The 273306-nt window shown below is 50.8% G+C and overlaps 81 protein-coding genes across 81 annotated transcripts; 31 read left to right on the forward strand and 50 right to left on the reverse strand.

Annotated features, from left to right (window-relative positions):
• Positions 1 to 311: 311 nt before the first annotated feature.
• On the forward strand, positions 312 to 4335 carry AtWU_07377 (vWFA and PH domain-containing RING finger protein; the record flags this gene model as incomplete). Its single annotated transcript, XM_035502486.1, has 5 exons — positions 312 to 429; positions 908 to 1387; positions 1450 to 2134; positions 2187 to 3116; positions 3171 to 4335. 5 exons carry the CDS (start codon positions 312 to 314, stop codon positions 4333 to 4335), a joined length of 3378 nt encoding a protein of 1125 aa, XP_035358379.1.
• A 4719-nt stretch (positions 4336 to 9054) lies between these two features.
• Positions 9055 to 9693, forward strand: AtWU_07378 (uncharacterized protein; the record flags this gene model as incomplete). Its single annotated transcript, XM_035502487.1, has 1 exon — positions 9055 to 9693. The coding sequence occupies one exon, from the start codon at positions 9055 to 9057 to the stop codon at positions 9691 to 9693; it is 639 nt and encodes a 212-aa protein (XP_035358380.1).
• Positions 9694 to 11167: 1474 nt separating this feature from the next.
• On the reverse strand, positions 11168 to 13694 carry AtWU_07379 (C6 transcription factor rosa; the record flags this gene model as incomplete). The annotated part of the gene is made up of 3 exons (XM_035502488.1): positions 11168 to 13209; positions 13268 to 13468; positions 13565 to 13694. 3 exons carry the CDS (start codon positions 13692 to 13694, stop codon positions 11168 to 11170), a joined length of 2373 nt encoding a protein of 790 aa, XP_035358381.1.
• Positions 13695 to 15650: 1956 nt separating this feature from the next.
• On the reverse strand, positions 15651 to 19476 carry AtWU_07380 (NACHT and Ankyrin domain protein; the record flags this gene model as incomplete). The annotated part of the gene is made up of 6 exons (XM_035502489.1): positions 15651 to 17937; positions 18009 to 18557; positions 18612 to 18636; positions 18703 to 18894; positions 18949 to 19013; positions 19088 to 19476. The coding sequence occupies 6 exons, from the start codon at positions 19474 to 19476 to the stop codon at positions 15651 to 15653; spliced, it is 3507 nt and encodes a 1168-aa protein (XP_035358382.1).
• A 2061-nt stretch (positions 19477 to 21537) lies between these two features.
• AtWU_07381 (SAM and PH domain-containing protein) lies at positions 21538 to 23935 on the reverse strand (the record flags this gene model as incomplete). Its single annotated transcript, XM_035502490.1, has 2 exons — positions 21538 to 23751; positions 23804 to 23935. The coding sequence occupies 2 exons, from the start codon at positions 23933 to 23935 to the stop codon at positions 21538 to 21540; spliced, it is 2346 nt and encodes a 781-aa protein (XP_035358383.1).
• A 4840-nt stretch (positions 23936 to 28775) lies between these two features.
• On the forward strand, positions 28776 to 30749 carry AtWU_07382 (sexual development transcription factor rosa; the record flags this gene model as incomplete). Its single annotated transcript, XM_035502491.1, has 1 exon — positions 28776 to 30749. One exon carries the CDS (start codon positions 28776 to 28778, stop codon positions 30747 to 30749), a length of 1974 nt encoding a protein of 657 aa, XP_035358384.1.
• An 11051-nt stretch (positions 30750 to 41800) lies between these two features.
• AtWU_07383 (autophagy protein 5) lies at positions 41801 to 42884 on the reverse strand (the record flags this gene model as incomplete). The annotated part of the gene is made up of 3 exons (XM_035502492.1): positions 41801 to 42216; positions 42282 to 42717; positions 42765 to 42884. 3 exons carry the CDS (start codon positions 42882 to 42884, stop codon positions 41801 to 41803), a joined length of 972 nt encoding a protein of 323 aa, XP_035358385.1.
• A 2177-nt stretch (positions 42885 to 45061) lies between these two features.
• On the forward strand, positions 45062 to 46042 carry AtWU_07384 (A4/G1 family peptidase; the record flags this gene model as incomplete). The annotated part of the gene is made up of 1 exon (XM_035502493.1): positions 45062 to 46042. One exon carries the CDS (start codon positions 45062 to 45064, stop codon positions 46040 to 46042), a length of 981 nt encoding a protein of 326 aa, XP_035358386.1.
• A 298-nt stretch (positions 46043 to 46340) lies between these two features.
• AtWU_07385 (uncharacterized protein) lies at positions 46341 to 47180 on the reverse strand (the record flags this gene model as incomplete). The annotated part of the gene is made up of 1 exon (XM_035502494.1): positions 46341 to 47180. The coding sequence occupies one exon, from the start codon at positions 47178 to 47180 to the stop codon at positions 46341 to 46343; it is 840 nt and encodes a 279-aa protein (XP_035358387.1).
• A 399-nt stretch (positions 47181 to 47579) lies between these two features.
• On the reverse strand, positions 47580 to 48897 carry AtWU_07386 (Zn(II)2Cys6 transcription factor domain-containing protein; the record flags this gene model as incomplete). Its single annotated transcript, XM_035502495.1, has 3 exons — positions 47580 to 48371; positions 48420 to 48731; positions 48790 to 48897. 3 exons carry the CDS (start codon positions 48895 to 48897, stop codon positions 47580 to 47582), a joined length of 1212 nt encoding a protein of 403 aa, XP_035358388.1.
• Positions 48898 to 49156: 259 nt separating this feature from the next.
• Positions 49157 to 49896, reverse strand: AtWU_07387 (NudC domain-containing protein; the record flags this gene model as incomplete). The annotated part of the gene is made up of 3 exons (XM_035502496.1): positions 49157 to 49188; positions 49259 to 49580; positions 49657 to 49896. 3 exons carry the CDS (start codon positions 49894 to 49896, stop codon positions 49157 to 49159), a joined length of 594 nt encoding a protein of 197 aa, XP_035358389.1.
• Positions 49897 to 50401: 505 nt separating this feature from the next.
• Positions 50402 to 52912, reverse strand: AtWU_07388 (uncharacterized protein; the record flags this gene model as incomplete). The annotated part of the gene is made up of 1 exon (XM_035502497.1): positions 50402 to 52912. The coding sequence occupies one exon, from the start codon at positions 52910 to 52912 to the stop codon at positions 50402 to 50404; it is 2511 nt and encodes an 836-aa protein (XP_035358390.1).
• Positions 52913 to 53901: 989 nt separating this feature from the next.
• AtWU_07389 (2-(3-amino-3-carboxypropyl)histidine synthase subunit 1/2) lies at positions 53902 to 55608 on the reverse strand (the record flags this gene model as incomplete). Its single annotated transcript, XM_035502498.1, has 1 exon — positions 53902 to 55608. The coding sequence occupies one exon, from the start codon at positions 55606 to 55608 to the stop codon at positions 53902 to 53904; it is 1707 nt and encodes a 568-aa protein (XP_035358391.1).
• Positions 55609 to 55985: 377 nt separating this feature from the next.
• AtWU_07390 (maleylacetate reductase) lies at positions 55986 to 57121 on the reverse strand (the record flags this gene model as incomplete). The annotated part of the gene is made up of 2 exons (XM_035502499.1): positions 55986 to 56533; positions 56596 to 57121. 2 exons carry the CDS (start codon positions 57119 to 57121, stop codon positions 55986 to 55988), a joined length of 1074 nt encoding a protein of 357 aa, XP_035358392.1.
• A 423-nt stretch (positions 57122 to 57544) lies between these two features.
• On the reverse strand, positions 57545 to 58614 carry AtWU_07391 (NAD(P)-binding protein; the record flags this gene model as incomplete). The annotated part of the gene is made up of 2 exons (XM_035502500.1): positions 57545 to 57907; positions 57979 to 58614. 2 exons carry the CDS (start codon positions 58612 to 58614, stop codon positions 57545 to 57547), a joined length of 999 nt encoding a protein of 332 aa, XP_035358393.1.
• A 444-nt stretch (positions 58615 to 59058) lies between these two features.
• On the reverse strand, positions 59059 to 60380 carry AtWU_07392 (WD repeat protein; the record flags this gene model as incomplete). Its single annotated transcript, XM_035502501.1, has 2 exons — positions 59059 to 59953; positions 60022 to 60380. 2 exons carry the CDS (start codon positions 60378 to 60380, stop codon positions 59059 to 59061), a joined length of 1254 nt encoding a protein of 417 aa, XP_035358394.1.
• Positions 60381 to 60879: 499 nt separating this feature from the next.
• Positions 60880 to 62393, reverse strand: AtWU_07393 (glycoside hydrolase family 7 protein; the record flags this gene model as incomplete). The annotated part of the gene is made up of 4 exons (XM_035502502.1): positions 60880 to 61433; positions 61489 to 61690; positions 61742 to 62128; positions 62178 to 62393. 4 exons carry the CDS (start codon positions 62391 to 62393, stop codon positions 60880 to 60882), a joined length of 1359 nt encoding a protein of 452 aa, XP_035358395.1.
• Positions 62394 to 64530: 2137 nt separating this feature from the next.
• On the forward strand, positions 64531 to 65812 carry AtWU_07394 (alpha/beta hydrolase; the record flags this gene model as incomplete). Its single annotated transcript, XM_035502503.1, has 2 exons — positions 64531 to 64937; positions 64990 to 65812. 2 exons carry the CDS (start codon positions 64531 to 64533, stop codon positions 65810 to 65812), a joined length of 1230 nt encoding a protein of 409 aa, XP_035358396.1.
• A 667-nt stretch (positions 65813 to 66479) lies between these two features.
• On the reverse strand, positions 66480 to 66764 carry AtWU_07395 (uncharacterized protein; the record flags this gene model as incomplete). The annotated part of the gene is made up of 2 exons (XM_035502504.1): positions 66480 to 66684; positions 66739 to 66764. 2 exons carry the CDS (start codon positions 66762 to 66764, stop codon positions 66480 to 66482), a joined length of 231 nt encoding a protein of 76 aa, XP_035358397.1.
• A 6184-nt stretch (positions 66765 to 72948) lies between these two features.
• Positions 72949 to 74007, reverse strand: AtWU_07396 (aldoxime dehydratase; the record flags this gene model as incomplete). Its single annotated transcript, XM_035502505.1, has 1 exon — positions 72949 to 74007. One exon carries the CDS (start codon positions 74005 to 74007, stop codon positions 72949 to 72951), a length of 1059 nt encoding a protein of 352 aa, XP_035358398.1.
• A 619-nt stretch (positions 74008 to 74626) lies between these two features.
• On the reverse strand, positions 74627 to 76185 carry AtWU_07397 (hemolysin III family protein; the record flags this gene model as incomplete). Its single annotated transcript, XM_035502506.1, has 2 exons — positions 74627 to 75952; positions 76009 to 76185. 2 exons carry the CDS (start codon positions 76183 to 76185, stop codon positions 74627 to 74629), a joined length of 1503 nt encoding a protein of 500 aa, XP_035358399.1.
• Positions 76186 to 76882: 697 nt separating this feature from the next.
• Positions 76883 to 77618, forward strand: AtWU_07398 (uncharacterized protein; the record flags this gene model as incomplete). Its single annotated transcript, XM_035502507.1, has 3 exons — positions 76883 to 77232; positions 77285 to 77528; positions 77577 to 77618. The coding sequence occupies 3 exons, from the start codon at positions 76883 to 76885 to the stop codon at positions 77616 to 77618; spliced, it is 636 nt and encodes a 211-aa protein (XP_035358400.1).
• A 253-nt stretch (positions 77619 to 77871) lies between these two features.
• PIG-S (GPI-anchor transamidase GPI17) lies at positions 77872 to 79568 on the forward strand (the record flags this gene model as incomplete). The annotated part of the gene is made up of 2 exons (XM_035502508.1): positions 77872 to 78117; positions 78171 to 79568. 2 exons carry the CDS (start codon positions 77872 to 77874, stop codon positions 79566 to 79568), a joined length of 1644 nt encoding a protein of 547 aa, XP_035358401.1.
• A 236-nt stretch (positions 79569 to 79804) lies between these two features.
• AtWU_07400 (uncharacterized protein) lies at positions 79805 to 81034 on the reverse strand (the record flags this gene model as incomplete). Its single annotated transcript, XM_035502509.1, has 1 exon — positions 79805 to 81034. One exon carries the CDS (start codon positions 81032 to 81034, stop codon positions 79805 to 79807), a length of 1230 nt encoding a protein of 409 aa, XP_035358402.1.
• A 701-nt stretch (positions 81035 to 81735) lies between these two features.
• Positions 81736 to 82817, forward strand: sod4 (mitochondrial 37S ribosomal protein mS42; the record flags this gene model as incomplete). The annotated part of the gene is made up of 4 exons (XM_035502510.1): positions 81736 to 81795; positions 81859 to 82039; positions 82112 to 82236; positions 82293 to 82817. 4 exons carry the CDS (start codon positions 81736 to 81738, stop codon positions 82815 to 82817), a joined length of 891 nt encoding a protein of 296 aa, XP_035358403.1.
• Positions 82818 to 83012: 195 nt separating this feature from the next.
• Positions 83013 to 83744, reverse strand: AtWU_07402 (ubiquinone-binding COQ10-like protein; the record flags this gene model as incomplete). The annotated part of the gene is made up of 1 exon (XM_035502511.1): positions 83013 to 83744. One exon carries the CDS (start codon positions 83742 to 83744, stop codon positions 83013 to 83015), a length of 732 nt encoding a protein of 243 aa, XP_035358404.1.
• Positions 83745 to 83939: 195 nt separating this feature from the next.
• On the reverse strand, positions 83940 to 86492 carry AtWU_07403 (putative C6 transcription factor; the record flags this gene model as incomplete). The annotated part of the gene is made up of 7 exons (XM_035502512.1): positions 83940 to 84026; positions 84075 to 84208; positions 84254 to 85496; positions 85550 to 85581; positions 85633 to 85852; positions 85907 to 86327; positions 86437 to 86492. The coding sequence occupies 7 exons, from the start codon at positions 86490 to 86492 to the stop codon at positions 83940 to 83942; spliced, it is 2193 nt and encodes a 730-aa protein (XP_035358405.1).
• A 452-nt stretch (positions 86493 to 86944) lies between these two features.
• On the reverse strand, positions 86945 to 88085 carry AtWU_07404 (hydroxyacyl-thioester dehydratase HTD2; the record flags this gene model as incomplete). Its single annotated transcript, XM_035502513.1, has 2 exons — positions 86945 to 87416; positions 87475 to 88085. 2 exons carry the CDS (start codon positions 88083 to 88085, stop codon positions 86945 to 86947), a joined length of 1083 nt encoding a protein of 360 aa, XP_035358406.1.
• Positions 88086 to 89238: 1153 nt separating this feature from the next.
• Positions 89239 to 89887, reverse strand: AtWU_07405 (C2H2-type zinc finger protein; the record flags this gene model as incomplete). The annotated part of the gene is made up of 2 exons (XM_035502514.1): positions 89239 to 89467; positions 89529 to 89887. The coding sequence occupies 2 exons, from the start codon at positions 89885 to 89887 to the stop codon at positions 89239 to 89241; spliced, it is 588 nt and encodes a 195-aa protein (XP_035358407.1).
• A 1162-nt stretch (positions 89888 to 91049) lies between these two features.
• AtWU_07406 (ankyrin repeat domain-containing protein) lies at positions 91050 to 92101 on the forward strand (the record flags this gene model as incomplete). Its single annotated transcript, XM_035502515.1, has 2 exons — positions 91050 to 91122; positions 91182 to 92101. The coding sequence occupies 2 exons, from the start codon at positions 91050 to 91052 to the stop codon at positions 92099 to 92101; spliced, it is 993 nt and encodes a 330-aa protein (XP_035358408.1).
• Positions 92102 to 92597: 496 nt separating this feature from the next.
• Positions 92598 to 94690, reverse strand: AtWU_07407 (putative long-chain fatty acid transporter; the record flags this gene model as incomplete). The annotated part of the gene is made up of 3 exons (XM_035502516.1): positions 92598 to 93758; positions 93811 to 94601; positions 94675 to 94690. 3 exons carry the CDS (start codon positions 94688 to 94690, stop codon positions 92598 to 92600), a joined length of 1968 nt encoding a protein of 655 aa, XP_035358409.1.
• Positions 94691 to 95417: 727 nt separating this feature from the next.
• Positions 95418 to 96754, reverse strand: AtWU_07408 (putative aminotransferase; the record flags this gene model as incomplete). The annotated part of the gene is made up of 3 exons (XM_035502517.1): positions 95418 to 96138; positions 96200 to 96648; positions 96722 to 96754. The coding sequence occupies 3 exons, from the start codon at positions 96752 to 96754 to the stop codon at positions 95418 to 95420; spliced, it is 1203 nt and encodes a 400-aa protein (XP_035358410.1).
• Positions 96755 to 97507: 753 nt separating this feature from the next.
• AtWU_07409 (putative ATP-dependent permease ADP1) lies at positions 97508 to 100908 on the forward strand (the record flags this gene model as incomplete). The annotated part of the gene is made up of 3 exons (XM_035502518.1): positions 97508 to 99136; positions 99188 to 100603; positions 100672 to 100908. 3 exons carry the CDS (start codon positions 97508 to 97510, stop codon positions 100906 to 100908), a joined length of 3282 nt encoding a protein of 1093 aa, XP_035358411.1.
• Positions 100909 to 101903: 995 nt separating this feature from the next.
• On the forward strand, positions 101904 to 102591 carry AtWU_07410 (cornichon family protein; the record flags this gene model as incomplete). Its single annotated transcript, XM_035502519.1, has 4 exons — positions 101904 to 102004; positions 102152 to 102307; positions 102371 to 102437; positions 102499 to 102591. The coding sequence occupies 4 exons, from the start codon at positions 101904 to 101906 to the stop codon at positions 102589 to 102591; spliced, it is 417 nt and encodes a 138-aa protein (XP_035358412.1).
• A 712-nt stretch (positions 102592 to 103303) lies between these two features.
• On the forward strand, positions 103304 to 105151 carry AtWU_07411 (WD40 repeat domain-containing protein; the record flags this gene model as incomplete). The annotated part of the gene is made up of 2 exons (XM_035502520.1): positions 103304 to 103426; positions 103523 to 105151. The coding sequence occupies 2 exons, from the start codon at positions 103304 to 103306 to the stop codon at positions 105149 to 105151; spliced, it is 1752 nt and encodes a 583-aa protein (XP_035358413.1).
• Positions 105152 to 105480: 329 nt separating this feature from the next.
• AtWU_07412 (EF hand domain protein) lies at positions 105481 to 108939 on the reverse strand (the record flags this gene model as incomplete). Its single annotated transcript, XM_035502521.1, has 1 exon — positions 105481 to 108939. The coding sequence occupies one exon, from the start codon at positions 108937 to 108939 to the stop codon at positions 105481 to 105483; it is 3459 nt and encodes a 1152-aa protein (XP_035358414.1).
• An 833-nt stretch (positions 108940 to 109772) lies between these two features.
• AtWU_07413 (putative MFS multidrug transporter) lies at positions 109773 to 111715 on the reverse strand (the record flags this gene model as incomplete). Its single annotated transcript, XM_035502522.1, has 6 exons — positions 109773 to 110116; positions 110184 to 110857; positions 110910 to 110943; positions 110996 to 111140; positions 111193 to 111450; positions 111512 to 111715. 6 exons carry the CDS (start codon positions 111713 to 111715, stop codon positions 109773 to 109775), a joined length of 1659 nt encoding a protein of 552 aa, XP_035358415.1.
• Positions 111716 to 112589: 874 nt separating this feature from the next.
• On the reverse strand, positions 112590 to 113936 carry AtWU_07414 (methionine aminopeptidase MAP1; the record flags this gene model as incomplete). The annotated part of the gene is made up of 3 exons (XM_035502523.1): positions 112590 to 113240; positions 113317 to 113715; positions 113802 to 113936. The coding sequence occupies 3 exons, from the start codon at positions 113934 to 113936 to the stop codon at positions 112590 to 112592; spliced, it is 1185 nt and encodes a 394-aa protein (XP_035358416.1).
• A 574-nt stretch (positions 113937 to 114510) lies between these two features.
• On the forward strand, positions 114511 to 116219 carry bna4 (kynurenine 3-monooxygenase; the record flags this gene model as incomplete). Its single annotated transcript, XM_035502524.1, has 3 exons — positions 114511 to 114634; positions 114791 to 115005; positions 115059 to 116219. 3 exons carry the CDS (start codon positions 114511 to 114513, stop codon positions 116217 to 116219), a joined length of 1500 nt encoding a protein of 499 aa, XP_035358417.1.
• A 257-nt stretch (positions 116220 to 116476) lies between these two features.
• AtWU_07416 (uncharacterized protein) lies at positions 116477 to 117713 on the forward strand (the record flags this gene model as incomplete). The annotated part of the gene is made up of 2 exons (XM_035502525.1): positions 116477 to 117259; positions 117321 to 117713. The coding sequence occupies 2 exons, from the start codon at positions 116477 to 116479 to the stop codon at positions 117711 to 117713; spliced, it is 1176 nt and encodes a 391-aa protein (XP_035358418.1).
• A 1979-nt stretch (positions 117714 to 119692) lies between these two features.
• Positions 119693 to 120922, reverse strand: AtWU_07417 (uncharacterized protein; the record flags this gene model as incomplete). Its single annotated transcript, XM_035502526.1, has 3 exons — positions 119693 to 120602; positions 120688 to 120756; positions 120828 to 120922. 3 exons carry the CDS (start codon positions 120920 to 120922, stop codon positions 119693 to 119695), a joined length of 1074 nt encoding a protein of 357 aa, XP_035358419.1.
• Positions 120923 to 124203: 3281 nt separating this feature from the next.
• Positions 124204 to 124716, reverse strand: AtWU_07418 (mitochondrial 37S ribosomal protein uS8m; the record flags this gene model as incomplete). Its single annotated transcript, XM_035502527.1, has 1 exon — positions 124204 to 124716. The coding sequence occupies one exon, from the start codon at positions 124714 to 124716 to the stop codon at positions 124204 to 124206; it is 513 nt and encodes a 170-aa protein (XP_035358420.1).
• A 554-nt stretch (positions 124717 to 125270) lies between these two features.
• AtWU_07419 (uncharacterized protein) lies at positions 125271 to 126996 on the forward strand (the record flags this gene model as incomplete). Its single annotated transcript, XM_035502528.1, has 3 exons — positions 125271 to 125308; positions 125389 to 125555; positions 125606 to 126996. The coding sequence occupies 3 exons, from the start codon at positions 125271 to 125273 to the stop codon at positions 126994 to 126996; spliced, it is 1596 nt and encodes a 531-aa protein (XP_035358421.1).
• Positions 126997 to 127294: 298 nt separating this feature from the next.
• Positions 127295 to 128084, reverse strand: AtWU_07420 (DJ-1/PfpI family protein; the record flags this gene model as incomplete). Its single annotated transcript, XM_035502529.1, has 2 exons — positions 127295 to 127992; positions 128078 to 128084. 2 exons carry the CDS (start codon positions 128082 to 128084, stop codon positions 127295 to 127297), a joined length of 705 nt encoding a protein of 234 aa, XP_035358422.1.
• Positions 128085 to 129246: 1162 nt separating this feature from the next.
• On the reverse strand, positions 129247 to 131175 carry AtWU_07421 (uncharacterized protein; the record flags this gene model as incomplete). The annotated part of the gene is made up of 1 exon (XM_035502530.1): positions 129247 to 131175. One exon carries the CDS (start codon positions 131173 to 131175, stop codon positions 129247 to 129249), a length of 1929 nt encoding a protein of 642 aa, XP_035358423.1.
• A 2356-nt stretch (positions 131176 to 133531) lies between these two features.
• Positions 133532 to 135889, reverse strand: AtWU_07422 (uncharacterized protein; the record flags this gene model as incomplete). The annotated part of the gene is made up of 1 exon (XM_035502531.1): positions 133532 to 135889. The coding sequence occupies one exon, from the start codon at positions 135887 to 135889 to the stop codon at positions 133532 to 133534; it is 2358 nt and encodes a 785-aa protein (XP_035358424.1).
• A 639-nt stretch (positions 135890 to 136528) lies between these two features.
• Positions 136529 to 138267, forward strand: AtWU_07423 (F-box protein; the record flags this gene model as incomplete). Its single annotated transcript, XM_035502532.1, has 4 exons — positions 136529 to 136543; positions 136593 to 136665; positions 136739 to 138088; positions 138146 to 138267. 4 exons carry the CDS (start codon positions 136529 to 136531, stop codon positions 138265 to 138267), a joined length of 1560 nt encoding a protein of 519 aa, XP_035358425.1.
• Positions 138268 to 139152: 885 nt separating this feature from the next.
• On the reverse strand, positions 139153 to 139704 carry AtWU_07424 (DUF1748 domain-containing protein; the record flags this gene model as incomplete). The annotated part of the gene is made up of 4 exons (XM_035502533.1): positions 139153 to 139294; positions 139440 to 139482; positions 139560 to 139599; positions 139702 to 139704. 4 exons carry the CDS (start codon positions 139702 to 139704, stop codon positions 139153 to 139155), a joined length of 228 nt encoding a protein of 75 aa, XP_035358426.1.
• Positions 139705 to 142166: 2462 nt separating this feature from the next.
• On the forward strand, positions 142167 to 144236 carry AtWU_07425 (pyruvate kinase CDC19; the record flags this gene model as incomplete). The annotated part of the gene is made up of 8 exons (XM_035502534.1): positions 142167 to 142290; positions 142392 to 142436; positions 142495 to 142541; positions 142598 to 142678; positions 142733 to 142854; positions 142954 to 143787; positions 143853 to 143934; positions 143991 to 144236. The coding sequence occupies 8 exons, from the start codon at positions 142167 to 142169 to the stop codon at positions 144234 to 144236; spliced, it is 1581 nt and encodes a 526-aa protein (XP_035358427.1).
• Positions 144237 to 145876: 1640 nt separating this feature from the next.
• On the reverse strand, positions 145877 to 153368 carry AtWU_07426 (1-phosphatidylinositol-3-phosphate 5-kinase FAB1; the record flags this gene model as incomplete). Its single annotated transcript, XM_035502535.1, has 2 exons — positions 145877 to 145991; positions 146050 to 153368. The coding sequence occupies 2 exons, from the start codon at positions 153366 to 153368 to the stop codon at positions 145877 to 145879; spliced, it is 7434 nt and encodes a 2477-aa protein (XP_035358428.1).
• A 759-nt stretch (positions 153369 to 154127) lies between these two features.
• On the forward strand, positions 154128 to 158194 carry AtWU_07427 (uncharacterized protein; the record flags this gene model as incomplete). The annotated part of the gene is made up of 2 exons (XM_035502536.1): positions 154128 to 154277; positions 154340 to 158194. 2 exons carry the CDS (start codon positions 154128 to 154130, stop codon positions 158192 to 158194), a joined length of 4005 nt encoding a protein of 1334 aa, XP_035358429.1.
• An 896-nt stretch (positions 158195 to 159090) lies between these two features.
• AtWU_07428 (SUR7/PalI family protein) lies at positions 159091 to 160150 on the reverse strand (the record flags this gene model as incomplete). The annotated part of the gene is made up of 2 exons (XM_035502537.1): positions 159091 to 159948; positions 160013 to 160150. The coding sequence occupies 2 exons, from the start codon at positions 160148 to 160150 to the stop codon at positions 159091 to 159093; spliced, it is 996 nt and encodes a 331-aa protein (XP_035358430.1).
• A 1813-nt stretch (positions 160151 to 161963) lies between these two features.
• Positions 161964 to 163176, reverse strand: AtWU_07429 (glycoside hydrolase family 5 protein; the record flags this gene model as incomplete). Its single annotated transcript, XM_035502538.1, has 6 exons — positions 161964 to 162490; positions 162534 to 162631; positions 162675 to 162739; positions 162783 to 162935; positions 162979 to 163034; positions 163077 to 163176. The coding sequence occupies 6 exons, from the start codon at positions 163174 to 163176 to the stop codon at positions 161964 to 161966; spliced, it is 999 nt and encodes a 332-aa protein (XP_035358431.1).
• A 628-nt stretch (positions 163177 to 163804) lies between these two features.
• On the reverse strand, positions 163805 to 165049 carry AtWU_07430 (putative cellulose-binding GDSL lipase/acylhydrolase; the record flags this gene model as incomplete). Its single annotated transcript, XM_035502539.1, has 5 exons — positions 163805 to 164008; positions 164088 to 164343; positions 164440 to 164686; positions 164760 to 164842; positions 164904 to 165049. 5 exons carry the CDS (start codon positions 165047 to 165049, stop codon positions 163805 to 163807), a joined length of 936 nt encoding a protein of 311 aa, XP_035358432.1.
• A 491-nt stretch (positions 165050 to 165540) lies between these two features.
• AtWU_07431 (tRNA (34-2'-O)-methyltransferase regulator RTT10) lies at positions 165541 to 169111 on the reverse strand (the record flags this gene model as incomplete). Its single annotated transcript, XM_035502540.1, has 3 exons — positions 165541 to 166260; positions 166305 to 168998; positions 169052 to 169111. The coding sequence occupies 3 exons, from the start codon at positions 169109 to 169111 to the stop codon at positions 165541 to 165543; spliced, it is 3474 nt and encodes a 1157-aa protein (XP_035358433.1).
• A 2184-nt stretch (positions 169112 to 171295) lies between these two features.
• On the forward strand, positions 171296 to 172607 carry AtWU_07432 (Eisosome component PIL1/LSP1 family protein; the record flags this gene model as incomplete). The annotated part of the gene is made up of 4 exons (XM_035502541.1): positions 171296 to 171413; positions 171562 to 171695; positions 171754 to 171937; positions 171994 to 172607. The coding sequence occupies 4 exons, from the start codon at positions 171296 to 171298 to the stop codon at positions 172605 to 172607; spliced, it is 1050 nt and encodes a 349-aa protein (XP_035358434.1).
• Positions 172608 to 174672: 2065 nt separating this feature from the next.
• On the reverse strand, positions 174673 to 176166 carry AtWU_07433 (bZIP transcription factor; the record flags this gene model as incomplete). Its single annotated transcript, XM_035502542.1, has 2 exons — positions 174673 to 175211; positions 175902 to 176166. 2 exons carry the CDS (start codon positions 176164 to 176166, stop codon positions 174673 to 174675), a joined length of 804 nt encoding a protein of 267 aa, XP_035358435.1.
• Positions 176167 to 181106: 4940 nt separating this feature from the next.
• AtWU_07434 (transcription factor domain-containing protein) lies at positions 181107 to 184344 on the forward strand (the record flags this gene model as incomplete). The annotated part of the gene is made up of 6 exons (XM_035502543.1): positions 181107 to 181235; positions 181292 to 181425; positions 181495 to 181931; positions 181992 to 182664; positions 182736 to 183287; positions 183348 to 184344. 6 exons carry the CDS (start codon positions 181107 to 181109, stop codon positions 184342 to 184344), a joined length of 2922 nt encoding a protein of 973 aa, XP_035358436.1.
• A 408-nt stretch (positions 184345 to 184752) lies between these two features.
• On the reverse strand, positions 184753 to 189578 carry AtWU_07435 (kinetochore-microtubule binding complex subunit SPC105; the record flags this gene model as incomplete). The annotated part of the gene is made up of 4 exons (XM_035502544.1): positions 184753 to 186195; positions 186253 to 188855; positions 188907 to 189264; positions 189336 to 189578. 4 exons carry the CDS (start codon positions 189576 to 189578, stop codon positions 184753 to 184755), a joined length of 4647 nt encoding a protein of 1548 aa, XP_035358437.1.
• Positions 189579 to 190008: 430 nt separating this feature from the next.
• On the forward strand, positions 190009 to 190999 carry AtWU_07436 (40S ribosomal protein uS17; the record flags this gene model as incomplete). Its single annotated transcript, XM_035502545.1, has 3 exons — positions 190009 to 190183; positions 190531 to 190769; positions 190931 to 190999. The coding sequence occupies 3 exons, from the start codon at positions 190009 to 190011 to the stop codon at positions 190997 to 190999; spliced, it is 483 nt and encodes a 160-aa protein (XP_035358438.1).
• Positions 191000 to 191609: 610 nt separating this feature from the next.
• AtWU_07437 (uncharacterized protein) lies at positions 191610 to 193693 on the reverse strand (the record flags this gene model as incomplete). The annotated part of the gene is made up of 2 exons (XM_035502546.1): positions 191610 to 193049; positions 193100 to 193693. The coding sequence occupies 2 exons, from the start codon at positions 193691 to 193693 to the stop codon at positions 191610 to 191612; spliced, it is 2034 nt and encodes a 677-aa protein (XP_035358439.1).
• A 1274-nt stretch (positions 193694 to 194967) lies between these two features.
• AtWU_07438 (ENTH domain protein) lies at positions 194968 to 197052 on the forward strand (the record flags this gene model as incomplete). The annotated part of the gene is made up of 5 exons (XM_035502547.1): positions 194968 to 195015; positions 195093 to 195330; positions 195386 to 195576; positions 195629 to 195740; positions 195794 to 197052. 5 exons carry the CDS (start codon positions 194968 to 194970, stop codon positions 197050 to 197052), a joined length of 1848 nt encoding a protein of 615 aa, XP_035358440.1.
• A 5384-nt stretch (positions 197053 to 202436) lies between these two features.
• AtWU_07439 (oxidoreductase molybdopterin binding domain family protein) lies at positions 202437 to 204711 on the forward strand (the record flags this gene model as incomplete). The annotated part of the gene is made up of 4 exons (XM_035502548.1): positions 202437 to 203376; positions 203431 to 203747; positions 203794 to 203909; positions 203964 to 204711. 4 exons carry the CDS (start codon positions 202437 to 202439, stop codon positions 204709 to 204711), a joined length of 2121 nt encoding a protein of 706 aa, XP_035358441.1.
• Positions 204712 to 206400: 1689 nt separating this feature from the next.
• On the reverse strand, positions 206401 to 207382 carry AtWU_07440 (acetate uptake transporter family protein; the record flags this gene model as incomplete). Its single annotated transcript, XM_035502549.1, has 3 exons — positions 206401 to 206721; positions 206776 to 206944; positions 207000 to 207382. 3 exons carry the CDS (start codon positions 207380 to 207382, stop codon positions 206401 to 206403), a joined length of 873 nt encoding a protein of 290 aa, XP_035358442.1.
• A 7479-nt stretch (positions 207383 to 214861) lies between these two features.
• Positions 214862 to 216245, reverse strand: AtWU_07441 (uncharacterized protein; the record flags this gene model as incomplete). The annotated part of the gene is made up of 3 exons (XM_035502550.1): positions 214862 to 214992; positions 215770 to 215926; positions 216051 to 216245. The coding sequence occupies 3 exons, from the start codon at positions 216243 to 216245 to the stop codon at positions 214862 to 214864; spliced, it is 483 nt and encodes a 160-aa protein (XP_035358443.1).
• Positions 216246 to 216883: 638 nt separating this feature from the next.
• Positions 216884 to 218646, forward strand: AtWU_07442 (putative MFS transporter; the record flags this gene model as incomplete). The annotated part of the gene is made up of 6 exons (XM_035502551.1): positions 216884 to 217127; positions 217182 to 217343; positions 217388 to 217496; positions 217542 to 217579; positions 217629 to 218584; positions 218635 to 218646. 6 exons carry the CDS (start codon positions 216884 to 216886, stop codon positions 218644 to 218646), a joined length of 1521 nt encoding a protein of 506 aa, XP_035358444.1.
• Positions 218647 to 218761: 115 nt separating this feature from the next.
• Positions 218762 to 219871, reverse strand: AtWU_07443 (alkene reductase; the record flags this gene model as incomplete). The annotated part of the gene is made up of 1 exon (XM_035502552.1): positions 218762 to 219871. The coding sequence occupies one exon, from the start codon at positions 219869 to 219871 to the stop codon at positions 218762 to 218764; it is 1110 nt and encodes a 369-aa protein (XP_035358445.1).
• A 1415-nt stretch (positions 219872 to 221286) lies between these two features.
• AtWU_07444 (uncharacterized protein) lies at positions 221287 to 224443 on the reverse strand (the record flags this gene model as incomplete). The annotated part of the gene is made up of 5 exons (XM_035502553.1): positions 221287 to 221535; positions 221616 to 223846; positions 223895 to 224256; positions 224335 to 224374; positions 224434 to 224443. 5 exons carry the CDS (start codon positions 224441 to 224443, stop codon positions 221287 to 221289), a joined length of 2892 nt encoding a protein of 963 aa, XP_035358446.1.
• Positions 224444 to 225498: 1055 nt separating this feature from the next.
• Positions 225499 to 226530, forward strand: AtWU_07445 (uncharacterized protein; the record flags this gene model as incomplete). The annotated part of the gene is made up of 2 exons (XM_035502554.1): positions 225499 to 225984; positions 226072 to 226530. 2 exons carry the CDS (start codon positions 225499 to 225501, stop codon positions 226528 to 226530), a joined length of 945 nt encoding a protein of 314 aa, XP_035358447.1.
• A 992-nt stretch (positions 226531 to 227522) lies between these two features.
• On the forward strand, positions 227523 to 230011 carry AtWU_07446 (putative chromatin assembly factor 1 subunit B; the record flags this gene model as incomplete). The annotated part of the gene is made up of 6 exons (XM_035502555.1): positions 227523 to 227626; positions 227695 to 227710; positions 227791 to 227893; positions 227958 to 228194; positions 228255 to 229338; positions 229393 to 230011. 6 exons carry the CDS (start codon positions 227523 to 227525, stop codon positions 230009 to 230011), a joined length of 2163 nt encoding a protein of 720 aa, XP_035358448.1.
• A 1170-nt stretch (positions 230012 to 231181) lies between these two features.
• On the reverse strand, positions 231182 to 234084 carry AtWU_07447 (trehalose-6-phosphate synthase; the record flags this gene model as incomplete). The annotated part of the gene is made up of 3 exons (XM_035502556.1): positions 231182 to 232612; positions 232670 to 234005; positions 234062 to 234084. The coding sequence occupies 3 exons, from the start codon at positions 234082 to 234084 to the stop codon at positions 231182 to 231184; spliced, it is 2790 nt and encodes a 929-aa protein (XP_035358449.1).
• A 1380-nt stretch (positions 234085 to 235464) lies between these two features.
• On the forward strand, positions 235465 to 237197 carry AtWU_07448 (glycosyltransferase family 20 protein; the record flags this gene model as incomplete). Its single annotated transcript, XM_035502557.1, has 5 exons — positions 235465 to 235768; positions 235889 to 236264; positions 236315 to 236685; positions 236744 to 237083; positions 237146 to 237197. 5 exons carry the CDS (start codon positions 235465 to 235467, stop codon positions 237195 to 237197), a joined length of 1443 nt encoding a protein of 480 aa, XP_035358450.1.
• A 5481-nt stretch (positions 237198 to 242678) lies between these two features.
• png1 (peptide-N4-(N-acetyl-beta-glucosaminyl)asparagine amidase) lies at positions 242679 to 244143 on the forward strand (the record flags this gene model as incomplete). Its single annotated transcript, XM_035502558.1, has 3 exons — positions 242679 to 243214; positions 243276 to 243676; positions 243728 to 244143. 3 exons carry the CDS (start codon positions 242679 to 242681, stop codon positions 244141 to 244143), a joined length of 1353 nt encoding a protein of 450 aa, XP_035358451.1.
• Positions 244144 to 247754: 3611 nt separating this feature from the next.
• Positions 247755 to 249631, reverse strand: AtWU_07450 (major facilitator superfamily protein; the record flags this gene model as incomplete). Its single annotated transcript, XM_035502559.1, has 2 exons — positions 247755 to 248081; positions 248135 to 249631. 2 exons carry the CDS (start codon positions 249629 to 249631, stop codon positions 247755 to 247757), a joined length of 1824 nt encoding a protein of 607 aa, XP_035358452.1.
• Positions 249632 to 251693: 2062 nt separating this feature from the next.
• On the reverse strand, positions 251694 to 252653 carry AtWU_07451 (uncharacterized protein; the record flags this gene model as incomplete). The annotated part of the gene is made up of 3 exons (XM_035502560.1): positions 251694 to 252147; positions 252202 to 252523; positions 252593 to 252653. 3 exons carry the CDS (start codon positions 252651 to 252653, stop codon positions 251694 to 251696), a joined length of 837 nt encoding a protein of 278 aa, XP_035358453.1.
• A 3713-nt stretch (positions 252654 to 256366) lies between these two features.
• On the reverse strand, positions 256367 to 258040 carry AtWU_07452 (glycoside hydrolase family 71 protein; the record flags this gene model as incomplete). The annotated part of the gene is made up of 4 exons (XM_035502561.1): positions 256367 to 256982; positions 257037 to 257262; positions 257319 to 257847; positions 257897 to 258040. 4 exons carry the CDS (start codon positions 258038 to 258040, stop codon positions 256367 to 256369), a joined length of 1515 nt encoding a protein of 504 aa, XP_035358454.1.
• Positions 258041 to 259778: 1738 nt separating this feature from the next.
• On the reverse strand, positions 259779 to 260990 carry AtWU_07453 (protein MEMO1; the record flags this gene model as incomplete). Its single annotated transcript, XM_035502562.1, has 3 exons — positions 259779 to 260652; positions 260711 to 260779; positions 260836 to 260990. 3 exons carry the CDS (start codon positions 260988 to 260990, stop codon positions 259779 to 259781), a joined length of 1098 nt encoding a protein of 365 aa, XP_035358455.1.
• An 896-nt stretch (positions 260991 to 261886) lies between these two features.
• AtWU_07454 (N-alpha-acetyltransferase 38-B, NatC auxiliary subunit) lies at positions 261887 to 262511 on the forward strand (the record flags this gene model as incomplete). The annotated part of the gene is made up of 2 exons (XM_035502563.1): positions 261887 to 262049; positions 262108 to 262511. 2 exons carry the CDS (start codon positions 261887 to 261889, stop codon positions 262509 to 262511), a joined length of 567 nt encoding a protein of 188 aa, XP_035358456.1.
• Positions 262512 to 263369: 858 nt separating this feature from the next.
• AtWU_07455 (LSM domain-containing protein) lies at positions 263370 to 263854 on the forward strand (the record flags this gene model as incomplete). Its single annotated transcript, XM_035502564.1, has 2 exons — positions 263370 to 263480; positions 263612 to 263854. The coding sequence occupies 2 exons, from the start codon at positions 263370 to 263372 to the stop codon at positions 263852 to 263854; spliced, it is 354 nt and encodes a 117-aa protein (XP_035358457.1).
• Positions 263855 to 266150: 2296 nt separating this feature from the next.
• On the forward strand, positions 266151 to 267914 carry phzA (putative serine/threonine protein phosphatase; the record flags this gene model as incomplete). Its single annotated transcript, XM_035502565.1, has 3 exons — positions 266151 to 267509; positions 267584 to 267736; positions 267885 to 267914. The coding sequence occupies 3 exons, from the start codon at positions 266151 to 266153 to the stop codon at positions 267912 to 267914; spliced, it is 1542 nt and encodes a 513-aa protein (XP_035358458.1).
• A 1503-nt stretch (positions 267915 to 269417) lies between these two features.
• ura7 (small subunit rRNA maturation protein UTP4) lies at positions 269418 to 272411 on the reverse strand (the record flags this gene model as incomplete). Its single annotated transcript, XM_035502566.1, has 3 exons — positions 269418 to 271016; positions 271073 to 271302; positions 271358 to 272411. The coding sequence occupies 3 exons, from the start codon at positions 272409 to 272411 to the stop codon at positions 269418 to 269420; spliced, it is 2883 nt and encodes a 960-aa protein (XP_035358459.1).
• Positions 272412 to 273306: the final 895 nt, after the last annotated feature.

A 273306-nucleotide genomic window follows, 5' to 3' on the forward strand; every position in this document is an offset into this window, starting at 1 on the left:
CATCTTCACACACACCCTTCCCTCCCTTTCGCTCCCTCCTCCTTCCCAGTCTCACGCGTGGCCAACCAACCTTTTTGTTGGATGATTCTCACTGCAGCCACTCATCTTCCTCCACCCTTGGTCAATCTCATCCATCCTCGGGGCGTTTCCCTCAGGTTCAACCCCCACTACGTCTTGACCCCCCCCCCCCCCCACTTGGCACCCCTAAGTAGTAAATCTCTCTGCTTGTTTTCTTCAAAAGTTCCCAAAACCTCCTCCTTCCTGATCCTGTTGTCCTCCTGATCCGTCAGGAGCTTCTTTTGCCGTGATCCATGTGGAAACATCGGCCCTCTCCCAGATCGGATTACACGTCTGGGAATGACGATTCTTCTGGCCCTCACACATCCGAGCGTGGCAGCAGTGCTCGTCCTAAAAAGAAGTCTCCGCTCCGTAAGTATAGTGTCTCGTACTAGTGTTACTCTTGATTCTTCTTAACTTTCGGCTGCTGAATCTTATATTATTATTATTGTCCTTCTTATTCTGGTTATCATTTACACTTTTTTGCCCTTTTCTTTCTGTTTCTTCTGGTTGCTGTCTGCCCATCCACTCTCCTTTTCCCTCCTTATCTCTCTTTCTTCTACTGTCTCTCCTCTCTTTTGCTGGAGCTGCCCCCCCGTTCGTTTCCTTCTTGAGCTCTCAGGACTTTTTTTTGTCCCTTGTCCATTACAGTTCATTCATTGCTATACCCTCCTTGGGGTCAGCACGTGAATTAGAACGTTGACTCATTTCTCCAACCTTCTACACTGGTGTTATGTGAGACGACTGCATTGCTTTGCCTTTGCTGTCGTCCGTCCTGGCTTCTGCTATTCACCTGGCCTCCCATCTCACTTCATCACCACTGACCGTGACAAATCCAATATATTGGCAGACTTCTTCTCTAATTCCAAATCTCGTTCGCCACCTCCTCCACCCCGAACCTTCACCTATATACCACTAGAGCGCCCTGGAACAGGCTACTCTGCTCAAACTGCCCGGTCTCGCGCCCCCTCTACCACAGCCAACTCCGTCTATTCCAGCCAACAAGACCCCGGCTGGCCGTCTGATTCCCACAACTCGTCGCGCGTGTCCTTCAACTCCAGGTCAGGCAGGCCAATGGCGGGCTTAATGGATGTTGACCGCACTCGGACGCGGAGAGACAGAACGTTCGTCGGCACTGAGTGCGCTATCTGCGACGAGCCACTGGAACATACCTTGCGCGGTGAACGTGTTCTCCAATTCTCCTGCACTCATGTCTCACATGAAGCCTGCTTCTACGAATATATTCGCGAATTCGAGGGCCAGTACTGCCCAACATGCGATGCGCCGTTAGGGCTTGATACGAGCCGTGGGGGAAATATGCTGGATCTCGGTAGGTCTTCTCTCCCTTGCAGGGATCGGAATAACGGTTGTGCTGATCATTACCGCATACAGAGAAGCTCAGCAATATTGTCCGCTCTGTGACTAGTGACGCTGCGACTCATCGAAGTGGCATGTCTAATCTTCCTCCCTGGGAACCTGTTCCAGCTCAAGCACGGCGGCTCAGTGATGCTGGAAGTCATGCAGGAAGCCGGCCTCATAACCGTGACAGTCGGGATACTTACGTCAGACGCGACAGCCGCGACAATAGCAGCCACCGCGAACGGGTCGAACGTCTGACTATGGGATCCCGCCAACATCACTCGCGGAACGGAAGTGTTGCTGGTTCATCGGAATATAATGAGTCGCATCAGCATGTCGCCAATGGAAGACGCCATGATTACGACGTGCAAGCTATGGAGTCTGACCTCAGCCCCCGTCCCGCTGTCACGAAGAATCCCATCCCGGCGCCAACGGTGACAATCCGCAGCGAGTTCCCGACGCTTAATCGCTCACGCCAGCAGCAGTCTTTGACGTGTCTGATAACGGTGGAAGTGCCTGAGGGCAGCTGGCAGCCCGATGCAAGCGACCTAACTGCGAATGGCAAAGACCAGCCCCAAGACGAACCTTACGGCGCAATGCGTTTTCCCCCAAACCAGGAGCCGAAACCAGTTCCTTATGAAAGCCAGGAGAACCTGGACGATCTGGCAGAGGACCTGCGGAACAAGGTGGACAATTGGCACGGCCTGGAATTCAACCGGTAAGTGACTCAACTTGGCCGTTACAAAATTGCAACGCTGACGGAAACTCAGATTCGGAAAGCTCCGCTTGCACGGCCACATGAGTGTGGGGAAAGACCGTACCTCCTGGCAGGAACTGGAATGTTATCTCTTCGGAGAAATGCTCATCTGCGTCAAGGAGAAGAAGAACACCCAGCGCCGTCCCTATGACGATGAACAGTCCAAGCCGAAGCCAACCCGGTGCACCTTGAAGGGTTCCATTCTCATCAAGAAGCACCTGAACAGCATGGAGGCTGCCGCAGACGAGCCTATCCTTGCACTGAACCTGTCTGTCAGTGAGCTTCCCTGCTTTTACCTTCGTTTCCCGAACCGCAATCAGTTAGAACTCTGGCGCCGTTCCCTTCTCGACCTTCATCCCATTGAGAGCACGTCTCCAAACAATGATTACGACTATGATAATTCTGGCGCAGAGGAGGAGGAATACCGGAACAACCCAATTAAACGCCAGGCCTCGATCAACTCGTCTTACGGGGCAGCCCGATCAATCAACACGGCTATCACAGACTATACGAGCATGGGCAACGAGAGCCCAGCGCCATCCATCCATATTCCTCTCGACCTTGTAGTCGTGATTCCAGTGTCTTCTTCCATGCAAGGACTGAAGATCACGCTCCTTCGAGATGCACTAAGATTCCTCGTACAAAGCCTTGGCCCTCGCGACCGTATGGGACTGGTGACGTTTGGGTCTAGCAGTGGAGGCGTCCCAATAGTGGGAATGACCACCAAGTCTTGGGGTGGATGGCCCAAGATCCTTGAGTCCATCAGACCTGTCGGACAGAAGAGTCTTCGTGCAGATGTGGTCGAGGGTGCTAACGTGGCCATGGACTTGCTGATGCAACGAAAGTCGTCGAATCCCATCTCTACCATCCTCCTAATCAGTGATACATCCACCTCCGATCCCGATAGCGTCGATTTTGTTGTGTCCAGGGCTGAAGCTGCCAAGTAAGTTATTCTTGATCCTTGGCCCAGTGGACGATTTGCTGACGTTGCTTGCAGGGTTAACATCCACTCATTCGGCCTTGGGCTTACCCACAAACCGGACACTATTATTGAACTCTCTACTCGGACTAAAGGCTCATACGTCTACGTGAAGGACTGGATGATGCTTCGCGAGTGTGTCGCTGGTTGCTTGGGCGCACTACAAACTACCTCCCACCAGAACGTGAAGCTGAAGCTTCGTCTACCCGAGGGGTCTCCTGCCAAGTTCGTGAAAATCAGTGGAGCTCTGCATACCACAAAACGTGCTACTGGCCGTGATGCGGAGGCAGCTCTGGGAGACTTGCGCTTTGGCGACAAGCGTGACGTTCTGGTCCAGCTTGTTATTCCTCCTGACAACTCCACGCAAGACACTACGCCTCAAGATGCCTGGGAGAGCCTGGTGTCAGGACTAGAGGCACTAGGAGGTATGTCTGATGGCGATGACCAGCGTGTGGCGAGCGTTGAGGAGGTCCCCCTGATCCAGGCAGACCTGACCTATGGTGACTTCCTGCGGGAAGGCCATCTTACTCATTCTCCAAGACCGTCGCTTTTGGCAATTACTATGCTTCCACCTAACCCGAAAGCCAAACCTGGTCGCCCGTCTAGCCCACCCATCCCTCCTCATCCATCCATCGTTCAACGACGCATGGAGCTTCTGACGTCCGACATGCTGACGCGGGCCTTGACTTTGGTGTCCCGTGGCCAGCATGACCGTGCGCAACACTTGTTGACCGAGACTCGCAGTATCTTGAAAGGCCTGGGCAAGGGTGGTCTTCCCCCTCTGCCCCCGGGCGCCAGGCCAGCGGGTACCAGCGACTCCGGTAGCCGAGCAGACACTCCCACCTCTTCTTCACCCAAGTCGTCTATGTTTGACGGTCACTCGTCGGCGGCTTCGGATACGGCGACCATCACTTCTGTGTCTGCAGTCGATGGTCAGACCATAACGGCGTTGGACGCAGATCTGCAGTCGGCGCTGGAATGGATCAACCATCCTGCGGTATTCTCCAGAGACTCGCGCAAGGCTGTGTTGCAAGGCATCGGTGTAATCTCCTCGCAAAGGGCCTATACTTTCCGATCGCCGTCTGAGGCCCACTGGGCCCAGCGTGTGGCAGGTGTGCGACGCCTGACCGAACGATCCAAGGAATGGCGCGAGACTGGAGACGACGCGTTGACTGAAGAGTAAATGTGACGACTCTTCCAGCTGTTTATTTCTTTCATCTCGGATGCGGTCCAAGTCCCTCCTTCGTTTCTTCCGATTTCATCGCTTTTTCATCTTCTCGATTATGATACCACTCTGTTCACCACGACTGTGCGACATGATACCACGGTTTGATTTTTGATTATTTCCTTGTACATCTAGTGGGGCCTTATGTATATAGCAGGTCCCGGTATTAACTAATAGGCTGTTGGTATATGGGTTGGATTTGAATGATTTACGGCTCTTGGGATATGGGTGGCATTCATGATGTTTTTGTACTAGTCTACTCTCAATTCAATAATCGGGCGATGCATCTGAGTTTAATGTTTCTCCTATGCTGTAGTCAGAAACACAGTATCATTAATTATAAGACTCTTACTGACCAGTCAACTAGCCCGCGTCATAGAGACTACTGTAGTGGACTTACCCGGAGCAGCAACGTATTAGTACTCTGCACATCCACACAAGACCCAACTGATTAAGTTCCTGGATATATGAGTTAAGTACTCTTTCAATTGATACAGTAACCTATGTACCAATACTGCCACCATGATTAATCCAAGTGCTGACACTTCCTAAATAATCGCCGCCTCAGATTCAGATACAGACCCATAAGGGTGCCTGTGCGTCACCAGCACACACATATACACCTAGCCACCCAAAGTCATCTCAGACAACACACCAGTAAGTACCATAAAGCTCTTCCTTACTACCTTGATCCAAGGTCTTTTTATACTAGCCTGTCCGTAGGGTGATGTACCTGTATCCAGTTGATTACCCTCAGTGGGTCATGCCATTATTTTGTGGGCTATTGTGCGGGTGGATGAGTGGATGGGGTGGTTCGTGCTCTGGGAAGGGATGTGTTGGTATTGGATTAGATTGGTGAAGCCTAAAAAGTGTTGTGGGTAGTAGGGGAGGCGTGATTGGGAAGGGTTGATGAATGGAGTGCAAGTAGTAGAGTTGGGTGTTGGGTGGAATTAGAGTTGGGGAGGGGAAGGGTGTTGGGTATTTGTTTTAGTAGATGGAGGGGGTTGCTGGGAGTGATGATGCATAGTGGGTATAATGTTTAATGGTTTGGTTTAGATGAGAATGACTAAGGATGGATGACAAGTGGAAAAGATGAAAGGAGGAATTGGTTGGAGTATGTGAGAATACGGTTGATTGCTATTACAAATTTTTGTCGATGAGAGCATTGGGTAGAGAAACTAATATGGCCGGCCTGTGGAGGGAAACAAAATTAATTAGGTTAAGCCAGTTTGATGCTCCTATATATCTGTCTAGTGAGAAGGGGTGGTACAAGAATGGATATTGGGAGTATAATACTAGGTCTAATTCTTGACGGAGAGTGATGCATGGGTTTACGAAGAAGGCAAGTCTGCCGGTTCTAAGTTGGAGACTTTACCATAAAGAGGACTATAGCGCCCTAAGGGATAAAATTCTCTATGTCCGAGCCGAGTTCCGGACACATGAAGTCCCTGTGATGAGGGGTATGCCTGCTTACTTTGTAGATCACGACGTAGTGATGCCTCTCACATTTGCTCAATCAACCAACTCAGCAACATGAAAATGCGCCGAGTGTGCTGGCGAAAGGCAGAAACAAGGCGGCAACTCGTACTAAATATTTCCCAATGAGTTATATCATTGCAATAGTAGTTTTTGGTATTAGTGCACTAGGGAACTGCACAGGTGAAATTGCGGTTTACATGATACTGAACATGCCATAGAAGTGTGAGCTCTATATATAGATGGTCGCGAGCGACCGACCAGGGACCTGATAATACCGGGAAGCACAGGGACAGGCGCGTAGGAATTGGATTGAATGAAAAGAGACAGCAGTGCTGGTTGCTATTTAAGGAAACCAGACAAGAATAATGCTGGAGACGGAGGACGAGCGGATTTAGTGGAGCGTAAGTCTGGAGGTATAAGGTGTATTCGTGGACGGTATGATACAGTATCATACAGAATATCAACTAGATGATGTGAGTGTAGATACATACCTTATATGAGCTGGAAAGACAGGGAAGGATGACCAAGGGCGTGATAGACACAAGCACGAAATCGATAGTGTGATCTAAAATTATCATTCTTCGTGCGGGACAACTTCCCTCTGGCGGAACCCCCTGCCGACTGTGGAGACAAGAGTGAGCAATATTGGCGTAGGATATATGCGGGTGTGATGATGGCATGTGAGCATGAACTCAATGAGGTGGAAGAAACACTCATCTAGCGCAAAGCTATGGCTGGTCAATTCGCCAGCAGCGCTTGGTATGCGTGCGACGATGATACAAGAATAGAAAGAGCTAATATAGTGCTTGTTTTAAGTAATGGCTGATCAATCTTGCAAGCGAGTGAGTGAGAGGAGGGCGGGCTAGTCGGTCATAAAGCCAGCCTGTTTGGCGGAGTGTGGAGGGGCACAAGGGATATGGTGCATTAGCGAAGGGCGAGTAGCTGCTATCAGGTTAGCATAAGGGGGAATTGGATCAGCATGGTGCTTAGTCTTTGCAAAAGTATTGGCTGTAGGAACGAGCAAGCGGCGTTGTGCTGGCTTGGTATCAGTTTAAGGTGATGTAAATGAATGCGACTGTAGACGGTAGATGTTGTTGAACGGTTTTTTGTATCATTTAGAAGTCGGACTCGACTGCTCATGTTGGATGAAAAGACACACCTCTCTTATACCCTCCATGAGTTGCTGCTTCCCCAACAGTTATCCTGCCATGAGAGGGGAATGGACACTTGAGGTAGTGCTATGAAGTTGAGATAGTGTGCAGATATCCAAAAATAGCTAGGCGTGCAGGGATCCCATCTTTAGACCGGTAGCAGATCTAATCTTAGTAGTTATCTAGTACCCGCCAGGATTGCCAGTTGCCAAGAATATCTTCCCGGCGCTAAATCATTCGTCTGATTGGAAGAGCGACAACGCGAGACGTGAGGAGTGCGGGATTGAGCATATGCTCTTGTCCAGTGCTACTTCGTCTCTTAACTGGAGGGTTGATTGGTGCGCGAGAGTCATGGTCGCGTTTAAGCGCCTACCAAGACTACGCAGGAGATGCATATGTTGCTGTTTATAGCACCAGCGGGTATCCAATTGTATCACGATAGCGGTGGTTGGTGGCTTGTTTAAGCGCCGGCTTCTGGATGGTCGTAAATGGTGAATCTGATTCGCTAGACAGCTCTGGTGATGGATAGTCTGTAGGCACTGAAAGGAACCACTGAAAGCTCCTGGTCAGCAGGGAATCTCATTGCTCCACGCGCCCTTCGAAGGTGGGAGCTGACGCAAACTACCACTACTGGACGATTAGATATTGCAATTAGTCGTAGCCCTCGCAGCCCATCAAAGAAGCCATGGCTATAGTAGCGAGGTGTTAGTGCAAATTATATGCTGGCTCTACAGGCGCTCACATTCATAAGTATAAGCACCTAACGTGAGCATCTGGATTGACTCGAGCGAACGAAGACGTCCGTAGACTAGACAGACGGACCAGGCCATTTCATGTTCCTGATGCATAGAACCGAGACAAACTTCTTCATCGGCAACGACCCATACCGTCTATCGTAGCCGCTTACAGCCCGCTATCAGGGTCCAGCCATCCCCACGAAGCGCCGTCTTCAAGCTTGCAATGTAAGGGGTCGTCGATTGAAACCATGATCACAACAGACAATCTTCTCTCTTGCTCAGTGACTGGAGCACGACCCTTCCATGGTGTTTCTTGATGCTGTCGACCCTAGATAATTTTCTGCAGGCTATACCGTGCTCGTCGTTAGTGCTGCAGGAACATGTTTCGGGTCCTCCCCGTCTTCTGCCATCGTCATGACGACGACGGCTTCAACGGTGGTAGCGGAACCGCGCGCTTTGCTGTGACGAACCATGTACATGGAATTTTGAAAAGAACCGGACAAACCGCTTCTTGAAGCCTCTGGGGATAGGGGACCCTGAGATGAGACTTGATTCAGATGGCGCGCGACAATGCTGGAGATGCCGTCTGGTGTTTATGTGCGAGCAAGAAAAGGTCCCGAAAAGTCTATAAAGTCAGAGAGAAACCTTCTCTTTAATCTCTTCTTCTTCATCATCATCATCAAAAGTCAATCTTTGTCTCTTTGTATCCTTAGCTCTTTCTGTTGTCATCTTTGGGGTTAAACAGCTGGACTGTGCGCCTCCACTAGCTTGTCTTCGTTTGACACCAGGAATTTTGCCACGCCGGAACCATACCATAGCTAGCCTTCTAGGTCCGGACTGAGTGATAATCATCGACTAAGAGACACTCTTATTCGACCTTCAGATTGGGTGCCTGGAAGTAAGTAATCCGATCTCGTGCTGCTATTCTGGCGAGCTGAAGGTGCAAGGTGCTAACGCAGCTTAGGCTAAACCACTTTCGTCCTCGCGAATCTATACGGCTCCTGCGTATTGATACTGTCTGGTACAGCCATCTGTATGTTTACGCCTGAACCCCCAAGCAGGATGTATAGGATTCTCCTTGGTTCTGACTCCTCCACAGATCCTTTCTTTGCCAGCTACCCCCTAAACTTAGTTCTTTCGCTTTCTTGCCTCCGCCTAGATAAGGCTCTCCACTCTCTCCACCTGTATTCCAGGGGTTTCTGTCTACTATAAGAACCCCTCCCTCCAGGCCGATTAAACAACCCTTGAGATTCTCTCCTCAAGCTGCAACTTGCCATTGTACCTCTACATCATCTCTCATAATCCTCGAGATGGGTCCCACCAAACCAACTCTCCGTCCATTGACGACTCCTAAGAGCATGGTCTTTCCATCCGAGCTCCGCGAGCGAACCTTCACCACATGCCTTGACCCAGACAGGTCATCGTCCATCGTGGGAAAAGGAACCAGCAGCACCGAAGACAACGAGGCCTCTATCACTCCTCCACCAGCATACACAGACTTCGTGAACACCTTCAGTCCTATCTTCTCCAGTCCCACAACATCCCGTGCCAACTTCTACAAGTACATGGTCGACAAGCCTCGTCACTCCCCCACTTCCACCACCCCCTCCAGCACCACGTCGACCAACTTCCCGAGTGGCCAGCCATCGAAGAACAACAGCACCACTGCGGTCGTCCCTCATCTTACACATGGTCAACGTATGCGTCTACCACCGCCGTATGTCTGCACACCGGTGTCAGACTCCCCGAGGAGTGCACACCCCCTCCACTCTCCTTTCACCTCATCGGAGTATAGAGGTCGTCCCTTCGAGTCTCCGGTCAGTGAGGCGGGAAACTCTTTCAGTGTTCGTCATGTGGTGACCACGACCATCACGTACAAGCGGGCTCCTCAGCTTGATGCACCGCCGCTGGGCAAGAAGAGAAAGAATCTCAAGCGTCGTAACACTTGATGCTTCCATCTTGGTGCCATGTTTGACTGGATATCAAGTCAATCCTCCATATCTACCATCTACTATATCTCCTTGTGTCACGAGTGCAATGTACATGCTCCATCACGTCTAGTTTTGTCATGCTTCACTTCACGTCTTGTTATTTATGTTCATTCATCTGTTAAAGTTACCTGCAAATGGGATATGCGATACGGGAGTCGGAGTTCATGTCTATTTTCGTCACTGCTATGGTCTCTATCTCCGGAATTTTTCCATTCTATTTATGTACCCTCACACCAGTCGCAGTTAAATTAATAATCCATACAAATAACTACCAGAATATCCCAAACCCAGACCAATAGAACAGACAAGCTTTACGTCGTACCTAAACACCCAGCACCAGCACCAGCACTAGCAACACCCACGCACAAGCAGAATCCCACCCACAGAATTCCTGCAGGATCAGACTCCTTTCCACCTATCTACATACGTAGTATCATTATGCACTCAGCCACCACCACCGTCTTCCTCTCCCACGGACCAATCAAGAGGGTAAGCCGCAATCACTCCAACTCCGCTTAACGCAAACCAACATCCTTGAAATACTACTCGATAGCCGCGTGGTGGAGTCGCATTCGTCCATTCGACTTAGTAGTACCTTCTAATATAAATAGGTAGGTTGGTTTCGATTGTCTGTGTGCTGAGAAGGGTAGCCGAGGCTGAGGGTTTGCGCGGCTAATTTACATCTAACCAATTATATATAGTAGGTTGGTTGGTTGGCTAAGTAGTGGGGTGGATGAAGTACCAGGTAAGTAGTATGTGGGTTGATTAATTGTATTTTTGGTTGAGTTGGTCGTCGTGGGTGGTGTGGGTGTAGTCGGTTGGTGGGAGGGTGGTTAAGTATTGGGGGGAGGGGGTGGAAAGATAGTATTTTTCTTCGACTACAGCTGAAGGTGGTCTACTGGCCCGTTTCTTTCTGGACAGAACGCGGGACAAACTTGCATTGAAGACGGAACTAAATAGCATACTAACTAAGCAGAATATCATCAAGAATGAAGCAAGAGTTACAGGAATAAATAAATAGCAAAACCCGAACAAAACATAAACTATATATCATCAGACGTGAAGGACGTAACGAGGGACATAAGGCATTGGTCGTGGATAGATCATGATGGAAGGAGGAGTTCAAAGCAAAGAGGAACAAACACTGCAAGCGCGACAACAGGATCCAGCGAGCGTATGAGGTATATAGTGTGAATGACAAAATAGCGAGACAAAAGATAGATGACACGACTTAATCTCAAAAAGATCATTGGGCAAGAAAAGCAGAACAAACTCGAAACCAACACAGATAGAGAACAAAGCAAACGAATTAACAAACATTTCCCTCGTTAATAGCCGCCTTGCCAACTAGTGCAGTTGTCGCTTGCGCTCATAACCATCGACCAGCGAGTGGGTTAGAAGAGCTGCGGTGCTTGTGGCGAGACACGGCCCCCTACATCAGCAAGTACTCCCAGTTGTTGGCCCGCATAACTTCTCGCCAGTAGATGTAGCGCTTCTCTGGCTCTTCGCTCTCCTTCTCGTGATCTTGGTGCTCCTCACCGTGCTGCTCCTGAATCGGTGGCTCAGGACTCTGCTCCTCCTGAGCTTCTTGCTCCCCATCGTGGTGCTCATCACCTACTTCTTCGACATCCAGCGGACTCCGATGCTGCTGAATTGTTGCCTGACAGGCCTCTTCAGCTGCAACGGACTGACTAACACGGAATTTGGGAGGCCTTGTGCCGCTTCCAGGTAGAGAGGCGGTCGCGTCAGCAATCCTCCAGACCTCTGTCAGGACACGATACACCCGACCGATACTTCCGAACTTCCCTAGGCAGCCCAGGGCAGCGATTCTCTCCGACAAGATCTTCCGGAACTGACTGGGGGGAACGGAGTACAAACCCGCAATGAAAAACGGCCAGGCCAGACAGCGATCGTAACCGGTGCGACCGGTCGGAATCATCTGAATGATGTCGCCAATTCTGGTAACCCAGCTCATGACGGTGGCATCGTAGCTTTCGAAGGTCGGGAGGATGCTGTGAGCGTAGAGCCGCGCTGCCAGTCGAAAGAGCGCCGTGATCAGCGTGACCAACTTATCTGCGATGATGACTCCGTTGGAGTCGTAAGGGGCTTCGACAGGTGAGTCGGTCGCTTCGGTCCAATTGATCTGCTCGTTGAGTGCGAAGACGTGTTGATACAGATCCAGTTCTTCGAGATTGCCCTCAAGCCACAGCGATTCTAGACATGCGATCTCCGAAATGAGGTACATGATACGGTCATCGCAACCCATAACATGTTGCAGACCAGAACGGATACCTGTTACATGTCTTTGCCGATAGGTATGGGCGAACTCCGGCGTTGCCCCTAGCATCGTAGCTCCAATAATATCGATCCATGCAACGAGTGCGACGCTCAGAGAACTGGGAGGGTTGATGAGCTTCTTAATGAGAGTGGCAGCGCCTTTGAAGTGGTGGTTCCACGGGATATCATCCAAATAATCTTCTGAGGTTGCCACGAAGGAGTTGTAGAAGATCAGACCGAGTGTAGCGTCAAGGTTCTGCAGATGCCCGCTTTCCCTGTTGAGGACATTGGAGAGCTGCGAGATGGCTGCGTAGCGATGCTCCATGATGTCGTGATCCATTTGGTCGTCCAAGCCTAGGGTGTACTTGAGGTGGATAGCTGCCGCGCTGAGGCAGCATCGAAGGTACGCCCGGTTGTTTTGCATCAGGCCCAGGATCTCATTTATGTGCAAACGAGGGCCTTGCCTTGCTTCCAAGATCGGGAAGACAGTATGCAGGACGTAGCCGACAAAGTGTTGCAGAAGCGGCTGGGCATTATTGTCAACAGAGATGAGTCCCCGCACCGATTCGTAAAGAGGAAGCTGAGCATCTGTGCTATCGGAGCCTCCGTTGGCCATATTATCGAAGAAGTCCTGGTTGTAAGGCTGTGGGAGACTGAAGGGTGGACGTGCCAACTCCCTGTGAGGAAGCCGGGGCGTTGGAGGCGGCACTGAAGAAGGACCCTGCCCGCTATATTGCGGCAAAGGTGGACGAGTGAACGTCTCCGTCTGAGGAGATGGCTGGATCGACACTCGAGACACCAGCTGTAGCTGGGGAGCACCCGCAGTTGAAGTGAACGTCTGAACCTGGGGAATAATGGGCGATTGGGCAAATGTCGAGGTGGGAGGAGCTGATAATGGGGTTGGAGGAAGTGCTGGGGTCTGAGAGAAAGCCGCAGACTGGGGCAACGATGGGGTCTGCGCCAAGAAAGAGGCCTGGGGAACTGGCGAGCTCTGGGGCAAGGCTGGGGATGCTGATACAACTCCAGTGCTCAGAGCGACATCTTGCTGAACTTGGAACGGATTAGGATTGGGAGTGACCGGGGTAGGAAGAGACTGAGGAATGGTAATAGCTTGGCCCATGGACGCTGCATGACTGGAGCTCGTTCCCTCAGACTCCGGAGGCTTTGGGACGAGAGCAGAAATCCGGTCTCTATACTCTACACAAATAGTCAGAATGCATCTTTGTCAGATAAGCATCGAGCGAGTGGCACATACTTTGCAAGTTGCCCTCCTTCTCCATCACCTTCGTCTGTCGGATCCTTTCTTTGATCCTTTCCTTCTGCACCCCACGCTGCTCCTTAGTGGCCCACCACTTAGGGGTCACATAATTGCACTTCAGACCAAGCTTAGTGCATGTAGAGCAGATCGGCCGGATCTCATCACACTTCTTCCGTCGCAAGCGACAAGTGAAGCATCCTAAAGAGAGTTCCATGGTCAGTGCTTTTTGGAGCTACCCTGCTGATCTGAGACTGCATATGATGGAAGGTATCTATATGTTAAGGCCAGTCGTACCTGAACGAGATCTCTTGTATGTCTTGGTCTTCCGTTCCCCGGATGGACCAGGCTCATCAGGCAATTCCGAGTTGGCTCTCTCGGAACGACGGGTATCGTCCATGACTGGTTGGGCGGAGGTAGAAGCCATTGTGCAGCACCACCTTATCAAGCAGTCTGTAGAGTGTTCCCGAAGGGTGACGAAGAAGTCACAGGTCTTGATAGAAGGACTGTCGACTTAGATGATAGAGATTGTAAAAACAGAGATGTGAAACGATGATTATAAAGTGAAGTAACAATAGAAGACTTGAGATGTTGCACTGTGTTGAGATCCTCTCTATGCTTATCCTTGAAGTAGGATGTTGTTGTAGAAGATGATACAGAAGAGGATGGAGTTGAGACGAAGGAGGCATCGAGCTGGCCTTTATGAATCTTTTCCACCCCGGCATCTGGGACATAGAGAGGGTTGACATGGTGTCCACCGTTGCAGGTGATGCCCGGGTAGATTCTATTTTTTACCAACACCAGCGGATGACTGTGGATGGACGATGTTTCGAAGACAAGTCCGAGATGCAAACCTTGTGGGGAACGAGGACGAACGACAAATCACCATTGTCGCGAAGACCGAAAACAAAGCGCGAGAGCTAAATTGAGACCAGGTGGTGGTGGTCGAGATGGATGGTATGGCATGCACCGAAAGCCTCTGAATGTCGAGCCGATATCTGGCACAGCTCGCGTGCAGCCGGAAACTGCAAGGGTCGATCACGTTGGGCTCTTACCATGAGGTTCCTGTCAGGGTCTTGGGGAGGTTCATCATTAGCGCGAAGTTGAGAATGGCGGATAATGAGAGCGCAACATTGGTCAGTTGGATGGCATCTCCTCCGGGCTTGCCAATAGTTTGTGGACTAAGTGAGCAAAGCATTGTTGTTGTTGGTGGTGGTGTTGTATGTCCATGTTGCTATTGTTGTTCGCATATCATGGCTTGTTGCTAAGAATAGGAATCAATCTGTATAGATTCAAGTTCTCGATGCGCGGTTTTCCGAAAGCCAGATTCTTTCTATGGAAGAAGATGCATTTCTCCAGTTAGCCGGCAATAGTTAGTATGGGTAATAGTGTTATTCTCATGGCCGGTCCGGGACATAGTAACGCCCAAGTTTAATCGACCACGGCGCTTAAGGAGCATCTGAGTATGGCTATTGGCTGAAAGGATTCCATGGGCGCCAACATACATTGCCAAGCTTCAAGACTTGAAGCATGATTCGACCAGAGCCAGTCGTTGTTGACCCATCATTGCAGTGGGCGGGACTCGGCCCGTGCGGGTGATGGAGGAAGAGAAGGAAGAAGAGGAAGAAAGAGGAGGGGGAGGGGCAGAAGGAGGGGAAAGTGGGCGTGAGAAGGATTGAGAGGAAGCATTGACAACCGTTAATTAGCAGCCGGAGAGGCATCTTGGAGGGAAATGGACGCCTGTCCATTGGCCGTTGCTCGCACATCAGGTGGGGTTCTCACGAATGACTTGCTGTAATTTGCCCAGGTCTATCCTAATAATAACCTGAAGGAGCCGTCACTATCACCAACGGAAGGGACGTGCATGAAAAGCTGCAACATGCCATTGGACATGCACGCGGCTCCTCGTCGATAAGGTGGTTAACTTTGAGGTGTCGATGACGCGTTTGTTCATACATTTCTCTTCCCACCATTCCTGATTCGTACATCCTGATGTCAATTTGGTATATCGAAAAACACGCTAGTCGTGATGGTTTTCAATAGTTTCATGTACGAAGCTCCCGAGAAGAAGAATCTTGCTATTCTTAGAGTATACTGAAATAGAAGGCTTCTCAGAAGTTTGATGAAGACGCATCGAAAGAGCGCCATGATCTAGATTCAATCTATATGGAGGGAGTATACTATACTTAGAACTGTAACCAACTCATTCCTCCTCAAGAAATAGCACGCCTTTATGATTGCACTATCCCGGGACTCCTGTTCACATGCATCGAATCATATCCGCTCCACGCTCGGGTATCAAGTGTCCAGTGGACCAGCACCGGAATTGCTCTTTACATGTCATCACCATCGTCAGTGAAGTCCAGCCTCTCCTTTCCCCCCATCAAGTGATGAGGACATATGGCTGTTCGCCTCCAATAAGGGTCGCCTCTGCCGTGTCCTCCTCCGAGCACTCAGGATTTAGATCCTCTATGTCCGTTCCAACGCTGTCTCTACGGGTTCTAAGAGGCCCCGGACGCAGTTGACCGTCATTATCAAACCATTGCGCACCAAATGGGTTCTTTCGAGCTACATCAAACGCAGTGCTCCCTGCCCCGTCCTCCTCTTCACCATCAACATCGTCATCATCGTCAGACGTGGCACTGTCTGGGGTTTCAAGTGACACATCTGCCCCCGCTTCCAGAAGGATCCTGAATATTGTCTCGCGACCGCGTTCAGCTGCAAGATGAAGGGCTGCCTTGCCTTCTGAAGTCATGGCATTTATATCGGCACCCAAGTCCAGAAGAAGCTGAACCAAAGACGGTCTGGGAACAACCGCCATAACTGCAAGATGGAGTGGTGTCTCCGCGGCTCCTGATGTGGCGCGAGCATTGATATCTGCTCCACACGAGAGAAGCATCTGGATGTATTCAGCTGTTTTGTCAAAAGACAAGTCAGGTACACCTGTGCCAACGAACACTGCCTGATGTAGAGGCGTCCAGCCCTGACTAGACACTGCATTGACGTTATGTCCAAAGTCCAGGGCAAGTTTGAGAATATCGAGACAATCATCGTTGATCGGTGGTGTGATGTGGAGGAGTGTTTCACCTTTCGGAGTTTCAACATCCATCTTTGCTCCCTTGTCAAGCAGAAACAGCCACATCGCTCTGTTTCCTGCTCTGGCAGCACACTGAAGGGGGGTATACCCCTGGTGATTACGAGCTTCTATATTGGCACCTTGCTCTAGGAGCTTAGCAGCGATTGCTGTATTGGAGGAGGTTTTCGCCTGCTCGTGGAGCAGAGAATCCCCCTGTTTGTTCCATGCGTTGACATCGGCACCGCCAATGACTAATAAATCAAAGGCAACCCAATGTCTAGCATGAGCCGCGAGTTGCAGCGCTGTGAATCCGGACAAGGAGCGCGTCTCTACCTGAGCGCACCGCTGAAGAAGAAGCGAGATTGCCTCGCAATTATCAATTTTCGCTGCTAGCTGCAGCGGCGTGAACCCATTCTCGTTCATCATGTCAATGGCAGCACCTTTGTCAAGAAGGAAGAGAATGATGCGTGGTCTTCTCCATTCAACAGCAAGGTGTAAAGCGGTGTCTCCCGTGTGAATGTTACGGATGTTCACGCCTACTCGGTTTTTCACTAGCAACGGGATCGTGGATTCGTCGGATTCTGTGCCAACTGCCACCTGTAGGCCTGTAGCGCCTTTCTCGTTTGCAATTTGGGGATTGACCCGATGAGCAAAGAGCACCTTTAATACTTTGCGCTGCCCATATTGTGTGGCCAAATGCAGTGCGGTGCTTCCATCTCGTGCGACGGCGTTAACGTCGGCTCCATGTTCTAGCAGAAGACTGACCATTTCATCATTTCCACGATACGCGGCACAATGAAGTGGAGTAAACTTTAGGGTGTTGTCATGTGCATCGACATCGGCACCTTGGAGGATCAGACGGTTTGATCGAGGGATGATGCCGAAGAAAGCCAAAACATGCAGAGCGCTCCAGTCTGAAGGATAACACCCAAGGCCTAGCTCTTTAGGTATGACTCTTTCATCACTCAGATCCTTCAAAGGTGGCCGTCGCCACAGGAGCTTATTGAGAAATGTTTTTGTGAGGACCTGTATTGTTTGCTCGTCATCAGGGACTTGACGAGCATGGTCGCCCCAGTATCTCGCCGCGTAGCTGAGAAAGCCGCTACTGGCGCTACGGGGAATCGGCCCGCAATTTCGGTAGCACTCATCGACCACTTCATCTGGTGAGATGGCTGTAATACACACTTCCGTAATATCCTTCTGGGCGGTGGGGAAGAACACCCTTGCAACTGTGCCAGTGAGGTATTCCTTCGCGGTTTTGTGGACAAATCGAACAGTTCCTGTCACGGCATCCACGGTCAAGAGCCCGCCAGTCTGCACCTGCAGAGAGTGTTCGAAGGTTGAATTGTTGCTTCCGTCATCTATTGTTGAGGTTTTGGTGGCACACTTTAGCTCTGCGACCGTCAACGGTCGAAAAGCATACAATGTCCAGTATACGTAGCGAGCGGCACTCGGGTTGATGCTCACTACCTGCTTCATCGCTTCACTGTAGGCCTCAATGAGGCTCTCTGGTAAATGGACCAAAGCTCGTTCCAGAAGGTTTCGGTCCGTGTAGCGCGACAGAAGATCTAAATGTATATGCGCCAAAAGGAAACTGTAAAGCAGCGACAATCAGCCTCCCATCTACTATGACGCGGTAACTTTGGGGGAGATCTTGATACTTACACTCCATGGCACTTTTCCACAACAGTGTATACGGCCTCTTCGTACAACCGAGTGTCCGGTTCCTTTTCAAACAACCCCCTCAATCCAGCATCATTCTCGATCCGAGAGATAGCATATCTTTGAAGATCCTCTGATGATCCCAGGATGCTCACATAAGATGCGTCTCCCACTTGGGTAACTTCACGAAGGGTGACTAATAGCTGTGCATGCTCCGGGAGTTTCTGCAGTCGGCTCAGAATGCGCTCTTTATCAGAAAGTAGTTCCAGTCCATCCATGACGAACATGACTTTCGAGAAACGATTGACTTCCGCACGTATTGCGTTATGGTATTCCTTGGGCGAGGCCCTCCCTTTTGTCAAGGATTCAGAGTGGTAAAGAGACGATGTTGCATAAGAAAGACTGCGCTTGCGATATACGAGCTGAGCCAGTATGCTGCGTAAAATATCGGTGGAATTATGGTCCTTTGCATGCTCCTGCTGGATGATAACGAATACCGTGGCTACATCGGGCCCCGTGAAAGTTCTTTGCAGAGAATCGATGATAGCAGAACTGCATGTTTCTCATCAGTGTTCAATCTATCTAATTGTATGTAGCACGACTTACGAAAGAAATGTTTTTCCCGCACCAGCTATCGACATGGAAGACAGCAAGTTAGCTTACCAGTGTTTCGCTGAAGGGTATATGGAGTACTCACGCGGACCGACACAGTAAAGTGTCTTGAAAGTTCCAAGCAGCCAGCGTCTGTACTCTGTGTGATCGAAGAACCAGTTGCATGACCCTTTGAGACGTCGGTTACACAAGTCGGCGAGGCCAATAAATTGTTCAGAGCAAAGTCGACTTGTTATGCCCAGTGCATCTTCCTCGAATTGTAAATCAACCGTTGGGCCTGAGTACATTGATCAACTGCCAGCACTTAAGCCACATTTAGATGAGTACATACCGCAATCTACACCTCGAGCCAGCCGGAGTGTATATCGTATTTCTTCTTCCAAACAAGACCGTTCCCTGTGGACAGAAGTTAGCTCGAGTTTCCTTACTGACATATACTAACGGCTAGCATCAAATATCCGGGGTCATACTCTGAATCAGGCTGCATTGCTAGCAACAGGAGAATCTTATACTGCTCCAGGCGCGGTAGGAATGTTCTCTCCAACAGGTGTTTCCGGAAGTAAGCAACGCTCACTCCCCCCGGCTGAAAGTAGAGCTCGATTGATTTCATGGAGGAATTCAGCCAGGAGAGCATTTCGGCCAAAGCCACCAGACGCGATGGGTCCACGTGCCATTTCTCCTCCCCCCAACTGATCTGCTCCTTGATGCGATATAGCAAGTCCAAGATATCCGCCAGCAGGGTGAGAGCCTTTTGTGATGTTTCCTGAGAATCCCGCCCAGTGCTGAGACAGCGCATCACAATGCGAGTAGACTGAGTGACCTGAACGAGGTCCCCCCGGAGTTCTGAGACCTCGACCATATTTCTGCACCGGTACCAATTCGCTGAATGACCCCTCCTTGGCCGTAATGTAAATGTACGGGAAGCAGGGGTTGGTAGCCGCAATCAACGGAGAGTATATGAGCAAGCACAAGCGAGAGGGTGACAACAATTAAGTAAAATGCTGTGGATATATGGAAGTGGTAAACAAAAGAGGTTAAAAGAGGAAGTGTGAGTGAGAAATCAGCGAGACAAAGTAGGACTAAGCGGTTGACCCAAGCGTGCCGGGTGGGTTTTCCATGCGGAAAACAGGACGGATGCGCAGCGAATAACAATAATGGCGTCTAGCAGAAAAAGAGAAACATGCGGGTACAAACCCTTTGCGATGATATTTAGTGGAAATAGCGATCAATTACTGGAGAAAGGAAGAAGCAAATGCTCACTGGTGCCCCTCGCAAGGCAGCCCACCGACAACCGCCGAAAGCTTAGGTACAGCGACAATCCGCTGCTGGTCACACGCCCAGTGGAAGCCGTCCAAGTGGGCGCTTCTACCTATGAGAGAAGCTGGATGCTCTTTAGTAGTAGTACTACTTACTCCGTCACTGCTATTCCTACAATTATTACTAATAGTAGCTAGCCACTGTCTATTTACCAGTGTCGAAGCTAAGAGAGAGATATATAAGCCAGACAGTCAATATGCTTTTTAAGCAGCATCAACACAAGTTATACTGGGCTGAATATTCTCCCAGACATGTCTGGTCCACACTAGGGTCATGAAAGATATTACCTATCCATGTTACATGGTACCTTGCTGCCCCGTGGCCACCAAAGTGATCATCAGCCAGGACAGAACAAAGAGAAACGAAGTGAGTGGTAGTAGTAGTAACGACTAAACGGTACGGAGTTGGGAGACATGAGTCTACTACTACTGCAGGTCGCGACGAAGACAGGAATGGGCCCATGGGATCCCCACTCCAGCCCCGTCCCCATCGCAACATTCATTCGATCAACGATGATAAGAAGCGGGGGAACTGCAGGTGGAGCAGATGTGATTGCCGTGCGTGTGCTCGCATCCATCCACTCCTCGCCGAGCGTTAGCCGCCCGGCGGATCCATCCATAGTATACTTCCGTGCTCCCGCGGCCAATAATGGGCTCCACCCATCCCTGACATTGTGATAACATCGAGGATTGGCACACCACCCCCCTTGTGAGTGACTTTGCTGGCAAGTAATATGCACCCCCGCCTCATGCACTTTCACCATGTGCTCAGACCAAAAGTTGCGAGTTGCGATCCTTGGTGCGTACCTCCAGCGCGACATTGTATGGCAGAAGAGAGCCCCAGGAGAACTTGGACACGAAGAAGTGACAAAGTTTACTTCGAAGAGATCTGAATGCTCAAATATGAACAACTAAGGGGATACAACTCATACCGGTCTGCTCTTACATGTGACATAATAAGGGATAAGGTTTTCATATTGTTAGGCGTAAAGCTGTTGGGTTTGCTGAGAAGTTGATAGGTAGACTTGGTTAAGCGCCGACCTTGCTGGGTGGCGTCCAGCACGAAGGTGTCACCCGAGGAAAGGCGGGTCGGCTCCATCCACTTCCGATCGCTCAGTTCCAGTCTCAGCTGGTTTGTCTCGAGACTAACTCATAGAGGCTTTGGGAGAAACGCTACATTAAAAGTAGAGATGTGTTTCACAGTCTAGAATCATAAGTTTCTTGTTAGCTCTATTGAGCCTTGGTTGCAGTTTAAATACATAATCTGAAGGGCCAGCCTCCACAATAAGTTGAGTAATGTATAATCAGTATGGTAAGCCAGACGTGAGTCGACATCGGGGGCCATACACCCAATCTACCCGTGTTTTTTGTGCCACTGACAAATGAAATGGGGATTATTAGGTATTGGGAAGGGAGAGGCAGAGAGACAGAAAATTGGACACAGTCATGGATATAGTCGTAAAGTCGTTAAGAGTGATGAAAATGAGAACTTGAGAATGAAACCGGTAAATGCAAAACTTAAAGCAAGTAAAAGGGTATCAAAGGATGCACTGTAGCAAATGCAGTAACACCACAAGAATCTGCAGCTTGTTCGAATACATCGTTTAGATGAAATTTCCATTGTGGTTGATAGATGAACCGCTTTCGCGGCTTTTCCGCAGCGCTTTGGCAAGCATCAACTCTCTCATCCAGTCAATGCGCTCGTCCCGTGTCTTGACTGCAAAGTGATGAGCCTTGGGGCCGTTGGTAAACAAAAGCTTCTTGTCAAACGTGCTGTTTGTCGGTGATGGGATTAGAGAGAATGCAAAGGCGGCTCCTCCCTGAGTGGTGTCTTTGCGCTTCAGAACGGTTTTCTTGAAAGCCGCTGTCAGCTTTGAGTTGGATGGAAAGGACGAGCAAGCCACAGCATAATCATCCACATCGATATACTCAAGAGCCTTGGAGTCTCGGTGTGAGGTCTCTTCGTCGGGAAACATGGCTAATTGCGTGCCCCGCAGGGTGAAGTGGTGATCTTCCCAATCGTGGCGGAGAAACCGTGTCGTCTTCCGCTTTTTCATCCACCCACTGTGGGTGACGCTATTGTCACCGTTGGGAGCCTTGCAGTGTGCAGCCCGAGGGGTCCTTGCCATATCCTCGGGAGTCTCGATTGGTGGCAATGGCAACCGTTTTCCTAGGTAGGGCAGATCCTGACCATTTGAGACAAAGGCGTGTCTCCGCGAATTCTCGGGCCTAGTAGAGGCTGGTCGGAGAATTACATCCGGTACATGGTGCATGTCTCCCCCAAATCTCATATCTGGTGGAACAGACTGAGAAAAGTTCCGCGCAACAGGTCCAATGGGGATGGCAGTAATTGGGGCATCCATCTCAGACAAAGGCGTGCTTTGAGCATAGTGGGGGTCAATTCTGTAGAAGTCTGAAGGTGACACCCCCCTTTGCAAGGGCTCAAGAGATTGCTTTGAGTTTTGTCTACCAAACGGTTGCCTTCGTTGTAGGATCGAAGGGGTGATTGTGCGTTGAGCAGAGTAGTTGGGCGACAACATGGAACTAGTATCGGTGTTGAGGCTTGGGATGCGGAGCTTGGGGAGATGACGAAGATTCTCGGACAGGGTAGCATTCGCTCTTGCGGCTCCAGGCGAGCCAGCTCCAGGAGAGAGGTGATCTCCGGGGGGAGTGGCAGGATCGCAGGCTGGTTCCAGCTTACTGAGGCGCTGAAAGCTTAGGAATTGCCGTACGTTTTCCTGAGGATCACGGGGCTTCACGCCTTCGAGCTTGTCCTGGGATAGCTGCAATGCGGCAGCATGGTTATTACCCAGGGCATCTGAGGATGCAATAACAGATGGCGTTACTTCTGACTTGGGTGTCTTGACAAGATTCTGCGCGGTCGCAGGATTTCCCGGGTCACCAGTGATAAGAACCGAGCCGCCTAAGCCCTCAACCGGGAGGCCTTTGGCTAGACGTGCGAGCTTGGCCTGTTGCTTTTGCCATTTGCGGCAATTCTCGCCCTTAGAGCAAGTGTGAAGTCTTGGCAACAGCTGCTCTATGGCGACAATGGAGACCGAGTCTTCAGGAACAATATCTGTGCCCTTCTGCTGTTTTTGACGTCTGCGACGCCGATGTTGTGAAGACTTGGATCGGGACTTATCATCGTCCGTACTTGGGCTTGTGCAATCAACACCAACCTCAGCGGCAGTGGTCTGTGGGGTTGATGTGTCTTCCCTTAATGTGGGATCCAAAGTACACTGGGACTCGCACGCAACTGACGCCACCGAGGCCGCTCTGCCCCGGAGCTCCCGAATACAACCCAACAATCGGTGTCGCTTTCCAAATGACTTGATCTCCAGTTCTTTCAGATCTTCCGCTTGAAGTTCAAGAAGAATCGAGCCAGTGATGTCATTGACAAAGAGCTTTTCAACGACAGAGTCATCAAAGTTTTGCTTTCGCAGCCATGTAACGACATCCTGGGGCGTCCAATTGGCGACCTCACTCTCCTTAGGCACAGGACGGGATGTTGTCTTCTCAGGCCGTTTCTGTTCCGTTGCGACGGCAGTGACCGGTACCGGGGTGTCTTTTCTCTCGGGCTCAAGCTTGGAAGCGGCCTGGTAGAGCGGAGTTGTAGCAGTGGTAGAAATATCCTCCATGGTCAAGTCGAAGCCAAAGGACGCCTCCGAATATTCAGAGGAAACACGGAAGAGGTGTGGTCCTACAGGACCCTTGACAGGATATTCATCGAGCTGGAAATGGAATGCCGTGAGGCCGGTTGTATCGGGGGTTTTCACATCATCTGGCGTCGAAGCAGTTGTCACACTCTCCGTTCCGAGCTTACATCTATTGTTAGCCATTGGGATAATATTCTCCGGACAGCGTACTCACAGACTGGCCGCTGAGATAACGGGAAACATCTGAATAATTCTCATAAGAGTCAGACTCAAAGTCTGTGTCGAGAATTTCGGTCGTGTCGGTATCAGATACCGTAGGATCGGATAGGATGGGGAAGTAGTTCATTGTGGCACAGGGCCCAGGCGGGGAAATAGAGGAAATAGACCGTCGAAGAACGAAGAAGTTGTTGTGCTTTGGACCAGCCAAACTAATAATCAATGGAAGTTCTTCGCTATGGCAAAATGGCCCTCGGAGTCTTCTGGTCAAGTGCCTCGTCCCCTTAGGAGTGAGGCTGTTCGTTCCACTGTGGGCGGTGTGGGGACGACTGCGTGGAGGGAGAATAGATCGTTTGGAGGGTTTAGTAAAGGAGGTTGAGATAGAATATAGAATTGGCAGGGTTATCACCAGCCCTCACCAAAAACGGAAGGTTAGTTCAATGGGGTATACTTAGAGATAGGGAAGCGCGGTCAGAGGAACAGGGTGGGCGAGGGCGTATAAGTATAAGCGAGTAACTTGAAATCCCTCGTCTGGCGGTATAAAAAAAGAACATGACACGGTCGAAGAGAAGGGAGGGAGGCATGCCGTGATTGCTGGAACGAGCGATGTGACGGGTTGAGCCTGCAGGTGCATTAGGCGGAGATGACTGAAAAACCGTCGAATAGATCCCAATCATCCCGTGGTGGCATCAAGTTTCAGGCCTCTGATTTGTCGCTGTCCTGCAAGCCGGGAATATGGCGGCGCTTGGAGAGAGTCTGTCCGACGCGGTCCCGAGCTCTGATTGGCCGACATCCTGATACTGATGATCCAGAGTTTATAACGAGCATCGCTCGAGAGGACATGGCGCCCAAGGAAAGATGGGTTTGCTGGTTGACTGGCTCGAAGGATGCCCACTACTGCTGTGACGACGGTGCAGTGGGGGTGATTGTAAATGGCTTTGGTCTATCTGTCACGCAGCACACTTAGTCGGTCTCCGTTCAGCTTGACTGCTACCGGCTTCACTTGACCCTAGGAAATTAAATTTAGCTACCCCGTACCCACTGAGCGACTGATAATTCTGCGAAAATAGTATAGGCGGTTGATGGTAGTTCCAAGAATAGCCACCCTAATGTCGCAGAAAGTCGGTGACATTGCCTTGGAAGCAGAGACGGGGTACTCGGTACTTGTCAGGAATAGAGCGTTGCCCACAGTTACCCCTCACCTGAAGATGTACTGTGACAGCCACGGTGACACCCGCCGAGGAAGCTGGGGTCCCCTTCATTCTAGTCCTCATCTCAATCCGTCCGGTGGTTGCTTGCTTACTTTGCCAATTTCGACGGCAGCTTCACTGTTTGACGGATTCCACCCGCGATCACAAAATGGAGAGCCCTTTGGCTATGTCGCTTGAACTATTTGTTAAGTTATTCTCTCCCGACACTTTATCGCAGTGGACTTGTAATCTTTCACCCCTAAAAGTCCAGATGATTTAATCAAGATATGGTCTCAGTAGGCCCTAGCACTGGGCTAAGTGACAGAGTCCTCTTCATGGACCTTTCTTGCGTGTATACTTTAAATTTCAAAGTGAGGCATGTCAAGCGATGAAGTTATGCTTGGGCCCTCGGTCGATGTGATAGTGTGCCTGCACCAGTGTGATCACTGCCTTGCAGCTCCAAGGAGATGGATTGGTCGCATGTAACAACCTCAGTTATGTCAGCAAGGTCAACCTCCTGCCTCTTCTTTACCTTCTTCACCCACATCTCAACATCCCCATTATCTTTCTTCCTCTTGCCATGCTTATCCCTCCCTCGGGTGCTCTTTTTTCATTGCCGTAAGTGCATGTGAGTCTTAAAATCATATCTCGTGTTCTGGTCAACAACTAATGGCAATCGGTTTTCACCATCAACTGACCGATCTAGTCAAGAAGAACACCATCGCGGATAGTGCGTTAGAACTGAGGACGGAGAACACGAATAGTAGGAACTTACTCCTCAATACGATGTTTGCAACAGGAACAGGTCTGCTCTTCAAATTTGCTGCTAACATACCCTGTAGCAGCCATGCGAAGCGACTTGTGTGATGATGTTTAGAGGGATGTAGAAGAAAAGGTGTCTTACTGGGAGAATATACTCTATGAGTGTGGTAGAACCTTACAAGCTAGGAAGGTACAAAGCTGTCTACAAAGTTATTTTATCAGGTGACTGCGATGTCACAATCATGATGTGTAGCGATTGTTGCAGACACCTATCATCTCACCCCTATTAATGTACAACGGTGGTTCATTTCGTGGGGGAATCCCACAATAATCCTAACTGTGGCAGAGAGATAGTATCCTTGCCACCAAACAAGTAATAGAAATAATGGAATTTCGAGCAAACAGAAGCACTTCGAAATTTCTGTTGGTGAAGTCAACAGGCTTGACGTCAATGTAACTAGCTAGATACACAACCTGTTGGATAATATATATTCTACTGGTCGTTCGTATACATGACCCTGGTCCCTTGTTTAGACCAGTTGTTACTCAACAGGTTCAAGAACTAAGTTGTGCCATCTCGCACGTGTAGATCACCACATATGACATATAGTTGCACTACTATTAGCCTATCAATAAATACTATTCAATATAAGGCGGCGAAACTACTAGTGGTGACGGTTGATATGTGGGGTCAAAGGTGTAAGGCTAGCCCGAGAGCCGCTGGCCGATCCGCTGCACGCTACACATGGCTTTGATGCTCACAGCGAATATATTTTCCGCAGATGAACCGATAATTGTGCCTACTATACTTCTCCACTAGCACATACTGGTAGATAATCGGTATGTATCGATGGCCAATGCATTTTCCAGAGATGTACGGTACCATAGCCTTGGGACCAACAGCATCGCTGGAATCTGGCATCTACCGGACACCATGTTGAAATCCAACAACTACCCCTCTCATAATTACCATCTAATCCATGTCTCTAGGAACACAAAGTGGACTAAAACATATTTCCCATCACATGTGAGTTCTGATATGGCGCATCAGCGAGTATGCATGCGTTGAAAGTTGCGAGCGACAAGCAATTGGCGTGTTCATGATGTGTGTACATTGGATAGTGAACTAGATCCTCACCACTCACTGTATAGTAGATGTCTGCAAATAGGGCCAAGTCGGCGGTTACTGTTGTTAATTTTGGTTACCTTGCGCTTAATTTTGCGGGTCAGGGACCTGATGTTCCCGATATAGATCGGTGACAGATAGTGGGTAGTGTCTGCTTCAGATCTGGTTCCTAGTCTCCCATGTGCAGACAATCAATCAGCAAGCTAGCAGAGAACTATTATTAGCAAAGCGCCGCACCTAGAGGCTAAAAACAGTTACGCTTCAGAAGTCAAAACCATGGACTGGGCGGCTATCTCTGTTTCAGCTGCTTCGATATGGCATCTATGATCTATTATCAGCGACACAGAGCGTTTAAGCATTATTCTAGGTGCGGATGGCGGCGGTTAAGGGTAACTAATCAAGGATACAGGCAAAAATAGTTAGCGCTGGAGGACAACAAATGAGAAATGAAGGAAAGCGTCTCGACTACCTTCAAAGTTGCACGGGCCACAGTGGTCGTCGGCACCTGGTTGGCAGAGAATACTCGAATTGTCCCCAGCGGGCCGCTTTAGCGCCCACCAACCAACCCACCGAAGCGCCGACTTGTGACGAAGTCCTCCAATGGCAGAGGAAGAGAAGAAGCTTGGCATGCACCTTCCACTGTTCATTCACACCCTAAGCTCCCTTAACGCCGTTTCATCAGTCGCCCACTGGCATACCAAACAGGAAAAATTCCAGTCTCAGACGAATCAGGGCCAATGATTGTCGACATTTTTGAAGCGCCGAGCAGGGATTACTGGTCAGAGTGTGGGCGAAATTAGAAACATGCTGGTTTTCATGGGGGTTTCGAAAACTGCCCAGAGACGACCAACCATATTGGGAGAGTCAGGAAAAAAAGAGGGATACTGAATCCGAAGAGAGGCAGCGAAAGATGGGGATGGAAGACACTTCCATGGTTTCAAGGTACGAGGAGACGATGGTTGGCCGGGGTAGGGCCTATCAGGGCGAGGCTAGCGGGACTGCAGGCACTAAGGGTCGGCCCTAGCCAGGGACCCCGGCTCCCTAGTAAGCAATTCTCGCTGCCAACTCGACGTGATCTTCCCCATAGCACCCCTCAGGTCGACTGTCCCAAATTTAGCTCTTAGACGCCGGCCATTCGTCGCCTGCATCAGATCTTCCCCGCCTGCAGTTCGCATGTTGGTTCGGTGCTCATGCATCCCCAATTAGCTCTACCGCCCTCGTCGTCAAAAAATAGAAGCAACCATAGCATGACACTTTATCGCGGAACTAGACCTGGAGTCTTCATCTCGAAAGATATTAAGGCATCATGTCCGGCACCAGTTCGTTCGATTTCAATCCATCCAAACAACAACAATTCTCTTCAATCATCATCACCATTGCTGTACAAGATAAAAAACTTCCACCTTGACCTTCGCGAACTTTGATCTTCTTGCCGCATACTAAGAGATCTTCCTTCCTCCCCGCCCCCGCCAAGCATCATCGAAGTCTCCGACAGGCACCATGTCAAGCGCAGTCGCATCTAGCTCGGGTTCGGGAAGATCGTGTGGGGTTGCCATTCCGCAGGGGTCTAATGACAGGATAGTCCGGCAGTACAAGCGTTCGCGTGAGGGTCTGTTACAGATATCATGCCATGTCTTGGTCGCGTTCAAGTCAGTCAACTGACCTACCAAACTTCAAACAGGATGCTTCACTTGTCGACTACGAAGGAAGAAGTGTGATGAGAATCACCCACGATGTAACTCGTGCACCAGTCTCGATATCACCTGTGACTATGATGAACCGCCGTGGTGGAGGAGCCTAGCAGCGCGGGACATACACAAAGAGCGGATCAAGAGGCAGATAAGGCACTCGAAGGTCATTGCGAGACAGAAGAACCTTCAAGGTTGGTAATCATGGCTGCGGAAGATCTATTGAACAGTGTTCCTCATACCTTGACAATAGCCTTCGTCAACCGCAACTTCTCAGGCCCGAAGAGAAAGCGTGCACGCTCCCGCTCCCTGTCCGTCGACACAAGCTCATCTGGCGAATACACACCATACCTGAATGTTCCTGCGCAACCCCAATTCGAATCGGCTATTGACGAGGGGCAGAATCCCTGGCAGCACCCTATATCGTCCACTTCGTACAGTACCCTCATGGGTGGCCAACGGCTACCTGGACAACTACCACTACCAGAGATGTCAAATCCTTTGACGCAGCAGTTCTCGCTTCCAGGATCCACCCAGCACGTCTACCAGCAACTGCCTCTAGAATCACCACAGCAATGGCTGGGACAGCCGTTGCAGACCCCGACCTTTCCTGTACTACAGCCGTTCCCGGAGCCCGTCACACAGCCGTTCCCTCCGCTTGAGCCGCAGCTATTCCAGGAGTCTTCAACGCAACAATTTCTTCAGCAGATTCCACAGGAACTACCACAGCAGGTCTCGGAACAATATCCAGGGCAGCAGTACCGACCCCTACTACCTGCCCCAAGCTCTGCCCAGCCTGGTAACCTCACTGAGAGCTCTGGTTCCCAGAAGACTACCGGATTGGAGAATACCCTTGCGTCTCAGAAACCGCTATCCGAATATCTAGAGACGATAACCGTGAAAGCCGCCGAAAAGCCACTACTCCATCACTTCGTTGACAATGTTCTGAAGCTCATTTTCCCCATTCTAGACCTCCACCCACAGATGGCTCCCAGGTCGCAAGAGATTCTGCAATCGCTCGAGACCAACAAACCCTTTTTCCACTGCAGCCTCAGCGTTTCCGCCCTCCACATCAAGACAGTAAAGGCCAGCACGAGCTTCCGCACGGAAGCGAAAATCATCGACGATATCATGCGACATCGCTACGCCTCGGTTTCGGACCTCTGTGACGCATTGAATGCCGACGAACATCAGAAGGTTTTGGACGCAACACTCGCGACGATACTATTCCACTGCGCTGTGGGCGAGCCCGAGGATTACCTGCCCGATATCCCATGGTTTGAGCACTTCAGACCAGTCGCAGACCTTGTGCACCAACTCGGCTTAATCGAACCGGCGCCCTTTACGCCCCTCCCCTTCAGCATGTCACTCACTACGTGGATCGATATCCTTGGAGCCACCATGCTCGGCAGATCACCCCAATTCTCTCATGTCTATCGCGCCAAGCACTCAGATGGAATCTCCTCGGGTATGAGGGATCTAATGGGATGCGACGACAGTGTGATGTACCTCATTGCGGAGATTGGGTGCCTTGAATCTCTCAAGCTAAACGGCCTTGATGAAGACGCGCTACAATTCCACATCTCGGCACTTACATCACAGCTTGACAACACCGATACCGAAGCAACGGCAAACCCATGCTCCCGGTACGGCATCATCTGTCCGGAGAAGCTGACAGCAAACATAACCGCTGTATTCCGCGCCGCCGCCCGAGTCTACCTCAGCACTCTCGCCCCGGGCTTCGAACGCAGCAATCCCAGCGTATCCACCCTCGTCCAAGGAGTTGTGGAAGCCCTTTGTTCCGTACCGATGGGGCCCCACGGATACGACCGCTCACTCGTTTGGCCTCTACTAATGGCAGGGGTCTGCTCCACTCCTGACAGCGAATTCCGCAAGATCCTCGCCCGCCGAGCAAGCGAGCTAGATGATGGAGGTGAATACGGCAGCTTCGGCCGAATGTACCGCGTGCTGAAGGAGACCTGGAAGCTTGCAGACGACCCCACCACTTCTGTTTACGATGAGGCCAACTACATGTTGCCCTCGATGAATACGATGCTGGAGGGACTAGATAACGTGCCACCGCCCACGATAGGGACTATCGGTCGGCCCATCAAGAAGCAGGCTGTCCACTGGCGTAGCGTTATGTTCCGCCACGGTTGGCACTGGCTTCTTCTGTAAGCGTGTTCAACACATGCATGCAATCGGGCACGAAGAGGAAGACTGTAACAAACAGGAAGTTGGGGAGGAAACAAAAGAATTGTGATTACCAAACATGTATGTTGCACATCTTTCAGCCTATGAATTCTTCAACGGGTCTCCCTCGAAACTGACGCATATGCAGAGATGCTGCGGCAAGGCTGAGGGTGTTTCTGCAACTGCATGGCGCGAATGTGATAGGAGTTCAGGCGCAAGCGGCTAACGTCCGACTGTTGGACTCGTGGGAGGTGTTCTGCCCCCCTCATGTGATGCTCAATTTTTTTGAACATATCATTTGTTTACTGTAATTGTTATTTGGCGTGTTGGTTGGCTTTCTGCTTATTTTCACCTCCGTGGTTTTTGGACTTTTCGAATCTCTTCTTGCCCACGTCCCCCCGGCGCTGGTTATTTCCCCGCTTTGCCTGTTGGTGAGTGCTGCCCCTCACTAGCTGGCGCACGCTGCAGACAGCGCAACTTTCCATTTACCAACCCAACACTACTGACTGGATGGGTTTTGACTTTTCTTCTTTTCTTTTCTTTCAGCTTTTTTTTTTTTTTTTTTTTTTTTTTTTTTTTTTTTTTTTTTTTTTTTTTTTTTTTTTTCTTTTCTTTTTTTTTTTTTTGGTCAATTGAGCTTTTCCCGTTCTTCTTTTCCCTGGTTCAATTCTTCTTTTCCTTATTGATTTTTCGCACATACGCTCTTCCTTCACTCCTTCTCGCCTGCGTATTCGGTCTTTTGTTCTGTGGCTTTTCATTCTCTCGTAACGTTATGCTTGACTTGCTCTCCTGCTGTGTGTAGTCTGTTTTAGGCCTCCTTGATGTTCATGGTTTCACGTCCTCACCTTACGTTGCTGTCGTCTTCCGTTCCGGTGGTTCAGTCTAGTTTAGTTCGAGCAATGCGAGTTCAGTTCTGTTTGATTTCTTAGTGTCGCTTTCCAAATATTTTAGAGGTGACTGTCATATATGCAGAGTGCATTTCAGAATAGAAAGTTTAGTACATACCTCTCACCCGATTTAACAGTAGACTGACCTTAGCATGTTAGCACATTCATCCAGTGAATCTTTGTGTTGCCGATGGTTCCATATGCCTATTACGACCTTGTCAGTTCGACCAACAAGCAATAACTCCGGTTTGAATTCGGGGTCTCCTTGATAAGGCCTCGCATGGCTATCTGAGCATAGTAACAAGGCCTTTCGGTGGCTCCCAAGCGCACATTTGGGATTAGACATAAAGGACAGCGTTCTTGATCGACAAGTGACGAAACCCGATGTCGCTGACGTCCACTGGCCGTTGTGATTTGCGGAGTTCAACGTCCGGGACGTACTTTGCCAGAGCCAGGCTGATTAATGTGGATGGAGTGCGATATCGAAACAAATGATTTTCAGCCCGTTGGCCGTATCGAAGTGAGACCGAAGATTGCCGTTGCGCAAGCCGATTTACGAAGGAGCTTTGACTGGATGTAATCGTCTTTGTAGGACTCGTTGTAAGGTGTCGAGGTGATCAAGTCCGTGGTGACTTGATGGGCTTGGACTTCATTATCCCCCTCATTTTGGCAAGCGTGTACGCCATCCCCGTAGATCGCAGTATTCTGTAGGCCCAATTTTGACTCACAAAACGACTGTCTATAAATGGAAATATCAGGAAGGTCGATCCTTAAAAAGGGTGTCTGTTATGATGTACCACAGTGGGCGAGCATCGTTGCGCTTCATGATGCGGCCGATAGCATGTGCGTGGTTGAGTATTATGGTGTGATCGAGACATTCATGCGAAAGATTATACTTAGTAAGGAAATAGGAAGTGCGGGTTAATGCATAGGATGAACGATACCCGAGGCATCTGTATTCCTTCCAAGAAAGTTGAAAGCAGAATCCAGCCATGACACCTTTTTCCACCGAAACCCTGTATGGAGCTGACGCAGGCATGGATGTAGAGACGAACGGTATCTTCGAGCGGTGGCTCTATTCCCAGGAGACATGCCCAGAATTGGGCACACTGCGAGCTTTCGTGTACTTTGAAACATAGGCCAGCGATAGCAGTACGGGTTGGCAAGAGGATAAGTGCTGTTAATGTCTCCAAGGTTTCAATGCCATCGCATGCCAACTTTGATCATCACAGAGCCTAGAGTGCAGAGTGTATACGGTCATGTTCGAACACGAGGGCGCCTTATGTGCCCACGTAGAAGACTGGCATAGCCTTAGCCATGTGATATGCCCCACATTTCCTTACCATGTTCTTCCATGGCTCTATCTCCCATCATGGTAGAGTACTTTGGTTTCGCATTGAACAACATCTCTCACGCACAATCAACATCATGAGCGACGAACGGTACCCTCGCGTGGTTTGAATAGGAACGATAATGTTCGTCTGGGTTAACCAAAAAAGCACAAACGCAGCATACAACACATCCATATATGTCCACGTTCCATCCAGATTGATATTTCCGAGACCTTGTAAGAGGTCCGAGCTGGGGAAGTCGAATATCGGGGATGTAGACGTGAGCCGCCGCTCCGAGAGCGAGAGCGCGAGAGCGCGAGGATCCGTGATATATCCGACGAAATTATCCTCATCCCCGAGGCCATCAACTTTCGACAACTGGATGCTAAACAAGCCGTCGAGCTGACAGAAACGAGACAATGTCTAAGGATCGAAGCCCAAAAGACATAGCCAGATACGCCAGGCAATAAACGCAATGCTTTGTCGTAAACCTGACGTTCTGCGGTGAGCGTCTGGGCCAGGCTAGAACCGGCTAGGCAAGAAGTGGACGACGAGAATCGAAAAAGATACATAGGTGTCACCGTGAAACTATCCCAATTTCTCCCATCCATGCATCTCAGCTTCCTGGATACCCAAGGATGTTCGAAGCAAAACACCGATGTCCCATGAAGCTCCTCATGTCTCTGACAGCCTTTCATGCGGGATAAGAACTAGAAATAAGAATGGGGTGGATATGCTTCCTGATTGAAGGCTGATTTGTAAGTTTATCAATTGTAGTTCTGCCGTTCGCGAATGGATTTGGCTGCTGTTATGACTCCTTCGAGGTAGCGCAGGACCATGAAAGGATATAGACTGTCTCCGCGGAGATGGCCTCGATAGGAGAAAGCGAGTGGATTGAAAGCTTTTGTTCCCAGTATGTTCCTTCCATGTAACTCTGGCCAGCAGTCCGTTGAGCAGGTAGCGTTTAGCAGGACATGTTTAGAAAGATTTGTCCACATTCCCCAAGCCCAGGTGTTGAATGACGGGTCTCGTATCAATGTCGCGGGTTCACATTTGCTCCATAACTCGAGGCATCAATGAGTGAAACCTGACAGTGTCAGGCAATATGTTGCAAACATATCATGATACTCATAGCGGTGTTCCCATGCGTGAATATTCAGTAAGATACCAACGGCATTCGGGTCCAGCAAAGACCATGAGAGAAGATGAATGTGTCCGGCGAATTCTCCACGCAGCCTAAGGCCTCCAGCACAATTTATTAACAGGCCAAGCTTCTGGAGCTGTCAATGTGTCACAAAATGGCTCCTCTCTTTTCATGTGGCCAACATGAAGCTAAGCCTGGGCGGTAGCAGCGGTTAGTAAGGGAGCCGTATCCTGTGTGGAATATTGCTTGCACGTCTTCAAGCGTAAAACTCGAGCCCGAGGACACCGTTGGAGTAGACCTGAAGCTTAAGGTGGCTTAGCTGGTTGTTGAACAGGACGCTCATGACCGTAGCTGAGAAGTCGGACGACCAACACCTGGAGTTCTCAACATCGGAGGCAGCTATAGCACGGATGAAAAGGGACATACCAAACGCAGTATCCGCATTATGTGTAATCTTCGTTGGCCCCACTCCCGCGCGAATCTTTCATGTCGGCTTTGTTCTGCTCCAACACGGCATGTCATCCTTTTATGTACAGCACTTCAGTCGGCCTCTGCGCTGCATACATTGTCATTTATACTCGCTGTCACCAATGACCCTAGATGAACCAGACACTGCACACCATACCCTGCCAGCTTCATATAATCAGGACCGACCGACAAAACGGCAACGCCAACGTAGATAGGTCTGGGTCCGGGGTTCCAGTAGCGGTTGCAGATTCGAAAGAAAGTGATGATCAAGTCACCGGTGGTTGCTGATTGCCAAATTATGTCCCGAAAATCCCTGAAAATATTTCGTTGCAAGGGCGACATACGGTCTCTGATATATGGCACAGTTTTATCAGCGAGACGTTGAAGGATTATGACAAGCTAACCAGGTAAACACAAAATGAAAGATAATCTCAAAACTTACCATGTAAAATTGCATTTCTCTGATGGAGCTTAGTGAACTAATCAGCTATTGAAGCAATTAGGTCAGTGTGGGCGAGTAAAAGGCGAAGCAAATGAGGAACCGATAAGGTAGGTCAAGCTGCAGTGGCTTGTAACACAATGAAGACTCCCTACCGAGTGTTCTCCAGGTAATAGAAGGCTCCGCTCTTCGCAGAATAGCTGAAAAAAAATGTACCCAGGCAAACAGTATGGAGCGTTCAAACTGTTCGAGTCTCTGTGTCGAGCCAAATAGTCCAGTGCAAACCTAATGGAATGAATCTCACTAGTAACAACCAAGTCGCTGTCGTGTGCGCATTGATAGCTTACAACCAGTGTCGCCTGTCACGGCTACCCATACCCGCTGATATGTATGAAGCGAGGAACTGAGACAGGAGCCTCCCAAAGAAGCGGCGATCTTGAAGCACCAGGGTCTCTCGCGCTGGATTCGGGCTCCACGGTGTAGCAGGAAGCGTGTCGCCGACGCCTTGGACTAGACACTTGGTATCGCGCGCCTAGTGTTGACAAACCCGACGGCCAGAGAAGCCAAAGCTAAGGTATCTGGCCAGGATAGTAACTCACTCGAATGGGACATGTCAGGTTTGAGACAGGCTGGGCGAATACAGTTCAACGAGATAGTGAGCGATAACACTACCAAGCGAAATGACTGCGATGAGCTTTTGCTTGCACTCCAGAGAAGTCACCGACGATGAGATGTAGGGGAAATCAGGCGGCTTCCTGGTAGTTGCGAAGGAAATTTTCCTGTCTAGCCGGTCAGTCTATTTCTGGAGTGATCTCATGGTGTCTCTTCCGCCGCATGTTGTCTCCCGCATCAGTTGTCTTCCGCAGCCGTCAATCGAAGTTAAGCGCCAGCACCAAGTTTAGAAACAGGAGTGAACAGCATCTGCACAGACGGACGAGGATCAAGCAAGTGATCCAGTTGTTCTTTTTTTACACCTTGCGTAGCAGGATCTAAGCAGGTGGGCAATCTGCGCCGATTCCGTTGTTGCTGCTGCTGTTGCTATTTTGGAACCGGAGCTTGTCCAACTAACCCTTCAGAGACTAGTGCCGATGTCGCCTCCACTCGAAACCAAAAACGTATTGTAACGGTGAAATACAATGCGTTACGTATCGTACCAGTGTCATACGAAACCAACTATACCCGATACCCCAGTGGCTATACTTCTCGTCCAACACACTTGATCGTTCACTTTATTAACGATCCTGAAATATCCACATTGTGGACCGAGAAAGATATAATCATCCATCTTTCCCTGCATCTAACCTCACTTTCCTCGCCCCCTATCCACAACCATCCAAACCTTCTACATCTTTCCTCATTCTCTCCCTCACCACCCTTGATCACTTCATCCTTGCTGCAATTCAAACAGTCTTTGGGGTCTACTCTTTGAACTCACTCAAAGACATCTGATATTCTCAATACTTTGCCTTGCCTATTCACTTCGTCTAATACCGAACATAGAAACTGCTGGACAGTACCATGGCTCCTCGACCAATCCTCTACCCACTCAAGACCTCGAAGAGCGTGACCTTCCCATCACAACTTCAAGACAACGCCCCTCATCGATCTGATATGGATCAGCATGAGCCAGGAAGTGGGCCTTTAGTCCCCCCTCCACGCGCATATATGGAGTTTCTCAGGGCTCTACGCCCGGCTTACTCGGGCCCCGAAGGTATCAATGGAAGCTACACAAGATGGGTGAGGAGCAGGGCTCTACCATCACCTGTCTCGATGCCTCCCACTGCTAGAAGCGCAACCTTTCCTCCTGGAAGTGTACCCAAGTCTAGTCCTACTTCAATTCCCCCATCACCACGTGGGCCTCCGCGATCAGCAAGGGAGCCTATCTCTGCACGCCACCTCCGCGCTTCACCACAGTACCCGTACTCTCCAGCAACAACTGAATCCCCACAGAGTCCTTTCACTCTAAGAACACCCTTTTCACCAGCAGATCGGAGGGGAAGGTATATTGAGAGCTCAAGTGATTCGAACGGAAGAACCATTACCATACAACATATTGTTACACACACTGTCAATCTCAAGCGCGCGCCTTCACTTGAACCCCCACCAAGGGGCAAACGCAGAAGGACCAACGAATCCCAGGAGCGCTAAGGATACGTTACGACGACCATGACTTAGACGGATTTGATGTCTTTGCGCTTACGGAGTTTGGAGGATCGTATCCAATTTTGCTGGTGTATATTTCTCATTTATTGCACTGCTAAGTCTCTGTTATCCCAGCATATGGCTGTTCTTGCTACATCTTATGGTTACTCTGTTTATGTTTTGTTATTACTCGGTGGGAATCATCGCATATGGAGCTTGGTTTGGCATTGACATCTACTAGAGGGGTTAGCATCCACCTTACGGCGGTCTGGTACTGCCTGTGGCGGAAGGAATGGAGTTGGAGCATAGTGTGTAGTTCTGTTTGTGTTGGGAAAAAAAGGCCTCGTTTACAATTGAGTGGCTAGTACATGTTTAGGATATTCCTTTGTCAATTATGTTTGGTTCAGCGGCATCTATTGTTCTGAGTTAGGCTTGCAATGTTACCCAATTAAACGAGTTGAACACCTGAACTTTGTTATCACAATCATCCTAATCGCAATCCTTTTCAAAAATCTGGCCATGGCATAGCCTCAAAGGAATCGCAGGCAGTCTTAGCGAAATGCAGCTGATAGGACTTCATCCCGCTTCGACGCCAGGAAGGATCCTCACTAGATTCCTTTAACCCACGTGTCTCCCACATGGTCCCAGTAGATACTACTCGCGAGTAAATTTACCCACAAACATACCGTTGACTGGGTAAGCACCACACAGGCGGTGACGTCCTCGTTGGTCCCAAAGGATCCCCTAGCGCGGATGTGTTCTTGCTGAGCCTCACAGCCACCTTCATACCACCAGAGGATCCACCGGCAATGTCCAATCCCAGATCCAGAGGTATTCTCAGAGAAATATCCATAGGTCAATGGCAGATAGGGCGATTTTCTTCTGATACACTACAGGATTCGACATGCCGGTTGGAATTTAGATCTAAACGGTAACCAGATAAGTGACGGTTGTTTTGGAACTGGTATTATACGGCATACTGATATACGGGTATTACGGCGTATTACAAGCATCACCATCACCAACCCATCAACATCACCTGAAACTAGGTAAGGAAGACATCATAATTAAACCTTTCCATCTACTTTACCGGTGAATTAGAATCATAACTACAGTAAATAGTGCATTTAGGTTCTCATTGGCTCGTATATTTGGAAATTATCATGTCGCAGAGCCTAGAGATTTGGTGAAACAGACATCCCGCACCGATTTGTGATCTATGACAAACGACGACATTCTCATCCAAAGAGAACTCGCATGCGAATGTTGAACAAAACCCCTGTGGAGATGATTTATGAATTTGATTCTAAAATAAGATACTCCTATGCTCTGGTGACTATGGACCTCAAACCTAGCTACTAGTTTGGTGGACAACATGTGCCTTCATAGGCTCTCTAAATCAACCGTTCGCATAGAACTGCATGGAATTTAGTGCGATTACACTCTTCAACCTTGTTGCGTGGGTCTATGGATGATCCATGGTTGCATTTTGATTTGCTTGATACTTTTCTTAATCCCTGCGTACGCCTTCGGCGCACTGGGTAGTAAGACCTACTTCATGCATGTCGGAACGGGATGATGTTGTGTTTTAGGACAGGCTTCGGAGATTGCGATGCACGGCAGTCACCATTTCACGCAATCAACATGCGTTTTCTCGAATGTGACTATAGGACCCGCTTAATGGGTGCTTAAAAAAGTAACAGTCTTTGAGAATGCATATCTCGTTAAAACACTCTCCGCCTATCAAGTTCCATTATTTCGCTTTGGATCCATAGCTTTATTCGAAAGGGAGGTTAAGAGTCTGGGCAGTTCATGGTCTTTTGGGCTACCAAACCTCGAGCTCTTGCGCTACCGTGGTGGGCGTCCAATGCCTAAATTCGTTAACCGCCAATAAAGTGTCGCGATACGGGCTTCTTCCCCAGTTTGGGCTTAGCCTAAATCCCTGATCCCGTTCACATCCAGGGATCGGCTTGATTGGTGCACAGACACTGTCACTGCGGGGAAATCAGACTGGTGGGACATGGATCATGCATACAACATCCTGACATTAAGCGCTTGTTGGCTGCTGTCAACAGACTATTCACTCTTAGCTTGCAGCCACGATATCACCCGCGGCAAAAAGGTGCTATTTTTGGCACCCATCTTGTGCTCCCATTCTGATGACGGTCTTTCCGCATGTGCCAATCCCCTTTCTGAGGTTCTACCTGCGATATGCCTGCGCTTTCCCATGCGTGTTTCCATATCCTCACCTAAACGAATCATATCACTCAGCACGTGTGATATTCTATTTATGGCCTCTAAGCGCCCTCCTGACCCACATATGCAAGATTTCGCACCTTACCCCCTCCCCATTACCTGGAGAGGACCTTTCTTTCCCCCCGAAGCTCTTCTCTGCTACTAAGCCTTACTAGCCGCCGGATCACATCACAGGCCCTGAAGAATCCATTTTTAGAACACATTCAGAATGCTACCCCCGCCCATTTCGATGCAAGAGGATTCATCTATCCCCATCCTGTCTAATTTTTCTATCTTTAGTCTCAGAGGCCAGGGCAAGCTCAGCTAACCGCCCAGTAATCATACCTAATGGCTTCCATGCTCCACCTTCCTTTGTGGAGGGCAGGATCGGACCATATCCATGTTTAACAAACAGTCAGTACCTCTATCAGGCAAACTTCGAGCCAGTTGCCTCCGGCATAGAGCCGCTGCTCTATATTTGTCTACGTCCCAGGTTTTAGTCCCAAACACTAGCTTCTCTCTCTTGAGATCTTTCTGGCGCGATTCTCTGGCCCTATTAGATAGACATCTCCGTCCCCACATGGGAGGAGGTCCCCTGCAGCACATGGGTTTTTCTGGTTGGCGGGGAGTTATTTTTGGAATCATTCCAATCTCAACTTCACCTCTACTCGAGCTTTCCTGCAGTCGTTGGTTATGCCATATTTATGCCCGGTGCTGTTAGATTTGTAGATAGATGGGTTGAGATACTCTTCAACTACAAACATACCAAAGGAGAAACTGACAGAACATGAATTGGGTGACTGGGAGCAATGTGATAGAAGATAGCTATTTCGCATCTACTTTGACCAAATTCGGGCTGTAAATCCTTCCAAAATACTTAGCGTTCACGTCGTTAGGCTGCGGTGAAAATCGGACAAGGATCATAAAGTCTGCTGAGTGGGCGGGCGTTGCGCTCTGAACCTTCCCGCTTGTTTGAGGGGCAGCACTAACATTCCACAGCAACCCCCCATCAAATTTCCATTGACCAGTTAAACCACAGAAATCAGAAATGATTTACTATTCTTATCCTACGATTCTCTAGCTACTAGTCAGTCACATATGAAATCTTTAACCTCGAGCATTAGAGCCTATCTTCTCCCTTCCCTTATTGGACCATCCAAAGCACTAGCATGAAGCCAACATACTAACTTTTCTCATTCTACCACCATCATTCCCCTCTTCCCACCCAGCATCACAATTAATCTCATCCACTACCTTACTTCTCACCCAATCATCAACAACTTTGTCCTATCCGAACCGCGCTTGCGTTTTACCCTAAGCCCCTACCTGCATTTCCCATTGATGCAAATCACCATCACCACCAACTGCACGCTACCCTCCTACCACCCCAAGTTTCTAATCTCGTTTCCCACTTCCCTTCCTGCGCCACGATAATAATAGAACTGGATGAAGCAATTCATACCTCCACTTTCTGCCTTCCATCCAGTCATACCTCTTGCGCTTGCGACACCCCCCCTGCTTGCTATGTCTATTTCAGGATCTAGATATCGATCTTCTACCCTGACGATCTGTATTTCTGTACCATACTGGTATGTTACTGACCGTACGGGTCTTACTTTACACTCATTACGCCTTTCCATACAGCCGTTGCATGCTTTACACTTACCTATCCTGGGGTCTTCGATCTCCATCTTGCATCTAGATAGTCCCTTGAGTTTCACATAATTCTAAATTAAGATCTTAGTTTGATAGACACTTTTAGTAAGTTCTTCTTTCTTTGATACTATTTCCGTGTAGGCGCGGTTGTGCTGCATGGAGTATGTGTTTCTATACTTGGCACTGTTCCTCTTCCTATTACTTATCGTTATGCTAGTTGTTGTGGAGTTTTGAGGTGACTAGGACTTGGATAGTCATGGCTCGATAGTGATGTGAATGGTGGACACTTTCTGTGTACATCACTGATAATCTTCTCCCAGTACTGTGCCGGGTTAGCAATGGACGTAGGAGTGAGCTCACTTCCTCATGCTTAGAGACACCTCACATGAAATACTAACACTAATCCTCTGTCAATTCTGATAAGTGCTGTTAGAGTCATGCCATTGCCTAGCGAGAATTTTATACCTACTTATCTATCATCAACAACCACCAACTTGTCATTCATTGCAGAAGATAAGACGAACGTGTACAAATGCCTTCTTGGTTAGTGTGATCATCGCAACTAAAATCTACCATTTACCTTGGTGTATAAAAAGGAGAAACATAAGGTACGATGTGCAATTATACTAATATAATAAAGGACTGGTAATATCAGATGATATCAACGCCATCTAGTAACATCAATGCCAGGCCATTCATGCTGAATCACTCTTTGCCAATGAGATGATTATATATCACCCCATCATTCTGATCACGATGTAAAGCCACCCGTCGCCATACCCTGAGCACCTCACCACTTCGTCTAACGGGGCCCCCATTGGCACCGCGGCACCATGCAGTACTGGTTTTGCCAGGACAGGTGTCCTTCGACTTGGAAAAAGATGCGGTAGAAGCGAGTGCAGTGCTGACCCTATGGTCTGTGGTTGAGGCCCTCTGGATGTAGTTAGAATGGATTGGCTCGCCATGACACTGGCGCTGGGTCCGGAGATTGGTTGGATTGTTGGTGGAATAGGAGACTGGACTACTTTGAGAGAGGGCGAGTCTGAGTCTGGGGGGAGGGGGAGAAAGAACCGGACAGGTATGTTGCGGAACGGTTGGGACTGTGGTGGTAGGAGAATGTTGGATATTCGCTGGAAGTTGGGCAGGTCCACTGATTGCATATTTAGCACTTAATCTTGCTGTCAAGTCATGTAAGCGATAACTGGAATTACGTACCATCTCTGACTGACTCCCAGAGCCCCGCCGAATCCTCCCTGGAAAGAGTCATGATTCCTTTAGCGGTACCATTCCTCAGAAAATCTGCTTCTTTGACACTATTGATGAAGGCATCGTGCATGACTATCCCATCCGCATCAAGTCGGACAAGTTCTTCATCTGGCCAGTCGCTAAAATGCACGACTAGACGCCATGGTAACGGGTCTTCATCAGATGTGGATGCCAAGTCAGTGTCAGCACCTCCTTTAGAGGCAGGATCAGCTCCAGCATAAAGGTCATAAAGGAGGCCAACTGGGTAGTGCCATTTCAACGGAACGCCCTCGAAGGAGAACCAGCCTTCATGCGGGCGGGAGCCGGGATCAATGAGGGTGGGGGCGAAGAAAGCTCTCAGCCTTGGGAGAAGAGATGGTAGGTATGATACGCGGGGGCAGGAGATCTGAACGAGTTAGCTCCGAGTTCATCAGGTACTAAAAGAGGACGTACTAGGTATGGATCTGTTTGGTCAAATGTACGGCTCTCTGATGGAGCCAAGGTGATTTGTAAGGGTAGCTTTCCGGCCCAGACGGCTTTCTGGATGCTGCCCAGAGTAGCTTTCGAATCCATTATTTAGGTAGAATACGCTGCACCACAGACTGAATTATCTCGTCAGCATAAGTTGTTAGACATAACAGCGTGTTATGATACTCACAAGAAGGGATATGGCTCGATGGTTGCCGTAGAGCGATCGTCGCTACGGGTCGCCGGTTGATTGCCCCGCAGGCTTAAATCAAGATTCACCCACGGCGAGTCATGAATACAGCCAATACTTTTGTATGATGTGACAATCTATAGGCTGTCAGAATGGCGAGATGTGGACCTGATGAATAAGTAAAGGGAAAGATGATCATGGGGTCGTTCATTCATCCTCTGCGATGGGCTTCCCAATCGGTCCAATCCACACGTGACTTAATTCCTCAGGCAGAAAGGTATCGAAGCCTGATCACGCGTTGCGCTTCTTTCATTAACTTTCACTCTTCAACTCCCCCAGACAGCTTCTAGGCTAGTTACATCTTCTTGTTCAACCACGCGGCTTTACCACGTATGGCTTTTGAAAACTCTTCTACAACTACCAAGCTATTGCTTAATATCGTTAACGACCATTGACTGAACCCGGAGGAATGTGTCTCCGATCAGTTTCAAGTCGGATTGCTCCATAACGGAGCGATCGTCAAACTCAAATGGGATGGCGCCGTCAAACCATTGGGGTGACAGAGTGAGACACCGAGCTCTCATATGTGTTCCACCATGGAGACTGCATCTGTGGTAGAGCTCCAGGAAATTCTATCAACAAGGTGAAGATCTAGTCCCGAAGAACTTTGCGGAAGTGAAGTCAGGAAGTCCCTCGAGACTGCGGAATTGGCCAGTACGACAGCTTGATGCCGATTGGTTGTACTTTAGATGTTCTCGTCAGTACACCAGTCATGTGTGGGCAGATCTTCGTGTAAGTGGTATCTGATGCCACGAACCGTCATAATCCGTACAGCTCAGGCATTTCGAAACAAGCCGTTGCTGCCAATGATGGGAATATAGGCATCTGTGACGTTAGCATGATCCTACCAGGAATGCCAGAACAGTTGGTACATGCTTAATTGAGGAGCTTCAAGCTGCTTGTAGTGAGACTGTCAACGACTCGATCTACGAAAATAAGTAATCACCCAGATTAATCACAGAATACCTTTGCAGATTAGATCTCTATGCGCCGATCGCTTGATTCTTCGAGCAGGTATACCTCACTATGGGTTTGGGCCTCGCTTGGCGACTCTGAGACGGCCATCTCCATCAGGTCAAGGCCTTGACGGTGCCTGTGCCTGCAAGACAGTAGATCGATATCCCCTTCAGCAGTGTGCCCAATCTACCTGTGATTCTATATTGGAAATACCATGCTACCTTCAAGCACTAGTATCCTCATGATTTATGTAAACGGACTCAAAAATGCCGAACTAGATGGAGCCAATCACGCAGAGGGTCCACTTAGAAGGCATCAGAATAACCTCAAACACAGGCTACATGACGATATGATCATTCGGAACTTGGCTAATTCCTGGTCAACACTATTGAGGTAAACCCCAAACAAATGATCTTGCCATTCATGTGATCTATGCACATTCAGGAGTAGAAGAAGATCTAGACTGCTGAGCCATTGCCCCTGATGCCTGCAATTACTGATTAATCTGCCTGCTTGCGTGCAATCAGACCAACCACTTTGAATCCCATGAGTACTGATCATGGCCTGATGCAGAATAGATTATCCGCTATATAGGGCAGATGGAAGAATCTAAAGCCAAATTGTAACCCCTGATTCACATTTCACCCTCTTCTGGTATTTACCCCGACGAGATGTCTCCACCGAATGGTGATTGAACAACAGCCAAGAACCCCTTGGAGCTTTAATCTGTTAAGCTATTGCCCTACAAAGCTAGCAGTGGCCCGTTCGCACATCACTGCCGAATGCGCTTGCAACCTCCACCCTGAAACACTGATACTCATCTATAACAAACGTCAATCTCCGTGACTCCACTAGTCGCGGCACCACGTTTCAAGTTTGATCCACTAACAGCTATCGATGGCCCAACAGTACAGTCAACCATGATGCAGTTGACTATAAATCCTCAGCATCTCCCTACATCTCTTTCCGTCATATCAGCCCAGAGCCGGTATCTGTATAGCTAGTCTTACTATCACCCGAGCAGTGCTCAGTTCATTCTTTTACATACATTTCTTTTGTCTCACCCACCATCAATATGAAGTTCACCTCTACTCTGGCTCTGACAGCCCTTCTGGCTGCTCCCGCCCTGGCCGGTCCCCACGGTCACGTCCGTCACCAATTCGAGTCCAACCAAAACTTCCCGGGCGCCGGCAACCAGGGCTTCAATGCCCCTGGACAAGGCCAAGGTCAAGGCCAGGCTGCCCCCCAGCCAAGCATCCAGCCCAGCAACAACGGCTACCAAACCCAAGCCGCTCCACAAGCGCAATTCACCCCTCAACCCAGCGTCGCCAGCCAGGTCGCTCCCGCCGTGACCTCCGCCGTCAGCACCAACCACAAGAGCAGCTCCACCTCGTCGGACAACTACGAAGTCAACGAGAACTGGGCCGGTGCTGTCCAGGAAACCAGCGGCAGCGCTACCTTCTCCTATGTGGCCGCCACCTTCACCCTCCCCAGCGTGACCCCCACCGCGGCTTCTTCCTCCTCGGATGACCAGGCCGTGTCCTTCTGGGTCGGCATTGACGGTGCCACCGGCCAGAACCAGATCTGGCAGGCCGGTGTCGACATCTACGTCCAGAACGGCGAAACCACCTTCCTCGGCTGGTCGGAGTGGTACCCTGCTGACACTGTCGGTCTTGACATGGAGTTCAGCATCGGTGATGTGATTGTTGTCTCGGTCGAGTCGACCTCCAGCAGCGAGGGCACTGCCCTGATTGAGAACTTGACCACCGGCAAGAACGTTACTTCCACTGCTTCGGCCCCGGATAGCTCGTCGACTCTGGTCGGTCAGACTGCTGAGTGGATCGTCGAGGACTTGGCTATCGATGGTGATGGTCTGACCTTCATTAACTTCGGTGAGGCTACTTTTACCGGCTGTGTTGCTAAGGCTGGTGGAAAGACTATTGGTCTTGATGGCTCGTCTTTGATGGCTGTGGAGGATAGCACTAGTGATCATGTCCAGGCTGTGCCTAGTGTTGTTAGTGACTCTGAGTTGAAGGTCACTTACCAGAGCTCTTAAGGTGGAAGTGGTGAGACATTGTTCTTTTCTCTTCTGATTTTGTGTATGTACACGTTTTGTATTGGGGATGTTAGATGTCAACCTGGGGTTGATGAGTGAGATAGTTGGCAAGAAGTCGACTATCGATACTAGCCTTTGGTATTGCATATACGTGTATATTAAATATCAATTACACCCATGTTCATACCACATTAAGCCTCATAAGGCGTATATACATCCCAGAGCAAACTCCATCCCAAGCAAAACGAAACTTAACCATTCCTCCAGATAACACTCAATGAAACAATTAGTATTCCCTCTATGCGCCCCACGACCCCCTCCTCCCACCACCACTCCTCCCACTCTCATAACTCACCCTCCCCAAATCCCCATCCCTAACGCCATACCCAACCCCATAATACTCCTCCCCAATATTCCCACTCCCCTCATCCCCCCACCTCCTCCCATACCCATCCCCTCTACCACCCTGACCCGCTATATACACCCCCCTCGGCGCCACAATCCTCACCCTATCCCCATCCCCATCGCCAATACTACTCCCCCCCTCCCCCCAACTCCCACTACTCCTCCCCGAAACCGACACAGACCTAGACCTCTCCCCATCACCCGAAAAACTCAACGACGGCACCGGCGAAATCACCCCCTCGACCTCCCCCTCTGCGTGGCCCCTCCACGTCGGCGAGTATGGCGGGGGCGGAGTCTCCCTCGTCGCGGTGGAGGTGTTTCCGTAGCTGTGGGTTGTGCTGGGGAAGGAGATTTGCGAGGAGGCGTCGTCTGCTGTGGCATTGTTGCTTGTAGATATACCGTCAGGTAGTGTGGATGAGGTAGGTGTGGTGGTGGATGTAGTAGTGTAGGGGTGTTTCTCGTCGAGGGGGAAAGAATTGTTGTTGTTGTAGCTGGATGAGGAAATGGGCGGGTCGCGGAGGTGCAGGGCGAGGGTCTTTTCGTTTAGGGTTTCGGTGTTGGGGTGGGGGGTGTAGGCTGGGAGGGTGAGGGTGGGTTCTAGGGGGGTTTGGTATTGGATGCTGTTGGGGTGGTGGTGGTTGTAAGTGGTTGTGGTTGTGGTGTTTGGTGGTGGGGGAGGTGTCGGGCTGGTGCAGGAGCATGGACAGAGGGCTGCGAGGAGGGTTGATAGCATTGTTTCTGGTCTAAGTCTTGGTGTTTGTCTTGTATGGGTTTGGAGGAGGTGTTCGTGTTGTGGTTGTTGGAGTGAGGTGGTGAGTCTGCTGTAGATGTTCGCAGACTGTTGTAGTCTCCGGTGTTGACGGGTGTCTGATGGTTGGAGGGGGAAAGTGGATGAAGGCTGATTGAGACACCAGGCACGTCAATGCGATGCAGAGACTACGTGTCTCTGTGTAAATGACCAAGAGGTGATGTCTACGAGAGTGAACGAGGAAAGAAAGTCAAAAGTCACGACGAGGCTGCGCCTCAGCAACCAGGCATCTACGTTCCCCGCATCGCTGATTGGTGGAGTTCCCCGCTCCTGGTCTTCACTTTATCGATAAGCGGATAAGATAGCATCAATCGTAGTTTATTCTCAGCTTGGTATACAAGCATTCTCGTAGTCTTCTATACACTCTGTTGGAAACTTCACGAACTCATCCCATCCCTCACCCAGGTACCATGTGATCGCTGTAATCTCTGACCTCGCTCGCGTCTTGACCCAATACATATCCGTCCCATACATCAAACCCAACCACCAACTCAGCAACACTAGTGCCGGTGGATCTTTCTGCATCAACCTAGCAAAGAACTCCGGTAGCAGCCTCCCCATCCATCCCGTGTAGGATGAAAAACTCCGGACTCCTCGCTCCAGCGAAAGCAGTCCTGTCAGTATCCGCGCTGGCGCATGATACGGGTTCGCCTTTGCGGTGGTCATGTCATCGATACCACACAAATCAGCTAGCCCCGGATGAATAGCCACCCGGCCAGGACGATCATCCTCAAAGAGATCCATCGTCTCATCATGAGACTTCACGAATACCTCCCACCACATGCTGCCAGCCTTCCACTGCGCCGTAGCCATGATCAGATGGCGCAACCCCCCTTGCAATGTCAGCCAGCTCAGGGAGGCAATATCGTCTGAGAAGACAAACGAGCTGAGCGGGTCATATTCATCTAGAGAAAAGGAACGAATAGTCAACAACACACACGCAGAGATCAAACTATCCGTATTCTTCGGGCTGATAGTGGTAACCTCTCGAGAATACTGAGTAATGGCCTGCTGCCAGTGGTAAGTTTCCGTGAAGGTATAAACGCGACCATCCGAAGCCAGATGACGGATATGCGAAGTGGCTGCTGCGATGATAGTGTGCAGGAGAAAGGGTGACTATGCTGTCAGTAACAGTCCTCCTTAGTAAGATGAAGTCCAGCATACATTAAACCCTAGCTGAATGATCTTCGCCTGCATAGCGGATTGAGCGCCTGTCGGCCCGAGCGCCGGGTTTGTTAGGCCATGGTGGAAGTGCTGCAATGCTTGCACGACGGGCAATGGGCCGCTTTTTGAATCCAACTGCAGTATCTCGTTGATCTTCTTGGTCACGGTGTCCACTGACATGCAGTACGCTTTTGAATCGGGCGGGCTCGCAAGGAAGACGCTGACGCTGTCTTTGCCTTTGGTCTCGGGCTCATAGCTGCAGTCGAACCCGAGTTTCTGGCATCGGTGGCAGGATGGTTTTTCCTCGTCACACTACAGGTAAGAACAGTACAATTAGAGAGGGTGTTAACCAGAAGAGTAAGGGGAATACCTTGACCCGTCGCTGCTTGCAAACGAGGCAGCCAGCGCGGGACTTGCGATGCGGGCGTCGGGGATGATAAGTACGGGGTGAAGGACGAAGTTGGAGGACAGACTGCATGGCAGCCACCAAAGTTGCTAGAGTTTGCTACGTTCCATGAAGGTGCATAGCTTGCATTTATGCAATGAGGATAAGTGAAGAAAACAAGATAGTAAGACAGATAGACTCATGACATATGACGATGAGAGCAGCCAGCCTCGCGGGAGTGCCTGACCAGACTAGTCCTAATACGGAAGCCAGCTATATTCCACCAGCATAGCATACCAGCATAACATACAATTCCAACAACATCATAATTCATATACCACTGACTATATACCTAACCAATCTGCGCATTCGAGAAATCCATCTCTGCAAACACACACACCACATTAGCACAACCACGCACCCAAGAAAAACAAAAAGAGAGAGTAATACTAACCAGGATGTTCCTCCTGAAACTTCTTCAGAATATCCCTCTTCTTCTGCTCATCACTTGTCAACCCACCCATCTCCTTCTGCCTCTGATCATACATCATCTTCTCGACCATCGCCCTCGTCTCGCCATCCAACTCACTCAACGACGAATTCTCCGGCGTAATCTTCGTAACGTCGATCTTCGGCGCACTCGTCACAACATGCGCCCACCACTCCACCTTGTTCACCTTGTCCAGGTGAATCGAGATTTCCTTGCCGGGCGGTTTGGATGTCGATTCGAGGGTCCAGGAGCATTCGTCGGGGATGACGGGGTGGGGAAATTCACCCTACGATATTCCAGTACCAGGTTAGTATTTATAGCGAGAGTTGTAGAGTGATAAGTTGTAGAGTGGGGTAGTGTACGTCAATAAAAGCCTCCTGTCCCTTAATCGCAACGCGAATTTTCGTCTTCGTGAGAACTACATCCAAATCCCGGCCGCGGATGTTCGATGCTACGGGGATCGTCACCTCCACGTCGCGGATCGTTTGGGTCCATTTGTAAGGCAGCTGGGCTTGTTCGGCGGCTTCGCGGGCTTTGCGGGCGGATTCTTCTTCGTCGCGGCGGGCGAGCTCGGCGGGGGTGGGGGGTTGTTCGTCGGCCATTTTGCTATTGTGGTTGTAGTTGTGTTAGTGGTGAAGGGCGTATATTAGGGGGAAGTTGGGGTCATACTTGTTTGTGAAAAGATTTGTACAGAGGAAGGTTGTTTGGAGAATTGGAGGGAATTACAGATGGTGGGGACTGGCTGGATGGCTGGAAGCTTCCGCGTGCGGGGCAACTTTTAACTGCGTTTATTGTGTAGACATCATAGTAACTACTAGTAGACTACAACAAACACTATGATAATTGTAGATAATGGTAGGATATGGTGGGATATCGTATGTCATTATTTTATTACATACAGTTCCTCCAGCAATGACCCACATATTCTCTTCTGTCCTCCTGGGACAACAGGACCCCTCAGCGCCCTGCGCATCAGGGCAACCCGAACAGTATCATTTGCTATGCACGCTGCTATATCTGCAGGCCCAGATAAAGAGTAACTCCGAAAATAATCATCAGTCCGCCCATCCTCGACGCCCGTAGATCCCTGCCAGCCATATTTTATCTTCATTCCGTACTGTCCGTCAATATCTCCTCGCCTAGATCCTCAGCTACGGGTCCAGGATACGTCGAGGCTTCTTCAATATGCTGCACCTCGCCGTGTTCCTCCCGCTCGATAACGTCGAAGAACTCGCCGGCATACTCGGCCATCTTGTTTGCCATTTTATTCGCCAGCTTGTCCTGCACAATCCCCTCCAGCAGACGCATGTCCTCTTTCCATTTGCGCTCCCGACGGGCCTTTTCTTCTGCCGGCCGGCGGCAGGTCCCGTCTCGTTCCCGCACCTTCAGGCAGTTCGGGCACAGGTAGTTGGCTTCGCAATAGGAGCAGTTGCACGGCGGGAAGGCGATGGTGCAGTCCTCGCATACGTACACCGAGCAGCTGGTGCACTCGCGGAGAACGCTGGCGCACCGCTGTCGCTGATCACCGACCGCTCGGTACTGCGGACAGAAAAAGGACTGGCATCCTTGCCATCTGGGCTGGTCGGACGGCGAGTCGCAGTAGACCGAGGATGGCGAGGATGAGCGTGAGCGGTTGGAATTGGAGATGGAGAGACTGCGCGAGCGGCGGTGAACCAAAGGCGTGGGTCGAGGATGGTCGAACGCGCTACTGCTCGCCTCGGGAAAGACCTCTTGGTTGTCCTCGGTAAAACTGCTCGTAGTCGAATCAAGGATCCGCTGCGTCCGATACGGCAGCTCGAACTCTGGCACGGAATTCGTGTAGGGCATCCGCGATGACACAAACCCGCGAGAGCCGTTCTCGGCGTGGTTCTGGATTGCCAGCTTCTCCAGCGTGAGATCACGGTACCCACAGATCCTCAAGCGGAGTCCCCGCAGATCATGCTCAATACACAGCGGCTTCGAGCAGCTCTTGCAGTGGACCTTCCACTGAGGCGTGTCGTAGCAGTCCTGGCATAGGTTGCGCGGACAAGCTGCAGGCTGTCGGTCGGGCGGCCCAAGTAGCCAACGCATCATGGCGATGTGTCCGGTCTCCAGCGTATAGTCGGGCTTGCGAGGGTCTCCGTAGGCATCCCGCGGGAACGTCTTGCTCCATTCCTGCGCTGAGTACTCCAGGTCCTCCCACCCCTGTCCTCGCGGCAGAGGCACGGCTCGTACCTGATCCACATCGCGGTTCGGTGTGCCGATACTGATGCCACCGCCGCCAGAGAAGATAGGCTCGGTGCAGCACCAATGAAACGTAAGGGCGGGATAGGAGGGAGTCGCGTTGTTGGCTACAGTAGTGTTTTCGGAATCTTCGACAGGGTCTTGCATAGAACATGGCGACATCGTAGCTCCAGGAGCCCACCAGAATGGACTGTCCTTGGATGCCGATCGAGGCCGGCAGTGCAGATAAGGCCGTTCGTAAGCGCAGCTAGCACACAGAGTCTTTCGACATCCGACACAGTGCATCAATATACTGCATTGCTCGCATCGTTCAGGGATCAACTCGCAACAGTTGTCGCAGCGGATATTCTCAACGAATTGTGTATGGCTCCGTCGCAAATGTGCCGGCAGCATCTTGCCCTCTCCATGGTCTCCACTCTCTCCGGTCCCCAAAGCCTCACCGTAATAGCCGGTCTCACTATGTTCCCACAGCTTCGCATCCCGCTGGACTGGACGATTCGCCTGGTCTACCGGACCGATCCAATTCTTCGACCTCCACAGCCGATCAAACACCACCCACACTTCTGCCGACCCCTGTGGAACACGCATAGACACGTAACCCCGTCTCCGAAAACATCTCCCCGCCGGAGTCGAGCACCACGCGGTATCCGTCCAGATGCCCAGCTTATGGCAGAGGTTGACCAGTTCATGTGTGGGTTCGGAGTCGGAGTCTTTTCGCGATAAGGAGGACGTCAGATACGGCCGTCGTCGATGATGTCGACATCGATATGTGTAGAGACTCTTCAGTGCAAGATGCTTGGTATCCGGTGAACTTCCGATATTTTGCTCCATGTTGACATCATATTGGAGGCCAAACATCGTGAGGTACGGGATGATGTGGTATTTGAGCGACACGTTCTTGCAGCCTCGTACGGAGAGATGCTCCAAGGTTTCGCGCCGCGAATGTAGTACCGTCGACATGAGAATCTGCCCCGACACAGCTGTGTTATCCAACTCCAGGCTGCGCAAGCACGGACTAAACGGAATCACCACGTTCATCAACAGCTGGTCGAGGGCATACGGGCGCGACTGGCGCGGGATGACGGTCTCGGAGGAGCCGGTGAAGACAACCCGGAGGGGCGGCGGGGTGCCAGAGGGGTAGAGGAGCCGAAAAGAGAGGTATTTCCATGCTGTCGGGTAAGAGCGGAGGAATGAGCGGAGGTAGCGGGAGGTATGATAGAGGGCTAGGATGGCCTCGGTGGGAGTCTGCAAAAGGAGAGATTCGAGGATGGGGGCATTGGTGGTGACGACGAGTTCAAAGGTGGATAGCGGATGTTGGGCCGGAAGGACGGAGTGTTCGAGCGCGGAATCCACCAGGTGTTGCTGCTGTTGGTCTCCGCTGGGCTTGCCGGCCATGGCTGTAGTAGTAAGAGTAGTAGTAGTAGTCGACTCAGGGCCCGATCGATGATCGATAGCGGGCACTCCCGGAATATGAGATACGGATGGCATGACGATCCGAATCGGATGGCGGGACCCTTTGCTTCTTCAACAACCTTTTTCTTTTGATTTCACTCCCCTGAAAGGAAGCCGGAGGTTAGAGTGACGCGAGATCGCGAGCACAGCGGAGAATGCGGGAGAGGGCCGCACATCATAAGGGAAGCAGGAAGGAGAGCATGCGCAAGGAGGGCAGATTACGCCCAAATGTTGGACATGAGCAGTGGCCATCCACGGGAAGGAGAGGAATAGGATGAAATGGAGGGAGAAAGAGGGTCAGAGAGGGAAGAGGAGGGAGAACAAGTTACAGCAAACCGATTGGGGGTGGCTTGGACAACTCAGCTCAGAATTGGCGATGGGCAACAAAAATCCAACGGGCGGCCGGCAATCATGTGATAGGTCGCCTTGGCCCCGTTGGGATGCCACTCTTTTTGGTTATTGTTGCTTTGCTTGTTGATTGATGATGATGATGATGTTGATGATGAGTTTAGACTTATTCCTATGACGATATATGTTGGGTCACCGGAGTCTGTGGCCTGACGGGTCTCAACTTCACTAGTGATTCGTCCCCAGTGTATTTTATTGAATATTGAATTCATCCCTCTGGATTTCTTTCCACTATCTGCTGCTAGCTGCGTGGTGTTGTCCTCTCCCCCGACGATCCAATCCACCACTACAACCACAACCACTAACCTCGCCATCCGCTTTGGGCCGTGCCAGCAGCATCAGTAGGGCACAAAAAACAGATCCATCAATCCATCAATGCAAAGAAAATAGCAAACCACTAGTTCCACCTGACTATGCTTTGCCTTGCCCTCCCCCCTACTCGTTCCCATACTTTCTACCCTTCTTCAACGGTCGCGCCCAACAATCCGGTTCTCCGAACGCCAGGGGAGCGAGGGCGGCCTGAACTAGTGTCGCTCTATTGTTTCTCCTACCGTATATCCCCTTGCAATACCCTTGCGCCCTTCCACCACCAGCGTGCTATCCTTGGCATCCTCCTCCTCGTACTGGATATCGAAATCACTGCCCAGCCCCTTCCACGTCCGTTGCGACCGAAGGAACTCTGCTCCAGGGGAGATGGTTCCGCCGATCATCGCCAGATCCCCTTTCGCCCGTCTGGCCAGAGCTCGCGCTGCGGATGGACCTCCAGCTGATGCTGACGAGGCAGCACCTTCTTCTCCTGAGGCAGAAACGCGGGGTGCAGGGTTTCGCATGGGCCGGGAATGCGAGACATACCGGCCAGTGCGCAAGTCGAATTCTGGCGGAGCCGACTCGGGCTCCGACATCTCATCCTCATCCTCCCCGTTCGCAGCATCATTTGTCGACGCATCTCCATTCTCTGCCTCAGCAGCAGACTGATCCAGGACCGTCTGGAAGTCACTCTGCCAGGCTCCCGTCCAGACCCGCTCCGTATCCCCCTTCAGGGTAAGCTCCAACTCAAACGGCGTGATAACCGGCTTCCAGAAATCGCGACTATCAACGAGGGAGCTTTCCCAGCACCCGATGACCACCCAGCCGCCGATCTCACTGAAGTTAGCCACCTTGGCCGCATTCAGCTTGCCCACCACAAACAGATAACTCTTCTTCCCGGCCGCCGCGATGCGCTCCCGAACATGATCCACAATATGCAGGTAATTCTTCACACTCAACGTGTTTACCAGGATACCAAAGATCGGGGCGGTATTCAACGACGTCAGGATAGCATAGCGACGACGCAAGGCAGCAGCCGTAGACGCAGGCAGGGGCTTAACATCCTGGCCCGGCTTATCCGTAGGATAGATATAGATAGCCGCCACGCGAGAAGCAAGGGTAAGCAGCAGCGCCGTAGGCGGATCAGAGATATGGAAAAGCTGCCACTCAGCCAGAGACTCAGGGCTCTCGCGCACCGTCTCCGGCACCGTCCGGTTCGGAATAGCCGACGAAGGATCATGAAGCACCTCCGTCGCAAACAAATTCGTATACCCCTCCTTCACCAGAGCCTCATACAGCGCAGGGACATGATCACAATAAGTCACATCAGCAGCCAAAACAACCTTCGTATCCAGCTCGGGATACGTCTCCTTGAACGCACGCACCACCTTCTCCAACGCCAACTCCTTATGCGTAAACACATAAATCACAGGAAGTCTCGCCGTCGGCGACAAACACGACCGGCCGTAATGCACGACCACATCGGCATCCACATGCTCCGCCGCCACCTCATCCACGCAGCAGGTTCCATAGGATGTATCGGCCAGGATATACAGCCTAGGCGCAGGCTCAGCCTCATCCACCTTCAACTGAGCCACCGACTCTGCCAGGTCCTTCCCTTCTTCCGTCCCCGCATTCTCCCCACGAGCACCCTCTCGTGTCGTAGTAGTAGTAGTAGTATCCAACCCCCGACTCAGAAGCTGGAACACCCTCGGCGCATCCGGGAGCATATCATCCGGAAACTGCAGCGCAATGCGCTTGTACCGCGCCTGGCGGATCTCCTTGAGCGTGCGTTCAATGTCATATGTGATGGCGATTTCTTCGTCGGAGACGGGACCGCTGCGGTTCGGGACGGCTGCTGCTTCTTCGAGGATGCGGTCGTCCGGGGTGGAGAGGACCGGGGCGGCCTCCATATCGGCGCCCATGGTGGGGGGAAGCTAGAATGTGTGTGTGTGTTTTTGGTGGTAAGTGTAGAGTTGGATTGAGGGGTGAGGAAAGTGGGATGGGTTGCAAAATTAGTTCGGAGTTGATTTTCAATTCTGGCGGGCAAAACTTCCACCCCACTTTCACCCCGCCATCCGTCCGCTCGCGAACGGTGAGGGCCAATCGCGGTGGGATGGATTACGGAGGTGAGTAGGATTGTAGATTATGGTGCCATATTTTACTTGCTATGTATGTAGAAGTGTAGGATTCTTTTAGTTAAAGAGAAAGTGTTACATAGAATGTAGTATTTATAATTCACATATAGAGTTGAACTCTACACACCCACTATTTACATACAGCCCCTCTCTAAGAATCTAATCTACAAATCCGCCCTCGCCGGCTCTCCAGCCCACACTCTCCGAATCAACTCCCGAATCGGCTCACGCTCAATCTCCCTAGGGTTCCAGTAGGGGTTACTAACCGCAATATCCGCCGCCTTATCAATATCCTCCTCCTTCATACCAAAGTCCTTCAATCCGCGCTTAACCTGCAACTTCTCCAACAGCACATTCAGCCCGTGGATCGCATCCCCGTTACTCTCCGGCAGCGCCTCAGCCAACTTCTTCATTGCCTCCGGGATCTTCGGCGCATTGTAGGAGATAGCGTGCGGGAGCACCGCCGTGTGCGTCTCCGCATGGGGCAGGTTGAAGCTTCCGCCCAGCGTGTGGCAGAGCTTGTGGTGGATAGACATGCCTACGCTGCCGAGACAGGTACCGCAGAGCCAGGCGCCGTATTGGGCGGAGGAGCGGGCGGAGGGCGAGCTGGGGTTCTGGACGATTTCGGGGAGGGAGGAGGCGAGGGCCCGGGTACCTTCTAGGGCCATGAGGTTGATCACGGGGTTGGTGTTGCGCGCGTAGAGGGCTTCCACTGTTGGGTGGTCGATTGCGTTAGTTTGACGGTTTTGGGGGAGGGTACTGGGGAGGACTAACCCGCATGCGCGATGGCATTGACACCGCTCGTCGCGCTCATGGCCACCGGCAAGGTCATAGTCAGGTCGACATCGTAGATCACAGTCCCCGGGAGGATCTTCGGATCGGAGCGAGTCTTCTTCAATCCGTCGGCTGTTTCACCCAGAATCGGGGTCATCTCACTGCCTGCGTAGGTGGTCGGGATACAGATGTGCGGCAGTCCTGTGCGGATGCTGATGGCTTTGCCCAGGCCGATGGTGCTACCACCGCCGATGGAGACGACGCAGTCGGCGCTCTGGGCTTTGGCGTATTCCAATGCCTTGTCGGTGATGTGGGTGGGAGTGTGCATGGTGGCTTCGGTGAAGATGCCGGCCACTTGGCCGTTCAGGACGGTCTTGACATTCTCGGCTTGGGAGACTTGCTGCGGGGTCGAGAGGAGGAGAGGTGCTTTGAGGTTCTGGCGGGCGAGCTCGTCGGGGAGCTTCTTCAATGTGCCGCTACCGAAGATGACTCGGCCGGGGTTGGCGTTGTATTCGAAGGAGTCCATGGTGGTTGTGGTGGTGATGGTGATGGTTGGAGTTGTGGATGAGGGGAAGAGATGAGGATAGCGGGGGAGGGAAACTCAACTGAGAATCATGATCGGTATATATCTTTGCCTAGATCGACCCATGAATTGGTATTCTAGGAACCCGAACAGCCGACGAAGCTTGATCATCATGAATAATCCCCCACACCCCACCGATCCGGAGCAAACGTCATGAAGTTATTGGGGCAAAGGCCTTTGCCGTGGGTCGCCCGTGGAGGGGCTCGGCAGTTGGTTGTTGTTCATGCCGAACTATACTATGAACTGATATGCGATTAACCTCAGTGATTGATATATTCAGTGATCAATTAAACAAAGCGGTTCTGATTTTTTGGTGATTGTGATAGCTATGATACAGTGTGTAGTTGTCTTAGGCGGTAATTCCTTCTACTCCAGCTTCAACACCGTATCCTTAGGGCTGACCTGCGCCCACTCCAACGTCTTCTTCCAGATCTTCTCCTGCCTCTCCCCATCCTGACTCTCAGGCGAGCTCTCATCCTTCTTCAAAAGAGTAAAATAACCCGCCTCCCCCGCATATTTCTCACCCACGGCCAACTCAACCACATCCTCCCCGGCCTCCGTAGCCGTGCGCATAGTCGGGTCAAGTAGTCTCAACAGTGGCCGGAGTGGCTGGATTATAAGACGGGAGATTATCCTAAGAATTAGCGGCGTGTTGGTGCGCAGCGCGCGAGAATCACTCAGGTTGCCTGGGTTGATAGCTACAGCCTTGATGTGCTTTAGATTGCCATCCTGATGTTAATCCCGATGTCAGTATACTTGGTTTTGAATATCCAGAAGACTGCAAGGAAGCAAGATAATACCTGTATCAACTGCCCATTCAGCGCATACATCCACATAATAATCGCCAACTTTGACACCGCATACTGATAGAACCCCTTCCCCCAAACATCCTCGTCCGCCTTCTTCGTCGGCTTCACCAGCTCGTCCAGATCCTCTGGAATGGTAGGCGGATACTTCTCCAGCCCATTCTTACCAGGCCAATGGGCGTCACTGCCGAAGAGAATAACCCGTCCAGACTTCGGTCCGAATGAGCCTAGCAGACGCAGTACTAGCGAGGCGTGAGCGATATGGTTCACCTGAAAGGTCTTATCCAGCTCATCGGCAGTTGTTTCGATCTCGCTAGCTAGGTTCCAGTAGTACGCGTTGCAGATGATGCTTGCTAGAGGGGGCAGTGTGCCATTGGTGATTTCAGTGGCTAAAGCCTGCGCGAATGTGGTCACCTCGGAGAGGTTGGAGAGGTCTAGTTTTCGGATTGAGGTGCTTGGATTGAAGAAGGGCGTGATGGTGTCGTTGAGACGCTTGGTGTTGGGGTCCGAAGTGGAAGGGTTGCGGACGGTGAGGACGAGAGTGTAGTCTGGGTATTTAGTGAGGAAGTGATGGACTGCTGGGATGGCAAGAGAGCTGTTGGCTCCAGTGAGGAGGATGGTTCCTGGCATTGCGGTTGGGGGTGTATGATGATGATGGGAGGGTATGGGATACAATGGCTTATGTGAGATGGTTTGTAGGCTGGTTGGCGCTTACTATCATCCTTTATGTTGCTTTCCCCTGCTGCCAAGACAGTCTAATACAGCAGTTGATCCCTGGACAGTTGAAGCTGCTGGCCTTAAACTAGTAGCCGACAAGGCTGTGTACAACCGTAGTTCTTTGTGCCTAGATTCGATTCATGCGATTGGAGCATGGTTGCGAGATACACTAGCTTTCTCGGCTACGATGCGACACGCTAGTTCTTAGAAGCTGGGTCACAATTATAGCTGATCATCTAGAGATATTAGCATCATTGAGTACGTATTTGCAAAACACACTCCCAGTTTTGTTTTCCCGACACCAATGCTATGCATAACCTCCCGCTTAGGGTATCAATAAACCACATTCGATTCCACTTAATCCAAGTCAGCGAAAGCCATGATTTGCTGTCCACCCTTGCCCTTGGCTTTCGTCTTCTTGCGCTTGTTCTGTGCCTTGTCCTGGCGGCCGCCGGCGTCGCTATCATCCGAGTCGTCATCACTGTCATCACCTTCATCGCTATCGTCACTGTCGCCATACATGCGCTTCTCTCCCGGCATTGCCCCGTATCTATCAGCACCAACAACAGCCTCATGCCAAACCTTCACCACCTGTCCACCACCAGTGACCATGCGCCCCTCAACGTCAAAGCCCAGGCCAACCACGCCCTCGGTCTCGTCATGCATAACCTCCGAGGCGACCTTATTAGGGCCGATCCGCACGAACTTGACTTTACCACTGCCGAGGCCAACGGCGACCACCTTGCCCTTGCCCAATTCATCCGGCAGAACAGCCATGGTCTCGAGGGACTCTCCACCACCATCTCCACGCTCCACATAGATCCGCTCGTCCTGGTCATCCCACGCGCCCTTCTCCCAGAGCGTAAGAACACCGCTAGACCCTCCCACAAGCACCTTCTCGCCGCGACTCGTGCCACTGGCCGCCAGCCCTCCAATATACGTCGAACTGATCAACTCCTCCTCCTGATCCTCACTGCGAACCAGCACACCGCGTCGCAGATCCGTAACTGCCAGGGTCGTTCCACCCGTTGTCACCCATTGCTTGCTGAACCCAGAGGTGCTGGTATCGGAGGCCGGAAGAGGCGTAAGCGACGAAACGTAGTCGTCATGGGGGTGATGAGATTGTTCAGGCTTTGCGGAAACCTTGGAGTAGGGTATGCGGAGATCGTAGAGGTGGAGGGCGCTGGAATCGGTCGCAAGAAGGAGAGTCTGAGGGGAAAGCGCATGAACGATAGTGGGAGCATCGATGGATCTAAAAGCGAATACAATGAGCCATTGAGCCCCCCTCCAACCACATATGCAACGGGATTCATATCCTACCCATTCTTCATCGTAGGAATAGCAATCTTGTTTTCCACAACACCCGTCTCTGCCTTCGCGGCCTTGATCAGCCCGTCCGTGCCGGCCGAGTAGAGCGTCTCGCCATCAATTCCGAACGTCAAGCACCGACAGCTACCCTTGTGGCGTCTCGTCCGCCACATCGTATCAATGTGTCCTCTGCCATTGCGTGACGAGGCATTCGACGTCTCGTCGTCGTCGCTGGCCGCTTCGTCGGTGGGGAGTCGGAATGTTTGAACATGGCCGGAGGAGAGACCCACGGACACAACGGGCTCCTTGGGGTGCAGGGCCTGGGAGAACAGGTCCGCTGATAGCGGAAGGGTGCAGACGGTGTCGAACATTGCGGGGAATGAGCAATTGCACGAGGGCGAACTTATGCCGCAGTTTTTTGACTGGCGGAGCTTGCAGCTGCAGGCTGGCGGAGCCGATCAGTCTCGGAGTGAGCGGGCCGACGGATCTTCCGGGGTCGGTTGGCCATAGAGTTTACGCTTAAGGCTACTTTATCAGTTTGCTATCTATGCAGGGCTGATTAGGTCGGGACTAGCAAAAAACAACTGTCTCTAGAATTGAGTGGACTCAAAACAGAAAATAAGCGAATGTGAAGTGAAGTACAAAAGTTTCAACATGAATTGGGGAAAAACAAGAAAAAACAAGAAACAAAGTCTGCATCAGTCAATCTGGAGTGAACGAAAAATAAACGAAGGCAGCCCGATATACAAAAGCAGTGGCCACTTTTCGGACTATTTACAAGCCTTAACCCTCCCATATCCCATTCCAGGAACCTGTCCTGTCATGTCCGGCATGGTGGTGCAGTTGAGGCTCTGAGCCCAGCGCTTCAGCTTATGCGGAAGCGCTGAAGGTCGAGTTGATGGGACCGAACTTGATGTTCGAAAATGTCACCGAAGCATCAGGGTGCGCCCCCTCGACTGTGGCAGGGACGCCCGACTCCGAGTCGCATGTTCCGCGTGCAACACCTGGGTCGGTAGCGGTAGCGTTCTCGGGATAGTCACTGTCGAGCCACTCCATGCTGGAATAGTAATCATCCCACAAGCTCAGGATCAGAACCATGGAAGACATGGCATCACTGATCCCAGCAAGCCCATTATGCGCAGCGAACACATCGTCGTCGCCAAAGGCCTTCTTCTGCGCAGTGCAGAAGTCCGTTGTGATCGAGTTTCCAGTCACTCCAGAGATGCTGGACTCGGCGTTCGCAATAACTTTTCCGTTCTGCACGTAGTAACGCTTGATCTCGCTGAGGGAGCTGGAGCCATCAGTGATGAATTGGGTCACAACCGTCATCTTGGATCCGGTGTCAACGATCTTGCCAGCACCGTAGAAAGATTCGTTGCCCATGCGGTAGGGGTTGAAGTCGCAGCCGTCAGGGTCGCAGGTTCCTGTGATTGGATTAGCCGAAACATCCAGCTCGAGCTTCTATCTAGGCACTCGTACCTCCGTAGCGATCATCCGAGTACGTTCCACCGCAGTTGTTACCCTCACACATGGTCTGGCTGCTGCTGTCGCAGGGATGGGGTGTCAATGCGGTCGAGATCTTATTGGCTTCCCAGATATCCATTTCAGGGCAGCAAGAACCGTGGTTGCCGATACCTGTGTTGTCATTGTTGCTAGAAGGTTCCCAGCCATCGACGTTGGCCTGGTTCAGGTTAGCATATAAGCTTTGAGGAGGCTTTCAAGGACTACATACTTCTCCGTTGATGAACTTTAGGTCTCGCGGACATTGGGAGTCACAGTATCCTGTCCCGTACTTGGCTCCGGCCTTGTTTGCAGGGTACCTTGAGGTGCCACCATCGGCGTCCATTGCAGTGAAGTACAGCGCGCCATTCAATCCACATGGGAGGTTAGACACATCGACGTCAAAAGTGAACTCTGCGTCAAGCAAGTCGAACGTCTGGTATTTCTCGTCACTCGTGTCCATGAGATACACACGCGAGCCAACATTGGAACCAGTGACGAATTTCAGTGTCAATGAATCGCCGTCAGTGGTGATACCGTAGGTGGACTCGTAGTCTGCTCCGTCCAGGGCGCAGTTGGTCGCACAGGTTTCATCGTCAGGGCAGAGAGTTGAATCCCACTGTGATGTGCGTCAGCCAGTGCAGCACATAGGTGCCAATCAAACTCACGGTGTTGCCAGTGTAGCAATTGGTGCTATCATCGACAGAATGGGTCCAGCGCCAGTTTGAGTCGATGACAACCGAGCCACTCTGTTCCGTGCAACTGCCTTCAGAAGTGCACTTCTGCCAGGTCAAGGAAGGATGGACTTCCTCCGTAAGCGTTCCGGCTTGCTGGGCACGAACGGCCGTCAGCAGGGCCGAAAAGAGAAGGGCGCGTTGATGCATTGCAATGAGATTGTATAAGGCTCGAGTCGTCTCCTTCTTTCAGTGATTCTGTTGTCTGTCCGGCAGATGTGATTTCCAAGCTGTACAGCGGGATAACCTCCCCATTTATAACATCCCAGCCAGCATTCGGTCTCGTACCTCCGTGCGATCCGGAAGAATAGGGTCTCCCATTTTTGCCGGTGCAGCGGACCGTCAGTCCGTCGATGTTTCAAATTAGGCAAGGCCTTATGTGCCGTGAAATGAAGAACGCACGATAATAGAGTGCTGTGTTGCAGAAAGAGGGCTCTGCGTATTGAGGTGTGTCCGAGAGTGGGCCCAGATTCTATCACCAGGATGGAGTATATCAGGCTGCTTGGCTACCGCTGTGCCTTATTGGTTCATGGAGTTTCAGGGATTCACGGAGGGCCCTCCGAGTTGTTTCTGTTCCCTGTGTGTAATGAAGCATTATGGTCTTCTCCAATGAAGGCTGTCTATGTCATGTGTGGCCTATTCAAAGCCATGTAGAGAGAATCTGCCTCACATGCCAACTTAGTGAAGCTCTGCGATAGACAGGTTTTAGGGCCCTTTACTCGGGTGTAGGAGCCTTGTCGAGGAGATGCTCTAGGGTATCTCGCAGAGTATCATAACCAATACTAGCAAATGGCAGCAATCGGGCAGTCCATTACGTTGCTATTTTTCTTCTCCGATACTTAGAGTATCTTCAGATCACAAACCCTGTCATCTATTAGTCGCATCGATAAACAAAGGCCATTCGCAGTCCCATTTGGGAAATACGGAGGCAACGGCGTCCCATGTAGCCGCTGGGTTAATGAAGATGTGGCAGCGTGTGGCGTTGTTTGGGCGACAGCCAACTCCGATTCATCTCAAATCCTGATGAAGGATTGATTAATTTCCAGGGTCCTCTTTTAGCCTTGTCGATCTCGGAATGCGGGGGGCTACATCCCATCAATGACAGCTCGAGTGGGTGCCAAAATGATTCGAATTTTATGCAGGTAGCTAGGCTGAAATTGATATATCTAAGCCGGTAATAGTAGACTTGGATGGGGTAATCAACGTCAAACCAAGAAATGTTTTGGTCTTTGCTCCCGGTACTAGAGCCCGCCTTCACCGGCTTAAGACAGGGCGGTTAGCATCTCCGACTGATTAATGTTTCACCACAATTATTTTGTATCGAATTTCCATTTGTTCATAACGTAAGGTGTTTCCCCAGGCGCCATCATCCTTTCATTTGCCTGGTTTCGTACCTAAACGGGGTAATACTGAGCCGAGTCACCTGTAAATCGAACCGCTGTAGTGAGCTCACACACAGACATCCGACAAAGCCGACGGAAGCCACGATATGGCGCTGTACCTTGCAGATCGCTTCCCGATTACGTTCGGAGGCGTGCAAGCCAACAAGATCCAACGGTTGCTATTTAGCCGGCTTGAATTTGAGGAGGGCGCGGAGTGATTCTCCGCGACATACATGGCGTAGATGCCAAGAATATCCTCTTCTGGGATTGTACTGCCTTGCTTGGATTGATCATGCAGCGACTGCATTGACGTTTAACCCATAACAGACAATCTTGCTACTACTAGTACTTAGTACTCAGACAAGGCCTTTGTCTGCATATGGGTGAGGTTATCTGTAGTGTCGGATGAGCAGATTGCCATGATCATGCTTTAACTTGTGCAGCAGAAATATATACATACTATGTTATCGTCTTGTTAAGAACTTACTAACTAGTACCAGCGGTGGAACTGACATTTCCTAGCGCAGACAGCTCTCGCATATTCCACTGTCCGTACAATATGTACTCATGTAGTCAGATCCAGACCATAGGAAACGAAGGTGAGGATATGATTAATCATTCATCTAAACTAGGGAGAGGAGAGGACACAATGGTATCCCGTGTGATGCCTAACTAGTCATGAGCCTCGGCAGTTTCTTATCACCCGCTTATCGCTTATCGGATGACTTTTCCCAAGTGGAGATGGTCTATCCTCAGGCCAACCGCCCAACCTCGCCGGTCGCTTCCCCCTCGTTCGTCTGTTTCACCGGTCAGGATTAATCTGGCTTGCATCCATTTACTTCCACTCCTTGTTTCTCGCGTAGACTAAAGATCATACAATAGACAGTCACAATAGACGATAGAACATGGCGTGGTACAGCCAGACTATCGAATCCTTCTCCGATTCGCTGGGGACCAGCCGAAGCCAACTTCCCCTGCTCGCCGTCACAGGGGCCTCGTTCACTTTGGGTCTCTTGTTTCGATCACTGCTTTCAGACCCACAACAGCAGCAGAGCACAGTGCTTGAGTCCCCGCGCAAGAAAGTCCTGTCCGTGTCCGATTCAGTGAACCGTGAGCTTCCGCTGCCCACGGACGTACTCCCGGGAGCCCGGGATGTCTCTACGCCGTATGGATCTATCCGTGTGTATGAATGGGGCCCAGAAGATGGACCTAAGGTTCTCCTAGTTCACGGGATAACCACTCCGTGTATTGCACTTGGGGGGCTGGCCCATGCCTTGGTTGACCGGGGCTGCCGGGTCATGCTGTTTGACCTGTAGGTGACTCGCTTATGATGAAGAGGAATTATCACTAATATGCCTGAACAGGTTCGGCAGAGGCTACTCCGATTGCCCGTCTGACATTCCACAGGACAACAGACTGTTCTCTACTCAAATCCTTCTCGCTCTAAGCTCATCGTCACTTTCTTGGACTGGAGCCGGTTCAGGTAGATTCTGCCTCGTGGGTTACTCATTGGGTGGTGGCATAGCTGCTTCCTTTGCAGCATATTTCCCCCAGTTTCTCTCTTCGTTGGTGCTACTTGCACCCGCAGGCTTGATTCGTGACTCCCAGATCAGTTTCCAGTCACGTCTCCTTTACTCCCGGGGTCTTGTTCCGGAACGTGTGCTTGGCTTCTTGGTTGGACGCCGCCTCCGCGCAGGCCCGTTGACTACCCCGAAGCCGAAGGCCCGTAAGCTTACTGCTGAGGATGCGCTCGCCGAGGAGCTGCCAACACAGGGTGCGGCACAAGTCCAGCAGCTATCTCGGACGTACTCTCATGTCAATGTTCCCAGTGCGGTCCAATGGCAAGTGGGTGAGCATGCTGGGTTCGTGCATGCTTTCATGTCCAGTATGCGACATGGACCGATTCTGCAACAACGCCAGCGCGAGACTTGGGAACGTCTTGGAAGGTATCTATCGGCACAAAAAAATCTCCCGATCGACGAACAGTGTTTGAATGGTCTACCGAGTGATAAGGTACTGATCATGTGCGGGGACCATGATGCTGTCATCGTCAAAAATGAGCTTGTCCCTGATGCAACGTCGGCACTTCAAGGGCATGCAAGCTTCAAATTCTTCAACGCAGGCCACGAGTTCCCAAGTACCAAATATGAAGAAGTGGCCCAATATGTGATGGAAATTATGCACTGAGGACCCTGCAAGGAATCATCCTACGATGCTGATCATTCACTTTGATTTACTATCTTTATAGACATTTTGGAGTGGAATTTTTGTGTTAGACTGTCCTGTTTTGGATTGTTGCTTCCCATCTTTCTCATGTTGGCCCACATTGCCATTTCCATATAGAGCAAATGCCTAGTTTTATCCAGCGATAATTTAGATGCCACATAACTCTACTTTTACTTGGTCATTGACACACTTCAGTATGTTGAATCATGCAATATCTGTGCGATAACTTGGATAAAACGAGTGATTTCAACATAGGAGACTGGGTATCTGCATTGTCAAGGATAGACGGCGGCGCGTGTTACGCCGCCAGCTGGTAACTTTGGGACCTCTATATCAACTTTCCCTTCCTCTTTCCGGTCCAGCGTTGGAGCAATTGGCTCCTGATTAGGTATAGCGCCTGCCTGGCCAAACTGGTCGTTTTGTCTTCGTCGTCCTCCATTTCCATCTTCACTTCCTTCCGCCTGCCCGTTTCCCCGCAACCCAGGCAGCAAATCGTCTGCTTCCCAGTCTCCTCAAAGCGACTCGCAAAAAAAAGGTCGTCTCTCATAGCGCTTTTATTCTTTCGCGTTTGTATTTTGCCTTTTCTTTACTTTTTCTTTTTTTTTTTTTTTTTTTTTTTGATTTTCGCTCATTTTTTCAAGATCTGTTCTGTTGCGTCGAGCTGGCTCGAGAGACGCGACACATGATCAGAGCGTTCTCCCATTCGTGCCCGGGCATAGTAAGGTGCTTCCGCCGCGGACGACTGCGAAAAGCGTTCCATGCTGCCGCTGCTGCCATCCGGGATGTGACTCAGGTTTCCTGCACTGAGGCTGCTGCCCATGCCGTTGGCGGACCTGCAAGTGTGTGAGTATCAACAGGATTTGAAGAGGTGAAAGGTGGAAGCTTACTTGGAGGTATGAGCGTTTCCAGACATGATTGATGAAGTTTGGATAATAGTCCCGTGAACTCAGAGGAAAAGCTTGTGTGGAAAGATTTGAGAGAGTTTGGACAGACGATCGTGGGTGATGGACTTTGATTGGGTATGAAGAGAGAAGTCTCTTGGACGCAGATGGAAAACTTGAGTGGATGAGAAGGCTTGTTTGGCTTTGGATTCGTTGGTGAGTTCTGACCAAACGGCGAGGAGAGACCTGTCCCTATATACCTTTCAACGGCCCCGGCTATATTCCAAGCCTCGCTGTTGCTGACGACTGAAACCGAGAATGTGATACAAGAATAAGTAGATGCCTTGGGAGCGTCCAAAAAAAGCTGGACTGCCACAGACGAGGAGGGAAACGATGAGATTGGAAAATCCGAAAAAGGGTCCGGAGTGTGAAGGGAAATGGTAGGAAAGAAGCCAGTAAGTGACACAGGCAGATAAAGATCTTCGGTGGGATAGTGCCTCGGAGTAGTGTATCTCTGACTAACTAGGCTACTTTCAAGGAACGGTTGGGCTGTCTAGTCAACATCAGCCACTGATCGAGATGAGACTCTGCCCTGCAAGTTCGGATAGCTGCACATCCTCGATCTAGGGTTTGCCGAGAATCAGCCCATTGACCCGATAGACGAATTTAGTCACATTCACCCCAATCCCTAGAAAATTGGAGGCGATGATTGCCAGGGTAAGCACTAGGGTGAAATGTGTGACCCAAGGCCCGGTTCATGAACCATTGGATACAGTAAGGACATTCTGGGGAACCCATGAACGATCATCAGCATGGCCTACATCGGGCACATGAGCCGAGAAACACCATAACCGGTCATTCGGTATGCGTCTTGGGTCTAAAGTCCACTACCAAACCAAACTGGTCATAGCGGATGTTCAACGGCAGTCGTCATCGGATAGGGGCTTTGAGGGCTGAAACGCCCAAATCAGCTTGCTCTGCCCACGATTGAAAGCTTGCCAGAAATCTAGACCACTGCCCCCGATCCCCCTTTGGCCGCCAGCCTACTCCCTTTTCGCACTCGCGCTATGTCATGGTCAAGACCCATCCTTTCTCGGAAAAGAGATGGGGGGGAGTGAGCAGCCAAACGAAGAAAGGATCGAAGGCAGACCGTTTGAAGGATCGCCTGAGACCTCACCGATGTGGACAAAACGTGGTCGATCCCATCCAAGCGATCACGCACTGCCCCAGGGGATAGACGGGCTTTGGGCTTCGTTTTCTCTAACCCACGCTTCTGCATCTCGATAATTTCTTTTGCTTTTCAGGTTCCTTGGTTCTTACTGTATTCAGCTAGGATTGGCGACACTATCCACTAACGGTTCTGCGGTCTCCGAAGAATCAACGGCATTATTGCATTCAGTGGCAGTCACTACGAAGGCTGCAGGTGACAATGTCATCTTTCAACAGCATACAAATCTCCAAGTTGGGTAGCAAAGGCCATGATGAACTGGCTATGGAAAGCCTCACCCCATTCCTTCAACCGTTATTACGATACGAGAGCAGTCCTCGCTCCATCAAAGGACGTAGCATCAGTTTTGCTGTTTCTCTTCGCCCTGTCGACAAAAGTCCAAAATTAGCAGAGCTTCAACAGGGATTATTGAACCACCCCCGATCTTTATCCGGAGGCGTTCACATACCTGCTTGTCACAGCCCGCCGGCACTGCTGACCTCGGTCAGCTTGATTGAGGGGTTGTCCCTTTAATCAAACGATCAACTATGTACTTGCTGAAAAGGAGCATGCTAAGCCAAGCCTCGTTCTCCTTAAAAGATTGCTGCTGGCCAGTGCTCTGTCAGATTTGCTTTTTCCTGGCCTTTAGACCAGTCAAAAAAGGGGATATCCACGCCCGCGCGATAAGAAATGAGGATGCGCCCCCCAAAAGCAATTGTCGCTTTCTAAATTTGGCCTGGTCAATCACGGATCGTGATGGCACTACCGTAAATAATGGCAAACTACGGAGTAGCGGCGAAAGTACCCTGCGTCAATCCACGGACCTAATCATTCCTATTTGGCAACTAACGTTAGATTCGCCGAGTTGGTGTAAGTCCGGCTGCCTCCTTCGCATGGCTTACCAGAACGCCGGGTCCGTTGCACAAGCTAAAGTGACTATGAACGGCTAACGGAGCAATGGAGGAGTGAACGGCGGTTGGCCATCTCAGGGATCCTCGGAGAAAGCATTCCGAAAAGGGGCTCCTCCAGAGGTCTCACTCACAAAGCGTTGCGCTATTGTCTCCTACTATCTACAGACAACGCCGACTGATGCCGTTCTGATTTATTTTTCGCTCCCCCCGAATATGCCAGCGCCCTTGCGGGCTCGGGCTTCTCCGCTGGCAGATTATGACCCAGAAACGGTCAGTCTCCACGCCATTCCGCGGGGGAAGGTATCCATCAGGAAACACCTCCAGTGCTATTGATTCACACGGCCTGAAAACGGACCTGCATTCCGGATAATGCGAGTTCAACCGGGCTCGGCCGCAGGACTGGGTGAGGATACGAATTTATTGAAGAGCCGAGTAAATAATACTGTCAATAATTTTTTACTTTTCTTTTCCCCTGGTCGCGGACACGGGTTGGTTGGTTTCACTGCGCGCCTGCAAGGCACGCTTGGTCCAAGCTCCTAGCTCCAGCAACCTTATCTTTCACATCGCTGCTTCTATTCGGTAAGAAAGCCGGTGCGCAAACCCGCATGGACCACCCTTGGCTGGCTGTCCGGCATGGATAGCAGGTACTCACTAAAGCTAACCGAGTCCAAGGATGACTTCATTTGCTTCATTCAAAGATCCATGGCCTCGTCCAACACCGGACCTTTTCGAAAAGTAAGTGACAAGGTTATAAAACCACGAACAAAAAGCAAAGAAATAAGAGATTAATCAAACCGGACCAGCCAAGCATGCCTTTCCGCGTGGACCGCTGGTCAGAGCTGCCATGTCTCGAACCGAGCCGAACTATGGCAGCGGCCGAGCCTTAAAATTACGGGACCAGAAGAAGAGAGATTCGTAGGAATCCAAGCTAACTGCGCCCTTGACCTAGTGTCTTGCGCAGGCTGTGAGATCTGGTGTTCGCAGCCAAAGCGGTAAAGATCTTCGCCGCAACTGCACGTCGCTGATCCTCCCTTCAGCTGAAGCCTAAGGCATAGTGTGATGAAACTATGAAACAAGTTGACGGAAATTCCGGGGAATTGAGAGTTCCCTCCCCTATGTTACCCCTGTTCTTCGGCGTAACTCTTTTCCCTGTACAGCCCCTTCCGGCCGCCACAAAATTAGCATGACAAGCAGTCGTCGTTCAGGCGCAGGACAGCTGAAACACCCGCCAGAAGTTAGTTACGTCAACTAGCAGGATTGCAGGAACGAGGTGACGCTAGCAGCTGATGAGGCCTTCATCGGAAATGTGAATGGCGGTGGTCCGGCGTTCTCCGTCATTCGGTTGGCATTCGTCAACAAGCCAAGGACCGTTGCTTTTTCTCTCTCCCTTTTTTTCGAGGTATGCTCGGGCATGGACGACCTCGGCAGGGATCCGCGTCAAATCCTCCTCACCGAGCGATACGTCCAAACTAGGACCCTTCACGCAGGAGCTCTTCGGAAGCTACGGGTCCCCTGACTAGTTCTCAGGTACCATAAAACTAGTAGTCCCTGAGCGTTACACGGAAGCGACATACACCCTTTCGGCCTTCGGGATTTGCTACAAATTCGTATTGCTCCCGTCAAATCCCTGGATTATGTCGCTAAGCAAGGTATGCTCGGCCGGAGTGCTACACGAGGCTGGGCCTTTTGGATGTCGGCTCAAGCCGCGAGACGGAATGAGTCATTTGCGTTTATACATGCGCGTAAGTGCATTGCCATGATATGGCGTTGGCATGTCTCTATCATGCATGCATGGCTCCAGGATATGTGACAAATCTTGGTACGAACAGGTTCATATCAGTTTACTATGTTCGCCAAGGCCCAAAACAGCCGAGACTGAGGAAAGACGTTTGATGCCAGACACTTGAAACACTGCTGTTGCCCAATATTTGGTAAGGCAACAGAATCTGCTACGGGAGACTAGTGTTTGCCATCGACTGCGACTTAATGTGCGATCAGAATCTAAGTACGAGGTCGATTCTGTGGTCCTTGAGTAGTGGGATCGTGGGGACTGCTAATACGACGTGGAAATGCGTCTGCTATGGCTGCTTTCAGCAAACTAGACGAGCACATATCGTCGAGAAAGCCCATCTCTACATAGCAGGTGGGACACTGATGGTCCTTGCTTGTGCACCAAGCGTTACGAGCTGACTCAAGTTAGCACGAGCTTGGGTATTGGTTGCCATTATTGCTGCCAACGTGATTATAATTGTAGTCCTGTTACGTTATACGTGATGAAATACTTTTGGTGAGCTATACTAATGGTGAATAGGCCAACTGAGACGTGTATGTCTTGAAGAAGTACAACATGTGTGATTGAGAAGTGCTTATTCCACCAGGTGATACACAGTTCATGCGTGGAGATCTGGCGTGTGATCATGCTGCTGAAGTGGAACTGTCTAGGTTCGGCGCAGCTGATAGCTGAAACATCGCCTGAACGAAGCGAGGAGTGCAGCGGACACCTGCATGAACCAGCAGAATGACTAGATGTGATGAAGTGGAACAGCAGAAAGAGCACCAAGGCCAATAGCAGTAACAGAAGACCAGCTGACAAGGAAGACGGCATAGCAATCGGCTAAGAACACGGCACATGGAAGCTTAAGCCTTCGCTTCCGGGTGATCCCTGCGTAAAGTGGATATACTATCTACCTGTTCGTGATCCTCGTGGGGAACCCAACATGGTGGCTTATACGAGGATCATGTTCATCACGAGAGTATTCTTTTTTCTCATATGCGCTTCTTGCATAGGATCTTCGTAGACAGCATGATCTAGTAAGTTGGCCAGCAATAGCCTCTAACATTGCATATATTGCAACCACAGAATCTATAGACTGAAATATGCCGCGATCAGCCTTATGGTTCCCATTATCTGGGTTAACTATCCCGAGGCTACCAAATCCACATGGCAATAACGGCAGCATCCCACCGCCAGACCCGAGCAAGGCCAAGGCAACCGAAGGCAACCAGCGAGGGATGGACGTGGCGTCGAGGCGTTGAGATCTACACTTACATCTCCGAGGCGAGTGGCAGCAGCAACGTCACCTATGTGGCGCGGTTAATGACCGGGTGAAAACAAGAATATGCATGTTGTCACATCTATCCTTGTTCTATGGAAGAGGGCAGTATCTTTGCAGCGGTTGGTCTATTCTCGGGCACTCTCCGGTATCTGCAGTGCCGAACCTCGTCTCGAAAACAGGTTTCGAAGCAGTGCGGGATATTCTGACTCGCTCAATGTCAGATAGCGTGGACAAACACGATGCAATGCAGCTTGGCATGGGGAGTGCAGTTCCGCACAGTGAAGCGAGAGTATGTCCAGCTGTGGAGACTTGATCACCTCGTAATGCAGAGGTCATGCGACGCAAGGATGGATCATGCTGTGCGGGATGTACACGCGAGGTGGGTGTTCTTGCGGAAGATGGGGTTGGAAGATCATGGCTGCTAGATACCTGTTCATGTGCTGAGATTATGACCAGCAGTGATTACGTATTGCTACTAAGTATGGATCTGAGTGTGCATTCCATGGCGCAGCCGTGACAGATACTTGTTGATTACACTACAGGTGATGGATGTGAGATATCTCAGATCTGTACGTTGAGTCTGCTTGAAGCAGGTTGTAGTCATCAGACAATCTTCGTAGATGTGTGATAGAATATCTTCGTTCCAATTGAAGACATTGTAGAATTTGACATGGTGTATGCAGTGGTAGATCATGTCTACTACTATGTATAGTTATTTCAGTGAAGTCCACGTAAGCCTGCATCTCTCTGTAAAGAGCGAGATTCCATGTCTTCTTGATAGTAGAAGAGGTACAGAGACAATAATAGCAAGAGGTTAATCAAGCTTACTTTCATTAGATGAGTAGAGACTACTATGCTACATCATCAAGTGTACACCAACTCCTATCCCCTACCCAACCTTGATATCATACAGACCAAGAATGACCCCAAACATAGACCTAACATACACAACCTCACGACACCACCACCACCACCAACCTCAACATCAGCCATACTACCACACCCCCATTGCATACACATATCCATTCCCACAGAATCATAATCACTCAACCCCCAACACCCCCCTAACCCCCAACAACCCCGTCCCCTGCACACACCCCCAATACTCGCCCAAGAAATCCCCATCCCTCAACACCGCCGTCTCAACCCACAACTTCAGCCCCCCTCCAAACAGCACACCCCCAGGCCCATACGCCTCCATAAACGCCTTCCTAAGCTTAACATGCTCCGCACTCTTCCTCCCCAACGTCTCCATATACTGCAAATCCACAAAGTAAAGCAACTGTACATCCCGCCCAAGCGTCAACGGATACCTCCTCTTTCCCTCCTCAGCAGTAGCATCAGAATCAGGAAGCGTACTCTCCACAGAAGGATTATAACATCCCCTAGAGGAAACCACACCCCCCGGTAATCCCGCACCTAGCACCTGGCCCACCCACTCCTGCGACAGGGAATCGAAGTGTTCAGCCCAGTACGTACGTTCCTCTGCAGATGCAGCAGAGTGATCTTGACCTTCGACCACGAAGCAGATGTTATCGGAGATGTGGGTGATGGTTTGTTTCCCGGGGAGGATCTTCCCTTTCTCTTCAGGCTTGTTTTCTGCAATAGACACAGCAGCTGCACTAATATCCTCCCTAGTAATCTTCGATCTAATACTCTTCTCCCCAATCCGATCCGGATAACACCCCCAATACCCCGATAACTCGGGCTTGAGATCTATCTTTCCCAGGTGCATACATCCCGATGGGACGGGGTGGTTCGTGGCGCCTTGGATGCGGGAGGGTTGGATGGTTAGGGTTTCGTGGTAGATTCCTGCTGCTGCAGCTTCAGCAGAATCATTGTTGTTGAGGGAGGTGAAGAAAGCGGAGACGATTGGGGATGCAAGCCATGTTTTGTAGTTTTCTGTGCTCCAGTAGGTTAGGTGGATGGTACTATTCGTGTGGTGCTGGTGGAGGGTTTCGGTATGGGCGCAGAGAGAGTCGGATAGGGCGGAGGCGAAGAGTGAGGTCAGTGTTTTGGTGAGGTTGGGAGGGGTGTGTGGGCTTGTGCCGGTTATGGTGATGGTGATGGGGGTGTTGGGGGGGAGGGAGGCGAGGAACATCTTCTCTTCAATTACTAGTATCTTTTGGTTCTTTTGGGGGTGAGTTGGTGGTGAGAGTGGTGTTAATTGGGAGGGTGGTATGTGGTGAATGAGTGGTTGTGGTGGCGATCCAGTTTATATATGTTCAGCAGTAATATGTTTTAGCCCCCATCAGTGAATCAAGACATGGAGGGGTTAGTAGTAGCTGTCTAGTGCTGATTGAGGAGCTCTTTTATCTCGTTGAACCAACTGTCATCCACAATTATCTCTTAGTCGTCTTCCTCCAGACCCATTGTATCATTACTTTCCGTCCAATCCCGTCGCTGCAAATGTAATGGATGGGCCCTTCGCCCGTGGTTGACTTGCTCGTTTTGCAACGCCGTCATCCAAACTATTTACGATAGATTAGACGGACACTTACTGATTGGTGAGGAATGAGGGGGTTGTTAGCAGATGCTAACAGAGAAGAACGTTGGCAATGTGTGGTCAGAAATATTGACAGTATAGGAAAGAATCTATGTCCGCTATCTCTCTCCCCAAATGTATGTACAAGAATGAGACATCCACAATACAACCTCCATCTACAGAGTACTTCTATGTCTATACACCATCTACACCCCTTTTACTACCCATCTACCCCCTACTTGGCCAGGTTCGGGCACTCGCCCTGCGCCCGTTGGAACGCTCCCGCGAACAAATCCTGCATCGCGCAGTAGTGGAACAAGATCCCTCCAAGGACGGCCAAATGCCAGATGTTGTGACTGCCACCGACATAATCGAACAATCCTGGCCGCCACCGCTCCGGCACCTGCGACGCATACACACATGCTCCCACGAAGTACACCATGATGCTCTTCACCACGGGTGCGTAGAAATACAAGCACCAGGCGAGTCCACGCGTGTACGTCAGCTGGGCCAACGGCGCGAATCCCGTCAGCGCTAGCGATACGTAAAAGGCCACGCGCGCCCATGCCATATCCGCCCGGTTAAAGGTCGGGTGCCACGGCAGGATCACTCCTCCAATACCCAGCGACATGGTCAGCAGGATATAAGTCCACCGTGAGACCGGCTCGCAGTAGAAAGCCGTGTACTCGGTCGTCACGATCGAGGCTGCCACCAGCATCGAGATACCTGTGTAGTCCACACAGGCAAACCGCTCCATCAGCGTCTGGCTGGCAATGCTGTTCATCGTGTGCCACAGTGTGCTGCAGACCAGGCACTTGCACGCCGCGAAGAAGAAGACGGCCGCCACGAGAATGTCCGTTCGCGAGCTGAGGTGGAAGTTGGGATTCAGCGGGTAGAAGTAAAAGGCCACCGACAGGACGATGAAAAGCCCGATCAGGTGAGACCAGATGTTGAACGTCTCGTTTGAAGGGGTGAACACCGAGGTCAAGCATTCCACCTTGGAGTGTGTGAACCGATACCCCTGCAGGATATGCGGGTTCACCCGCCACGGGTGCGGGAGATCCGCATACGTGATCAACCGTTGCTCCTGGGCCAGCAGGATAGCTCGGTCGATGCTCTCCCGCAGCGCGTCTTTCGCCCGTCGTGCCCGTTCCATACCCTCGTCGACCACCTCACGGGCATGCACCAGCTTCGAGTCCATCGCCTTCCAGCCATCATCTAGAGTGCCGTAGAGCCCCCGGTCGCGGACCGCATGGGCGCGGGACTCCAGCTCGACCAGAAACGACTCCATCAGTCGGACTCCCGCCTGGGCTTTCTGTTCGAGTGTTTCCTTTGTTGCGAGGGCATCCATGTAGCGGTCCTCCAGCGTCTCGACCAAGATCTTGGCCCGCTTTTTTCCACCACCCATCAGCTCCCCAGAGGCATAGGAGCAGGAGTCTCGCACGGCTTCCAAGGTGGCGTATCCACGGCGGAGACTGGCGTCGATCTGATCCATGTGGGACTTGCGGTATTGTTCGAGCCAGTGGAGGCGTCGTTCGAGTTCGGCCAGGAAGAGCTCCACCTACGGAGAGGTCAGTCAGGGACAGTATTGATGGTGGAGCCAAGAATGCAGCGTACCCGTAGGAAAACAGCATCCGCATCGTAGTCGCAGGACAACTTGCGAGCCGTATGAAAGGAGTGTCTGCGACGGCGATCTCTCAGGAGGCCGGTGTCTTCTCCGGGGGTGGCATAGGCGGAGGCCACCGCGGCCTCCGGATAAGACTCAATGGTGACAGATTGAGATGAGCAGGCCATGGCGTACAGTGACAGATAAACCACAGCGTAGAAGTCAATTCCACATATCCTGGAGAGGGTGTAAGAGTTAGTGGTGGTTGGGCAGACAGCGAAAGGATGTTGTTTTGGGTGGGGAAGATCGGGAGAACCGGGAGAGGCGGAGAAAACGAGTACCAAAATACGTACAAGAAGAGAAAACTAATAAATATGCAAGGAGAGGAGAGGAGAGAGAAATTAAGGAGAGACGAAAGAGAGGAGAGGGCAATCCAACAGCAGCCAGTACAGTTAGAAAGGGCGAGGTTGAAAGGAGAAGTCAGAAAGAGGAGAAGGAGAAGGACTAAAGAAAGAGAAAGAGGAGAGAGAGACAGAATCCAATGAAGTGGGGAGGTTCCAAAAGATTAGTTCCGGCTGCTTCGTCTCCGAATCATCGACCACTCACTGAACTGGCGCTTGAAACGGCCTTTTTCATTTCCGCCCGGTCCTTCAACTTCATTGAGTCTACGCGCCATTCATTCTTCATCCCAACCTTTCAGTGGCTACTGTCATAAACCCTACCTTATCGTTCAGCCCATCAGCGACCGCAGCTGCTCCACGTTGGCGTTGATTTCCTTGCCACCAGCCACCTCCGAACCAACAAACAGTCTACTCTCTTCCACTAAATTATCCTTCTATCGTCTCCGCCTTTCCGTCGGATTTATCCATCCTGTGATAACCCGCCATGGCCATCCGGGATATCGTCGCCAATCCCTCGCTGCTGCCCGTGCTCGGGCTCAGCGCCGAGACTCGCGATCAATGCATGAAACTGCTGGCCGTCCTTGACCCCACGGCTGATCTGTCCGATGACCCCCAAGAGCGTGCTCTGGCAGCCTCTCGCGAGCAGAAACAATTGTTTGCTCTTCTGGCTCGTCTGCGGGGGCAGAACCGGGATGCGATCGTGCGGGTGCGCGAGACCAAGCAGTCCACTGCAGAGGCCCGCCAGGAGATTGACCGTCTCCATCTTCAGCTTCAGAACTTGTATTATGAACAGCGACATTTGACAGGCGAGATTGCTGCCTGCGAGTCCTACGAGTAGGTGGTCTTCAATGACACTATATGGTAGGGGACATGCTAACCAGGATAGTCACAAATATCGCTCCCTCCCCTTGATCCCTCTCGAAGAGTTCCTCGCTCTGCATCCCGAGCACCAGCAGTCCGATGAACATGAATTGATGATCGCTCGCATCAACCACGAACACGCGGAACGGGAGAAGCTGGAACAGGCCCGACAGGAGCTGCTGAAGCGCAAGCAGGCCTTGATTGCGGAGAACAACAAGCGCAAGGAGGACTTGGCCAGCTTGGATCAGGATCTGGAGCGATTTATTGACGTAGGTTACACTGTGTTCCTGTCTGCTGGACTTTACTAACGGGTGTAGGCGGCCAAACCGATCCAGAAGTTATTCGAAAAGGAGTATTAGTGGGATTGTCTTGTTATTTTAGGCTGGCGCATTGGTTAGATACCCCAAGTGAATTTGCAGGATAGATAATATGGAATTATTGGTATGCTGTTAGACTGTTTCCTATCTCCGGGCATAATCGTAGTGGTAGTTAGCAGAATTAAGAGGTTCGGCCAACTGGCGGGGCCACTCCGCCTTGGCTGCCGCATCTCAACTCCATCTCCAATCCATCTCCAACTCTCCATCTACCACTCCCTCTCTCAAGCATGTGGCCATGACGGCCAAGAATGATCCCCAGACGTCTCCCCAGACTGTCTCCGACCACACAATGACTACCACAACCCCCACGCCGCGTCTGCCGCCGCCCGAGAAGCCCGAGGCCATCCGCACCCGCTTCAAGGTCATTGCGGCCTTCTGGGCTGTGATCATCTTCCTGGGCTTTCCCATCTGGTGGAAGACCACCTCGATCTATCGCGCTTCCCTGCCGATCCCGGACATGATTGATTGGGCTGATGGAAAAGTATTCTCACCTCTCTATTGCTCACAACCTCGCTAACAAGAACACAACACCAGACCTGTCGTCCTGTCTTCCCCCTCGAGATCCGCGTCGAGACCCCCTCCCTGCCCGACGTCGACGCTCAGAATCTCCTCCGCTCTACGCAGCACACCCTCGACGACCTCAATGAGTTCTCCGCGCACCACCTGCGACTGAAGCTCTCCAACGAGGACCCCGATCAGCCCTCCGCAGCCGACGCCGCGGACACCGCATTGACCGTCCGTCTACTGCCCCAGGACGACCTCGCCAGCCCCCGAGCAGCTCTCCACCATGATACCACTCAGCTCGATGTCTTCTATCCTCCCAGCCAGATCCCGCCCCCGTCGGCGTCCAACTCGCCCCTATCCACATTCATCGCAGACGAGCTCCAGCTTCTCTTCGCCGAAGAGAAAGCCATCATCGCCCAGGTACTCTCCGACAACAACATCCCCGGCGCACCCACTTCCCCGGATCTCGCAGAAAGCGTCACTCGCCGTCTCCGCCGCTCCATGAAATACGCCGACACCTACCACCTCGCCTTCAGTCTCTTCACCCCCGGCGCAACCCCTTCTTCCTGGGACATCCAAGCCGCCGTGCACGACTACATAACCCCAGTCCTCGACGCCTTCTCCCCTATCAGCAACTTCACCGTCGACACCCAAGTCCAGCTCTACGCAACCTCCTCTCCAACCGCACCACCCCCGGAATATGACGAAACCCACTCCGCCTGGACCCTTAAGAAGGACGACCTCAGCGCCTTCATCAACGCCGCCGAATGGCCCCTCAGCCCCAGCATCGGCCCGGGCCCAACCATCAACTTTATCCTCTACATCCCCTCCCCCTCACAATCTCCCCTCGTCGTCAAAGACAGCCTCGCAACCAGCTGGATCATCCCCCAATGGGGCGGCGTCTTCCTCCTCAACCCCCCTAATCACCCAACCCACCTCACCAAAGAAACCCTCGGCCCGGCCTTCATGACCTTCTCCCACCAACTTCTCACCCTCCTCGGCGCCCCCTCCACCCCTCCGCCTCTTCCTCTCCGTCTTCAGACCCTCACCCGCGTCCGCGCGGCCTCTCTCCTCCTCTCCGCCTCCTCAACCATGGGCTCCCTCGCCCGTCTCACCGAATCCCTCCCCCAGATCCCTATCCCCGCTACAGTGGCTACCTCAGTCTCTACTACGCTCTCTCATCTTTCTTCCGCGTGCGACCATCTCCGCCACGGCCAGTTCCAGGCCGCCCTGGCAAGTGCCCGTGTCGCGGAGGCCGAGGCCGAGCGCAGCTTCTTCGAGAAGAGTATGGTTGGCCAAATGTATTTCCCCGATGAGCATAAGGTGGCGGTGTATTTGCCGCTGCTGGGGCCCGTGGGAGTACCGCTGATTGTGGGGTTGTTGAAGGAGGTGAAGAAGGTAGTGAGTGCTTGGAAGGAGAGGAGGTGATTATACCTTTCAGTAGGTGTGTTTGGTTTCGTGTATGTATAGTATTTTAGATCCTTAAATATATTGCATGGTGTTTATTGCAGAAGTTCAAATATAGGTAAATAACTAGCTATAAGGTATCTTAAAGACTTAAGAACATACTGAGTACAATGTACCACCCCATTACTTTATAAAACCTCATAAATCACATAAATACGACGCATCTCGAGACATGTAGAAAACAATAAAGTACTATATCACTTCTCCATATCATCAAACGTCCCCTCCGTTCTTATATGCGTCGGATACGGTTCCGGTTTCAACACACCCGTTGTAGCAAACACGCCTGGCGGTGTATACACCCTAATGCTCTCCGTACGGGCCAGTGTCTTCTTCGACGGCGTTCGTCCAGGCTGCAACGGCGTCACGGAGATAGGTAACGGGGGAACAGGCACTGGTACACGAGCGTGCATTGCTCCACCGCCGTGCTCTGGGACAAGGGTCTTTGCGGGATTGGTCTTCGGTAGGGGAGGAGCATTGTTGGGGTTGAAGAGACTCCGGACTCGGGTCCCGGTGCGTTGGATGCGTGAGCGAGCGCCTTCGGAGTATCGCTTTGTGTTGCGGTTACGGCGGAGGAGGAAGTCCGTTCGGTAGGAGGTCTCGTCGGAGGGGATTGGGGAGGAGATGCCGATGAGGGTGCCTTTCGAGGAGCGGCGCGTGAATTGGGCTACTTTGGCTGAGGGGGGTTGGTGTTTCTGCTGGTGTTTGCGGTAGAGGAAGACGGCTAGAAGGGCTAGGACAGCGCCGAAGATGGCCCCGGGGAAGAAGCCTGCTATGATGGCGTTCGTTGGGTAGGATGGGCAGGTGGCTTTGGAGGATAGTGCGGCTGCTGAGGAGGTGCCGTTGGCGCTGCTGCCGTTGTTGTCAGAGATGGCAGTCTTGGAGGAGCCAGTCGTGACTGGGACGATGGTGGGGTTTGAGGCATCGGTTGTAGAGGCGGAGGTTGTGAACGAGGTGATGGTTCCTGTGGAGGATGTGGTCCCTGTTGTGGATGTTGTGGATGACTGGCTGGCGCTGAGGGTGGATGCACTGGATGTGTTCATGGCACAGAGCGAGTCTCCTGTGCAGGTGTAGCCAAAGGGACAGCATTTGTCGCCACATTTGGGGAGGGAATCATCCAGCCGAGTCGTCTTGACAGAGTTCTTGGGATGTGCTGTTGCATTCTGGAGCTGCACATCGCAGGTTATTGTTTCGATGTAGTCACAGCTCTGTCCGCTGGGACAGCAGATAGCAGAGCTGGAGTCGTCCAGGCTGATGCATGTTGACGAGCTAGAGCAGCAGAAATCATCCGGCAACTTGCTGTCTGCACACTTGTTATAGTTGCTTGGACACGAGTCGGAGCTTCGTAGCAGTAAGCCAAAGGCCTGCGTTGGCGATACCGTCGAAGCAATGAGGGCGAGGAGCAGTATCATGGAGGGCCGTCTCATGAGGGAACAAAGCTGTGGCCTTGTCATTGCGATCCGACTCTAATCCAATACAATAGATAGATGAGATGAAGAAAATTAAATATAGGCTTGCGTAGACTTCGGCTAAGCGAGGAAAGCTGTCTATGAAAGAAAGTATGAGACAAGAACTTTGCAACAGTGTCAATGAGTGAAAGAAAGGATGAAAGAACAATGAGCGACTTACAAAGGCATTTGCCATCAACCCCCAACGATGACCAGGAAGCGCCCATTCTAACCACCCAGCGCTACCTGCTGCCCGACATTCTGCAGCATCATGATACAAACATCCACAGCTGCAGGCGCCGGGTCTCAGAATAGCACAGCAGATGGGGCGCATGGTTCGAGGGCTAATGAGGGTGGTTGAGATAGGCGCCGGGAGGAGCCACGGGAAGGCGACGATCAACGACAGGCCATGTCATTCTAAACCCGACCAGAGCTCCTGCAGAGCCCGGCGCGTAGAGCAAGTTGAGCGATGAAGAAGCGAGAAGAAGAAGATCATGATGGCTGAAATGCTGCCGAAGTAAATCGCAGCATGTTGATTGGCCGAGCTGGCGCCCGCTTACCTAACCAGCGCTAGACCCGAAAGAGGTGAGTTCTGAAGGCCGAACGGGAAATTCTGCGGTGGTCCTGAAATCAACCGCTTGTTGCTCGCCATCTTGTCGCCTGTCCAATCCCCCATCATCATGTTGAACCGCCTCTTCCGGCCGCAGTCCGCGCTGCGTGCTGCCTCCGCCTTCTCCCAGGTGAGCTGACCCCATCCCAATGCCCGGGGTGGGCTCATAGCTAACCAACCTGACCTCCGCCAGAAGCCCGTCTCCGCGCTCCCACGCTTTCAGATCCGGAGCCTGCACCGCGTGCCCCAATTAACCAACGACCAGTACTTCAAGAACAATGGCATTCCGGAGCTGCTATCGCCTGAGGCGTTCGATTTTGCCTGGACGCAATACCAGGGTCTGCTCATTGACAAGCTGAACCTGATGACGCAGGGTTAGTTTCCTTGCAGTGCAGCTCAAACTCCGCTGGTATGAAACTGACACCATCGTCTTTCCACTGCAACAGACACCGTCGACGCCGACGCAAAGCCCGGAGAACTGCTGGTCAAGTACTCCCGCCGACCGGAGATGGCGTCCGTGTTCAACTATGCCTCGATGGCCCACAACAACCACTTCTTCTTCAACTGCCTGGTGAGTGTACCAAGGTCGAGTTGTGTCAATCCCAGCTTTTAACACACCTGTGCTAGTCCCCCCAACAAACTCAGATCCCCGAAAAGTTCGCCAAAGACATCGTCGATACTTGCTCCTCGATCGAATCCCTGAAACTCGATTTCCTGGCCACCGCCAACGCCATGTTCGGCCCCGGTTTCGTCTGGCTGGCCAAGAACCTCGAGCGGGAGGGTCTGATGCACATCTTCTGCACGTATAACGCTGGCTCTCCCTACCCGGCGGCTCATGCGCGGAGGCAACCGGTCGATATGGCGACACACTCGCCGGACGCGCCGCTGGGCAACCAGTACGCTGGCGCGATGGGTGCGCACGCGGCTAACCAGAAGAACATGGCGCCGGGTGCTCTGGACGTCCAGCCTATTCTGTGTGTGAACACATGGGAGCATGTGTGGATGATGGACTACGGCATTGGCGGTAAGGCGGAGTACTTGGAGCGCTGGTGGGATCGGATTAACTGGGAGGTGGTGTTCGACAACTACAATGCGGTTGGGCCGGTTAAGGGCAATGCGGCTAATGCTGGACGGAACTTGAGCATGCTGTGATTTATTCTCTTTTCCGGTCATTTCTTTTTTGTTCATGTGATAAACTGTATTATACAATGTGTAGCTTCTATTCCATATTCTATGTATGCACTGATGTGTATCATATCCCTTTCCTTTCCCTCCACAACAATATCATAATACATCCTGTCCACCTCATGCATCAATAATAAATCCACAAAGGGATAGAAAGAAAGCTCAAGCTCTTCCCAACACATCATAAATCCTCTTCTCAAACGCCTCGACCATAACACCAGCCATCTGTCCCTCCACGGCGCCCATCATAGCAGCATGCAGCTGACTGCGGAACTCAAACCGGATATCCAGCTTCACAACCGTCCCCTTACCCTCACCCTGACTCTGTAACTCCCACCGTGTACTCAAGTACTCGAAGAGCCCCTCATCCTCACCCGGAAATCCCTGTCCGTCTTTCTTGCCCACGCCGTACTTGGCGCCGCTTTGCGCCTCCACGACCCAGTTCTCCGCATCGCAGGTCACCTTGGAAGTGAAGGTTTCGCTGAGGGGCCCGTAGCCGACGGTGAGGAAGGCGCGGGTCGGGTAGTTGGTTGTTGGGTCACGGTGGGTGACGGTTGAGGCGGTTAGGAAGGGGAGAAAGGAGGAGTAGGATTCGACGGAGGAGATGATGTCGAAGAGGGGAGCGGGAGCGTGTGGGAGCGTTCGGGTCGCGGTGAGGTGGCGGGTTTTGGAGGCGGAGTCGGAGTTGGGGAGGAAGGAGGAGAGAAAGGGTCGTTTTTGGATCGTTGATTGGGAGAGTGAGGTTGTTAGTCTGGTGGTTCGTAGGTTGTTGGTGTTATTTGTTGAGTGGTGAGAGAGGTGCTTGGAGAAGGCTGATGTGGAGAGGGAACGATGCGCTGCTCGTGGGAGAGAGACCCGGTTGTAGAGGCTGCGTGGTATCGGTGGTCGCATCATTGTGGATGTGTAGTGTTTAGTGCAACGTGGTGGTGGAATTTGAGTATATCAGTGGTTGGTCTGCGTAGAGGGTAGAATGGTGGTTCAACTTTGGGTGGACTTTTTGTCGGCTTCCGAGCGGATCTCCGCCCCCGAGCTTATCTCGGGTTCCTCCCGGTTGACACATCCGCTGTGGTTTACTACGATCCTTCCCTTCTATATGTTTACAGCTTCTGATATATTATCCCCCCATAACCCCACATCCGCGTTGGCGGCACTTTGCATCTGCTGATCCCAGAGATTCTACGCCTGTTAGCTAGTTTCAATTATTAGTTGCAGCGGCTCACTTACCCAGTCGAGATTGGTTGGCGCATCGAGCATCTCTCCGATAACATCGAGTGACTGATACTCTGGGGTAATGCCCATTGGATCCACTCCAATTGAGTATGGCTGCCCATTCCAACTTCCGTATGGTGGTGGTTGTGCTGCACTCATTAGCAATGTACTTCGGATTATCCCGTGCCACTTACCGGAAGTCAGTTGTTGGCTTTCCTGTTGCTGGAAATTAATTCGCCGCAGCATGATTGTCAGTGCCACATATCCCTTCTGTGCATCTGCCGATCGCCTACGCTGCTGCTCAAATATCCGATGTGACGTTTTAATGGTCGCTAGCAGTTCCTCCCGGCTCCGGATGACTGCCGCTACGTCCTCGTCCGTGCTTCCCGTCGGTGTGCCGGTAGGGTTCTGCGACAGATCCAGACAGATGATCATCGCGGCAAGCAAATAATCTGCGGTCTGAAGTGAGTTCGGGAATTGTCGGTCGCGGTAAAGAAGTCCACCCGGCTGAGTCTCGTGGTAGATATCCGCCTGGTGACGGAGGATCTCCTTGGAAGCACTCATGCAAACCTGACGCGAGTAGGCATAGCGGGGATTGGTATGCACCTCGCCCAGGTAGCGCCGGTGCAGCACACAGCGGGCCTTCTGGTACAAAAGTTCCAATGTGTATCGTCTCAGGATCAGGTATGATGGATCCACGAAGCACTGGTCAAGTGGGCGTATCTTGAATGCAGTGGGCACAAGGTCCCGAGTTTCCTCCAGCTGTCGGTCCAGGGCCAGTATGTCATCATATGTCATAGGATCGCGCGAGTACGCTAAATCAGAGATCTTCCCGAATACGGCCATAAGTCGTGACTTTCCGCGGATATATGCAGTTGTACTGAGTTCAGTCTCGGGTCGAGATGGCGGCAGTTCGACGGTAGACTCCCCGAATTCCTCATCAGAGATGTTACGCGGTAGCTCCACGTCCTGCTGCCAGTCCTGTATACCCCGCGGGACCCCAACCTGGAACGAGATCAAAACATCCAGTTGACGCATGATAGCCCAGACCCGCCGCCTCATCTCGCCTTCGTATGGTGAGATATTCGGAAAGTGTTGCGGATCCCGGTGGTACCCTGAACGCATAGCAAGTCGAATTGCCATGTTCAGCAGAAAAGATACTCCGACTTGGGCATCCTCGCTGCGGAAGAATTCGCACATTGTGTAGAAAAACAGAGCCTCCACTTTGAAACGCCCCGGAACGGTGTAGTTCGACTGTACTAGACACTGCGCAGTCAATTGCCTGAGACGCTGAACGGCTTCATCTGCTTCCCCGAATTCTGCCGGTAGCGGCTCCCCGGTGCGCATATACACGGACATTGTTATGGTGAGAACCGCGTACAGCAGTGCCAGCCAAGAAATGGAAACTTCCTTAGGTCTTTGCCAGAATTGGTTATACTGCGCACGTCAGCAGCATCCTTTGCATCTCCCACTCAATTGAGCTAGCATACCTGTTTCTGGAAAGTAGGAAAGTGCAACATCACTAATTCCATCAGCATCACCTATCAAGGACTGATACAACAGCGACACCTACCTGTCGTCGGCTCCATGAGGCCGACAAACATAGCCACGACGCGATCCACGACCGGCCGAGCCGGCAACCCGTCCAAAAGCTCGTCCATGGTCATTTCCTGGTGCAGCCCAAGTAATAGCGTTGGCGCATTCGACGGCCTCACCATCTCCTCGTCTTCCACTTCCTCATCCGACAATCCCATCTCCTCATTATCCCTTAGATACTCCTTGACCCCACTTATCTGCATATCATAATCAGCCTCGCCTAGCTTGATCAAACAAAAGAACAGCCTCACCTCCTCTAGAATCGCACTCCAATGCGCCCCATCAATATACCTCATGCCCGTCTCCCTAACCACCAACCTCCCGGGATCAGGAGGCGGAGTTTCCGATTCCCCCTCCTGTGCTTGCTGTACCTCCCCAAATGCCAACGACGATGGCACCGACGATACCGGCGTAATCTGACCACCATTCTTAACCACCTGTTGGTGTTCACTCACACTATTTGACCTCTCCTGCTGCTGCTGCTGTTGCTGCTGCTGCGTAAAAGACAGAATCAAATTCTCCAAGTGCTGCAACCGATCCTGTACTTGCGTCGGGCTGGTCCGTCCATTACTCGAGGTTTTGCCGCGCGGGCCGCGCCCGATGAAGGTGCAGGTGCCGGCTTCGTCGCGCTTCAGGCAGTTTGTGCAGGGGTGCGTGCGGCAGCACTTTAACCTATTGCATAAATTATTGTTATTGGTATGCGTTATACATGGAATAGTAGGTGTTGATCGCTGGAGGTAGAGTGAGTAATGTGGGATTGGAGGGGCCGCCGCGTGCTTACTTGCGGGCTCGGCAGGCTGTGCAGGAGAGTTGCACGCGGGTGCGTTTCTTCTCCATGTCCGTTTGATTCCCGTATGTTTCGTGGGATAGTGGAGTATGCAGTGGGTCTACTATGTACCAAGTACAAGGGGGGATGTGTGGAGCGTGGGGTAGCTGTGGTAAATAGATAGTGAATGTGAAGTTGAGTTCGAGTGTAATTGAGGTGGAGTGGAGGCTGCCGCGATGGCGATAAGGATGGGGGGTGGAGTGGTTATCTCCGGAGCTTAAGCCCGAACCCTATTTTGGGGGTGGAGTGGAGCAGACGAGTTAGAGAAGTTAGGTCACGGTACATGTTTAGAAGAATAGTACTTACAGTATATGATTGCTATGATTCTATTTTGGGGTACTTCATTTACATAGTATTCTCGTGTAACATCATCTGCACATAGCTATAGTAATCACAGTATACCCCCTCTCAGCAGCCAAAAAGACCAAATATCTACACAACTACTCTACTACTCCGTGTATTTCTATTGAATCTCCGCCTTCATAGCCACCACCTCCCCCGGCGCAACAATCTGCACCTTCCCGACTCCGTCTCCTCCATCCTCCAACACAATCCGATACTCCTCCTCCGCATACAACGGACTGGTCGCCCTGTACGAGATCTTCTCCGGGAGAACTAACTCCCCACCTTCATTCTTCCTCGTATCGCGCCACAAATCCAGAATCGAAATGAGATTCAACGGCCCATGCACAACAATATCCTTATGCCCCTCGACATCTCTCGCCCACGGCGTCGAGTAATGGATCTTGTGCGGGTTGAACGTCAACGCGGAGAACCGGAACAATGTCACTGCCGTTTGGCGCAGCGTGCGCGTGTGCACATTGTCACTCGTCTGGGTAGATGAACTAGCTGGACCGTTGAACGCCTTTGTCGCTGGAGGGGTAGATGAACTCGTAGGCGGCGGCGAAGTTAGAGCTTTGCGGAAGACCCAGTTCCTGTATACATTCTTATCAGCACCATCCCCAACTTCACAAAAGAACAATTCCTACTCACCTCCTATCCAAAACCGCCACCCCATCCTCATTCCGAAACTCCTTCTCTACCCCCACAACAATCATCTCCTCCCCGGTCTTCCTCACAACCTTTGGCTCCGCACTCAACACCCTCGTCGTCTCCTGCACCTCCTGTCCCACCCTCAGATAATTCGGCTTCCCATCTTTCCCCCGCGGCCAATGTACCTCCCCGCCAGCCCACATGCGGCGCGTGAACGGCGACGCAGGGTTATACGAGGTGTCGGTGCCGTCCGCGCCGAGCTCATTTTCTAGGAATGCGGGGGTGAAGTAGACGAGGTGGTAGCCGGCGGGTAAGGGCGTGCCGGTGGGTAGGGAGGTCGGGGTGTTGGATAGGGATGGAGAGTTGGGGAATAGGGAGGGTCGGTTGAGTGTTAGGGAGAGGAGCTGGAGTTGGTTCGCGTCGAGGGTTTGGGTGCGGGTTTGTGGGCCGAGGGATTGGAAGCGCGTGAGGAAGGATGTTGCGATGGTGGATGCGGATGCGGAGGTGCGGAGGGCTGGGCGGTTGGAGAATGCGCGGGTGAGTTGCGGAGGGAGGGATTGCGGGCGGAGGAGGGGTCGTGTGGAATAGCGGGCTAGGGAGGGGAGGGACATCGTGGTATGAGTTTTATTGTGATTGTGAATGAGGGTGTATGTTGCTTTGCTTTGGTTGGAGTTATTGTGGAAGAAGTGAGAGGGGAGCTTAACAGGGCGTTGTCTCGGAAGGGCTGGGGTTTTGTACCTCGGGTCACTGGGGGCGTTTCCGAGACCGGGATCGAGAGGCTGTGTTCCGAGTAGCCTTTATGGCTCCGCCATTTAGCCGCCGTATTCTCTCGGTCTGCGAGAGATGATGCCGAACTCTGTTATGAAGATTTATGGTGCGGTAGTACTGACCTCAGCAGATCTCAAAATACTTGAAGTTCTATTCGGTAATTTATGAATAGAATAGAAATTATGTTAGGAAAGAGTTCTGCTACACCTGGTCATGCATGGGACATTTTCTCAGAAGTCCCACACGACAAAGTATTGGAAGAAAATATAGGCCAGTGATGCTTGAAAGATATATATATCGGGATCTGAAGATATGAAGCAGCATTTGGTTTACCCCAGTGGCGACAACAGTTAGAAAGGGTGGGAACCATGACCTACGGTAGTAGTAGTTATTCAAAAATCCACGAATATATGAACGTAATGTCTATGCCGCTGATATAATCATGTATTAAGATACATCGCGAAGGGGCTGCGCTGCGTAGGGATAATTAGATTTTCCGTAAACTTGACTACCCAAACCACTTGATAGCTGTCCAACGCGGCTGTCCGATATTTCTTGCCAAGATTAGACTGCCAATATAATTGCCTAGTGTCACGCTGAATGGTGGCCGAACGGGTAGATTATGTGGACATGGGTACCCCACTTTTGTTTCTTCGACTTCCCCATAATAGTTGGTACGGTAAATTTGTTGAATAAGTAGATAGTGGAAACGAAAGAACTATATGTCCCTTGGATACTGTTCATCAAAATTGCGCCGATGATACAAAATCGAATTCTTTTTCATTATATTGCTCTCTTCACAATGAATATATATCAGATAAGAATAAGGAAGACATGAAATGAGAAAGCAGCTGATAAGGCCCCGAAAAGGTATATATAAATAGTACGGAGTAGATATAAGAAAGGAAAAAGAAGTGGAAGAAGTGGAAGAGGAGCGATGGGAGGAGAATATTGCAGGGAACTCCAACATGAAACACGAATGATAAACAGAGAATCTCAGACCAAGCAACAATGACGGCGTCTCTGGTGGTAACGGAGGTGATCCTTCCTACCAAAAGATTGGCCACAAACTAAACAGGAATACGCATCGGGGGAGATATGGATCGATTTAAGATGGCGGACAAGGTCCCCTTCAGTGCTGAAACGTGTGGAGCTGGAACAGCCTTCCCATTTGCACTCAAATTTTGGTGGGCTATGAGCACTAGAAGGGGCACGAGGGATTCTACTGCTCAGATATGGTATCGTTAAATGTGCCATGTTGATAGTAGATAAAGCGGGCCACATACCTTCCCGGAGCTGGGTGTAGCTGGTGGCTGATCGCGGCGCTATTGGGGGCAAGCCAGGTTGGGTTCGTGTCTGCACTGCTATCCTTCCAGTCTACTGGTAGTCGCAGGGGCTGACCACCAGTAATACGAGTGGAAGCATACAGCAAATCAAGTGACTCGGCAGGTATTTCATCATAGGCAAAAGGCGCTTGGGCAGTCTGCGCCACACCGCCTTGTGGTGGAATGTTTCTGTCACTTGAAAGAGCCCCCGTCGGATTGACTGTGCAAACACGAGGTTCAATACTACGGGGTGGACCAGCAATCGAGGTAAAGGCTCCATAGGGGTGATTTGCAAAGATGGAGGAGTCTGGCTGGGACATTGGTGCGGCTGATGACTGGGGAAAGAGGTATTGACCGATGGGGAGGCAGTCCGGATGAGTACCAGCAGTAGTACTAGTAGTATCCTCTTGGAGCCCTAGAGAAAAACTGGTCGGCCACTCCATGATGAACTCGGATGGGTAATGGTAATGGTGAAAGAGATGATTCAAGTCTCAATGTGTGCTTTGATGTTTGAATTTGGCAAGAGGTCATTGGAAAAGGTGCCCTTATATATCCTAGAACGGGGCCTTCGTCCTGTGTGTTCCAGTATAGATCGGCTTACGCGGGCACAAGTTGATGATCAATATAAGCACACGGTCTATCAAGCCAAGATTTTCGGGACCCCCTAGTCCTCACAGGCAAGGCTTTGATTGGCTGCGCTCCACCGACATCGATTTTCTATTCGTGCAGCCCCCTGGCAGGGCTAAAAAAGGTGTAGGGAATCTAAGGATGTTCCTCCGCATCCACCCGTCAGGGCCTACTACTTCTCTAGTGGGTCTACGTGTTAGTACTTGGTCCCTTTTGGCAAACCAGGCCGATGTGGGCCTAGCCTTTTATCGCCATAAGTTACAAATTGGTTTTCACCAGAAAGAACGCTTTTCCTGCTAGCTCTCAGACACAAGACTACAACATCCAAGCATGGCTGACACCATCTGGGAGTCCTACCGGCCCGAACCGAAGCGTCTCTAATGAAGGCCGTAAATTAAGCGAAGTCAGGTACTAGTTAGTATATACAAACTAAGTACGGGTTCGATGAAAGGTCAGTACATTCTTACCCTGCTGCGCATACAGACACATACGATCTCAGATCAAAACAGAAAGTCACAGTACGAAAGAATAGTTCAAGAGAGGGGACCTGCGAAAAAATCATTTTCTGACCCCAGCGGAAGGCAAGTTCATCGGGCGGCGAATCGACAAGAGAAAGAGGGAACACCAGAAAGAGAGCGAAGTGTATGTCGACGGGGTTCAATATCCCCCAAGCAAGCTGAAAAAGTCCCGATACAGTAAAACCTTTGTTTCGACGGTGGATAACCTCCCAAATGGTCTGTTCAGCGTGTTCCCATATTATCCTGCTCACATGAACCCCAGGCAGCTAATAGAGTCTTAGCTCCTTCTCCCAGCACTCCAGAAGGAATTGTTGTCTGCACTCCTTCAACGCCGGGCATGCGGCTTATTTGGAATCACTCCCTTCCATGGCTGCAATTTGCAAAGCTTCCCAAGCCTGGACGAGACCATAGTATGTTCCTGGGGCTATTTCCACTCCCCTTCTGCAAAATGACCTGAACGGTTGTATAGATCTACCGTCGCTATCGTCCGCCCTGGCCGCGACATCGCCACAATCCCCTGGTGCTTTAACAAACAACATCAACCGAGACTTGATGCAACGACTAGGCTCTATAATTCCTTGGAAGACGTTGTCCCATCCACCCAACATCAATAGCCTTTCCCGTATAGTGACTGGACTTAGTATTCTGATGCCGGAAGAGTTCGGTGGCCAGCATCGTACCCTCGCCACAAGGTTGTGCAACACTCTACGAACGACACCAGAGAGTCTTAACTTGGAACTATTCTTGTTGTCTAATGGCTACGTATCCCACGGTCCAACTGGCAAATCCAAAAGAACTATGGCTGCCCATGATCGGAATGTGATGAAGTTGTTCCACGCGTCTGGCTGGAAGACTATGAAGCACATCGAGACCTTGTTATCAACTCGAGAGCCCACCGCAGAAGGCCATAGCAGAGAAACTGTTGCCAGTGCACTGCGACTCTTAGTTCTGGACAAACTAGGGAAGTGCGAGGGTCGACGCACGGCGCTACAACATGCGGTGAACAACGGAAACATGGACCTGATCAATTTCCTTCTTGACCACGGAGCCAATGTCAACAGTGCACCATCAGAGAATGGCGGAGCTACCGCATTACAGATTGCCGCCATTCAAGGCTACCTGGGAATCGCTCGCAAGCTCATCGACCTAGACGCAGACGTTAATGCTGCTCCTGCACAATCCAATGGCAGAACAGCTTTGGAGGGAGCGGCAGAGCACGGTCGAATTGACATGCTTCGGTTACTTCTTGACGAAGGAGCATCGCTGGTAGGCAATGATGGGGAGCGGCAATATCGGCGCGCCGTGGAATTGGCTGAGAAAAATGGGCATATGGCGGCCGCGAAGCTCTTGAAATCGTTCAAGGATCAGGTGGAAGAAAGTGGTATTTGAATTATGTTGACCAACTAGCTACGAAGGACTTTCCGGTATTATGTGTAATATATTCTCTTAATGGCTTAGAATGATCTGATTTGTCTGTTTCCATTTATGTCCTCCTCGGGATCGAGATACTGTAAGGGTTATCTATCATATAGCGCCAATGGGATCATCCCAGTGGTTGATTGACTGATGACCTACTATCTACATATCCCTGTTTTGGAGACTATATATTCAGGAGCTTTCAAGTTTGGTACCTTTCAACGCTGCTTTTGAGAGGATATCTGATATTACTCATTATATCATATTAATAGACTACTAGTATGCGCCGAAATATAATTCCCGTTTCACATTTCACACACGCTTATGTACCAGGACAACCATGATGTAGTATTCACAACAACTACAGCACATGAACTTAAGCAAAGATGACACATGTCTACTAACAAGATACAGCGCTATTGATATCGACACTTATCTACTAGTATCCAGAAAACACTAACTGGACCAGCTACAGCTTGGCCTGCCCAGCCTGTAGTCGGTCCCAATCCTTCGCCTCAAACGGCACATACTGGTTCCCCTGGAGCCAGTACATCCGGTCACTCGCCGGAACCAGCGCAGGATCCACTCCCTGTGTCCGGAGAGTATGCTTCTGCTGCTTGTTATTCCCCGTAGCCTGCATCTCAGCCGTGATTCGGAGAAACTGTGGAGCAGCAAAACGCGGAAGATTCTTCACCACATGCGCAGCCAGGCTGTTTAGACTCTCTTCAGATGGAGGGAGAACCACTGTCTGATCCTCAGAGCGTGTCTGTTGCTGAAGAACGATGGCAGCGCAGCCAGCACGACCGTCATGATTTGGCAACGCCACCCCGTAGACGTTGGCTTCGTGCACTTCCGGATGCACGCCCAGCACCTCGGCCACCTCGCTGGTGGAGACGTTCTCGCTCTTCCATCGGAAGGTGTCACCTAGACGGTCGGAAAAGTACCACCGACCGTCTTTGTCCCATCGGATCAAGTCTCCGGATCGGTAGTAGGCGTCACCTTTGCGAAACACGTCGCGGAGTATCTTGCCATCCGTGGCTTTGTTGTTCTTGTAATAACCGACAAAGTTCTCTCCGGGATCCTGCGGGTTGAGTGCATATAGCAACTCGCCCGGATCGCCCCGTGGGACCTTCTTGCAGAAACCGGACTTGGGGTCGCGCCAGGGTTGTTGGGTTTCTTGGTCAACTTCAACAATGGCGACACTGCGACCGATGATCATGCTGGTGAGAAACCCGCTACGGCCAATTGCACCCGCAGTAAAGTCGTTGGAGGAGATGTTGAACAAGCCGCCTGGGCCTTCGGTAGAGGCGTAGAATTCGGCAATCGTAGGGATATTGAACCGTTCCTTCACCCGGTTCCAAATGTCTGGACGCAGACCGTTGCCTAGAGCCAGGCGAATCTTATGCTTCTTGTCTAGGTTTTCCCCGGTGACGGGATCGATGGCGGGCGGTACTGCCAAGAGGTATCTCATGGTTTCACCCACGTATTGCACGATAGTTGCATCATTCTCCCCGGCTTCCCGCATGAAGCTGCGAGCAGAGAACTTGCGACCGATGATCAAGGCCGATCCTGTCCACAAACACGGCATGAGACCGAGGATGGCTGCGGATGAGTGATAAAGAGGCATGCACTATGATGGGATTAGTGTTGTTGAGAGACAGTAGAGTATCAAAGAAGCGTACCGTGAACATCCGGTCATCCTTGGTCATCTTCAGCCAGGTATTGGTCATTACAGCACCAGCCCAGACTTTCCTCCAAGGAAGAATCGCAGGCTTGGGCAGGCCGGTAGTTCCACTGGTGTAGATCAGCGTGGCCATGTCGCGCAGCTGAGTACCGCTCCGAGCTGTGTCGTCCTCCCGCGTAGGCTCCATTCCGAGGATCTGAGCCTCGACTTCTGGGGTGAAGAAGACCAGATTGACCGAATCACCTCCGTCCCGGAAGTCAGGAGAAGCAAACAGCTCTAGTTGTTCGGACGTGAATTTCTGGCGAAGCTCATCTTCAACGAGTAGCAGTCGTGCGCTTGAGGCCCGAACCGAATGTGTCAAAGGCTGCCCTGTCAGATTGTAATTGATAAAGGCGGGCGCAGCGCCAATACTCCAGAGACCCATCCAGATAAAGACGAACGTCGAGGAGTTCATGAAATCCATGGCGACGACTTCCCGGGACTTGACTCCGTGAACCTGCTTGAACCAGGTGCCATAGCGCAGCGCCAGCACGTACGTTTCGTGATATGTCCAGCTTTGTCCATTGTAGACGATGAACGGCCGATCCTTGGTTTTCGGATCGCGGGCATGCTGCTCCAGAACATAGAAGAAATTGACCCGGTCGGTTCGCTCAGAGGACTTGGAGTTACTAGCTATACTGAGCATGGACGAGATTGAATGCTTGTCTTGGAATAGAGAGAATTTTGCATTTAGATATGCGAGCGTGGCTACCAGCGCCGAACCGGCGATCGGGAGAGGGACGGGGAGATCTGGTAGATCATCTAGTCAGTACCGGAATTCTAGCTATACTTCATATATAATTATGGTAGGGAGCTCACAGACCAGGTATCGCAGACATTTTGGGAGGTATTTTGACTGATTACGTAGGATGGTTGGGAAGAAGCGGCACACTGATAGTATGGTCTGCCCGGTGGTGGTCACCGGAAGGTAAGGGAAAAGGAAGGGAAGTGAGGAGACGAGCAGATGAGCCCGAAATGAGGATGCGCGCGGGGTATTAAATACTAGCAGAGGAACAAAGAAACTGTTGGAGCACGAGTTGGCATCGATGGAGCTTTTAGTTGACAGCCATGAGGCTGAGCCAACAAGATCCTTGTCATTCAATTCACCTTTTAAGTACTAGTAAGTATGAGAGGAGCGGGTGAACAGAGTTACCTCGGCTGGACGGAACAAGCGCTAATGATGGGTTGTGCATCAAATGAAGCTGGTCACGGTCTCCACTAACCTGGAATTATTGTTATTCAATGGTCCAACAAGAAACCAGTTGATCAGGTGGAGACTCGCCAAGTTGGCTGGTGGCTGAACCGGCCAATGGGTCCGTGGAGAGTGTGGGAATAACCGAAAATAAGCCTTCGTTGGGGCTAATTCCATCCATTGCTACTACACCAAAAGCAATAACTAAGTATGGCCGGACTTATTGATTAAGTAAGTTTGATGTTCGGGTTGATGCACGGGCTTATTGATGCACGGGTTGTACCTGATTTCACCTTTCTCCGGTCAATGCATGCTACATGCAGCTTTGGCTTGGCTAACTATTGAGATTATTCTCTAACTTACTCAGCAGATCTCTAAGTCCGGCTGCTCCTCACCGGCACGTTCCTATATTCCCCATCCATGAATGATCGCAACGCCTCCATGGCTTGTTCCAACACCTCCGTCTCACACACATACCCAATCCGAACATATCCCTCATAATCCTCTCCTTCCCCAAAACATGAGCTTCCAGGGACAAACATCACCCCAATCTTGGCCTGCAGTTGTTCACAGAAGGCTACATCGTCCACTGGAAGGCCTTGGTTGTTAAAACGCACAAATGCCGTGGTACCTGCTCGCGGCTTAACCCAGTCACATGCCCACCGATGTGACTCGATGAATTTCTCCAAGATTGCCAAATTCCGGCGGGCCAAGTCAAGGTTCCGCTTAATGAGGTTGGGCTCACACGCGGGGGCTAACGCGTAACTGGCAATAGCATCATCCAGCTGGCCGACAGAAATGGTTGTGTAGTCCCTGGCGCTGGCGCTGGCCTCAATAATTGAGCGGTCGCGAGATGCAATCCATCCAACACGGAGTCCTGCCAAGCTATATGCCTTGGACATGGAGCCAGTCACTACGGTATGCTCGTATCCTAGAGACAGGAGCGATGGCGGGGCTTGGCCTTCCCCGACAGAGTGATACAGCGGTCGGTAAACCTCATCGGCATGGACAACGATGGACGAGCTTTGAGCTATTTCAACAATTTCCTTTAATGTCTCCTGGGGTATCACCGCTCCGGTAGGATTTTGAGGGTTACTGTGAGGCGAAATATCTTGATCAGAGAAGCCGGTCAGTGGGATTCGAGGGGTTTACTAACTTGAGGATAATCATTTTGGTATTCGGACGGATAAGACTCTTTAGTTCATTGATATCCAGCCTCCAGTTGTCTGTCTCTTTGGCTTTCCACAGACTCACCTCGGCCCCGAGCGATTCCGGGACTGAGTAGAGCTGCTGGTATGTGGGGTAATGGCAAATAACATGGTCGCCGGGCCCAACCAGAGTATAGAGCAGGAGAAAATTGGCTTGGATGGCGCCAGCAGTGATCAAGACATTGTCCGATGGCAAGGGTGTTTGATCGGAGTACAGCCTTGCCAGGTTTCCCCGGAGTCGTTCCGACCCACGAATAGCTCCGTAAGTGAGCTTAATGCTCAGGTCCAACGGGTCGGACTTGTCCTCCGACAGCTCCCGGAGATCATTAAATGAAATTGACGCACAGCATGTTTCCGCCACATTGTATTTGGCTGTGGTTTCATATTTGTCCATCCACTTGTACAGAGTAGCACGGTTAGCTTCATCTAGTTAAAATATGCGGGGTTGTCCGGTTGGGGAGGGGTCATACTTGTTCCACGGCGAACTCTTTGATGTGAACCATCGCGAAGGCTTTTTGAGGACAGACACTCGTTTACTTCTAACAACAATACGGTCCTTGCTCAACAATGACTCAATGAGTCGGAATGCTTTTCCTTTATATCGCGTGGAATTCAGGTACCGAGTCACGTGAGAGTTGAATATGGGGTTTCCCGATTGGGTGAAACGGAGGAGAAAGTGGATGAAGTTAGGCAATTCCAGCGAATGACCGGTTAATTTACGCTTGCTGTCAACATGAACCATCGGAATATATTCGAGGCCATCCTAATGATATCCACCGCGCCCTGTAGGTGACAGTATGATCCACAGTAGACCAATATATGCCGTAGTTACTTTGAAGCAACATAGGTCGCGGTAGGTACCCGATAATACCACATCGCGCCGGGCTATCATTGGGTGGGTGCCCCAGGCTGTCAGGCCACAGATTAGCGCTTCTCCGCCCTCGTCATCGCCTCAACCTGTTTCCCCATCCAGCCTCTCCTCTTCCCACCCACCTTTACCGCTCCTTTCGTGGCTCTTAGGTTGTGGTTTCTGTCGGTGCAATCACGTTGGTGGATAGTCTGTTTTCCTGAACCTGTCAGGGAAGCCTTACAGTCCTTTAGATTGTATCCAGATGTGCTATCCTTTATTGTGATTCTCAGGCGTTCATTGTCGTCGCTGCTTACTCCGCACCCGGTCTCTCGGTCCGACAGCCCATCAGCTTGCCAGCTACCTACTAACTCAAGTGCGAAGGCAGCTCTCGCACTTTTGAGCCAGCATGCGGCTGCCATCGTCACTCCAGCTATCCCTCGCCCTCTCCCTCTCCCTCTCGGCCTCTACGGTCGCAGCACGGAGCAACTACTCCGAGGCCGCCCTCGTATCTCCGCTCTTCTCCGCACTCGACGATCGTCCAGATGGTTGCCCGCCGTGCTTCAACTGCCAACTAGACGCGTTCCAATGCGCCCAGTTTGCTGACTGCGATAAATTCACTGGGAAATGTGTCTGTCCACCAGGGTTTGGTGGCGATGACTGCGCGCAGCCTCTGTGTGGGTCGCTGGCCGATGGCCATCAGAGGTCCCCCCGGCAGGGCGACCAGTGCTCGTGCGAAGATGGCTGGGAAGGAATCAACTGCAACGTGTGCCAAACGGATGATGCATGCAATGCGATGATGCCAGAAGGTGAAGGGGGTGTTTGCTACAAACAGGGTGTTACCGTCAAAGAGAACTTTCAGATGTGTGACGTGACCAATCGCAAGATCCTTGATCAGCTCAAGGAGCGCAAGCCACAGGTGACGTTCTCTTGCGAGGCCGGAGACCAGACTTGCAACTTTCAGTTCTGGGTGGGCCGGGTAGAATCGTTCTATTGTGGATTGGATAAGTGCCAATGGGGCTTGGAGACTACTCATAGTCAGAACAAAACCCACTACACGTGCGAAAACATCAACTGCGAGTGTATCCCAGGACGCATGCTTTGTGGCGAGGAAGGATCTATCGATATCGGCGACTTTCTCCGAGAGTCAATCGCGGGACCTGCTACGTTCTCCTCGATCTCCACTGAGGGTGGCAGTCCGGAAGATGGTAGCACGTTCCAGGAGCCAGCTATGGACGAGTTGATTAAAGCTGTTTTTGGCGACAAGAGTATTACTCTGAATTGCAATGCTGGCGAGTGTCTGTATCGGACAGATGTTCCTGGCTACACGCGCCCGGTCAAACAGATCAACACCCCTCTTATCGCCGGCGTTATCGCGGGATGTGCCCTCTTCGTCGTTGCTGTCATTCTGTCTGTATGGTATCTTTCACGCAGGTCATATTTCGGTCGCATTCAGCTGCCCCTTTCGGACGACGAGGACGACGAAGCGGCCAAGCTCCTGGCAGAACACAAACCAGCGGCCTTGTATTGGGACAGTGTCTCGTACTACTTGAACGGAAAGGAGATTCTAAGTGGCATTCAGGGTTCTTCTCAGCCTGGTCAGATCACAGCCATCATGGGCGCCTCGGGTGCAGGAAAAACGACCTTCCTTGACATCCTTGCTCGGAAGAACAAGCGGGGTACTGTCCGTGGCGATTTCTATGTCAATGGGGAGAAGATCAGCGACCATGACTTCAAGAGTATGATTGGTTTTGTAGATCAGGAAGATACTATGCTCCCCACCCTGACTGTGCACGAGACTATCTTGACAAGTGCGTTGCTCCGATTGCCGCGAGACATGAGCAGGGCTGCGAAGGAGCAGCGCGTGTTTGAAGTTGAAAGGCAACTTGGGATATCCCATATCAAGGATCAATTGATCGGATCTGAGGAAGGCAGAGGTCGGGGAATTTCTGGTGGTGAGAAGCGCCGAGTTGGCATCGCATGCGAGTTGGTTACTAGCCCTAGTATTCTTTTCTTGGATGAGCCTACAAGTGGATTGGTAAGATACATCAGCCCAACTAACACTATGCTTTTCTAACTAGCTACATAGGACGCATACAACGCATTCAATGTGATTGAGTGCTTGGTGACATTGGCAAAAACATACAATCGCACTGTCATCTTCACTATTCACCAACCGCGCTCCAACATTGTTGCTTTATTTGACCGACTAATTCTCCTAGCTAAAGGAAAGACCGTCTATTCCGGACCATTCTCCACTTGCCAAAGATACTTCGACCATTCGGGTTACTCTTGCCCACCAGGCTTCAACATTGCTGACTATCTTGTCGACCTCACGATGCACGCTAGCGTGACCCGCTCTCACAGCGACGAGATCAACTCCCCCTTACTAGATGTACGGGTCGACCCCCCTAAGACGGCGTCAAGCAGCCTGCGAGCCGTCAAATCTGTGGCTAGTGCATCCAACGCGAGCTTCGAGGATAGCAGCAGTACTTTCGATGCGAACCGACGACCGAAGAGTAAGCGGCGCGTCTCCCTCAAACAGAAACAGGACAGACAGCTCTACTCGCGCAAGAAGGACCCAGAGGCTCCCCCTACCCCGAAAACCGATGAAGAAGACGAGCCTTTGGATGATGCCGCCGAGGAAAATCAGCAATGGCTGCGTCTTTCTCGTCAAACAGGCACCGCTCCATCTCAAATCATGGATGACCCTGATCAGATACCCCCAGCGGCCCCCGGACAGACAGACCTTGACATTTTGGTTGCAAACTATGCGGCATCGGACATCGCACGCTCCGTGCATGATGAGATCGTAGCGGCCATACAGCATGCACGCGTGGCGAACGGGTATACCAACCCCGAGCTGATGTCTGCTCCTACTGGAACCGGCAAGACATACGCTCGCATTGGCCTCTTGCGACAATTCCTGATCCTGTCACAACGGACCTGGCGTAACTTGTATCGGAACCCTATGTTGATGCTCACGCATTATGCCATTTCTATCCTGCTCGCTGTTCTGTGCGGTTACCTCTTCTACGGCTTGACCGACGACATCAAGGGCTTCCAGAATCGGTTGGGTCTTTTCTTCTTCATTCTCGCATTGTTTGGATTTAGCACGCTTACCAGTCTAACGGTGTTCTCCGGGGAGCGGCTTCTATTTGTACGCGAGCGAGCTAATGGCTACTACCACCCGATAACCTACTTTGCGGCCAAGGTGGTGTTTGACATTGTGCCCCTTCGCCTTCTCCCTCCTATTATTATGGGTATCATTGTGTATCCCATGACTGGCTTGATCCCGGCTTGGGGCGAATTCTTCCGTTTCATCTTGGTACTTGTTCTCTTCAATCTAGCGGCCGCCAATATTTGCTTGTTCATCGGTATCATCTTCCGGGATGGAGGCGTGGCCAATCTGATTGGGAGCTTGGTGATGCTGTTCAGTCTGCTCTTCGCTGGTCTCCTGCTCAACCACGACGCCATTCCCAAGTCTGCATTGTGGCTGCAAACTGTGAGTATCCACGAACCTTTTGTTGCTGTATTCACAGAGGTTTTGTGCAAGTTACTGACTCTTGATAGCTTTCCATCTTCCACTACGGCTTCGAGGCTCTGATCGTCAATGAAGTAACGTATCTGACCTTGATTGATCATAAATACGGCCTCGACATTGAAGTTCCCGGTGCATCCATTCTGAGCGCTTTTGGATTTGATACCCAAGCTCTGTGGACCGATGTCATTGGACTGGCCGTCATCTCGGGTGCATTCATCGTAATCGCATATGGCGCGATGCATATTCTGCTAGTTGAGAAGCGGTGATAGTCTGATAAAGGTGCCGGTAATCATCTATGCCGACACACTTGATCTTGTTCTATTATGCAGCCCACGGGCTATGGTTGTTTTTGTGTACTGGTATTGACTCCATGATGAGCATTCTGATACGACGTCTTCTTTCTATTTCTGCTTTTTAGTCCTGTTCTTGCCACATATCTCCATTGCACCGTTAGCTAGCTAATGATGGGTTATATCTATGTAAATAGAGGTCAATTATTGAAGGTGCTTCTACTGCATATACTTGGTGATGGTGATGCTATAATGCGGACTTGCGGGCTGGCCAGTAGAAGCCGCCAGATGCGGATGGAAGCACGTGTTTCCCCACGTCATCGACATGTGTTTGTGATGGCAGAAATACTATGCTATGCTGTGCCCATACCGCCATTTCACATAGAGTTTATTAGATAGTTGAGCCTTCATATTCTGGTAGTCCTTTGCAATCACTGATATCATACGCTTGCTAAGCTCTGCAGCAAAAGCTTTCGTAATCGATACTGCAGTGGTGGTGATTGGCAATAGTGGCCGATGCCGCGATTACTAGTATCCGATAGCGGCTGAGCATCAACAGGCGCATAGTCCGCGGTCATGGCCATAATTGCTTTTCTCGCGCACACTGGGGTTATGACCCTGATTTTCAGTGTCAGACAGATAGTAGTAAGTCGTAATAATGAGTCGAGATTGGAAGTAAAGTCACCAGTAACCAACTCCACGGACTTGACAGCAGATCGCGGGTCACTCCCCCGGAAGAGCCTCACCGCCTGCCAGCTCCAATCGCGGCTTTCCCCCATCGGTTCGAATCCACAATCAAGTCCAACTTCCTTCGTCTTCAGTTCTCACCTTCCACCCCTTCGCCTCTGTTTCCTCCTGTTCTATCTCCCTGCCCCCGAGCACGGCCACCTCTCCGCTCCTCTCCTCCCCCTTGTCTTCTTGTTAGCACCCTTTTCGAGTCTTTCGAGCATCTCTTTTCCATCTTGCCCACCATGTCCGGTGAAGCCTGGCTCTATCTGTTGGCGGTGTTGATTAACGCCGTCAACCTGTTCCTGCAGGTCTTCTTTACTATCATGTACAGCGATCTGGAATGGTATGTTCTTGTCTATATCCTCCCTATTGTCTCGCCGGTATCTGTCGTGTGCGTGGACGAGCTCTTGTGAGCCGCATGGGAGCTCGCCATGGATTGCGACAGCGTGATGGAACCCAACCAGCTAACCATCCCGGTTCGCTCCCGCAGTGACTACATCAACCCCATTGATCTGTGCAACCGCCTCAACGCCTACATTGTGCCCGAGGCCGCCGTTCACGCTTTCCTGACCTTCCTGTTCATCATCAATGGCTACTGGGTCGCCATCGTCCTGAACCTGCCTCTGTTGGCGTTCAACGCTAAGAAGTAATGCTGTCCTTCCAGCTCCGCCATGGTGTAGCCCAACTAACACAACCGCCCTTTCTACAGGATTTACGAGAACCAGCACCTCCTGGATGCGACCGAGATCTTCCGCAAGCTGAACGTGCACAAGAAGGTTAGACTGCATTATCTCAATCCCGCTGTTAAGGCGGACCGAGCGCTGACACACATTGCAGGAATCTTTCATCAAGCTGGGCTTCCACCTTTTGATGTTCTTCTTCTATCTCTACAGCATGATCGTCGCCCTGATCCGCGACGAATCTCACTGACTTCGTGGCAAGACGGAACACGCACTGCGCAACGGCCGCCCGGGCTGAAGTGTCATATAGTGCGATTGTCTTGACTTCTCCTTTGGCTAGGGAAGATTGGACGGAGCATGGTTCTGCGAGTATCGGTCTCGCTGCTGTATCCCGACGCAACTTGCGCCTCTCGTCCCGGCTGCTTGACACTGTCGTCGGTGTGCCGGCGCGTGCAGCAGAAGAGACCTTGTATATGACGTGACTATGAAAGCATATCATTGATGACAGCGAACGCGTGAGGTCTCAAGATCTTGATGTTTTTTTAGGTTTGCGGAAGAGAGATAGGCGATAGATGAGGTAATCCGATCGCCTGGGAGCAGCACGCCGGAGAGGCTGCTTGAGTTGTTCTTGTTTGCTTAGTGTACTTTCCTTGGGTTTCTGATGTTGCTAATTTCCTGTTAATGTCTTCAATAATGGTGCTGTATATACCTCAGCGGTGTGACAATGAGCGCGTACGATATCTTGATTCCTTGTAGAAGCACAGCTATGTAGATAGTAGTAGATAGTAGGGTTGGTTGTCCGCCGGAGAATCTTGCGCGGGCGGTGCTTCCGCCTTCCGTAAAAGTCGGGCGTGGGACTTCTGCCGATCGTAGAAACCAAGCTTGCTTCCACTTCATTTCTCGCCGCATCGGGGAAGTTTAATTTGTTCTTTCTTCCCTGAATCACAGCCATCGCAGCAATCATGGCATCATTACTCGGCGCCGGCTACGAGTCTAGCGACGATGACTCGGCGAAGCCCACCCAACCCCAACCTACGGTGCCCTCAGCGACCACGATTGTCGCGGCGCCAGAAGTGAACACAGAGGTTTGGTCCCCCAGTTTCTCTTGAGATCGCTGCTATGCAATGAATCCCCTATGATTACCCAATTCGGAATGTCTGGTGTATCTAACAAACCTACAGGATCAAGCGCATATGCAGATGATGCTCGCTAACACCTCATCCACCGCGCTCACCTACAACGCTACCTACGATGATCTCTCCCGGCCGTCTCAAGGCCCCGTCAACCCCTTCAAGCCTGCCGGACCGGCAAACGGCCTCAAGCGCAAGAATGTCCCGACCGGATTCGCCGAGGAAGCGGCCATCAGTGAGGCGACCTTCGCCGCGCAACACCGCACCTTCCAGAGTCTAGGCTACACGCGCAACCCAGGTCTCCCGGGCCAGTTTGTCGGCAATCTTGATAGCGCAGCCAAATTTGGTGGCCGCGATGTCATCCAGATGAAACCCTCCAAGGAGGCCTCTGCAGCGCTGCGCGCGAAGCGGCAAAAGAAGGGTGACCCCAGCATCGTTGAAGGTGAAGGTGCCTACCTCGGCCCATGGGCGAAATACCAACGCGAGGAGTTCTACGAGGAGGAGGCCGCTGACGAGGATCGCGAACTCGCCAGCGACGAGGAGTACGTCGAGGTCGATGAAGAGGAGGACCTGGCCCCATCAGCCATGCCTGCCATGAGCAAAGAAGCCACCGACTACCAAGACGACACGACCAAGGTCGAATCCACCGAATTCCACGGCACAGAGCAGTTCGACTACTTGGGCCGCACGTACATGCACATTCCTCAAGATCTGGACATCGACCTCCGCAAAGACCCCGGCAGTGCCAAGAACTTCATCCCCAAGAAACTCATCCATACCTGGAAATCGCACACCAAGGCCATCACCTCTCTCCGCTTCTTCCCCCGCTCCGGCCACCTCCTCCTCTCCTCCGCCGCCGACGGCAAAGCCAAGATCTGGGACGCCTACCACTCACGCGAACTGCTACGCACTTTCTCCGGCCACTCAAAGGCCATCACAGACACCGACTTCCACCCCAGCGGCACCACCTTCCTCACAGCCTCCTACGACCGCCAAATCAAGCTCTGGGACACCGAATACGGCAAATGTCTCGGCCGCTTCAGCACCGGCAAAACCCCCCACGTCATCCGCTTCAACCCAGGCGCCGAACACTCCCACGAATTCCTGGCCGGTATGTCCGACAAGAAGATCGTGCAATTCGACACCCGCTCCGGCGAACTGGTCCAAGAATACGACCACCACCTGGCAGCCATCAACACCATCACCTTCGTCGACGACAACCGCCGTTTCATCTCCACCTCCGACGACAAATCCCTCCGCGCTTGGGAATACGGCATCCCCGTCCCCATCAAATTCATCGCCGAACCATACATGTTCGCCCTCACCCGCGCCACCCCCCACCCCAATGGCAAATACGTCGCCTTCCAATCCGGCGATAACCAGATCGTCGTGTACGGCGCCACAGACAAGTTCCGCCAGAACCGGAAGAAGAGTTTCCGTGGCCACAACAACGCCGGCTACGCCATTGATATCAAGATCTCCCCTGACGGACAGTTCATCGCGTCCGGTGATAGTGGCGGCTATGTCTGCTTCTGGGATTGGAAGACGGGTAAAATGTACCATAAGATCCTGGCTGGTGGAAAGGAAGGTGGCGCGACTACTTGTCTCGATTGGCATCCGCAGGAAACTAGTAAGGTTGTTACCGGTGGGTTGGATGGGTTGATCAAGTATTGGGATTAGGGTTGTTTCGTTCGCTGTTTCTTTTTTCTGTATAGGTGTTGTTTGTGTGTAATAGATATAGTATGCATGAAATGGGTTATATCGGCTATGTGATGATGCGTTTTTGAACGTGACGTATATCATTGCTTGATTGTATTGTCCTAATATTCAATAGACAAGATACCAGTAGTCCTTTGTAATATATGAAAAGACAGGACAGGTAGTATGATTAGTTAAGTCAAGTCATGAAATCTACTATTTCCATACTATTATGCTCTCACACACGCACAACGAACATATTATACAAACCCACCCATTGCTACTCACATCCACAAAAAAAAAGTAGACACCTAAAAACTAGCCATCTCAATCCAACTCGCGACAAACGCCAACGCACGACCACGATCCATCGCCATCCGCTGCGCAAACTCCGAGAAATTAAGCTTTGCGCCACTGCCGCCGCGTTCCTTGGCTTCGCGCTCGACCTTCTCTAGGTAAGCGAGATGAGCGATGCGAGCCTTGGATGGGGGCCGAGGCGGACTGGCATGTCTAGCGAGAGGAGGGGCCGAGGACGATGACGATACGGGTAGGGGGTGAATAGGGGAGGGGGAGAGTTTGGGAGCTGTGGCTTCGGCTTCCGGGGAGGAGATGGAGGGGGAGGTGGGGGCTGGGAAGGAGGTTGTGGCGGTGGGTTCGAGACGGAGTTCGGCGGGGAGGTGGTGGCTCTGTTGGGGGTGGAAGGCGGGACTGTTGGTGCTGCTGGAGAGGATGAGGTCGGAGTCGTCGTGGTGGTTGTGGTAGGGCTCGTCGGGTTCGTTGGGTCGGTGGTGTGGGAGGGTGGGGTCGTAGTAGGATGCGGTGGATGGGGGTCGGGATGATTCTTCGTAGTCGTCGTTGACTACTTCGTCGTCGTCTTCTTCGAAGGTGGACGCGTGAGAGGGGGGGGACATGGGTGTGTGTTCTGTTCCTAGGGTGCGGAGGAAGTCGTGGCTGGATCGTGGGTGCATGACTTCTTGTTCTTCTTCATCGTCGCCTTCTTCTTCGACTTCAGGAACGCCGAGATAGACGACGTCGTCGTTGGGTACACCCAGGTCTGGGGTGGGAGGGGGAAGAACTGGGCCATCCTGGACGGGCTCGAGAGGTGGACTGCGGACGGAGTAACCTGCCCGGCTGAGCAATTCGTCCAAGGAATGGTCACGGAATGGATTGACCATCGATGACTCTGGATGCTCGTCCGGCTCGTTGTTGGTTTGCTCCGGTGCGAGTTGTGTACCGGATTCCGCCTGCTCGACTTGTTCGATTTCGCGCGCCCACATCTTGCGCTCGGCCCGGGTCCGGAAGGCCTCCATAAGAAGGTCCTCTTTCGGCTTGAATAGGAGGTCGAGCAGCTCGTTGAATCCTTGCTGGGTGACTTGATACAGGATCTCTTTGCCGACATCTCTTTCGACCTCTGGAATCTCGAACCCGCCCCACCGTTCACCCACCAGGATGCTGCGAGATGAGGTTGACGGGTTGGAGCGCACGTCGTAGTCGTCGGTGAGATCATCTTGGAACCGCACCTTGGAGGAGGAGCGAGATCGGGGAGATGGGGGGTGAGACTCGGGCTGGGGCTCGTCGACATCATCTTCGTCCTCATCCTCGCTCAGGCCATCGACGTCCATGTCGCTGCGATAGCCAGGCGGAACAGTTGCGCCGTCCTCCTCATCAGTATAGAACCGTCTGCGCTGCCAGCGGTTGTGGATGCCCGTGCTACGAGCCATGTTAACCCGGAGTCGGTCCTGAGCGCACATTCTGTTGTATACCGCGGTACCAACACGGGCTCGATCAACTGGATCAGTGATATCGTTTAAAGGCACATGATATCCAAGCGCGTTCACAATATCGTAGTCTCGAACATGCTCCGGTGGAGGCCACCTGTCACTGGCACCGGAAGAGTTGGAGACATCGTCAGGGATATTACTACCATCGTCACCGTTGACTTCTCTTCTAGTGTTGCTTCCTGAAGTATGAGCCACGCCAGATCCGGACGGAGTCGCCAGGCGAGCCGCAGTTGGGAACATGGGTCGCACGCTGCCGTATTGGCTTCGCACCGCAGCGTCTCCCACAACCGAGTGTCGGTCTGCTGTGTCCGCGCGGTCTGCTCGTACGATCCCTTCGTTGTCCACGAGCTCCATGTCGCCATCCTGATTCAGACGCTTACCCTCCCCGGTCCTCGAGACTTCCCCAGAGGGAATGCTGCCAGGAAAGGCCGAGCTGATCGGCTGACTTCCCAGAACAACATCCCGAGCACCGCCTTCGAGAAAGTCGTCCTCCATACCTGCCACCATGTCTCGAGTCAGCTCTCTACTAAGCGCATAGTAGGCCCGGAAAACTCGTAGGAAATCCTTCCGCTCGATGTAGCCGTCACCATCAATGTCATAGCCACGGAATACGCGCCGTAGTCGCTCGTCATTGCTCTTATTGTTGAGACTGGCAATTCCTTTCAAGAACTCCTCGAATCCAATCAGACCATCCCCGTTGGTATCATAAAAGGCAAACATGCGGTCGTAGATCAGGCTAGGCGGCGGTGGGCGGATGGATGTGTTCGGCACGAAACACCGGTCAAATGTCTTCCTATCGATGGCCATGTAGAGCTTGTTCGGATCTTCTTCCCACTCATGGTTGGCCAAGCAGCGGAACTGGTCCCAAAGCGCATCCAACTCGGTATTCTCGAAGCTCGTCTCCTTCATGAGGCGCTTGGCCAAAGACCGAGATAAGCTGCGCGGCAGCATGGTAGGCTTCCCAGGGTACCAGACCGGCTGAGACTGTCGAGGATTGCCCAGGAATGGGGCAGGTATACGGACCTTATAGAACAGGTGTGTCTTGATGTGCACTCCCATGGCTTCGCAGGTTTCACACAGGTCGTAGTCGATGCAGTTCGCGCATCTGTACCGAATACCCTGAATGGGCATGGCTCCGCAGCTATTGCACGTCACGCCGCGATGGATATACCCATCCCGTCTGGCCTGGTCCTCAGCAATATGGTACAACAAGTTGAGCAGATTCTGTCCTTCTCTCGTTGGCGAGGCATCATTATTCCCATCCCTCCACGAGAACACACTCTGATCATCCACCACCGTCTCTCCACCATCCATATTCGGCGCCGGCGGTGACTCTTCAGGGAAGGTCGATGTCGACAAAGTGACCCTCTCGCCGTTTTGTCTCCGCCGCCGTAACTCTTCTCCGTAGTTATTGTCTGCATTGAATCGCATCAAGGCCCTCTCGATTCCAGCCTGCGAGATCCCCCGCCGCTGGAGCTCTACCATCAAGTATTCCCATTCCGGACAACCTTCTTGTATGAAATGTGTGGGCGGAAAGTCCAGTGCCAGAAAAGATTCCAGAAATGTGTCTTCCATCATCTCGCGCATCCGCTCCGCATGAGCTTGGGGCACCCCCACTTCCTCCATGAGCTGGTCCCGCGTTGCGAGAAGGGATGGGAGGAGGCCACTTTCCACGCGCCTTCCATCCTCTGTCTCGATGCGAAATGTTCCGTAAACTCCATTCTGGCGCTCCAGTTGTTCCAGGTGCGCGATAGCTCGCGTCGACGGGGTGTCGTCAACAGGATGGTCACTGGCGTTGCTGGCTTCGCTTCTCCGTCGCCGGCGACGGACGGCTCTGCGGCGTCGGAGGGAAGTTCGGGAAGGCGACGGAGGAGAGGAGGAAATGTAGTTGTGGATGTAGACGATCGCGTAGGCGGCGGCTACCCCGGAGAGCAGGTAGAAAATGGGACGATATCGTGACAGCGCCAGCCGTGGGCGGGTGTCCGACATGGCGGGCGACAAAGGAATGTGACGGTTAGGCCGATAGGATCATGCTTGTGAGATTTCACTGGGAGTCGCCGGTGGAACTCTCGGGGGTTGCAGGTGCTGTTGTCTCTCAAACCGCGACAGTGTGACTTGGAGGCTGACAGTTTGGGGTTCCGGGGAAAGTTGGCGGAGCTGGAGCCATCCAAGGCTAAAATATCCGCAGTCCCATCACCGCCTTCTTCTGTACCTGACTCAAGACCACTTCTTCTCTCTTCTTTTCCCAACGTTGACTACTCTTCTGAATGAAAATGCAGTTCGTGAACATGGGATTGATTACTTTCAGTTAATTTCATCGAGGGAATTTGGGTATCTCATAATTGCTGACTCATATGCTACGCCTGGCACTTGAATCCTGGGTTGCCTGCTGCCTCGGTCAATATTGGTTGTAGTAAGGGTTGCGCTAACATGCATCTGATGAAATCATTTTTGTCCAAAATAAAGCAATAGATACACCCGGGAATGCATGCATATGTACAACAAAAAAAATATCCATGATCAGTCTAGTATTAGACGATCTAATGCTTCCTTTTCCCGAATCCCATTTTGGTATCCGCTGGATCACAAGTAGATCCAACCCTTTTATCACTGGACCGAATGATGCCATCTAAGTCACCATATATATACCACCTCTAGCATCTGTTTTAACCATCCCGACAGTGGCATATACAGCCACTATGCAAGTGTATAGGCACCCACTCATCGATGCAAGTAAGCATCCCCGCAAACCCACCATCATCTAATCATCATCTACCCAAGTTCCCTTACTACCAACAGCCAGAGTCCAACCCCGGTATATCCTACCGCGACAACTTCTTCTCTCTGATAAAGAAACTGCTAATCAACGCACAAAACACAACCCCAACCAAGAATGCGAAGCCCTTATTCGTGGCCCAGCCATAACAGCTACGCACGATCTTCGCGGTAGTCGGATCCAGGGTCTTAATGAAGTCGAGACTTTGACGGACACCGTCGACAATCTTATCGATATCTTTGCTGTCGCGGAGGGCAAAGTGCAGGCGTTCGCGGAGGAGTTGCTGAACGACTGTTGAGGAGAGGGAGAGGCCGATGACGGAGCCGAGGGAGCGGAAGAGGTAGGAGCAGGCTGTCACGACGGCTTGGTCTTCGGGTGTGGAGTTGGAGACTATTAGGGTGAGGTTAGAGAGTCGGGTTGTGGAACTGATAGGGAGTGAAGCGAGGAAGAGGCTTACTGAGACTGATTAAGGTAGAAGTCACACCGATGCCGTTTCCAAAGGCGCAACCGACCATGCCTAGTACTAGGACGGTGGTGTTCTCGGTGACTGCACCAGAGGCCATGAAGATGGTGGTAAGGCCTATCGTGAGGCCGGTGTATGCGGCAATGGTGAGCCAGTAGAATTTGCCCGTCCATTTCATGATGTAGCCGGCGAAGAGGGAGCCACTGACGCCGGAGATGATGCTAGGGAGAAGTCGAAGACCGGCAACGGTGGCGGAGACGCCGTCGACGGCTTGGAAGAAGAGAGGGATGTAGAACAGGGCGGCGAGCCAGCCGCCGAAACTGAAGAAGTTACAAGCGTATGCGGCGAAGAAGGTCCGGTTGAAAATGATGTGGCCGGGGGCGAATGGTTCGGCAGCGTAGAATACCTCTATAATAATGAAGAGAGCGAAGAGAGCTGTGGAGACGCTCAGAGAAACGATGGTAATCGGCATTGTCCAGGAGACGTTGCTGCCACGGTCCAGACCGAGGAGGAAGCCGAAGACTGCGCCGACAAGGACGATGGCGCCGGGAAAGTCGATACGGCGCAATTTCGTCTTCCAGTGGCTGTCTTCCTGGGCGGGGAGGTCGAGCATGACAGTCACGGCGATGAAGGCGAGAATGCACAAGGGGACTTGAGCGATAAAGGCCCTGGGTTAGGTTAGAGGAGGGTGCGTAACGAGAGTGATTGGAAGGAGCGTACCATCGCCAGCCGATAAAGTCGGATAAGATACCACCTGCATAATATGTTAGGAGAGACTTCGAAATGTTATTATCGATCGAGCGTACCTAGAGGGGCACCTATACCGGAGCCCGTCGCATAGATGATATTGATCACGCCCTGCCAAACACCCCGATCCCGGAGAGGAACAATGTCACTCATCAGGATACTCACGACGGTGGTCATACCGCCGCCACCAATACCTTGGAAAACCTGGCCATCGTCAGTTACTGTCTCGAAGTGCGAATACAACAGTTCAACCTACGCGTGCAGCGATGAGCTGATCAATGTTCTGCGCAAGACCGCAGAACAAGCAACCGATGCCGAAGATGGCATATGCGAACAAGAGACATGCTTTGCGACCAAAGATATCACTCAATTTGCCGTAGAGCGGCTGAAACGAGGTCAAAGTCAGAAAGTAGGAGGTGGCGATCCAGCTGGTCAGGTTGAGGGCCTCCAAGTCACTGCCAATCTGCCCATAACTGGCCATAATGATGGTTTGGTCGGCTGCGGAGAGGAATACCTGGGCGGCATTAGTATTACCGAGGAATCTCCTATGCACAAATAGATGGGGAATCACATACTCCCAGAGAGATAGCCGGAATGATATACCTTAGGCCCTTCCCGGCCTCGGAAGCATCTTTGGCCTGGTCCTCCTGGGGCGGAAGAGTCTGCTCGCCGGACTCAACATCCTGACGGCCAAGGTTGGGAATAGCCCCCGTGGTAGAGACATTGCTTTGGGGACCCAGCAACGGGGAGGTCTCGGAAGGAATCCTTTCTGGAGACATAGTGGGGGAATGACTCTAGAGAAGGGTAATCTCCATTACCAAGGGGGCCAGGGAGTCGACACAAAGTCGAGAAGGTGGAGAAGAAGGAGGGGAGAATGAAGCGAGGGAAGAGTCACCGATTGTCAGAGGCAGAAGGGCGAATAAGTAATAACTGCTCACTAAAGGACTCACTAACTAGACTTCCACTAGTTGGGATAATGGGCCCCTGCGCTATTGTCACGTGGAGATAAGCATCTTTTCCCCACTTGCGGAAATACCGTCAGAGTCCGTCTTGATTGGTTTTATCGGCAACATAACTGCCATCTCTCGCTCGGCCGAGGCACGACATTGAGGGATCATCCTCGATGGTTACACAGAATTGGAGCCGCATAGGCAAGTGTCACTTGTGGATGTCGATTTAGACATGGCCATACATACTCATCCGAGGAGAGTTGTCAGAAAAATACAGATAAGGGAGAGACTTCCTCAAAACGGAAACGGGTCCGCCCGCCCCGATGGCGATGGTCTCTTCTCGGATATCGCAATCGCAACTCTATCGTTAACGCTATCTTCTCCGATCCGGCCGCGTACGTAATGCTAACTACGCTCTCCTGTTACGATTTCGCTGGCAGTTTGCCTTGTTCCGCCTTCATCCTGGTCAGATAGTAAACTATACTGCGACAACGCAATGCCAGACACCAAAATACACAAACATGGTTATGGTCATGGTCCACTCCTATACACTAAGGATATCTTCAACGACGAACAAAGACAGCGGCATAATAATCACTTAGAACACCCCAAAACAGTGCAAATACAGCACGCATCACACCCAACCCTCGTAATCATAAACGCTCTATCTCGTTACGCTACCTGCATGCAATGTACTTGAAACTCACGCTTCCGCAGCAGCCGGAATGGGCACAGGCCCACCGGGCGAGTCGGGGAAGCGCGCCGTCAGCACCTCGACACCATCCTCCGTAACCAAAAGTGTATGCTCGAACTGGGCGGAGAAGGCTCCGTCGGCCGTGGAGCTGGTCCAGTCATCGGGCCAGGTACGATCGCGGTGGGTACCCTGGTTGATCATGGGCTCAATGGTGAAGCACATACCGGGCTTGGCAACACCAACGGCCTTGTTTTTCGCGTAGTGGGGAACGTTGGGAGCGCAGTGGAACAGCTGGTTGATACCGTGACCGCAGTAGCTCTTGACCACACTGCAATCCCGGGACTTGGCGTGCTTCTCGATAACATTGCCAGGGTCGCGGAACAGCATGCCCGGCTTCACCAGCTCAATGGACTTGTCCAAGCACTCACGCGCCGTCTCAACCACGCGCACCGCATCGGGGTTGGCCTTGGCCTTGTCACCGACATAGTAGGTCTCGTTGATGTCTCCGTGGAAACCGTTGTGGTACAGCGTAACGTCAATGTTGACAATGTCGCCGTCCTCGAGGGGTCGCTGGTCGGGAATACCGTGGCAAATAATCTCGTTGATTGACGTGCAGACCGACTTGGGGAAGTTGTAGTAGTTGAGGGGGGAGGGGTAAGACTGTAGCCAATCGCATCAGCACCAGACCAAGCCACCACTAATCATCATAACTCAATATGCCCGGAAAAGCACTCACTTCACGCTCGATACAAGCCTTGTGAACCACCTCATCAATGTAATCGGTCGTGACACCGGGCTTCAACTCCCGGGCGGCAATATCCAGCACCTCACGGGCCAGACGACACACCTTGCGCATGCCCTCCTGTTCCTCCTTGCTCAGGATCTTGATGTTGTTGCGGCCAACGAACTTCTGCTCGGAACGAGGAATGCCATCCTTGGCGTAGTCGGGGTGGGGGATGGTCTTGGGGACGGTTCGCGGAGCCGACAGCGGGTATACAGGGCGCAGGTTGCCGGCAAACTGGAAGGCGGGGAAGGGGTTGTACAAGCCGGTTGCTGGATCTGGTTCAGAAACTACTTTAGGAGTGAAGAGGTTGGCCAGGAAATTACTCTTCTTGTGAATAGTCTTGTGTTCGCTCTGTATCGGACCAGTCAGCATTCGCAAATCACCTCGAAAAGCGTTCAAACCCACGTGAGCCGGATGGGTCACGTAAGGTAGCCTACCCAACTCCGTTTGAAACAGTCCTGCGAGCAGAAGAAGCTATCCGTGCCCGCCTTGAGGCATGTCGGACACTGCAACGTGCCTGCGTTCTTGTCACAGTCCAGCCCCATGCATTTCCGCGTTGCGACTTCCGCCATTTTGAGATCGAGCTATATCGCGAATGTAAGGGAATCAGGTAAACGACCGCTAGGAAAGAAAGAATCGAGAAAAATGGTCGCCGGAGGAATATAAGTTGGGCTAGAAGGGAAAAAATGGGACAATCCCCCGCGGATGGGCCTGGCGTGGCGTGGCGCTTATCCGCCCGGCCAATTCCAGGCACTCCATTCCCGCTTTGGGTTAGTGTGGGCTGTTTGCCCTTAGCCTGAACTGGACTAGTGTATCCGGTCTTACCCTAAGTAAGCGCCAACAAGCGCGCGTAACCGGCGTCAAGGGTCCTCAATGGGACATGCTCGTTGGTCAATCAGTCACGATGCTTATCGGCGGGGGGCGGCTAGAACAAACTCCTGTTGGCCGTAAAAATGTTCCACAGACCCACCGCCATATGGAAGAAAGAAGGAATGCGTGTGACGCAGCTGTCAGTTGCCATTTCAATATCAGTTTAAGCTCGGCCGATCTGCAGGTCTTTATACTACGCGGACTCGGGATCATCCTCAAGACTCCCAAATCACATCAAGTGTCCAGGTAGACTCTCGATCACGGACTCCGGTCAACATGGCGGAACCGTCTGCTGGACGACAAAAAGTGGTCATCGTGGGTGCTGGCCCGGTGGGGTCCCTGGCGGCTCTCTACGCTGCAGCTAGAGGCGACGATGTTGAGATGTACGAACTACGCGGAGGTTAGTCGCTATACGCTGCCAGGTTATCCTGGATATCCTGCTTCCCTTGCCATCCGACAGGCTGCGATGACTCTATCATCATCGACCCCGCATCTTCCTGATGACTCGATCTCTATCAAGAATGGGGCCATTCTCACACTACATGTTGATTTACAGATCTGCGTGATCCAAACACGATTCCTCTGAATTTCACCAAGTCCATCAATCTCGCCCTCTCCGAACGGGGCATTACCGCCATGCGGCAGGCGAATCGAGAGGAGCTCATCAAGCGCGTCCTCGCCGACGCCATCCCCATGCACGGACGTATGATTCACGGCCGAAGCGACGGCAAGCTCTGGGAAGCTGCGCAAACCTATGACGTCCATGGCCGAGTATGTCTTAGGTCCATTCATTTTCCAACAACTCCATCTAACATTGCTCTTAGGCCATCAATGCCGTTGACCGCGGCACTCTCAACAATGCCCTTTTGGATGAACTGTCGCGCACGCCAAACGTCAAGATGTTCTTCAACCACAAGCTCACCGGCGCCGACTTCCGCACCAACCGTGCCTGGCTCGAACGCCGCACTCCGGGAACCGCTTACACTCCGGAATCAGTGACCGAGATCGAAATCACCTTCGACTACCTCATCGGTGCCGACGGTGCCCACTCCGCCTCCCGCTATCATATGATGAAGTTCGCCCGAGTAGACTATCAGCAAGAATATATCGACGCGCTTTGGTGTGAATTCCGCATACCTCCACACCCGGAAACAGGAGACTTCCAGATCTCTCCTAACCACCTACATATCTGGCCGGGCAAAGAGTTCATGTTCATCGCGCTTCCGTCAGCTGATAAATCCTTCACCTGCACGTTATTCGCACCGGCCTGGCACTATGAGAAACTGGAGAAGAGCTCACCGCAAGACCTTGTGACCTCCTTCGATTACAATTTTCCCGGCGTCTGTCCCAACTTGATTACGCCTGAAGCCCTATCCGAGCAATTCACCGAGAACCCACACCTCCCTCTCATCAGTCTGAAATGTAAACCACACCACTTCGGCTCCAGCGTAGTAATAGTCGGCGATGCTGCACACGCCGTCCTGCCTTTCTATGGACAGGGACTGAACGCCGGACTCGAAGATATTCGCGTTCTCTTCTCTTTCATGGATCAATACGGCGTCTATGACGATCATGTCAGTCCTACACCTGAAGCTCGAGCCTCTGCCCGTGCCGCAGCATTGCAAGCATACACCAACCAACGCACGGCCGATACATGGGCCATCAACGACCTGTCCAAGCAGAATTATCTGGAAATGCGCTGGGGAGTCAAGAGTCCCGTCTACAAGTTGCGCAAGACGGTGGAGGAGACACTAGACCGCTACGTACCGAGCCTGGGGTGGCAGACACAGTATTCTCGGGTAAGCTTTAGTAACCAACGGTACTCAGAGGTGATTGCGTCTGTGAAGAGGCAGGGGAAGCTGTTAGGTGTTGCTGGGCTGGGGTCGGTCCTGGTGTCGGTGATGATCGGGGCTGGGGTATTGATGAGGTGGCCGGAGAGGTTGTCGTTGGGAGCTGTGTGGAGGACGTTGTTTGGAAGAAACTGATGGAATCCTCCGTATTTGTCTTTTGTTTGAGCTTTTTTTGCGTTATAACAGTATGTTATGTAAGTATAGCTGATGTTTTTTTGCTGCAAAACCCGACTGCATGCATCCATAGAATGACGCCAAATGCACGTAAATCTGCATGATAAGTTTGTCTGACGATAAAATATGTCATCTTAACCTTCCTCCTCAAATATATCAAAAACTTGTTTACCCCAAAGAACAGAACCACCAACTCCACTCACAACATCAGCACCAAAATGGACCCCCTAAGCAAGCTTCCATACGAGCTCCTCTCCCTAATCATCGACTACACAGCAGACTGGATCACGCTCGAAAGCCTCATTCATTTCTCCCCACCACTACACGACCTCTTCACCACCTCAGCAGCCCCCAGCACCTCACCAAAGAAACAATCACGAAGATCAGCACGAACATCATCCAAAGCCCACCGCGAAGCCATACGCATTGTCAAATGCACCCTCAAAAACAACCCCATCATGTCCGTCCAACTCCGTCGGCACTTCCACATAATCACCAAACTACGTCAATTTTCCTCACAACCAGCTGTCAGACGCACCATCTGTTATACTACACTCCTATTAGAAGATGATGATTCCTCCCTCTCCTTCGATTTCCCATCAGCCCACACAACCCTCCTCGAAATGATCACCCTCGCAGCCAACATCCAGCGTCTAGCATGCGCATGTCTATCCACCCTCCTAACCCGGCTTCGGAGCGTTCATCCGCACCGCTGGACCAAAGAAGACCTATATTCGAAGACATGTGCATCCACAGAGACAGAAACGGGACCGTACAAGCTACACGACGTGGGACCTCCCTCATGGCTCGAAGAGTATCGCATCTACCGTACGTTATGGTTTCTACAGCTGAGATATGAAATGTTATGTGTTGGCAAGAAGCTGAGATTGTTCACTGATACTCGACTTCGGAGAATGCAGGATGACTATACGGACGTAATTACTGAAGATGAGGCGAAGTTCAGGTGGATGAACTTCAATGAGCTCGAGATAAGAACTGTTGTTGGGTGGTTGAAGGGCTTAGATGGGGATTTGGATCTGTTCAAAACAGATGCAGATACAGATACAGACCTTGTTCTACAGCCGCGAGCTCAATGTCGACCATCTACAAGAGCCTTGGGCAAAATTCGCAAGTTACACAGGAAAGCCACGCAAACTCCACTACCACTACCCCCCAATTCATGCTTCGAGATCTGGTCCCCACCCTACCGACGACAACCACCACCACCCTCCCACCCGCCCCGACAACTGCACAAGCAGCACCGAGTGGCTTACTCCAAGCCGCTATAGCATGATCAGATTTGTCGGAGAAGAAGAACAGCGAATCCGCGAGGACAACAACAGCAAGTCAAAGTCCACGTCCCCGCGCAGTTCCCAGCAGGACCTATCAGAGTCCTGGCACGCACTTGGCATGGCGATATGGGATCGCTGGCGGATGGGCTGGGACTGGCCCTGATGAGACGGGAGTGTTTGTCGGAGCAGGTGGAGTCTGAATGGGGCGATGAGCTGCCGATAGGGCCGAGGCCCGCGCGTAGGGGGAAGGAGCTTGAATGTAGGCTTTTGGAGTTTGTGGAGGGGTGGAATGAGAATAATAGTACTAGTAGTAGGGAGGGGAAGAGAAAGAGGAAAAGGGGTGATCTTGAATAGTGCTAGTGAAACTGGAATAGTAGTAGAAGATATATATGATCATGATGGATTGGGTGAACCCGCTGCTGATAAAATTGGTTTGATAGCAACTACTACAGCCTGATTGTCTCAGTAAGTACGTTTATTTATGTTCGGTTGGGAGTTAAACTCAGCAAACCATGTTAGAGATAGTACCTGACTTATGAGTTCATTTCATGACACAAGTTAATGCGATCGGATTTCAGTTACCAAATGAAAATTCTTTGGTATTATGGACATTTTAAAACTATTGAAAGAAGATAACACTATAACAAGATGTTCTAGTGTAACAGGTAGTACAGTTATCTCTGTCACATACCAAATGACAGACACTACTAGATATTTACTTACTAGGCTAGTACAATTACTCCAGAAAGAATGCTAGTGATCATCATGCACTTCCTTCTGGGTCATACCTTAGGCTGCCCGCTGACCTCCAAAGCAATGATTTGTTGGGCCTGTAAGTCGCCCAGTTCTCGTGGTTCTGTTTGGTCGCGTTATATTACGTATGTTTTTGAAGAAAGGTAAGAAGTGGCGCGCCAAGTACGGTGGCTCTTTGAGGAGGTCGGGGGTAAGATGTACCTGGTTCGTTAGTAAGGGCAGTAAGAATGATAGCCGTCTGTTGATTGCCAGACTATCTTGATTGAGGCACGGGCTGGTTGAGAAGCACTAGGGGTTTAGAAAAAGGCCCCTTCTGTCTCTGTGCCTGAGGCCAATCTTGGCCGATTATCATGTCCGGACAGAGAAGGCGCATAACAGACTATTAATTCTGCAGGATTTTTTCCCCAATGTGGCCCCATGTCTTTCCACCTCATCTCCCTCCAGCAAACGCTCGTATGGCTCTATAGTGTGAAAATAACACTGTATTCCCGCTTCGTAGAGTCCAAAAAGTATTTGTATATGTCCCTGAGAAAGACACAAAGTCTGGCTGCTGACAACGCTTTATCAGTGCTAGTGGACAATTCAAAAATGGACCAAGCACTGAGCCAGCGCAGAGTTTCATATAAGTGTTCAGCCTGAAAAGCCAACAGAACGCAATAAACATGACAATTCAACAGCCATGTAACCTCTAGATCAACGGAAGTCGACCGCAGTGCAAAAAACAAAAGGCCACCCGGATCAGCCAAAATGAGCTGTACAACATGATATTGAAGGAGAAACATAAGGAACAGACAAATCTTCAACCCATACCAAGGCATAAGGTTCAAAAGCATATAACGGCACCAAAAGTATAATCTAAAGCCGAAAGGTAATCTGATCATGGAAATCCAGACAACATATAAAAAGAGACAAATAAACCCGAGGAACACACGAGAAACCTCCATAACGGCATAAAAGAAGCCCTAATATCACCATGGCATACTTCATCATCGTCCAATCAAAGGGGATCTATTGAACCAAACTTGTTTAAAATCTCGGCCGGTCATGGCCTGAGATCATCGAATCGGCCAATCCGGTAGTACTGGGGAATCCATATCCAGGGGCCATATGTGGGACGCTTGGACAAAGTCAATCCATCCGTAAGGGTAAGGTAAAGGTCCGCAGTTCCGCTTAAACAATGGACGGGTAATCCGGATATTCCACGGGCACTGTGTTTGTTCTCCTTGGGAAGTCTCCTTCCTGGGAACAACCGTCCAGAGGTGCGGAGGGGTAAACCACAAAAACAGGAGCATGGCGGTCTGCACTTGGTCCATGGGAAGGCAGGATCGTGTGGCCATAACTCAAATCATCATCATCATAATTTAGGCAAAGGCTGGCAAATACCCTAGTTCATGGGCTGGCAAATTTGACGCGACGGCTGCGTCGATCATGGATGCGTTTTTCTGTATCAAGATAGAGGCGGTCAAGGAATTCCATGGCATTGGCATCCTTGAGAATCTTGGCCACCTGCGTGCCAGCTGAGATAAGCTGAAGAACATTCCGATCATCCTTGATGGGCCGGGATTGATGCTTGGCGGCATGTCTCATCTCCAGGGAATTCTCCAGAACGGTCACTAATTGCTTGATCTGGCCATTATACAACACCCGGGCTGGGATACGACGCTTGGTCGCCAGTCTCTTTAGGAGATATACCCACTCGGTCCACTCGCGGTCAGAAGGAACTCTCACCGGTCTCTTGTCCGGTTCCAGTGGAATCGGAAATTGATACTTTGCAACAAAGTCAAAGGCACACTGTGACAGTCGGTCGTTTACTGACGACAGGATTTGATCTTGCTCTGAGACATCTAGATTAGTAGGTAGATGAGGCAAATCCCTCCCTTGGGCTGCTATGACCCGCGGTGACGGTGGGTCTAGCAACTGATGGGGTCCGTCGAACTCGTCACGATTAGACGGCCGTCTCTGCGAGTGATACCGGGTAGCGCCTTTAGGCTTCTCCGTTGCGCGTCGACTGTTTCTTTCAATCAGGTACTCCGAAGTTTCGTAGGGTCTGACTAGGTCGTAATCACGCCTAAGTGACTCCGCTGGGAGGCGAGCAGGGTGGTCCCACTCTGGGTAAAGAGCTGTGGGGCGTGGCAAGGCACCTCCTGCAGACACGGGAATGGTTCCCAGTGCATGTGAGGTCACTGGAAGTCCGCTGTATGGCATAGCAAATTCCGACGAAACTGGTTTGTTGGGCTTGACAGGAGCCTGAGTATCTATGGGTCCACGCTCAATATGCGGAGGGGAGAACCTTCTAGCGCTAAGGATGAGTGACATGAGAGTCTCAGTATGACAGGTTCTGCAAAGAAAGGAAGTAAAGCCGATACAAGATAGTGACAAGGTACCTTGGATGATAGATCACGGGCGCCTCGCCCGAAGTCCCGTATACGGACGGTTGTTGGGGCATGATGCCACTGTACAAGGTGAGCTTCCCCCGACGACATCACCAGGAACAAAATAAGGAGAATATTGCATTGGGGCTAACCTGTGGCGAGACCACGAATCATCACTGCTGATGGAATGTGTGCAGGAGCCGCTGCTCCCGGATGCTCTTGAGAAATAACTGAGACCTGAAGACATTGCGATCAATGATGGTGAAAGGACCGTGGACATGAGGCTGATGATTTATATAGAAGAATGAACGGGTATACACAATGGCGAGGCAACCTCAGCCTGTTCAGTCCAGACCTTTCAGAATGGTGCCTGACAGCGAGTAGAATGGGGCGTTTTATTATAGCAAAGGAGCAGATAAGGTGGGAAAAGAAAATAAAATAAGAGGGTGGACGGCCCACGGCACCAGATAAGCTTTTAATTTCAAAGGCCGCGTGAGATATGGCAAGTTGGAAAAAATATGAAGAACTCCACTGTCAGTGGCAATAGGACTGGATTGCTCAAGGCCGGGCTCCGCTCTGTCAGGGAGCAAGCGCGTGCCGGAAGATACCTCGTACTATACGGAAAACAACGAATCCATCTTGCTTCCAGGGCCAATCGAGCCAGGTCTCCACCGTGCCTCGCCGACAGGGTTGAGGGGGATCGATTGAGCCAGAGACGTCCGGGAGAACAAGGGACGATGAAGAGCAATAAGGAAGTCCGCCGGCGCAGCAGCCAGACAATAACTCCCGGAGCTAGACGCCCTGCCAGTCTTCCGTGCAATCAGTGGAGCTGCACCAGGCATACTGGGGTACATAGCCATGGATGGACCCGGCAGTAAATCGCAGCGAGACTCCACCAGCGGGACATAGCCAACTCCTGTATGTTGATCTTGCCCTCAACCGCGCATGTCAGGACAAGAAATGAGGAGTCGAAGGATCCGGTGCTGCATAGGGTTTTGGGCAGCAACCGCAGGACTCGGCAGGGAACATGCGTCCGCTGGGCATAAGGACGAGAACATTACCTACTATTATTCACGGTCTTGGCCCAATTGCCAGTCAGTCCATTTGCTGATGGAACATTGCGGGTAAGGGGCTTTTGTTTTTTTCTTTGGTAGGGGGGAAGTTAAAGGGAATAAAGTTACTGGGCACCGTGTCAATGGTCCCATGCTCTCCACCCACATCGACTGGGCCTTGATTGGGATCCAATTGTGGACAGGGACGAAGAAGGAGAACAAGACCAAGGCCGATGATGAAGCGGAGGTTGCAGTGGGAAAGAGAAGCAAACTGCGAATCACGGGGCGGACGGCGGGGACTGGCGTGGGTGCCTGAGTCCACCGGTCGAGGGCCAAAATAGACCCGATCTTCCTTTCCCCATCGGGACTTTGCTACCGCATCTACCGTCATTATTCTTACTCCACTCCAGATCGTTCTTTTGGCTATGCGCATATCGTTGTACTCCATGGTGCTGGTGAACCGAACCATAGTCTGGCGCTTGTCCAGTCCATCTCAAACTCCAACTGGTAGATATCTAGCCCTTGTCTATCTAGGGATCCACCCCCACTGTCGAGGATGCGCTACTCGCATTTGCTCTACAGCTGCCTATGCTGGAGGGAAGGACCCAGTTCAATTCAACCACCACAGAGATTTGGTGTATATATTGTGGAGTGGATCGGGAGCACACACACACACCACGGTCAAGGACGGATGGCGGCCTAAAGTCGAGAATCCACAGGGCGGGGAGCTTCAGGTTCCCGGCCTGAAATGTCACTGCTCCTCGATGAGTTGGGCACACACAGCTGCATGTTTTGTCGCCCAAATTCAGGGCGTCCATGTCAGCCAATACCCCTTTCCCGACGCTGACTTGATGAAACTACTTCTTCGTACGAGGTCACTGACGTGCAAACAGCAATCGAACTAATGATAGATCATGAATAGGGAAACTTACCACCCCGATCTATTGAGGGGACCCTTGGCTATTTGCCTATATTCTGGATACCCTAAATGACCCCATCTGAGCAAACAATGTGCCGAGGCAAATAAGGGGAAACCTTGGACAAGAAGAATCCAGAAGACAAAGCAACCAGGGCCTTCTCTCGTGGATCAAACCGATTACTCGATTAAATTGAACCAGCACAAGCTGTGAGACATTGCCGGGTTGCGTATGGCGTACATCATTGCGACCCAACGGAAAGTCGCTGAGGTAACCTCCCGAGTAAAGAGTGTGGATGATTCGTGGCGTCTGATATTGCTTTGAAGCTCACCCGATATTATCTCGGTAGTCACAAACGCCTGGGGTGTCCTGCCCTACCCACCGTGGTTTCACAATCCCACCAGATCATGCCCCCTTCGTCCTGACCAGCATTCCTGCTACCTATTTCGTTGGTACATCGACGATAGATTAATGGGTCATGGTGATCTCAAGTCAGTATCCGGACAGCCCGGAGATAACATCGCTGGCTCAATCCAGACGCACTGCGCATCAGACTTGGTCCAAATTCTATGACTAACATTAGAAGGACTGACATCCTCCCATTGCACGGTGAGGTGTTGGCAATGGCAGCAGAGTCCATGCACCAACGGGAAAGTATAAACTGAGAACTACTATTGTATCGGCTACTCAACGGGGACTCTAGGAGTTCTAACAGGAAGAAAATATCCCGTACTTGCCAATATTGCATGGCGAACCTGTTGCTTATATCAGCGCCGCCACGACAGCTGAGCCATGCGTAAGGCAGCTTCATAAACCGGTGCACTAATTCGATGAACGGTCAAAGCGAGACAACCGCCGCAAAAGAGACCCATGGGAAGGAGCTCACATGCACATGGATAACAGGATATTGTCAGCAGACACTGCTAGATGCAAGCAGCAGAATCTACTGGATCAGGCAGGTCGGTGTAGAGCTGCAGCAGCATGCCATAATCATTAAAGCACTCTGATTTCAATGTGCTCACAGGCGGACCAGTAAGCCATCGGACACTACCGGGTGGTTCTGTATGTCGATAGATGACCTGGCCAGCTGCAACTTGTTGAGAACATCGTAGTAGTAGAGGGGTTGATCCTTGTAGATGTGCACGAAACCCTGTCTGGATACGAGAATGTCTTCCCGAGTCATTCACCGAGCTCTAAACCTGTTGCTTGGCTGTCCCTGAGGTTCGTTGAACCATAGCTAGGCTGTCTCCAGTAAACAAAGACCAGAGCAAGATGAACATCACGAGCAGCTAGAACAACACCTACAATGACCATCGGCCCCAACCAAGCCATCATCACTAGCGGCCAGCACAAAAGATAAGAAAAACAGGCCTTCAAAATGGTAGATCGTACATGAAGTCACCTAGTTACTATACAAGGTATCCATCCCAAAGTCGCGACATAAAACATACAAAGCATGGGATGAGACACAGCGCGACTGACCAAACTCCGCTATAAATGCAAAACCACAAGAATCAAAAGTAATCCATCTATCATCCTTCCCTCTCCGTATAAAGTCCTTAGCGAATACGGCACAAGACCAACCCACCCAGCTTCTTCTCCACACATTCCCTAGCTTCCAAGATACCCCGGTCCGTAGAGATGTACAAGCTCTCACCAGGCGAGCGAATACCCTCAACAGTGTTATCCCGCTCACCGCGAATCACCCGACGCAGACCAGCCACATCGATCGTCACTCGTCGTGTCGGCTTGCTAACCATGCTCAACTTGCCCAGCACGGGCTCGCTCTGCCAGTACTTCAAGCCAAGCCAGAGTCGTCGGGTAGCGACGTTACTTTGAGTCACGGGCTCGATGCCTTCGACCTCATCGACTGGGTTCGGGTTGCCGAGGATAGGGTGTACAGGGGGAGGAGTCGGGCCTCCGCGGACGACGGAGGAGAGGTAGCCGTCGTTTTGGAGCGCGAGGGCGAGTTTCAGGTGGAGCTTGGAGTTGGGGATGGAGGTGAGGCCGAGGCGGGCCTTGCAGGCATTGTTCAGGTGCGAGCAGACGTGAGCGAGGTTGACGAGAGACATCTTGACAAGAGGTTTGGCCCGGGGGCCTGTGGTGTGCGGAGGACGGGGATAAAGTGACTGGGTCGGAGTGAGCAGACTTGCGCGACGACTGAAGCTGGTGGGGGGTTGGATGTACCTGTTGCGGTGGGCGGAGAAGGTCAATGAAAGGATAGTCGAATCTCTATCGATTCAATCTAGAACAGCAGCAGCAATGGTCGGATTTGAGGTCCCGCTGGCAGACAATCTCCGATGATGCGGAAGCTCAGATGAAATTTTCGGAGGAACATAATCGCGGCGCCGATAGGGTGTTCTGCCTCAGGCAGCAACGTTTCTTGTGACATCTCCGGCGGCAGCGAATCAGCGGCCAGAGGCTCTCTCAGCCGCTCTGTAGCCGCCGGGCTTCTGCATCACGCTGCATCGCTGCATCTTACAGGCCGGTGTGAATTCCCCTCTTGTCCAGGTATAAATCATGGCGCTGTCGTCTCCCCCCAATTCTCGCTTCATGCGGAATTCATCTTCTTTTCTTCTCTTCTTCAACACGCCCTGGTGGCCTTATCAAACGTTGATCGCCCATTATGCCGCCGTTATCGGGTGAAGAGCGTATACTAACTGTGTGAGTAGCGCTACCCCGCAGATCTCAGCTGCTGCAGCTGTATCACATCTGGTTGCCTGGAGTTGCTAACCGCCGTGTAGCTTTGCGGATATCCATTATTATTTTGCAGCGCCATGTCCGAAGCCTGTCCATCACCGGTTTGATAAGGGCTGCTATCTATATCTATATCTCAACAGCGCTCTGCAGAAGATCAGGATAGAGGTCGCGAACAATCCAGGGACTCCGGAGCAGGATGCTTTCAATGGCGGTTAGTACTCACCACCTTGGTGATGCTGATTTATTGCTAAACGCCTATAGCTCTGGACAATATCCATCTCCGACATTCAACTAAATTCCCGACTCTCTGCACTGTGACCGTGGACGGACAGGTGCCGAGTCCACCCCAAGGCCAACCTGCATTTCCCCCGCCACCAGGCGCCATTTCAAGCGAATGGCAACTGCCTGGTAACGATTCGCCGGCCCTATTCCGCCTGCACACCCTAGACATATATTTCTGGACGACGGAGGACGTCAATCAGTTCCTAGATCTGGTGGAGCGTCATCTCTCGCAGTCACAAATCGAGACAGACCGACACCCCTTCCCACCTCCTCCACAAAGCACCGTCAGTTCTGTTGTGCAGCAGTTGGAAAACGTAGCCATAACCGATCCCGGCTACCAGAATGGACAGACTCGCAATTCTCAAGCCGAGGTTGTGTCTAACCCCGTGCCTAGCTACCAAGCCATCACACCACCGAGCAACCTCCCTCCTCCCCCTCCATTAGGCGGCTTAGCTACAACTGCCCAGCCAGTCATACCTGGAATTCATTCCGTAGCCAGCGAACAACATGATACTACTCCGCCGGAGCCAACTCCCGCCCCTCTACCCTACAATCCCGCTGCACCCCCAGCGCCAGAGCCTATCAGACACCGAGAGAAGACCCCTCCACCAGAGGACGCTGAGACAGGAACCGGCCTTGCAGCAGCTGCAGCTGTCGACAACGGCCTTGTTTATCCTCAATCCTCCCAAATGCCTCCTGGGGTAGCCGCCACAGCAACAGCACCATCAGCAACAAGAGGCCTATCCGCCCCTCCACCTCCACCAGGGCCTGCCCCGCCCTACAGCATGCCTGGAAATTATGTGCCCCCTGGACCTCCGAGTGCTGGCCTCTCCTCATTCCCAACTTCCATGCCTAGCCCAGGTCTGCCCTCCTACTCTGCCTCGTTCCTATCAGGCGAGAGCCTCAGCCATCCAATGGGCACAAACCAGTCACTCCCAGGGCCACCACCACAGCAGCAACAGCAACGCATGTCCTTCGCCCCGCCTCCTACTGACCCCAACGCGCACCTCTACGGCGGGGGTGGAGCAGGAGCAGGAGCAGCGCCGACTCCCGGCATATACAGAACGTCAACGGACTCATCGTCGACATCTACACCGCCCATGCAGCTCTCACTAGGTGGATATTCGACCTTCTCGTATGAACAGCAGGGACCGAAGCGCAGCGCCACGGTGTCAGGGAATGAGTACAATGTTCACAATCAATTGTATCAGCCGACGGCGCAGGAGTCGATCTCCCCGCATCAGAAGTATGCCAAGGAGGCGATGGTCAAGCCGGGGGATCCGCATCGGCCGCAGTATTTTGTGAAGAGTGCGTATAAGGTGGAGCATGGGGTGAATCGGTTTTTGAAGAAGTTGGAGAAGAAGTTGTAACCACCTCCTGGAAGGAACTTGACGTTTGAATTGTTATGGCATGATGACGGTTAAGGGTCTGTTTATACTGGCGTTGAATGCTTCTACATAGTATATCATCTGTCTTACACGTTCGATTCAACAGCGATTGATTAATACCATTCCATACACGTTCACTTCATCTATTCATATCTCCGAACAACATATCACAACTACCTAAACAAAGAGAAGAGATATTCATAACTAACTACCCCTAACTTAACCATCTTCATACCCCCCCTCCTTCCTAAAATACAATCAAATCCTAATCCCTAACAAACTAAACAAACGGATCCCTCCCCCCCTCCCTCCACCTCCTAAACTCCAACACCCTCTCAACCTTCCCCGCGACCTCTTCCCCCCAAATACTCTCCACCCAAGCAAACATCAAATCCACACCGGCACTCACACCAGCCGAACTCCACACCTCTAAACCCTCCCCAGCAGACTTATCAACCACCCACCTCGCCTCCCTCACCCACTCCACGCGGGGAGCATCCCTAACCACACTCTCCCAATCATTCTTATTCGTCGTGGCTCTCTTCCCATCCAGCACGCCCGCCCTGGCAGCTAACTTCCCACCCGTACACACGGTCAACAGGTACTTGAGGGACGGGTAGACGGAGCGGATGTACTCGATGTGTTCGGGGAGCGGGGCGCGAGTGCCCCAGCCTCCGGGGATGAGGAGGACGTCGAGCGGCGGAGAGGAGGTGAGGGTTGCTGTTGGGAGGATGGATTGGGAGAGGGCGTTGGGGAGGGAGGGGGGGAGGGTCGATATGGGGTTGAGGGTGGTGGAGAGGAGGGTTAGGGATATGGGTGGGGTTGGAGTTGGAGATGGGGAGGTGGGTGAGGGAGTGTTGGTGGACCAGGAGAGGACGTTGAGGACGTCGAGGGGGCCGAAGACGTCGAGGGCTTGGAAGCCCGGGAAGAGGAGGACGCCGATGCGGAGGGGTGGTGGTGATGTAGTTGTGGGAGAGTCTGGAGTGGTGGTGTTAATGTCAGTGTCAATGGATGGAGGTGATAGTTGGGATGTGAAGGGGAGCGGGGGAGGGAGGGGAAGTACCTGTCATAGTGGGGTGATAGTATAGTAGTTGAAGTTGAAGAGATAGTTATAGTGGTAATGTGAAATGATAGTACTTATTTATGAGATAGGATTAGACAGGTGAGTCAAAGAGGATAGATGACGCCTTTAATACTCCAGTGCTCACTCCTGTTGTTATTATAACTACTTACTATAGAAGGAACGAAGTATGTCAGGAACTAATCCAATCTAGAATAAACAGGTACAGGCACGTGCTATTCTGTTCCGTGAATCACCGCTAATAATTAATCTGACCTCAGCAGCTAGTAGAGCAGTATTGAGCATATTTATTCACCGGATACCTAGATAGTCAGTAACTATTTATTGTGTGCATGTACGGCTTGAAATCCGCTTCGTGAGCTGACTATCTCTCTGTGGTCTGGTGATGATGCTATCCATCACATGGTAAGTTATTTTAAATCGGATCGAATGGCATTGGATTTGGAGTCAATAAAAATAGAACCAGTGATTTGAGGTGGAGAGAGGGAAGAATCCTTTCATGGGCGAAGGATCATACTGCTGTTGTGTGTAGGGCGTAGCATGCAGTCGAGCGCATTATTAGTAAATATGTGCTCGGCGTTCTCCCAAGGTATAAGCTGTGGCGGTCTAGAACAATGCAGGCTGTAGCTGTGTTCTGAGTTGGCCATTAGTTTGGTCATGAAAATCAATCGTAATGATCCAGGTGAAATGGCCTGCTGTGTGTACTGGCATGTTATGATAAGATTAACAAACTATCATTTACTGAATACCAATAATTTACACCAAAGCATAAAATAATCAAGGATAAGAATATGCCAGAGGACCCAGTACTATGCAAGATGCAGTACTCCGTACACATCGCTAAGATCACATCCGAATCAACTCCACCTGCAATGCTCCGACATGCACGTCGTCGGTCTTGTTCGACTGTCAACAAGGGGCTTTCCACACCAAGATCCCGAAAGATAACCCGAGACCAAAATGGAAGACAGAGAAGCCAAGAAGCAGAGAAGAAGGGTAAAGCCCAACAATAAAATCAATATCAAGAACACGTGGAGACAAGCATATGTACCTGGTCGCATCACGATTATCAAGGGTATAAAAAGATATGTCACGAGAAAGAAACGAGAAGAGAAGAATCTATTTTAACTGGTCAAGTGCTCCGCAGAAAGTCAGTTGAGAGAGAGCTTGCCCATGTCAACATCAACCTCGCCCGACTGGGCCTCGACAACCTCAGGAGCCTCGGCGACAACCTCAATAGAAGCCTCAGTAGATTCCTTAGCAGGAGCTTCGGGCTCAGTGACCTCCTTAGTCTCGGGCACCTCAATGGCTGGCTCTTCCGCCGGCACGGTGATCTCGGCAACGGGCTCGGTCTCAGCAACCGCAGGGAGGTTGGTAGCTTGTTCCTCAGCAGCTTCAGCAACCTCGGTAGCATCGACTTCAGGGGCAGCCTCGGCGACGGGAGCGGCAGCTTCGGCTTCAGGCTCGACAGAGGTCTCAACGGGCTCCTGAACGGGCTCCTGCACAGGCTCCTGCGCGGGAGCTTCCTCGACAACCTCGACGGGCTTCTCTGGGATAGCAGGGGCCTCAGAAACGACCTCGGCCGGCTCCTCGGCCTTCGCCTCAGGCGCAGGCTTCTCCAGCGGCTTGCCTTGCTCGACCTTGGTCGGACGGGAAGTGCGGGTATCCAGCTTGGAGGGAACTCGTCTAGGCGCCCGAGCCGGCTTGGTGGCCCGCGGGGGGCTCTTGACCTCAACCTTGTCGTGCGTCTTACTCGCAGAGCTAGCTGTGGGGCGCATCATGCGAGCCAGGAATCCCTCGTCAACCGGTTTGGAACTCGTGTTGCTCACACGGGAATGAGGGCGTTCGTTTCCGCTAGGAGGGGAGGTACGAGACGACGGCTTGCGCACGGTGGAAGCGGTCGGAGTGATCGCGCGCTTCTGGGTTGCAGTGGTCGAGCTCTTCAGCGTGGACGGCTTGCGGGTCAGAGTAGACGTGGTAGTCTTCTTGGCGGTAGAAGAAGTCGAAGCCGTTGTCGAAGCCGGGCGAGTGGGGTTGGCGGCCGCTTTGGTGGTGCGAGATGCGGTCGAGGCTGTCGGCTTTGTCAGGTCGCGAGCAGGCACAGAGGGCCGTGCAGGCTTGGTGACGGGCTTCGTCGCAGTGTTCAAGGATGTCCGGCTCGGCTTGTGTGCGACTTTAGGGGCTTCAAGGGTCGCAGTCTTCGTCGCCGTCGGCCGGACCGCCCGTGTAGTCCGAGTAGTCTTGTCCTCGGTTTTGGCGGGAGAGGTGGGGGTACGGGGTTGCGCTGGCGACTTGGAAGCAGGCTTGGGTGCCGTCTTTCCCACCTGGATAGTGGATGGTCGCTTTGTGACTGTCTTGGTCGGCGTCGGCTTGGGGGTGGAGACCTTGCTGGCCTTTACAGGAGAAGCTGGGGCTGGCGTAGCAGCAGCAGCAGCAGGTGCAGGGGCCTCCTCGATGACCTCTTCTGAGGGCTTTTCGGGCTCTACCGGGGCAGACTCGACTTTCTCAGACACATCATTCTGCGATGTCTCCGAGGCCGCGACGGGCTGTTCGGTGATCTTCTGAGGGAAGCCGTTGCTGGTTGGTGACACAGACAACGGACTTCTCAAGCCACCCTCGAAATCCTCCGAATTGAAGCTCCTGACCCGAGAGGGAGCAGCAGGGCTATCGCTGCGACCACTCACGCTGCGAAGCCCTGCGACAGGGTTCGGCTGGGTGGCTCCATCGACAGCGATGAAGCTAGCGCGCACCTTGGACAAGGGTCTGGCAGTTGCGGAATGTTCGGAGCCAGCGGGAGATCGACCGCGGGAGGGAGGGGAAGTAGTGTTGTTCTGGTTGTTCTCGAACCTAGCGAGAAGGTTGCGCACACCAGGATGGCCGCCTGTCTCGTTCATGATGGCGGCTCGTTTGGGCGATAAGTGGCGGAAGCGGGAGGTCAGCAGAGGGTATTGATCGTGGCGGATGGGACTGGGGAGGGGAGAATCGGAGCTCGAGGGGTTGGTCAAAGAATCGACAGAGGTGGAGATGCGAAGAGGGGATTCAGCGCTTCGCACGGATGAAGCGAAGGAATCGGAGGGCATTCACAAGGATGAATGAACGCGTCCCAGAAAGAGGAGGGACGGGGTGACGTGAGATAAACAGTAGACCCAATCTGTTAACAACACGCGGGAGGCAAACAGTGGTTCGGTAGTGGGGGGAAACAAAGTCAATGCAGGTGAGACGATGTAACCGCGGTGGACACAACCATGGTGGACAAAGAGGGGATTGGAGTGAGGAAGCTGTGAATAGAGAATGAATGAATGAATGGTAAGGGGGATGAGGATGAGTAGGTGAGAAGAGAGAAAAGAGGGAGAAGAAGAAGAAGAGAAGGAGGAAGAGGAAGAAAGAGAGACACTTCCAACTAAAGAGAGGAAAGTGGAGAGAGAGAAAGCAACGAGGCCCCGACGCCTGAGGCAGCGGGTTCAGGGGTCGGATCCGCGGCTTCAAGTTGATGGCGCTCCGTCTCAGATTCGTTTTCTTGTCGGTCTCTGCCTGGATGGCCTTACGTATTATTGAATAATCACCACCAAGAATACCTAATAATCCCTCTCTTCCTTTTGGTGGATGCTTCCCTTCCCCCCCCTTGACCTGATAGTCTCCGGCACTATTGACCTCCCCCAGGGAATGACTCTCATCCTTTCTTTTGCGATCGACGGAATAATCGGCACCAACTCCTTGCAAAGTTCATACACAGTCAATACTGATGCGATGCTAGTGATGATCCTATTGCTGAGGTGGGATGAAACAGTCCTCTTACCAGCTGAAACCCATGCCTCGTACTACGTATACAATCATTCTCATCACAGCTTCATCAATTCAATTTGACTGTTTGTCATGGTCACCATGGAGCCCCGACTGGCCGGGACATTTCCTGCAATCTCCTGCACTTCCCCCCGATCGTCTCCCTTTCCCCCCCACGCCCCTAAAAAGGCCAGCTTGCAGTTCCTTGCAAGTTGCGACACAAGTTTAGCGAAACCTTGATCGTGCATCCCGATTGTCCCAAACCTTAGTTCACATGCTGCCCCCCCCGATCTTGCATCCCTTCCGGTGTGGCAAAATCCAGTTTCATCACCCCGTCAGCCCACAAATGGTTGGTGTAGTAATATTACTGTGTAGAGATAGTTGTTGCTGTGTTCGTGGACAGGTTCCTGGATGACGCATTCCCCTAGGAAACCCCTGGTGGATCAGGGATGGACGCGAGGATGCTAACGGCGACCAATTTCCCTCTAGTGCCATTCTAGTCCTTCTAGAGCATTCATGGAATAATCAAAGGATGCTGTTAGTGCTTTCCTTTAATTACCCCGGTGGGTTCAGATGCACTGACCTCCTCACTCTCTCTCTCCCTTTCCCTCGGACATGACACATGGCAGTAGTCCCAGCTTGTGGTCCCCCCCCCCGCCTGCTGACTGCAGTCCCCCATGGCACGGTTGTCTCCCTGGTCGTCAGCAATATGAACAATCAATTGATTGTAGTATTGTGTAGAGCGTAAAAAGGGTTTCCGCAGGGCCTTGCCCTGACGCAAACAAGGGGAGACGGGGAAGCTGTGCCAGACTTCAATGGAAAGATCAAAGCGCCCCCACCCGCGGGATGAACCTTATAACGCAGGGGAGTCCGACTCAACCATGGAAACGCCCCAAAGCTGGCCGTCAGACCGCTGTTACCATTGCCCATTTTCCACTAGATGCACTGATAACCGGAAATATAATCATCAATAGATAGAAATTAAGCAAGGACTTTGACCACTGAGGTCCAGGCTCAAGCTAAATATGTAGTTATTGCAGGTAGGCCTCCACTGCGCGTGACTGACACGCTGGGCTACAGGCGTCTGTCAAGCCAGTTCGTTTGGATAAAGTATGCGGATGACAGTCAAGAATGTGAGTATGTTTCGAACCAAGGAAGTTGATCCATCCTGGGATGCTTGATCATTTTGCGTAAAGACGTATCATTATGCGAACTTGCCTCGTCGGCACCACCAGGTAGTATCAGCCAATATATTTTGCTACTTACTTCAAAGTCAAAGGCAACTGATCCAGGTGTTGTGGTACCACATGTACTTGTAGCATCTGCGTATATGCAAGCAAGTGTTGGTTAAAAGTGTCTTGGACATGTCACAAAATCCCAACTTGAACACTCTTATGCTATCGGTGTTGGTGGAAGTTGACCTGATGAGCTCTGGCACACCTTGTTGAGTCGTGTGTCGTGCAACACTACTGCCCTCGTTCGCTACTAGTTACAGAAGCACAACAGACAACTATCAAATCATTTCATTATGTCCAAGGCTTGATGTACATGACTTAGCAGACTATCCCAACAACATGCTTAGCTAACCAAAATATATTGCAGACTTTTTTCATGCATAGCGAACAACGTTCCAGTGTTACTCATGTACCAAACGAACTACAGCAACTCAGCGGGATCAGAAGGCAACGATTCTGGCATGATACCAGCATCTGCATCTTCCAGGTCATCGGTGAGTATCCCTACCCCGCTGTCTAGTCGCTTACGATGTTTCCCCCGGCCAGCTTCCACGTCGACAAATCTTGTCATACTGACCGGTGTGATGGGCTCGATATTCAGGCCATCTGATGATTGGATCTCATCCGAACGTAGCTCCCAGTTCGCAGCGCGAACTCTGGCTTTCCGTCGCTCGCTATTGACGGTTTCCTTCATAATGGCAAATGACCGCGCTTGCTCTGCAGCCCATTTATCCAGCAGGCTGTCCCTTGCTTCAACTTCGAGGCGCAGCTGCTCCTCCAGGCCAGTGTTACTCCGGCGAAGTCGGTCAACATCTGATTTGGCTTCCTCTAGTGACGTGTTGAGCTCCGAGACGAGGACATTCATCGACCCCACTTCTTGTTCAAGGCGCTGTTGCTGCTCCGTTGCTTCTTGCTCCAGATCATGTATCGTTTGCTGGCGCTCAGCTTCGAGCGACTCAATCTTGGCTGTGAGGTCACGCACACTGGTGCGATTCTGTTCAAGGGCCTCCTCCAATTCCCGGATGCGAGTTTCCCGCTCCACAACGATTGATTCGGCAGTACGAAGGGAACGGGCCTGCTCTTCCAGCTTTTGCTGGAGTTCGCCCACTTCCTGTTTGTGTGAAGCGTTATTCTTCGTCTTATCATCCTCCAATTCAGTTACTAGGGCCTCTAGTCCTTTGACTTCCTCGTGGTACTTGTCGAGGGCCGCATTCAACCGCTGAATGCTGACAGCTTGTTCCTTTCCTTCGCATTCAAGCTCCTGCATACGCATTCGTGTGTGAAGCATGTCTCCAGCGGAAGAAGCAATAGACTCTTCCAAGTCATGAATCTTCTTCGATGCTCCCTCATATCGAGCCAACAGGGTATCGAATTGACCCCGAAGTGCGTTCTCCCGGCCTACGGAGCCTTCCAGTCGTTCCTGCTCGTCCCCAAGGCTCTTGACGAGTATCTCAACCCGCTTTACCAAAGCACCAAGAGTTGCTTTGCCATCACTGAGACTAGCGTTGGCGGTCTCGCCAGGAACTGCGCGTTCGAGTTGAAGGCGCGCGGCGCGAAATTGATCGCGCATCGTAGAGATGATTTCCTCAGCGTTGTTCCCAGGAAATCCGAGACCCGACAACTCTTCCTTAACGTTGTCTAGTGCTTGGGCGGCATCAGAAGCACGCCGCAGTGTCTGGGTCAAGGTAGGCAGAACTTGATCCAAGAAGTCTGGCGGCGGAGAGGACTGGCGAAGGAGACCTTCAATTGCAGTTCCACTAAACGAAGCGACACGGGCGCGACAAGCGTCAAACAAGTCACGCTTTTCCTTCCTGGCAGCTGCGAGATCGGCTGAAAGCGCAATAATCTCTGCCTCCTGTCTGTAATCAGGTATGGATGCTTGAGTCGACGCATCGGTATTCGCATGTCCTTGGCTCAGAATCGAGATGTCATCAGGTACTGATATCCGGGCATCTACGCCTCGAATATCCGGCGAGTTTGATATAAGCATTGTATCACAATCCCATGCGCTCTCATTGATCACCATTGTTTCTCCCTCTGAGTTGCTGATAGCATCATGGTCTGTTGTGGCACCCGGAGAAGGGAAAGAAAGCTGTTCCCTTAGATGGATATTCTCGGACGACACCTGTTCGATCATGGATTGTGGCGATAGCCATGTGGTTTCTTCGCTGGATGCTAGACTCTTGGATATGTCTTGATGTCTTTTAACCGAGTCCAATTCAGTCTTTAACGAATCTCGTTCGCGTAGTAGTGTTTGAAGTGTCTTCTCGTACTGGGCGGATTCTCTCTTCTCGCGCTCTAGATGGTTGATCTCATCACTTAGGCCTATCCGCCGAATTCGTCGTTTCGTGCGCGCGTCTAGAAGTTGTCGCAGCGGTGTAAACTGCACTACATGCTCTGAGGAGGCTGTACTGGCAGCATCGAAAGCACCCATACTGCGGCGAGACCGCGGAAGAGGGGTTGAGCGCCGTCGCTGGCGACGGCTTGGGCTCCGAATCAAAGGATCATCTTCTGCGCGTTCTTCGAAGGAAGAACGCAACATGGCCGGAGTGAGGCCGGTCGAGTGGGTAGAACCATGTTGCCCGCCGGGACCTGGGTCTGAGAAGCGAACCTTCTTACTCTGATGAGGGGTATTGCAAGAGGTGGCGGAGGTAATATAGTACTCGGTGCGACGAGTCCTTCTAATCGAGACTGGCGTGGGAGGCTCTTGAGGCTCTTGAGGCTGTTGGCCGGATGAAGAGCTGCTTTGTCTCTTTCGCTTTGCCTGTCTCGTGTCCATGGCGATTGTGTACTGGTCCGACTGGGGTGAGTCAAATGTCGCACGATCTTCTCAGCCCCTGATTTGTTTTGCCTGAAAAAAGAAGTGGCTTAAGTGACACTTGGCTAAGACAATAATGATGTTATAGCGCCGTAGACCAAACCAATAGATATATAGAGTAGTAGTAATGATGATGGTAGTTCGGAACAACAGTTGACGGCAATCACCACGGGACTGGAGTATTGTGATTTTTCCCGATTAGGCAAGGGCCCATCGTGCCTTCCTGACGCGTTGAGGGACAGGGCCATTGCCCGATTGGGACCGCGTAAACAAACCCACCCTTGCGCCGGTCACCTGACTGCCCCGGCTGCCTTGCGTTTCAGGCGCTGTGTTTTGCTATGTTATTCCAAATCGTGATCAAGACAAGTTTGTTATTGAGGCACCCGGATAATGCCTGCCTTGTATGTAGTATTGATAGGGGAAAGACAAGGCGTATTGTATCTGTTGTGTGACTAGCCAATAAAAGACATTGTTTCCGTATCTTATCGCCCATCCCCGTGACGAGCACCAAATTGACGTTTTCCCCCTCAACTCAACTTCTCTTACTGCCGGCAGCCCACCACGACAACTTGGAAGTCCCCTGCGAACTGCTGTGGCCAAATGAATGATCTCCCAGTAACGCCATTCAATACTGGTCATCCCATGCTTCGCACAATGCTCGCAGGGATGCACCGCTCTTTACCTAGACATCTGGCTGGACAGCTCCGTTGATGAGGTGATCGGGGGCGGCTGCAAGGGTGATGTCATGCGGGCGGCCAGCTGGACTTGCCTTCCCCTCGCTAATCCACTGGAAGCTAACTTAGTATGCAGATCGTCAACCATTTGTTTCCTTGACTACTTTATCTCCCCTGCTCTTGTGCTCATTGTCAACTCAATTATTCCGAGCGCTATCTGGCAGATCATCTGCTGCTGCACCTGTCACCCTTGGCTTCTCGGCTTTCACTCCATCCAAGAGACTCGTGATGGCTGCTGCGCTTGTCAATCAGCCGGCCTGGGAGGAACGAAACCAGGCACCCGTGGAGATGGACGACGATCCCCCGGCGTCTTTATCGGAAACAACTTCCAACAATCCCCGAGAAACCAGCGCTTCATTTTTAGACCTTCCTCCCGAGCTAGTCCAGCATATATTGTCTTTTCTATCGGCTCAAGATCTCGCTCGCCTGTCATCTACCTGCCGCACTTTCGCTGAGCATGCGACCAACGAACTTTTATGGGCCAATATTATCAACTCCAATCTTCCCGAACCCATACACACAACAGGTGTCTTTGACTCCTTTCGCAGTCTCTACATCGCCCATCATCCCTGTTGGTTCATTCCTCGCAACAAGATCTGGTTTGCGGACACCGAGCACACGGGAAATTTGATCCTCGCCCGTTACGATCACCGACGGGGTGTCATAGAGGCTTACCGGGTTATCGCAGAACGTCGCTCGCACCAGTTCCAACTCTGGGACTGGAATCCAGATGTTATAATCCAAACGTTCAATCCTAAGGTCAGTCTTTGGTTAGATGATCCAGTCTTGCTCCTGAAAAACCATCACGAGGGACGGCCGTTATATTTGCGCGGTGAGACCCGCATGCCTATGCCTCTCGAGACGCAGCATGTCTTCAACTCATTCTCGCTCTGCTCCGCCCGAATAACATCTGATCTTGTGGCAAACCAACAATGGCCTCCTAAAACAATACCAACTAAACACCGCGTCTATCGTGGTGAAGTTGATCCGGAGTGGGAACACCAACCCCCACAGCTAGACAAAATTTCCGAGCATGCGTTTCGAATTAGAAGATGGGCACACTTCCGATTGGGTATGCCGATCTTCACCGCTGGGCGGAGCGAGACGCTGTCGACTTATGCTACACTTGACCCCGAGCTGTATACGCCTACAGACAAGAAACCATACCAAGGCATCTGGGTTGGAGACTACTCGGCACATGGATGCGAATTTCTGCTTTTCCTACAACGTGATCACGGAGAAGAGCGATGCAGCCTTGAGGCCATCAAGCTCACTGGAGACCCTAACGTCCCTCGTGGCGAGATATCTTTCTCAGCAGATGACATTGGCCCCGGAGGATTCGTCCGCATTGCCGAGGAAGCTCTCTTCCAGGGAGCACGTATAGTACGGAGCAAAGGTCATGTAGCGGGCCTCGGTTTCAGAGATGGTAAGTTTGATTTGAAAATGCCCAGCTTTTCGCTATGCATGCTAATATTCCTCTTAGATACGTTTATTTCGTCCCAACTTATTCTGATTTCGTCAGAGTGCGTAGCACACTATTGGGAAACCATGGGCCATATCTCCTATTACCGTCGTCTGGACATCGATGCATTACTCCGGACATAGGTTCGATGATTACATAGTACGAAAGTTACGATTGAACGAATCACGTCACTCATTTAATACCCTACGGTGCTTCCAGAACATACCCTGGCTCTTTTTTGGCGATTAGGCTTTTACATGCGTGGACGCTCTTGATGTTAATCATGTTAGCGAGCACATACGTGCTATGATAGACCCGCACAGGCTTGCATGGGACAATCAATCTTTCACTCTGGGCGCATCTGTTATTGCGAGACCACACTCGCGGTCCAATGGCGGGTCCTGCGGAGGTTACCACATTGAAATGAACTGGACTCCTGAGAATGGATACTCTTGTATTAATCCAAGGCTAGTCAGTGACCTGCACACGGTGACTGTACTGGTGGATAGGAAAATACCGGAAGCAACCTGGATGGGTAGTCCGGTCACAGCATGGCCGTTGTTAGCTAAACAGCGGAGAACAGAGATACAGATGAGTTATCCCTCAACAGGGAACCTATGTACAGACAGGCATATCGAGAAGAGATGCAAATGCTCCAAAGGGAGCTGCCATTGGAGCATGGATCAAGGTATACAGTCAACGCAAAATACCCAACGCCATGACTTGCGCTACTCGAACACGAGCCGAAATGCCATCATCAATCGTGAGCAACAACCCATCGCAGCCATACCCTCAACCGCGACGGGGTTCATACCCTTTAATCCCTTTCTTGCCTTATATCGCAATCTCTCCTCCAGCCAGAAACCCCCAGCCTCACATAGTAGTGTACTCGCCCAACCCAGGCAAATCACACATAGATGCCCACCCCACCAGGGATCCATTCAACCCATTCGTAAGCCGACCGGCGACCCCGACACAGGAAAAGCGATGTGATCGGTAGTTAAGAAGTATCAGTAGCAGTGATAAATCTACCGCTTGCGCTCGAAGTAGCTCGTCGACCCCAACACAGCCACAGACTGATCCATCACCCACTCGCCAACACCCAGGTAGTTATCGATCCACTTCTTGAAGTCCTTGTTATCGGTGATTTTGTCGGAGTTGAGACTGGGGCTGTGAAAGACCCCACGCGATGCCCCCAGGGTTTGGGGGATGTGCGCGGGATGAACTGATTAGCTTACTGGCCGTCACAAATAGGGTGGATAAGATAGCGCAGTGATCGAAAAATAAAAAAAGAGGAATGAGGTGTAGAATTTACGTTAATCCAGTCGAGCGCTTCACGCCAGCCAGGAAGGCAGAGACTAGATGGGGAAATAGGTCAGCGACTAACTCAAACCCAACTTAACAACAAGAGAAGATAGGATAAGGGTGTACATACTCAGAACCGCATCGAATGCGTAGTGGCTGAGACGTCCGAGCTGAATTCACCAATGAATATTAGTATATCCCATCCCATCCCAGTTCTTCTTATTCCCTATCCATCCATATCCGGTCCGGTCGAGTTTGGGTCTGTGACATACCATGATGACAGGAAGTTTTGGGAATGATAATCTGACAGGTTGAGTGCTTCGCAGCAGCGGATTGTATCAATAGGGATAGTGAAGGCTATGAGCGTGGGATTATTCTTTGTGAGTGGGCAATAGAGAGAAAAAGAAAGATAGGTAGGTAGGTAGGTATCAGGTCACCCCACGGAGGAAGTCATCCAGTTCACGTGGCTTTCACATGACGTGGGCGACTGATTGGTGCGAGGCGGTGAGCGAGGCTGGGCTGGTGGTCATGGGTCAATTGGGTGGCTGGGTTTGAGGGAGTGGCTGGTGTGGTTAGTGAGGTGGACAGCTAGCTAGCTAGCTGGTTAGTAAGTTGTCTAGCCGAGCCGAGCGACCACTTGTTTGTGGTGCGCTGCTCATAGTAGAGGGTAAAGTATGGAGGGGCAGTGCCTGCCTATCTACTACTTAAGTATGGAGTATTCTACCATTTATAAATAGTACTACGTACTCCGGAATGAATTTAGAGATAGGATGGATCATATATACTACCCACACTCCCATTCAGTATCCTATCCCAACAACTAAACCAACTCAACCCAAAAAGCAAATCTGAGCAAACAAACATCAATACTAAGTAGATCAGCATGCATTAATTCATTCATTCTCCGAAGTCCGAAACCAATCTAAACAAAACCAAACAAACTCACTCCGTAGAGAGTACGCAATCACATCACCGCCAAGTCGGCAGTACTTTGTAAATAGTAGCTGAGCGGGTGGATGCAGGATGAAACACTACCGAGAAGGGGAATGAATGAAGATAACCGGGGCTTGGCTCTGCAGACTAATATCATATTAAGTATGTATCTGTGCTAAGTATAGTTAGTTATCCTTGGAAGAGGAAGTGTGCCGAGCCGACGGCGGGCTTTGTAGTTACGGAGTGGAATGGCCTAGCATGCATATTGCAGATTATCCATAGCATTCATTCACCGGGGGCTGAGTCGGGACGGGGTGATTGTGGTGATAGAATCAGGTGCTAAGTAAGTAGGTGTAGATCGGGATTCGTAATTCATATATTTCGTAGGTAGAAGGTACTTGTGGGGTGGTGGTGAGGGTATGGGTGATGTAAGTACTGAGTGAGAACCTTTTTACAATTTGCTGTCTACCTTGGGGGTGTCCAATCACAGAAAATATGAATATCAATGCAACGACCATGGATGTTTCATATGACCGACTTACATAATTATATTGAGCATAATAGGCCAAGATAACTACCAAGCTTCAGTTCGGATATATGTGGTTCAGCTGCTGCTACTACTATCTCCCATCCTAATCCAACTAACAATAATTATCTCCAAGTAAAGGCATCGGCACGCCTTCGGAGTTAAGAACCTCCAACAGGAAGAGAAAACCTCCGAGTAAATTACTTACTACCTTAAGTAAAATTGCTTACCCACAAAAGAGCAAGTAAAAAAAAAGAGACAGCTTCTCCATAACTGGCAACTGGGTCCATCCGAGCAGAGCAAAATTCAGCCTTATGGATTCCGATGGAGTCAGGGAAATAGTTCTTGCGAAGGGAAAGGGGAAATTGGGCGCTTTTATGCGAGGGAGAGAAAATTCAGCACCGACAAAGACATCAAAAATCCACCTCGCTAGGAGAGGATGGATCCGCGACCATGTGGGGTCAACTGGACAGTGAGGAAGGGGGATCATGTGGTCCTGCCAGATTTCTACTTTTGACAAAGTTAGTAGTAGTAGATAGATAAATAGATAGATAGTAGGGGAATGTTGTGTGGGTGTATCTGCCAGATTGTGGCTTGGGCTTGAATTGCTTTTGGATCTTCCCAACCAATTAATATTGCATGCGGCGTATGAATGCCTGAGATGCGCGGAAGCAGGTGCCTGAGGATGAAGTGGACAAAAGCTGCTGCTGATCGCTGGGCGGAAACCCTTGGCTGACCAGTGAAAAGCGCGGACAGAGGCAGCAGGGTGTATCTACCGATCAAAGAATAGAAGCAAAAGCAGTGAAAGGTGGATCACGAAGCAAATTATTGAGTTTTGATACCCAGCGATAGTGCCGGGGAGGGAAAAAGTCATTAATAATGGGAATTAGGCAGGCGATGAGAAGTGTGATTGTAACTACTCCGTAGCAGGAGGCACAACTAAACTAAGTACGGAGTAAGTACTACTGATTGCTCTGGCTCTCTCAACCCGCGGGGAACCGACCGACAGAAAAAAGTGTCCCAAAGCAGGAATCCCACCAAAAAGGGCCGATCCAGCCAATCACCGCCGCCAACATTTTTCCTTCCCGGGCACCCCTCCTCTAGTCCACCATCTCTCTCTTCTCTCGCTCACCGGCCCCGTCTTTTCCTTCCCTATTATCTCTCCCTCTTCTCCTCTTCCTCTCTTCTTTCTCTCTCCATTCTCTCTTCCCATCTTCCATCAATCCCTTTCTCTTCTGTCTTTCCTGTTAGTTCAGTAGAGATCAATCATCCGTCAAGATGGCCGCCAGCTCTTCCCTCGACCACCTGAGCAACCGCATGAAGTTGGAGTGGCACTCCAAGCTCAACACTGAGATGGTGCCCTCCAAGAACTTCCGCCGCACCTCCATCATCGGCACCATCGGTATGTTCCTGCCAGTTGTGTCGTCGCGATTGTCATCTCTTCATGAAGACCTCGCACCCCGCACTTGACCTCATCCAAGCTAACCTCCGATTTTTCTTTAGGCCCCAAGACCAACTCCGTGGAGAAGATCAACTCTCTCCGCACTGGTACGACCGATAAAACCTATTCACTCTGGAAGGTATCAATCAGCTGACTAGCTTGCAGCCGGTCTTAACGTTGTTCGCATGAACTTCTCCCACGGTTCCTATGAGGTAAGAACGGTCCCCATCCGTGCATTGGCACATGACAGTATGTTGACCCGCCACAGTACCACCAATCTGTTATCGACAACGCCCGTGAGGCCGCCAAGACCCAGGTCGGACGTCCTCTCGCCATTGCTCTCGATACCGTAAGTTCTCCGGTCCCTTGGCCGGTCGCGATCCCCAAATTGACTCCTCCGTAGAAAGGTCCCGAGATCCGTACCGGAAACACCCCCGATGATAAGGATATCCCTATCAAGCAGGGCCATGAGCTCAACATCACCACCGATGATCAATATGCCACCGCCTCCGACGACAAGAACATGTAAGGCTCCTCCCCGTGTTCTTCCGACCACTGCAAGTGGATCGGGAGACCAGCCCAGACTTGTCTGTGCACGGACTCCGCTAACCAGTCGTCTTGTAGGTACCTCGACTACAAGAACATCACCAAGGTGATCTCTCCTGGCAAGCTCATCTATGTTGATGACGGTATCCTTTCCTTCGAGGTCATCGAAGTCGTAGACGACAAGACTATCCGCGTCCGCTGCTTGAACAACGGCAACATCTCTTCCCGCAAGGGTGTTAACTTGCCCGGCACTGACGTTGACCTCCCCGCCCTTTCCGAGAAGGACATTGCCGATCTCAAGTTCGGTGTTAAGAACAAGGTCGACATGGTCTTCGCTTCTTTCATCCGCCGCGGTAGCGACATCCGCCACATCCGTGAGGTTCTGGGTGAGGAGGGCAAGGAGATCCAGATCATTGCCAAGATTGAGAACCAGCAGGGTGTCAACAACTTCGACGAGATCCTCGAGGAGACTGACGGTGTCATGGTTGCCCGTGGTGACCTTGGTATCGAGATCCCCGCCCCCAAGGTCTTCATCGCCCAGAAGATGATGATCGCCAAGTGTAACATCAAGGGTAAGCCCGTCATCTGTGCCACTCAGATGCTCGAGTCCATGACATACAACCCTCGTCCCACTCGTGCCGAGGTGTCCGATGTTGCCAACGCCGTCCTTGACGGTGCCGACTGTGTCATGCTGTCGGGTGAGACCGCCAAGGGTAACTACCCCAACGAGGCCGTCAAGATGATGTCCGAGACCTGCCTGCTCGCCGAGGTCGCCATCCCTCACTTCAACGTGTTCGATGAGCTCCGCAACCTTGCTCCCCGCCCCACCGACACTGTCGAGTCCATCGCCATGGCTGCCGTTAGCGCCAGTCTGGAACTCAACGCTGGTGCCATTGTCGTCTTGACTACCAGGTATGTAGCGACGCTTCCAATTGGATATATCCAGTCGGGTAGGATGAGTGCTGACAGATCTGTAGCGGTAAAACTGCTCGCTACCTTTCCAAGTACCGCCCCGTGTGCCCCATTGTCATGGTCACCCGTAACCCCGCTGCCTCCCGGGTAAGTCGAGAAGCTAGTGTCGTTTCGAGAGTCGTATGCTAACGTGTTGAATCCAGTACTCTCACCTGTACCGTGGTGTCTGGCCCTTCCTCTTCCCCGAGAAGAAGCCCGACTTCAACGTCAAGGTCTGGCAGGAGGATGTTGACCGCCGTCTCAAGTGGGGTATCAACCACGCCCTCAAGCTCGGCATCATCAACAAGGGTGACAACATTGTCTGTGTCCAGGGATGGCGCGGCGGTATGGGCCACACCAACACCGTCCGTGTGGTCCCTGCTGAGGAGAACCTTGGCCTGGCTGAGTAAATGCAAAAGCAGTCTGGCATGCCACCGGTTGGTGGATGACACGGTAACGACAGCGATTGGATAGAAAGCGTCAAGGGTGTGTCTCTGGATATCGTAGACCGGTCTCGCCGCCATGCGACGACCCAGGTAGTCTGCCCGCGGTAGACTGCTTGTGTCTTCACTGCGAGACTCGTTAGTCGGGGCAGGACGAGGAGCACCAGGAGTGCGCACTTGCGTCTACCACCACATTCACTTTGAACCCGAAATGCGCTGGGGGAAGACACACACCTTGGGAACGTAATGTGTATGTATTTTGATTTGACGTTAGTTAGCCAGCCATGTTTGGTGGACTTTGCTGCGATCAAAAGCTAGAATTTAATAAGTTGTTCTCATGTCTTCAACAAAGTAAGCATCCTGAGTGTCAGTCAGTATGATTTGTTAGTGGAAATGCAACCCGGATCACTTGAGAATCCATCATTCGTCGAGCAAAAGAGTTAACATTCGTCGGTAACGAATCGCAGCGATGTAAGCCATAAACGGCATGTCCGAAGACATGAATCGGACGTAGTTTTGTAAACAATCAACAGTCAAGAAGACAGTTGCAGAAGGAAGAGAATAAGCTGAGTAGTAAATCAAAAGAGAAAAGAAGAGAGAGAGAGGGCGCGAGAGTGAGAGAGGAAAGCCCCTCGAATCGAGTCCTCCTCTCTCGTGCGGGGGAACGGAACAAGAAGCCCCCCCAACCGAGGCAAGCAAGCAAGGCATTTGTCAATCTTTCACATTTGAAATCCAGCCCATAGCTCGTGAGTGGTAAACTAGTAGCAGCAGCCACTGGCAGTAAATCAGTTAGTCATGGTAAATAGTGAGTTCGTCGTAGCGCAGCGCAGCGCGGAGCATAAGGCTGGGTTATCCCGATAGCCCTTTTACACCCCGGTCTGGGAGCAATAGAGAGAGAGCAATCAGTCAACAAATTGACAAACACACAAAAAAGCAAGAAGAAGGGGAATAAGAGGAGAGAAGAAAAAAGAGGAGCCACACGAAAAAGAAAAAGAGAAAGAAAGAAAATCCGCGCACGCGACGGTGTGGGAAATGCGAATTGCCCAAAACTGAATTGAAGGAGAACTAAAACCGCGGAGCAGCAAATCAGATTCCCGAGTGGTAACCCGAGCGTCCCGAATTCAGCCGATGGTGTGTTCGGGATGTGTGACACTCGCGGGGTTCTTCCGGAAAAAGGATTACTACTATGTTTTACTACTTCGGGTAATCTTTTTAATCTATTTTCTCAATATGGGATTCTAGGTAGGGAAGGGTATTCGGATTGCTGTTTTATTATGCTTGTGTTATCATGATGGTCATTATGGTTGGGTGTGTGGTATTATGGTAAGTCCTAGTCTAGGTGGTGGTGGTGGTGTGGTGTGGTCTCGTACACTCATTAAAATGAAGGAATGCTTGTGGAACGAGGAGAAAACAGCAAAAGTAATAGAAAAGAAAATTACCGCTCAAAGACCGTACACAAAAGTTGGATCGACACGCCAAGTGCAAATGTAGCATCAATGAATGAACTGGAAGTGGGAATTTTTGGTACATCATGTCGTGTTCGTCAAGTCATATCCGTCATGAGGGTCTTAATCAGTACAGAACAGTCCGCGGGGGAACTGATTCGCTCAACTTGCTATCTCCTCGAGGGCATCAGCGTCCGCGGCGGCATAACTCTGGCTCGGGTAATGTTCGACTGGGGCGTATCTGTAAAGCTGGGAATTTTGGAATTGGTGCCAACAGCTTATGGCCATGTCAGTAAATGCTGCGATTTTGAGACTGTGAGGTTTCAGAAACATACCTTGGGGCCTGGAGCACGTATCGCGCCATCGCCTCCCTAAATCGACTCTTGTACTCCTTCGGACTGGTGACGGTAGGTCTGTTCTTTCCACCACCAGCGAATCCACGATCTTTGATCCAGGATTCTAGTTTCTTATCCCAGGTGTATGTGCGGATGCAATCGATCACGCCAACCACTAGCTCTGAACGACTCTCGTCGATAGCGATCATAAGCGAGTAATCCATCACGTTTTGGCGCCCCAGGAATAGAGTATCATTCCAGACGCTCTGGCTCAGAAGCTTCTTTGAGTGCTCCCGCGCAAATAACGGTGTTTCGTAGATGAAGTCCACCATGTTCTCATCTAGCAAAACCTCGTTGCGTTCTCCCGTACTCTGGACTTTGCGATTCCGCATGGAGCCCTTCAAATCGAAAATCCGAGTAGGAACACGATCGTAGAACAAGTTCTCCATCAACAGGAGGAACCAGTTAAACTCTGTCCCGGTAGCGGGGTTCTTGATGATCACTTGGTAGAAACCAAACATCTTCGCAATTGCAGACGGCAGCTCATGGAACAGTGCCTCGGACATAATCTGAAAATACGCTGGGGCGAATTTCAGGAATGCCTGTGTTTCAATGGGCGACAGCGATTTGAGAATGAAGCGATCGTCCAGAGTCTTCAAGAATAGGGATTTGGTCTTTCCTCCCTTGGAGTCCCATTTGGCACATCGAGAGAGCGATTCTACAATCCGCTCTGCGACTCCACATTTCTTCCGTAAGGCATCAAACTGCTCCGCATAAAATACCTTGCACAGCATTTTCGCTTGACCTTCCTGGAATTGATACTTCAGATGTGTACCTGTCGACCTCAAGAGTGCATGTTCGACCCGGGTCTCGTCCAAAGCATCGTTGCCATCCTCTTCATACGTGTCCTTCTCGTCAGGCTCTTCGTAGCGCCTTTGGATGGCTTCTAATTTCTCCTTGTAGTCGCTGGAGTCCAGCGCGAACGCGATCAGGGAGCTTGGTTCGTCCTCCCGCACGATTATGTCGCAATCCGCAAAAACGTGATCGGACATGGTAAGCGGATAATCTAGAGGTGCCCAACCGCTGGCAGAACGCTCTGACCAGAAGTTGGTCAGCAGCTTCAATAGCGTACTCCTCTCATGCTTGGGGAACTCTTTCAGGTCCATCGACTCGTCTTCAGGCGACATCTTCAACTCATCATTCGAGTCTAGTCTTTGCAGGTCGTCTCGGTCTTCATCACTGTGTTCCTCACCTTCGACCTCAGATAAGACATGTTCGTCCTCCGGGCTAGCACCCTCCTTTTCTTCCTTAGCTGCAGAAGGTTCCTGTGAAATATCCTCCTGCCTGCTCTCTTCCTCAGAATCCCGCCTCGGCATATCTTCGCTGTTTCTGCCTGACTGGTCCGGCGGGACGCGTGATGCTGGGGGTATGAAATCTTCCCCTTCGCCAGAAGGCTCCCGTTCTTCAACTGCTTCCCTGACATTCTTGTATACCTCGACGATTGGTTTCGAGGAAGCTATTGGGATTGCGCGAGAATGAGTACCTTTGGCAGCTCGTCGCGCTCTTTCTCGTTGCCGTTCCTTTTCAAACTCACGGCTCAACTGTTCGAAGTGTTTAGCCAGGTTCGAGACTCGGGTATTCTTTCGGGTCGGGATAGAACGCGGTATGAGAGATGAGCCTGGTGTCATCCTTCCACTTCGGAGGGCCAAATTGAAACGTTCCGAGAGCTTCTTGTTGTCCGAAGACCTTGACCTGGAGTCCAGCGGAGGACTTGGAGCTCCATCAGACGGTGTCAATCTGCCAAAGGCGATTTTCATGCCCTTTATTGGGGTTGTATCATTTCCGAGGTCCCTGTGGAAAGGAGCAGGTTGCGTTTGAGCCCGAAATAATGGTGGAGATGTAGACTTTCCACTGCGTCGCAAAGTAGCTTCGGCAAGTCGGGGAATAGCCGATGGGAAACGACTTGGAGTTGCGGTTCTTTCAATTTCATCGCTTTTCTTTCTCTGACGAACACTTGGCTCCTCAGGAGGGGGTTCCGTCGGGTTCACATCAGAATCAGTAGGGGTAGCCTTTGGCTCTGATGGCTCCAGTGGCTCCGAGGGCTCCCGGGGCTCCTGACTGTCTATTGCCTTCGTGGTGGGCGGGGCTAGGACCGGATGCTCAGAGTGATTCAAAGGTGTTGCGAGATCCAGATGCTGCACCTCTTTCTCGGCCGCAATCTCAGCCTGCGGGGGTGAAAACTGCGAGCTCCCTGAACTGGAAGAGAGAGTTGCAGAGCCGACATCATCGGACTTGATGGCATCACTCTCCTGGCTTCCTGCAACATCTTTCTCCCCCGAATGCTCTTCGACAACAGATACTAGGACATCCTGGGCCTTCTCCGGGGAAAGGGTCATACGGCGCGTTAGTCGCATCCGCTCCGGCATTTCGATGATTTCATTGTCGGCCTCATTTGGTGTGGTAGGAGGCTCTTCGGGGATCACCGAAACATCCTTGTCCAGGAAGATTTTCTTCAGCTGCAGAGTAGCCAATCGTTTGATATCTTTTTCCGAGGGGAAGAAATTCTTCTCAAATTCAGCGAAGGCAGCATCCCATTCGACGACTTTCTCCTGAACGGAGCGGAGCACTTCATTGAGAGGGATTACTTCCCAGTATCGCGAGTTGGTGTATTTTTCCTGTAGCTGTTTGATCAAGAGGATGTGATCCTCGTTGGCCTTCTTACTCAGATGCTCTATCTGTGTTTTGCAATCTTCGGCTTGCTTAGGGATAACACTCTCAACACTGATCCCCTTCAGCCGCGCCTTGACTGAAACCATGAACCGGGTGATGCGATGCTCCATTCGCTGATACACCTCATTTCTGAGTTTCAAGTCATTGTCCACTTTCCATGTAACCCGAGTTCTAGGAACAATTATCTCAAGCAAGTTGATGCTGTCGTAGTGGATTCGTATAGCAACGTCTTTGAAGCCAAAAAAGCGAAGGTGGTCACGCTGTAAGTCATGAGGGCAAACGCCCGCTCGAGCATGGAGGTTCTTGCTCCAGAAGGAGAGTTCCAAATACTTCCCAAATGAGTATTTCCAAGTACTTTCCGACATCGGAAAGACCTGAGTCTCATTACCACAGATCTTGCAACAACTCCACATTAAGATTGTGTCTTGGAGACCTCGCAGTTTCGAGGGGTAGGGCTGGGTGAAAACGCTTATCTGGGCTTCACCATGCACATACTGACGGTGGTGCTCAAACATTCGCTTCTCGCAACCATTTGCCGTACATACTGCATTTGCATGTAGACAAATATCCTCGACATACTGTCCTAAAGTACAGTCTGGCTCGAATATCGGGTCGCCGCCATGCTCGTTGTAGTACTCGAGCGCAAGAAGATCTGGACCAGAGCAGGGAATTGACGTTGTAGTGCAGACAAGACTGAAGAGGACGACGATGTTTTGGTGGGCGTACGGATCGAAAAGGCCGACGCTTCCGGCGACATAAGCCTCCCACTGACGTTTCTGGGTTTGATAATGATGAAGAGCTCTATCATACTCAGCATCATGGGCTGCGCGTAGGACTTCTTTAACTTTAGGCGGAGCACCCTCGGGTGACTCATGAACCATTTCAGGGGTTATCAGTATGAATTTCTGAGATTTGGCCTTCTCATCTGCTGACTGGTCAAGGTTAAGGTCTTTGTCGCGGAGGCGCTTAAGATAAGCCAATTTGCGCTCCATCTCTCGGGCACGCATGAGCAGGTAGGGTGGCTCAAACTGGACAAACGGAGACGCGGATAGAACCTTCGTTTCATGGTCCCGAACAATATCCTCGTAGTAAGTTGGCCTCGGAACGTCGTCGGGCACTTCGCTTGCAGTCTCCGGGTCGGTTATTGTGTCTTTAGGCGAGGAACTGCTCGACCCCTCGCTAGAATCGTGCCCTGCATCTATCTTCTTTTCCTTCTCAGCATCAGTCAATGCCGGCATCTGCGCAAATTCGTCTCTCATCAAGCAGGTCTCCAGTTTGAGGTTGTAAACAACGTAGGTCATGAATTCAGTGATTCTTTTGACCTTTGCAAGCACCTCGCTATCACCGCCGCGCAAAACAATCGTGCAACCCAATTCTTTGCGGCAGCCAGAAAGATACATGTACGTCTTTTTCCGGCCATTGTACACATATGTCTTGACATCGAAACTGCCGCAGTCACTATGCACCGGGGTGGTCACCAATTTGTCCATAGAGGTGATGATCCTTGTTTGAGTGCATCGAGACACAGCTTCAAGTACTGACGACTTGACATTGTATGCGGTTGCGATATTGGCCTTTTCCAACAGCTCCAAGGCCAAGCCGGAGACGTTCTTCTCAACGAGAAGTAAATTAGGTCGCAAAGCAGCTATTCTGCTCACCAAGTTCGCAAGGAATTCACGTTCCTGCCGGATCACAGGTTCCAGGCTCATAAAATGTTGCTGATGCCGTGCATATTCGAGGGGGAAAGCTATTATCAAGATCTTTGGTTGCGGTATGCTCCTCGACATACTTTTGAGGGCAAGATTTTTCGTGAATACCAATCCGGAAACATAGGAAGTATCTCCTGGTCGGCCACCCAGGATCTTCTTTAGCTTTATATAGTGACGAATATCCATATCGTCACCCCCCTGCACGTCCGGTACGACCTCGTCCGCTGCCTTAAGAAGTATCGGCAGAAGAGCCGTTTCCCACTTGGAGACGTTTGGCACGGACGAGTCTTTGAGGAGCTGTCGTAGCAGTTTGCGAACATGCTGCAGGCTAGCCTTGTTTAACTCGACCGGAGGCGCACCCGCTCCTCTCATAGATGAGCTTCTGGTCATTTTGAAGCCGCTGGGTGGAACACCCGGGGGCAGAACATGAACAGCAGGCGGTTGTTCAAGGGAGTTAAACATGCTATCTTTCGATGCTCTCGGAGAGTGGCGCTGATGAATACTACTTGCAACACTAAGATTGCGCCGACGGGAAGCGCGAGGCAAATTTACTGCTCTCGAGCTGCTAACACTACCATCATCTGGTTCGCGGCCAAAAGAGTTTAAACCAGCAACACTCCGATCTCCAAACGCGTGTCGGCCTTTCTTCATGGCTGCAAGCAGTCCGCTAAATGTAGTACGCTCACTTTCACCACCACTTTTGGACAACGAGCCTTCTGATACAGCAGACATTAGATTGGGCTGTTCCTCGCCACTGGAGGCATCATCAGAGAGGTACTGTGCCAGGTCAGGATCGATGATGTTATCTTTATGAAATGCAGGCAACCGGGACTCATGTACGGCATCATCTATTTGGCGCCGCTGGAACGGTGCACGGTCATCGTGGTGAGGTTTGAAGCTTCGGATGTACTGCTGACGGGAATGGTGACGCTTGTGGCCCATTGAATGAGGTCTCCCACTCAATGACGATTTCAAGGATCTTGAGGACGTCGGCCGGGCTAGTGGTCTATCTGGGCTAATCTCAAGCACAGCTGAGCGGCGGTTGTGGCCTTCTCCTGCACGCCGTGTCGCGGGAATGGCCATAGTAGGAGTCTTCATCACATGTTCGATGGACTGAGACACGACCGATGAGGTATCATCCTCCTCAGAAGGAATACGCGGATAAATTCCCGCCCCGAATTCGGACATCCGGGGATGGAGCGGTATGGGGCTTTGTTCGCTGTCGGAGAACTCGGAAGAATCGTCTTCATGGCCATTTATCATTGCCTCGCAAGGCTTGCACACACGTATTGTTCCGGTTTGGCTGAACCGGTCACCCGGGATTAATAATGTGCATTTAGAGTCGAAAATTTGCCCGCAGGTCCGACAGTGGTGCTTTCGTCGAAATGTAGAGAAAGGTTCGCCACAATGGAAGCAATCTTTGGCATTTTCGTCTCGCATCCAAAACTCTTTGCTTAGTAGCTTGCTTCGGAGCTGGGACATGACGCCATCGCCACTCGCATGCGGCCGCCAGCTTCTTCCATCTGTGCCAGAAACGCGGTCCACAGACGTGTTTAATGGAGCCAGAGGTGGTGGGCCGGTTACGGACTCTGCTGTGGAGGCTTGGGATGCCACATATCCTGGCAACCGGCTGGCACTCGATATGGACTGCCTTTCTCCGGTCTTATGCTTGACTAGCGGCTTTGGTAATTCTTTCCGTTGAGCCTCATCATCGGGCATTGGCAATGGCGTAGCAACTCCCGAGGGAACTTGCTTTTCAATGAATGGAGCTACCTCATTGCTGTTGTACTGAGTGACGCTATTCGTCCTTGATCCAGAGGCCGTGTTGATTCTGTCCAAGCTGAATGACGCGCCTGAATTCGATCGTAGCCTTTCAGGCGGGAAAGGGATACCATCTTGGGTTCCATCGATCGAACGTTTAGCCTTTCGCAGCGGGCCAGGCAAAGCAGCCTCTATCTCATGAGTTCCCTGTGAATCCGACCTTCGAAAATTTTCAGGCACCTGACTTCCCATGGTAGACGTTCTGCTGATATCATGGCTTGCTGGAGCTTCGTTCGCGGAACTGGATTTGACCTGTAATACTGGGGAATTCGAGAGCCGCTGGCTCCAACCCGATGAGGACATGGATGCAGTATGAGGGCCATCTTCCTTGTCCGTGCCAGCGGACTCCACAGTTTGCAGGCTGTTAGTGGAAAGATTGACCGAGTTCGTACTTGAGGCATGAGTAGCATTCACATGAAGCTCGGTTACCATCGGGTCAATGGCTGTTGAGCTACCCGTAGCTTTGGGTAACGGTGGCACCGGGGATTTCAGCGCAGGTGATATTAACGGCTTCGAAGATGAATTTGTTGATTTGGGAGGATGTTTTGCGCTCTTCCCGGCTCCAGAAACACTATCCTGGAAGGAGTGCTGGCTCCCAGGAGCCGGGGAGTGAAGCCTTGATCCTTGTGACGAGCCCGCATGTTGCTGATGGGATTCCGAAGACTCATGGGTAGGCTTTATGGAAGAGCGCTCTGACGGGGGACTTTTCAAACCAGTATCATCCGCAGTATTCTTGTCTGAGGATTTCCCCACCCCGCTCACAATACCACCCACCGATGTCCTAAAGCGACTATATAGCCCGCTCAGCCCACCTTGCAGCTCGCCGGATATGGTTTTCTCGTCTGTTGCAGATGATGGGGCAGGAGGGCTCGTAAACTCGTTGAAAACTGTCAAGGCGTCCGACTGGTAGGCAGCGGTATGTATTTGATCGAGGGCTGCGTGCAGACTTTCACGTTCCGCCTGCGTCGATACAGAAGCTCGAGAACCGCGGCGACCGAGAGGAAGGAAGACAGAAGAGGCGGAGGGGCTCGAAGTCCCTTGGGACTGTTGGGAAGCCATCCAGGCTTCTTCGTACCCAGAGATGGGACACGAAAAAAGCAGATATCCCCGCGAAATCTTATCGAACGTTAATCAGACGGGTTTAGCAAGGCAAGGGGTGGCAAGCATTTGCGGTATCTTGCTGCGGAGAAGCTTCCGTTGCTCGGTGATCGGAGTCTGTGCGGTGAGTGTCCATGCATGGGTGAGTTGGACTCCACATTCTCTGGAGGGAAGTCGGATGAAAAGAAAATTAGTCAGTCGGAGACACCGAGGAGGGCAGGCAAGGCAGCCTTTGTCTCCGATGAGAGAAGAGGAGCAAAGCGGGGGAGAAGAGATGCTGAATGAGACAGGCTGCACTGTCTACTGTCTAGACCTCGTCGATTAGCAGCAACAGGGATTCGGGCGGTGCCCATGACATGTGCCGCTGCCCAATGACGTGGTTCGCGCCGACCACCGCGTTGTGGCTGGTTGTGTGGCTAGTGTATTGAAGTGCCACAGTGAGGGCGGTCAGGCGCGTCGGTTGCCGACGAGGTCGCGTCCGCCGGGAACAAATTAATGAGCTGCGCAGCTTGCGCTAGGAGCCAGACTCAAATAATCGAAGCGATAAGATCATGAGTACTGCTACCCACTATACAGTTCTGCTCCTGCAGATGGAATGAAAACCAACGCGGATCCGTATACGTACACTAACCAAATCTTCATCTGCTGAAATCTATCACCAGACTATGTGGCCCTATACCAAAAAGCTCGCTCGCCTTTGCCTGCTTCTAGATCCTCACGATGGCCTCCGCCGAGATCTGGATTGCACCCGTCATTGAGAGATGTCTCGCATCTTATAGTCAAGGTTCAGCTAGTAGTACTAAGTACGAAGATGATGGTAGTAACCTTCGTTTTTCTACCCATGTTCAGCATTCGGCTTTGATCCAAGGTGTAAGTTTGATCAACCTCCTGCGTCTATGAGGACTATTGTACTGACTATATTTTCCGACTAGTGGAGGGAGCAAGAGGATGTACCCAAGTTAACCTTGACCGACTCCAAATCCCAGATCGAGGCTATTCTTACACACGAGGCATTACGGGTATACGGAAGAACAGCACCGGAACATCCATTGGGCGCGGACCTGGCTCGGGGTTACTATATCCAGTTGTTGGACTTTCAGATAGTCCTGGAGTATACGATAGTTGAGCCGAGGGTTCATCTATATGTTCAACGATTCGATATCGACTGGGGCCGTGGCAAAATCAAATCAGCCCCACAGGGCAAGTTCGTCAATAAGAATCCTTCCGTCAAGAAATTGATGCAACATGTCGTTCACGGTCTAAGAGGCCCTGAGGCGCAAGATGTGGCACATGCGGGGCCATTTGATGATACTTTTGGAACACAGGCTTACCAAGACACTCGGATATCTGCTTCGCAAGACATCCTCATGTCCCAACTACCCCCAATGTCCGCTTTCAAGAGTCCAGCGGCTCGTACCTCGTCTGTTAGCTGTTCTCATATGACAAATAATTTATTGGGGAATGCAGAAATGCGTGCCCGATCGCCGAATGTTCCCGAATCAAGTAGTGACCATGTGCACAGACGAAAGACAAAGGCTGGAGAACAAGTTCGGAGTAGACAGAACAGCGCCGAGGCTACCAAACCTTTCCCCAACTCCATGACTGTCCGGCCAAGTTCATCGGCTATCAGCCCCACGAGGCTTGAGAATGCGACGGGGACAGGGAGACCTGATACCCTCATTCGACTGCCAAGTGAGTCGGTGACTCAGAGAGTCAGCCAGCCACCCTGTGATCCACCAGGCGAAGAATATGCAAAAGATTCAAATGATGCTCTTACAGAGAATGGGTCAGCATCCATTACGATTCAGGGAAGTCCTATTAAACCTTCTCCTCAATCTACGAACCCGGAGAGACCGTATCCCAGGCATACCGATCCTTGGCATGGAATGACAAAGATTCGACGGAGAGACATAGAAATCCCAAAAGAGCAAGCTGAACTTCTGGAACAACATAGGCGCCGTTGGATACCACCATCTCCAGGAGAAAGCACGCCACAGGGGCATGTGCCGCCCAGACTCCTTGATCAATGGAACAAAACGGCACTCCGAAGGAGTCGCATGGCTCGAGAGGAGATGTCTGTGGACGTGGAGACTGAATCTCGCCAGCTTCTTCCTAGCCAGCCCAGCCCTACACCTCAGACCGATTCGGAATCAGAGGGCGAGCCTTTGACGTCGCAATGGTCAAGTTCTCCAGAGCAGGAGTCACGTTCACGTCAGGTTTTGCCTGCAGATAGCAGCCCAGTGCGTGTTCGTACCTTTAGGAAGGGAGGAGAGTCAAAAAACGAGACATCCGAACAGGCGCCGCGAGGTAGCTTGGAGTCTGCTCGTGACAATCAAATCATACCACAACCGATGTTCAAGACTAAGGAGGGCCCTATTGATCTCGGCCCCAACGGGGATGGTCAGCTTGTTGGCCGTGAGGCGACTCAGATGAAAGATACAAACCACATTCAAGATCTTCAGGATATGTCCGATGCTGAAAGCGAGGACTCGATGATGGACACGTCCGTTCCGTGCCCGCTTGGTGATGTGCAACAAGTGCAACTTACTAGTCAATCAGAACAGGGGATTACAAGCTCTGGCTCATCACTTCCTGGGCCTCGCATTCGCGAACATGTGCAGGTTGTGGACACGCCAGACAACAATGTTAGCCGTCGATCTGGGGACTTTGCTAAAAAGGACGCTGGATTGCACACACGTCACGATGGGCAGCTGTCATCTGACGCAGCGAAATCGTCATCTCAGTCACGGATCCTGAACACGTATGCCAGTTGTGGATCCAAAGGGACTTCATCCCAGGATCGTCAAGATGGCGCCACCGCTACTAAGGACTCCGATATACTTGGCACACAAGTGAGCAACGGCAGTATGCATAAAGACACAACGCCGTATACGACGTCGGACATGGGGCTCAATTCATCTGCTTCAGGAGTTCAACCGCGCAGTGTGTCGACCAATGGCCAGATGCACAACTCACAAAAGTCAGATCCATTTTCCTCATACCGAGAAATGCCTTCGTCAGTACCTTCGGAGATCGGGGCAGTTGTAGCGGGCATTTATCAGCCCACAATGTCGCGCCCAAAACGTCGTGTGTCGGAGGTCGAACAAGAGCAAGAGTCTCCTGCAAAACGGCCTAAGATGGAGTCTCATCAACAGCCAGCTGAGGAACCAGCGTTGAACATAGTTGTTCGTCGCCGAAGCTACATCAACCACTCCACCCAAAAGTTGGAGGAGGCGCAAAGGGTGTATGAAAAGTTTCGGCGTGATTATCCGAACTATTCAGGGGACTTCGCTCACTTTACCGAGCTTTGTTCGAAACTCCACGCTGTCCGCTCCAAGGGACACTTGCAGCGGTCTTTCTTATGGGATGACTTCATAATCAAGCACCTCGAGGATTATCCACGCTATATTGAAGAGTGTCTCTCCGCGGGTACCAAGTCGTTGGCATATGAAGAGTTCTTTTCGTCGTCCTACTCTAGGCCTTCATACAAGAAACGGAGCATTACCACGCATGGGATTGAATCAAATGCGGCCCAGTATGTTCCCGCTGATCAAGCCGGGGCACCCGATACCGATTTCGCATCTCGAAAAGCAAACGCTTCTTTTACGGGGAGTCTTGTCGAGCGATTCACTAATTTCCACGCCCATTCCTTTGGTCCTGAGACTCAGGGAACCCAGTCTGATACGGATATGGACTATATGTCATGTGTTATGTCGTCTCCCACGCCTCAGACAAAGGTCAGGCGCGACACAAATGCACCAGACCTCCCAGTATTGGACGAAGAGGCTATGGAGACAGACTCGGAACGGGGTTCGGAATCACGTATTCCAGTCAATGAGACTGGGCAAGGGCGGGATGGCCCGCCGGTGGACGAACAACCCTTGGAGTCTTCCGTTCCTGCAGGCGAAACTTATTACGAAGTTCAGGACCCATTTGTGAATGAAGACACCCCGTCTGCGCAATTAGAACAGTACTTGAAGTCTACTTTGGACGAAAAGGAGACACGAAGCCAGGTCAACACTCGCGAGGGAACAGCCATTGCTGAAGAGCTGGCAAAGCCGGGACAGCCAGAGTCCAGTGCTGTGGAGAATGCCGTCGATTGCGCGGAGATACCCTCAGCTGCGCACGGAGCCTCTCAGGAAGATGACTTGGACTCTAGCGTCCCAAAGAGTGGGGATTATATCATGGACGAACAACCCAAACTGGACATAGACTCCAGTATACCCGAGAGCGAAGCTGCAATGGCAAACCCAGCAGATACAGAGCAGGACGATGAGTTGGAACTAGAGCACCACTCAGTCCCCCATTCTCCACAAGGTTCAACCGAATCCGACATGGTGAGCGAGTCCAGCCACGATGAAGACGACGAAATGGACCAATTAGCAAAGCCAACCCTACCCCCAGATAGTGACGCAGATTCCGGATCCGACCATTCAGACGAGGAAGACAAAGACGAAGACGAAGACGACGAAATGATTGACGAGACGCACGAAACAGCCAGCATTGAGCTCGGCGCAGAGACCCAAGATGCCGCCCAGCTCGCGCAGCAGCAGCAGCTTTCAGACCTCGAACCCGAATGCAACACGGAAAGTATCAACGAGAATTGGTTCGTGTCCCTTCGACACATCCGTCCCAAAGGCCCTGTCTGGTCCGACGACCCCAACACGCCCTTCAAGCAATGGGCACGAGCGGACCAGGCCGTTCTTTCTGAACGTAACCGACGAGGCGGCGCATACCTGCCTGTCGACGAAAAGGGAGTGATCCAGCGTCCTGGGTATCGTGGGTGAATGCTATTTCATGCCTATTCATGTTTCTAATTCATTTATCTTCTGGGATATTATTCTTCGTATACCCTTTTTTTTACCTGTATCTTTAACGTGATTTTACCTACTTTGTTTGTATTATTATTATCATCATTGCTATATTTCGTCTTCTACTTGATATCTTATTAAAGCAAGATATGAGCAGTGTGGTTCATATATTTTATGGTCTTTCAGCCAGTAAGCCCGTCTTGTAATGCCTCTTTGATGGAAGAATGGAAGTGGACAGTTTAACAGAGGTATTGTGATTCTCAAAGCAATGCCGGATGGTACTATTCCAATTGAAGAGCCGCTATACAGCAAGAGGGGTCCGGTAACTATGGACCATTGTCCAGTTCCCGAATAGGAAGCATTGTTCAGCTGAACCAAATGACAAATGCATTGTTGACGTAGTAGGTAAGCATCTCATTTCTCCAAACAGCGACGTGCATCTATCCCTTCTTTCCCCTACTAAGTTACTAATGATGAAATTACCAATGGGCTAGTTACCAAACAAAAAAATAAAAATGTATAAAGGTAGATATTTCCATTTCATATACAATAGATGGATGCAACTAGCATTAATTCATCATGCCAAGAGTCGCAGCACCGAATGAATCAGGCCGGACCAAGGGCTCTATAATCCAAGTTCCAAACCCTCCATACTCGGGGTATCACGGGTATGCACACTAGCTTTCCTGCCTTTTCTTGGCTGGAAACAAAATACACAAATAAAATATAGAAAAAATGTCATCATCAGGTTGTTGTTGTCATGACCGAGCCAACCCAAACCAGAACGCCAGTATGAACAAATGTTGAATGAATTCCTTCCTTTTTTATTCAGGAAGTTGTTTTTGTGATTGATGTTGGTAGTAGACCATCATTTAAGCATGACGGAAGGGTTCATAGGCGTTCGTGCGACCCGTGGTCTGGTTGTTGTGGATCGGAGGCGGGGGAGGGTAAGAGGTGTTGGTGTAAGGGATCGGCTGGGTCTGGCCGTGAGGGCCCAGAGCCTCGTAGGTGTAGGGAGTCTTTTCGGCCATGACAGCGCGGTTGCGGTTGCGGTGGTTGTAAGGGGAGCGACCGGAGCAGCAGCAGGAGCTGATGATCCAGAAGAGAGTGGCTCCGAGAGAGAAGGCGACCGCGAGCCAGGTGGCGACGTAGATGTTCTTGCCCATTTGACCCTTGATGCCGTATTGCTCGAGATCGGACTTAAAGACGCCCTTGAGGACGGCGAACATGGCGGTGGAAGTGACGGAAGCGGCAGCGGTGAAGAGGAAAGCGACAGCAGACACCAAGCTGGTCACGCAGCTACCCCAGCGACTGCAGATAGCGAAGACACCGACGACCAGCTCGACGATGGTGAGAGCGAAGGCGATGACGTAGGCGATGAACATCCACTTGGAAACGGCCTTGTAGGTGTTCAGGGCGCTCTTGACGTTGCTAGGAAGGGCATTCTCCAGACCGGTCTCTTCCAGGTTCCAGACCTCCATAGGGTTGAACCAGAACTCGGCCTCGGGCTTGGAGCAGTTGCTGGTTTGATAGCTGTTGTTTGAAGTGATGTTTCCTTCACAGTAGCCCCAGAGACCAATGGCATAGAAGTCCTCGATGTTGTATTGTTCCTCGATTTCCTCGAGCGCAGCAGAGAGATCGCCATCCGAGACACCAGTCAGGTCACTCACGACGGAGGATACTGTTGATGCGGTGGAAGAGGCTTCGGAGGTAATGTTCTTGAGGTTGGCCTGGAGTGGAGTCAGTACGATCGGACATTTGGGTGGGGATGCATGAAAGGTCAGCAAGACGTACTCTGAAGAAGTAGAGATCATTTAGCGTGCTGGAGCTGGATTTTGTGCAGCCCAGGCCCACCATGATGATGCATATTAAGGAGGCGATGGTGAGGACATATGGAGTGAAGATGCAGACAATGCGACCGCCTTTACCCATGGTGACGGTTGATGTGGAGGATGACGTGGGGATGTATGTATGCTGTGGTTGTTTTCCCTTGCTTATCGGGGGGGGTAGATTTGATTTCAGGTCCGAACAGGTGGTTAAATAAATAGAAGCGAGACACTAAACGTGAGTGTATCAGGGTGATGGGTGGTGGTGAAAAATGTGAGAGATGAAAGATGAGAAGAAGGCTGGGACAGGATGATTTTATAAAAGAGGCTGCTGAGGGATCAACACAAAATTACTTGTTATTTACTGCTTTGAATTTAGTTTATTGGGGAGGCGCAGTCAGATGGAGAGAGTTTGGTTGATCAGCGGGCCAATCACGGAGGGTAGATGATGGACTACGCCACGCTTGTTTCTATAATAAATTCGAGCGAGTTTCCACCGCAACCCAAACGCGGGATCCAGCACGGTTGATAGTGGAGCCTTTTTTGTTAAAGGGTTCTCGTCATGAGCAGATATTTTCATAGCAAGCAATATTTCTGTTGACATTGCACAGAACACACTGCAAGGGACTAATCCGCATTAAGAAGACTAACCCTCGTGGCGGAGACTCACCAGCCCTACCGCCACGTCAGAAAGTGGCTGGGGTAATACGCGTCCTCTTCCTCATTATTATCATTATTACTCTGGTATCAACCTTGTTTCCTAATAATTTATCAAGTCAGTTGATGTATTCCATTTCATCAATTTTATACACACACGGGAATTCTGGCTAGTAACTGAGTAGTCCTGCGCAATCTATGTCGGTCGGGTCGAGTTGGATCGTATCACTCCAACCAACCTATCTGATACACGGTGGACCAAAGAGGCACCGTACAGTGAAGTAGCGATCGTCATCATGGGGAATCTGCTTAACCATCTCATTCCCAAGATTTCCTGTGAGCCTGGATCTCTGGATGAGCGTGTCTCACCCTCAGCCCACCAACCACGGAACCTCCACTGACTAGGCTTCATCATTCTGAGCTTGGCAATACGCGGTCAATGTTGGATGCTTTTATTGGTATGCATGACATTCTCGGAAGTTTCTTCTGCATCGACATATTCCCTGCTGTCCGTCCCATGGTACTGCCTCAGGGACGTCCGATGAAGTGCCCAAGAAGTCATCTCAACAGTGTTGATGGATCATCACCAACGGAGTCTTCTTAGCAAGGCAACTGGCGTAATCAACACGACTAGTCGAGTCATGACTTCATGACCACCTATCAAAAGAAGCAAATCTGCTGTTTCAATTCTCAACCGTCGCGGCAGACGGGAAAAGTGCCGGGATTGACCCTCTCCGATCGACCAGACTATTAACCCGGGCTTACGTTGAGCGTCTTGGCGGGCCCGTCTCTCATCCATGGTTCCTCCTTCGGCCTCGACCATCCCATCACTGCCCTACCTGCAGTCGTTGCTTTCTCGTGCATTCAACAACATCGCGGTGTTCATCCACGAACATGATTTATCCGATAAGGCTGATGAGGAGAACTATGTATATCCTATTACCGGTGGGTCGTCAGATCTCTACTCCCTACGCAATTCGATGAGCTATACTCGATGATCGTTGATAAGAATCCACCGACTACTCGTTATGGAGTACAACGTGCACTATTTCAGCGACAGGCGTGCCTCACTGCCTAGTGCCTACAGGTAACACTCAACAGAATGCACAAGGATGGAGCGTCCAGAATGGAATGCCTTGTGACGTCAGTCAGTGCGCTGCCACTAATGTATACTAGTACTCCTCTCTGTACCACCACCGCCCGCTCGGACAAGATACTCCGTATAGTTCTCCGATGCACCGCATCTGCGACCCACCCAGACCTCAAAGATATGCCTCCAGGATATCCAGCATACCCGTGTACGCAGTTCCATCTGGGGGCTCCAGGCTGAAAATGTAGTCTCCCCACCATGGCCCGGCTGCCCACCACGACGCACCCTTCCATACGTCCGTGTTATTCGCCATGTACTCCAGCATCCCCGACACGGCACTCCGACATACATCATTGGAACCCCCGGCATATTCGCCTATGAAGCCGACCTTCTTATTGTCCTTCAGCCACTGTGTAGCTTCAGTGACCCGCTCTTTTCCGATGGTCTCGGACACGCAGGTCTCCGAGGTGCCGGAACCGTCGGAGTCTAGGTACTGGTGCATTTCATAGACGATCTTGTCTTCGGGGTCGGTCAAATTCTTCATGTTGTCGTTGACGTCGACCCACGTCCAGGCGCCGGTCCAGGAGTTGCCTTCGACGAAGATGTACTGGCTGGTCGCACCTGCGGCGCGGATGCCGTTAATGGCTGCTTGGTTGAGGTTCAGCACGAGATCCTGATCCATGTCGTGATATTCGTTGTCTGCCTTGTCAGCATGATCCTTGATGGGATTGTGGGTACTTACTAGTGTCAAACATGACCAGGTCGTTATCTTTGTACTGGCCGGCCAGATTCTCCCAGAAGGTCTGGAAATCAGACGTGCTGGAGATGATCTCGCCGTTGCTGTTTTGTTAGCCAGTATTACCTACTGGGACTGCGTACTTACTATCTGCCATAGTTATGAGGGTCAACAAGGGCATGAGCGCCTCCGTCCGTTACCGCTTTTATCACCTATCTCGTCAGCACTACTCAACACAGGCTGGAGTCATCTTACTGTCGTCAAATTGGCCAGATACTCCTCATCATATGAGCCAGTCATTGAGTCGGGCAGCAACCTCTCCATCATGAACTGGACGCGGAAGAAGTTCATCCCCTTGTCAATCAACGTAGAGATGGCCGAGGGGTCGGGGAAGATGTAGTCGGTTCCCTGCGACATCAGCATACGCCTATACTTTGGCGATGATACATACCCAAACCCCAGGAATATTGGTCCCAAACTCAGCACCAGACTCATTCGATCCGAACCCTATGCCGTCAGCTTAGCGACAGCAAGGCAAGGAGATCTTACATTCAAACACAGACGCCCTCTTCTTATGTCCAGGACCATGAGGCACAGCCAACGCGGAACCAGCCGCGGCGGCAAGAAGCAGAGTGCTCTGAAACTTCATGGTGACTGCTCGATTAACAGTCTACAGTTAGTGTCCAAGGAGATGAGAATGTCCAACCTTTATATCCTCCTCTCATCCTAACTATCCCAATCCAGCACGGAGAAAAGCAGAATGCACCCTTCTCGGCAACATCTCCCCATCCACCGTTATTCAAATTGAAACGTCCGAATGCAGAAAATAACGGATTTTCAAACAGGAAACGTTGCAGATCTTCACACCTGCAGATATCATCAATCCTATAGGGCGGATAAAGTCGAAGCAGGGACTACGCTCGGTCAATGATCCGCCTTGGCAGGGTCAGGGTTATGAAACTGATACGGAAATGAGGTCCGTGACGGGAGAAGAAGGATCAACATATAAGAACACGGAGTAATGCATAAGTGGAGCTTTCATGTCAGTGACATTTTATCACTGGCAATGCATTCAGCCAGAATACCGTAGGGCAGTCCCTCATCAAAATATATAACCGGTGCAGTCTATACTACATATCAACAATAAACCAATGAACAAAGCTGAGCATTTACAGCGTAACTAGTTCCATTTCAACCCACTAGGATATATATACCATCTCAAACATACTAGTATGATAGTAGTACTATCCAACAAATAACATACTATAAAAGTAATACTACCAACCCCCCAACCCCCCCATCACCCCCTTCATATCCTCCGCCTGCAAAAGATGATACTTCATCCCGGGATGATAATTATTCCACCAAATACACGACGTCCCATCATCATCGATACACGTGGCATTAGGGAATCCATACGCCGTCGGATCATCCAGGATTTTCGTCATGAATGACCACGAGTCATAGAGGACGGTAGTTACCTGCCCCAACCACCACCAGTCAGCTCTCCCCTTCCCAACTCTAACACACAAACAAACCAAAAAGAAAAGAGAAACTTACATCCCCCTTCCCCTTATTAAACCTCTCCACCATTCGCTCCAAATTCTCATTATAAACCGCCAAATACGCCGCATGCTGCTCGACGACCTCCTCACCCTGATCCAAAAACAACGGACTGCGACTCGTCGGCGGGACATTCAGAAACAGGAACTTCCTGCCCCCGTTCTTATATACCTCCTCCACGAGACTTTCTAGTCGGGATATGAGCTTCGGTGTGTATGTCGCTGCGTCGGTGGAGTAGAATGCGTTTCCGATACTATTATCCCCCGAGATTCATTAGCTTTCACCCACCCACACCCACATAAATAATACACAAAGAGAATAAGATGAATGAGAGGAGGGAAGAATATACTCATTTATCCCAATCCACACCCCAAACACCGCATCCTTAGCATCCCAAGGCGCCGACTCGGGCTTCTGGGCATACACATCCTCAAACAGCCGGAACTGTGATGCCAAGTCACCCGGGTATGCGGGGACTAGGGCATTGTCGATTGTGGCTCCCCCCGCGGCGAAGTTGTAATTGAGGACTAGCGAGGCGTTTTCGGTTGTGGTTAGGTAGCCGATCCAGTTGGGGCCGTTGGTTGTGGTGCCGATTCCTGACCCATTATCATTATTAGGGGTTTGTGTTATGGGAGGGGTATGGGTATGGGTATGGGAATGGGTGCTTGCCTAGGTCTGGATTGCCCATGGGATTGGAGGCGGAGGGTTGGGTGCCGGAGGCGCTGAAGCCGGTTTGGGAGTAGGAGTCTCCGCTGTATTTATTGTTTAGTGGTGGTGTGGTTAGGGGTGTGGGTGGTGGGGAGGGAGAGGTACAAAGTGAAGAAGTAGGTGGGATTAGTGGTGGTGTTTTCTGCTCTTGGTCGTGGTACTTGGGTCCATGGTCTGGCTGTGGCTGTGGGGATAGCGGTCATGGTTATGGCGATGCCGCTGGCGAGGAGCCAGGAGGGTGGGAGTTTCATGTTGGTTTATTGCTGTGGTTGCAGTATGGATTGTAAGTTTTATGAAGAATTTGGCTATGTAGAATGTGAAGCTTCAAGCTGTGCTGGTATTCTGGGATACTATTATATAGTATCACTACTAAAAGAGGGGTATGTATCACGCCCATTCTAGACCCAGCTGTTACCCATTGGAATTTGGATCCTGTGGAATCATTTAGCCGACTGCGATCGGACCTCAATGCGGTTGATGGAAAGCGAATTCCCCGTCCTGAACCCTGGTGTTGCGGGGTAGCAATCGAGCAATGCATGCATACTTGCATCCTGCAGATAGCAAATCGGAGGGAGAAGAACATCACGCAGATATCAATCAAGCATTGATCGAGCAGACTATGCCGTTTTGGCTACGGGGTGGCTTGCTTAGTTCCCCGGGTAATAGCGTAATCCGCGGTACACTCTATTCTATGGCTCTATGTTTATTGGTATAGTATGTGCAAATCATCTGAAAGTAGGTACTACAACTGCAGACGCAACATCTCCATGCCAGTTCCACACACCACCAGCTTACTTCCCGACGCATCGTGGAGGATGTCCAGCGACGAAATGTCCGCCACAGAACTGTACCGCTCCGCTGCCTTGCTGATCTGGATCCGGTCCGCCCCGTTCATCTTCGTGTCAATGTCGATCCACCAGATCTTGACTTGGTGGTCATTGCCGGACGATGCGACGGCGAATCGAGCAGTTCCGTCGCTTGGGTTCAGGTCCTGCGCGAGGATCTTCGTCGTCGTTATGCAGGCTGCGTGGGCGTCGGGGACTGCGATGGTGCATGTGGCCGCGCCGTTCTCGATGCTCGTGTCGAGAAGAGTGACGGTCATCGAGTTGTCGTCGCCGGCCGCGACGATCAAGGACAGGGTGTTTGATAGATCGGCCAGTTCTAGGCTCTTGATGCTGTTCCAGTGGATCTGGTAGCGGTTTTCGCATGAGATGGTTGCTGGGGTGATGGATGCTCCTTGGATGGTCTGCTTCATACGCAGAGGTGATGTGATCGTGTAGAAAGGTTCCAGAACGGAGGTCAGGTCCCAGAGTGTAAAGTAGCCGTCTGTGGAAGCTGTGATTAGGCTCAGTGATGAGCCTTTGAGCATAAAGTTTGCTTGCGTCAGGCAATTGCTCATGTAGGTGCCATTCGCTAAGAGGGTAAAGCTGCCTCCTTCGGCCGATGAGGTGTAATGGAAGATCTGCACAGTTAGTATGGCCCAAGAAGATTGTATGAACTGCTTACCTTGATGGTGGAGTTGGAATAGGTCAGACAGATTAGGAACGAACCCTCTGCCTGCTCGTCCTCCACCTCCAATACGTCGAAACTCGTTGTCCGAAGATCCGAGTTAGGATCGCTCTTTGGACACTCCCCATCCAATGTCGTTCCAAGTCCAAATCGAGGAATCGAGTGTGTCCGCCAAACGAAGAACTGCTCGTAACCACCGCTCGTAAAGAGGAAGCGCCCGTCCGTGGACCACCCCACACTCTGAAGACCCGTGTGGTGCTCTCGCAGGAGCCGTAGACATTTGAACGCACCCCAGCGGTTCTCAGACTGCGGATCGCGAGGTGTAAAGATACGCACATTTGTATCTTCCGATCCCGTTGCGAACAACGGGCCCAGTCCACCCTGCTGAGTCGCAGACATGGCTTTCACCTCTCTTCCGTGGCTGCCAGAACGCAAGGTCCGGCTGGCTTCCGGATGTATCTCCATGCCACTAAAGCCGGATTGAATCCATAGGAGTGACCCAGCCCAAGCTTTTGTGTTGTTAGGCTGGAAAGCCCAGGCGCGCCGGCCGCCATTACACTTGTGCCTAGCGACTTCTGTCTGCGCGGATTCGTTCCAAAGCACAAAGTCCATGGGCTGAAATCCGTAGATCATGAGGTCTTGAGATACCTTGTCGATATAGGCTCCTTGAATCTCACAGTTGAAAGCCAGTGAGGCCAGATGCAGGGTTTGAAGCGAAATAGAAGGCTCCGGGCCTTCTGAGATAACCAGCTTGTGCACTCCGTATGTCCCGCTCCGTCCACAGGTCAAAAAGTACGGATGCAGCTGTTCTTCCTCGCCGTATAGCGACGAGAATGACGTGATGTAGCTGAGTCCTTCACGACCGTGTAGCTTGCTTGGGGGCATGACGGGTTCGATGCTCTCGGTATTGGCCACCTTATACAGAGCGAAATTGCCAGTGAGGGAGCCGAGTGCCAGGTACTGCTTACCACATACCAAGGATGCAGATGCCATACCGAAGCCGTACGGGAGATTGATAGTTATTCTATCCACGGACGGTCCATCACCTGACAACGATACCATGAAAAGCTCTGCTGTCTCGGAGTTTGGATAAGACACAGTGAATACCAGGTTTGCTTCTGATTCTGAAACCTGGTTATAGTCGAGGGGGATCAAAATCAAAGGTCTTTGACCGACGTCGACAAGCCTTGTCAGGGACTTGACGTTATGATTGTAAAGCCGAATAGAACCTCTTGCGTTACCCACGAGGGCAATACCCTCCTGTGGTAAGCTGCCAACAACTGAATAAGATCGCAGGTCATCTTCGACGAATAATGTTTTTTTAAAGATATGTTGTTTAGACAAGTCTTGGGCATTGATATGACCGACCTGAACCTCGCCACGGGCAGTCACAGCAATGAACTCGTTCTGTGAGACAAAATCAAAGCCTTTGATGGACGTTTCAACGTGGGGTTCTGGATTTTGAGTATCAACTGTCATCGTAATGCGGTCGTGTAGATTGGGTAGAACGAGAGATCCATTCTCGTCTGCCTTAATGGTAAAGTTCTTCACGGCTCCATCAGCCCCGCCGGTATAAATCACCGCCTCAGTATCGGTGCTGCGCACCTCCAAGGACCAGACGTGCTTGCCAGTGTGTTTGCGGATGGAGATGCCCTCGGTCAGCTTGAACTGGGGTGTCTGTGATGACGGGTCCCATGTGAGATCCCATAGTATGCACGTCGCATCTTCACCACGAGATATAAGATTCACTTTGCCTAATCCCTCTCCCACAGGTAGGAAGTTAACGCCCCAAATTCGAGCCAGATGCCCAAAAGCACTGGCAATGGTTTTCTCGGAACCGACCTCATTGTCATGAGCTACAGCACCGAAGCCAGTGCTCCGGAGCTCAAAGCCATCGGTCGAGTACGCCGGCGCATCGTGGCGGGACGTACGCTCGCAGTCAGAAATGTCCCAGATTCTGATCGTTCTATCGTCACTACAACTAGCCAGCAGTCGTCCGCTCTGGTCGCCGCGCAAGGAAGCAATAGAAGGAGATATCCGGACTCCGAAGATTGACCCTTCATGGCCTGTAAAGAAGTGATGGATCGAACCGACTGCTCCTCCAGACTCATTCAGATAGGAAGACCAAACGATGATCTCTCCGAAAACGGTCCCTGCAGCGATCAGGATGTGAGAGTCCGAGAGGGCGACGATATCTGCAGAGTACAAAATCGTGTTGACACCAGTAACAAGTGGCTTTATGTGAACAGCCTTTTCATGTTTTGACCCGTCTCCATCTACTATATGCAGACCAAGAACGGCATTGTGGGCCGTCAACACATATGCAGTCGCGGACTCCTCCTGGCTGGACGCACAACCAGCCAGGATCCAATCCGGTCCCTGATATTCAGCGCTTGCAGCCGCGAGTCTTGCACTGGGCTCCTGAACAGAGAGAAACAAGTCAAAAGCTCTCACGGACTGTCCTCCCCAGGCAATGAACCGGGCATGTGAGGGTCCGGCAGCTTGCTCTTGTTGGCTGAGAGCAACGAACCCGTGCACATGGTTTCGCTTGAAGGCCTTCAGCTCTGCGAGTAGATTCCCACTCACTTCATCAATGAGCCTGATATAAGTGCCTTGGGCTTGGAGTAGAAGCTTGACATCCCTCAACTCGAGCGCTTTGAGCGCCGTTACGGGGACGCAAGTGTCAATGTGCTGGAGACGGTCAGCGATGTTGAGTATGATTGATATATAAGACTACCACTGACCTCAACGGAGGGATGCATACTTCGAGGCACATTATCTACAAATGGTGGCTTCCCCCGCATGGCGATCATCGTTCAAAATTCCAGAATTTCCATCCACTGTGAATATGCTTACGTAATGGGTGGTGGGATGTGGTGTGGCACGTGACACAGCCTGCCAGAATCTGAGGGGTTTGCATTTGCTAGTGATCATATCGCTGCAGATAAGCCATAGTTCATCAACGAGGAACCCAGTCTATGGTAGATACTTGTATGGCCCCTATTGGGAATTGAGTGCGAAGATGATCATATAAAAACATCCCTTGTCAATACTACAGTGTATGCAAATCATGGTTCACGTGATTGAGATCACTTGTCACTCTTCGGATGCATATTGTTGCTTCTACTCTGTGTAGCTGCAAATTACTGTGTGTGTATCGAAAAGTGGACTAAGTAAAAGAACGAAGCCGCAATGCTTCAGCCGACTATTACGAGAATTCTTCATGACACACAATAACGGCAACATACTACACAAGATAAGATTAAGACGCGTAAGGGGAGGGCTCATTGTGAAGTGTGGGTAAAAACACATTGAACGGAGAACAAGGGCAGTAGTAGCCGTGCAAAGGGTGAAAAATTGTACAGTGTACAAGTGTAGCTGCTGCATCGGGTGGGTGGGAAGCGCTAACAAGACCAGCTTAACAGAATGCGGTCCATGCTGAGACAGCAGATGGACTCCACAGGCTTATATTATTCAAGCTTGAAAAGATTAGCATGAGACTTAACTCTCACCACCACTGAGAAGCAGTGTTGACTGAGGACCTGTGGGGCAGAGTTATCGAGGGTGTAACTCCTGGTGACGATATGACTTGAGTGACCCGGAGCGTCAAAAAAAGTACAAAACCTGGCGTAAGCTACTGCCGAATCTCATCTGAAAGGGGTATAAGTGCCTGTGTCACAAGAGCTTGTTAGCCATAGGTAAAAGGACGAAAACTCTGCATAACATCATGTGTTGACGGGAGATGAACAAGGCCCCCCCACCGTTCGTCATGATGTTGCAGAATCACTAAGCAAGTGCCGCTGGACCCGAGTTCCAGGAGTTCTGGTCCTGGGCGATCCGAATGCGGAGACGGCGATCACCTAGGCGATGGGCACTATCTGGACCTACTATCTGTACGTTTATATGAGACTAAATTATAGTCCCGCAGCGGTCTGGACTATCGCCTTGATCATTTCCATCGTGTGTCTCGAAAAGGGGGTTTCTGGTGGAATTGCTCGAGCCAGCCATCGGGGCGGTTCTGTAGAGGACATCTACCTAGAATGAGAAGAAGAAATCAATAAGTTTAGATCATTGTGGGCATGAGACAAATGAAAAGAAAACGTAGCTAGCAAGCCACAAAACAGACACCATCACCATATGAGAATAGCTCAAACTCTGTATGACATTGACGAGTTGGTCAAACTTTCGCTTCTTCTGTTGGACTGATCGAGGGACCAGAAATCGATGACATCAGTTATTTTTTGAGCGGATTCTTTGGGTCGTGATGACGTCGCGGGTTCCGGGGAAACCAGAAAGAAAAAAGAATGGGTATATATGAAGCTTGCAGTGAAAGATAATCCCAGTTCCCCTGCGAATCCCCTTAATTTTCTAATAGGTTTTTCCTCTGGTTCCTCTGGATTGAAGTTAATTGCAAAGAGAAAATTTGCCAATCGCCTTGCGTTGCTCGTGATCAACCAAAATTACTGCCTGATTTTCACCTTGTAATACTGGAGCCTCTCAATCGGGTTTAGTGCTGGTCTAGTCTCGACGTCACGAACGAGACTCTAGAGTTGCAACCACAAGCAGTTCATTTCATTTCCAGCCCAACTCGCTCCACTCTTCCCCCAGCCTTCGAAGGGGAAAAAGCACCCAAAAGCCCACTTCTTCCCCCCCCTCCCCGGCTCAAGTGAAGGAATTTCGCAAGTGTCATTGATCCATCTGCTCATCGACTCTCAAGCGTGGTTCCTTACCATCATCACCACTCACCCACCTTTCCCACTTTGGACCATCTCGTGTCTCGATCTCGGACCCGTTGCATTGCCCACCCCTCTCGCCTTGATCCCTCTTCCGTCGCATCCCGTCGCGCCCTCCTGACACACGTCACTCCTGCGCAAAGAATCTCTTGAAAGATACCGCCTCGTCCGATTTGCAGCCAACCTTGGTGGCTTTCTTCTCTATTCTTTCGTTTCATCCCTTGTGTCTAGCCTTTCGCACTCGGACAATTCGCCATGCATCGCACCTATTCTATGCGCCAGTCGCGCCTGCCGACGGCCTCGCAGATTGAGAACCCTCCTCCGCCATTGTCTTCCACCAAGACAAACAGAATCTTTGGAAAGGGTGGTTTTGGTGAGTGATCCCCAAGAATGTTGGATCTTTGTCCTGGATGGAGATCAATGGCTCTGGTCACTCCCTATGCTAGGGGGGCTAGGCAACCACTATCTGCTGAGAACAAGCTGAGCCTTGTATGATGATGAAACTGACAATGTCAATTCAGGCCATGCCTTGCGCAAGAACACGGCTGGCGCCTTCGGGCCCGACCTTGCCAGGAAGCTTTCCCAGTTGGTGAAGATGGAAAAGAACGTCATGCGCAGCATGGAGATGGTTTCTAGGGAGCGTATGGAAACTGCTGTATGTCTAGCGATTCAACTTCTTGGGAGACACGAGGACTAATCATGGGTGCTGGCAGCAACAACTCTCCATCTGGGGTGAAAACTGCGACGAAGATGTTTCCGACGTCACTGACAAGCTGGGAGTCTTGCTCTACGAGATTGGTGAACTGGAAGACCTTTTCGTCGACCGCTATGACCAGTACCGTGTCACCATCAAGAGCATCCGCAACATTGAGGCTTCGGTTCAGCCCAGCCGCGACCGTATGTGATTTCTGTCCTATTACCGATTTTTAGTTCTAACATGCATACGCTTCTAGGCAAGCAGAAGATCACCGATGAGATTGCTAAGCTCAAGTACAAGGACCCCAACTCTCCCCGCATCGTCGTTCTGGAGCAAGAGCTTGTCCGTGCAGAGGCCGAATCCCTCGTGGCTGAAGCCCAGCTCTCCAACATCACCCGCGAGAAGCTCAAGGCAGCCTTCCAGTACCAGTTCGATGCACTCAGGGAGCATTGTGAAAAGGTGGCTCTCATCGCTGGATACGGCAAGCACCTCCTGGACCTGGTCGATGACACGCCGGTTACTCCAGGCGAGACTCGCCATGCTTATGATGGATATGACGCCAGCAAGGCCATCATCCAGGACTGTGAGGAAGCCCTCGCCAACTGGGTCACCTCCAAGGCGTCGGTCAAGCCCGCTCTCTCCCAGCGCTCGCGCACCCTGTCTCAGCGTCACCGTGAGACCCTCAAGGGCCGTGAAGGCGTCGATCTTTCCGGCCAGGACCAGCCCATGGGCCGTGACTCTTGGGTGCCCGCGGATCAGCATGCGACCTACCAGCACGAGGTAGAGGATGGTGAGGAAGTGGCCAGCACTGTGGACGGAGAGGAGCGGGGTCGAGAAGAGGAGCGGGAGCCCGTCACGGTGTCTGTTTAAATAGGATGAGAAAGTGGTGAAGATCAGCTTACCTTGGTGGATCATATACGATCATTGAGACCGCCAAGTTACTGATCAATACTCTCATCTTTGTCTCTATATTTGCGGTTTGAGATTCCCGCTCGATATGATTTTGTCGTTCTTTCTTGATGCCTTTTGTGTTTTCTTTTTACCCCTAACGAGTTTTCCGTTACCTTACGATTAATATACTCCCTGACGACGCATGTCCCGACACTAGTCATCGAGATTATTCCACTGTTGGTGAAGGAAATGGAATCCGACACAAGTGGTGGGAATATTCACGATCCAAAGAGACATGGCCGGGTCCAAGGGGAACTTACTCTACTGTCGAACTGATTAATGTATTACTATACCACCTGCGAGGAGGACGGAGCAGAGAGAGAGGAGAAAGACAGAGTATTTATAGTTGGTGCAATCCTTGAGTTCGTCTTGTGCTCGTGGTTTGAATCTCTGTGTTTTGGGATAGGAGTAGTAGGTACTTAATGAACTTGTTAATGAGCTGTGCAATGGCCTATACTTATTATATTCTATTAAACGAGTCCTACGGAGAAGTGCAGTCCCAGGTAAGCCCGTGTCTACTTAGAAGCACGTAATCCCAGGTCAACTTAAGCAGCACAGCAGCAGCAGCAGCAGTAGTCATCAATCATATTTACAGCCTACAAACCTTGCAAGCACACCACACTACCCCCCAAAAACGAGCAAAAAGCAACTTACGAACCAAAAGAAATAAGGTGAAATACAAAAGACACCCACCCCCACGTCCAATACAATTTTTAATTTAGTAAACAAAATCGTGACCATCTCTCCATATCACGTCATTCCTCAAATCAATTCTTTTCTGATTCACTAAAGTGACCTTAGTACCTTCTCAGATCGATCGATCGGGTCTTACTGTATTTAGTAGTACATAATTTCATAAGGATTAGATACTAGTAGTATGCAAAGGTACAATAATAAATTGGATCTGATGTATTCGTAGACAGCAGTAACTGTATGGATCTATCAAGAGGAATAAAATGAGTAAAAGGAAGACTGTTTACTTTGTAAGTAGTTGTTAGAACCATCACGGAGTATAGATCAGCCGGGATTGGATAGCTGCCTGTACTTAGTATTTCTAGTTTGCTTCCTTAGGCAGTAAATTAGGGGGTGATGTCACGGGCGGAAGAAGTGGCGGTCGGGGCGGCCGGTCGGGAGGGAGGGGGGGACCACCAAGCGGCCGGATTCCCCGGATTGGTGGTATTGGGCGCAGCAACCATGTGACCCTTGTCTTTGTTGCCTTATAGAGATTACTTACTAGGACTGCATGCTTAGGGACTGTGGCTGAATACCGTCAGTCAAAGACAATTTACCTCGTCTACGGCTTCTCTGATAGCTCGCTGGTCTGTAGAAATAAGCCGTGCAGTTCATTCTGGCACTTGGGCTCGGCTGAAACCCATTCGGCATATAGTAGATAGATGATAGATGATAGTATGAGTCTGAAACACCGTGTACAAGAGTCGAGTCTTCGAGACCACTCAGTTGCACGTGGGCTGGTCAATGCGTTTAATAGCAACAACAACACCAACACCAACAGAAAACACAAGAGATGAACAAGCAACCCTTCCCAGTACTCCGATTGCGGGGGCACGTATGTATGTATAAGGGGTTCAGAGGACTCTATCCCTGACCCACGGCCCGCTGAAAGCTCACAACAACAACCATAAGTGAAACCATGTCCATGGCCCTTGAGAAATAACCGAACCAGGCTGAAGACAACCCACAAACCCTCACCTTCGCGCACACAAACAGGAGATAGAAGAACATAGGAAACAAGTCATTACATCGTCATCTGACTCCATCCTAGGATGGATAACCAGCCTAAAAGAGGGAAACGAAAACAGATGCGACGGGCCACTCAGTCTGTGAGTACGCCCATACAAAAGAAGACACATGGAGATCCACGCAGGTACTATGTAAATATCGAAATGATTGAGTACGATGAAGCAAGGCAAAAAGAAGCTCAAAAAAAGAAAGGAATCAAGGAGGCAACTTCTTTTCTTTGACTTCAGTTGTCGGTCCCGACGCCCTTCTTTTTTGGCTGAATATGTTTTTGCCCGGGGCCAGTAGCGTTGGTCCCTTGGGAGGCCAAGGCTGTGCTGTCAGTTGGGGGAGGAGCCATGCGAGTCGAGCTGGCTTCGTGCTTTTCGGTCAAGAGGTTCTTCAGCCAGCGGTTCTCCATTTCGAGCTGCGCTACACGCGCCTCGAGAGTTGCGTTCTTTTCGGTGGTTTCGCGCACGGTGCGTTCGAGGGCCTGTTCGCGCTGTTTCTTCTTCATGCGAAACCGGGCGCTGGCAGCCGTATTGCGGCGTCGCCGGTCTTCTTCGGCAGCACGGCGGACGCCCTCCTCCTGGCCAAGGGCGGAAGCAAGGTGATCGCCAGGAATTTGCGTGCTGTACTTGCTGTGGTTGATGTGGCCGTTTGGAGGTGAGATGGAAGAGGAGACATCGGAGGGTGTCATAGCACCCGCACCGTGCCCCAGGTCATCGGGAGGACCATATGAAATAGGTGGATAGATGGGATGAGCTGAGTAGGACAGCATTTGGTCTGTATAGAGGAGTCAATACACTTGTCCCTTGGTAGTAGGTAGCGTGGGGTGGTAACACCCAAAGCCAAGAAGTGATATGGAGACAGCAAGAAGGGGGACAATGTTCAAGATCGGAAACAGAAGCAGGGGGAACATGGAGCACTTGAAGGGGGCCTTGGATGATCAAGAAGAGGTAAGCTCGGCATAAGGGTCCGTTAACGACAGGGTTCCCGACGTTGTCATTGGTGTGAACGATTGCGTGCTCAAATAGAGCGCTCATCCAGACATGGGGATGGCAACCCACCAGAACCTCAAGCTAAAGACACCAAAGACGAGCGAAAAGCATAGACATAGAACCAAGGTGGGTAAGGTGTCCCGGAGCTGCAGAATTTTCGCAATGCAGCGAAAATTAAACAGAATCCAGAGAACTCCCCCGAAAAAGTAAAGGGGGAAAAGTGGTTACAGAGGGTATTCAATGTGGCCATTCTCAGGCAGCCAGAATTAAAGGACGCAGGGAGGATCATGTTCAAGACAATCTGGTCACAAGCAACAGGGACAAGGCATCTGCGGTTACATGCGCTTCCACAGCAACTTTCCAGCATAACAAAGCCATCCAATGCCGTAGGGCTAGCGAAATTAAAGCGAACCACAAAGCACGAAAATTGCGCAAACGATGCAACGATGAGAGTCATAGATCTTGGGAGACTTACCATGATACGGATATCCGCGCACATCGATCGGACTGCGTTCGTCCTCAATGCTATCATACGAACTGACGGAGAGACCGCCCATCCCCTCAGTCTGATCGTAATCCATGTTCAGATTCGAAAAGGCAGCCAGGCCGGCAGAATCTGCGTCAAAGGAATAGTGACGACTCTTGGCCAAGTTAGGATCGTGTCGAGAGAGAAGAAAGTTGAAGTTTTCAAGCCTATCGAAGCTCGAGGCTGTCTGACGAGCGAGGTGCTCATCTGACATATTGGCAGTGGAGGAGGTATTTAGAGGGATTCCGGCCCTTGCCCTCTAAATTAGGTTCGTTTTTGGGTATTTTTCTTTTTCGTAACCGCCTGCCTCCCAAATTGCTTGGTGGCTGCGTCCCGGACAGGCAGGATCCAGAAGTGGTTTAGATGACAACAGAATGGTACAGAATTGACAAGCCAATGTCAAACCCCAGATCAGCGCGTCTAAGAAAATAAAAATAAAAAGGAGGGGAAGGGGTGTGTGTGAGTGTGTGTCTGCGAGTGGAAAAGTAAGGTTCGGAGATAATACAGGTTGGCAGGAATATTTCACAGGATGCAGATTGGGTGACTTGTAGCAAAGATATCTGTTCTGCATTCACTCCATCGCTCGCAATGGTATGGCCCGGGACGGCTAGCCACGTACGCAGAGAAGCACGAGCAGTAATGGGACAATGGGCCGGGAGGGATGAGTGGGAGGGAGGGTAGAAGGGGGCGACCGGGAAAGCTAGTCAGGTTGCGATGTGGATCGAGACCAAGCGTGGCCAGATTAAAGAGAGGGGTGGGATTTCAGGTGAGTAGAGTTAGTTGCAGAAGGAGGAAACGACCAGCAAGCAGGACCATGTATCACCAGGGCGAAAAGATGAGAAAAACGAGCGTCAGGCCGGGGAATAAGCATGAAGGACCACGCAGTTGTGGTGATCGTCTCATGCCCGGGCAAGGCTAGTGGATGATCTGATAGAATGGAGAAATGTCGTGATCGCACGCTGTGGTTGGCCAGTCACAGCCTCGGAAATGCCCAAATGATTTCACCGCTTTGGGAGGCGGGCAGTTGCGGAGGAGTCCGGAGAGCGGGAGAGGAGGAGATGGTTAGATAGATATAGTTTCCAGGGGAAAGGAAAGAAAAGTTGGGGAGAGGGGGGTGGGAAAGATAAAACAGAAGAAGATTGGATCGGATAGATTTTTGGGGAAGAAGGGGGTGCGTGGTCCAGAGGGGGAAAAAAAAATACCAGTTAACTACTACTTACTGTACTTACTCATTCCAGAATGTTAGGGAGAAGGCCCGGGTAGTAGGGGAGAGGAGGGGGGGAGGAGCACGGCACTGGGTACGACACAGTAACGGAACTAACTACTAACTACAACTACTTACTACTTACAGTACAATGCGGACGTCAACCTGTTCGATCATCACCCAGATGCGACAAAGACAGGCGAACGCCGTCCGAGAGGAGCGAAAAGTCCCTCCCAGTCCCGCCCACTTCAACCACTGAAAAGGGGAAGTGCCACGGCACGGAGAACTAATTGGTAATCATAGGTAATTTTGATACCCACATTTTATCGTGGCTTAACTATGAATCCAACATCTCCATTACGAGAACGTGACAGAGAGCCAACGACCTTCAATCTAACATTATCCGCCGCAGATTAGTGTGGCCCGTCTTGGGGTTAGCTTCCCACCAGGGGTTGGACCAGGAGCCAATCCCCTTCCCTATGCACTGTCTCCTCCCAGATATTAATATTCTCTTCCAGTCCACCCATCGCTGAGCCAGACCTTGGTTTCTCCACTGCTCTCACAAAAGCACGTTTGTCCGAGCCCTGGGATATTCTGTTTTGCCGTTTCACTATTGCTCGGAGCAAATCATAATCAGTTAAACGCGTTGCTGAATGACGCGGTCCTTCCGGCCGTTGCTTCCTCGATCGAACTTTCGAGGCATCTGGTCAACTAACCATAACTACTACTAACTTGCAAGCTTGGCGCTTCCGTCCGTCTCCTGAATCCATCTTCTTGCTCCTCGGTCTCTATCTCTACTGGAGGGACTGCTTTCCCCGCGCTCCACGGCGGAATATGACCTCACTGTGCTGGTGGCCATCTTTGTTTGGCTATGATCAGACCGATCGACCACACTGCTCCCCAGTCCAACTCCCTAAACGGGTTGTCCTTCAGGTGGGAAGATCTTTATCCCCTTACATAGTCCTGTCGAGTTCCGAGGATTTGGTTAGTTGCGTCCTCGACTGGCCTGCAGAGTATACTTAAGTACGGTCCTTACACCTGCACTGGTTTCGTTGCACAATTCCCGCAATGTGCATTATCTGGACCATGCGGTTGCTGTCAAATACAGTTCTTCTTTCGCGGGTCACCACAGACTACGCACTGTGTTGACCGGGTAGTCAAAATGGTCCCTGAGTGACGGGAGTTCTCCGGTAGGTGCGACTGACCTAGCACATCATTCCGTACCCACTGCATCCTGCTGTCATTCAGAAAGACCTTCCGATGGATGACACGGTCCACGGAGGAGTCTCGAATCTTACAGAGAGTGGATGTCCTCTTCTCGGGACCATCTCGGCGCCGCAATGGACCACAATAACTCCAACTATGCATTAACCTACGTAAAGAAGGCTTACCACGTCGACAACCTAATAGGTTTTTCCGCGGCCGACTGGATAGGCTACTATCCACTTCTCCAACCGCCTACTGCGCCGCTGGAAGTTGATTCTCCACTGCCAATTCGTGCCCCATGCCACCCATCTTCATGCTTGAATTCTTCCTGCCCACTTGCCAAGAAGAAGTTTTACATGAAATCTCAGCTTATGTCTTACTCGCGCAGTAGCAATGCCCTTAGGGCTCGTATGTTCGGGCCATGTTACCTTTTCGGAATGTATACATACCCACTAGGAAGAGACCAAGCGTAAAATCCAACATGCCCACGAGAGATCCCGCTCCAGGCTGCGTCTTTTAAGTTTCGTGTGCTGATTAGGACTTTCTAGCCCTCTGCTACTTGAGTGGCGTAGATTGCCACTTACTACAATTAAAGCCTAGAGTAGCCGTAAACTGCCTAGCACAGCGATGGTCACTAGTCATCGCCCCGGCTGGATTATGTTATACTACGCCAGCTTGTATAGGAGAATTGCGAACATCGGAGTTCTACCACGGCAGTAGTTCAATTTGGTATGGTTTACGAATGCTAATCGTTTGCAACTGTCTGTTGTTGTAGAGACGGTACGCAATAACTACACCGGCTGATGAACTAGCACGTGCTCCAATGTTTACCAACGCGGAAGTTACGATCCATCTCTCCTTTGACCGTCAAGCTTTCTTTCTTTTTCTTTCTCGCGTATACTTGCTTATTTTTAACTCCTCGAAGGCTTCCGGATGGAGCAGGAAAATGTGATTCAATTTTATCAGACAAGAATCTATACTACTCTTACCGAGTCCAATTGCCATCATGTTGGCAGGAACGACAAGGACGAGAACGAACACGGCTCACTTAATAGCGCGCGCGTCTTCTAGCAAGCTCTGGTACATCTATCAAACAGAGGAGCACCTATCCATTGGATAATCAGTTTACGTCCCAATATGACATGTCACACCTCCCGCTCCCGGGACCTTCAGCTGAGCAGAGTAGGCAACTTCAATCTTACTCGTTGAGGAGGCAGAGAGGGAAAAGCACTGCATCTTCCACAAAATGCGGGGGGATTGAGCTTTTCTTGACGGGAAAGGTCCAATGAAACCTCGACGCAGGCTTTTATCTGATCGGATTTTGACCTTAGCCCAAACCTTAGGCGCTGCAACAACTATGGGTTCGTAAGGCTACCAGCCCGCATGATCACTTGCTTTAATCCTCTATCGTGCTAACAATGAGCTTCTGCTAGTGATCACCCTCCTCTCTAAAAGTATCCATGAAGCGCGGAAAATGGCCTGGGAAAGAGCGGTCGTCTGGAGAAAAACTCAAGGGAGAGATTCGCATGCCTGCGCGTTGTAATGGCAATAGGTGGCAAGCATTTATAGGGTTATTCGAATCATCTTCAGGCCACGAAGGAATCCCACGTTGCTTCGAGTGCAACTACTGGGTAGAGATCATTCTACCTCCATCGGAGTCGAAGGAGCGATGCTCATTGGTACCCCGGGTTTGCAGCGTTCGGTGGCATCAACCACGCCCAATGAGATAGAAGGTATCCTACTGGATCGAGAAGTATTTCGTCCGAATGGCAGACACGTGTGTAGCAACGAGACCTGGAGCTATAAAAGGTATGCGTTTGGTTCATTGAGAGCAAACAAGTGCGAGCAGGCATCGAGTTAGTAGCTGACAGGGATTCTAAATCGATTCAGTTATCAACCCAACAGTGGCATTACCGACGATTTCTAAGGAACCATTGATTCTAGCCGTAAAGAAACCTATACAATTCAACTACGTCACTATATATTTTTTGATATATAGCAGCTAAGATTCTGAACGGGTGCAGTCATTCTCAAAGCGAGCAAGCGCCAGGGTTCAAAGAGCAGTCCTTCTGGAACGGACTAGAGACACAATCGAACGAACCATCGGCGCCAATGAGCCCGACGGAGACGGAAGCGACCGAGTGCCGACCGCCGAGCGCCTCAAAGGCTAGAGCGTCATTAATAATCTTGGCGATGACCCTCGGTTGGCTGTTCAAGAGGAAAAAGGAAAAATCTTGCCCAACGTTGGTCATCTGCTGGCAGTTGCGGTAATATCAGCCAAAGTGATCGGAGGGTCCATTTCACAAACACAGTATATGACACATCGTCCCTGATCTTGCTCTACATCGACCTTCCCCTATTCCATCGTTTGCTGGGCGGAATAAGCTACACGCCACTTCACCCGAAAAATCCAGCGCTAAGCGGGACCGGCTGTGCCATATTCGATCCATCGCGTGAAGCGCTGTCATAGGCGCGCCGTCAGCTTCCAACTAACGTCCGTTTTCCTGTGTATATCATTGCTTGTGTGATCGGAGCGCCTTGAATGTTTCTAGTTTGCTTTTCATTCTTGTCTCCGGTTTCTATGCTTTCATAACTGTCAGCCAATCAATACCGGCCATAATTTCTAGTGCTTTTATCACAGACAAGACGACTGGCTGCTCTGTCTCCATCCGGTCCACTAAGCCCCCCTATGGGCCTTCCTTACTCATGGTCACAGTAAACAGTTGCTTTGTGCATACAAAGCCATGCAGGACTCAGAAGTAGCTGCGGGATTGTTGCCCTCATGGAGTGTGCAAGATAATCATCCCATCATCCACAAGGGTGCAGGCACCCACAGCGGCCAAGATCTGAGTAGCCGGAGGCGCAACCCACTGGTGAGCGACATCCTCTCCCGCTCTTGGATGTACATCAGTTGAACTTATGGTGGTAGGCATGCGAAGCGTGTTATAAGAAAAAGGTTAAGTGCGAGACCGAAGGTTCCGGCGCAACATGTATACAATGCCTGCGTCGTAATACAACTTGCAAATTTACCACGAGAAAAGAGAAAAGAGATGAATTGAAGAGGTAATTATCTACTTTCTAGATTCTCTATACATATCTGATCTGAAGACACTTGCTGATAAACACCCGTAGGGCGCACTACGTGAGGACTCTGGAAAACCGAGTGAAGAGGACAGAGTCTATTCTCAGAGCCGCTGGCCTTCTAAGCGATGACCTGATGAGTTTGGATGATGGGCTCAGCGACGATGATAATAGAAGGCCCGACTATGGAAGTGACTCGGGAGATGAATCGATCTCGCCTTATTTTAGCCCCCGCGAGGTCTCCAGCCGGCGTAGTTCGGGGGCATTGACCTCGGATGGCTCAAGGGACTATGATCATCTACAGTACCGTGCGCCAACTGAGGAAGACCCAGGATCTACTGCATCTCATGCCACCCCATCTCGTCAGTCACTCGGCCCTACTAACTCGTCCAAGCTTCCTGAGGACGGGAGCTCTTCTTCGAAAAAGTGTCTTCATACCCATGCCCCCGTATTCAAGTTGGATAGCAGAGAGGATTCGAGGTACTACGGTATGGCAATCGTCTATAACGCCACTCTCTGGCACCTATTGTGTTTCTAACGTATACTAGGTCGGTCATCTTCGCTGTCCATTCTGTCGCGGGAGGCACTGGATTGGATTAAGCACAAGACGGGCGAAGACACGATACTAAACGTCGTATTTTCCGACTCCAATAGTGATAACGCCTGGGATGCCTGGCGACCGGAAGTTTTCCATGACTTGTTTGCCTCGCAGGTGTTCAAGCCTTTGCCCCCGAGAGCAGAGGTGTTCACTCTGTTGCGGGACTATTTTCGCACAGTGAACCGCCTATTCCCGCTTTATGATGAATCGTCTTTCATGCAGCTTGTTGAATGGCAATACACCCAACAAACGTGTGACGATGCTGCCCGATGGGCTAGTATCAATATCATCCTCTCGTTGGCCTACGAGTACCGCTTCTCTAACTGTCAAAAATCGGAGAAAGATCGAGAACGTGCATGGCTTTACTACAAGAACGCAATGTCAGTTTTTGCGGAGCTCTCTCTGCGACGGACTGACCTCCTAAGCGTGCAAGCCCTTTTGGGCATGGCTTTCTTTCTTCGTGGAAACTCGGGGACCCAGTCAGCATTACCAATAATCACGGCGGCCATGCGCATTTGCCAGCGAATGGGTCTACATCGCAATATACCAAGGCCTTACCTCACCCCAAAGGAACAGGAGCAAAGAAGGAGGGTATTTTGGATTGCATATATCCTCGATCAAAGGTAAGAAGTGCAAGTGTCAAAACCTACAGTCCATCCTTTTTAAGCAGTTTTAACTTGTGATTTCTTTATAGCGCCTGTGTTCGATCCGGAAGCGCCCCAGCCCAGCACTTCGAAGACTTCGATGTGGATTTCCCTGTTGATCATATTCACGATCCGTTTGTGAAAGCTCGCGACGGCTCGTTCTTCCGCCATCTTTGCCAGCTTACGGTGATCAAAAGCCGCGTGTTCAGCAAGCTTTATGCAGCGAAAGCTTTGGAGAATAAGTCACCAGAGGAAATCTACAATAATATTCGGGAGTTACACGATGAGCTCGAGGAGTGGAAGCGTGTCAATGCGCTCGAGTTTCGAATGAAACAAAGAGGTGCTGGTCAGGACTTCCTGATCGGCTTTGCCTCGGCAGGACTGCAGTTCGTCTATTATAATACCATGATTATGATACATCGACTGCCTCTGATGATTCAATTTGCCTCGGCGCACTGTATTGCGAGAGGCAATCACCCCCCAATGGACTATGACTTGATATCGAGCGAGGCGTCTGCTTCAGCTGCGATTTGCGTCCAAGCCGCCCGGGACACCGTGAGGCTAGTGAACAACTTGCCATGGGGTGATATTGCATGGATATGGTAAGCAATAAACAGAATCCTTGTCTGCACGGCGGCTCTTTGACGACTGACAATACCCAGGTCCTTACTGTACTACATCTTTTTGGCGGTCATGAACATTTTTGTGAATATTCTACGAGACCCGCAGCACGAGAAAGTCAAAGACGACCTACAGTCCCTGAACATGGCGGCGACGTTCTTCGCAACCCTCATTCCCGGCGATGGGCCTGGTCACTACGCTCGCTTCATGACGAGGATGTGTGCCAATTTCGAGCGCATAGCCAGGGTTGTCGTTGAGCGAAATCAGAGAACCGTCAAACCTAGTGAAACGAAACATCACAGTTCATCCCGCAAATCCAGCACTACCGCAAAGGATCAGAAATCCGTGCGTGCGGTATCCCCTCAGTCATCACGCACATCCACCTATTCTAAATCCGGATCAAGCCCTCCCGTGCCTTCCTCCGTCCGCCTAAGCATCGACATTCCGAATCTTGAAGGCCTTCCCCCAGTCAACTCTGCGGGCTACGTGGTCCCCGATGACCTGACCCCCAGTCCAGTACCGGGTCCGACAATCTCCTCTCACCCAGTTACAACCACAACCACGCAGCCTCTTTCTCAATCCACACCTGCACCTCCATCCGGTCCCCCTCGATCCTACGATAGCTCTTTACCAACAGGCCTCGAGAGCTCCTTCTTCCCCATCACAGTCAACAGTGACGGCTTCAACTTTTCTCAGCCCGAACTCTGGCAAATTCCCTTAACAGCAGACTGGGAAGTCACGCCACACGCCCTAGGCAGCTTGTTCGGACCCGACTTCAATTACCTTTTCCCGGGGCAAACAGACCCGAGCAGTAATGAATTTCAACCCACGAGCCAGGTTGCCGGCCAACCCATGTCAACTGCACCAGCGCCCATGGAGTTCACTTATGCCAATACAATGGCCGAGGCGCAGAATCCCAGCCGGAACCGCAACCGCAGTCAGCATGACGGAGTGCCTACAACTGCAGATCAGTCCCTGCAAGACAATGATATGTGGATGGCCGGCATGTATTCGAATCCATATAATCTCCCACCCTGACCGGACTGATATTTTCAGCTTCATGTGTGAACCTGAGAAATGAAATTGTACATATCGAGCATGAGTGACGATTAGATAATCAAATTATTATCATCATTTAACTAGTGGAATAGGCTAATATTGTAATGAAAAATGTGGATATAGTTGTCATTTGTACTGCACCTTGTGCCTTGTGTAAACCAGTAAACCCATAAAAAGGAGCAAGATACACAGCATGAAATAGAACACCATCTCCTTCCCTTTGTTGATCCCAGATTAATAAATAGAAAACCAATCAACCAAACACCACCAGCCCCATCCATATACATAACCGGGGGAAAAAAGAATACCTACAACCCGAAACAGAGAAACCCCATACCACCAAAACCAACCCAAACCAAACACCTCATCAGAAAGAAAACCACCTAACTAGAACACAACCCCACTAAGTTTCCTAACCGCCATACTCCAAACCCCACCCCCAAGCTTCAAAGCAGCCGCATCACCACCCTTCTTTTCAGCACCGCCACGCAGCCCCTTCGCAAGAATCTTCCGCATCTCCACCTCCGAAAGACCAGCTTCATTGCCACTGCCGAATCCATACACTTTACTAGCGATCACATCGGTCTTGATATCCAAGGTACCGATATCACTCTTGTCACTACCAGTCTCGTGGCCCTCACCATCATGGGTGGTGTTGTGCAAGATGCGAGTTGTAACGGCGAAGTCGACGTCGATGCGTCGGCGTTTGCCGTCGGGTGTGGTACCCGTGGAGAGGAGCGTGCATCTTGCGCGGAGGGAGGGAGAGGAGTCGTTCGCTTCGAGGAGTTTGAGTTTGGTGACGCCGCAGAATTCAAGCATGCGGGCTTCTTCTTCGAGTTTGAGGGTGAGGTCCCAGGCTTGGGAGATGAAGTGGAGGAGATGTTTGGGGGTGGGTTTTTGTTGGGGAGTGGTGGTGGTGATGTGGGATTGGAGGGATTTGAGGACGAGGAGGGAGATGGGAGAGAGTTGGGCGGTGGGTGTTGTGGTAGAGCGCTTGGTGTCGGATGTAGGGGCGTATTTTAGGTCGATTGGTGTGGGTGGGTTTGTGTTGTTGTCGGTGTTGGTGTGGAAGGAGGCAGGGTGGAAGGTGAGTTGGAGTTGGTTGCGGTAGGACATGGTTATGGCTGGGCCGGCGGAGGATCCTTCTGGAGGGGAGGTCGCGGAGATGATGCTCCAGCCGGTTTGGCGCTCCAGGTTGCGGACGGATTCTTTCAGCTCGCTAATCTCTTTGGCGCTCCAGCCGCGGCATTCTTCTTTGATTCGTTCTGCTTCCTCGATCTGAGCGGTGAATTCTGCTTTGAGTGCTGTGCCGGACTCGATCGTGTCGGTTTTGGTTTTGAGTTCCTCTTGCATCTCCTGTAGTCGGCGCCTCTTCTCTTCGATTTCGGCTTCCACGGTGGAGAGCTTCTCTCTTGTACTGCGGAGTTCGTCCTGGTCGCAGTTCTCCATCTCATCTGCGAGTTGCTGAAGTGTCGTGGCTTCTTTCTCGAGGGCGGAGTGCTTTTCTTCGAGACCTGGTACGACTCCGGTCAAGAGGGCTTCATGCTTGGATAAGATGTCGCCGTCGGCCTTCATCTCCTGCGCGTGCCGGTCAAGTCCGTCTTTCAGGCCTTCGAGGAGCTTCATGCGCCACTCGTACCATGTGGCTTTGCTTTGGAGTCTGGCGTGCGTCTTGACGTTGCGGAACTGGTTGTCCATCAAGAGACGAATGTCGGGTGGCGCTGTCATGTATTCACGGAACAGCGGCGGGTTTTCGGCGTAGGTCTCCGTTTCGATGGAGCGAATGATCTGTCTTCCTTCGGAGATATAGGACTTCAGTTCGCGACAAGACTGTAGTATCGTTAGTAAGATGACAAAAGCAATATAGGTAGAAGTGCGGAGGCTTACGTGTTGATAAAGCTCAAGCATGGGGACAGTGCAGAAACCAGCTGCCACGCAGGCTTCAAAGTCAGAAGCACTTGACTTAGTCTCGCTCTCAGTTGAAAGTCGCATTGCTCGTTTGGTAGCACTGTCAGGGGCAGTGGTATGCCGCCGTTTTGTCGTCGTGAGCTCCATGAAGTGGATGTTGGTCATGTTCAGGAAGTCCTGCAACTGTATTGGTTCAAATTGCGGACCAGGCTCTTCAGCAACAGCGTCCTGTTCTTCCGTTGGTTCGGCACTAGACGGTGACTTTGAGGACATTCGACCGGGTTTCTCCGGACTGGTCGCCAGGGAGCTGCCTTTCGGCTCCTGGAGAGGAGTGGTGCTCATCTTCAATGGAGAGCCACTGAAGAGTTTGAGAGGCGAACGGGCTGCACGCCCAACCGTTTCATCCTTGGACGGAGGTGCAGGAAGCCTGATGTTCTTCACCGGACTCACGTTTTCACGCCCCCTCAAACGCTTAGGTGTGCTATCAACATCTTCATCATCCATATCCAGCTCGGCTGGCCGTTTGCCGAGGACGCCACGAGCGGCGCCAACATGCAAGCTCTTTCTCCCACGCAGCTTATTCTTCTTCGGGGTGAGACTTGAGATCATGTCTTTCAAATTAGCTGTGGGGTCCCGATCATTGAGCGGTGGGGGCGGAATATGCCCATCTTCTCGGTTCTCTTCCTCTTCGCGCTCCCTCTCAACCTCCTCCTGAAGCTTCACGGGATCTTCAAAGCGCACTCCCTGCTTAGACGGTTCCTGGGGGATGAACTGCGGTGCCTCTTCACCGATCGATCGACGCTTGTCAAGCATAGCGGCCACCTTGGGCGACCCAAGGCCTTCTTTATCGATCCCGAGACCTGAGGATCGTCTTTTTCCATGAGGTTGCAGGACAAACAGAGGAGCTGATTCTCCAGATGCAGACTTCTCGAAAAGACTTTTACGCCTTGGAGATTTCCTCCCGCTTGCAGGTCCCGTAGGGTTCGCCTGCGGTGGCTTCTCGGGCGATGTACTCTGATCATCAGTGGATTTAGACGGAGTTTCAGCAGGTGAGAGTCCGCTGGCCTGCAGCGCCGGTTCTTTCGGGGATGGCTGTGATGTCTGAGAGGTTGGGGTGCTCAAAGCAGCATGGCTTAGGCTTTGTCGGGTCCGCCTGGATCTCACACTCGCCAGGCTAGGACTTCCGTTCTCTGAAGCAACGGCAGCGACATGGAACGAGGCGGGTGATTTAGCTGGGGACTGACGAGCGGAACCCTGGAAGGGTGAGCTACCGAGGCGAGCAGCAGTCGGTTCGGAATTTGGCTCTACTTCCATTGGTTCTTCAACGGTCTCCTGTGGCCCTGCTTGAGGTGAGATTATCTTACCCACGGCAGTCGTGAAATCCATGCCCTGGGTTTGATCCTCATCTTGTGGTTCGGTTTGCTCCTGAGCTGCGGGAAGTATGCCACCAATGGCCCCGGTCATTTCCATGTCCATTCCTTCATCCATGTTGTCATCTTCGTTCTCCCAGGCAGAGAAATCCGGTGCCTTGGAACTTGGCGTGAAGGATTCAGCTGGGCCATCGTCGTTCTCATTGGCGACATTAGCTGTAAATGGTTTGTTCAGAACGCCACCAACGACCGATGTGAATTCCATGGTCATCTCCTCATCTTCGTCTGCGTTGCTGTAGGCTCCTGTTGACTTGGCTGGCGAGATAGGTTGCGCGATGCCTCCAACGACATTGGTCAATTCCATGGTTTGTTCATCGTACACGGTCTCTGCGCCAAGTGACATGCGACTTCTCATGCTCTGACGACGGCTCTGCTGGCCTGGAAGAATACGTCCAATGGCATTCGTCACTTCCATACTGAGGTCCTCATCCCCATTGTCGCTTGCCGCATCTACCTCAGCCGGTTGGTCGGCCACGAACCCTGAGGGCTGCACATTCTCCTGGTCATGCCGAGCGCTAATGTCTTCCCAATCAAAACTTTGGCGTTCACCTTTCTTGATCCAGGGCTGGAAGGCGCCTGTGATCTCCTGATCGGCAATCTCCATCGACATGTCACCGTCATCATCGTCCTCAATGCCACGAGTGCCTGCTTCTCGGGCCGCTTGCCGTAGAGCCTCATTTAGCCGAGCACTGGAGCTGGTGCTAGCCTCAGACCCATCTGACCGAGTCGTGACTGCAGAACGAGCGGTCATATCGTCCATACTCATCGCGGTACTTTCCCCGTCAGAGCCGGAAACTGACGAATTGTCATCATCGTCGATGTCTTCCTGCGAACCTTGTAATCCGGTATATTCACTACCGTCCGCCGAGCTCCCGCTGAATGGGCTTGAGGACATCTCCTGCGACCTTGATCGGTTCTGGAGCTGCTGTAGATCTGGGTACTGAACGGGGGAAAAGCCGATATCTGATTCTGCGTCCAGGTCGGGAGAAGGAGGATCTTCCGGGGGATTCTTTTGCGCGGGGGTCTGATTTGCCAGGGACGATGCACGCCTGGTTGAGTTGGAGGTAGACGAAGAGGTCGAGTCATCAGGTATCTCCACAACATTCCACGTGTGCAATGTTGCTTCGGGGGCAAATGAAACACGGCGATTTGCTGTCGCGGTCTGTCAGCTTAATGTTAGAATAGGAAAGCTGTATGACGAACCCATAGATTTCCGGCGCGCCTCTCTTCGCTCAAGGATCGTCTTGCGCTCGCGCTCCCGCTGTTCCTTCTCTTCTCGCTCTCTCACCGCGGCCATTTCATCCCGGATTGAAGCGGCGGTGAAGCTATCGAAAGGATTGGACGGGTCGTCACCCGCAGAGCCTGACGGTTGTGCCGGAGTATCGAAGTCTATTAACATGCCCTCTTTGCCCTGGTCGGGGGCTTCACCTGTGCCGTCATTGTGAGGTGGACCGCGAGCGGGAGTCCGTCTGCGTGTCTCCTCAAACGTAGGAATGTTGCGAACCGGGGAAACGGGAACTGTAGGTTTCAGGATAGATTTGAGGGGGAAGGCTGCAGTAGACTTGAGCGCGACAGGATTGACATTAGTATAAGCGACAGATAAGGACATCGGGGGCCAGAGTGCGGAGCTACCTTGCGTCGATTGCCATTTGAATCTTGGAGCGCATCTAGACCACCAGGTCCCAGACTCTTACTGCGCGACTTCTTATCCTTTGCCGAGAGCTTTGGACGCTCACCAATAGGTTGAGAAGAGCTGATATTTGTGGTGGCATTCTCCTTGTCCAAGGTAGAGGTCAACTGCGATCGAGGGACATGGGCGATAGAGCGACGAGATCGCGGGCGGGAAGACCCCGCGGAGTCACTTCGGGACGCCATGGGAGTCTATATTGAGGGGGACATGAAAGATGAAGAAGAGATTAATGAGGTAGATTGAAAAGCGTCACCCGCGATATCCAACTGACTAGTTAGGGGGATCAGTCCGGGGAATGACAACAATCAACGAGTTTACTCCCCTAAAGTTTCACCATAAACACTTAGATGGATTGGGCCTCGAGCTTCCCGCGCGTCACCCGGTCGGCGCTCATGTGACCGGGGGATGTAAACAAACCAAAACGGATAGCCCTAGCCGAGTCCCAAAACAGACTAGCGCCCCCATCGCACACTCACAGGCCGAATATCCGCCATCGTCGAATAAATCTTCTCCAACATCGACGTCGACCACCGCAGGCCCCGACACCCACCCTCCGCGACGAATTATACCACCCAGCTCGACTTCGCTTCCTCGTCGGACTGAATTCTCGCAACAATGGCGACCGAGTTGACCGTCCAGTCGGAACGTGCGTTCCAGAAGCAGCCTCACATCTTCGTCAACCCCAAGGCTCAGGCGAAGAGCAAGAAGGTTGGCACCGGCCGCCGTTGGTACAAGGATGTCGGTCTTGGTTTCCGTACCCCCAAGACCGCCATTGAGGGCTCCTACATCGGTATGCACGACCTATGTTGAAATTTTATTTTGCGGCGTTATCGACTTCCGATCATGCGGGACCGGGACTGGGAATCTTTCGGAGGCTATGGGGAGATGAGAATATGCCGCATGGAAAAGGGAGAAATCACCTGGGGAGCGCCAGCATGAGTCTACGATAAAATGCAACTACACCATGCAAAGGATCGGGATGAAATGCGACAAGAGAAGGAATCAGAGATCACACCTGGAAAGAGCGCTTGGCGACAGATTTGCGGAACCCGGTTATTCTCATCTCTCAATGGCTCCGGAGAAGTCCAGTCATGTTGTTCAAATCCCAGGTGGGACAAAATAACTGATATCGAACAGACAAGAAGTGCCCCTTCACCGGTCTGGTTTCCATCCGTGGCCGTATCCTGACCGGCCGTGTCGTCTCCACCAAGATGCACCGTACCATCGTCATCCGCCGTGAATACCTCCACTACGTCCCCAAGTACAACCGTTACGAGAAGAGACACAAGAACCTTGCCGCTCACGTCTCTCCCGCTTTCCGTGTTGAGGAAGGTGACTGGGTCACCGTCGGCCAGTGCCGTCCCCTCTCCAAGACTGTATGTCAAAACTTCCTCGAAATATCTTGTGCGGTCGCTGGTGGCAAATGCGTTTCTTTCCTATACGCCTGGAAAGAATACGGATAATGCCTAGTGCTGCTGAAGATATTCCATATGACTCGCACAACCGTCTGCAACGGATGCGCTAACATACTATTCAGGTCCGCTTCAACGTCCTCCGTGTCCTTCCCCGTACCGGTAAGGCCGTCAAGGCTTTCTCCAAGTTCTAAGCGTCTCGATGAGGAAGGGTGTGTTTTCGCGAGGACGAACCTAGGGCAGCGGCGTGACTGGATATAAACGGAATAGTTTCTCGGGTTGGGATTGTTTCACGATTTCATGTCCCAGGTACCCTTGTGGAAGGAATATCCAATGAAAAAATTACTTTGATTCTCCCACATAGACTTTTTATATCTGTACGAGATCTCAGAGCACTGAGGGAGAGTTCAGTATGCTAGTGTGAAATCTAGCCTTTCTAATCGAGTCACTGCCGCTTCCAGTTTGGGTCTTTTTTGTAGTAATGTTCCTTATCGCTTTCAAGGCGGGCACTTAGCGCCAATAGTCAGGGGTAGTATTCGTAGGTGCACTGACCTATTCTAACTAGCTAGTTAAAGCGACTACTAGATACATTTTAGTGGCCTTTCAGATATCTCCAGGTCATTACTCAAACACTACGGAGTACATCTCTCCCCTTGGTACTAACGTACACTATTCCTTCGACCAGACCTGCCGACACTTATCTTACAAGTTTCTCAATAATCGTGAGTACCGAACCACTAATAACATCAACGACGAGTCCGCAATACAGAGTATTGCATATTTGGGGCAGAAAGAAGAACGAGACTACTGAAGAAGCCAGCGTCTTCGACGTTCTCGATCTCTCGCAAACCGGATGTGGGGCAGAACATCCTCTGACAACTCACGGGACATGCTCAGAATTGAATATCTAGTCTCGATATCATGCATAATCTCGCTTTCGCCTTCCACGGATATACCCCTCATTTCCTGAGTATCATTGCTGGATGGTGGCTGCATATAAGATTGACAGTCGTCCTCTTCCATTTTCTGAGCGAGTCTCGCTTGTTCTTGGACCCATCTGCCGGTGTTCGGGTCGAAGATCTCGATGGTTGGGATGCGGGTCTGAGATATGTTCAAATTCAAGGATGACAGTACTTGAGTGTCTTCTTCAGGCCAATCGGTAATCAGCTCAGCTGATCGGTCAGGATCTTGTTCAGAAAATAGGTTGATCTGCCGTCCACTGGCTACTTCTTCATCATCTTCGTCTGTTATCAGTTCATCGTCTGTATTTCTCATGAAGAACCAGTCAGGAGTCAAAGGGGGTTTTCGGTCTGAGGCTAACTCGCGGCCCATGCAGGGTGAGCTGGCACCGATATCCTCAGATTCGCTACCACTCATATTCTCGTCTTCTGCAACAGACCCACACTCGGTGACTGAGTCGTCATCCGATATATCATGAACAATGGATTCTGGACGTCCGACTTCGCTGACACTGGTAGATGGTATAGAGCGATCGTAGCCAGCACATACTCCCTCATGAAAGGACTCCCAAGTTCCTTGCCTCTTCAGTCTCCAGGAGTGGAATAAGCCCTCACTCACCTCCCTGCTGAACTCGAATGAGAGATTAATAGAATTAAGAAATTTTCCTATTGCATATCCCGAAGTGCGGTCAAGTTTGCCGGCATCTCTAGCTAGCTCGCCATGCAACTGCTTTCTGTTGTATTTATGAGAAGCAAGTTTATCAAGCTGTAGGAATTGCCCAATCTCAACATGTTCATCTGCGAGCTGTTGTATCGTGCTTATTTTTACAGCACATATTATAGCAGCGGGTGGTATCTTTCCCCATACCAAGAACTCGCCCCTACCATCGTAGCCTCGGATACGCAGATTCTGTTCCCTGAAAAGCTTAATCGCGGGATATACATCGGTATCGAGCTTATGTGTGTCAATGATGGATATAATAGCGCCTTCTTTGTTCCAGAGTGCTCTGTGAACAGGCGATAACATTGAGCGAAACGTAGATATGAACGGTGATGGCGTTTTGTCGATGTGAACATGTCTAGAGAAGTAGTTGATAAACTCTTCTTTGGATATATCTCCAGGTGTGAAGAATTGGCGTCCATCTGCGAAAAGCCCGGCCAGGAATAGCATTTTGGAATTGACGCCTTGACTGTCGACATTAGACCATCTGTATATGACAGGGGGCACTTCATCAGTCCAACGTGAACGAGATACCACAGGATTCGGTTCTTCCTGGGCTTCCTGCTGAATGTGGTATTAGTTTATATGTTACTCGGGTATCACTTAGGTCTCACATTAAAAATTCGCTCTTGTACACACCAAAAGCATACTTTGTCGCCGCCACTGCATAAGCTCGTATCGATCTGAGTTATATCAACGATTTCTGGTACTGGGGCTTGTTCCTGCACTTCAGTAATACCAACATCTCTTCTCTCAGGATGCTGTATCATAGACGTGTGCTGAGAAGTTATCCCTGGCGTGTTGACTGGTGGTGTCAGGCTCTGCTGATGACTGCAAGTTTCCTCGTTGTCGTCGACATAATTCGGGACTATATTTAAGCCTAGTGACCTTGCAGTCCTTCTGATCCGTCTTAATGTTGGGATCCAGCGCCAATGTCCCTCGGATGTATGCTGCTGAACTTCTTTCCACTCCGGGTACGAATATCTCACCATTTCACCCCACTGCGTGCGTAGAGTACTTGATGGGATGCCCTCAGTAAACCCGCATTCTGTCACCTCCGATTCAAACACTCGATTGAATATGTCTCTGAAGGTGCTCGTGTCTCTCTGAAAGAACTCATAGAGACAGCAGAGGAACAGTCTCTGTTCCCGTGTCCATTTGTTTTGGAGTCGTGGAGTCCTATAGTCAAGACCAATCTCGGGCTCCATCGCGACAATCGAGTCTTACATGAAAGTGTAGTGAGACAAGATAGTATGAGATAGTCTCGAGATTAGGCTTCAGCAAAAGAATAGTGGGCAACACAAGTGGAGTGAGCGAGCGATATTGGAAGCTTGTTTTCAGCAAGAATTTGTGGGTGAAGAATAAGCGAGGAAGCCATAATAGCTTGATCACTGATTTCTATCATAGCTGCAAGTTTGTAAAGAGTACATACTTCTGTGGGGCCTTGAAATAGGGAGCGAAAGAGGCGTATGCCTCCTTTCTAAACAGTGGAGGTGGGCTAGCTAGTCTTCATATCGACTACTTAGTATTGAAACTAATCGATTTAGATGTGGCCACTGAAACCTGTATTTGTAAGATGAATTTCTCTCAGTATAAATCAGTCCAGGTCATTTTCATGGTCTCATCAACAATTAAAAGTTGAATTTGACACTATGATATTTTCTTTTGGGGGGTGATAATGAGGTTACTGGTAGTAGTAATGAAGGTATTCCAGAGATATATATTATCGATCACGTGAGGACAGATCGTAGACCTACAATTGTAGTGACTCAGTAGAATTGCACTTGATGGAAGGCTCAACTTATGGTTTATGTCAACTCAAAAGTGAGGCAGTCAAATTATAATATTACTATGAAGTGACGCTTCACTCTACCCTCATCTCTTTCTTGTACCACAGTGGCAGAGATCATCCTCAACAGCGTGGTACATATAGTTCGTCGGATAACATCATCGCGCCGACCCAAACAGCACTAGGCGGTTTCTAGCCTAGTTGGGTGCAACCGGGCGCTCCACTGCGATGCCGCTTTGAAGTCCAACATCCCGAACTGCCTGAAGCTCTCTCTCTCCCCGACTTGTTCTCATAAATCTTCCCCTCCTGTTCCCTTGACCGCTTCAATCTTCGACCCCCCCACCACCCTTTTGCTGGGGGATTATCTGGCAGATCATCCCTGTCATACCGAAAGTCCCGATCCCCCTCCCTAGGAGTCGGCACTTCACCCCCGTCCCACTTCACTATTGACAGCTTGCGTAAGAATCACCAGTTCCGCGACATGGCAACTTGACGCATCATGATTATTTTTGGAATTGGCGTGGGCAAAGCATTCAGAACACGACTATAGTTTTGGTACCTCCTCATCTAAGATCGATCTGGTTATCGTTCCACCCCGAAAACCCCCCTCCACCTCGAATCCAGCTGCCTGCCAGATTCCCCTGATTTCTGTTTCCGACCAATTGCTGTGACGGAGGACAGCCATCTTTGAACATGTCTCACAACTTTGAGAAGTCGGTGAAGGGAGCCACCAAGATAAAGGTTGGTAGGAGGTTCCGTGTATTTTCAGGAGATGCGTGATCTTGCGCAAGTGCTGACAATCTGGTCCTCATCAACAGCTTGCGGCCCCCAAATCGAAATACATTGAACATATACTTGTTGCGACTCATACAGGCGAGGCAGGTGTTGCAGAGATATTTCGGACGCTGCAGCTCCGACTTCGCGACTCAACATGGACCATTGTTTTCAAAGCTCTTATTGTTGTCCACTTGATGATAAGGGAGGGACAATTGGATGCTACATTGCAGTATATGGCAGAGAACCCCAGAAGACTTGCCATCAGTGGATTCTCAGAAGGTGAGGAATGGTGTCAGAATCTGCGCGGGAGATTACTGACATGTTGATGTCACAGTACAGTCGCAAGGCCATAATATTCGAAGATACTCCGATTATCTCATCGCGCGTGCGCGTGCCTTCGAGGATACAAAGACCGACTATGTGCGAAGCGGACAAGGTCGGATGAAGAGATTGACAGTAGAAAAAGGACTTCTGAGGGAGACAGAAATAGTTCAACATCAGATCCATGCACTGCTCAAATGTGACGTGGGTCATCTCCTTCCCTTGCATCATGACATCTTCAACTGACATGTTTTAGCTTCTCACTGACGACGTCGAGAACGAAATATCGTTGACCGCATTTCGCTTGCTGGTTTTGGATCTCTTGACCCTGTATTCTGTGATGAACGAAGGAACAATAAACGTTCTTGGTAGGTGCTCTGCTTAGCAAACCCGTGGCATGCTCTGACTGAACTGCGCACAGAGCATTACTTTGAAATGTCGCGACCCGACAGCGAACGTGCGTTGGAAATATACAAGACCTTTACGGTCCAAACGGAAGAGGTCGTGAAGTTCCTGGGAGTTGCCAGGCATTTCCAGTCTGCGACGCGATTGGAGATCCCTAAGCTCAAACATGCTTCTACGGATCTAACGCGGCTTCTGGAGGACGATCTCAATGACCCGGATTTCAACCTTCGCCGGCGAGAATATTTGGCACGGAAGCAAGGGAAGAGCGGCGGAACTCCTCCGCCTGTGAGTAAAACTGCGACAGGCGATAGGGCCGTGAGCAACGCGAACACTATGCCGGCACGGCCTCAAACCCAGCCGAATCCACAGACACAGAAGTCAAACCAATCGGACCTTATCGACTTCTTTGATTCAATCGAGCAGAACCAACAGCCGATGGCCCAGACCAATCCGTTCCAGCAAGCGCAATTACAGCAGCAATCGCAGGCGATGCAGTTCCAGCAAACCGGGTTCCCACCGCAGCAACAGGCCTTCTATGCGCAACAGACAGGCTTCCAGCAACCCCAACCGACTGGGTTTGACCAACAAGCGGCGTTTGGAAACCAGTTTGCGCCGCAGAATATTCAGCAATTTGGCCAGCCGCAGCAGCAGCAGCAGGCACCCCAACCTCTTCAACCCAACCACACGGGGGCTGGATTTGGTGGTTATTCGGCGCAGCCCCAGACATACGGTTTCCAGTCAAACCTCGCTCCCATCCCACAACATGACATGAGTGCATTCTCCCAGCAGCAACAAATGCCAATGGCCCAGCAGCAGTTGCAGCCACAGTCAACCAACCCCTTCAGACAATCGATGTTAATGAGCACGCCGACCGGATCGGCCACGCCTGCCACCCCCCTTAACCGTCAAAATACGAACCCCTTCGCTCGACGTTTATCAACAGTCAACCCGCAGCTTGATACCAGTGTTCCTCAAGCCTACCCGCAGGCGCAGCCGCAAGCGCCCCAACAGCCAGCGCCACTTCAAGCCCAGCGGACGGGAACTAATCCGTTTGCCCGTGCGTCCTCTGTTCCCCCACCGCAGTCCCAGGGCCTGCAACCTCCTGCGGCTCCTCTGCGACCAAACCCTACGGGGAGCACGAATCCTTTCCGTCAGAGCGCCTTTGTGAACCAACAGACTGGCCAAGGGTGGCATGTCGGCGGGCAACAGGGCACAATGGGAGGCTTGGAGCAACTAGACACGGTGCCCATATTCCCGCGACCGGGGCTATCATAACGGTGCTTACAAAACATATTGATCTCTACAACACCACCGAAAACAAAATAGTGTGTTAGAACATAACTATTCCTCCTTTCCCTTTAATACTCCTTTATTGACTTGCATTGGGTTTCTTGATTGAGTGTTTTGAAAGCATAATGGCGGGGCTCGCAGTGCGGGCCCGACCGTTGACCATGTAGCGATAGCAGAGGTTCAGTGATAAGAGAATATAACAAAGGATTGCAGCAACCTGAAACAATTGCCCGTTTGTATCGATGATAAGCAACAGTTGACCAGTAAGATGAGCGTAGTACTTGGGATCTACCTGCATGAGTGCCGGCCATCAGCAAGGGGAGATCGACATCCTGACCCTTGTGAAACTCCTCCTAGTTTACCCCGGCAAGCGATTGCCCGATTGACCTCCTGTGTAAGTAATCTTCCCACAGTATGAAGTCTTATCAATCACTGCTATAGATCAGCTATGTAGTCCCAGTCTACGGAATATTTAATATGTAGTTAACGACAAGAGCACATGGCTACAATGGCTCCTCTGGATGCATTTCCCGCTATGATTGATACCCAGTCAGTCACTTCAGCCACTACTGACCGCCAAGATGGTAGCTGTGGCTATGAGATATCCTTGTATAGTACAGCAGTTCGGGTCCATCACTGATGTTATTGCTGCCAAGTGGTCAATGTGGAGAGAGCTATAAGCGAGGCCTTCGTAGAAGATATGCTACCACTTGTGCTCTCAAGCCCTGGATAACTAGATACATAATATCACGAGAAACTGTTCTATTGCAGAAGTAACGAGACTTGCTCCTTTGTCACTTATGATTTCTCCTAGATGCTCACATCTCCCTTCCTGCTCTTTCAAATCCGTCAAAGTTGGTCATATCAGGTTACTACTACCAACTCTAACGATCCAACATTTAGACTTAGGCTCACGCCTTCTTGAGTCTGGTGTAGTGTACCCAACATGTCCACTGCCTGGCTGCTAAAGAAGCTCGGAAGCCGTCTAAACTACGACTTGAAGACAAGTTCCTGGGCTAATAACACTATTCAGTAGTAGAACAGCAAGCCAATAATATCGAATGGGGCACTGAATAGTACTACGTACGTACGCTCCCGATGTTTCGTATATAGAGAGATTACGATTGGTCCAGAGTAATAACTCCCGGTGAAAAAAAAAATGTCGAAGAAAAAATGCACTCCCCTTAGCCAGCAGTCCTAAGAGAAGACAGAGGACTACTTGCTAAGAGAGGGAAGACAGAGGTGTTAGTAGCAGGGAACTGAATCCGTTGCTACAAAGCTGCAGCTGCTGGATCCAGACTCCTCGGCTTCTTCTGCCTTCTCATGCGAACCGAGTTTTCAGAGTCGAGGTATCGGATATTGCTCCCGAGCCAATGAACTTGATTCCTATCTGTTGAGACAGTGAAGCCAATATCTGGGCATTAATAATATGATTGATTCAGTTTCAAACCGATCTTCCTCGGCTATTAGTAGTCTAATATGGAGTACGTACTATGTTTAGTGTTCTGTTCACTACTTAGTCATTTAATAGCTCTTGTACCTCAGAAAACATATAACGCAGTAACTTGGTCTCGACCATAAAGCCTAATACCCAACACACAACTCGCACTATATACTAAGTAGCAGTAATAGTACCTCCAACACGATCAAATCTCCGAGCACCTAACCAATCACATCCGAACCATTCATACGCACGGAACTTTCCATCCCGGTATGCCGGGCCAAGTAACTTATCACCGGGCTCGAATCTCCGACGCGTCCGAACAATATCCCAACTGAAGTCCACTTTATCCACACTTTTTACAACTCACACGCCCTTTCTTTCTATTTCTTCATCCAGGCGAAGCCGGAATATCCGATCCCAAAGACTTGTGTGTCCAGACCTCAACCAACACGCAAACCCGCTCTCTGTTTGGTTGACCTATACCTTGGCGTGCATTGGACTGGATCAACTAACGGTGGACCGGGTGCAGACCGATCGGCTCGTTCCGATAGAACGTAAATTAAATCACCTATCTACCTGTCCATGACTCCATAGGTGGGTGGGTTATGCTAACTACTTAGTTGACTAATTACTCCGTAGGTACTAGTTAGTAAGAAGTTGCCGCTGTTGAGTGTAGGTAGTGTTTCAGTATGAGTCTAGATAGAGTTTGATGGGCGTTGCGGGTTCCCGTGGTTTTGGTCGATACTTACTTAGTTACTACTTACTAGATAGGCTTTCTTCTATGCGTATCTTCGTATAAGGAGTACGAGGTACGTAGTTGTGTTGGTGTCGATGCTGCTGGTTTCTTGTGGTGAAGAATTGTGCTTGGCCAAGATGCTTGCTAGCTAAGTCTAGCTAGTCAGTTTCCAGGCTAGTTTGGCCCACCTGGACTGTGGGAATCCATCCCGTATCCACTTCTAGATGTGTATCTAGACTATGTGCCGACTGAGTTTTGGGAATTGGGATGTGTACTATGTACTCGTCGCTTAAGTGTATACACTCGATATTGATGTCCAGATTTTGGGTGATTTAATATATTGTCAGTGATGGCTGGGATCTAATTACTCCGGACTCCGTATGACTGATTCTATTCATTTCTATGTAGAAGTACTAGTTAAGGCACCATCTTACCAAACGATTGGTCTTAGCCCAGTGGAAAGCGGATATGACAGCCGTCACCATCCTAAAACAATCCTGTCCCGTGCTTGTGGCTTCAAACAGAGATATATCCGACGTTCTCGTAAAATTTTTCTCTCCTCGGAGGTTTAGTAAGCGGAGATAAAAACACCGTTTTTTACTAACTAATTAACTAATAAGTAAGTAGTTAGTAAATAAGCGACGGACTAGATTTGAAGGAACACCATTTGTAGCGATATTTCTTCTCAGTTCCGGGAATATTAACTACATTATTATCATAGTACAAATGAAAACGAAAAACTCCATATTGGTCCTAGCGTGCGGATTTGAGCGCCCGATCTGGATGGGGTCTATGGAGACTATCTATCTAGTAAATAGCAAAACGCCTACTAATCAGTTACTACATGGCTAGAGACACATGCAGGGAGACCGATTCGGACGTAACCTGGCGGCCATGTTGCGGTCAAGTTGAGTAGGCCACAACACCCTCCCGATGTAACTCTGTGCAACTGCAACAATCACCACAGGGGAGGCATGTACATATGAGACTGGCCTGACTCGTGTGCATAAACTCCGCAGGAGAAAGTATGTAAGCCAACGGCACACACACATACACAATCACACAGAGGGACAGAGGGAGGGAGGGGAAAAAGGAAAAAGTCACGGGGAGCCAAGAACGAGTTGTTCGTTTCTCATCCCTGTATACTTCAAGTATGGGCGATCGCTGCACGAAAGGTAGCAGTCAAGGCGCAGTGCAGGTAGATGCAGGCAGCATAGCATCCTGTGCGTGCTTTTGCTGTTTGTTTGGCGGGTTGGCTGGCTGAGTGGCTGTTGGGGCGTTGTTAGTTACTTGCTTACCACACACACTAGTGGAAGAATTTGAGTGTGTGGAAAACCATGGTATGAGAGTGAAACATGATTGAAGAGTAGAGGATATTATGAAACCGAATTTCAACGACACTTAATATTTGACTACTTCTCTAAATCGACAAACAATACTTCATTTAAAACATTAATGAGAACCGTTATCCATCCCTCAGGAGGGTCGTACAAAGCGGAACGGACAATCTGGAATGACGTGCTCAAACCGTTGCGGTCAATCGTAATGGCGGTGGATCAAACCGTCTTGGCTCGATTTTAGTTTCTCCCCGACGGACGGGCGTGCCTGCTTGTTGGGAAACAAGCCGGCAAAAGTGTCAGCCCTGAAGACTTTCTTAACATGACGTACGTGGAGTTGCAAGTTTGATTGCCGTGGAGTCGGGCAATTGACAGATTTTAATAACTTAATATATCTCTGGCTATGTTGGTAGTCAATCTGACGATGCACAATTATTGAGTACACGTAACCGAAGTGGTGTTCTCGGTGTTCGGTTGAATTGGAAGGGAGAGAGAGATACATCATATTTTTGACCGCGCAAGGAGAACCTCCAAAACCATCCAGGAGGGAAAATTTGTCCGATCTCCTCCGATCGAAAAGAGTGGAGCCCGCCGGTTTGTTATGGGTTTTTCGGATGTCTCCTGCTGGTCTTGGGCTGGATTTTAACTTCCGACTAACGCGGTTTTCTGTATGTGCCAGAGGGAAACCCGCGGAAGTACGGGGGGAGGAGGAGGGATGGTTTGTTCTGGTCAGGGTTGTGCCTGAGTGGTCAAATGATTAGTGTGTGTAGTGTATGCCTATGGTAGTATCGATCAAACATGTAGGAAGTGGTATCTCATCACACACTCTCATTGTTTGCCTAAAATTCTTGATACTATCTATCTGATTCCTAAGGTGCATAACAAGTCTGGGCACTACTTTCTGGATGATATTAAATGTGGTCGCCCCTACTATTAATAACCTGCGGATACTCGTAATGCAGTGTATTACTCATGTTTGGAGTCTCCAATTCGCATCGAGAATTTTTAAGTTGCTGCTCCACCCGGCACCGGCTACTGCAACATCCGAGATCTGGACCTCGTGTCTATTCTGTTACATTCATTGTATTGTTCATTATGAGGCATTACCATTGTCGTGCGCCGTTATCATAATATAATTTTTTAATTTATACACTAATTGCTGAAAAGAAGTGATTGTGAACCTGTCAGGGTGACTCGTTTATGTACCTGTGCCTGCATTTGTTCCGGTATTGTTGGCCGCTAAACAAACCGATCATTGGCTACGCGTCCAGACAAGCAGAAAATTAGAACGGGAAGGAAAATAAGGGAAAAAAAAAGGAACGGGGGTTTAAAAAAAAAGGGAAAACAAGGAACAGGAATTAAATCTCCTCAACTGGCTGCTTGATCTTTTCTGTTTTTTTCCTTTTCATTTTTTATCTTTTTCAATTTTTTTCTTCGCTGGGCCTTACCCAATTCGAGGTCCCTGTCCCCTCCACTTTGCAGCCCCTCTCCTCCTCCCACTCAATCAATCAATCATCGGCCCTTCCCCAATCACTCTCTCACTCTCACTCCCTCTTTATTACTATCACTTAGTACTACCACTAACTCTCTTCCGGCATCCTTCCCTTCCACCTCTTCCTTGAACATCCACCTTCCGAGAGATGGGCTTTTCCTGATAAGGGCAGTGCGCTGACCATTCAGCATTTCCCTCCGTTCATTCATCCTTCCCCCCCCGGATTCTTCTCTCATCATCCTCAATTCCCACCCTTCCGCCTAGACGGTTATCGTTCGATTTTCGCCCATTCTAGAACGATGAACGTCGATGAAGATCGCCAGCTGGATCTGTGAATAATACTTTAGACTCGCGCGTGCGATGGACGCTAGAAATTCCCACCACTATCAGCCAACGGCGCGCTCTTTGGCCACCGACCACGAGCACGTCTTGCCTGTGCTGAGCAAACCAGCTGCTTGGGCCTCTCCCACTACTGCTGTCCATCCAGTCACGATTAATAATAATACCTATCAACATCCTCATCATCCCTACTCTTATCCGATCTCGACATCCAGCCAACCGCTTGCTTATGGTCCTGTTCCGCCGCCGCCCCAGCAATCAATACCTCCGGCCCCCGTCCATGCCGACGCGCAGACCTTCACCACTGAATCTACCCGGCAGGATGTAAACAGGAATGGTGTCACGAAACCCCGCAAATCGCGGAAGTCCAACAATGCCGCCGCGGGGAAATCGACATTGTTCTGGGTGCATACCGATCCACAGTCCGTGTCCGAAGGTACCAGGGAGGAGACACTCAAGCGCATTCGTTCCCATGTCATGTCCGAGCACAACCGCAAGAAACGGCTAGAAAACACGAAACGCTACAAGAGCAAAACCTGGAAACATCTTGCCTTTCAGCCGGTGGAAACTACAGCCTCCAGTTCGTCAGCTGCAGCTCCGTCTTCTTCGGCCCCTTCTGCCGGATCCTTCCCGAAACCAAGTGTCACCGAATCCTCTTCCTTCGGCACACGGATCGTCTCTGATTCTCCCTCCTCTTCTCCATCATCATCCTCTGGTTCATCGTCGCCCGAACAGCGACAGAAGGAAGTACCGCAGCAAGAGCTGGTGGTCACCGACGCGGGCAGTTATCCATCTGTTTCTGCCGAGACAGTGGACAACTACAGCGTCGACACTCCTTCGCAGAATGCTCTCGCACCCGTACAGTCCGCAACTCCGTGGGCTTATTTGGGCGGTGCTACCGACCCGTTCAATTCAATGCATACGGTCATGTCGGACCGTATGTGTCGACATCTTCAGCACTGTAGGTTGACTTGCAATAGACTTTGGAAGGCGTAGTTCTAACAATCTTCTGCAGTCTTCGACCTGACCCAGCAGGCCTATCCTTTGCAGCGCCGGTATGGACCTAAGTTGCGGGATCACTGGACCGCATTGGTTCAACAAGATCCGGTATCATTGCATGCTTGTATATGTGTAGCCGCATCGAATTCCGCCTTGGCAGCAGGGGAGCTCCCGCTGACAGACCCCAACAAGCGGCGTTCTAGCGTGCTACTTCTGGACACGTTCCACCATCGGGGTGAGACGATTAAACTAGTTAACGAGGGATTATCGGATCCGATCAAGGCCTCCAGTGACCAGCTGATTGCCGCCGTGTCAATCCTTTTGACCATTGAGGTTAGTACTGCTGAACCATTATGTAAGAGGTTAGCTAACTGGTCAGATTGCATCTGGCAATGCCGACTATCTCAAAATCCATCTGGCCGGTCTCCGACAGATGGTAGGCATGAGGAAAACCTTCGCGGATGTACCGCCCGACGTTCGATTCCAGATATCATGGTCAGTTTAACCCAAGCTTTGGTGGAGTCTGTGGGCCGGGACTGACTCGAGTAGGACTGACATCCGTGTGGCGTGCATGGCCGGCACCAAGCCCATATTCCCTTTTATTCGTTACGCCCGTCCCTCGCAATTGGCGCTTATGCCTCCTAATGAAGATCTACTAATTTTAGCTACGCGTTTGACACAATTAATTGAGATACCCGGCATCTTTGGGGATGCCATGTCCAAGATGATATATGACCTGGCCGCACTGACGTGGTACTGCGAATGGATCAAGAGCACAACGCAATACCAAGACTTTGACGACGAGACGGAGGACTACTTCAACACCGAAGTCCTGTACGTCGAATACTCCCTCCATGAGGACCGGTACACGGCGACAGGTGAAATCAAGATGGAAGCCACCATCGAAGGCTGCGTTCGGCTGGCATGCCTGGTGTTCCATAACACCGTCATTTGGGGCTTCTACCCGCACATCGCGCCGGTGTTCCCCAAACCGGTGACTGCGCTTCGTTTTGCGCTAGAAAGCACGATGAGTGCTGGATACTTTGAACTGTGCCGGGATGTGCTGATCTGGATCCTGTTCATCGGGGCGTGCAGTTCGCGGCTGCTACCGGAGCGGACCTTTTTCGTGAACGAGCTTGTTTCGGTACTTCGAGAAGACGGAAGCATCCACTCGTGGCAGGACCTCCGAGCCCTACTTCTAGGCTTTTTCTATGCGGACCGGAGTTACCTGACTCCGCTACGAGAACTATGGGAAGAGATTGAGATGAAGCTCCGCGCACCGCACGAATGTATATAGACCCGACATAACACTCATACATAGGACTGATCGCATGTTTCATGTGGCATGTATGATATATTAATGAGATATGGTATATATGACAAAGCTGCCGCAATCGTTACAATTCCCACAATTCTACTACTTATCCACACATGATCCTCTCGATCATGAAAACAGGATGATCAACCAATCAGTCATAATCCCAAATATCACACCATCCGGGATCCCGACTTAACCAAGCCCGAAAACAGGACAGTAAGCCCCAAAACCAAGCCTTGTACAAAAAATCCCTCACCCATACCCAATTGAACGGACAGTCACCTCCCAATAACACAATCCCAGCCACCCACGCCCTCTCCCACACCAACAAACGATGAAACAAAAAGCCCAACCACGAAAAAAAAAAATATGTGATTAAAGAAAAGCCATGCAAAAGAAAGAATCCACTTACACGAACACATTCAAAAAGTCCACATTGGCAGAACCCAGCCAACAGCAGCGGATTGGACAATCGATCTCGGGATCAATCAACTAAGTATGAACTAACTAGTGCCCGTAAGTAAGTAGTGAGGTTATTTTTTTTCTGACACTTCCGAGAAATTTCCGTCCGAGAGAATCCCGCCCGAACGCCGAGTCTCTGCCGCTGCCGCTGGTCGGTCGGTCGGTGTGAAGAGAGATAAATACTTACGTCGGTCTCTTCGTTTCGCTGCTAGCTACTGTAGCCTTGCGCGCTTATTATTTTCTTTCTCTTTCTTTCTTTCTTTCTTTCTTTCCTACCTGCTTGTTTCGGTTGTATAACTTCAGCTATACTCTATACAGCCTGGTTCCATAGCAGGGCAGATTGGATGTGGTTACTACTACGACTACTATTGCTATACTACATGTCTATACACTAACAAAGTATATTTACACAAAGAAAAGCGAACAGAACTACTAACTGACAGGAAACGGCCCGCCGACTTACCTTCCCATTTGATTGATTGCTTCAACTTGTGCGACGTCGGAGAGTTCGCAACGTTGACAAAGTGTCAGCGACCGGGATATTATTTCTTTGTTTCCTGCGGTCGGGGATTACTTACTACTACTACTGGCTATTGAAGCTTTTTATCGAAGGTTTGAAGAGTGAGTTGCATTGCATTGTGTTGCGTTGCGTGCAGGTTATAGTTTCTTGCTTTCTTTTTTATACTTCTTTTCTTTTCTTGTTTATGCTTTCTTTGTTCGTGTTGGGGTATATAAGGTCTATCAGGACTGCTGCGCAGGATTGTGGATGGATGGATGTCTTTGACAGAGGGATGAGGTAGGTGTTCACGAGCATTTACTTCAGGTCAAGCTGACATAAATCATGTATTCATTCAAGGTTACTCATTTCATTAACAAAAACTAAACATCCAAAACCAACGCGTCCCCTGTCCGTCGCATTCGACAACGGACTGCTCCATCATTATTACCCAGGTTCCGATATTATATATTCCAATGGAAACCAACACAATAAACAAAACACTGCTCTGGATTGTTTGGACCCGCTGCAGAGGGCTTGCACGTCTTGACAAGACCCCCAAGTGGTCTACAACCTGGACCATTCCCCGCGCAGCAATGGCCTTACTAGAATGGGTATCTGAAACATAACAACTGCAGGTGTATTACTCTTTCTTTCAAAAGGCTCCTCTCAACGCGACCATGTCGATGGCCTGAACCCACGCGACTGACTTAGACAGTCTCACGGGGGGTCTTAGCACGGCTACGAGCAGTGGGAGACCAGGGGAAGTGAGCAACAGGGATGATGAAGAAGCTGTTGCTGCTGTCGGCAATACCGGCCAAGGCGTTGTACCAAGCGGCGAATGCAGCCAGGAGACCGAAGAAACCACCTGCCTTGATGACGGGGGTGTTGGGCTCGCCAGCAGAGTTCCGCTGCAGGTAACCAACACCAAGCAGCAAGAAGGTCAGGTCCAGGAACAGGAAGAGGCAGAAGAAGGCGACAGTGGATCTCAGAGTGCAGAACAGCAGGACGGTGGTGAAAATGAACCAGCCCTAAGGAGGATTGTTAGCGCGGCGCTCATTCTTCCAGCCATTGATCAAGCTTACCAGCAGGTACAGTCCCATCGAGTTGTAAAACATGGTGGCGCCACCGGCGGATTCAATCGACGACTCGATCTCGAACCCACCGGGGGTCAAGATAATGGCGAAAGAGATCCAGAAACCTCCGTAGGAGGACAGAGCAGTGGCACCGAAGGTGTTTCCGACAGCCATTTCCCTATCAATAACGATCAGCATTTCATTTCGAGGGTGTGGCAACAGGGAGTACCTACCACATGCCAGCAAGCAACTGAACGAGACCACCATATCCGAAAGCCAGACCAACGACGATGTTGTTCGCAGAGATACCACGGGTTCCCATGTTGATCAAACTCAGGATGAAAGTGGTGAGGGCGAAAGCGCAGAGACCCAGAGGCGCCGGGTTGGCGAACTTGCGCTGCTCGACCGACTTGTACAGACCAGGCTGAAATTCACCTCCGAAGGGGCGCAGGTTGGCCTCCTTGGTGTTGACGTGAGCCATAGGTCCATAGCCAAAACGCGCAGCAGCTCTGGCGGTCTCCTCAGCGGTCAACTCGTGGGTCAAGGGAGCACTGCCGTTGCTGCCGTTCTCGAGCTCAGGAGCCATGTCCTTCTCAATAGGGTGTTCAGCAGACATGATGATTATAGGGTGGAGATAATCCGATCAAGGATTAAAAGGTATAGGAGGGAGATTGATTATAATGGTTTAAGATCAAAGAGCAATCCAGCTAGCTGGAGGTGGAGGGAGATGAATATATATGAAACCACGGAGAGGGGAAGAGGAGGAGTTCAAAAAGAAAAATGATGCGCACAGCTCTGCTGGCCGGATCAGCAAGGTATCTTGACGACGACTGGGACCGTGCAAGATGTAAGAGGAATAAATAGAAGCAATGAGGAGAGAGGACAAGGGAGAAGAGGGGAAAAGGCGAAGGTCAAATAAGAAATAGGAAGTGGCCCGGCCTGACAGTGCTTCTCGCTGGGATTAACGGACTTTGGGATGAGACCCAACCCGGACGAGCGAAGGTTGCAGGGAGCCAGCAATTCTACCGGATTTGGGAGGAAGGACCGTTAGTTGAGTTTAGCCTGGGATTTTAGTTGGTTGGTAAGTTCTCCTCTTTTTTTTTTATTTTATTTTATTTTATTTTGATGCTCCATTTTATTTTATTTCATTTTCATTCGACATTTTTCTCCATGGGATCCGTTGGTTAGCGTTGATCTGAGCAAAATTTGGGAAATTTTTCTTTTTTTTTTCCTTCCTCCCCTCACCCCATCTGTCTTTTTTGGGGGCATAATCTAGGCTGTTATTATATCATATTATTATTTTTTATTATTACGGTGTCACCATGATTTTTATTACTTTATCATGCTTTGTCGGCGATGCGCAGGAGTGGAGCGGCCGAATTTAGCGTTGGCTTTTAAAACGATGTGCAGGAATCCACCTGACGGGCCACTCCCGTGTGTGTGAATGTCCCTAATTGACGACTAGAAGTCAGGCTAACACAATGGGTCTCGCTGGCGAGAACTTGGACGCCGTTCACCATCACCAGAGACACAGACAAGAGGGAGGCGCCGATCCTCCATCATTCTGCGGTATTCTCTCCATTCGTCCATGAACTTCCCATTGGAGGCATGGGGGATTAGACTTTCCGCAAACCATGGGCAAGCGGGGGAGAAGAAGGGCTTTGCCATCGTCTTAGAGGGTTGTTTAATTACCTAGGTTAAAGGGCTGGAGGGAATAACCCCATAGGGCCCCAAAATGCAGGGTGGAAGGAACATGGCTCCATTCGTCCAGCAAGGGCTGCAGACTCAACACGCGGACAACCTCTCAGATGGCAAATCCTTCGTGTGTGTGTGTCTCTCTCTCTTTCCTCTAGTCGACGACCGGGTATCGCCTAAGAACGATTGACTTTCCAAGCCCGGGGAAAGCAAGGGCAGGTGGAGATTAAAGGCGCCCGAGGTCTGGGGAAAGAGCCAATTAGCGTAGTAAGAAGCTGCCACTGGAGACTCGACCTCCGAGGCGTGCGTTGTTATTGGTGTAACCCATCAGATGTCTTCGGCCGTAGTGCTGCCTTAGTCAGTAATACGGTAATATGGATGTATCTCTCTTGCTGAGCTGGAGTGGTCACGGGTGTGTTGTGTATCTCTCCAACTGACTGCTAACTTAGCAGTATTTGTTTTCTCACCAGTTGCAATAATAAGCACTGTGTACATTCCAGGTCTCATGCCATATGGTCTGGATTATTCTACAATCCTTGTATGTTTATGTATATCATTTATGGGGCTCTATAGATTATGATTGCCATCTCGTATGATGTGGCCCTTTTCTTTCTTTCTCTTCGTTTACCAGCCACCCTCGCTACTACTAGTAGTTCTGTAGTAGTCCCTCGTAGTCCATCGACTAATCGATCGCCAAACGGTGCGGCTATTCCCTCCTCCAAAAGGGCACGGGTAAATTAATTACATACGAACATCAGTCTCCAACCGGATCATCCGCGGAAGCTGTGCTGTCACTTCCATTACTGGATGTCACCCCAAGCGGGCAGTAAGTACTTAGTAAGTAACTGAGGCAGTAATGTGACTCTCGTGGGAATTTCTCATTTTTGAATCCCATCCGTCCGTCACCCAGAGTAACGGCGGTGACGGTATGTCTCGTGTCTATCGTTGGATCTGTTGCAAGGGAAGAGAAAGAAAAAAAATTGTTCATTCATCCAACAACATCAACCCCAGCAGTTCCCTTCCCATTCCGTCCGATCTAAACCGCACTGCACGATGGCCAAGTAGCATCTAACCCGAAAAGCTGAGCCCACGCCTCCATTGCCGCAAGGAGGTGTGACCCGACCGAAGATGACCCAGTTCTGGTCCCATACAAGCTAAGGGTTAGTCTACTTTTAGTTGGACGCTGTGGCTCATTGGAGAAGTCCTAGCTGGGTGACTGGTGGAGAGTAGTAGTACACAGTAAGTAGTAGTTTAGTAGTACAGTTGCTTTGGCAGGTGCGGTGATTGCGGGCCCTTACCTCTCGCATCACTTCTACTACTACTGCTAAGTTACTCCTGCGCCGGGGCCTGTGCCTAACTGAGGTTTAGTAGTTCTGTTAGCTGACCCGGCTGCGACCGTACCTGCTTTTTTGCTTACTTACTGCTTGCTTGCTGAGCAATCACTTAATGATCCCAGGTGTGGGTAGGGGGGAACGGGACCGGGCCCGAAATCTGAAGCTTTCCGAGTCTCAAACCGAAGGGTCATACCGTTCTCTCCAAGCGCCCTTAATACATTGACTAGATGCAGTGTGAGATGCAGGCAACGCGGCTGTGTGGGTTCTACTCAATATGCTTAATCTTCCTTTTGAGATTGCTTATGAGGGAATTATTTTTTTTTTCCTGCAGGATATCTATCTCAAATCTGACTCTCTATCATAGGTATCCTGACTCAATTGTACGGAGCAGCTGGTTCGTTTTCAGTGGAAACTACGGAGAACCTTCTCTCCGTTGATCGCCGTGACGTTGAGCATAATTCCGGTACATGCGACATTATCAGTCATTGTCCGCGCAACCAGAAGGGAAAAAATGGAAAAAGTAAAAAATAAAAGTACGATGTTGCCATCGACAGGATCAGCATTCAACCTAGAGAGCAGCTATCTTCATGCTACATCAGACTAGATACTGCTAGACACGAGACGAACACTTCTATCTGGGTCGACCCCCATCGGCTCCAGATGGGTAGATTCCCCGTGTGCGGCGGCGGTGGCGGATGCCACCCGACAGACAGACAGACAAGAACCAACGATTCTGGATCCAGTAAATATCTACAAGAGAGGTTTGGGGATAGACTCCGTTCTCGGTCTGTTTCGTCGCGGCACAAAGGGACGCATCCCCACTTGGAGCGCCTCTTGGCGACCGTTCTGCCGCGTCGCCGATTTTCTCTCACTCACTCACTCTCTCTTTTCTTTGCCTGTTCGTGTCAAGCTCAAACTCGGAACGTCGCCAGCCGCGTCTCCGAGTTGGCTCCCTGAAGCAGCTACCAGCTCTGCCCCCCCTATTCTCTCCCTTCTCTCCTGCCTGCTCTCCCGTCCACAGCCTCAATTGATGGCGTACGAACAAGCTCAAATTGGCCCGGGACCCAGTCTCCCACTGCTCATCGTCATTTAAAATGAACCCCCCTTTGACACTTTTGACACTGACAGGAGGGTAATCCCTGAGCAAATGTCCGTTAAGCTAGTCAGATTGTAAATTAAACATTCAATAGTTAATCAGTCGGGTCTTTTGAAGGTGGAAAAGCAAAGCTGTCAAAGAGTAGTGAACCTCGAGCTTATCATGACAGCTATACCAACAATAATACTCCGTATACTACTCAGTAATCATTTTAGCCAAAGAGCTGCTTTCACTTTTAGCCATTACTAGTTTCGCACAACACTTGCTTTTTCATTTACTTATTTTTTTTATTATATTTTATTATCCCTTCCCTTTCCCTATTCTGTACGTACGTACCTCGGCAGCCACGGAGTTCGGGTCGGTAAGTAAGCCGTCAAAAAAATTTCTCTCTTATTCTCTGCTATCCCTACTACCACCCTTAACTAGCTAAGCTAGCTAGCCTAGCAAGCCAGCATGCCAGGTACAACGCACACAAAACCTTCTTCCCTCTTCCTGCAGGGTTTTCTTCAAAAAGAAACGAGCGAGCGAGCGGCGTTTCTCCAGCAACAAACGAAGCCAATTGCTTCTAGAGCGATTAGTCTAGTTCGCATCCCATTCCTTCCTAAGACTTTCCTCGTCTCCGACCGGGAAGCTTGTTCCTAGCGAAGACGACGACTACGCTGCTGCCGGCAAATGCTCTGCAGGGCGAGACCAGTATGCAGGTCGCTGCACGAAGACGGAGCCCACACCAAACCAACCAACCTAGTAACACGCCGTAGTAATCCGTATCTACTTACTAGTCTAGATAGATACAAGTTCAGTCCAGTCCAATCCAATCCTCGTATGACTCCCTCCCTCTCTCCCTCACTAGACTCCGTCCTGGACTCAAAACCTGCGCTTTGGGCTCCGCTCTAGATCGTGGTCCGGTCATGGCACTAAATCCTGCAGCCAAGAAATGAACTTTCAACGAATCATTTCATCATCCTGCATTCCCTGTCCCAACAAATAAATTATCCACCTATCTGAAGTTTGCGAGGGAAAAAAAAAATACAGGAAGATTTTTTTTTTTTTCTTTGCGAAAAAGCTCGGTCGCGGTTCGTTCAGTTCAGTTCAGTTCAGCTTGTGCGGCGGGGCCCTAGACTAGTTTTTTACTTATGGTGCCACTTGTAGAACTCGATGGAGAGAGAGAGAGAGAGGGATATCATCGCTAAACAGCGATAGTAATGGTGTGGGACACACCCATCTTCAGCCTACGGGATCCCGGGCCGGCAATAATAACTCCATCTCACTAAAATGCATAAAGCCTACTCCGTGCGGTGTACCCACGATGGGATGGAATGGAAGATGGCTTCATTTGCCTGCTTAACAGTGGATAGGATAAGTAGCCAGTTAGCTAGTTAACTTACATCCATCCATCTCCATAATCAAAAAAGATATCTGCCTAAGCTTAGTAGTAGGGCAATTTGCACGTGCACGAATCCATCATCTCTTTGTCTTGTCTTGTCTTGTCTTGGCTAGGCTACTTATTATATGATATTACGCAGTAGTCCCCATTTATATTATTATTATTACTATATTACAATATATTATTATTATTGTTATTATCACGCACGCACACACACACACCTTCAATCAATACGTACTAGTAGTAGTTATCGAGTCTAGGCAGAATTAGGCCTGAGAAGCAATTTACCCGTGTCGGGATGTGTCTCACACTCTTAGTATTATGGATGTCTGTGTGTATGAGTGATTTAGTGCTTACCATGTTCATTTAACGGAGGGAGTACGGAGTACACTAATGTAGGTAATCTATCTGCTGGCCCAGGTTGTGGTTTTATGGGAACCCTTAATGGGAGGGTAGTAGGGTGTGATTTGCCGGAGATGAGTTTGGGTTGGTTTGTTGTTTGTGGGAAATTAATACATCAGTTGGGTTATACTACGTAGTTAGTTGGAGGAAGAAGCACACGTAAAGCTTAGACCATCATGTCGGAATAGGCCGCAGTATTATTTCTTTCCGTCTTGAGCATGTTGGAGGGATGATTATCTTCTTTTCTTTTTTCTACTTATTTTCATGGCTGTTTGTGATCAGGTTGAATACATACGAGGAAATGTGTGATTGACATGGTAAACCCTGTTCGTACAGAGTAGATCGTGAAGATCCCATCTGACCGATTTCACTCATTTCAATTCTATATTTTATAAGTGGTAGTACTATTGTAAATGCTATTCTAGGTTTATCATGCCTTGTAGGGATTCAAAGTTTGATCGGGTTCTATCAACTATCTACTCTTTAGCACGGTAGTACTATTGATTATCTTGAGTTTGAAAAAGGTTCTTGTAGTATGATGTAATTCCATCGGGCAAGTAAAAAAATAAATATATTTCTTGTTGGTATATGTCCGTGTGACGGAAGATTTTTCCAATCTATTGAATGTTAATTTTCGGTCTATTTCTTTTCTTTTTTCTTATCACATGTGTGACTTGCACTCTGGTGTATTGTTTAGATTCTATTAATGGGATTTATTATGCAGCTTGTGTATGTATCTTGCATCCTACCTACCCCTCATGGATATGAATATCATGTTTCGTGATGTGTGAGCAGCAGATGAGGGGAATAATCCTGCATACACTGGCACTCGGAGAAGTACTATTTCTCCGCATGGTACACAGAATAAGCACATAAAATAGGTGGGAGAATATGTACCATGTACATGTGCACACCCACGTGGTGCATTACTTAGCTCTATTGCTTAATCCCGTGGAGTATCTGCTTGGTTGCCTATCTGCTGGTTCTGCGGGGGAATTGCAGGATCCTGGTGCGTTAGTGGTCCACGTCACTGTGTTCCAAATTTGGACTCGTAGATGCAGCGGAGGAGTTGCTTTTGCTTGAGACGTATGCTCTGGTGGGCATTTCCTCTTTTCTTTTTCGGTTACGGTTCAAGGGATATCCCTGTGTGCAGACATGCTACTTTGGGAAGGACATCCACTCATTGCATCTTGGTACGGGCCACACACTTGAAATGAGTATGACCCTGTCGACGATCCACTGTCTGGGCAAAGGATCTGACTATTGACGATGGGCAATGGGCACGGCCGTGGATCGTGGTTGCATGGGATGTTGGGGTAGACAGCCTGCACAAGGTCACGGGATGATGAGAAGTGAGGGGGATCGACGGCTTATCGGAGGGAGGGGATTTTGAATCTGATATTGCTGATCGAGCTGACACGATGCTCTCTAACGCTGCCGACGCCTAATTTCGCTAGTTACGGGTGATCTCACGGATTCAGAGATGACAAATCGGGCACAGCTTCTGAGACTTGCTAGTAGAGCAGCACTTGCAAGGTCAAACCGTGGATGATGTTCCTTGCGTCCGGACCGCCCTTGTTTGTTGTCTGGTCGGTTCCACATCCACGCTGCTGGTACCGAGACCCTGGAAATTGGGCTGTGGATGGCCATCATCCTTGGGTTCTTCTTGGGGTCTGGGGATTTCCCGTTCCCCGCGGCCATCCGTAGAGGTGGCTTGGTATAGATCCTGCCTGGGCAAATGACAAATGATGAGACGTGTTGCTCTATACCCTCGGCTCGGCGGAGCGGAGAAACAAACCAAAATCTTACGTTCAAGTTCGAATAAATCTGGAGCTCTCCTTCCAAGAAGCTATGCGCCACATTTGGAAGGACTCGTATTAGGGTCCACTGTAGCTTGGAGGATATTCCACTTTCTCATATTCTTCTTGCTTTTTTCGTCGAAGGTCTCTCTTTGTCCTTCTTAAGCCTGGTCCCCGCCTGCGGAGATGCGGTAACTTGAATTCTCGGATATGACTGGCTGGGAGACGGTTCCAGAAGTCCCGGCACTGCTTCTGATAGTACACTTGCCGTATTGCTCGCTCTAGGTTTAGAACCCACTCGATATTGAACAATGATGCAATTTTTGTGTGTGCGTTTTTCTGCTCTTCTTCCACCTTCGTTATCTCTGCTACGCCCATTTTTGAGTTACAGCTGGTGGAGTAGGTCCTGGACAATGGCCATTGTATCGAGGTTGGGGAAAGTAGGCGGCTGGAGCAGGAAACCGGGTTTGTCCGTGGCCATGTTGAGCCGGTCCACATTGAGTAGAATCTTCGAATCTGAAGCGAAAGTAGAAATCAGTCCAAATGCTCACGGCTCCATAGTTCATGCAACAAAGCAAAAACAGCAAGTAATCTTCACTTACTAGTCAGTAGATGGCTAGATAGGTTGCTAGAATCCCGTGCCGTCTAAGCACGACGCCTTGTAGATCTTTGTCTTTCACCCACGCGCCTTCGGGCTATCTTAGCCCCATCACCACATGCCAACCAGGTGGCAAGCTAACATAGCCACATTTCGTTCAAAGTCAATCACAGCCGGCGTCTGTGACGATCTTTGGTGGGATGATGGTTGGATCGAGTGATGGTGTTTGTTGATGTGGGGGGGAAGATCTACAGAAGAAGCGGTCTGGCATCCTCCCGGTTTCCTCGCCAGCAGACGCAGCGCCATCACGGAATTGGCGTCAATGACTATCGAGGGTCCAAGTGGAATCAAGTGGATTCCTCGGCTCTATCCTTCGATAGTAGGAAAGCGGCGGGGTGTTGAGAAGCCTTCGAGACGAACTGTCGTTCTTCATGCGCTTCACCGACTCGATAGTGGCATGGTGACTGATGGCAATATGACAAATTTGTTGATAGACCAGATGCTGCTCCGAAGATCATGAGCTGCAGTGATCGGGATTTGCTGTCGCTGGATGGACGAGCTTTGCTTGTTGCTTTTGCTGATGCAGCACGTGCATGTCAACCAGAAAACAAACCAGCCAAAACAAGCAAAAAGTCGCCGACCATCAACACTGCCACTTTTGATCTCAATTCTCTACTCTCAATTTTTTCATTTACTCTTCCAAACAGCGCAGCTCAAGATGCAAAACAAGCTTCTTTCATAGATACCATCGCCACAATGGTATCTGCTGGGAGCTGCTGCGTCGACTGTGATCTTGCTCTGTAGAAGCGAGTACGCGAAGGCGAACTGCTTCACGATGACTCTGAAAGCATACTGATCATAACTGAAGTGAGGACAAACTAGCAGCATAGAAGCTATGGCTGCATTCATGCATTCTGATTCATCTGCATTGCCGTTATGCTCTACCTCGGTCGCGTCGCACCCAGATGGTCCTCACCACAATCTCATCGAGCCATGACTTGGTAGCTGGGCAGTCTAGACTTTTGTCGAAGATCCGAGGACGCGATGCGTCGAAGAGTGATAAGGTGTCTGTCATTATCTTGACAGATTCGCGTCGTGCGGGGTTGATAAGCTGCAGACACGATATCCCCGTGAAAACCGGCTTACGACCTTCTCTTTCTGGAGCGATCATCCTGATGGTCTTGACATTCAGGGTCTTTATCAGTGATATCAATCTCTACCAGTATCTTCACTTCCTGACTAACTTCAAAGAGAAGGTGCATTGCGCGCTGCCTGTCAGGTGATGCTGATTGATATCGACCGGCCAGCTGTCACTCAAAGCTGGCTATGACTTACAAGCGTGCTCACACGTGGCTCATTGCCCATTATCTATTAGAACTCACAGTCAAGCAACGATATCGGCTGCGTAGATTCAGCTATATGGGAGGCTTCGAGCATTTGCAGGGATCGGATCCTCCGATAGCCTGATCAGATACTGATTGATACAGAAGCCCGCGGGGTTATCCATCTTCAAAGGGGTCAAGCCACCCCAAGTCCTGTTGCTAAATAGCCGCTAGTCTACTAATACCAAACTTGGGGGCCAATCAAAGCAATCAGGATGTGCAATCAGTCGGCCGAGCACATTACCTTTTCACAATTGGCGGGCGCCTGCACAAGCATATCAGGTTATCAAAGCGATATGAAAGCCAGTGGGGTATAAGAAAGGTGCAGAGAGATGGCTTCAACTGCGAAGTATCTCATATTCGGTCAGAGTAATCTTGAGCCGCGTACAACCATTGAGAACCATCAGAAGAGAATATAACTGAAACCATGACAGATCCTATATCAGGAAAAGATGACAAGGTGGTCGCCACAAGTGCAGTTGACACCGAATCAAAGGTTGACGGTCATGTATCCCTTGGCCAGGCCGATGCAGCATTGGAGTACCTTCATGCTGGCGAGGTGGCAACTTTCTCTGATATCGATGAGAAAAGGCTGGTTCGCAAGATCGACTGGATGGTTGTGCCCCTAATGTGGGCGATCTACTTTCTGCAATACCTAGACAAGATTCTAAGTCAGTGTGTCGCGACAGCGTGCTCTATTCGACCCAGAAGCTAAACGATTGCAGTCAATTATGCTTCGGTCATGGGCCTTCTTGCCGACACTGGCATGCGGACAGACCAATTCTCGAACCTCGCTTTGGCATTCTACGTATCATACCTCTTCTTTGAACTTCCAACTGGGTATTTCATGCAGCGTTTGCCAACTGCAAAGTACTTGGGAATGAATGGTAAGACACTCAATAATCCCATATTGGCGATGCTGACGAATAAGTGACCCTTTGGGGCCTTTTGACAACTCTGAATTGTGTTGCGAAGAACTTCCCCGGACTCGTCGTTCTTCGAGTGCTCCTAGGATGTTTCGAAAGTGCTGTAGCACCTGCGTAAGACACCATCTGACGTAGCAAGGACTTGCCTAACGAGATTAGGTTGATTCTGATAACCTCCATGTGGTACAAGAGAAATGGTATGCAGTAAACCCCGCTGATCAATTCACATTCACTAACCTAGTGAAGAACAACCTAAGCGCATCGGTTTTTGGTACCTGGGCACAGGTACCGCGACCATATTAGGCGCCCTCGTTGCATACGGGCTGCTTTTCTACAAAGGAGACAAGTTCTACTCCTGGCAGATCATGTTCTTGATCTTCGGGCTCATTACTATTGCAGTTGGGATCACAGTTATTGTTGTCTTCCCAGACAATCCTATGAAGTCCCGCCTCAGCCATGAAGAGAAGTTAATGGTAATTGAGCGTCTTCGCGAGAATCGGACGGGTATCGAGAACAAGCATTTCAAATGGGAGCAATTCTTCGAGGCTTTCAAAGACCCTCAGACTTACCTGATCGCTATAATAGTTGCATCGGGGAACATTAGTAATGCAGCCATCAGCAGCTTCTCGGCCTTGATCATCAAGAATTTCGGATTTGATACCAAGGAGACTGAGCTACTCACGATCCCGGGCGGTGTCGTCAGCGTGATAAGCATCCTACTCGGTACGTACTTGGCAGGCCGCTTCGACCAGCGATGTTTCTGCATCATTGGCATTCTATGCTCTGGACTCCTTGGAGGTTGTCTCATGGCATTCGCTCCGAGTGACAACAAAGGCGCCAAGTTGGCAGGAAACTACCTGACCAACTGCGTCGGCTCAGCACTTCCCCTGCTTTATTCTACCGTCGGCGCCAATGTCGCCGGTCATACCAAGAAAGTGACTATGAATGCAATCGTCCTGATGGCGTTCTGTCTGGGTAACATTCTAGGCCCGTTGTCGTTTCGCACTGAGGACGAGCCAGAGTACATGCCAGCCAAGGTCGCCATTGTAGCCACTGTCTCTGTTGCGATAGTGTTTACAGTGGCTCTCAAGTGCTACTACATCTGGGAGAATCAACGACGCGATAGAATGTGCGCGGGGCTCCAACATGAAGAGAATTCCGAGTTTTTGGACCTTACAGACAAGGAGAACCTTGAGTTTAGAGTGAGTGCGTATCTTTTTGGTAAATTTAGCGGTACTAACATGGTCTACAGTATAAACACTGAGCTAGGAAGAAGATTAATGTCATGTCTATTATGATATATACAAATGAAATCAATATACTATATGCAAGCGCTCAACGATCATGCCACAAAGTTTGAATCACAATCTCAGACCAGATCAAGCAGCAACCTTGACGGCCTTGAACTCTTCACTGAAGTCATAATCAATGTAACCCTTGGGGTCCTTGGGCAAGTAGAAGACCTCTCTCTGGTAAGGGCGGAGAGGAACATTGTTCTGGATCATGAACGGCAGGTCGGGGTTCGCGGTCCAGGGGCGGCCAATTCCAACAAGGACCTCGTGATCCTTGTACTGCACATCAACCGCCTCCTTGGCCGAATCAGCCTTGAAGCCACCGGCAACAACAAGAGGGCTAGCGTCGCGGTACGCCTTAACGAAGAAATCCAGAGAATCTTCCTCCGAAACCAGCCCCTCAGCACCTCCGGAGATGCGTGGCTCGACAAGATGCACAAAGGCCAGCTTGAACTCGGCGGTCTTCTCAGCCAGGTGAGTGAATTGAGCAATGCGATTATCCATGCGCATACCCTGGAAAGTACTGAAAGGGCTGTAGCGGATAGCAGTGCGGTCCGCACCAATAGCATCAGACACAGCACGGATAACCTCAAGAGCGAATCTGGAACGGTTCTCAACGCTTCCACCCCAGGCATCGGTACGCTTGTTAACGGTGTCCTGAGTGAACTGATCAATCAAGTACCCGTTGGCACCGTGAATCTCGACACCGTCAAATCCAGCCGCAATGGCATTTTTTGCTGCCTGCGCATAGTCGGCAATGTATTGGTGGATCTCCGTCTCGGTCAATTCGCGGGGAACAGGGCCATCGTCGAGAGCAACAGGGCTGCTAGACACGACGTCATGGTTGCCGTTGGCCTTAAGGAATTGCGGGTTGGCGACGCGACCCAGGGCCCAGAGCTGCATGTAGATGTACGAGCCCTTCTTGTGGACGGCGTCGGTCACCTTGCGCCACTGCGCAATCTGCGCATCGTTCCAGATGCCGGGAACATTGGGGTATCCGCCAGCATTGGGTGCAATGATGGTGGCTTCCGTGATCAAGAGGGTTCCGGGGACAGCAGCACGCTGCTCGTAGTGCTGCGTCACAAGGTCAAGGGGGACGTGGTTGTCGTCGACACGGAATCGAGTCATGGGAGCCATGGCGAGACGGTGGGCCAGGGGCATGCGGCCGACCTGGATGGGGGAGAACAATTTGGACATGATGATTATGGTGATGGTCTATATGAACGACTGTTCTATATTGTGATGGTGTGTATATTGATACAGAAGAGAGACCGAGATGAGGAGATGAAAGCTGTTACTTATATACCCCCAAAGACAGGGCCACACACACTGACTCGATATTTATTCTGGAAACAACTACTAATCCCCTGTGGCACGCCATAACCATACAACCCATATCTCCGGACGAGGGGTCAAAGGAAAAAAAAATTAAAAAAAAAAAATTAATGGAACCAAATGGAGATAGAAGATCCACACCTTGGATTTCTAATCAGGGAGAAGAAGATGGATAATAGCGTAGCATGGCTGCGATTACATACAATTCGAGGGTTTAAAAAAGTCAAAATCTACATTAAGTTAGGCAAAAATCCTTCGAGAATGATATCCTAACCTATCATCAACGATATTGAACTATTTTCCGCAGTTTGAACATACAACGAAAGAAGAAAACCCTGCATAAACTTCCCACGAAGACGAATTTTCTCTGTCTCCCTCCCTCCACGGATCCAGCGGCACATTCTGATCCGAACCAAACACAGAGCAACACAAAGCATTATATTGATCATATGGACTGACACCCTTCTATGTATCTTATCTATTATTTTTGAATACACGTACTACTATCACATCAAAAGATATTCTCCCAGTAGTATAGAATTTAGAAATATATCAATATCATCATCAACAACTAACTAATACTATTATAAGCACTAACCAGACGCAGAGTAGACAAGACAATCCTGCAGAATTTCTTCTCAGCCCCACAAGTGGTACTACGTAGTTGAATTTGCGGGTGGCGGCCACATGGCTTACGTTAGCTGACAAATGCAACAACCTAACCTACTGGTCAAATCAAGCCTTACTCCATTGTAGCTACACTGCCGGATTTACGGGCGGAGACCGGTTGTTCCCTTTTCGCTCGGTCTTTGCTTAGGCCGAGGGGGTGGAAATGATTAGTTATTTGCGGGTTGCTTAGTTATAGGTGTTTATCTTAGTCAATTTATTGATTATTTTGTGGGGGTTTGACGTGACGGTTATGATGGGGTGGTTGGATAGTAATCTATCTATAGGTTATTTATTATTTTCTTGGGTTGGTTATTTCGCACTCTATGGTGATGGTTTGGTGTTGGTGTTAGTGTTGTATATGGTGGTAGTGATTTGAATAGTGAGGTAGTACGAAAAGCAGGATATATCTATCGATCATCATTTGATTCCCATTATCCTTATTCTAATTCATTCCTATCCAACTAGCAAAGAACATGACCCTCACTCCGTAGACAACAATGCCGGGGGTATTTATCCGAAACAAAACACAGACACAGACACAGCTTTACAATCAACACACAAACGAACATATAAATAAAGAGGTTTAGACAAGTACTTATATCAATAATTCAACTCTCAAGTCTCCGCGCAGTAGCCTCGAGCTGTGCGTTGAATGACTTGATCTGATGTAACAGACCGCCTTGAGCTCCCGGGGCGATGGAGCTCACGTTCTCCGCAACGTTACGGACAAGGAACTCCAGTCCGGCTGTGGAGGAAGGTTCGGGGTTCTGGGAGGTGGATTCGTCGACGGGGCGATTGCGGCTGCGCTCGAGGGCGAGATCCAGACTGTGGAGGGAGTTGTTGATGGTTGAGCGGGCCTAGTGGAGAGTTTGTTAGCAATGCTTAGGGTATATCTGGTAATCTGCTTGCTTGCTTGCTTGCTTGCTTGCTTGCTTACCATTTTGGCATTCTCTTCCTCACTGTGCTTCCTCCGTACGGCGTCCATTTGCAATGCCACTTCCTCTCGTTCCTTCCGGACTCGGTATAGTCGGCTCCGTAGGTCCATCATCTCCCGTTTGGATTTCTTGATTTGGCGTCCGAGGACAAAGTTACTGTCGAGCATCTCGCTCAGTTCGAAAAGGCGGCCCTCAAGTTCCGTGCCGTAGGCCTCGACGGCCTTCTTCTTGCGTGTCCATTCTGCACGCCGGGCGGCGTTGCCTTCGTTGGCGATCCCATTCTTGAGTGTCGCGAGCGTCTTTTCTAATGTCTCGCGGCAGATCTGGCTTAGTACGTCTGCTGCGTTGACGCCGCCTCGGCTCACAAGCTTGGTCTTCTCTTTCGCTGCGAGTCCCTCGGCTGGCTCCTCTTCCTCGTCCGATGATCCCTCTGGTTCGGGTCCTTCTCCAAGTACAGCGGCGTTCACGAAGCGATGGACAGTTACTGGCACTGTTTCTCCCCGAGGCTGTCTGGGCTTGCGCTTCTTAGGTGGAGGTGCTTCTTCGGCGGGCTCCGCCGGCTCTGCTTGTGCTGTAGCTTCTTCATCCGGAGCCGGTGTTGTCTCAGCATTCTCCTTTGACGCTGGTTTACGGCCGCGAGAGCGTTTGGTAGGCCTGGACGGTTCGGGCTCCGCTGGAGGCTCCGGCTGTGGTTCTTCTTCGGGCTCTGGTACAGGTTCCGGCTCGACTGCCTCAGCTTGCGCTGCATCGTTCTCTCTCCTTGACAGCGGTTTCCTGCCACGGCCACGTTTGGCAGGCTTAGAAGGTTCTGTTGGTTGTGTTGATTGTATTTCTGTTTCAGGCTCAGCCTGCTCGGCTTGTGCTGGTATTTCTTCGTTCGGAGCCTGCGTTTCATCAACTGTAGTTTCTGGCAATAGTTTCCTGCCGCGACCACGTCTGCCAGGCCTTGATGGTATGGGTTCTGTCGGTGCTTCCGGCTGTAGATCTGTTTCGGGTTCTGGGATGGCCTTGGGCTTTGGCTCAGGTTCAGGCTCCTGCTCTTCCGGCTGCTGCGCCTCTTGCTCGGGCAGAGGCACTTCTTCCTGAACATCCTGTGATCGTGCCGGTTTTCTTCCGGGGCGTCCAGCGCGTGTCGGCTTCTTGTCCACCGTAGGTCTTGGCAGCCGTGATTGCCGACTTCCCTTGTTGGCCACAAGATCGTCCTTTGGCTCGGATGAAATATTCACGCCAGTGTCATCGGTGGGTTCTTCTTCTATTGTAGGAATATCGGGCGTAGGCTCCTGGCCCTTCGCGATACGTCCACGAAGCCTCTTTCTCTCCATGCCCTGAGCCGGGGCGCTTTCTGCTGAGCCGGCTCTGGCCAGCCTAGACTGTTTGGCAGTTGTTGACTGCGGTTGAACGGATGCTGCACGTTGGCCTCTCGTTCGTTTGGCCCTCGGAGATGTTGGAGACTTTGTCTGTGCTGTAGTAGCATGAGGCTCGGCCGCTTTCTCGATGCCATTCGTCTCTTCGGGTTCGACAGCATCTTGAGACTCAGCTGCCTCTTGAGGTTCGGTAGCAATTGGAGATCCGGTGGCTTCAGCCTCGCTAACAATGTGTTGTTGTGTGATATCGCCTGCAGTGGTAGTATGTTCTTCGCTGGGTATTTGCGCTGCGGGTATCTGCGCTTCACTAGTAGCCTGAGGCTCGGTACCGTCCTGTTTGCTCCCGGTAGCATCAGGCGCAGCAAGTTTTGGTGACGCTGTGACTGGTGATTTCCCACCCGGTGATATATCCATTGCTTCTGACACCTGTGAATCTTCCACATTTGCTGCCTTGGGGCTCACGGCGTTCTGCGGCGAGCCCCGCGGAGAGCGACGCGGAGAGCGACGCGAAGAAGCTTCACCATCCTGGGATGTAAGTCTCTTGCGCTTGTCTCTTGTTTTCTCGCCTGGCGGAGAAGGCGTCGCTCTCGCTTGGGGTTCTTGTTGAGATTGCGACGGCGGTTCCGTGGCATGGTCAAGTGCTACAGGCTCTGCTGACTGCGGTGGTTGTATTTGTGCGGGATCCTCCTGTACAACATGTGTAGTAGACGGTATCCCTCGAGGATGTTGTGTGCCATTGGTAATAGGTGGACTCGTCGGTTTGGGAGGCGACTGGGTAGCAGCAATTGATTCGACGCCATTGTTGAGGGGCTGCGAACTCTCTTCATTCCGCGCGCTGAATGATATTGTCGAAGTTCTTCTGGGATGATCTTTGGCCTATTAGCATCCTGTACACATCATATTATCTAATTACACACCAAGTTTCCTAATCTTGCGACTAGGACCGACTTCCGGCGGATCTTCCGTAGGTAGATCGTAAGGCGACGGACGCGGCGGGAGTTTGTTGCGCGCGCTTCCTGGTGTTCGGCGAATATGCCCCTCTTGCGATGACAGCTTTCTCTCCGGCGATATATGTGAAGGTTGTGTAATCTCCGGTTCCGTTGCTAATACCGGCGCCGTCGCGTTTAAAGCAGTATCTGTTGTCGAGGCCGGTGGTGGTGCAGGAGGGAACAGCGAAATACCGACATTGTCCGGTCGCGACGTGGATTGAGACGGTTCATCGGAGGCAGTGGGCAGGCCAAAGGAAAACCCAAAGTCTATCGCCTTGGTCTTACGTGACCTATTAGACAGTCACAGCGTTAGCAAAATCGGAGTCTGGGTAAATTCGTCGCGGGGTTCGGGATGGTGATGCGCGTACGCTGCTCCGCGCTGCCGCATTTGCAGCCGCTCCTCTCGATCTGGATAGTTGGAATACCATTAGCATTGGCGCGAGCACGGAGATTTGATGCAAACATACTGGAAGCCATGGTTGAGAGGCGGCGCTCCTGGCGAGCTCAACGCGCCAAACCTCACGCGAAGGGGGAAATAATGGAGGGAGAATATGACGGGCGATGGTGGATGAATGGAGAGGAGCTGTGATGATGGAGCGATGCCGCCCGCCGAGATGGCCAATGGTGGGTTGGCGATGCTCCCGCCATGTGGGTGCCCGTGAACAACCGCAGTCTATGTTTACATTTTATTTCTTTTAGGAAGAAGTTGTTTGAAGCTTATCATCATATGACCTGGGTACGAACAAGCGATACATACAGATATATTTCACGGACATAGATCTCCCCTAATTCCAGGGAAACATTGTGATACGATGACTCTTATGCCCGAGACTACTTGATCAGTACACTGAGTTAGCAGACTAGTAAATCTGATGGACTTGTGGATATACACCCGACAACACATATTATGACAAAAAATGTGTGATTTGAGATGGAACTATGCAACTTTGACCCTTGTCACTGTCAACTGCGATTCTGTGGCAAGTATCATGAAGTCAAGTTCTGACGCTGGTTTCTTTCACATTCAACAAGCTGTAAGTTATATATGAATGTCGGGTAACAGTTGATTCGCCAAAGTACAGATCCCGAAAGGCTCCAGTATCATGGATGGAAACAACAGTTATTCACAGCCAGTACTGTCATGAAAAGATGACTTAAAAATACTATTGACTCCAGATGGCATTTACGTCTCTCTTATCAAATTTTGACTCTTTTTTTCATACCATCATGTCTTCTGTATACTGTCGAAAGCATTCGCCAAGACGCGATATATGATAGATAGATCAAGGTATTGGCAATGCCTCGGGTTCGAACCCCGGCTCGATCTTTGGCCTTTTCCTCTCTGGGCTGCACTTTAGACCAAAGCGGTATGGCGGTCGGTCAAGTGCCTTTGCAGTCGATCGGTCTCCGCATGCTCCAGCCAGTTCTTCTTCATATGTTCCTCAATACTACTCGCACCCTTTAACCGCGCATTCTGCCCATCGATTGGACAATTACTCTTCCGAAAAAGAACCCACTGCTGCACTCACACCATGGGCTGGTTTTGGGGTGGCTCGAACAAGGACGACCCGGTCAAAAAGCTTGACCCGGGTTTGCGAGAATACCTCGAGCATGAAGCTCCAGAGAAATACGTCCCAACCACCTCAGTCCCCTCGTCGCAGGACCCCTCCAAGACGGTGCCCCAAGATACGAAGCCAGCTGTCAGCGCCGAACCTTCCGAACCCGCCCTTCCCTCCGCTTCTCTATTCCAAGATGGCCGTTATGCGCATCTCTGGAAGACCTACAAGCCGCCCCAGGAAAAGGAAGCGACGGAACAGAAGACTGCAGAGCGAGTGATTGAGAAGTACAAGCAGCGCGGTGATACTGTGCACCGGGCGGCGATGGAAAACTGCGCCCTGGAGCATGAGGACTTGACCTACTGCTTCCAGACTGGCAATTGGGAGAAACGATTGCGCGCCCGTGTGACTCTGTGCTCTGAGGAAAACGCTAAGTTCTCTCGTTGTTTTACCACGCAGGCTGTAAGTGCAGGCGCAGTTAAACCGGCTCTTTTCTTTTCCTGCGACGTCTGAGCCGTTGTCGGTCGGTATATGCTGACAATCATCCAGAAATTCCTCCAGGCCCTAGGATACGCTTCCTCCTTCAACTGGGACGAGGACAGGGAAGAACGGATTCAGATGCACGCCGATAAACTCTACCATCAGATGCTTGACTACGAGAAACGGGTCGAAGAGGCGCAGAAAGCCGGACAGGAGGCCCCGCCTCTTACCTCTCTTTTCAACCCCAAGGCAGAGGCACAGCAGACACCGACCAACACACCAGGAGCCCTGGAGATTCCTGGAGGTGAGACGATTCCGGCAGGATTGAAACCGTCCAAACCGTTGGCACAGCTTACTCCACATGAACGAGAATTGGAGATCCGAGCACACAATGCGCAGCTGGAGCAACAGAAATTGTACGTACAGGAGGCATCGCCATTTATGCAGACACACGAGGACGCACGGCAAAAGCGCAGAGAGAAGGCCGTCAGTTGGTTCGGCGAGACGATTGGCCGTTGGGTTACATAAAGCATATGCGTGGTGCTTCCATTATGGACTGGATCTTTCTCTTCTCTTGTGTATGATTACCCCATTTGTCACCCCCTCCAGTAGGAGTTATGATTTAGAAGCGAGTCTGCGACAATCGACGTTGTTACGCATGGACATGCAGGGCCACGGATTTCCAGGGTCCTTTTTTACCCTTCCAATAGGAATGCAAGGAAAGCCAATGAAAGTAAATAAAAACCTAAAGCAAACGCAGGAGAGCGATCCCTCAGGTACCATCGCTGGGGATAGATATACTTGCTTGCTTATACACCTTTTGAGCTAGGAGGGATTGATCTGCAACAAACCATGAGCAGAAGCATACATCTAGTTCACGTAGAAAAGCGACCGTTTGGTATGTTCAAGACATGCATAAAGACAGGAGACAAACCTCAGTACCAAAAATGTAGAACATTGTAACCACGGGAAGTAGTTGAAATGCTGATCGATTGCATCTCCAGGAAAGATGCTGACGGACAGGGCGGCTGTCATTCGCCGGGCGCGTTGAACGCCAGAGCGACACGAGGAAGCGAAACCAACACGGGAAGCATCGACATCACCACTACGACCCTTTGGCTCTCTGTTGCTGGGCCCTCTTTTTTTCCTCTTCCCATTCAACTTTCCTCAATACAACTTGGTGACTACTCACTCCCTGGCTACCTTCACCGGATCTATCCCTTTTTTCTGCCTCCCCACTGGAATCCTCCGTCTCTCCACCGGTTGTGCTCCGCGGCACCTGATTAATTGATTGATTGATCGATTGATTCCTCTTGTTGCTCCAAAGCAATAAATTAACCTTCTCTACGAACGGCTCCCTCCTCCGATCATTACCCATTCTCGCTCTCTCTTGCTGTGGCGATCTCACACCCTTTTCATTGCCAACATTCAATATTATCAAGCTCTTCCCCTGCACGCAAGAAGAGCTGTAGTCTTCTCCGTTACTCCCCAGGGGCCCTCATTGAGCTGCCGTGCTCACCATGAAGGCCACCCCGTTGCTCATCTCGTGGCACAACGACAATGCCCCCATCTACTCGGTCCATTTTGACCCCAATGGCAAAGGTCGTCTGGCCACGGCTGGCAAGTATGCTATTCCACTCTTTGTGTTAATTCGAGTCTTGGGTCTATGGTGCTAACGCTTCTCCTCCCTAGTGATAACAACGTCCGAGTACGAAACCCCCTCACCAGACCTCCTCCCCCTCATTACTCCTCCTCTCGGCCTTTTCTCTGACAAACACTCAACCATAGCTATGGAAAGTGGAGACAACTGGCGAAGAACGAAAAGTGACCTACCTGAGCACACTGATTAAACACACCCAAGCCGTCAATGTGGTCCGTTTCAGTCCTAAAGGTAGATATCTCCTCGACCCGTATACCCGATCTTGTCTCTGACTTCGTCTTTGTCAATGTTTCAGGCGAGATGCTGGCATCTGCCGGAGATGATGGCAATGTGTTACTCTGGGTCCCATCGGAATTGCAAACACAATCTGGCCTGGGTGAAGATCGTTCGGACGACAAGGAAACATGGCGCGTAAAGCACATGTGTCGATCTTCTGGTGCAGAGATCTATGATCTCGCCTGGTCACCGGATGGCGTGTTCATCATCACAGGGAGCATGGACAATATTGCTCGGATCTATAATGCTCAGACAGGTGAGCTTCCTCTCTCAGAATCCCTCGAGGAATACCTTTAGCTGACGACGAAAAACCTAGGTCAAATGGTACGCCAGATTGCTGAGCACTCTCATTATGTCCAAGGTGTAGCTTGGGATCCTCTGAATGAGTTCGTGGCGACACAGTCGTCAGATCGCTCTGTCCATATCTACAGCTTGAAAACAAAGGATGGTCAATTCACCCTCACCTCCCATGGGAAATTCCTCAAGATGGATCTCCCTGCCAAACGCATCTCCTCCAGTAGTCCAGCTCCGCCAGATCCTTCTATTCGCTCACAACCCGCAGCACCGAGCTCCGCTGCTGCTGCTATTGTGTCCCCTGCCCCTTCTACCCCGGGCACACCGATGACCTCAAATCTGCCCATGGACCCTCCACCGGTGTCTCACAGCCGACGCTCATCCTTCGGCTCATCTCCCTCGATCCGTCGATCGGCATCCCCAGCGCCATCCTTGCCATTGCCTGCAGTCAAGCCACTGGAAGTACCCTCGCCAGGTCTGCTGGGTGGACTTGGCGTGAAGAATGCCAATATATATGCGAATGAAACCTTCACCTCATTCTTCCGGAGGCTGACATTTGCCCCCGATGGTAGCTTGCTATTCACGCCCGCAGGCCAATACAAAACTTCGCATGTGTCTGCTACGGATCCGACCAAGACGACAGATGAGATCACCAACACTGTCTACATCTACACTCGTGCAGGCTTCAACAAGCCTCCCATCTCCCATCTTCCAGGCCACAAGAAGCCCTCTGTGGCAGTGAAATGCTCCCCCGTGTTTTACACGCTTCGGCAGGGTCCCCAGCCTGCGAAGCATATCACATTAGATACCTCGTCAACGGAGGAATCTTTCTCTTCTCTTCCCGAGCCGGTAGTAAGCTCTACAGGGGACAATGCTTCCATGGAACCCCCAATGTCGGCGCCAAACGACCAAGCGAAGAATAACTCGACTCCCAAGGCCACGGATCGAGCAGTAAGCCAGAGTCCTGCACCTGTATTCACGTTACCTTACCGGATCGTGTATGCTGTCGCGACCCAGGATGGGGTCATGGTATATGATACCCAGCAACAGACACCAATTTGTGTCGTTAGCAATTTGCACTTTGCCACATTCACTGACTTGACATGGTAAGTTCAGTATCAGAAACAGGATCACTTATCGGTGTACTAAGTGCTCTCCAGGTCAAACGACGGATTGACTTTGATGATGAGTTCATCAGACGGGTTTTGTTCGACCCTCGCGTTTTCCCCGGGTGAATTGGGCCAACAATACGTTGCTCCGGCATCAGCGGCTCAACAGGCAGGAGCTGCCGTTTCATCCGCCAATAACACGCCTCTCCCCACGCCCGTCACTGCCAAACCAAGCTCAGCGGTTCAAGCGAATTCGACTCAGGCACCTCCCGCAAGTCCGGCACGGTCCAACTCTGTCTCTTCGGTTACGACACAGTCTGGTAGCTCGAGGCTCATCAATAACCCGACGCCCACGCTGGGATCTGTGCCGCTGGTGACAGCAACCCATTCAGCCCAGCCTCCGACACTTCCGCTCACTACCCCGCCGCAGACCCCCATGTCCGCGGCCTCCCAAAGTGGGACAAGCTATGTCAGCAACAGTGTTCTAGGCAAACGAGCCGGTGAATCTGAGAAGGAGGACGACAAAGATCAGAGTGCCGCTCCGCAGGCACAACAGCAGAGTCAGCAACAGCCGAAGAAGAGACGGGTTGCACCGACCCTGATATCAGCCGGCACCAATCCGTCTGCTACATTGCGTGACGAGCCACCCAATGCTGACGTGGGCGGTTAAATCTCGCCTGACAAAGACATACCTTATCTGGTCGCCCAAGTGTAACTATTAACTGCTGTTCCTCATCGCTCCCCCCACCCCTTCTTTTTTATCCGTGTAATGTCAAACGCGGGCCCGGATGATCTGGTTGCTACGATTATTATCATTATTATTATTCCCTTGCTGATGATTTACGTCCCCTTTCATTTCCGTCTTTTTAAATTTGCTTTTTCCTTCAATCCGATGGGTCTCGGTTCCTTCCTGGAAATCCCGGTAGAGTTTACCCACGCGTTCCGGTCATGCATGCATGCATTTTTTCTCCCTCCATTTCTTCTGGCGCATTCACTGTAACCTTGCAACCTCATCCCCTCATCCGTCTTATGCTCACCTTTACTTCTTTTTTTTTTTTTTTTTTTTTTTTTTTGGCTCAACTCACGTGGGGAGGGGCTCGGATTACTCCATGTATTTACTCATCTCGCTTTTTTTCCATAGCCACAACCCTTGTCTACTTTGGTGTTCTTCATGGTTACTGTTTACTTTTTTTTCATAGTCGCGAGTACCCCCTTTTCCCCTTTGATTCTGTTTTTCTCCAGGGGTTTCATCTTATCTTGCAAAGGCAGTGGTTGCATTGTTCATTGACTGACTATTGACTCTGGCCATGGCTGCGCTGCGGGGGGGAGGTAAGATCCATAGGTAACTAACTAACTAGTTAGTAGGTAAGGTAGGAAACTTGTCTGGTTGTTTTTGGAATAGATCATCAATCAAACATTCAATCGGATCTGGTGTTCCTTTCTATCTTGATCACTATCTTATCTTATGTAACAATGCATGTAGTACGGAGGAAGGAATATGTTACGGTATTGAATATCAAATATCCATTCTTAAAATACACTAAGAATATATTGGTAAGGGAAGGATAGTATAGTATAATTATCGTGTATCGAGGTAGGGGTTTTCCTTCCGATGGACACATTATGGATCATTCGCCATGACACGTTATATCATACTTAGGAAAGAGGTAGCTAGACATGTGAGAAGAAGAGAAGATAAGGGCAGAGGGAAAGAAGAGAGATAACAGTAGAGTGAAAGGAGGGGTCAGAGGATGGATGGATGCTACATGTTCACTTGGGAAGGAATGGAGTAAGGATGGAGTAATGGAAGAATAGAGGGAGGGGTGAAAGGGCGAGAGGGTCAGTCATGGCTTTCTCCATTGACGCCATTTACTTCGGGGTGGTGACCATTTGCATGCCCGTTAGTATCCTCAGCGGAGTGCCCGTTGGTGTGTCCGTTAGACATGCCGTTTGTCATCGGCCGAGAAGTAAAAGCGTCTACGATATCGGCCATGCTCATGTCACCGGGAGGCACGGCTTTGGCCTCCGTGGCGTGAGAGCCCACGGTCAGGGTGGTCACGCTGGGGATCATCTGTTCAGCATGCAGGCGATTAGCCCAGCGGAAAAGGGCTTCGTCGCCGCGCGCACCCCCGGCGACGAACACGAAATCCGGCGTGCGGGGTAACTGCCGCAGGACGGATTCGGCTGCTTTGGCCTTGGACACGTCCAGAGGCTCGACACTCACTGCGCCCTGGCTGAGGACCACGCGGATGGCTTCGCTTCCCCGTGTGCCGTTGATCTGATCTGCTAGGCTCGAGGCCTGGCGCCCGGCGATCTCCGGATCATGCGCATGCTCGTAGCAGAAGTTCATGAGACAACGCCGCTCCTCCATCTCACTTCCTTCTGTTCGTTCATGGTAATACTGGATCACTTTGCGAATGCCGTTCCGCCAGTCCTTGGCCTTTTCCATGTCTACTAGCGTTTTCCAAGTGTATGAGCCGACCTCGCGCTTGAAACAGCCATTCTCGGCGATCAACCCCACCTTGGTAGAGAGTGCCTCCAAGGCTGAGTCAAGCTGCTCCGGACTCTTGCTGCTCGTCACATAAACAATATTCTGGGGATCTGCTAGCAAGCGCTCGAGCAGAGCGATTAGGTCAGCTGAAGTTCCGTTTTGAGGAGCAATGATGCCGTCGTCTTCCAAGAAGAAGAGGCGTGAGCTGGAATTGTCATACGCCTCCTTCACGGCCTTGACGGACAGAAGGGACACCTGGCTGAGTTCACGAGATAGCTGTGTGCTGTGTGCATTAGTCAGAGCGGTGTGGAATGAGTTGAACCATGCGATCGCTGTGTGAGGGGTTTGCTTTTCAAGCAAGAACTGCCAGTTCCGCTCCTTCTGCTCGGGCGTCATGGAAAGCGCCTTATTAATCGCATCGGCAACCTCTTTGTAATCCCAAGGGTTAACCAGAAGTTCGTGCCCACTGAAGAGGGAAGCGCTCCCTGTAAACTCGCTCAGGATAAGAGAGCCGTGACGCTGAGATGCCAGAATTCCATCCTGACAATGAATGTAATCGTGGCTACTAAGGTTCATGCCTTCCCTAAGGCTGGTGACCATGAAGATGTCCGCCACGCTCATGAGGGCCAAGAACTGGGAATAACTGATGTCCTGTCTCAGGAGTACCAGGGGCTGATGAGTCAAGCTGGAGTATACCGAGTTTATCCTCATGGCGATTTTCGAAACTTGAGCTTCCAATTCAGGCAGCTCAGAAGCCGAAGCGACTTGAACAAGGACCACCTGGGCTAGTTAGTACCAAATGTATTAAACCATGCATTGTGCTTCGCCCGAACATACCTTTTCCCTCCACTTAGGGTATTTCTTCAGGAAAAGTTCATAAGCGAGAAGCTTCTGCTTGATACCACCCGGAGCATCGAGCCTGTCACGAGCAACGATCAAATGTTTTCCCTTGTATCGAGAGGTGATATTGGCGATCCAATCCTTCACATGTGTAGTCCTGCGCAGCGCGTCGAGCGATTTGACGTCAACACCGATGGGCATATTCTTCACATGGACGAATCGTCGGTCGAGTTGTACGCCATCGACGGAGACTTCCAACCTCAAAAGGCGAATGCAAGATTGAAGAAAATGATAGCAGTACTCTTCCGTTTGAAAACCAATCAGATCCGCACCGAGAAGCCCTTTCAGCAGTGCCTCTCGAGCGTTCAGGCAGCGGAAGATCTCCGACGAGGGAAATGCAGTATGCATGAAGAAGCCGATTTCTGCCTTTGGCAGCCTCTCCCGGAGCATTCCCGGAAGAAGCAGAAGGTGATAGTCATGTACCCAGATGCTGTCACCAGGACGCCAGTATGCAGCAATGATTTTTGCGAATGCCTCGTTGACTTTGACATACTGCTTCCAGGAGTAATCGTCGTACTCCGTGTGTCGCGGGCTTTCCTGCATCTGATAGTGGAAAGCAGGCCACAGGACAGCCCGGCAGAAGTGAGTATAATGACCTTCGAATTCGCTGTCGCGGACAAACACAGCAAGCGACTCGTATTCATCTTCAAGCGTCTCGAAGATACTGGCACGCGTGCCATCTCTCAATGAGTCCGTAGGCATACCCAATGTGCCCACCCACATCTTGTCCGTCAACATGCCTGCTTCTTCGGCAGCATTGATGGCGTTCCGCAAGCCACCATTGCCCTGTTCAGCTGCCTTGACAACCCAGTCAAGCTCAGAGAGCAGAGCACGGGGACTCCCGTGTTCTTCTTCTGAGCTCAATACATCTACAGGACCATCCAGATAGGGCGGGTTGTCCACATCATCCCCTGGCCCAGGCCGGCTCAGGATGGAGGGACCCGGGTGAAGAGAAGTCTTTAAGCGCGGCTGATTGAACTTACGGCTCTGGCCCCAGGAAACGGTACGAGGTTCGCTAGGGCCTGGGCCGTTGGGATCATCTGCAGCCGGAATCTCACCTGCAGCGCGCGAGACATAGGGCTTGAAGATCCTTTCATCGTCGGTGGTGGCGCCAGGAGTTAGCGACAGACTTATGCTCTTGGAATGGTGCTTCCTGTTGGTGTCTGCTAGTCGCCCTATGATTCGGCCCTCTCCGCGAGAAGAGCTACTGGATGACTTGCGCCGAGCATGTCGCAACTCGGTAGCTTGAAAGTCAATGGTATAGGGGAGAAAACTGGACAGTGTGAGTGAGAACTCAATCAACTGCGCGATGAAGAAGGACAAACATACAGTGAGGCAATGAAGACCGTCATTGGGGTGAAGTGACACCGACAAAGTCTTGCCTATTGTATTGTTCAAGGGCTATTGCACGAGGAATTGAGGGGGAGCTTTGGAGGTTCTCTGGAGGAAAATGAAAGGCTGAAGTATGTAATTATGCGTGCCGCTTTTCCCGGAGAAACTAAGTGAATGATCCGTGGAGATTTGATTTCTTCCTGTCCGGACCAAGGGAGGCTAAAGAGGGTGTGGGAATGATTTGATATGCGACGGCAGGAGCTATGTCTTAAGTGTCACGGGAGAAGAGTGAATTGCGACGACCCTGAAAATCCCGGGGACAGGTTAGACACCCGAGCCAGAAGATGAAGAAAGCAGGGAGTGGTGACGTTGATGATTGGACCAGGGGTCAAGCCGTCCAGACCAGGGAGATGAAGCACATGCGAAAATGACAGGAACATTCTGGGCTCTTCGGGGGAAAAGGTGTGACTGGAGAGGGGCATGTTCCAAGCGCGAAGGAGGGGTTCGGGCAGGTTCTTTGGGCTTGTCTTGGGCAGAGAGATGCCAGTCCAGTCGCATCATGAGGGATGCTAAAAAAGAAAACAAAAGAGGGCAGGAGAGTAAGAGAGAAGGAGGGGAATTGGGGGGAACGGGGACCCGGATCTAGGCCACCAGGATTATGGTCTCAGATCACAAGCCCGATGCATGGCATAGATGAAGCCAAAGACGCAAGAAAACTTGCCTGGCAGTGCTGCTATAGCCTTGCAGCTTATAGTGGGCAGACCAATGAGATCAATGACGTTGTGGTTCCCGTGGGATCCGCAGTCTCTCCACCGGCACTAAGATAGCGTTTTGGCGATGGTTCTCGACAATTCGACCGGGCGTTGGGTCGCTCTGTCGCGCACGCGCGCCTTGTTTCCGCCAGACAATGGGAATGGTCACCGAAGCACATGGAACACCGGGTTGGTCAATGATGATTCCGGCACTCCAGACAAGGAACGGGTAATTGAGGGATGGAGACGGGAAGGAAGAGAAAAGCAGGAGAAGAAAAAAGTGGGAAGTGGAAAAAGTGAAGTCACAAAGAGGAAATGGTGAGGGGCAACACGAAATGAGATGGAAAGCGGAAAGCTTGAAAGATAAACCAAAATTACCATCACCACTTCAATATTTCCCCCTTCAACTTTCCATCCATCACCACCACTACTCTACACTACACTACACTACTTACTACTACCACTTGCTTGTCTTGTCCCCCCTCTTTCTCATCACCTCCTTTCCCTTCCCCCCAGCTACTCTCATTATATTACCTCCCAGTTTCCTATCAATTCCCCTCAATTGACTCATCTTATCCTCCATCATCCTCAAAGCGGGGCACACCCCTTTTGCTCTGCTCTCCATTGCATTATCTCCTTTTCCCCCCAATGGCTGCTAACGGTCATTCTTCGGAAGGCGATCACCGCCTGTTGATCGTCTCTAATCGTCTACCTATCACCATTCGTCGCTCCGGAGGTGGGAAATATGAATTTTCCATGTCCTCTGGTGGCCTGGTGACTGGTTTGAGCGGACTATCAAAGACCACGACCTTCCAGTGGTATGGTTGGCCAGGACTGGAAGTACCCGAAGATGAGGTCGATTCCGTGAAGCAGCGATTGCAGGAAGAGTTCAACGCCACTCCGGTGTTCATGGACGACAAATTGGCAGATCGCCACTACAATGGCTTCTCAAGTACGTATCGTCGTGATTCCCCTCTCCACCTGCATCGGATGCGCTTCCGCACCTATCTCCTGCGGCTGCCACCTGGCAGGGCGCGACAGGTCCGTAGCTGTTGCTAATGTGAGCTATCAGACTCAATCTTGTGGCCTCTCTTGCATTACCATCCCGGTGAAATTGTTTTCGACGAAGCTGCCTGGGACGCGTATCGTGAGGCGAACCGTTTGTTCGCGAAGACTATCGCCCATGAGGCCCGGGAAGGGGACCTTGTCTGGGTCCACGACTACCACCTCATGCTTCTTCCGGAGGTTCTCCGTGAAGAACTCGCAGCCTTGGGCAAGAACAATATCCGCATTGGATTCTTCTTGCATACTCCATTCCCGAGCAGTGAGATCTATAGAATCCTACCCGTGCGGAGTCAGTTGCTGCGCGGCGTGTTGCAGTGTGACTTGATCGGGTTCCATACCTATGACTATGCGCGTCACTTCCTGAGCTGTTGCTCTCATATCCTGTAAGTGACCACTTGCTCTCTGGTCGAATGTAGGCTAACGTCCCTGGCAGTGGATTGGTCACGACCCCCAGCAGTGTCAAATTCAAGGACAGATCTGTTGCCGTGGGAGCTTTCCCCATCGGCATTGACCCCGACAAGTTCACCGAAGGCCTAAAGAGCCCCAAGGTGCAGAACCGCATCGCGAGCCTTGAGAACAAGTTCCAAGGCACGAAGTTGATGGTCAGCGTTGATCGTCTTGACTACATCAAGGGTATTCCCCAGAAGCTGCACGCCTTGGAGGTCTTCCTCTCTCAACATCCCGAGTGGGTGGGCAAAGTCGTGCTGGTACAGGTAGCTGTCCCAAGTCGTCAGGATGTTGAAGAGTACCAGAACCTGAGGGCCGTGGTGAACGAGCTGGTGGGCAGAATCAACGGAAAGTTCGGTAAGACTGGCAATGGCAATACTTCTCTCCTCTTGCGCCTGCTAACAGCCTGACTCAGGAACGGTCGACTACATGCCCATCCACTTCATGCACAAATCGGTGAGCTTTGATGAGCTCATCGCGCTGTATGCTGCCTCCGACGCGTGTGTCGTGTCGTCGACTCGCGACGGGATGAACCTAGTGTCGTTCGAATACGTTGCAACACAGCAGAAACGCAAGGGGGTGCTAATTCTGTCGGAGTTTGCTGGAGCCGCGCAAAGCCTTAATGGCAGCATTGTCGTCAACCCATGGAACACGGAAGAACTTGCCAACGCATACCACGAGGCCGTGTCGATGAGTGACGATCTGCGGGCCCAAAAATTCGAAAAGCTCTACAAATACATCTCCAAGTACACCAGGTAAGCTGACGCGGCCTATTGATGAGTATACAACGCATAGTTAGCTGACGATAATGTCGCAGTGCTTTCTGGGGCAAGTCTTTTGTTGCCGAACTATCCAAGTGTTCAACCTGATTGCTGTTATGGACTGCAGCGGTTTCCTTGTTTCTTTTCATCTCCTTCATTCATTCATTCATTCGTTCACTCATTCATTCAGCATTTACTGTTTATATTCTTGGCGAACACGAGCACGGCGAACATAGTATCTGGGCATAGCGATCTTCTAATCCATAGATTAAATAAGAATTCGGCAAGCGACACAGCATAATAAAGATACCGCTTAATGCAAGACAAGACGAGACACCTTCTAGAAGATTGATTAATAGATACTAGCACCCAAACTAGAGTAGTATGTAGTAGTGCAGAAAACTTAATCCCCCCCTCTACAGACCGCACAGCAAGCACACCACCACGCCGAACCGAACATCCATCGAAGAAGTCAAAAACCCATGCTCCCAAACCTAACCACCACACTACACATGACACATGGCAAGAAAAGTAAAATTCAATAAAGCCGCGTACGTTATCTGATACATCCCAACAATGATCATCGGATTATCCAACAAAACCCAACCACACATCATACATCCCTACCTACGCTATCTGAAACACGTTGTCCATTACATCTAATACGGGACAAAGAGCAGAGCAGAGCAGATTCTTACCCGTCCCGGGAAGGAAAAGGAAGGGATTATGGGACCCGGGTTGGGGGCGTACGTCATCATGTACATATATGTTGTAGATCATTTTCTTGAGTCAGTTCATACAATGTATGTTAGAGATGAGAGAGATTAATTTGTTTAGTTGGTTGGTTATATTTTAAAGTGGATAATGGGAATAGATAGAAATTTAATATACAATACTCATAGTATATATTTATAACAATAAAGTGCAGAGTACATAGAGGGAAAAGTTAGAGTATAAGTGTAGTAGTAGTACCTACAGATATCTACATCCTACATCCTGCACAGTAACGGTAGCACTGCAGCGGCAACGTCCATTTACCTACCTGCCTGCCTTCCTGCTATGCTACCTTAGCAAGAAGTCAGACAGACAGACAAACAGGTGCAGGTAGTATCAGTAGTGGCGAATCCACAGTATTGAAGTTATGCTATACGGTATGTGTGCGAATCAAGCAAGTATGCGTGTAGTATGCATGTATGTATGTATGTCCTCGAGTACCTGAAGCAAGGAACTGGGTCATATCTACTACAGTATGCTGTGTATCTTTCTATCTATCTGTTTGTCTCGGGTGAAGATGCAGTCGCGGTTGCATCATCACATCATACATACGTATGTATATATATATCCCTAGACTAGTTTACTCTATGTAGTATCTATCTACATATATTGTGTATAGTATAGGATAGTATATTGTATTGTAGAGTATAGTTAGCGTATCTGCAAGTAGTATCTAATCATGACTTCACGATGACACGGCCCGCTAACCACGAACCACAACCACAAACCAACTAGATAAACTAATTAGTACGTAGTCTAGTGCCTCCAACTGAACTGTGGATAAGTAATCTCAGTAACTGACTGTGATCCTTGGGTCACTGAAACCTGGTACAAAAAGATGTGGGTATGAAGTTCTGTCGGCTTGAGCCGCGCACAGTTATTAACTCCGTGACTCCGTTATTCCGTTGATCTTCTGCTTCTTCTGCTTCTTCTGCTCAGTAATCCGTACAGTATTGTTCTTTGGAGGCAGGCAGGAACTGAAGAATCCACCTAGAAAAGAGTTGTCGTAATCATGCCAGTTCAGCATCGATAAAAGACCCACCGCACCTTACATTGAAGGATTCTCACCAATCGGGAAAGGGATGGCTCACGTGTTCGGTTTCAAGGGTTCAATTCCGCGTCCAGGTTCAAAAACAGTTCAGTTCGGGTTAAGTGGGATGCCGTAAAGCCCGGGTTCCCTTTAGTTAGTTACTTAGTCATCTGCATAGTGCTGCGTAATCCAACCAAGAAACAACTGATCTCTGGAATTGCAATCTTCTTAGTTCTTACCTGGTGTGTGAAGGTGGTGCTAATATTAGCCATCCCCATATTTTATTTCCTACTTATCTAGAGGAGAGTAGTAGTGAAGAAGATTTATAGTCAATTATCTAAACCATGGAAATATACCTGTGTAGAATAGAATGTCCTCAAAAACAAGAGATGAGATCGTCCAGGGTCTCGACCATCGATGGAATGGAACACAAACCCGAGAACGAACTCGAAAGGGTTGTGACTCTCTCTCGCAATCAATCTACCACTTACTAAACTCAGAAGGAAGAGGGAAAAAGAAAAAGCAAAGCCACACATAACCGGATGAGGTATCCACGCCAAGCCCCCTGGCCAGGGTCTAGGACGGTGGTATTGACTGTTGACACCTTGGACAACAAACAGAAACGGGTTTAGGGCCATGGGTCTGGAAGCTCCCTCTAGCCAGATCTTGTCTCATGCCAAGACGGACGCTTGCGCGTCTCCGCCACCCATCGTCCTGTTTAGGAAGGATGCCGTAATCCTGTAACGCCGACTGGTTTTATCTCCGTTGGATACTTTCCGCTTTGAGTTGGTAGGGAGGAAGATATGCGGACACTCGGAGAAGTCGGGTTTCCGGGTCTTCTTTTAATTTTTATTTTGTTTGTATTTTTTTCCTTCCTCGTTGAACACTCTCGGTATAACTGTTATCGAGTTCAGGTGTTCATTCAGCGCCACCAGTCTACTGAATGACTAGAATCAATGGTGTAGGGTTCTCTGGATGTGTTATATGCATGAAATGATTGGCCTAGGGAATTCCTTTTTGGGAGGGATGAATAAAATGACGGTGGAAATGAATTGGCGATTTGTGGTACATGAGAACTGTCAGAGTGGGGATTCACATTCATCAGGGTGCAGATGCCGCGTGTGCTTCTAATGCTAAGAAGATAGGGCGCTGGACAGGTCGTCTTATATGTACAGAAAGGGCGTTTATGCGTACGGACTGCCCAGGGCTTGCTTCAAGGGTGTCGTGCGCATACGGCGCGATGATTGTCTTCTGATCGCTGTGTCTATCATGGAGTTGTCCTCCAATTGAAACATATAGAAGTCTGCCGTGCAAGGCGCAGTCTGAACCCTGATCAAGGTTGGCTTTTATAAGTCATCAAGATCACCATGATCATCGCCGGCCACACGACGGCTGAAGTCTGTTCCGGCTAGGGTTTGGATTGCTCTTCTTATAGGAGGGCTCATTTAAAATGACCCTCACATCCTTCAAGGCCACGACGTACCCAACATATAGTTCGACGCCAGCATACGATGCTGCCCCTCCAATTGCTTCTGTGGCAGCTTTCCGAGTAATTTAGCTGGCAAATAGTGCTGTTCTTAGCCTTACATGACTATCGAGCTCCCTCTTATTTGCCCAATCCCTTCGTCCGCCAGAGAATCGGCACCCAAAATCGGGTTCGACTTCATCCGTGATTCGTCAGCTGAGGGGAATTTGGTGAAGTGGGTTGAAAATCCCAGCACTGGATTGAATACTCGTAAGGCTACGGGCCATGCCGCTCTGCCAAATTGCCCCTTCTGGTAGAGGTATTGGAGTTTCGTGTCTGAATAGGTGTTGGAGTCATGAAATTTCCCTCCTGGTGGAGGAAGAGCTCCTTAAAATTCTGTTGATGGTGTGCCTAGTATCGACCATTGAAGTGGACACGACGTGCACGGAGCACGGTCGTTGCGCATGGTAGCGTACGATGGTGACATTTTTAGTCCGTTGGTCAGAGAGCCGCGTAAGACAGGCAGGCTGACGTCGAACGAGATCCCCATGGTGCGGACCCAGAGCGCGGAAGATTGCGCTCGACAGTTACCCGATCGGGAGATGCAAATCTTCTGTATAGCGGGACAGGACCTCCACGGGGAGGGTGTGGTCGGGAAGATGATGAAGCTCTGAGGATCATAGTAAAATCTGTGCAAGGATTGCGTAGACGAGGTTGAGGGGAAAAGCCAGTCCCAATGTCAGATCGCGACGTGCAACCCACGCGGACATGGCCAAGCTTTTTGAGGGATTCATCAGCAGGTGTGTCTCCTCTCTGTAGGGCCTAGGAAGAAAGTGGAGATAGAGAAAGAGGGTGGAAAAACATAGTCTAAATTCTATCTACCAGTGGTCCATACTAGTATAGTCGTATAGTAGTTTTATTGGGCAGTATGGAGTTGTAGTTGTTTTTTTTGTAGAAGCAGACAGCCACACCGTTGTTAGCATAGAAGAGGTCACGATGGACAGGGAGAATCGACATCGGGTTCAAGAAGTGGAGCCTGAAGTTCAAAGATATCGACCTAATCGGATCGCGACAAGGAGTGATTGACAAAGAAGAAATATACTTGCGGGAAGGTTGGGGTCAATAATTGGGGAAAAGATCGGAGGAGAGTCTGCAACGTATGGATGCAGTTTGAGAGTCAACAGAGGGTTTGGGTTGGGAAAGGGCTGGCTGTACGGGCAGAAAACCATACTGATCAACATCAAGGCAATATTGCCAAAACCCGGGAGGAGGGAGCCATGCTACCAGCAGGAGAAAGAGAGGAAAAGTGCGTGGCAGTAAGTGCGACGCAGCAATGCAAAGCAGCGGACCGAGGAGAGCGAGGGTCTTGGCCATGGTTCAGTTAACTGTTTCGGGGCGGGACACACGCGGCTTGCGGTGCTGGCGCGGGGCCCTGATTGGGGCGAAGAGCTCAAGGCTGACGACGCTTCGCCCTCGCTGCTGGCGTGGAGAGAAAAAGCGCCAATGGCCAGAAAAATCATCACCTCTCCTGTGACTAGTCAGTCCCTCCGTCGTCGTATTACTACTAGTATTGCGTATTGTTCGGCCACGGTCTGCGTAACTGCTTCTCGACTCTCTCTTAGCAGTTTAGTTAGTTACCTTCCCTTTCTTCCCTCCCTCCCTCTCTCTCTCTACTCTACTCTCTCTACTCTCCTCCCTCCCTCCCCAGGAACTACTACTTCCCTACCTCGTCGTAGGTATCTTCAACAACCATCCCTCCTCATTCCTCTTCTAACCGCTCTCTTCCTCTCTCTCTTTCTTCCCTTTCCCTTCCTTCTTTTCTCTCTCTTCCTTTCCTCCTCGCTCCCCTTTCGGTTCCCCTGCCGCCCGCCCACTCCTCTCTAAACCAAACCAAACCCTTCCTATACCCTTTCGGTCGTTAAACACTTTGACATAATTTCATCCATTCTCACACTACTCGATTATACTGTAGCCATCTCGACATTTGGCTTCAGTATCCTCCTATCTTCATCACCACCTTGATCCCTCCGTAGTCGTGGCGGTTACGTTGACCAGCGCCAAGCGTGGCGACCGCCTGGCTAGGCTGTGCGACTATCATTACAATCGACCGACCTGACGGACCTTCCCACCTACTACTACCTGGCCTGTGTCGACATCACTCTTCCATCCATCCCGACCTTCATCTCTTTCGTGTTTCCTCACTGCGTCTGGAGACACGTTATTAGTCGATCTTAAATACCCAGGATTATCGCAAATCACCCAATCTGGAGATTCACACGTCTTACACTTGCTGGTGTCGTTGACCCTACCCCCTACCACCATGGCGGACGGTCGACACCACAACCCGGCGCTGCAGCCTGAGAACTTCGACGCCTCGGAACTCACCAACGCTTTCGAACAATTGATGCGCAACAAGAGATTCAACCAGCTTCAGGAACAGTCCCGAGCATCCTCCCGCACACAATCCCCAGCGCCCGCGGCTATGTCCCCTGGCCTGTACCCGCCTCATCCCTCGCGAGCACCACCACCACCGCCTCCGACCGCCGCCCAATACCCTCCTCAAATGCCTCCGCAAACGTCTGCTCAATCACCCCTACTCCGCAGTCTACCTATCGTTCCTGCTCCCCCACAAGATCCGGCTTCCCTCAAATTTCGCAACCTTCTCCACGTTCTTTCTGTAACACCGACCAAATATGAGAACCCAGGCCTTCTGGATGAGGCTCTCGCCCATATCCCTCTCGACCGGTTGTACTCGGAAGCAGAGGAAGAAAGTCAGATTATGCAGGCTCAGGCAGCTAGTGTAGGAGGAAAGCCGGAATGGGGATACCAGGACTGCGTCATTCGGGCGCTTCTAAGGTACGCTTTTTTTTTGATTATTCAATCGTCTCATGTGCTTTACTAATCAATATCAATATAGGTGGTTCAAGAACTGCTTCTTCAAATTTGTCAACAATCCCCCATGTGCTCGATGTGGCTCGCCCTCAATCGCCCAAGGAATGACTCCCCCGTCGCCTGACGAGACCGCGCGTGGTGCCACTCGTGTCGAATTATACCGATGCTCCGAAGGAATGTGTGGCTCCTACGAGAGATTTCCCCGCTACTCGGATGTGTGGCAGCTGCTGCAAACTCGACGGGGACGTGCCGGTGAATGGGCCAACTGCTTCAGCATGTTCTGCAGAGCCCTTGGTGGCCGTGTACGATGGGTGTGGAACGCCGAGGATCACGTCTGGACTGAGGTCTACTCTGAGCATCAGCGCCGCTGGGTGCATGTAGATGCTTGTGAGGAGGCCTGGGATCAGCCCCGTCTCTACACTGAGGGTATGTGTATCCGGCTTCGTCTGATTTGACATTCGCTAATCATAGCTATAGGTTGGGGACGGAAAATCTCCTACTGCGTTGCATTCTCTATCGATGGAGCTACCGATGTTACTAGACGCTATGTTCGAAGCCCGACACGGCATGGCAAGGCCCGAAACCGTGCTCCTGAGGAGGTGCTTGTGTGGGTGATCCACGAGATCCGGAAGAAGCGCCGGGAGAATCTCTCGAAGACGGATCAGCGACGCCTGATGAAGGAGGATGAGCGTGAAGAGAGAGAGCTGCGCGCCTACACTGCGTCCGCCCTTGCTGCCGAACTGAACAACCTCTTCCCCCAGAACACCACCACCGGGCGCCCCGAGGATCAGAAGACGCCCGCCTCGCGGCAGGACGTTCCCATGGAATGGCTCGACACTCGGCAGAGGAACCATGGCCATTCTGGCCCCGACGGATCGCACAACGGCCGGTAACTTTGCGCGTGTCTCAGCCCTCACCCCCCATAATGTCACCTTGCGGCAAGTAAGGCTCGGTGCCTCTTGATCGGTACGCAGCGACCGGTCGGGACTTCAGTTCCCCGCAAGGTACGACCCTACACGACCACATAATCTGGCTGGACCGTTTCTCGATGGACGACACATGACACGAGATACACGATTGGCCTCCGCCTGTTATCGGATTCACATCAGCGGCATCGCATGTTTCACGACTCGCTACATCCTCCACTTCTAGGGAGCATTTCCGTATGGATTCTAATGACACCTCTGCCGGCGTCCGGGCTAACGTCCGGACGAGAATCGGGTCGTTTCTCGCCCAGCCGCGCCCGAGGCGACCGCCTCGGTCGGCGGGCTGCGAATACTACTAGTGTTCGCCAACAACACTTTTTGTTTAGTGATGGTCTTTGATCATCCTATTCTATCTACTCATTCATTCTGGATTTCCTTTATTCTGTGACACTTTGTCCACCACCAGATCATTTCCTTTCCTTTATTTATGATGCATTTTCAGGTTATATAATCGGATACCTTGGGGAAACGGGCAGGTTGGGAGGCGCGATCGTGACAGGCTTTTCATTTGGATTCGTTTTAGCCTTGAGCATTTCCTCAGCTTCTCCATATTAATTTCCTTATAATCATTTCCAATTTTTTTCATTCTCATTTTCATCCCGTGTTCTTTGTTAGGGTGCATGCCAAGCACTGGCGTTGGCCAGTCATTGCCGCGTTTATGAGACAGTTGTTTCGGCGCTGGGGTCTGACAGGCGCAGCGGCACCTTCATTTTCCATTTTTGTTCTGACTCCTGGCGATCTCAGATACCGAATTGACATCTACTGATATTATTTTTTACCACCATGCGTAGATGGGAAGATACGTGCGTCGCCCAGATTAAGCCGTTCGTATTGCAATCCAACCAATTCGTACTAAATTAGTTCTGCCCTCTTTTTGTGTCCTTGCACTGTGGATAAACAGATAGTTCGACACGATCATCTTCAAGATGATAATGATATCCACTTTGTCTTGGTCGAGACCCTTATCAAGATCAATAGATCGTAGTTATGGGGTAAACTTATGCCTTGTCTGTATCCTTAAGAGAACGCACCATAGGGACTGACCATCAAGACTTTTTTCGCGCCTCGCCCGGACTTTCCGGAAGTTGAACGGACCCTCCAGGCTTGCCTGCCCCATCCGTCTTCTCCAACAGACCCTGACCCGACCAGACCTACCCTCATACAATTATCAGGCCATACGCACATACTTACATACGAATATTATAGAGAATAAAAATATAAAGAAACATGATAATGAAACATAATACCCTCCACAAAGCTCGAACGAAAATAGACCGAAGAAAAAAAACAGAACCCTTAATTTCCCCCAACCAAACCACACCAAACCAAACCTACCAGCCGAATTTACTTTCCCTTACCCAATGGAAGATACCCCAAGCCAAGAAACTTCGAACCGAGTGGGAAAGAAAATTCAGGGTCCAACCTACTCTCCAAACCCACCCCCCTTTTTACTTTCCTAGTTAGTAGTTACCTCTCTCTCTCTCCACTTAAGAAACCCACAATTCCAACCCGTCTTAGACTAGCCTAGACCCCGACAACCCCCCAAACAGGTTACGCTGGATCAAATGAATCCTTGGGGGCCTTTTCCCCGGTTTGGGGAATGAATTACAACAGCATTGTCTTCTATGTCTTGGATATGTATGAATTCATTCAATTGAACATACCAATGTAGGTTGGTAAGTAAGTATGATATGAGAACGTGATGCTAAGGTTTCAGAGATGGAATGGAGGGAGGATGGGTTGGAACGTGGAAACGGGTCAGGTCAGGTCAGGAACGGGTTGGATTTGATCACCAGAACAGGCATCATTATTTCTCAAACTGGAGGTCACGTTCAATAGGTTCGGGGTATGTATAGGTGGAGTGGAGTGGAGTGGAGTGGGCCGGGTTACCTTGTAAGTGTACTGTAGATACTACTGTAGATGGAAAGATAGTAGTAGATGCATTGGGATAAGAGGATAGAACGGGTAAAGAAGGATAGGAATTACCCGACCGTGTGTGTGTACCTGTACCTGGCTAGTGACTTATTGAGTATTGACTGTGTCAGTTCGGGTGTCGGATGATGGTTCAGAGGATGAGGTGAGACTGGGATGGGAGAGTGAGACAGGGATGGAATCCGGGTTGTTGATTGATTGATTGATTAATTATAATTTAATTGGATTGGGAATATGGAGAGTGAGTGAGTTAGTGTGTGATTGTGGTGTGGGTATAGAGGGTAGTAGTGAGGTATAGTTCAGGAACAGGAATGTTGTCCATCTACTTTAAGCTTCAGCCATATATGTGTATATACACATTTCATAAATGAAATATTCTTGTACTGGATAGATTTTGTATAGACATATTTTCAACATTCATGTTAATACATAAAGTCGTTAACATAAAGAAGAGATGGAAGCAGAAAAAGAAGAAGAGAACCCCGCACGGCAATCCACCAGCTAAGAAAGGCTGATAGCATAAAGAGCTATATTTAGATGGAAATGAAATCGGCGGTGATCTGCACTGGAACGGGCGCTTGTGGTTCGTCGGTTGTGGTGTCATGTGAGTGTGCGATTGTGTGGGAATGGTATTGCTGTGTATTTGTATTTTATTTTGTCATACATTATGTACGATGCTTATGCTGCATCTGTTCTGTAAAAGTCATCAAATATTTGTGTGATTATATAGTTTGGTTTGTTAGAAGCTGTGTATTGTAATGGATTCATAGTATGTATGTAGTTCATGGATAGAAGGATTCATACTATAAGGTACTTCTACTAGATTGACTTGGTGGAAGGTAGGTAGTATATATTGAATCTGGATGAAGGATTTTTTATCTGTTATCCTGTTACTCTAATCATTCAATGCCGTGATAAAGATTAATGATATTAAAAAAATGACTGGAATTAGTATACATTTTCGTAGTAGTTACGAACATTCAATATTTATATGGATTATCCGGAAAACTAATAACGACTGCCCGAGTACTCACCCCAGCCTTGTGATATATACACATATGTATGGTATAGTATATATAATGTATAAAAGGGAGCATAAAGAAGACTATATTCTGAGCATATTTGCTTCCTTCCTATGTCAAAGATCTCGCAGCGTATGTAACAAGTAGCGATAATACTAGACACTACTATACGTATCAATGAGCTTGCCATCTATGGTGTGTAGCTCACATGAATGGCGAGCAAACGAGCAAACACTACTAGTAACATAGCGAGGAGCCACTGTGCTAATAAGTGGTCGTTCGAGCATAAAGATAGGGTTTCACAGGAAAAGCAGTGTAAAGATGGATCCATCTCACCCAGAAAGAAGATCACAGGGTAACTGGCTGAGTCTAAATCACTGCCAATGCATTTGGCAGATTGCTACTTGGACATCCTCTGACCATCTTAATATCTCTCGATGTCTTCAATAAAATTTATAGGTATCCGCACAAGACATTATGATATCATGTATATACAATAAAGTGCGCCCGTCGCTTAACACGGGTCACACCGAATATTTACAGGAAGCGAATGCTGCTCATCACCTAAACCATGCTCTTGAAGCTGGGAGGTGATTTAAGGAAACTTGCAATCGACGGCAAAGACTTCAGCTTCGGAGTCTGTGGCCTCTCATCGTCCATTGGCGGTAACTCCGGACTCACGCAGTTCGAGTAGAACCGCCCAAGGTCGCCGTCAGATGTGGATTCACATGGCGATGTGGGAGTCGCTGGACGCGGAGAGCGAGGGACGTGATCTGTCGAGATGCTGATGTTGTTTCCGAGATACTGGGCTTGGTTCCGTATGGGTTGTGCGGAGAAACATGCCCGAGGGACGAGGCCTTCTTTGTTTGTTTCGAGGACGGTGACCAGTGCCTGAGTATGTTAGCTAGAGTTATAAAGTAGGCTATACAAGGTTGGTGTCTTACCCATCCGTCTTCGTACACTAGGTGCAGGATAGCTGTTTGCCCCTCCTTCAGCCCAATGTGCTCAGGGCTGACAGGGCGGAAATCCATATCGACGCGATACACACGTGCCAATGAAATCGGTGGTGCTCCAGGAGAAGTGGGTATTTCAATAGTAGGAACCTCAATTGTAGGACTTCTAGAAACTGTCGGGGAACTGGAGTTGGTCGATGTTCCTCGCGAAATGGTTTCTACTGTTGCAACATTGGCCTCTGGAATCCTGCCAGTCTCTTCTCTTGGAGGAGTGTTGGACACGGTGACTTCCTTGATTCTGCCCATGTCTGCCCCGACTAATGTCTCAGTCGAGGAATGTAGACCTCGCAATGCGGGATGAATGTCCTTGTTATCCTTGTTATTGTTGTTGTTGCTGCTGCGCGCCTGAGGCAGAGACAAGTATGACCGATGAATTTGGCGGAAGCCATCTCTTATCACACTGTCGGGATCGTGCATGTACTCAGAAGCAGGGCGCGGAACATGTACGTGCGACTTCTGCCAAGTAGACCGTGCAATGTTGGCAGCTGTACGCAGCATTCCGCGGCCATTGGCATACACCTTGAGTGCCAAGTCTTTGATCGGTTTGTACTCTGACTTGGGAGCTCCAGGAAGACGCACTGAACTAGAACGAAGACGCGATCTGGTGGATTTGAACTTGATGGTTGATACACCATTGCAGAAGCTGCTGGCGTACCTCTTCATCATAGAGGGTTGCGGTGGGCTAGGGTCTGGTTTCTCGTCCCTGGCCTTGTTACCAGCTATCGCCTTTTGCAAGGCACGCTTCTTCCGGTGCAATGACCACACGAAGAATCCTAGGATGGCGACGACCGCCACTGCGACACTGAGGCCGATAGCCAACTTGGTAGACAGGGGGGTAGGGCCATGCGAGGTACCTCCGGCGGAGGCCGCTGTTGTTGTACTGGCGGGCGTTTCTTTTTCGGTAGTGCTCGAGCGGGTGGGTGTGCTATTGCTGGTTTTAGAAGTGGTCGATGTCATTGTCGTCCAGCTGGCTGTTTGTGTGGGAATGGCCGAAGTCTCCCATGTTGCGCTTACAACAGATGGAGACGGCGAGTTTGGAACATATTGACTAGTCCACGAGTCGGTATTGCCCTGGGCACTGTTGGCGGAACTCCCTTCAGACCACGATGAAGCTGAGTTTTCTGTCGAAGCAACAGGACTGGCTTGGGCGGCAGCACCGCCTTGAGCTCCTGCATTGGAGGCACCGCTCGAGCCTGAGCTTCCTGTGCCCGCGCTTCCTGAGGACATATCGCCTGACTGCCCCGATTGTTGACCGTTTGAACCTTGCTGACCGTACGAATTGCCCGACGAATATCCTCCGTGCCACTGACCGTCGTCGTAGGTAGATGACGAGCCTCCGTACGAAGAATACGGGACGGCGGAAGCTTGAGCTATTTGAACATCCCTTCGAATTGCACCAGAGGTGCGGGTGGATATGGCCTGTCGCATGGTTGTAGATCACTAAGGTCGCACAGAGGATCAAGCATGTAGCACGACGTGAACAGATGGGGCTGGGGAAGAGAAGAAGAATTTGAGTTATATGGCTGCATGTTGAAGTGATATGTATTTAACAGGTCTGATATGATTATTGACGGTCGATCCATAGCGATGGACTGAACAACAAACTGCCCCCTTTGGTGCTGTTAGCTTAAGCTGGGAAGCTGGATGTACATCAGTGGGACTGACTCGTAGATTGGGTTGTTTGTTGTTTTGCTTGGTATGTCGGCTGTCCATTCTTGGGGGGAAAGAGGCATTCCACCAGGCTTGCTCCCCAGTTCATTGGCTCTCAGTGAGTAGACAGGTGAGAGAAGAAGGGTGTATCCGCGGAGTATTAGCCGGGGAGACTGCTCGGGAATTTTGGCGTCGTCTGGTCGGCGTGAGATGGAGATGTTGAGTTGGCGGAAGACAACACCAGCACCGCACCTCTAGCTAGTTTGTCTACCTCAGTCTTCCCTCCAATTTCCTTGACTAGTCGGGATAAAAGTCAATGGCACAATCCCTAAGAATGCGAGTCTATCGCTAAAGAATCCAGGTACATGCAATTGATGTCACTCCTCTCTTTCCTCCCATCTATACTTGTATAACCTAAACCCATCCAGCTTACAACATAAACTATCCCTTCAGAATCGACTCTGTCCAACTTGAATTAAATGAAGATGAACATCTCATCCATGGAACCGATCAACTAGCACCTCATCAACCTTCCATCTCGCAACTCACTCGCCTCCTTGTCAAGAATGTCCACACATTCCTCTCTGCCCAGCCACCAGCCACCACAATAGCTGAATTGACGTATACAACCTAAGAAGTGCTGGAGGGTAATAAGCTTGTTTTCTTCCAGTAGGTCAAGGAAGAATGCATGCACCTAGCTTTGCTGGTGTTTACATCCTACCCTATCCTACCCTACCCTATACGCTCCCTACCATTGACCGTAGAAGAAGCTTCTGGAGATCCCAAATATAACCTATCACGACGCCACCCTCTGTTAGACACATTGCTAGTGCCAGTAATTGTTTTCTAGACAAAAACACAAATCAGTAGGCATAAGTAGCAAAGAACAGTCGAGAATAGGAACGGTATCCTTATACAATGATATATATACTACATTTACATTTACCCTAATTATCACTATATACCTTTGCTCCCGACCAATTGACCTACTACTACAGTCACTCACCACTCCGAATACTACTGATTTTATCTCTCTTCTATTGGGAAACAACCCAACCCCAAGTCCCATCCCACCCTCACTCCCTCCCACCACTAACCTAACCCTGATTGAACCACCACCTACAAATTGGACATCCCAAATAAGCACCCATCCAAGACACGTCAAACGCCGAAGAATGCCAACGAAATTAGACTACAGAATCCACCCACTCCATCGATATAGGTACACTTTACTTCTACATAACCTGTTCTACGCCACATGCATACATACGAACATTCCTCGGCTGAGTGATGTCTTTTACTTATTTACCTAACTCTTCGGATAATGTAGACTTGTGTACCCCTGGATTAGGTGATTACTGGGTGGGTGAGTGAGTGGGTGGGTATCTTGGGGGGAAGGGGTTTCTGCGGTGATGGGTGGGAATGTTGATGTGCTAGTTTGTTGTGTTGTGTTCTGTGTTTGTTTTGGGGGATGGATGTATGGATGTACTCTGTAGTAGTAGTGGTTGTTTGGGTTGGTAATAATAAGTTGTAGAAGGTAGGAATGATGACAGTTAGCTTAGGATATGTGATCGAGTTGGGTGTGAAGATAATTAGTATTAACTAGGGGTAGTAGTTTCAGGGGTCTCTCGTTACATAACTATTACTAGTAGTCCTATGTCGGGTGTGATATATATGTTGTGAAGTAGTAGCAGAGTGTGATATATATAGTGGCCTACTGTGCCAAGCAGGTGTTCATCTTAATATATTCCAAATCACTCAATTCCATCCATTAAACAATTCATCAACTATTAGGGTATAAATATATCGCCTGCACGCTATTACGCTATAAAAGGACATGCTAAACCACCCTCACCACACACTCAATTCCTCGTTTCCTCAAGTCCCCATCAATATTCCGAATCTCCTTTACATAATATGGCTGCCTCGGCAGCTGCAACTTCCATCGCTGTCGCAGATGCAGCTCCCGCAGCGGTTCCAAGAACACCGGGATCTTTTCCACCGGCTCACAGAACCAGCTCCCGCTCAGCTGCAGCGTAAATGCCTGCAAGCCCTGCATGTGCGTGAGAGCCAGACAGGTCTCGACCCACTGCTGCCGGCCAGCGGAGAAGTAGACCGACTTGACGGGGTCCTTGCAGGGGAGCCAGTGGCCCGGGAACGCCCAGCGGAGCTCGACTTCGCGGATGGCGTCCCAGAAGTCGGCCGGGATGGTGGGTCGCAGGTATGTCAGCGACCAGGTATTGCTGAATTCAAAGGTGTTGAGCGAGTAGAGCATATAGATAGACTCGCAGTAGCTGAGCATGATATCAGTATATTAAGCTACGTAGTAGATGTAGAAAAAGACTTACATCTGTTTACATGTCATCGACAGCGCCAGCAGACCGGCCGACACTTTCATGCCTGGAAGTCCACCGCGACAAATGTCGCATGCGCTGGTCTGAGGACAGACTATATGTCCCATTCGCCGGTTCTGACGCTGTACGATGTGGATGCGCATGCCACCCAGGACCATCTCCCAGATCATGAGTCGCAGCTCGGGAGATAGCCTGGCCAGTAAGGCGCTTTGCGACTGGATGGCCCATTCTGTTCTGGTGTCGGGTTTAGAGGACATCCGTTGGCTTTGAACGGCGCTGTATCGACGTGACCTGGGGAGCCCGGAGGGTTTGTTGTCTGGTGAGCGATGGGTGGTTAGTGTGTTACCAGAATGTGGAGAATGACTGGTAACTGGGATATACGTACTCTGGTAACGATGCGCCAACACATCCTCCCAAGAAAACACACCCTGCTTGGTGCGCGCCATGGCGTCGGGCGTCGTGATATGGCACGTGGACAAAGAACGAGATGGAAAACAATCAATGAAGCACAAGTATAAGCACAAGGCGGGATCAACCCGTCAACAAGCCATGGTGTCAAAGTAAGAGTCGAGATGGGTCACAAGTATGCGCAATGATCTGAGAGACACAGATCAACGTGAGGTAGGAAATGGAAATCGATCACGCGAGATCCGGGGTGAAGGACAACAGTAGGCGATGGAGAGGGGAAACCGACAGTAAGCGCCAGGCTTAACCGAACAGATCCATGGCGAGGAAGAGAGACACTGTTGGGGGTGGCAGATATCAACAAAAGACAGCCTCACCGGAGAAGATCATTGTGCCGGTTAGAACAGGTCATAAGCAAAGTAGATCCGAGAAAGTCGGTGAGATGCAGCGAACTATTTGGTCAGGGGCTGGCGGTGGTTTAAATGCGCCGGCGGGAGATAAACCACGATAAGTCCCTCGAGTCTCTCCGATAAGCTGTGCCGGAGACAGTCGGAGTCTGAGAAACTGTTTCCGCTGGCACAGATCAGGCGGAGTTACTTGCAAATAGTATGACAGCCCGCCAGGTCATCAGGCAGCCACTATCTCTCTGTCCAACGCAGGGCGTCTTTCCTTCCGACGTTTAGGGACTGGTCGGGCTGCGCTGGCCCGAGGTCCACCCCGTATACAAGTATCTCTCCCGGTCTGGATCTTTACTATTGTACCATGGATATGTTTCCCCGCATTGAATGATTAAACATTTGTCCTTCTATACTCGTTTACTTTAGTCGATATATCTCTCTATATATTCATCTGGAGATATGCTACATCCTGCCGTAGCCCCGTCCATCATTTCTCCCCCTTAATATGCACCCACACCAAAAGAACCGCCCCTAACACACTGCAGCACGCCATTGCAACCCCAACACAATGTGGATGTGTTACGACTCTGTTATACGCGACAATGACCGAATGGTACAGTTCCACCGGCACATGACTTACGAGATCCGTGGCACCAGCGTTGATCACCGTCCCTGGGTCAATAGAAGGTACTCCGCTCGCGAGGTTCCGGACTAGCTGGTCCGTGATAGTTTGTCGCTACGGAGGCCACCGTTGCCTCTACAGATTTCTCGAAGGACATGATGATCGAAGTGCCCAAAGCAATACTGCCAGGGGAGCACTGTCTGACTTGGCCAAATTCCGATTGCAGAGCGAATCCCACACGCAGTCCGAGGATCACCTGATAGCCAATCCACTTGGGGGTCTCGAGTCGGCCTCAATATCTCGGAAGCCGGATGTCAATGGACATGAAGACACCCGCCAGATAGTTTAACAGGACGTAGTAGCCGGTCACGGACGTCAATATACCAACTGAGACGGAAGCGACAATAAAACCAAGTCATCGGAAGGTTCATGATACCGGTTTGATGGCACTTGCTCTTTTGATAGATGGAAACAGCTAGGGAGCTATATCTGTCAGCAATGATTTCATATACATCAGATGGGTTTCTTATATAATCAAGCAACATATAAAAGCACCCCTCGACGCGAGCACCAAACAGTCTGACGAGGAAGAGGCGAGGTCGAGGCCAAGGGCGAAGAACAGGAGCTTGGTCGTGATGGAATATTGATTTCATCATCACCAAATTGGCCGAGACCATGAAACCATTCGTCTTTTTAGCCACAGCAGAAGTCATGATGTGTCTCTTGAGAGGTTTCAGTAATCGCTTTCTCCGTTTAGCGAGCCGCCAGTTCCATTACGGAGAGGAATAGCTTGACACTGTAGAGACAAATCATGAACACATATGAAGACCAGTCAATCAACTAATGAGATTCAAGATGATAGATGAAGAAGAGAGATTATGGTAGATGATGAAGAATTGCTCGTGCAGCACTAGTAATCTCAGACGGGCAAGGCCTAGCATGAGTGCGCATGACTTATGCTGGCTCTTTCGATGCATCTTCTATTCAGCTGCACAATTGGCTAGTAAGCAGCTTTGTGTGATAACTCTATATTCTCTTCTAAGCTAGCAATACTAGCCGGTTAGCAGCAAATAATTCTACGTGGTTATACTCTGCTAGCGATGCAGCAACCGGCTATAACGGGCAATACTCTGCAACTATAATGTAGCTAGCAATGCAGTGTAGCAAAGAGGCAATAGATGCCACTGACTACAAGCATCTGTGATTAGGAACGGTTGTACGATAATTGCAAGGAGGGTTAGCTCGTGAGTTGTAGGAGCGAGGGAGTAGCTAAGACACGGCTCGAGTCGCAACGATAGCCAAGTAGTATACAGACAATAATATTTGAGTATGGCTTAGTCCAGATGGTTCTTAATATGATAAATCTCCTCACATCGACCATATCACTTTTCTAGTAGTAGATCCATATACCCAACTACTGCATGAGTAGTCTCACCACCGCAGCAAGACCTATACAACCTCCACTACAGCAACCAACCCAATCCCTCCCAGCAAGCAGGACAACCCTCATCCAAAACACTTCTTCAACCTCACCACCATTACCATCCCCCCACCCCCCCCACCTGCCCCCCTCTCCCCTTCGACCCTGAACTATCCCTCACCATCCCCAACCTACCCAGCATCCTCACCATCACCGACATCCTTCCCCCGGCCCTAACCCACGAAGAACACACCATCCCCGGCCCGCCCTCCTCCCCATCCACAACCCTAACCATCTCCATCTTCCGACGCAACCCAACCCACTACCCCCCTCCCAAACACTCTACCACATCCACAGCGGCGACCTCACAACTGGCAACCGCTTCACTTCACAAACCTACAAACCTTCCCCCTTCCCCTTCCTCACGAACCCCTCCCACCCACCCACAATCCTCACCTCCATCGAATACCGCCCTCGCACCCACGCACCCAATTCTAATCCCCCTAGAAGACACCTACACCGGCTTCCTCTAGCTCTACACGCACGCCCCCACCCTCGGCATCGACCAGAACAAAAAACCGTCACTGGTGTCTCCGCAGGCGGATGTCTCGCAGCGGGACTAAGTAGCCCTGCTTCTCCGGGAGAGGAACCCAGGGCCCATGCTATTCAGTCCGATGCTGGATGATCGGAACGACTCGGCGTCTGCAGTGAAGTTCGAGGGGATAGGGGTCTGGGATCGGAATGATAACGAGAGGGCGTGGAGGGCGTTACTTTGGGAGGAGAGGAGTAGGAGTCGAGTGAAGGGGGTTGTGAGTGAGTATTCGGTGCTTGGGAGGGCGGAGTGGCTGGGGGGTGAGGAGGAGGGGATGCCTAAGGGGGTTTATTTGGATGTGGGGAGTACGGATACGTTGAGGGATGAGGGGGTGGAGTTTGCGAGGAGGTTGTTGAGGGATGGGGTAGTGTGAGGTGCGTGTTTGACCCGGGGCGTTTTATGGGTTTGATTTGTTGTGTCCTGGGGCGGAGATTTCGGGGGTGGTTAGGGGGGAGTGGTTGAGGAGGAGGTGGTTTGGGAGGTGTGGTGCTTAGGTTGGGGTGGGTTACTGGTTTACTGGTGGACTTGGGAATTGGTTTATAGAGTATGGAGATTGGTGGAGGGAGTAATGCATTGATTGAATGAAAGGGTGGATTCTTCCAGGTTGAGCGAGTCTCTCTCTCCGTTGAATGAATGAGTGTGTGACAAAGGAGATCAAGTACAGGCCATACGTTTACGTTAAGATACATAATCTTAGCTTAGTTTCCCTTCCAAGTAATGGCTCATGCAGGAGAGGGCGTCGGGATAGGCGTAGCCGACGCAACTGACCCCAGGCCCAGTGTGTTGGTCGGACACGCCACGCGCAAGCCCTGCTGAAGGGCCGACAGACCAGCTGGGCCCAGCTTGTCAATGGTGGGCGGAGCCGGCACCGTGCCGACGTACGCATTGAAGTTGTAGATCCCGCAGATGCACGTGTTGACGATGTCCTTCAGGCTGGTGTCGCTGAGCACTGTCTTGCCGTCGCGGACGAGAGCGAATTTCTGCTGTCCCACGCCCATGGGCACAGTGAAGGCACTGGCGCCGGCTGGTGCATCGAACTTCTGGCTGTTTTGTCCCGAGGCCACTTGAATCGTGCCGGGAGACTTGAGCAAGGAGACAACGAAGACTGAATCCTGCAAGGACTCCCATCCGTTAGGGCGTCCGCGGAAGAAGTTACCGGAGGAGTTGTTGGGACTGCCGTCCATGGTAGTATCAGTGCTGTCGCAGTTGATGTTCCTTGGAGTAGGCCGGTACCAGTAGATCAACTTCTCTTCGGTGATGTACTTGTCGGGTGACTTTTCGCCGTTCTTGTATGCAGCGATGAAGGGCTTCGACATCTGGAGCCAACCGTCGTGGGGCCTGAATCGCTGGTCAGTATTGTCTTGTTGGCTGTGAAGACGGCGGGAAACTTACATGTCCATGACCCATTTGGATGCACCATCATCGGTGTGTGGTGAGGCCAGCGGTGCGATGTAGTGCGACTCGCCGTAGTCATTCCAGGTAACAATTTCCACAAACCGAGGTGCAAGGTTCAGAATCTCGAACCAGCGGTTGTACCACAACAGATCCGAGGGGAACGCCCAGTTCTTGCTGTAGGATACCTCACCACCGAAGTGCGTAAAGAACCATCCAGAAGCAGCTGTATATCATTAGCAAGACTGATTCTACACATCGACAACACAGAGGGATACATACGGGCAATGTAAGGCTTTCCATTCAAAGCATTGACGTATGCTTTATCGCCATCAGCAACAGTCACGTTGCGACCAGCGCTTGGTGCCTTGTTATCGCCATTGTTATCCCAGGCCATCCAGTTCAATGCTCCCTGGATGTTGCCAAAATTTCCCTGGCCAGGATGGAAGTTCGGTGCGAAGAATACTTCAGTGCCGGCGGCGGACTGCATCTGGTTGATGTCGAGACCATCTCCCGCGAACGAGGATGCGAAGACCTTGCCGTCGACTTTGAGTTGAGCCGGCAGGCTTCCGTACTGCCTGATCTTTTGTCCAACAGTAGATGCCTGTCCGGTATTGTACCAGTTGAAGTCGAAGGAAATGAAGACTTTCATGTCATTGCGTGCGGCCGATTCGTACGCAAAGTTGAGCTGCGTGTCAGTGTAGGGATCAACCCCAATATTCAACGCAAAGGCATCAATGCCCAGGGATTTTGCACGTTTCATGTCATCATCATAGTCTGCAGCGCTCTGTCGGTTGCTAGTAATGCCGATCTAATCAGTTAGTGAAGCCCAGCCATATCACATCCAATGGGATGCTTACCATGAAATGGCAAAAGACCAGTCGATCAGTCGACGCTTCAGTAGTGCCATTGACCGGAACAGTAGTATTCTGGCCCGTGGGAGCACAGCTCGCCGCGGTAAAAAGCCCAGCCAGGGCCAGAACGGGTAACTTGAAAAACTTCATCTTCGAAATATCAACAAGTGATCGAGACTAAGCCAACAGAACGCAAAAGAGATAAAGAAGGGACAAAGCAGACGCCTCAAGCGGCTCTAGATCTGCAATCAAGGAAAGACTGACCACGGAAACACGCGAAGAACGAGCGTGGGCAGTGCAGATGATATAGTTCTTAGATGCAGCTCTTTGTCGTCTCGCAACAAAGATGCTAGTCAACCCTCTGTTTCAGCAGACTATCTCCGGAAAGACTCAAATACTTGCCTTACCTGTTGGATTGAAACTTCAGGTCTCTGATTTTGAGTTGATAGAAGTGAAACAGCTTCCATTGACGCCTTTTATAGTCGCCTTGAGTCGTCTGTATGCCGGCAAATACCGACACACCTCAACCTGTGGCATCATGGGGCCTGAACCAACAACCATCTGCGCCCCGGTGTGCGTGTGTGACAACATTTGGCAATCTCCGCCGTCCTTGCAATTTGTCTCCGACTGTCTTACGACCTAGACTTTGGAAACGGTGACAGGGACTGGATCTATCCACCCGGGCACAGAAGGCACATTCCGACGTTGGCCACGCCACGGGAACAATAGAGTCAACAGATCGCCAGAAGTGATCAAACTAGAATCGAATGAGAGTGAAGAGCATCACCGTAGGGGTCCAATCCCAAGACAAAACAGGAACACCATTGGAGCCCTGAAGGCGCAAATGTTTGGAAAAAAACCTTGAGGAATCTGGCTCAAGCTGCGGAAGTATCCGAGAGACCGCACGGGTCAGAAAGCCACTTCTGACTGCGGATTGGTTAGGAAATCTACGAGATGTAGGACTTCAATTTAAGCTCATCTTCATCGATTGGGTGGTGCCAAACCTCCGCAGTCGCACGACTAAGGGTGTCGTTGGAGAGTGTCACTGGCTAACGGCTGCAGTCAACACCAGCCCCAGCGTACCAATGTCAAACATCCCCTTCAGCCCAATGCAACCTTTTGAACACTGCATCATGCATGAAGGGTTTCGACTTGCTTTTTCCTCCATCCCCGGCAGACCATCGCGCAAAGCTGCGGGGTAACCGGGCAGGCAGGTCAGCCACGCGATCCTATCACCAGACAATCGGACCATATGTAGCCCCGCCGCAAACCGGCACCATGCAGTGAGCAAGAAACGGCAGGCATGAGGCTTTTTCTCCAGTCTCTTTGGGGTTATTGCCCCGGAGTGGCCGAGTTACCTTAATCCAACCCCCTCCATTGCCGTGTAACAGCGAACCTTCTTTGCTTCCATCGGGAGCCCATGTGACAATGATCTTCCATCGCTCGTTTGTCCTTGTCGACGCCTGCTGAAGCCTCTCCGGGAGTACCATGTCGTCTTGCCAGTCATGGCGGGTATAGTAAGTAGACTCTTTGAGCTTCAACCTCGTTGATTGGGCATTAACCAATGGCCCAACAAGAGTGAAGAGTGGCCATCTTAGCAATACTACCTCTATGCTACCCTTCCCTGGCCGCAGGACCGGTGATCTCAATCTCTCAAGGGTTTCATTCCTTGGTCGGGAAATGCTGCTGTGGGGATAAGCAGGCCGCTTTCTCGCGGAGGGTGAAGGCGAAGATATCCGAAAGACATATTGAATGGCAGTAGCTGTAAAATGATTCCTACACAATACTAGAGAGCCTGAAGACACGCGGCTATTCACAGTCCCGAGCAAGGATTGGATACAGATGACAATTCCTCTGATTTCTCAGTTTGCAGTGAGCATGTGCTAACCTAGAGCACGGTAAAGGCAGAAACGTAGCTCACAGAGCTATCGTCGACCTCTATCACATTTGAACTGCGGTCATATCGGATGAAGCGAAATCTGCCCTTCTCCCCTTCATTCTTTCTAATATCTTCAATACCAGCCATTATCACGCCGATGGGGTGACGGCCACACACAGTGTTCCCTGTATTCTTGAGTATCGCTGAGAAACGTGCGTACTCTCCGGTGGCAATAGCTGCCATGGTCGCAATGTCAACTGCCGAGATACTCTCGTGAATTGGTGGTTCTCGGCTCCTAATACGTTCCCGCGATTTCAAGGAGCGACCAGTAGACACCACCTCCATCTGATCGGTTACACTATCGTCATCAATCCCGGGTTGAGGGAGGCCTGGAGCGGAAACGGGGATGCTGGGCCCAGGGTTAGGAGCCTGGGGGCTGTAGTACGTGTAACGGAACCGCTGCCCCCAATGACAGAAATCGGAGCTGATGACAAAAGCATTCTCTGGATCATCAATATACGGAGCAAGCAAGGTTCCGAAAGCCTTCTCGGTCGACTCAGTAACAGCACCCACTAATATAGGTACCAGCGGCGGATATTGGGATGTTGGCTGGTTCGGCCGCTGGCGTTGTAGGAGACGGTGGATGTAAGGTAGGTGCAGTTCGATACTGTGCTCAGCTTCGTCCACGGAGCGGGACATGGTGGTGAATTGCAATTCTAGCCCATTTCGTGACACTGCTTTGGTTGAACGTAGCTTGGCAATGAACTCGGTATCAAGCGGTAGAGGGTCGTCAGAGAGCGGGGTATGGTATGAAGTGAACTCAGGAAGGGCAAGCGTTGTGAAGTAATGGTGATGCGATGGTCCGACAACAAAGATTCGTTTACTATACATTTATTTACTTTAGTAAACAGCGAGGGTGAGGCTAGAGGGCTATCACTCACGCCTGTGACAGGTCCAGGGCCTTGTAGGCAAAAGCGGCACATCGTCCGGAGTATGCATAGCCTGCGTGTCTGAGAATAGATCAGAGTGTCAGAAACAACATGCAAATTAGCTTTCCGATACATACGGCGCAATGATCATTCGTGCACCAGGCACAGGTAGTTTGCCGATGCCCTCGATTTCATCCGGTACCTCTTGCAACCAGTGATCCAGTTGATAGGACAAGGTGGATTTATCGTCGGAGTACCATGAACCAGCATGACTATCTTCCCGAGCATCCATGTTGAGCCGCTTGACTTGCTATTAGCTGAAGGGTCTGTTATTAGAGAGACGCTTCGATGGTATGTATATGCAGTATATATAGGTATGACTGGGGCAAAGTTGAAGTGAAGAGTGAGGATGACGATGAACAACAGTCGGTGGCAGCTTGATAAGGCAGAAGCGGGGAAGGCGGAACTCTCGTCATTGCGGGTTCCGCAACGAAGAATGCAGCCGGGTCCAAGCTCTCAAGACACAAAGCAGCATCGAGGGTAGCATGCCGATCATAGACACTCTTCAGGATGGAGCTAATACCCAGCATGAGGTCATGCAGAACCGGAGTAGTTTCCGGCCTTGTTGAACTAGATTGTCAGCGCCGTGGTCGTTTGTGCCTGTGAGTTTGGAGTAGATACCGATACAGCTAAATCCCGAAGCGGAATGCCTGTCTGGAACCATATACTATGTAGTCTTTCATATGAGAGAATAGTAAGTAAATTACTACGGAGTAGCTCGTAATTAGCTACTCGTACAGTATTATGGCGGGATCCAAGGTTCTGTTATCTGCTATCTTTTATCGCCTGCCATCACTGGTATGGACGGATCAATTTACCCCGAATCGGAATAGCGCATATTTTGTGTATTGGAACGCGGTCTTGCTCACGCTTCTCCCGTGACCCGACGCGCCGGTATCCTTCTCCCAACCACACTGGAAAAGGCTACTCCCCAGCCCTGTTATAGCCAACGACTCTATATATCAGCCTGCACAGTTACCCATTGTTCGTGATTAAACTTTTCTGCACGATCAATTTTTCACATTGTCCTCTCATAAGAGTTCTCTGCATTGTTCCACCGAAAAATAAACTCTTCAATATTCGCACGCGACACCAGAGATCTGATCTGAACCTTCTCTGCCTCACACCATGTCCCTCAAGCGCAAGGCCTCGGTCCCCAGTCTCACATCGCCCAATCCTGCTCCTGTGATGTCAGGACGATCATTCGTGGCAGATGACTCCCCAAAGCACCTCCACAGTCGCACCCGCAAGCGCTTCAGAAACGATCGCCCGGATGACGAAGTAGTCTATGGTATGTTCTGAAAGATTCGCACCGTTCTATCCGAAAGCAATTGTCTCACATACAGTAGAAAATACAATGCGATGGCTTTTTACGGCTCAGCAACAACAACAACACCAAGCTCCTACTCCTTCCACAGACGAGGACGAGGCAACTGAGCCAGAACCTGTACCATCATCTGAGATCGTCGACCCTCGCCAGCAGACATTGCTCAAATTCTTCCGCCCTTCCCAATCTACACCCGCTCACAACCGCTTGAACAAGCTGGATCAACCATCGAACAATGCTATACCACTGCAAACAACTCCCTTTCAATCGCATACCTTCAATTTGTCCTCGCCAGTTACTTCGACGGGATGGGGTACGAGTAGCCCACCTTCGCAGCTGACAGGCAGCGATATGGACATGGACTCAGTAACCAACGAGTCAGTCCAAGAGCCTCGGAGACCATTCGGAGGGCTTGGTTGGGCATGACGAGTGCTCGGTCATGTCTGGGGTGCATTACACCCATCGCGTGCGATACCAACGACATTAGTCCTTTCAGCGATGATACCTTGATTTACTTTATCTTAATATTATAACCGCGCGGATCAATGTGCTGGTCATATTGGTAGCGTCACGACACTGTCACTTGACATACGTTGCACTGTCCATGTATCTGCATGTCTCCCTTGTTGGAGATATGAATCAAAGCAGCCCGGAACCTGCTTCTCTTGCCCGAAACGGCTGCCAGGATACTCGAGTTGAGCTCGAATCAATTCTAGCTACTTTGGCGGCCGAGGTGCGGAGTCACAGACGAAACGATGTATATAGTCTGTTAGATATGTTGAGGATCGTTATGCAATAGTATATTGAGCGATGCAAACAATAAATTCACATAATACTTATGGGTAAACAAGCCGAAAAGATTATACTGGTGCTATTATATATTTCTCTCTCAAATCCTGAAAAGACCTCTTCCTTAAGATGAAGCGAAATCCATCATGAAGAGCCGTTGTTATAGCGTGCCCGATTGCGGAACGTCACATGCGACAAGAATGCCTGAGGTCTCCAGCGGATCTCTTTGTCGCGACCCGGTGACCATCTTTCTCTCCCCGACAACCAACCGGAATCCGTCCAGTCTGACTAGGCGTTTGAGTTCAGCTGGCTATAAGAGACTCCCCAATCTCGCCCCTTGATTGATTTTCCCGCCTCGCCTTGGGACAACGCAGAATAGTCTAGACCGCTAGATTTCTTTCTTCTAGTGGTCAAACCCCACCCCGCTTAAAAGTGAAGGTGTGGCTAGGCAGGTTGCCTTACGTCAATCGATTGGAAAGAACAGGAAAGGGCACAATGGACGGAAACCAAGCAGTCCAATATCTGGACTCATTGATCGGTCGGACGTTACGAGTGCACGCGACAGATACGCGCATTTTCGTGGGTACCTTCAAGTGTACGGATGCGGTAGGTGCTTTCTGTTATGAGTTCCCGTTTCAACACCTTTTTTCTGTTTGGATAGCTCGGAGGGATATGAAAACCAAGAATACGAGAAAGAAAATAAACTAGCGCCTGCTGACTTGTTTTGGCCGCATTAGGCACGAAATATCATCCTTGCCAGCACCTACGAATACCGCTTTCCTTCCCCATCTACTGTTCGAGACGCCGCCACGGGTACGCATGATTCAGCCGCCGGTAGCGCAGTCGACGCCCAGAGCGTCAAGATGGATATGACGAGTCGATTTATCGGTCTTGTGGTCGTTCCTGGCCAACATATTACGAAAATTGAGTTGGAGGAAACCCCGCAGCAGATTCGCGCGCGGGAGTCCCTGAAGAAGTAGAATGAAACTGGCGGTTACGCCGTTTGCTTTATAATCCCGTCTACCAAGTTGCGCTACGAACATCACGAAAAGCTGTTGCACCGCTCGGTCCCGGCTTCCTCATATTAAGGATTGGGTGCGGGCGGTCATAGGGTGACCAATGATTGTCATCGGGGAGGTACTGAAATCGACTGGACAAATGCACCTATTAGCGCCGAGTCAAAAAGGCGGACTCTGCATATTCACCTGCGCAGTAATCCCATTCAGTGTCACACATGCCATGGTTGGAAACCTTTACCCGCATCAGCTAGACTGCAACGCAGGCCAAGGCACATCACCCAAAACATGCCCACCACAACGTGGCTAGGAGAAAAGATCGGACATAAGTCGTTGGTGCTTGGCGCAGTAGAGGGGGCTTGGCAGCAGAAGCCATGATCATGACCAGGCTGAGCTGGGGTTGGGGATGGAAATGGCGGTGTTCCTGCAGTGGGGTAGAGTTTGGACCTGCTGCTGACTGAAGTTGCGTCCTGCCATCGTTGTGACTAAGAGGTATCTTGCATAGCACATTATTCTACGCCTCATGATCCGTCGTCCAATCTGCGTTGGAGGGGTCGTAGGCTCGACACCAGCGGGACGGCAGTTCATCTAAACTGGCAGAAGTCTATGACTACATGCGTTCCGGACCGACCAATGATGGAGCAGGCCGACGAATTCCCTCATGGAATTGTCGGGAGTGCTCGGAGCATCTGAGAGGCTGACAATTCGGTGATCATCCGAAGATAAGTGGTGCGACCGGTTTTCCAGACTGGATTGAAATCTGTATGCATGGTTGCAAGCGCGAGGAACCTATAACGCCCTGAAGAGAACGAAGCCAAGAAAAGAGACGGGTGTGATGGAGAGACGAGAACGTGTCTGTGCTGCAGCGTGGTGTCAACTTTTTACTGTATGTATAGTAGTCACGAGGGGCTGAAATGTGGCTCGGTCATCGGTTGGAGGAGGGGAGGGGGCGTGTAAGCCTTTCTGTTCGTCGACACACAACTACTCATTCTTCCTATAGTCTGTGGTGATATAAATAAAGAAGAACGGGGCACAGGCAGGGCAAGTTGGGTAGTAGAAGAAAAAACTAAATAGACTTCTGGTAGGGAGTGGTCACTTTAAATTCGAATCTCGATTTATCTCTACATCTATTGAACTAACTATCTCTTTATCTCATTTCAGTGACCCAAGAGATTCTAGGCAGCTCTATTTCATCCTCAGGCCTCCCAAGCCGCCCAAGCTTCAGCCGGGCCGACAGATCCTCCGGGAAATGCCACACCCGCTTTGGCTGCAGGATCGAGACCAAAAACGACAGCCTGGGGGATTATTGAGGCGACATCCAACAAAGCTACAACTTACTTACTACAACTTTCCCTACTCTCCCCTTTTTTCCTTTCTTTTTTCCTTGATCAACTAGACTTTTCCAAATATTCTCCAACTTTGACAAACCCCTCTCCCTCCATTACACAGTCTCTCGTCAGCTTTTAGTGCTTCAATCTCCCCAGTAGTCTGGTGAGGGTGAGTTTCCCTTCCTGTCCGGTCTGGTTTCATCTCCATTCTTTCCCACCCCATAATGACGCATCCATTCCACACTCTATTATTATTCCCCCTCCCACAGCCCCGAATCTACCCAAATTCTCCGTCCAGAGCTTCTAGCTTTCACAGATCTCCCCTACACATGCCACCCTCAACTTAACTCCAATATTTTTTTTTTCTTATTTTTTTTTTTCCCTTATCATTTTCTCCCTTTGTATTTGTGATCTTGTGTTCCGTCTGTCGCTGCCTGCTCAAGCCTCGTCTAATCCGCACGTCCCTAGGAGCTCTTTTCGGCGAATCGGAGCTTCCCCTTCCGAGCACCCTACTAGCTGTCGGCGGCTTTCCATAGTGAAGCTCTCTCATCCCTCCGCTCAATGTCCATCCATTCCTTCCGATAACTCTTCGACATCACCGATCTGTCGAATCGCTTCTTAATCTCTGCAACGCCTCCCCGGGACTGGTTCCCTCGTTGTACTGATATTCGTCCTAACTAGCCCCCGTTTATTGCTTCGTTGCATCTCCGTCACCGCCAACTTTCGCGATCGAGGACTGGTCTTTTTCCTGCCCATACCGTTGTGGAAGATTTGTCTCCTTTATATCTGGACCAAACCTCTCGGGACTAGGCAGCAGCCAAGACGACTCTCAGCATTCCGACGCACCGCAGGGCTTGGTGTTCACACTTTGAACGTATATCGCTTGTATAGACGTCCGAGATCGAGCTTGGCAGATATTTCACCCTGCAGTAATGGGTCAGTCGCATTCCAAGGGCAACTCCAGCCCGGGCGACTCTTTGCAGTCGTATCCATCTTTCTCTCGGTCGGATACCAAAGAATCGCTCCGTTCTCTTCGGGGCTCGATCCGCTCGAAAATCCGTAGCAGTGACAGTCCCCGCGCATCGACGTCCGCGCTGTCACAAACGGAGAGCCAGACTGACAGGTCGGATGCTGGCTCGATCAAGTCGGCAGCGAGTCGACGCAGCTCTACCAACCTGAGTACACAGTCTCCTACCGCCGAGGATCCGGGTGCGAACCCTGATGCCCCCGAGCCTCCCCCATCCCCTTCCTTGTCGAGCAGTTTGAAGCGAGGACATCAAGATGTGAGTGCTATGCAACAAAGCGGCGAGGTTGACCTTGTGTCGGACGCTCCTCCCACTGGTGTTGCTCCCGTGGGCCCATCCTCGCAGGCCGTGGGTGAATCTATCCTCATCAAAAAGGACAATCAACTCAACCCCATTCTGGACTATATAATGAACACTCCGCTCGAGGCAGCTAGCTCGCCAGGTATGGGAATGGGCGCTCTGAAGTCTATTGACTTGGACGACATGATTTCGCGGCTTCTCGACGCCGGTTACTCGACGAAGGTCACTAAAACCGTTTGCTTGAAGAATGCAGAGATCACGGCGATCTGTACCGCGGCACGGGAATTGTTCCTCTCTCAGCCGGCTCTGCTGGAGCTGTCTGCCCCTGTCAAGATCGTCGGAGATGTTCATGGTCAATATACGGATCTTATCAGGCTCTTTGAGATGTGCGGGTTCCCTCCTGCTTCAAACTATCTGTTCTTGGGTGATTATGTGGATCGTGGAAAGCAGAGTCTGGAAACGATTCTTCTCCTGCTTTGCTATAAGCTGAAATACCCGGAGAACTTCTTCCTTCTACGTGGCAACCACGAGTGTGCCAACGTAACCCGCGTTTATGGGTTCTATGATGAATGTAAACGGCGTTGCAACATCAAGATCTGGAAGACATTTGTTGATACCTTCAACTGCCTCCCCATCGCTGCGATCGTCGCTGGCAAGATCTTCTGTGTCCATGGTGGTTTGTCTCCTAGCCTCTCCCATATGGATGACATTCGAGGAATCGCACGTCCGACCGATGTACCGGACTACGGTTTGCTGAATGATCTTTTGTGGAGCGACCCTGCGGATATGGAAGAGGACTGGGAGCCGAACGAGCGCGGAGTGAGTTATTGCTTCGGTAAGAAGGTCATCATGGACTTCTTGCAACGGCATGATTTCGACTTGGTCTGCAGAGCGCACATGGTCGTCGAGGACGGCTATGAGTTCTACCAGGATCGAATTCTCGTTACCGTCTTTTCTGCACCTAATGTAAGTGCTTCCAGACACCGTTCTAACGTATCTGCAGCCCGATGATTTATTTTGCTAACCACTATTCATAATAGTATTGTGGTGAATTCGATAACTGGGGTGCCATCATGTCGGTTTCAGGTGAATTGTTGTGTAGTTTTGAGCTGCTCAAACCGCTGGATTCCACCGCACTGAAGAACCATATTAAGAAGGGCCGGAACAAGCGGAACAGCATGCTCAGCAGTCCTGTAAGTTGTCCCTTGCTTAGCCATCTTCTCTTGCCAGGTCACAGCGCAACTCCCTTGTGTAACGCTGCCCAGACGCTTGTACTTGGGATGACGATTTTACTCTTCAACTTGGCGTTCATCTTTGCTTGTTCGATGCTAATGAATGCAGCCTGCACCTGTCTCTGCGCAAAGTTACTAGAGGTCTTGGTAATTACATGCCAAGCAATCGCCGTCCGCCCATATGTCACCACCAAGGACCTGGACCTGAGCCTGCCATGGCTGGTCAGCGTCCAACATCCCGTCCACTCGATAGTGCGACCTATAATAAACTGGTGGGGCTAGCATACCGTCAGCAGCAAACGGATGCTGCGCTACACTTTCCGTTGCCCGTCGATATACGCATCTCTCGGGTGCCAGCTTCCGAAACTCATTTCACAGCGCCGCGAAGTTGATTCGCACGACTATATACTCTGCAGATGCAACAGACACGGGATGTGCCAGGTCCGTTATATCTCTCGCCACCCGGAATCGATCAACATCATGATAGGCCTGCCATGAGACGATTTCATATCGGATCGCCCAATAGACAGTTTATAAACCGGCTTACGGTTATGGAGTCTCACCTAGCGGCCGCAAATTTATTGCATGAAGAAAGAAGTTTGACTTGAAAATCACGACCACAAGCCAAAGAGGGAAAGTCACGGGAGTTTGCAATGTACTTTTCTTCTTTTATTGGCGTTTTCGTTACATGTTTACTTTCTGTACTTTCTATGGAGTCTCCCGTCGCCTTCGGGCACTGAGACAAGACAAGATTTTGATGCGTCACGATATGTATGCTGTCTCCTGAACGCAGATCAGCAGGTTCTGGGTTGCTTCGGTTTTCTTTACGCTCATGCTATGCTACATGGAACATGGTTCGATTTTCACGATAGTTGTGGTAGATATTTACAGGGAACATGCATGGCGTTGTCTTGATCCTTTACTATTCTCCTGGTTTCGAGCCTTTTCCGCCCCTCTCATCTACAAATACGAAGGAGCAAAGAGAAAAGGGCCCAACTGACAGTCATCTCACCAATGCAATCGAGTTTCTCAACTTCCAGTACAATCCAATCATCCTTGTTGAAGTAAAGAAATACACACAACCCGAAAACATGCCACACCCGAACGCATACTACCTACCATCATCTATCATACCCATGCCCAGTCTATAGTAGTCATCTTGATTCTCCTGTGATCTCACAAAGTAACCTCATCAAACTGTCAAACACAGCAAACTGTGCATGCTTCATGCTTAAATGGGATTGGTATTGTCAGACAATTTTAGGTAACTAATACGCGGGATATTTGATCAACTGACTAATTGACTGATTGTTGTCGAAGTTGGCGACAGACCCCTTAGAGGGATGTCCGTATGTGGAATCAGAGTTACTTATATCTAAATAGGTTAGGTGGTCTGCAGAGCACGAGGTCTAACATATCTATTTGTTGATGATCAACAGTTACCAATCAATCAATCTACATGCTACTTCAAAAGTAATATCAAGAATAACAACTTTTAATCTAATTCTGATTTGTAAAAAAAAGACCTATCATGCTCGCCAAGACAAGGAAGAATATCTAATATAAATTGGAAGAAATGGACATTGTAATAATAAAAAGAAAAAGAAAGTAAATGAAATAAATATGAATAATGACGACTCGCCTAAGCGTAGTCCCGGACATAACGACCCGGCAAATCGACATCCCACATGGGTCTTTCGACGACAGCGACCTCCAAGAAATGATTGTCGCTATCACCTTCGACATCATCGGCATCATCCGAGCCCAGGGGCACGATACCCAAGAGATCACGGTACTTGTAGGTGTGCCACCAGCGGCGGGAGGACTGCTGCTGCTGCTGGTTGGATTTGGAGTCGGCTGAAGCAGGGACGAGTTGTTTCTGGGCGGAGGGGCTTTCGACGTCACCACCGAGGAGGAGTTTATCCTGCTTTCCACCGATGGAGACGCGTTTCAGGGGGGTGCTGGTTTCGATGAATTGTCTTTCTCTGCGGAGACGGGCCAGAGCGACGTCGTTGTTGGCCGTGTATGCTTCGTCGTAGTCGTATGCTTCATCGTCGGCGTCGGGGGCGCGAGGACGTTCCTTGTCCAGGGACATCCACTCGCCTTGGCCTTCGTCGCTGCCGACGATCTTGCGCATCTTGGCTGCGAAGAACAGGTCGGACTGGGCGAGGGGTATCCTGTCACCGGCACCGCTGTTGGGCTTCTTGCGGGCGTTCTCTTCCTCCTCGAAGGGGTTGCGTTTGCGCTTTTGCGCGGCGGATTTCTTGGAGGTTTGTGTGGAGGCGTTCTCGTCTTCGTGGTTGTCTGCGGAGGCGTTCAGTTCCTCGGGGGAGGGGAAGTCCTGGTTGAGGTCGAACATCCACAGCCAGGAGGTGCCGTAGAGCCATAGGCGTTCGCGGGCGGCGGATAGGTCCCAGACACAGCCCATGGCGCGGTCTTTGACGCCGCGGAACTCTTCGGGGAGGAAGGCCTTCGGGTTTCTCCGGGACCAGTCGGATAGCTTGCCTTCGACGGCGTCGAACTCTACGAGCTGGTGCTCGCTTGTGAGGGCCATCAGGCGGTGCTCGCCCTTTGCGACTCCGTTTAGGAGGAGTTTCGTCTTGGATGGGTTGGGGGGGCGGAAGGACAGGAGGACAACTCCGGACTTGAGACGGGGGATGGGGGACTCTCCGGCGGCATGGGTCCAGCGCTCACCCTCGATCACGGGCTGGTCTTCGTCATCGGAAGATTCGTCGTCTGAGCCGGCGGCATTGTTGCGCTTCTTGGGGGTATCCTCTGCGTTCTGGAGCGCCCAGGTATCGACACAGCCGGAGAGATCACCGGATGCCAGGACCTTGCTGTCGTCGGAGAATACGACGCATCGCACTGATCTCTCGTACTCGCCCAAGGTACCGTGCGAGGCCTTCTCGAATCGAGTGTGACGAGTAGCTCTGTTCAGCTTGACGAGCTGGGCGTGAATGTGAGGCTTCTCTTGCGCGGTGGAGGCCGGCTTGATGCGAGCCAGGTACATAGCACTGTTGGGACGAACAACGCAAACCCACTGGCCGTTGGGAGCGACAGTCACGACCCGAGCACCGTCCTCCGCAAGAGCCTTCGGCACGTCCAACTTCTGTATGCGGAGAGTTCCCTTCTCATCGCCCTTGCGGCGGCGCACGGAGAACAGCTTGATGGTGGATATCGTGGCAACGACGAGGATCTTTCCGTCTGCGGAGAGCATAGCAGATGTGATGTTTTCTTCGCCCTGTTGCAAGTCGTTAGATATAGGCCGTATTGCAACTGATTCACTATGTTTCTTACCTGGATGAGAACCTTGCCGACCAAGCGATGACGCTGACCATCGGCATTCTCGTGCGTCGCAGGACCACGGTGCAAACGCCAGATACTGACCTCCCTATCCCAGAAACTCATCACGAGCCTAGACGCAGGGGAAGATGCAAGTTGGGGTATTTGGGGCAAGCTGGAGAGCTTTCTGTGGTGCTCCTTTCCGAATTCGCGCAGGGGCAGGACAACCGGTGCAGCGTCAGGTCCTAGTCATTGTTAGTCCACAGGCAATCGCATATACCGTAGCACGATGAATCTCACCTCCAGACACGGCGATACTGATATCCCTGGTCTCGTACACAGCGAAGGTCTTCACATCGTGAGTGTGGTAGCGACGATGCATGACCTCAGTCCATCTAGCCTTCTTGTCACCCTTCTCACCCTCCTTCTTCCTATACACGACCGTCCTCTGATCGGCACCACCACTGACAACAGTATCACCCTTCGCGCTCACAGCGATATCCAACGTATCCGCCAAATGGCCCTGCAGACGCTGAATAAGGGCATAGTTCTTAGCATCCCAGAAGCGAATTTCACCAGCCGAGTCACCCGAGACAATCGTCCCATCAGGCAGACACTTAACCGACCAGACAAGCAACTCCTTCGTTCCCCCAGCAGGTCCCTTACCCAGGGATATCGTGCGCAGAAGCTGACCACTCCGAATATCGTACAACCGAATCGAACTATCCGCATATCCCGCGACAAGGGTATAACGGTTCTGGAAAGTCACGCTAAGCACTCTGGACCTCTTCGTAGACGGGCGCATAGTACGCAGATACTTCAGATCATTATCCGCCGTGGACAAGATAACAATCGATCCGTCGGCGCAACCCGCAGCCAGATGCTGGCCCGTGAACTCTCCCTCCGCCGGAGGCAACATTTTGCCATCCTTACCCCGCGTCGCCTGCCACCTGGGCTGAGCAGCCAAACACCAGATCTCGCCATAGTTTCCGCTCGAATGGCGCAGCGGACGACCCTGTTCGATATCCCACTCCGTCACGGCACTCGAGTATCCGATACTGAAGAGGCGCAGACGTCCAGGCAGCTTTGACCCATCCGGACCAGGCTCAGGAGGGTCAAGCGTCCATGCCAGCCCCTCAATGCTTCTGTCTTTTCCTCCTCGGAGAACTGTCTCTTGGAACCAGGCGCCGCGCAGGGGATTCCAGATCTCGATATCGCCGTTGGCGCGACCGATTGCGAGTCGGAGCGTAGGGACACCTCGTCCTGCGAGTTCCGCGGAGGGAGGGTGGGAGAAAGCAAGCGCATTGATCGCCTGAGGGTTGTAGGGAACGAAACGGCAACGGTGGATATCCATGATGGGCTTTTGGTGGTGGTGATAATGTCTTGGTTTCTTTTTGGAGATTGGAAGAGCTTCGTTTTCTTGATGATACGGCGTGTGGAAAAAGTAGATCCCCGTTTGGCGATTATAGGATTCTACCCGGCTCAGCTTGTAGAGCCGACCGTTAAACAATCATTCCGGTCGATAAAAACGGTTCGTGATATGGTTGGCACAGGCGCGGTGGCTCGATTGGATGGTGCTGGCGACTCTTCAGCTTTTTTTCCGGATCTTTTTTGATACAATTTTTAGCGCGCCGCGGAGGTCCCACCGGCTCTGCTGTCACGTGATTTGTTGCGGGCTGTGGTCGCCGTCGAGCATCGTAAATGCTCATTGCTGAGATAAGAAATACAGATTGATTCGATGTGGATTTCATGAATTATGAATGTGAATATTAGTTGTATTGGCTGGCTATCATGGTTGTGGGACATGGTGTCGTTGAGATTTTCCTATTCAATAAGCCGAGGCGGCAAAGACTGATATCTACAGATATTGAAGACCAATCTAGGTTGGACAAGGGCCAAGAGACTACAAAGATACTACGATGATTGATCTGCTCTTCGTCCAGCGCAGTTATTAGGGAGCCTTTTTCCATGTGCGACATGGACATAGATGGTCCAACCTTCTCTGTACTACTGGTATCAACTGCAAAAACTCACCTACCGGATATGCCATAGCAAGTATTCCAACAATGGCAATAACGGACTGAAATGTTCGTCCACTACTGCATGAGAGTGCGCTTGTCTAGCATTCACCTTTCTGGCCAGAATGGCCTAGTCATTCGACATACCCTCCATCTCGGAGAGGCGTCAGCTTGTACTGATAAGCAACGCCAACACACCGGATGAGAACAAATGCTGTGAACCAACGGTTG

This window comes from Aspergillus tubingensis (assembly GCF_013340325.1).
Source record: "Aspergillus tubingensis WU-2223L DNA, scaffold_8, whole genome shotgun sequence".
Classification (NCBI taxonomy): Eukaryota; Fungi; Ascomycota; class Eurotiomycetes; order Eurotiales; family Aspergillaceae; genus Aspergillus; species Aspergillus tubingensis.